Source organism: Falco peregrinus, chromosome 10, assembly GCF_023634155.1.
Source record: "Falco peregrinus isolate bFalPer1 chromosome 10, bFalPer1.pri, whole genome shotgun sequence".
Lineage (NCBI taxonomy): Eukaryota > Metazoa > Chordata > Aves > Falconiformes > Falconidae > Falco > Falco peregrinus.
Genome location: NC_073730.1, coordinates 16,688,400 through 16,903,219, shown reverse-complemented (window position 1 = coordinate 16,903,219; position 214,820 = coordinate 16,688,400). Strand labels below are relative to the sequence as shown.

Below are 214,820 nucleotides of genomic sequence, written 5' to 3'. Positions count from 1 at the left end.
TAAATGGCTGGGTCCTGGCAAGTGCTGAGCACCTTAAAGACTAGGCCTCGCAACTCCTACATTATCTGTGTGTAACAGACCTCTAGCAAGTAAATCAAAGGTTACTATAATAACCATTTAGTCTAAATTAAATATTTCAGTGAACAGTCTTATAAAACCTGCAGAAACAAGCAAGTTACAAGTTCAGACTGTTGGCAGCCTAAGCCCACTTACACAATTTTTTGTTTCTTCTCAGTATTTGAAAAGTTCCACATGTTGGAGCATGACACTCCTCTTATCACTCTCAGTCTATAATGTAGGATGCAAACTCTTCGCAAGAGAGATGTGGAGGTGGGGGAAGTCCCTTCAACAAAGAAGAGAATTAATATTCTACAGCGCTACATGCAATGTATGTATTTCAATACATATTTGTGTCTACTATATTTCCGCTAGCTGAAATTCCAAAGCACTGATTACAAATCTGACTGAAACTTAAGCAAACCAATTATTTTTGTATTAAATACTCATTTCGGTCCCAATCCCACAAAGATAAAATTAAACAGGTTAGGTTCACAAAAATGAGCAGCCACAAGAGCCATTCAAGTGTGTGAAGTCAAATGTGTGCACAAGTCTCAGCAAAATCAAATCCTTTGTACATAGGTCTGACCCCAGCCAGATTATTATCACTGTTTTCACTGATGTTGGTTAAGAACCAATTCTTGTCCTTGGAGCCAAATCTGTTAGGTACTGACCATCCTTGACCATAGTTCAGACTTTGCACTGCTTCTCTGGTGTCTGGAAAAGTTCGAGACTTTCCAAGACATGCTCAACACTGATTTTTGATTATAAACTGATAGGCGACTCAGATGAGAGTTGATGTATATGAAGTTCAAGGACTGAAGCGGTGAAAAATTGCCACGTAAAAACACAAGTAGGTGCATGGGTTGGTTCACCAAGGAACATAACGATATACAGTTGGCCTTCACAAATTTTTATTTTTTACTTCTCATGGAAGAAAAAACAGGAAACACCTAATTTCCTATTAAAACCAAGGAAAATTCCTGTAATCTTAGCTGTAGCATTCAATCTTTGTAGCTGTGGAACACAACTGTATACATAATTTACATTTTTACTTAAAGTATTTGCTTATCTAGGGATTAACTTCTTGCCCAGGGCAGGATTATTCCATTTAGCAGGCATTGGCCCAATCCAGCAATGAAACGTATTATCCTCACTGAGATGTATGAAAGCTGTGACAGTTCACTTTTGCAAGAGGTTTAGAGGTTTTCAGAGTGCTACAAATTTAAGCCTAAGTAAATGTCAATTCTTATCTTAAAAACTATGCACCACATTAAAACTATTAACATCACTTGGCAGTTTTAATTTCTTTCTTTTCCTCCTTTCCTTTTTCTTTTTGACAGCATTGATTCTGAGTCATTAGCACCATCCATTTTATTTGCCCAGGCCCATGAAATTCAGTAGGGATGCCTCTGTGGATAACAGCTACTCATTTACTACTCACACAAAATTAAGGGCCAGCTTTATTACTAATTTCACACTATGGTCATAAAGCTCTAACTTGCACTGAAGAGTCAGCTGAGTTCACATCACCCAAGCCAGAAACAGCACCAATCCATTAAAAAGGCATCCAACCTGAACTAACTAATCCTTCCCAGGCACAGAGCTTATTAATTTGGATACCATTCCATATTCTTAGAATCATAGAACAGTTTGTGTTGGAAGGTCATCTAGTCCAAACCTCCTGTAACAAGCAGGGACATCTTCAACTAGATCAGGTTGCTCAGAGCCCCATCCAACCTGACCCTGAATGTTTTCGGGTTTGGGGCATCTACAGCCTCTCTGGGTAACCTATTCCAGTGTTTCACCACCCTCATTGTAAAAAAATTCTTCCTTTTATCTAGTCTAAATCTACCCTCTTTTAGTTTAAAACCATTACCCCTTGTCCTATTGCTACAGGCCCTGCTAAAACGTTTGTCCTCATCTTTCTTATATGCCCCATTCAGGTACTGGGAGGCAGCTGTAAGGTCTCCCCAGAGCTTTCTCTTCTCCAGGCTGAACAACTCCAACTCTCAGCATTTCTTCCTATTATTTTAGATCTTTACACTAATAAGCAGCATACATATACCAGCCTTCATCAGCCCTAAGCCAAAGGTCTTCACATCACACTCCATTATAAGGTACAGACACATCCCATGTTACTCTGGGTTTACAGGAGCCATAACTGCATTGGCATCAGCCAAGTTCTTGAGTGCCCCACATACTGGATATCCAGCAAGGAGCTCAGCTCTGCACATCTACCACTGAATCAACAAATAGCTTCAAGCACATAATTTTAAGTAGACACGGTGAAGATCATACAGCATTATTTATAGTTAACCAATGCCGATTTATTGAACCAAAACCATAGCCTTCAACTTGTTGTGAAAACAAATTTCACATAAACTAACATTTTTTTGTACATTGGAGTTTAACAACAGAATTAGAGTTTACTTGTTCTCAGAGCTTTACCAGACTAAAAACATTATTGCCTAGGTAATTTCCACAGTTTTAAGAAACACAGAATCCTCTTTGCCTTCTGTAATAATGCTAGACCTGGGCCTTGGGGCCAAACATGGAGCTAGGGACTGTATGCTGTAGTTGGTACAGCACTGAATATACTTCCTGCTAATGAACATATTCTTAGGAGGAATCCAGAATCCACTGCCACAAGTACAAGTGGGCTTTAAATAGTTGCTGCAGGATGTAGGCATCGGATGATCACTTGCCTATTTATAGCACTGTTTAAAAGTACTTCACTTACCAAAAGAAATGGTGGGTACAATAGCTCTACAAAATGTTTATTCTCCAATTGACTTGGAGATTCTAATCCTGAAATCAGACTCCCATGAATGAGTAACCTAGTATGAAAATGTTTCCTTTTCATAAAGTATTTCAAGATCACCGAAATTATTCTCAGACATTAGTAAGGACTAGTTCTCACAAAACACTTCATACAGTGTCTAGAATCTTTTCAAGGCTAAAAGATTGTCCCAGCCACTACAGCATTAAAACAAGGAGGGGGAAAATCGAAGATAGGAAGAAACATATTGTTTTAAGAACAGATTGACTGTTTGCTCGTAAAGTTATAGGTCACGTTCTACATTGTCAACACAGCTTCTGTAACTCTGCGTCCAGAAAACAGGCGAGCAGCCATGCTCTTGAAATGCTAAAGAAGCATTGATAGTTTTGAAAGTCTAGAAAAGAGTAAATAACCTAATTCACTAAATATCAAACAAGGAATGGTTGGGTAGGCTTCCTGCAAGGATGCAGTTGGAGGAGTATGTTCAGATGAGTGCAGTTATTGCCCAGGTCACCCATTCCATCTTCTGAGGTAGAATGCTATTATTTAAAATTAACTTCGTGATTTAAGATGAAGTGTTTTATTTTGCAGCTGGTGCAGGGAAAGGAATGGTCTGAAAGCCTTAACCATAGGTTACTGGCAAGGTATAGGTTGTTACGCTGCAGTAACTCCATCATTACACTTATATGACTCTACCCATACAACCTTTAATATGAAGGTTCAGTTGACAAAATTAAGCCATTAAAAGCTTCTTAGGAAATAACTCATTAATACAAACTAATGAGGTAAAATTCTACATTCTTTACTGAATGATCCTGCATTCCTTGAACACCTAAAACTTTTGCCAAAAGTAAGTAAATGTTAGTGTTGAACTGTTAGGCTTGTCTACACTTGAAAGTTACTTTGGATTAAGGCAGGGAATGAATTTCAAGTGCAGCAGCAAATCTGGAATAATTCCAAACACAGGCAAGTCATATACGATCCAATCCTGGAAGACACCATGGGTTTTGAACTCAAAACTGATACTACATATCCAGTTAAAATAACACATTCTTAAAGATTTCAGATTAAAAAAAAAGGAAGGAAAAAGTCCAAAACCCTCCAGCATGACTAACCGTCCCCTGTGTGCCTCCCATTCTTACCTGCATGCCTTGCACAGGCCCCCTACGCCCAGCAGTCCTCTTTTACTGACTCTGATATGCCCCTTACCCTCCTTCCCACATTTTTGTGATAAGATGTTTATAGGCCCTCAACCCAACAAGTGCAAACACAACAAACCAGAAGAGGGAGGAGAGAAAGAGAGATTGTATGAGAGAAGGGAAAAGTCAACAAAAGATCAAACAAGAAAAATGTGGAACTGGCATACCTTCACTGCTTGATCATTTCTTTCTGGCTGGATCCCATTCCTCATATTGCATGTTGTCTGCTTAGAGCCCAATCCAAAAATCTAATAAAATAGGCAGAAGTCAATAGGTGACTTTAAACTCTTCAGCTCTGGACAATTCTCTTTACGTTTGATCACAAAACACCTAAAACTTAGTAATAAAAAACTATTTCATAAACAACATATACAAATACTTTCAGATTCAAGCCCACATATTAGATAACTCATATTCACCCCTGTTAACATGGAACTATACATATGACTAAAATTGCCTATGTGGTTTGCAGGATTGGGTCCCTAACTGATGTATTCTGTTTTGAACTTTATACCACATGCTTGTGGTTTCAGGACCATATTATGGATGGAATTCTTTGCAGCCAAGATGTAAATATCACAGGCTAAAATCTTCTCATGTATACAATAGCCCAATTACTTTATTAATTTTCATTTATATAATATCCACAGAGTGCCAAACATTTTACTGGAAAACATTAAGGCAAAACTGCTGCATAGAGAGCTAACTTCAATTAACAAAGGTAAGTGAAGTGAAGGAAAGGAATGCAAGACAAAGTAATTGAGCACTGAAGTTTGGCATACTATATTAGTTATGTGGCTTGGGTAGTTGTTTTTAGCCTTTTTGATCTTTTGTTGATTTGGGTTTCTTTCTCTGCCTTCCCTTCCCAATCTGATCTGATTGCACAGACATGACCCACCAAGTCATGACATAGAAGTGGAAGGAGATTCAAGTACAGCCTACCTCACAGGTGAAACAGACCCAAAAATCAAGCAGCTAAATACAGAGCCATTATCTTTCATAAATTAAATTTCATCCAGCACAGTAAAAATGCCTGAAATAAGCCAGTTTAAGCTATGTTTCTTTCCCAAAATAAATTGGCTAGATGTTCAGAATCTAGCTATAAATCCTAGTGAAATTAGAAAATTTCTTGTGACGTAATAAAAATAAAAAAAACCCACAAAAAACAACTTAAAATAAAACCACAAAAAACAACCAACTGAAAAACAGAAGTTGCAAGCCCTTGTTTTATTAAATAAAGCTACTGTTTTGTTATCAGTCCGTTTGCAAAGGGGCTTGAGGATGAGGAGATCACAAGATGTTTATACGGTGATAACGATATATTTTTGGAGCCCCGTTTAGGTAATCACATTTTAAAGTGGAACTGTAAAATGAGTCCCTCTTTAGTATACAGTTTGTTTCCAAGATTGCTCCCTCCACAAGGAAAGTCACCCATTTAAACCTGCTAGTTATATGAACTTAAATGCCAACCTGTGGCAAAATTTCTGGATTTGGGAATCACCAAGTAATCTATTGCCCAGGCTCCAACTTACTTCTTGTTTGAACTCCAAAAGTTTGAGGAAGGAATTCTGCACTGCTGCTCTGTGCTCAGGTTTAGAACTGCTTCTATAGAGCATGCCTTCATTTTTCTTTCGCAATGGAAATTACTAATACTACTGAAAAAATCAATGTGTAAAAGTGCTTAATGTCATTCCCTATGTGACTTACAGTTTAAGAGCTAGCTGGAATTATCAATTAGTATAGAAGCTTTTTCTTCACATATACTGTGCAGCGTTAACTACTTCAGAGGACGTATTCTTTTGTCTTTGTGTATATGTGTAAAAACTAGAGTCTTTTTTGCAAGAGTTGGATCTCAATTTCATCCTTCCAAGTGATCTGTAACACATTACATTCCTTATTTTGCTTTAGACTGCTACTGATTAATGCCTTATGTTGGATATTTGTTTGTTTTCCCCACATGTTAGTTCATTGTCCTTGGAATTACAATAACACATGTGCCAGGGAATGTGACCTATCAATCTTAACTGTCCTTCACTGAGTCTGAGTGGAGATGTAAGACAAGTGCATAAATATAATATTGAAGGGTTTATGGTTAAATTTGACACGTAATCTGCTGCTGGAAGACTTACAAGTAATACATCAATTCATAAAGTATCAATTATTTAGCGTAGATGTGTGCAAATTGCTATTGAAATACATTCATTGTTGCCATTCACACATTAAAAAAGCCAAATACAAGTTTCTTTTTCCTTTGCGTATATACAAAGGATAAAGAGATGGCTTGAGAAAAGAGACAGGAGGACAAACAACCCAACCTCCTATCTGCTCCTTTACCAAACCCTGAGAGGAAAGATCGGTCTTTCCAATTCTTGAGTCTCTTGATTGCGCTAGTGACAATGAGGCTTGTGGGGAAAGATAATCTTTCAACATAGGAGTCAATGCAGATAAGTTGAAAGCAGCTAAAAGCACCTTGAAACAAACTGACTGACAACACCAATCATAGCACAGATCTGAAGACAAAAAACAAGAAATATCAGTTCACAAGCAGTCCAGAGCACATTCAAATAGCTGTATTTTCATGAATATTTCTCACTAAGGGCCCAAACAGAAGCCTTGGTAATTCTCACAGCTGCTTCTTGTAACCCACCAACATTCTCCACCTTGCACTATTTCACAAGAATTCTATGTATTTCTGAATTATTTGTTCCACAGAACTGGCAATGTCAAATATGAAGGCGATAATGAGCCGAAGGACATCAGCAAACTAAGTACGTCAGAGCCAGTGCCCCCAATGTTATCACATGGATATTGCTTAAAAGCAGGGACAATCCAGGCCTTGCTATATTGCAGGGACAAGAACCTTTTGTACAAAACAGGTTGCTTACGCTCACCATGTGAGCTGTGCATCTGTTGAACCACTGAAGTTTATCAGACAGGCAACAAAATTCCCCACTTGGTACTGTTGAAAATCATGGACAAAAAGAAACATTCAAAGGCAAGTTATACTTTCAGCACAGACCATAAATTTATGTATCCAATAAATTTGCTATTCAGGTCTTTCGATTTTGCTGTTGCCTTAAGGATTAGTTTTGTCTCGAAGACTGGGAGTTCCATCTGCACCAGAATCTTTTTTACCAAGTTATTTACAGGCTGGCATGGTAGGTGTCTACCATAGCAATATAGACCTGCAAGAGGTTTCAAAGCTCATACTGAAAAATTCATGTTTTTCTGAACTAGCCAAAACGTCCCTAAAAAATTAAACTCTTAGAGGGCGTAAGAGACCAAAAATACTAACAAAGAAACATTATGTGCTTGCATTTTATTTTTGATACTTCATTTGTTTCATTCAATTGCTCTTTGGAAAGAGCAAAGACTACAAACCATTTCTACACAACATACTTTTTTAAACAACATGGAAGGATAACGTTTACCTGCTTTAAAAAAATATACTGATACATCCAAGTACACACTGACAGGAAGATCTGTAAACCAGAGAGGTCTTTGTTATCTCACAGGTAAAGAGAACACATTTGTTCATGTTACTTCGATATCTAAATATTTAGATATCAAGAGGCAACAGAAGCAGAATAGTTAACTACATTGAGAATTATTCCTGATGTGTGAGCCACAAAACTATCACTATGAGGGTGAGAAAGGCCTCATGCTAAAGAACATTGGCTGGCCTCCATCTGTCTCATCCTGTTTCTCCCATGAAATAGACCAACCACTTAGTTAACAAACAGTAATTAATTCCAGAAGGAATAGGAGATACAAGAACAGATTCCCATAATAATTTTTAAAAAGAGCAAGAAGTGTTAATGATCAGACTGTGGGTCTCTCTCTATTAACAGCTAGCACAGTACAAGAGGAAGGGGTCTACAGAACAAAACCATATGTATTGAGGGTCTGATGTCTATGCAACACACGGTTTATGGGGAGTTATTTCCAACCAATTCCAGTGTGGACTGCATGTCCACTAGTTGTTGGAGCATGTTAGGTCCTGGGTCACAATTTAATTTCACCCAGGAGGAATCCCATTTATGTACTCTGAGACTGCGAACCATCTTGTGAACCAAAGATGGGAGAATGACCAGGAGTTTCGTTTCCAAAGCCTGTTCCTGATCCAACCTAAAATGCTGAATTAGACATATCCCGCATACCTCACAGGACACAATTTTAGTCTAAGTACTCTACAGGGACCCACTTGGGCCAGAGAAACTTACAGACAAGATACTGCAGGGCACTGACAGCACTAACGCTTGCTGCCTGCCAAATAGATGCATCTGATACTACCCTAAGATGTTCACACTCAAAATGAATTCAGATTCACAAAACAAGAATTTCTAGATCTCTGCTTCTAAAGGTTGAAATCTATGCCAATGCAGAGAAACAGCATTCATGTACTGCTTTACCCTTCTTTATTCCTATTTTGACTCCATGTGGCATCCAGGCTTTGTACTGTCCCTCCGCTAGGGAAAACCTCACTGTCCATGAAGGGATTATAGAATCCTTCTCCCCACTCTTCTTTCTCCTCTCAAGCAACATGCAAATGACTCTTCCATTACACTTGGAGCCTTATATACCCACATGAGTATCTGTAAGGCAGACGTAGCAGAGGAGATACTGTCTTGTGCTTACCTTTATCTCAAATGCTTCTACTTGTTCAGGGGAAAAATATTCAATTGCAGTCCTATTTCATTGTATGAGGTGCAATGCAGATCCCTGAAGAGAAAGCAGATGAAGTCTTTGGGTCTAAAGTTTCAGTGTTAGAAATACAAAAAGTAACAAATTCTCTTTAATGCAGAATGGATTATAAGGATAATTTCTTAACAGTTGCATAATAAATCCCACATACATTCATAATAAAACAGACATATTTAGCATAGGTATGAGAACACTTTATTATTTATTTTTTTTTTAACCAAAACCAAGAGCGGTTTCTCTGATGCAACATACTTCCTTTTACCTTTTACGAAAAAAACAAGCATGAAGGCAACACATGAAAACATCCATCCAGCAAAAAGGCTAGGTTAGCATCTGTTAGGTCAAGTTAGCAAAAGACAGACAAAAGATACGACTGGGCTGATTTCTTTTCTAATTACAAGAAATGCAGTTAATGTTTGAGAGTAATTCATGTCCTAAGCAGTAAAACTAATGCCCATGTTGGGTTTTGTGTATTTGTTGAATTTCTGTGAGTTAAAAAAAAGTCCAAGCCAACACATTCAGCAGTTTAGTTGAATTTTCTTGTTCTACATGTAGTTTTTTGAAATACAGGTTTGTTGTACTACTCAAAACTTAGTCCTTGGTAACTATACTATTAGCATATTATTAACAACACCTACATGTACATTTTTTACTTTAACCATATACATCTCTCATAAGGGCATAAGCTGGGGATCATTCTTAGCTCATACTTGTTTTCCCCATGCAGCCACACATGTGGTGAGCAGCTGTAGAAGTTGTAAAATTGTCTTTACACATTGCAAATGTTGTTGAATATAATATGCATATGTATTAAGCAAGTCCTGAAGCAAAATAATACACTGAATATTTTTTACTTATTTTTGTAAATACTTGGCTTTCTTTAAATAAAACCAAATGTTTCCTCCTTAAATTCTTTCAACAGAATAATAGCACTCAACTATTCAGAATTGCAAGTTTACCAGTTCTTACCACAACCAAGCCTTTTAACCACCTCTACTATGGCAAAGAATCAATTGCTGTCAAAAGTGAATCTGCAAAGCAACTGTTACTATGGTATTGTGACCAACTCCACTGCAATAAAATATAGAAATGAAAATGTAAATTGTTACTTAGATATACATTTTTCTCTAGGGCGCTATAAGAAACAATTGAAAACAGCTGACACTGAGTCACCCTTCTAGATAATAAATATTGCTAATATGAATCTGATGCGTTAAAGGGTGGGAGGAGGCTCCAGAGACTAACACTCCCCTTGTTAATTTCTACCACCAAATTGAAAGAAAGGTGGGGTGATTTCCCCATCTCTGGTGAGAGCTTAGTTTTCTGAGCACAGCTAAATCAGTCCCCACAGAGATCTCTTATCTGCAAGACTCATAAAAATGGCTGAAGAGTAAATGGTTAGCATTTGGAATGGACCACACTGCACGAAGTAACAGTTATTTCATAAGAGATTTCCCATGGTAGATATTCCCAAACCCAAGTACAAGGTCTTCTTCACTCCCACAGCCACCACAAATGATATTATTTGAATGCTGTGCTATGCTATCAATACACTCAGGGCAATTGTAAGCAACAATGTACACATAGCCAAGCACAGTAAAAGGATACTTTATTTCTTGGTTATTATTAAAAAAAAACAACCCAGATCCATTTAAATGAGAAACACCTCCCTCTGCTCCCATCTTCCATCTGCCAACAAATACAGATATTGCACATGGGGCTTATCACACACTAGAAAGGAAAGCGTTATACAAGCCCACTGTTAATTTAGCTATGTAGATGTAAGCAATATTTTTTTAGCTCACCCCTTTTTCTGCTTTCTTACAGTCCTTCTAACACATTCAAAAAGTATTATTTTGAAAAAATTCAAAATTATTTGTAATTTTTTAAATTATCTTTTCCCAACTATATACTGTAGAAATGTGTTATCACTTTGATTTTAAAGTTAGCGTGTATGAAAAGAGAAGAAATCAATTGCACATTTAGATTGTCTGTAAGTATTTCACACTTATCTACCACATATTTTCTGCATACACTAAAACTGATCAGATTAAACTTACACATTTTTCCTTTCAATTTATAAAAAAAAGGGGGGGTGGGGAGGGGGGCAAAAATCTATTCAATTTGGTTCATGGATCTGACAAAAAAAGATTATAAAAATTGTCAGCTAACTTGAGGAATTTCACAAAACATTTTCATTGCAATATCTAATTACATTGCCTTCTCCCTTTTCTGTATACTACATGTCAAAAAAAAACCCCAAAACCACCCAACTTTTACGAAGTGGTTTTACTTTACTACTTTTAGTATTAACTTGTGTTTGTCCTGCATGCCAGAACAGTGCCTGGATTATTCTGGTACTCTGATTTAGCGTATTGTCTTACCCATCTTTGCCAGTGAAGTTTTTAGGAAACTTTGTCCATAATGCACATCTTCACCAAGCCCCAGTTCAAGCAATTACCAAGAGTTAAGAAGTTGATCCCCTCAGAGTTAATGAAATTGCTTGAGTGACTAAGTTGTGGTGGCTAAAGCTGTGCCGAGGTCATCTGTCTGAAAGATGCAAGTCAGAACCCCTCGCTATTGCAGTTCACACGAGTTCAGATCTCCTAGTAGTACTAGCAAACAACCACTAGCCAAAGACCAAGACTCAAATGAAGATGAGACTCAGGCCAAAGTAAGCAAAGAAAAAAGTACATAGAGTTTTGTGGGATGCTGCATTTTGTTCCTTGTAGGATGCTGTGTTACTGAGCCAAGGCCCCAGCCCTGTTAGCTGTGCTTACCGGGAAAATTCACACATTATTTGACACAAGTAAGAGTGGCTGAATCAGGCCACTTCAGATTAAAGAGCCTGTGAACTTTAGCATTTAGACATGTGTTCACCAGACAATTTGCTCTCCCAAAAGTTAGGGTTTTTTCTGTTATCACAGTAATTGTCATGTAGTTAAGCTGTTGTTGATGCATAGGAGAGAGATTGGACTTCTACCATAAGGATTATCCACATAGCTACTATAAGAGATAGCAGAACCAGTTTCTTCAAGCATACAGGGGGTGGCTTTTTTTCCAGCAGAGATCTGGGAGAAGGGGAGGAGGGGAGAGTTGGAGAGGTCCTTCGACCAGGAATGTAACTTCCAATAATGACTTACAGATGTCAGAGTAATGTTCTAGGATCTTCCTATTAGTCCAAAGCTATTATTTGTAACATATGCAGAATAAAAGCCCTTTGCATTTTAGACTGCAAACAAACTTCTCAACTGAACTAGTTGTGGCTGAGCCAACTTCAGCCCCAGGGGCAGGGAGAGGCAAAGGAGGTAAAAGGGGCCTAATTTTGTGGTATCACACTCAGTTTTTCTTATGATTCTGCCATTACTTTAGAGATGGGATGTCTCTACTATTTAAGTTCCAAATCACCACCACAAAACTATTGGGAATGCCAATGATCAAGCAAGTAAAACCACACCCAGCACTGTATGAGAGAGATTTGAATTCAGGCATGTAACAGTAATGAGAAAAGATAGGAGTTTTCACTCAGAATGTATGAAATACACTGCCAAAGAGAACGTGAAAAAGCATCCAAGTTGGGCAGCTCATATATATCAAGAGTTTAAGTGCATCCAGCTTTCACAGTAAATAGCATAATATATAATTAATCATATTTCAGCAGTAAATATTAAGGTGCTGAATATCTCAATTACTGTAAAGCACTTTCAGGGTTTCAATTTCAGAGAGTCTCATTTATAGAAGCTGTTTAATAGAAATTTGTATAAATTTAAAATCGACATTTGATCTTCATGCTGGTTCTTAATTATCAGATAAAACTCTTAAAGGCGTATCTTCGATGTAAAGCAGGGGCATATTGGAAGTAAAATAACTCCTTTACACATGAAAAGAAATTGTTTACCATGTGTGTCAGCACAGAAGAGAATTGTCACTATGTGCATTTCAGGATCAACAACAGACAATTAGATTGCATTAATTAGATTTTCATTAGGATGCCAATCGGCATTTTTCACCAGCAAAAAGGTACTAGAGTGTGCCTGGAAGCATCAGCTCTGTCTGTCCCCAAGGTTCACTGAAAGGGGAGCAGAGGCAAGCAGAGGCAAGCAGAGGCACGCCTGGAGTCCCTCAGACCCCCGCGGAGGTTAGCAGAAGGCGCCTCAGTACTCCCTTTCCCCCAGTCCTACACAGTCACAACAGCAGTGCCCTGCTGGCACGGGGACACAGGCCTCCTGGTAGGAGGAACAGAAGCTCCTGCTCCTCACCAGCTACACAGCAGTCAGCAGAGTTGGTGTACCTGATGTACTCAAGCTACATTCACGTCTCCAAAACCACAGTAGCACTTTTAAAACACTTGGTGTTTCTACAAACTGGTGCAATGTAGGAGGTTGAGCTGGACTTCTCTTGCCTGGTATGACCTAGGAAACTGCCCTCTCTACACACACACGCCCCGATTCCCTCTAAAACTAGTAAGTGTCAGGGTGCTGTGAGGACCTTATTCTGCATCATGGGGGAATTACTGACATCAGAGCAGAAGCATAATGATTGTTGTGCTGGATCAGGCCCATAGTTCAGCTGGTACAGAGCTTTGTCCTTGGCCACAACTGTTTCATAAAACTTCCAGGAGTTTTCAAGATGTCACATCTTAGGTCACATCTGCCTCAGGTAACGATTCTTCTAGACCCTGTGGGTCAGTATCGTAAGAATTCGTCTCTTTTCCAAAATAGTTAATTCTTTACTTATGTCAAAATCTGAGCAAGGTTGGGGTTTAGTTTTGCTGATTGTTTTCATTGTTAACTCCTTTTCTAGATCCCACTAAACTCTAGATATGTAACAGTATTGTGAAAAAATTATTTCCACAAAGAAAATACACATTGTATGAAAAAACTGCCTTTCAAGTTGGAAGGTAAAATATTTCAGTTTCATGAACAGCTTATTCGCTGTGTTTTGCAAGATAAAGTGAGTAGCCATTCCCGCTCTAACTTATCAACATTTGCTATTAATTTGTAAAAGACTAGATGCATCATGGCACAGCTTATTTAAGGTATATAGTTATCTTAACTGGAGTTTTTAACCTCTCTCAGTTTGAAAGCTTCTCTGTGTTTTCAATCACTTTTTTTTTGACCAAACTCATCTTGCTGTAGCCTGCTGCAATTTCGGATACACTGTGGCAGCAGGAGCCTTACCAACATACGTGACAGTTTTGTCTTTTCCACTCCTGTTACATTCACAGTATATGATGGTGTGATGCAGGGAAAGCCTCTTGCGTGAGGGGACACAGGGAATTGGGCATACCTTGCAAGCCACAGCACTGGGCTTTCTGTGTTTGTACATGTCAAGCAAACAAGCCGCAGCATCTGTATAATTTTACTTCGGGGCAAACACTTTGCCCAGCAGTTACAGAGGACTATTTCCTTCTGTAATAATAAGAAACAACAAGGTAGAAAATTGAAATGTTTCCAGCACTAAGGTTAATCGCTTTAGGACAAGTGCAATAGCCCTTGTTGGAAACTTTGAACAACTGAGGACGGGCATTTGATGAAATTTTGAGTCGTAAGGGAACACTGAAAGAACTGAAAACTATTTCAAACTAATGGAAAAATGTGGCATGTTAAAAATTTTACAGAGTATCTCTTCAAAAGAACTTCAGCACCACCATTCAATTTAGGTTTCCCATGAGACTCAAAAAAAGAAAGCATCGAACAGGCCTTTATTCATATTCATGAACTATTAGAATTATTTATGTTCCTACATAATTTTGCTGAAAACTACAGCTAACTGAGCACCACCTGAGAAATTTACATATTTTATGTAAAATCATACAGACAAGGCAAGATTGTAAAATCTGCTTAGGTTCTCACAGCCTCACTACAGGACAATAATACCTGAACATAACCAGATTTTACACAGTCTGAAGTTTCTCTCAGTGTTTCGTTTTTTGTGATAGCATAGCTGATGAGCAGGTGTTTATTCTGCAAGAATTCGCTGGGTTTGGCTTCTCTGAGCTGCCGTAACCCTCATATTTACAAACTGCTACAGCTGGGAACAAGCTTCATTCCCAGCTCTGTTCCTTGCACCCATCAACACTTAACATTTCTCAAAATGTACCATTAATGCATGTAATACAGTGTTCACAAAATATCTTAAAGTATTCTGTAAGACTACACTTCAGCTCCTCAATCTATCTGTTCAGCTGCCTATAAATATTTGTTCAGAATTATTACTGTAGAGTTTAAAATTACACAGCTTTATAGTTAATGAGATGCACCATGAAACACTAAATCAGAATTTCACTTGTTCATATTTTCCTAGATCATAACTCCTAATAAATACAAACAGAGGGGACAAGACAGAAATCTATTACAGTTAACAATACAAACATTTCTATTAAAAAAAAATAATCAGTAATCACATAAACATTATATGTATGGATCTATACACGTATAAAGTTTTTTCTTCATTCTAAGCAGCGCAATATCTCAGTTATATTAGGATTATGCAATGAGAAAGAATACTTACCATATTATAGAAATAATTGCTGCCTCTGTTCCATGGCAGAAACAAAGAAAGAAAAGTCTCTGTGAAAATACAAACAAAAAAATTCTATCTCCTTTCCAGCAATTTGTAAATTAAGTTGCAACTACAATTAAACAAAATGTTTTTAAAGGGGCAGTAATTTTTTTATTATTCTACTATAAACATATTTGCACTGTCAGCCTGAGATTTTAGTTTGATAAAGGTTGATACCATCATCTCTTATTTTTATGTAATTCTAAAATAAATATTTTTAAATTCCTAAACTGACCTTTTTCGCTGTTACAGTAGTTCTCCTATAAGAAAACACAGTATATTTCAGGTCCTGATAATGAAAGGTATTTGGTCAATTAAAAAAGATTAAATAAAGCAAGTTTTACCATGATAAATCTACCCAGGAGTTATTTTTTTCTTTAGTGAATAGAAATATATAGTTCATAATTGTTCAGTTTTAACTTGATTAGTGAAGTCAAGAGCTGTGGTGCCTCATGAGAGCTGTAAAAAATCCTAGGTTTGATCCAGCTCTTATTAACTTTAACAGCAGCTGAAACGGGCTCCATTTTTCTCTTGATATCTCCACTGTACTACAGGCAAACAATCCTTTTTCATGCCTGTTCTTTTACCCTTTCACAGATAATATATTTGTTTATAATGAAGTAAAAAAAAAATATTTCCTGCCTAGTATAGAGATATCTCAGTCACTTTGATATTATTGTTTCTTTTTAATAATTTTAAGTTGATTAATCGAATTAATCAAATACTCAAAAAAATGCAGAGTACTGACACCTTCCATTGAATTACAGGGGTTTAGCTCTCTCTTAGGACTAAACTCAACACATAACATTCTTTTGCAATACAGCTATAATTTTATCTGCCACTCACACAGCACAAGAACCTACACAAAGGACTGAAAATATGCAAAGTACCTGGATGTAATTTTCTGCTCCAATATGGGCATTATACACGTTATATTCACAATAAGTACACAAAGTACAGTGGGATTTGTCCCCTGCATGCAGCAATTTTTGCAAATACAGAATGATGAAATGTCACACTATTAATGAGTCACATCATTTCTCCACATTTAGAATATTCTCCAATATTCATCCACATCCAGCAGTGCTGGATGGATACTACAGTGGATTTGTTTGCAGGAATCACCTGGAAAAGGTATAGGAAGAAATGAAAATAAGTTGCACAGTTTTTGTTACTCAGAGGCAGAAAAGCTGTCCAGAACAATTTGCTGTTAATGGCTGTTTTAGCTCAAAAGAGGCCCTGAAGTGAAGAATAAACAAACTGTCACAGGAACAGAGAGTAAGTCTCTTAAGATCAGGGTTAAGGTTCATTGGTACAATTGCTCTAAGGCAAAACATTACCGCATCTTGGATTAATCTTGGCATGTAGATAAATATAAAGGTACAGCAGTAATGCACATAGAGTGCTTTTTTTGTAACCCTTGCACATGCAATACAGCTAAATGCATAACAAAACAGTATCTTGTGAAAAATGAAATAGGAATGCTGAATATGTTGACACAGAGGTTTAGAAATTCTGAAAACTAGATAATAATAAACAGAAGTTAGATAAATATGCTTTGCTGTCAGTCTTACACAAATTCTATTACCCTTGTTTAAGCTAAAACACAGACCCCAGCCAGCCATCTATCTCAAAAAAACCAAAAAGACAGTTTTCCCCCATCTACAATTTGCCTTCAGCTTCTTTCTCCTGCACAAAGCCTCAACATTTTATTTTTTCTTGTAAAAAAAAAAATATTTTAACATATTTTGATAATCCTATGAAGAAAACCAAATATGCGCGATGCAATTCCACGCTGGAGGACCAAGTGCAAGATTCAGACAATCATATACAGAAGCTTCTGCACACACCCTGGCGGGAGGTGGGGGGTGGGGTTGGAGGGTGTTAATCCTCCACATTTATTTAAATATTATTATACCATGTTGCTGAACAAGCATTTAGTTTAGCATCAGTTATAAGAAAGGTTGTACCAAAACCCTCTTCCCTTCTCTCTGCTCTTGTCCACGAGTACCAGCGTCCAGAATTGAGCCACATCTCTCACCCCCAGAAACACGCCTCTCCATACACTCCCCTGCCCATTCCAGCTAAAGATATTTCAGCTCTTGGAGCTGGGTCAGAAGTATCAGCACACCGGCTGCAGTCCCAGCCCAAGCAGTCTGTTCTTTGCCACCTTCAAATCTGCCCCTGTGTCAATTGCTCAGCTTCATGCAAGAGGCCAAGGACGAGCAGAAGTTGGGACAGTCCTAGCTGCAAGAGTGGAACTCAGCAGGGACCTCTCATCTCCTCCTGTGTGAGGCTCCTCATTCACTTGCTATAGGCTGTGGTTAACACCTCACCCCATGCAAAAGTCACCTATCTCCACACCCATACGTGGTAAGCATCTCTGACTAGCGAAGGACTGTTACTGTTGCAAGAACAGAGCTGTGTAAAGCTGTACGTCCACACTGCTGACCCTTCCCCATTTGTTTGCAGAACACAGCTGAGGCCAGAGGATGAAGGCGGAGAAGCTGTTGTTCCACCAGCAAGCATCTGCATCCCAGCGCAGCGCTGCGTTATCATTTCTCCTCCCTAATACATAATGCTGGCCATTAGTGTTTATTACAGCCAGAGCAGTAATAGTCCATCAAATCTCTGGACAGGGCAAACTCCTGAGGGCTGCTCTGGTCACTTACTAAGCCTCTCCGTTTGCTGATACACTGCTCCCTTCACAGGCTTCTTGGCACGGAGAGGTGGAATATTCCCACTGGCCTCAAATATTAGTTCTTTTTTCCATTATGGTATTTTAGCAACTGTGATACTGTCCAGGACTTCTCTGGCTTGAAACAAAGTTAGAACCAGCACTGGTAACAGAGGCTCTTCCAGGCCAAATTTTAACATTATTAAATTGTTCTTAACATAACACGCCTGTAGACTCTAATAGGAAGGGCTGCTGCTGACATGCATGGAGGAAGGAGTGCTTAGCAACAGAGGAAAGTCAAGTAGGCCTTGGATGAGTTTTCCACAGACATGGATGCAGAATGCACAGGCAGAAATGGCGGGGCAGGCTCCTTACAAAAGGACAGAGTCTTAGGAGCATGACCTTGTGCTTGTGAAATCAGTCACTGGTTGGGGGCCAAGAGCTTGCATACTCAATTTTATAGCAGCTTCTCTACCAGCTTCAACACCAGTGCACTACTCTGAAGCACCGGGAGCTGCTGAAGTTTGGGGATGGCCAAGAAGTGGAAGAGTTCTTCGTATAGCAATTACCAATGAGACTGACCTTCAATAATCTCATTTGTGACTCACACAATTTCACTATACCTATTTTAGGTGTTTTGAGCACATAAACATTCAGATCATTTCAATTCACATTACACATGAGTTATTTTCTCTGTATATGGACAAGCTAGTAGGCTTAAAGGGGTTTGGCTTTAATAGAATAGTTATTTGGTTTTAAAATATATTGCTACATGGATCATGCACATGCAGAAAAGCCAAGTAACAGATTACTAAGCTTTAAAAAGTTGCAAAATGTCACCATCACCTAAAAGCTAAAGCCATATTAAGCCTGTAAGATATGTAGTCACTTAACACTTAAAAACCTCTATAATCCCATAAAGCCTGTGACAAATTAACTGATGGTTGTGTAATAAAATCTAATAGATTAATTAAATTAAATAAATAAATTCAAGCAAATAGATTAAAATTGTACAAACCATTATTGACCCCCTCAGAAACTCACATCCTCTGTCACCTATGCAGGGTGTCTTAATCCCCCACCTGCCTTGATCCAGCCCAGGGAACCAAGGGACTCTCTCTGGTTGCCCATATCAGCTCTGTAAAAAAGCAAGCTCCTGCTTCACACCCTATATGAAAATACCTCTGGGTTTACAGGTGCAGCGTTCATTAGTTCAATCTAACTGATGGCCCTGACCACACTGGTATCCAAATGAATTTTTGTCACCAGCATCAACAAAATCACCCTCTTGCCATGTCAAACATGTACAGCCAGTTCTACTGTGCCTGGGCCCCTGATGTTACAGTAGTACTGTTTGTTAAGCAATGGCAATAGTGAGGAAGTCCCATCCCCGTCCCATCCCCCCCCAGTGATGACACACAGTAAGCAGCAATGTCACTATAGTAAAGTTTTTAAACAAACAGGTAATTAATCTTTTAAAGACATTGGAACTGTGCAATGCAGCTTTGCTGAATTTAATATATTGCCATTCACAATTGTGCATTGAACTAGGCCACTGTCTGCAAAGGTAAGCAATAACATCCCCTTGGAATTGATGTATGCATTTTCTCTTTTTAGAGGACCAAGTGGGAACAGGTATGCCATCTGTAAGTCACAGTTCAAAAGGCCTAATCTCTAAAAATCATCTATTATTTCTTATCTTCATGAATTTTGATGAGACGGATCATTAATCACTTTAAAGACTCCACGGTACCAGTACAGAGAACTGAACTGCCAACACAAGTTTAACTAACTTACACATGTATTTATAAATTATCATTTGTGATATACATAAAATTAACCTGTGATAGCCACCCATCGGCAGCAGCAGGTCCATATCAGGGAGCAGCAGGAGCTGGCTGCTCCACCAGGGAAGGTAAGTACAGAGCCAACGGTGACAGTGGCCTCACCAGCAAGGTCCCATCCCAAAGCCCCCAGGCAAGGGAACAGAGCAGGTCTGACTAACCAGGGTCAGCCAACAGTCCAGTGATATCAGACAAGTCCATGGTGACAAAGCAGGTCCTAGGCCAAGCCAGGAGCCAGCTGGGGGTCAGGACTAGCAGGGGGATGGCCAGGCACGAGCACAAGTACCACACTGCTCAGGCAAGGGCCTGACCCGAAAAGGAGAGGTCCCGAGGAAAGCCCCTCACAGCCCCCTCTCGCACTGCTCTCTTCACAGCAGGCTCACCCAAGGCTGCGCAGCTGCACTGCGTCAGGGCTGGCCTCGAAGGTGGGCGGCCAAACCCAGCCCCAGGAGTGGAGCAGGGGCTGCCCAGCCTGTTGGTGCACTCAGGGTCCTGACAGCTGGGAGAGAGCTCCTTATTCAGCCCCACGGTCTAATTCCTAGTTGCCCCACTGTTGGCTCTCCCAGATGTGTACAACAACATGGCTTCAGCCCATCCCAGCACCCCAGTCTTTCCACAGAATTGCACAGTAACTGCAGCATTCGCACGTCTGTTGAGTCCGTGTCCTCATCATCCACACCCATGCCTTCTGTGTTTCAAGGGGAAAAAAAAAAAACATTTCTGAATGCCACTGATTTCACCAAACATCTAACCGACAGCACAAACAACTCTTCTGCCAGCAGGAGCAACCAACACATTTCTCAAACACAGATTTGAGCAGGCAAGGCTGAGAAACACACAGCACAGGAACAGCCTCGGTTAGATGTGACAGTGGGCTAAAGTCACTGCCTCACAGGGCACAGAAACCTCTCCTGGTGTACCACAGACCAATTCCGCATAGCTCCATGGCTGAGGCACCAAAATCTCTGGGGCAGGGCTCCAGAAGTCCTCAGGAGAAACAGCTACAGCAGTATGGAAAGTGTGGGAATATACTAGTAGCATGCTTCTATCCCCAGATCAGGAATTTCTGAACACAAGACTGACTGTCCCATATATGCTTGCTCACAAAACACAGGAATTCACTGAAGCAAGAACATGTTCCAGGAGCACGGTAATAAGTCTTTCTCTCTGCCTGGAGAGCAGATGCCATAAAGCAAGCAGAGACAGTGCTAGGGCACCTGTCTCCATAATATATAGAGAAATACACCTCTTCCTGTTCCAGCATGTGGTTGTTAAGTACAGAGCCATGCTACTCTAAAGACCAGTGGTCATATTTTTACCTCTCAGATGATGTTCCAGCAACATATCCAAGCTACAAATAGCCCTAAGAAAAGAAGAAAAAAATCCTAACAGAACAGTACTGATCAAGCATATCCCTACCTCACATTGTCTGGCAGAGGTAACCAGTTCACTGGGGCAGAGACTGCTCCAAATGCTCCAGTAATTCTGTTTCTGGCAGCATAGAGGCTACCACAAATTACTACTGCCTTCTGCATCGCAGCAGTTCCTTTGCCCTGGTTTATTAGCTTAATCTAGAAGTATGCTGACTTGGAACTAAAGTCTGATCTTAAAAAAAAATAATAAAATCTTTCCTTAAAGTTTAATAACTAACAGAGTAACTGGCTTTTTCAATCACACACCTATTCAGTCTGAATTCTCTCTCTTTACAGATGTCACAGTGCTCAAATGTCACATTGGTTGTACGCTGAATGTGTGGGATACTGACATCATGCTTTCTGATGTTCTGAACAAGCACTCTGATATTAAAAGTCAAGGGTAAAGCCACGGAACCACCAATTTTAATTACTTTGAAACAAACAGAATAAACTTTTATCAGTTCTGAGCTGACATCTACTGGCAGAAGACAGCAACAGAGTAAAACAGTGAACACAACCAGAAAACACATATTTCGTTAAGGATCTCCAAGTGGTACCTGGTGAATGATACGAGATTGGAAAGGATGAAAGCTCATAAAAGTATAAATTTCAAGTAGTTCTGCTGTTAGGGTAGTAATCTTTCAAAGAGTGATCAGGCACATTGCTTGGAGATGCAACTCCTCAATCATCACCTCAAGTTTGGCATTTCAAGAACAACCTTTAGACAATTTTATTACTACAAATGATTGTGCTGAAATTAGTTTTAGTCAAATCTGCTTTGGGTTAGCTTAGATCATGATGGGTATGAACACATAATAGCTTGCAACTGTGTTAGAGCAGTTCAAAAAGTTCTTAGGTCTCAGCTGAGGCACAGTAATTAATAACATGCACATCCTCACAGCCAGCTGCAACATAGTCAACCCAGCTTGCACAAAGCCACCATTGAAGAGGGTTTAAAAATTCAAATTATGCTGAAATAAACCATTACTAAATAAGAAAAAGATTGTTTTCTCAGGGACTTGAACTAGTGTAAGAACTCTACTTCAACAAAATCAGTTCAGTATGCCAGTAAGGCTGCAGATGCGTCTTTTCCACCCCTCAGTTTCTCACATAGCATGATGAGGAGATTGGCGGCATGGGGAGTGCCCAAACGTTTCAATACACATGAAAGTGGCACTCAGATTCTCCCAAGTCAGTCAAATGATGGCAGCACTGCCACACTATAGCTGCACTTGAAAAATTGCCACAGATTCTGTCCAAACTACTATAAGTTATGTGATTTAATATATTTTACATAACAGAAATTAGATCCCTAATTTGTGACTAAATGCATAGGATTTTATCACGTACTGTTGCTTTAGGCAAACATTAGAAGACTTCCTAGACAAGAACATGTCCCTTTCTGACATATTTGAAGAAGGCATTCCACAAAGGAGAAGAAAAATGTGAAATTCAGACTCAATACACTGTTTTGTTTCTCCTGTTCTTTGCACTCTAGTTGGTTCTAATAGCCACAAACTTTATGCAGTTTTAGCGCTGATATGGAGTATTGCCACCCTGAGGAATAAACAAATATACTGAACACCACGATCATTTTCCCTTGGCAACCTATTTAAATCTTTGGTTCTGAAAAGCATGCTGAGAATTTGGTTCTGTTAGTTTTAAACACCACAAAAAAAAAACAACCAAAAACCAACCAACCAAACAAACCACATAAAAAAAACCACACAAGCATCCCCCTTTTCTATATCAGGGGAGTTTTTTACTTTAAAGGTAATAGGATGGGACAAAGAACTAATGTATACTTGAACTCTTCAGAATAATGCATTGAAGTCCTATACAGGGAAGACCACACACCAGTCATTCAGTAACTGAGGGTGTCTTTTCATGCTCAGTGTACAGAGGAATGGGCACTTCCACAAAACACCCTCCCTTTCAAAGCAGACCAGCCCCCACATCTGCATTCAGATGTGATCACTGGACACACAGAAGCAAGTTGCCTGCCACAAGTGAAGGCCTGAGCAGACAGTATTTTGAGAAGGTAATTCTTGAAGAGAATATGCGTAAAGAAAGAACTTAAAAGATCCAAGAAGTAATCAGGCAACCCTTACAAACCCAATGAACAATAAGGCCAGGTGGGAGAAAAGCAGCTGGAAGAACACATTTGTTTCAGGTGAGAAGATGAAGTGCCAGAAGTGAGAGCAAGGCAGAGGAGACCACCCATCTTTGGGCTGGCAGAGACCAGGAGAGCAGCAGCATGGGTACAGGGAGCATCTCACTGGCTGAATGTCAGAAATAATTGACTCAATTGTAAGGAAAGAGTTCAGAAATTAATTTTCAGAGAAAGAAATAGGTAGCTGCCAGCTCCATCAGCTGGTGATGTAATATGGCCCAGATCAGGGATCATTCTGCAAGAGTCCCACGGTTGAACACTGGCTGAAGGCTGAGCTAAGGAAGTGTGACATTTCTCTAGCAAGTGAGACCACTCTAATAGGTGAAAAAGGCAGCAGTAAGCAGGAAAAGTGCAGCTTTCTGGGATGAATGATTTTTTTTCCACCGTCATTTCTTGTTCATGCTGAAGAGCTGCCTGACAACTTTCATAGGTACCTTGCCATAGCATCTCAGATGTAGTTATAAGTAACTGGGGAAATGATACAATGAGTTAAACGAATAGCACAGGGCAATGACACTTGGCTATCATTTACCCTGATGGAAACCTAAGGCAACTCGAATGAAGTCAATAGAGTTATTCCACATAGACAGTAGTATCTGAGAGCCAAATTTGGCCTATGAATTAAAGCAGTAGTCACCAATTTCTATGTCTTGCTGTGATGCAGAGCTGACTCCTGTAATCACATTCTGTCTGGGGGGAAACTTCAGTCCCTGTTACTCCGTTTCCCATGGGTTTTGAAGTATTTGTTATTTGCTTAGTTATGTGCGCTGTAACACAGCATTCACAGTGTGAGGCAGTGCTTTAAATGCTTGCTGGGAGAACAATATTAACATGCTGTAAGTGAATACTTTTGGGAAATACCATTCATCTGTAATAAATTAAAACAAATCAAAGTGTTCATTCACAAGGTTTCAATTTTGTTTGCATTTCACGTGTTGCAAGGCTGATTCAGCAGCCTCAGAGCAATAGCCAAAACCACAAAGTAAGTATATATCAATGTGAATTATTAACATATGCATCAGATTAATGTTACTATCTAGGATAGTGCTCTCCATACATGAGTAAACCTAGAAAGTGCTAAGAGGTAAGTGCAGGGTGAGGAAGAAGGAAAAAAAAACCCAAACTGTCAAGAATCTGATGTATAAATGGTCTTGCCTCACTTATCCCCATTTCTCCCCAAGATCTTATTTGCAGAACACAGCCCTTACAATTCTGCAAAGCACTTGCCTTTGTTCTATGTTCTGTTCCAAACACAGAGACAATATTGCTGAAACACAGTAATACATGCATCAGTACCTGTAGGGTTGTTTTTAAACTAATAATAAGAAGTAACACTACAGTAGCTCTGACACCACATCATGAAATCCTATTTAGAACAGATCTAGGTGGGCACAATTCAGAGAACTGCTACAAGAATGAATGCGTCAGCACTCTCCCCAGGGAAGTACCTGAGCATTTTAGAAAAAGTACGATAGGAAGGCTACAGACAGCTGCTGGTATCTTAACCACGATATCACCTTACACTATAAGTAAGGGATAGTGGAGAGTTCTTAAGTACAGACATCTATTGAAAAGGCAGCTTCCTGTCCCCTTTTTCTTTTTCCATTTAGTATTTTAATGTTACTAGAAAGAATAGGATCAATTTTAAAGTACTTAGTTCTGAACCAAACACATTACCTTTCTCATCACAAAGACCCCAGTGTTATAAATTGCTGTTTTACAGTGCCAAAGCATGATAATCTCCATGCTTCTAAAACAAACTAACCCTTTATATGAAAATTTTATCCAGATAACAACTATAGTCACTAACTACCCTTTGTCTACAAGGACTGATTTCTTGACATCTTCCTGTTCCTTCCTCCTTCAGCCAGGGATCTTTCCTTCCCAGTTTCACCTTGGCTGCACATTCAGCCACATTAAAGCTGCATCACATATACAACACATTTATAGCTTTTTTTAGTACTTGCTACCAGTCTAGGAATAATAATAATGAGATGTGGCCATTTCCAAAGACAAGACTGCATTTATCACTTTAAAGTGATACATGGTAAAGGTATATCAGTGGCGGGCAAAAGTTTTCATAAAGGAGAATTTCTGCTGAATAGCATACTATGGCAACTCTACAAACTATACTTGGAATATGAGCTCATATGAAAGATATAAGGGTTAGTCAAGGAAAAAATAGTAGGGTTTCTAGGGGCTGAAAATCCAGCTATCCTTAAGACATAACTTAAACATTTTTCTGAGGGATATAAGACATGGTTGCTGGTGACAAGAGGAGACTGAAGTCAGTGGGTTCCTTCCAATCACAGTTTAAAAAAAAAAAAACCAAACAACCCTCCTTGTTAGCTCAAACTGGGTGCCCAAATTTCTTTTTCGTAACACTGTTTTTTAGGTTCTTATCCTCAGCTACCAACACATAATGACCCAGTGTGCAGTTAGCATTGTTTATCATCACTGACAATTTGTACATGGACATTTACAATCAGGAAGAGTTCATGGTGATTCAGGGATAAATGGCTATCTGTATGAGAACTTTTCACCAGAACATATAAAACTCTCAAATCTCAGCTAATATGATCTATAGCAACTGTAAAACATACCCTGTAGCAAGATATTTTTTATTTAAAGATGACAAGAAATAAATACTTCGTTATTCCACATCTCCTTAGCAAGTATTTAAAAATTTACCCTCTATGCACAGGACCTTCGAATGTCTTTGTTCAGTAGATCAGATCCCACTCATAACATATTTTCTACCTTTGTAGACATTTAAGAATGATCAGCAATACTTGCTTTAACATTCTAAGTAGATGAACCATTTCCAAAATAATATCCAATCCAGAGTCATCAATCTATTTCCATGATACTCACCACATTTATGGAGTCTCACTCTATCCCCTCAGACATTGTCTTACAGTCTCCCAGACAGAGCTGAATAAAAGCCTTTACTGAATAAGGTATCTTCAGAAAGATACAGTCTAACCTGATGCAGGAAGAGAAAATAGTCAAGTCTGCCACTGAAATACCACTCCATCTCAACCATCCTGCCAGAGTTGTAAAAATTCATCTGCTGGAGCATGTCAGGAATGTCATTCTTACCTCTCATGTAAGTGGGAGCACTAGGGCTGTTTCAGAAATAGCATATATCAGGTAAGGGCAAAAGCATAGAGGTAACAACCTCTTTCTACTCTTTTGTCATCCTCTTCTCCTCTCTACCCTGTTACAACCTTTGGGAGAACTGCCAAAAGTATCATTAGCAGCTACCTACCTACAGGTCGTACAGCCAGAATCAGAACTCATAGAAAATGCTGCAACTACGGAGCCAGCAAGGAATACTGTGATATTTTTCAAGTCTTTATTTTTTCAATACCATATTTAAATTAATCAAAAAATATTGTCATACACTTTTCCAGCTTATTTTAACATCAAATACACAAAGGTAGTGATTTCTTTAAAACTCAGCTTTCTAAGCTCTTACAAACCAAACTAGTATAATTTTCAAACATAGCGTTTCCCCATTTGCAGGGTAGCCTAACAAATTCAGCAGACTTAAGTTTTTACAAGACAAAAACAGATTCAAAGGAGCATTAAGCAGTTACAGTCTGGAAATTAAAGACAAAAAGTAGAATAAGACAATAAAACATATAAGAATAAGACAAGAAGCAAACAAGTATGCTTAATGGACAAAAGCTTCTTTTTTGCCACTACTGAGATTTTTGAGTACCTTTTCCATCTCACTGCCCAATCACATCAATAACAACAAAACCTCACACACCCCAATAACATTCTAACAAGAAGATCACACAGTTCAGCAAACCTTGAGACCTACCTATAGAGGATTCTGCTCACCATTCCTTGCTTTGTTTTATTGAGCTTTATTTCTATTACTATAGAGCTGTATTTCTATTATTTGCTTTGCTTCAAATACAGGAATTGCTGCTATCCCAATAAAAATACCCCCTTCGTAACACCTGTAAAGAATAAACTTTGCATTACCTACTCCCAGCTCAGCAGAGGTGCCAGAGGAAGCAGCTGTTTGCTGCTTCCCCCGATGACTTCATCCATATGCTCCTAACAGATTGGGCTGCTTAAGTCAGAACACATGCTAGATCTACTTAGATATTTTTGATCCTACACAAGTACTTCATACTTTTACCAGAAAAATGAAGTCATCCAAATAAGGTTGGTCCAGTCACTAAGACATCTTGCTGAAGGGGGGGGGGGGGGGGGGGGGTTGGGGAAAAAAAAAAAAAAAGAGAGAGAGAGAGGAAAAGCAGCATGCAGATCAATCACACAACAAGAATCCAAGGTTTTGGTCTTAAGTTAACACCTGAATGAAACAACATATTAAATGCAAAACAGATTTTGCAGAGCTACAGCATGCTGGGGGTAAAACCTTTAGGTGTATTGAGTGAAAAAAAAGGCTTTGTCAAAGCCAAAATTCAAAACAAGCTGGCTAAATTCCAAGCCTTTTTAGTTTTAATAGCAAGAAATCAAATACTAGGAAACAACCTGGTTCTCATTTTTATGTTACCATGCATTTACTAAATATATTTGGTTTTTAATTTAAGTAATGGGGCTGTAAAGCAGTAGAAGGTGTCAGTACTGCACAGCCCTTAACCAGACATGCTATTTATATACCCCTCTTATACCATTACACAGTATGATGCAGTATAATTGATAAAACATAAGCATTTCCATTATTTTAAATTCAGGGCTTCAAAGCTAAAGATAAGAAATCAAACCAAAATCAATTTAAGTAGAATCACTTATCTTTTTGCATTCTTCCACCTTGTTTGATTGACTAAATACTGAGTAGGTCTGGCATAAATAACCATCTGGTGTGTCTTGGCCCTTAGCAGCTGTTCCTATTTCACAGTGATAACTTCCTGGTGAGAACCATTGATAGGGCAGGTTTTAGTTAGGGTTGCAGGTGTGTGGCTGAGTTAGTGCTAAAGAGCAAAACAAGAGAGTGAGTAGATTATAAAGGCTTCTCTCTCTTTCTTCTAAAGTTCTCTTCTTCCTTCACCTCTCAGGTTGGAAGGAAGTGAGTTGTGACTTTTCCTAAAATTCAGGTAAAAACATGTCTGGTCTGCTTTGAGGGTGGTAGTTCAACTTTGAGTCACCCAAGGCTAGTAAGGCTGTTTGGTTATAAGTGGTAGTTGTAAGTTAGTGGTGTCTCAGGTCCTAGTTTTTTTATGGTTTGTCCCCACAACTAATGTTTGTTTGATATATCCCAGGAGAGGTCCTAAAGATAATGAAATGCTGTTTTATGAGTGTCTGTAAGGGAATAGCTGTCCTTCTGAAACATGAGATTATGCTACTTGGAGCAAGAAGGCTGTGCTCTGTTTTGGGGGGCCTTAATGTATCAACTAAGGGGATTTTCAATATTGTTTATAAAACTTCAATGGGATAATTGACTATCAGTTAAACAAACCTGTTAAAAAAGCCTTGAAGAATGAAATGTTCTTGAGAGTGTAGAGTCTGGTGGACTATATGTTTCTGTTCTGTATGTGGTATGCTAATGTTTCTCTCAGCTGCTCTTCCTGACTAGTAAGATAATATATACAGGTTCTGTGTTGTTACCTATAATGCTGAGCTAAAACAAGGGGAGGTAGCTGCCTTTTCAGTAGGTTAACTAACGTATGCTTTTAGACAGCCATCTGTGATCACAAATAGTATTTTCTTTTTTAAAAAAGGAAATCTGATTGTCACAAGATGTGATGCATTGCAGAAAGCCTGTAGTTATCTAGTGATGTAATTCATATGAGCTATTTGCTTTTTATACTTAAACTAAAAACCATACCTCTGTCAAGTTAGCTAAAACCTTCAAACTGGACCTTAGGGCAACACTCAAGGCTTCTCTTTTGAGAGTGCTTGACCTTTGGGACCTGTCTCAGCAGCTCAAGGGCACGTGGGGCTGGGAAAAGGGTGCTCTGAAAATTTTCAAACAATCTACCTGGCTGGAATCCAATCACACTTTTGCTTCAGTATACAAACTTGGGTTTTATTTTAAGCTAGAGAAGTGTCGTGTGACTAGGGGGAGGTGGTAAAGGAGGGATTGCCCAAAACTTAAACCCTTGTCCGTCCTTTAAAAGATGCTATCTTGGCTCTTTTGTTGGCTTGGAAGTTAGTTTACACAGCATAAATTAAGGTTTTAAAAGCTAGGCATCTAGGCCCAAGACAATGTGTTATGTACATAAAACTTCAGTCTCCTGGCTTCCTTGGGTGCTCTTGATGCCAAGTTTGTGCTTCCTTTGAGACTCCTCTGTGCTAATTTATAAAATATTCACGAAATTAGATGTTATTTTATGTTCTTATTTCAGGGTTAGATGGTTTTTATCTGCTTTTTATGAGGGGATTTTTTTTTTAAGTTCAAACCAGTCTTTCCTTTCCTGTCTTCAATTTCTAGCCTCTGGGCTTCAGATGGGGAAGGTGAACAACTTGCATTTTATATTACATAATGTGGGTTTTGGCAGAAAGAATCAGGGAAAGATGATAGCATGGCCTGCCAGATGAAAACTATGATGCACTTGGCGGGGTTGTGGGGTTCTTAAAACTGCCTCAGAACTTTTCCCAGGTCTTCTAATACTGACCAGTTAAAGAGAGGCAGATGATCTGTGCCTCTGGATTTTTCCATTCTGGGATGTATACACTGGTGAAAAGGTTAGCACTTAGCATGATGTTTCTAAGCCCCTCTGGAAGGAGTGGGAACAGAGGGGGGCGGGACACTAGATTATGAAGTCACTTCCGGATTAAAATGAGACACAGTTCTCCACTGCAGCGCACTCCTAGTGCCTACCACTAGCAAGCAGCAGATAAACGCCTAACTTGAGAGTTAGCACACTGTTAAGAACAAGGCATACTCTATCTTCTCTGTCTGCAGAGCTCAAGCTGTTTTGCACATACTGTACCAAGGCAGTTGAGTATCTCATTCCAGGAAAACAAGGTTCTCGTTGGCTTTTTTGAAATTTGCTTTACAGTAAGTACTAGATTTGGTCTCCTCAGAAGACACAGTTGACAGAGGATAATTCTTCTTGAATTTAAAATTAACACACCTTGTTATTTGTATGAGTGGGAACTAAAACTTTATGCCTAACCTATTAAAATAGTCCTTTCAAGTGAAATTAGTATTATGAGAAATAATAATATAACAGTAGTTTTGAAACCTGCTTTCCTATGGATCCCAAAATAATCTGATCTTGTACTAGACTTGTTACTGATCTAATGACCATGTAGGTATGCTGGCTCATAGCAGAGAACTGTTCCTGGTATTAACAATTTGGGGGTCATATTTTTTGCTTTTTTAAGAAAAAAAGAAAAATTCTACCTCGATGGCAATACTGTTCAATAAAACAGATCTGATTTCTCCTCCATGTGTTCAGTCTAATTATATACAGAATACAGAACAGCTCTTTAGTTTCAAGAGCTATTTGAGAAGAGGCATGCTTTTGAATGCCGAATTAAAGAACAAAGGTGAAAATGTAAAATCTGTGATATGTCTGATGGGATGTTAACAGTTGCAAGTGCAGGGCATGGATGCTATTCTAGTAGTGTGCTGATAACAAGAGTAGTTACCTAGTTTATGACCTTTTATGAAACTCATGTAATACTTTATACCATGAAGAAAAGCAAGTTATCGGATTTTTTAGCAGGAAGCAGGGCAAATTGAGAATGGAATAAGTAATGCTTGATCGAATGAATGCACAAAAGAAATAGTTACATTGGTAAAGCAAGGAACTAATGTTAGAATGAGAAAATACAGTGCTTTTTGTCTTAATGGGGAGAAGAAAGCGAAGCTCTTGACTGAGTGTTTGTAACTCAATGATGAGCTAAGGAAGTGGGCAAGGACTTGAACTTTTGTAATCATGCTTGGTGATGGTCTTGCCTAGCTTAGTGCTGGTGTTATGCACACAAAAACACAGCCTCTGCCACTCCTGAGTACCTGCTTTCCCTGTCCAGCACAGCAACACTGCGCTGAAGACAAATCACAATGGTTGCTATGGTTGCTCCTTGCAGTACTCTTTAAAGATCCAAAACTGGTGAGAGGAATGAACCTTTTCTAGCCCTCTGGTACATGAGGAATCTGATGCACAGTGGCAGAAAATACCACTGTGAATATACACAAACTTAACAAGCACTATTTCAAAATAGACTTATGCTAAAACATTTTATTGGCAGTTGTAGGACTTCTGTGTGGTGGCTTGGCTGAGATGCATGAGGAAGGTAATACCAAGCTATTGCTGTGTGCTAGGTAAGACTGGCCAGCATGTGCTGTAAAGCTGCTTCTTAGTTCAACCTCTTTTACAGGACTCAGTTTGTGAAGGGGGGAGGTGGAGGATTCCTAGACTCTAGTGGTGCAGCACAACCAATTGTGCACTGTAAAACAAATGTGTTTTGGTTAAACCATGAAGGTATGCCTGTGACTACAGTACCAACGCTCTACAAAAAGACGTGAAAATGTAAACAGCATTAAATCTAGATACCTTCACTGAATACTATTTTTTTCCTCCAGGTTAGATGTATAATGAAGAACTTTGAACAAGCGGATATACAAAATTGCTAAAGATGTCTGTTCCAAGCCGGTGCTGTCCTATTATTAACCCTCCTCCACCAGAATATATTAATGACAAAAATAGTGGTTGTCAAACAAACCAGCTTCAGTATTTACAGAGGGTGGTCATGAAAGCCATGTGGAGGCACAACTTTTCCTGGCCATTTCTCCAGCCTGTAGACGCAGCAGCACTGAATCTTCCTGTAAGAACCATTTTAGAATTGGAGTAGTAGTATGTAAAGTATTACAGGACTTGTGAATTAATGCTAGTTTAAAAGAGTATTTTCTGATGCAACAGACTGGAAGACAACTTTTGCATATGAACTGCTTTCATCAATCCAAGTCTGCAAGAAAACTGTGGGTTTTCTCTGGTTCATACTATATGCTTCATCTATGTTAATTTGCTTTTTGACCTAGGACTGTAGTAAATCAGTATTTCTAAGGGATGATAAGAATGCTTAGACAGGCCTCTTGAAGTTTGTGGATGTTGGTGTTCTTTCTTGTCTTCTTTCTACCTCCCTACTGGTTTAGCCATATTTCTTAATGCTGCATATAACAAGTATTTTCTTTTCCTCTAGAGTTTTCTATTTTTAATAGGAGAAAGCCAGGCTCTTTCAATGTCAAATACTTTATGATGGAAAAGCAGATTTGATTGACCCTAAACCAAATGGGCAAATCTGGATCCAGTTGATGCATAGAAGTAATTACACTTGTACTTAATTTCAAATCAACTTAGTCATCTTGCTCTGAAGTTTTGAGAGGAATTAAATGTCTCTTAGGGAAGAAAAAGAGATACAGTGTTCTCATCATACCACAATGGTAGAACATTTTTTCCAGGAAATAGAAGCTCTGATGCTAAAATTCTTGTTCTGTATTGCCTTCTGGATTTTATTTATGTTACAATTTAATTGCAACAAAGTGAATTAACATAATGTCAAGTGACAAATTGTCTTAATTCAGGTATTTTTAGACTCCAGTTTTGGATCACACCAGCTTTTTCAGCCAAATGAAAACACTGGTTATTCACACAGCACTATTTCAAATTACCTAGAAGATACTGCTCTTGGTAGATAAGAAGAAAGATGTTAAATAAAACCATGGTACATTTCCTTTGCTTAAGCTGGGGGAAAAAAAAATCAATCGTATTTAGTTCTCCCAAATTTCCAAGACTAATGCTACAAAATCATTGGCTCTGTTTAGAGCCGACAAAAGCCTTTATCTGCAGCTGTTTCTTGTGACAAATTCATTTGGTCACTTTGTCCAAAAGCACTGTCAAAGTGACTCTATTTCTGTGTCTTTTCTTACCCTTTTTCTGTCTTGGAAAGAACTGTCACTTAAGGTTAATATTAAGGGTCATTCAATCAGAGTTACAGCAACATTTGCAGCTGGCCTCAGGCCAGTTCTGCCTCCCTGGATTTCAAAGGCAGCCACTTGACTTGTAAAAGTATGTGTTAGTTCAACTGCTGCACAATAACAAGCAAACCTCTGGCCCCATAACAAGGACAATGAAGGTATTTGCTTCCTTTGCCTCTCCCCTCCAAGTGTTAAAGATGCAAAATGGACAATACTTAATTATTAGGTGCATCATTTAAGTTTTCTTGGTTTTGCTTTGGTAAACTCAGTCTGCACTGATGTATTTAGCTTTTTTTTTAGTTCACTAAACCAGATGATTAGGACAGCTTTAGAAGACACTTGAAGTAGTAGTAACTCCACACAATTGCAATGTATATGTGAACTTAGCAGGTATATTCCTGTTCTGAGTTCTTAAACACACCAGCAGGGAATTAGCCTCGTGCTCTTAATCTCAAGCTTTTAGCCATGCTACTAAACTAATCGCAATAGTTCACATTCCAGCTGCCTTTGAGTCACATTGCCACATCTTCACTAGGCTAACCCTGAGAGGAGAGCCATTATAACCCAGGGGATGAAGTATTTGATTAGTAATTGTGAAAACTCGGCAGCTTCTTTTTGTCAGTGACTGACTCTTTGTCTTTGTCAGATTCTGTCTTTGTCTGCTTGTTCCCTCTGTTCTATAAACTGGAGTGCTACTTCAGGTAAATGGCTTTGAGATAACAAATGAGAAGTACATATACTGGTAGTAGTACCTATGAGAACTATAGCTCTGGATCCTATTGAAATAAATTCTTTGGGCCTTTGAATGGTTGATGTTCTATGAAAAAGCAAGGAGAAATTATGAGGTGAAGGTACTTCTGTGGTACCTATGACTATAAGGGAAAGTTTTCCTTTATATAAAATATTCCTTCCAACATAATACAATTCTTCTCTCTTGTAATTTAACTTTCATAACTAAATGTGTAAGAATCCTCATGTCCTAATATTAAAGATATGTGACTAAGTCTTTCAAAATGACAGGATTATTACAGTATTATAAAGAAACCTATGGACTTGGGCACCATTAAAAAGCGCCTGGAACACAATTACTACACAAAAGCAGCTGAATGCATTGAAGACTTTAAAACTATGTTCTTGAACTGCTACATATATAACAAGGTATGTGAAACACAACCTCTTACCAGCAATCGATTCTATTGAACAATGCAAACAAGTCTAAACCAAACAAATGGTTATTAAAGCCTGCACTAAATCAGTCAATGTCTGCACAATTTTTCTGGGAGGGAAAGTATTTTCCCTGAAATGGGGTGGGGGGTGTGGGGGTGCTACTAGGACTGACAGAGGGCACGTAAGCAAAGTCTACCCTGCTGTTACAACTACTGCACGCGTGGCCTTTTCTGCACAAGGATTCCACCTGCAAGATCTCTGGGCTTCAGTTGTGGAGATCATGAACAGCAAGCACCATGTAACTGCTGTACAAGTCTAAGACTAGCAACACTGAGCCATGCTCCACTCCTCCAGCAAGTTTAACTAACCAAACTTGAAGTGTGAGCATCTCCTTGTGCTTGGGTGTTTGTTGGCTGTGTCTTGGTATCTTTGAGATTGAACAGCTTTCTTCAGAACATAGGAATGAATAAGGGAGTTACAGATCTACCCCTTTTTCCCTTTGCTGTAGAAAGTATATGGATGTAAAGCAAGTAGGACTGTGCAATAGGTCAGTGGGAGAAAGAGTATTGCAATAATGAAGCAATTTGTATTAAAGTGAGTTGGGGGCAGGGGGCAGGGATAGCAAGGACTGATAGACCCCTCTAGTGCTGGTGGCTTGTTTCAATCTGTTGGAGCAGGATTCTGTAGACTGCTTATTTTACAAGGTAGCCCTCCATTACTGCAGCTTCTCCTTTACTCTGAATCCTACTGACTATATTTTGCAGCCAGGTGATGATGTTGTATTTATGGCCCAAGAACTAGAAAAAGTGTTTATGCAGAAAATAGCCCAAATGCCACCAGAAGAAAGACTAGTGATCCTCAACAGAGGAAAGCGAAAAGGAAAGAAGCCAGAAGGTAAGGCCTGTATTACATGTTAAATTATTAATATATTAAACCAGCAAAAGCTGGAAACATGGAATCTTCCATTGCTTGTCACAACTCAACCCTGGAGCAGTCAGGTGCTCTCCACTCTTAGCAGAACATATCAGACAAGTAATAATATTGCTATAAGGCTTTAGCAGATTTGGTGTAGCCATAATATTTTTTTATAGGTACTAGCTATGTTTCCCATTCTCTACTAAAGAATTGTGTTCAAGAGGGGGCAAAAGTCAAAATTACCAACTTAATCAGTAGTGTAACAGCATAGCTTCACAGGCAAACTTCTGTTGAAATGCAATGCTCTTGTCCACAAAAAGGACCATTCAACCAAAACACCTCAAACTTATGAGGAAATTGCTTGAAGTGATGTTGGGAAGCCTAGTTGCAAGGGGCCAGATGATTGACTGCAATTTGTTATCATCACTAACTTCTGATGTCTTTTTAATTGTTTTTATAATGTTTCACTTGTACAAAGCGCTCACTTCTAAATGTAAGCTCTCAACATTGCTAAAGAATAAATACCTATATTGATAGAATTGAGACTACGCCGTGTCTGGAATCACATGTGCATCTCAGTGGGTTAATTTGGAGACATCTGAGGTAGCATTCCAAATTGACCTGGAGGTACTGCTGTCGGTTGTTGGGGAAATGTTAGCTATGTCTTCAAAGAGCTGTGACACTCCTTCACCCTGATACCTCTTAATTACTTGACTTCTGACAGCCATGGAGCAGTAATATTGGCTAGCTCAGTTCTTACTGGCTCACTTAACAGATGCTTGTATTATTTAACTATGCAACTACACAGCTCTTCAGAGTCTCCTGATGACTTCATATGCTGTGATGTGGTATGGTGGCCCTTGTTGCTGGCAGTAGCCAAAACAAGTGTTTCTTCAAAACAGTATTACGGTTTGATAGATCTCTGTAGCTTTCTCCTCAAGGTATGTTTGAGGAGCAACGCTACGTTTCAGTGATCTGGTAGGAGGATATGGGAAAGCAGTGCATTTCTTGGTCCTCTAAAAAAAAAAATTAGGGGGTTAGGAGGAAGAGTGGGATACTCAGTTGACTTTCTGCTTTTACTAGCTTATTTAAGTAAAATCTCAAGCAATTCATTGCCTTGGCAGAATATGTTGATTGAACAGGTACAAGCGACTGCCAGAAAAGACTTCTGAGAAATGTGTTGGAAGCTGAGTTAGCTTTTTGGTTTGCAAATGATTGCAACAATTTGAGATGCTTTCATAACAGACTCTTCCTAGAATTGATGCTGTTTAAGTCCCCTCATTCCCTTTGCACACACAAATGTGCAGCCTGTACTAATTTTGAAATGTTCTAAGCACTTCTTTTTGAATTTCCCTTTATTTTGTTAAAAAAAAAAAAAGAAAAACAAACCAAAACCAAAAAAACCCAGCTGACTTCCGTTTCAGAGAACATCATGGTGTGGCTCAGTGTTGTGTTATATAAACTAATAGGTGTGAACTTCTATGGGAAATAAACAGAATCACAGAGCTGGAAAAGCCATTACTAATTTAATCAGCCAAATCAAATACAGAAAAAACTTGGTCTAAACTGTCCTCAAATCAGTGACAGAGATCTGTATTAGTGCTAAGCAATATACGCAGGTTTAAATATGTTTAGGGAACTTGAACCTTTGTGATGCAGTTTGCACCCTTTGCTGCTTGGTCTTCATGTGTCTGTAGAAAACAACTTGATTCTCTTCTTGGCAAGAATGTTTTTTCAATGTACAGGGTTTAGTGTGGTGTCTCTAACCTTCCCTGTGAGGTTAATCCACAGCTGTCTTGAAGCCAAATATACCTAACTTGGTACAATATTCTAGCTGAGGTACTAATGGTGCTGAATAGTAGAGGATACCCAGATTATGTGTAACAATGGTCTTGTTTGCATTCATTTGTATAGTTTGGATGTTGAAGAACGGTTCTGTTAACTGTTCCATTTGATTATGAAAGAAAGTAACTGCAACACTTAAGACCTAACTTTAAAACTTTCTGTTTTTAAAATAACCAGAAACACAGCAGCCCAACCCTGGGACTTCAAATGCACAAAGCACAGTGCAGGAACAAGCTGAAAGCAGTAAGCAGCCTCCAGTGAAGACTCAAGAGCTGCAGCAGGTTACACTAGCTCCTTTGTCTGCAGCTCAGCTAGCTGCTTTAATGCCAGCTGCAGTCCCTATAACAAAAGTAAGTTTCCTCAAATAACCTTCAGAAAGAAAGGTATTGAAATTGCTCCTCCAGGCGCTAACAGCAAAACCACAGGAGCCATGCTTATTACAAATTTTTTCAAAACCTCCATTGTGATAGAAGATAGTAAGAGATCTCTAAATCTTCTGGGTCTCTGCTAAATAACTGGGCCAGTACTAATCCTAGAAACTAAGCAGAAATTGGGATGACTTCTTGGTACATCTTTTCTTATAAATATGGGGTTTAAATGTAGTTATTGAAGAAACAAAGTGAACTTTAAGATGTTCATTCATGAAGTGTATTACTATACTTCTGCAGGCTTCACCTTAATGTAGAAACTGTTCTTCCCTTGAGGTGTAGATTGGTTTTAGTATTAAAATAAAGGTCTTTCTAAGTTTTATTTATTAACTTCTCACATTTTCAAGGAAAATCAAATACTTGATTCCCCAAAAATAGTGTGTGTGTTTAAATGCTGTGTAACTCACCTGGAAGGTGTTAGTAACTCACAAAAGCAAATTCTTGTTAACTCAAATCTGAATTGTATATGAACATCTGATGTTTTCATCAGATAAACACTCTTGTATTGACTTAGCTTTGGTTTTGCTTTTCTAATGAGGAATAGGCTCTCCTACAGTGTGTATTTACACTTAAGAGTCTGAATGCTGATGACAAAGCACACATTGTATTGTTTCCAAACTAAATACCACCTAGGTTAAAGAAAGAGATAAACCTTGTGCATAAAGCTGTTCAACCCGACTTCAAATGAATTGCACTAGTTTTTCCCCTTTCCGTGGCACTCGCCTTGTGGTAAGTTCATAACCTACCAGCCAGTTGGAGTCTTCTCAACTGACTAAAACCAGACCACAACCTGACCTGCCATACACCATGTTCCTTCCTTTACATCTAAGATTGAGCTTGGTGCACTGATCTTGTAAGGCCTTTGTAGGTTTTCAGCCTAAACTTGTGAAAATGCCACGTTTTGCTCTGACTTCAAAAGCTGCAAAATTTCTGACAGTTTTTGGATATTTTTTTTTCTTTGTGTAGCCTGAAAGCTGACCATTCTTTCACTGTTCTGGACACCTGTATTTCAGAACTGTGAAATTTTCTTTTCCTAGGCAAAAAAAGGTGTGAAAAGGAAGGCTGACACTACAACTCCTACTACTTCAACATTCATAGCAAGTGGTGAATCTTCTGCAACACTTAATGAAAAGAAAGCTGTTAAAACACGCGGAGGTGAAAATGAATGTATGATACAGAAAAAGCTTTTGAAGAGATACTTGCCAGATTCTCAACAGTCACCTGAAATTCTTAAAAAGATTAAGCTGTCAGAACAACTAAAACACTGTAATGAAATACTTAAACAAATGTTTTCAAAGAAACATGCAGCATATTCATGGCCTTTCTTGAAACCTGTAAATGTTGCATCTTTCTCACTTGGTGAGAACCAAGGGATCACCAAATGTCCTACAGACCTAGGAACCATTAAAGTAAGTCGGTTTCGGAGGGAACTGGAATATTTGTGTGCTTGCTTGAGTAACTTGTGTAATGACTGAGTTTTAATCGTGCTAGCTGAAAAGGTGTAATGAAAGCTGCTTCTCCTTTCAGAGAAGTAGTGGGCATAGAAACAACATACTCTCACCTCAACAAACTAAGCCACAGCTTGCTAAGGAAAGTCTTCTAAGTCTCATTGTGACTATGTGCATAGTCACAATCTACCTGTCTGTTGAACAAGCTAATACAAGTAATGAGGGAATTACCATCTCCAGGAAGTACTACCAAGCAGGCTGCCTGTTAAAAATCTTTCAATCTGTATACATGATGCCGTTGCTAATGCTCTATAAAACAAAATGTAATTCTGTAATGACAACTTTTGCTTCTCTGAATCTCAGTATCCTTGGTGAAGTGCCCTGGAACCTCAACACTGGGTATTTATGTGACACCTTGCACACTTTATGTGAAAATGAACAGAGACACAGTGTCATGAACTCTGGGTACATCTGTTTAGGGTTGAAGTATTTAGCCAGGTTAAGATCCACTTTTGTGGGGAGGGTTCAATTTCAATAGCTTATTGAATTATCTTGAAAATTGGCTTGTGCAATGTAAAGGTTATTTCCCAATTTCTAGCCCATTACTTTGACTCAAACAATTATGGAATAGACTTTGAATAAATACCATGCTTAGAATCTAAAACAAGAGCTGAGCTGACCAAATAAAATCACCCAAACATTGTTTTCTTGACTTAGTGCTACAAAGTAGTTACAGCAATTAGTTAGCAAATTTGTTTAACAAAGTAAGAGAATTTCCTCTTTTAATGGGACAAGGTTGACATGAGAAGCAGGTCTTTCCATAATGGTTCTTACAATATATGCTGTCTTGATGCAAGCTGAAACTGATACTGTATATCATAATTCTTGTTCCTCCTCTTTTTCTGCCAGTTCATGGCAATGCTCTCTACTCCTAAGCCCTAAATGTGCATTAATTTTCTTTTCCTCTAGAAGAAACTGGATAATTTTGAATACAGCGATATACAAGAATTTGCTACAGATGTTAGATTAATGTTCATGAGCTGCTACAAACATAATTCTCCAGACCATGAAATAGTTGCTATGGCAAGAAAACTTCAGGTGAGTTATCACTTAAGTCAGTCTTGGAAAAAAAAAAAAAAGTCAGACTGTAAGACTCCTTTGTGGTCATCCCTTGGCCTGATGTAGCATCTACTAATGTTACCAACTACTGTGGTGCTGTGTAGTTCTAGAAAACAAGCTAAAACTTCATAATGCTTTTAGAAGTCTGAAAGCATGTTGACCTCTCTGCTGTTCCCAAACTTAACTCTTTAGGATGTTTTCGAGATGCACTTTGCCAAAATCCCTGATGAACTTGTTGCAAGTGCTCCTCTGTCACAGCCTACAAGAGAAATGACAGAAGCTTATTCCAGTGAGAGCAGTAATGATGACTCTACAGAAGAAAAATCATTTGAAGAGTCTGAACAGGAAAGAACAGTGCACCTTGGAAAGCTGCAGGAGCAAGTAAGCATTAGTACTCAATGTGCATGACTTATGATCTCTCTGATAATGCCACTTGCAAATGTCCATTCTAAAACTAAGTACCAAGAATCAGTATTCAAAAGATTCTCTAGTAATTTGTTTTTCTTAATACAGAACTTCATTCCTGTTTGGAAACACCTCCAAACTTTAAGTGAATAGTGCCTCAGCAAATACAAACTGGTTTTAGTGAATCTAAATTACTTTTGCCTACCATTTCTTCAGACAACTCTCAAACTTTTTAAAAAAAGTGTTGCTGTGATATGTTCAGAGCACACAGATACTCCACAGGTAGTTTAGTGGCATATTCTTCCAACAATGGCATTTCCTTCGTACTGCTAAAGAGCTCTGTTCTTATGCTCTGTCTCCTTTGAGCCACAAAAGCAGGTAATTGAATTTGTACTTCATGCTGAGTTTTCTGAAGTAAATGGAAGGAATCTCATGCTGATGTGAAGCAGAGCTTTGCCTCACTGCCTGAGTGGAATGGGTCTTGCTTTTGCTTGAACATAATGCTTTAACCTGCTGCTGCTGTACCTATAAACTATAGGGAAAACTAGCATTTGTTCTGCTAGTCAAATGAGGGGCGGTTTAGTTTCCAGTATTTTAAGAGTAGCATATACATCATCAATTTATGAATATAGGTGTGAGGTCAACCAAATGTCTACAAGACAGCCTTTGTGATAGTGAAGAATTTCAGTGTCTCTGAATTCTATTTTCATTGTCTGTCCATCTTCGTTCTAATTCCCATGAGGCTTAACTTGTTAGGTCTTTCTCTGAAGCTGCTGGTATGTTCCATCTAGCTGGTTTATATTGCAAAATATTTGGGGTTTATGGATTGAAGATGCACAAGCCCAGTCCCACTAGCCTAATTCAGTAATGTTGTAGAGATCTAACCTAGTAAGGCACTTATGTGCTTCCCAAGCACTTGAAATTAAAGAGAGGCTGCTGGATACTCCTACAGTGATTTTTGCATTTTTATTCCTCACAGGATGCTACAAGACATATGCTGTTAGAAATGTCTGCATAAAATAAATAGCCTTACCTCTTCTATATCTGTAGTCTGTGACTAATATATAATATAGTAAGATGCTTGGAAAGTAAACCTAATTTAAAAAGCAAACATCCTATTAATATCAGCTCAGCTGCCACAAATCTGCGATATTTAGGACCATTTTATTATTCCTCCTATATTGCCAAAGATTATTGGCTTTTGTTTGTTTGTTTGCTAGCTTAAAGCTGTTAATCAGCAGTTGCGGGCTTTGACCAAAGCATACTTACCTAGACCGAAAAAGAAAAAAGGGAAGGATAAAAAGGAGAAAAGTAAGAACAAGGAAGAAGCTAAAATAAAAAGCCTGACTGAAAAGAAGAAAAATCTAAAGTACAAGAAGAAATCTAAGAAAAAGCTGTCTTTAAACATGTAAGTGTGGGGGACTTGCGTGGGTGTCAAATTATTTTTAAACTGCTGTTACTGCAGTATACTTTTTTCTTGCAGTCAATCAAAGAAAACCATGCAGCAGGTCTTGTTGGCACGTAAGTCAGAAGATGAAGATGGTGCCAAGCCTATGAATTATGATGAAAAAAGACAGTTGAGTTTGGACATAAATAAACTCCCTGGAGATAAGCTTCGGAAAGTAGTCCATATAATACAGTCAAGAGAACCTTCACTGAGTAATTCTGACCCTGATGAGATAGAAATAGACTTTGAAACTTTAAAGGATTCAACACTCAGAGAACTAGAGAAATATGTAGCAACCTGTTTGAGGAAAAGACCAAGAAAACAGCAGGGTATGTAGCATAAATGATGCCTACAAAAACAAAACCTGCTAGATTTGTCTTCTGTTTTGCTGCAACATTAACTTCTGTCTCACATGCAGCTAAAAAAACAACGAAGCCAAAAGAACAACTTGATTCTGAAAGGAAACAAGAGCTAGAGAAGAGACTACTGGATGTCAATGGTCAACTAAACCTAAAGAAGGAGAACGTAAAGTGTAATACTCTTATTTCTGTTGCAAATGAATAAAATTAAAAGTAGGATTCTCCCCTTGGGCTTCTGTACTGTTATGTAGCTGGGGACTCTCTTCTCAGAAGAGTTGAGTTCTTAGGCTTCCCATTGCTAGTCTTAAGATTCTTCCTATGCTGAGTGAGCTGAAGTCACAGCAGCAAATTTGGCCAGTTACTTGTACTGTCTAAAACATCTTCCTTATTCTTGCACCTAATCCTTTATTACAAGTAAAGATGATAATGGCTTCAGAGTTTAAGGGATGCTGAACACCTTCTCCCTTATGCTGACATGTGAAAACATGGAGGGGGAGGAGGAGTGTCCTACAGTATGTATTTGTTTGCAACTCACTTTCTGTGGCTTAGAGATTCAAGAGCAACAAACTAGTCATACTTGTTAGATTGCAGCCTCACTAATGCTCTCGTGGGAGCAAAAGTTTTGCATTGGTGACAGGTGTGCTGTGTTGTCTTAGTCTTAAAGAAGTGCCCTAGGAGAATCAATTCAGTTTTTTCAGGCAATAATGTGTTTCAATATCGAAGCTAGAAATTCAGTACATGCTTGAGCATATCTACACTTAAAGGTGGTTCTCATCAGGGACTGTCAACAGATAAGTGCAGCTGATGCTACCACTATAGGTCAAGCTGTTCCTTGTTAAACCAGTGAGTGCTATTATTGCCCTCTATTGGATATCTGTTAAGCTCCTATGTAAAACCAGTGAGCTGAAATGATAGAAGCAGCCCTACAAGACACAGGCTTGCATTCGGTATTAGTTCAGTCAACAGTCTTCCTGTCTGATACACATGAGGGCTTGAAAAGATTCTAGAAAGAAAAGCTTAAAGAAGCAGCTGAAATAAATTGCAAGGGATATGTTGTGGGGAGAGGGAGGGAACTGGCTAGGAAACCTTTACAACTAGCATCTGACTTCTTTTTAAGGAAGAGCTTAAGCTGGCACTTAACACAGACCCGTGTCCAGGGAAACAGGTATCCATGTAGCTTCTCATTTTCAAAGCTTCCATCAGAGCAACACGCTCTGAAAAAGCTTTTTGTCTGAAAAATCACTATAAACTGAGTTAAATCAACCCTGCAGATGCAAAATAGTCAGATGGTGAGGAGGTGGCAAAAGATGAAAATTCTGGAGTACATATGGCTTGGGAAAGAGAAGAGTTGGCTATAGGTAAAGACCTTAGCATGCAAGTCTGGCAGCAGCAACAAGCACAGAAACAGTCTCTTAACAGCAAGAAAACTTAGGGGGGAAACTCTTTGAATTGTGTCTTAAGACAGCACAGTTTTAATCTACTTCCGAACTGTAAGTTGTGTGATTACAGCTCCTCCTTGGCCATTTCATTAATTCAACTAGCCTGCTGATGGTGAATCTCCCTCTTCTACAAAGGTCTTGAATTCACTGCTAAATGGACAGTGGACAAGGAAATGGCAGAAGATGAATGGTTATATGCGAGGATAGATCTAACAAGGTTGATACTAGTGTTATATAGGAGGACTGCTCCACTGCAAGTTGTTCTAATTTTTTTTTTTTTTTCTCCTGCAGTTGAAAACAGTGCTGAGCCCAGTATTGGACCAAGCAGACTGAGCGATAGCAGCAACTCCTCAGACTCTGGCAGCAGTACTAGCAGTGATTCTAGCTCCTCAGATAGCAGCGACTGTGAATCGGGTCAGAAAGCTTCTTTTTGTCTTTGTGTAGGCAAAACATCTGCCTTCTCAGTTAGCATCTGCTGTTCCACACGCTTACCAAGGATTTCAGTTACCCTTGTAGGCTTGCTCCATGTTGAAGGCTCAATTCTAGTGCTATTAAATGAGTGTCTTAGTACTGAGTTTGGGGCAGGGGCAGCAACAAACACACAAACCTACAAATCCACTCAACTTATCAGTGAAAAACTTCAGGGACCAAAATCAGCTAGCAAGAGGTCTGTGTATCTAACCTGGAGACTTGACTACAGCCTACTCTTGTGGTTTTGAAAGCGTAATTTACTTTTTTTCATCTTCGGATCTGCAGCGTGAAGGGTGCCTTACCTTGTGGGTAAGGCTTAGTCCCTTAGCTGAGGGACAAAAGTACCAACAGCATTGACTGTAGAGCCAAAGTCTACACTGGTTCTTAAGATGTCTCAAGCTTGTTCAAGGGACATGACAGTGCTGCAGCATCAGGATATCAGAATGATGTTTCTCTCTGTGCACAGAACTCTTATTTAGTTTTCTAGGACAGAACAGATCTGCCAAACTAGAGGTCTACGATGTAGGTATCCGTATGAGGTAACAGTGTAAGGTGAGATGAGTGCTCAGCCCTTTGCAGTTGGGGGAAGTGAACACAGTAAAGTCATTGATGGCAGCAAAAACCTTGATCCTGCAGGAGAAGTTCTCTAAACACATCAAACTGAAGTCAAAGTATTCAAGATAACAATGTTCCTTTCACTGTGAGGTTTGGCTCTCTAGGTACAACTGCAACTCAATCTTGTATGTGTGAATAATGAAACATATGTGAATGACTTGTTTTATATTTTCCATCCCCCTCTTTCTGCCCACCTCGCTGTATTTGCAGTTACAGAAACCTACTCAAAACAGACTGGAGCCAGGCAGAACTGTCCAACTTCTGTGGAAAAGCCTAAGGTAAACTGACTGGAATGGATATTATATTTTTGGCCTGAACAAAGTTTTATGCTACATACAATGGCACTGGGAATGACATAACTTTATCAGGAAATAACGAATGTGGCTTGAATGCTGCTACTTCTGTAGGACTGATTTACATGGAGATAAAAAATTCTGCTGTTTGTTAAAAGTAGCTTATGTATCTGTATAAAAACTGATGTACTGGGAGAAGTCCTGAGGCTTTTACCTCTTAAAATCATCATAATTCTACATTAGGTGAAGGAGTAGGGAAAAAGTGGAAGAACTCTCCACACACCCCACCCCACCCACCCCCCTCCCCCCAAAAAATTTCCATGCTGACTTGATCTTTGAGCATGGAATTGACCTAATAAACAGTGCAAACTCCACTTAAATATTTTTCTTCCTATGTATAACCTCACTTCTACACCTGAAAATAAACAAATTGTACAATACACTAGTAATTTTCAGGGTACTTTATATTACTTATTACTATGGTATTATGAGCAACAGTAGTTTAATCTAGAATAATTTTGAATGCCTGTAAGATTGAATTGCTCTATTCTTGTATATACAGTGGGTGTTAATTCTTGTCAGGGTTAGCTGCCTTTCGCAATTTCCCTTGAAGCTACCAGTGATAGAGACCTCTGATAGCAAAGCAAGATCACAGCAAAGCCTTCATTCTTCTTACAATAGACTTGCTTTCACTTAAAGTGCTTAGTTGGATACAGGAAACTAGGCTGAAAATTTGTTATTCAGCTGCTCCTTCTGCATCTTCATAAGCACAGGCTGAGGGGAGGGATTATGCAACACACTTTTTGGTTTAAAAAGGTCCAGCCTCTGCAGTGATGGAATGACAGCAATAAACTTGAGAAAACAGGGTACAGGAATTAAGCTTTGTTTAGCCAATTCTAACAGCCCCTAACTGATTTTGAGTTACAACAAACATCAGGCTTCAAATCCTGATATTGCATTTTGTTCTTATGGGTTTTCTGTATCTGTCAGATCAAGGCGGTGAACTTTACCTTATGGAGTTTTGTCACCTAAACTCTTAGAAAAGGCCAGATTGGTATCACAATAAAGGACTACTGAATTCTATAAACAATAGAAATGTGGGTGGTGGTGGGGAGAGGGAATCAAATAGCTATAAAACCTGAGATTTGGCTATATTAACTACTGCAATCTCTTTCTAGAGAGTACCACCGTGTCTACAGAGGACAACCTCCAATGCTGTTCTGCAAGCACAGCCCCCATCTCTTACTAGTAGCTTGCAAATTTGTGGATCATCTGAACTGCAGCAGCCACCTGCCGATGTACTGCAGGGGCTTCAGCCTTTACAGAATAAATCACTTAAACCATCAGAACAAAATGCCCAGTATCCCCCAGGTAACATTTTTCTGGGAAGAATCATGGCTTTACTTGACTGCTAAGGAAAGAAGGCATGGCAGGACTAATGTTTGTATTACCCCAATAAGCTTATCAAGGGGGTAATAGAAAAAGTTCTTGCAGGGTATGGGTTATAAAGAGCACGATGTAAATAAAAGTGTGGCAGCACTGAGGATTGGCTAGCATTTCAGACTGCTGGGGCACCTGTGGGGCAGGATAGTATTAAAAGAGGAGGAAGTGTTTATGCCTCCCTCTGAGATGGAAAATGATACCTTAATGAACCTAGGGTTATGGGAAGTACTGAACACCTTAAAGCAGGAACTAGATGCTTAAACCCATCACCACTACTCAGGTTTATGTATGAAATACCTATTAGCTGACTTCAAGACTTGGTGCCATAGGCACTCTGAATGGATTGCTGTTGGCAGAGAAAAAAAATTATGTTGCTTAGGAACTTGATCCAAGGAGCTATTCTTTTCCCTCCCTCACTTCAAAAGGTCTAAACTTCAGATGCTTCTGAGTTTTTGGTAAAAGACAGCTTGAGCTAGTAGCTGATTAACTGAGAAATCAATTTAAAACTAATTAAAAACAACTGTCTCAAATCATGCAGCTAGGATACATATCTTTATATCTAGTTAATCTACAGATCTAAAAGGTGACCTAATTTTGAGATGTAGGACTGCCCTTTGCATGTTAGGGGAAATCACACACTGCTTCTTTCTCAGGTGTATCTGCTCTGCATGATGCTCCACACCAGCACACCCCTCAGAGTGCTCCAAGGACAGATCAGTCTTCTGTCACCCAGTGCACACGTGCTCTCCCAGAGGTGAATACATGCTTCTCCCCAATGAATGCAATATTCCAGGCTTGAATTTGGTGCAACAAAGGCCACCTAAGGTTTACAACAAGAGTTATCTAAAACCCCACTAACAAAGTGATTCCTATCCTTTAATAGGTCATTAATTCATTGCCTGTTGGCTGCAACACAAAAGGAAAGAGTTTGGCCGATCAATATATATCAACTTTATGATGTCCTATAAAGCTTATTTTATTTCTTTTCAGTGCTATAGCTTAAACTTAAGTAATACTTGCATGCTTACAAGCTAAAAGCCCACCCTGTAAACCTTACAGTTTCACAAAAGAGGTGGGCATCTTACACTACATATTCCTGTTTTGGAGAAGTGTATTGCTTTTTTTTCCTGTTCCTAAAGCCACAGAAACTGGGGCTTTCAGGGTTGTAGATGAGATTGTGAAATATTTAGTCACTATTGATTTGCCTTAACACGTTCTTGGAGAGTATCCTGGTTAGAAGGGCCTCAGTTACAAAGGAAGTTATTGATGTTACTGGAGCAGCATGATCTTAAGCATGATCTATCTTAAGGTGTTTATCTTTCTCAACATGGTTTCAAACACACCTGTTACAGCCAGGTTTTAATAGCTTTTATTTTTGGAAATGGATAGAAACAATCTCTTGAATCTATGAGCACAAGAAAGGAATAAAAGCAACTTATCCTTGGCCATTTGCATCCACTATCCAAGACAGTAAGTAGTAGATGCTATGAGACTCAGGTTTATGCAACTCCTTCCCCAGTTCAAGGGGATTACTACACAATCTGGCATAGAGAAAAACTAAGCCTGAAGTGATGCAGCTGCCCTTCACTCTGATCCATAAAGACAGAGTGGAGCAACTGGTTTTACAATAAAAGCCAACTTCTATGATGTTGTACTATGTCAGGAGTCAAAGAGCTTGTATCAGCTTCTTGTTCTACCCACTCCACCACTTGGAACCTCTGAGCAGTTCATGATCTAAATCCAAAGTGTTAATGTAAGAACATTCTCTGACTGCCACAACATGAACGAAATCTAATTCTTCCCTGGTGTTTACAGAAGCTAGACCTGTGACAATTTGCTGCTCTAAGCTTCTAAATCTTTAATTCTGCTGGTGTATAAGAATCCAAATGTTTAGCACTTCAGAACATATTTTGAAGTCTAATTTCTTTTCTAGGTATCCAACACAACTTCCCAGGTTGACAATGCTGATTGGAATAAACAAGCTGAGAAAACAATACATCTAGACAAATCTAATAAACTTCAAGCCAGTGAGATAACTGATGATTCAATATCCATAAGTCAAGAACAAAGTATGTATACTCATAATAAACTGTAACTGATATCAGGGGTGCAAAGTTAGAAATGTATATGAACTTGGTTTAAGGAAATAAAATGCTGACCATGTACATTAATCAGTTTGCAGAATAATGGAAGGGATGCAGTTTCCCCTTGTTCTTTCTGTTTCATTTTGATTTGCTGCTTTAAAAAAAAAATAATGAAGAGCCAAGCATCCATTTAACTTCTGTGTTAAAAAGTAATTTCCTTTATGTATTTTAAGAACTTAACTTTCTGATTTAGTACTAGATATAAGTAACCCAGTGTTCCAGGAAGTCTGAGAGAACCAATGCTCCAGTCTGTCAAACTTCACTGGCCTTTAGGTTGTCTTCTGATGAAGCTTCGTGGAGCTCTTTTTCCCAGGGCACTTTGTATTTTGAGTCACCATCTCTGGCTCTTGGTGACAAGGATCTGACAGTAAAGCAATGTCAAACAGGCCTCCATCATGGAAAAAACTTGAAATAATTACAAGAAGAAAGGTTCCCTGAAAGCTGTGCTCCATGCAGAGCTGCATCAGACTTCATATCTATTTAAAAGTAAAGAATTCTGAACTGGACACTGAATACCCGTGCTAAGTGTAGTGTTACCAGACATGATTGTTTAGGTTCTTCCTTTACTTTTTTTCTCTCTAGACTACCTGTGTAGGCTTGAACAGGGCAGGGAACAAGCTTCTGAAAACTTGATGAAATTAAAAGGCACAGCCTTATCACTGATGAACTCTGATTTTTGCCAAAGAATGATGCTGGGTTCTTGACTTGTATTAAAGCAACTCTAAAAATGGAAGTTTAGTTCTCCAAGATGTTCTATGTGGTATTTTTATGGTCTTAACACACCTACCCATACACATACTGACCCCTTTCATTGAGGCTTGCTGGAGTTGGTACGTGGTTTGCATAGTTTCAGGTAATAGTCTTTCTTACAAAGTTTTGAGGTGCCTAAACTGGAATTCCTGTCCTGCATACTGCTTGACTGGAACTATCAAGATCCTGGTGTCACCTTAATACATTAAAGGTCTGCAAAAACAAGCAGGAATAAAACAAGTTCACTGTTCTAATAGTCATAGAAAAAAGCATAGCCAAAACAATTGAGAAAGCTTGCTCCCTTCTGTGCTTGTTTAATGCTTAGTCTTAACTTTCTATTCCTAACCTTCATTTAATTTGTACTGTTTCTGTTTTCTCCCCTTTTTTAAGGGACAGTTGTAGAGGAGCTCCTTTATTTAGCATGGGAACTATCCAGTAATGAGACTGCCTTTGAGTATACTTGAACTTTGGTATTATGTTGTATAGCAGAGTTATTAACACTGTTACATGAGCATGGTTATCTGCCCCCTTCCATAATACAGTGGTGTTTGACTGTTCCTGCAATGATACATGCCCCAGTTGTGCTCAGTGTTATCTTAGCCTTTCCACTACTAGCTTCTGTAGAAAATTGGAAGGAGTTATAGGGAAATACAGGGTTATGGCACTTTTTATTTTAAACAACAAGAACTTTGTTATCTGGAACTCATAAAGCCTGCAATCTATTGATATGAAGTACAGAGAGTGCTTAGTACTGTATGCACCTACTTAGATCAAACTAGCCAAACTCATTTTTTAATTGGATGCTTAGAGCAACTTGTTGAATTTTGTAAAGAATCCCACTGTCTTAAGCATTTCTGTGAGGTTACCTGCATCTCTGAAACACGGGTTCTTGATTTTACACTTGTGACACCTGTGATGGTATGGGTGCAGGCTTGGTGTATTGCTGAATTTAGTGGTGACTTGAGAAGCTTGATTTATGAAACAGGTAACCACAAGCTTCCCTTCAGATAAAAAAGCAGTGTCCCTCTATGAGAGGTTTTGTGAAGGTTCGCATTGCTATAAGTATCCTAAAATGCATGTTTCAAGGCTCACGACTGCAAATACTTTTGACACAGCCTCATATTCCTATATTATATCTACAGGTGTAAGACAGGCATGTCTATAAACTTAAATTAAACTTAAATTTGCTTCACGTAGATCTTTTTGGTGGGTATAACAGGTTGATAAAATTGATCTTAACAACAAGGATAGATATTTTTGGGTATATGAAGCTCTTGCTTTACTTTGGTGTATTCATTGCTCAAGACTCTCAAGCCTGTATGAAGATAAATGACTGATGAAAGATAGATGCCTATTGTATTGAGGGACACCTTAATACAAGTTTCTCAGAACTTGATCTAGGTAGACTTTGCTTAACTGGACCTGGAATCCATGCGAACAAAGACATCAGGACTTGGAACCCTCTTCATTAGTACTTCAGGGTACTATTGGACATAAAAAAGCTTCAGAGGTCTTTCATCCTGTTTTATCCCACTATATAGTAGAACCTCTTTCCTGCTTACTTGCAATTATACCATCTTACAGGCAATGCATGGGGGCAGAGGGTACAGACCAGGCACTGTTCTTGTCTTGACTTCTGGAGGCTGTGAGGTCTTTCTGAAAACCCTTTTTATGATGAGCTGACAGAGGGTTTGATGCTTTGCCTTCAGCCTTTGAGATTCAAACATCCTTTATCCTTTGCATAAAAAAACCCCCAAAACCCACCAAATAACAACAACAAAAAAACCCACAGCATGTTAAGTTTCTTATTAAACATTTACTTAAATACTGAAACGTCTCAAACTGCAGTAGAGGATCATTGCTGAACGTCATAAAATGTCTGTGTTGTATATATCCTGTTCTAAAATAGTGGCTTTCTCATAGTACACCTAGATTTTCATTCTAGAAGCTCTTTAGAAAGGGAATATAACGAAGTAATACAGAAGATTAAAAAATAACAACCCACTCTACCCTACAATAAGTAGTTTTTTTAAACACTTGTGATATTCTGGCCAGTCCCTAGTAGTACAGAAGTCTATTTTTAGGCTTACCAATAATGACTATAGGAAACTGCATCTGTTCCTGCATTTAAGAAGATTTTTTAAATCTTAAAATGTTTGGGGAAAGTGTTTTTCACACAAAACATGTGGATTGTCAAAATAGCACTTCCACTTTACCTGTAGAACTGCTGGGGGTTCTTACCTCACAAGTTAATAGTGATTATATAATAATAAAAGAGGTAACAGCATGGAGTAGTAGTACATCCCGTAGGCTACTGGAAATACGATGACTAGTCCTTACCAGTTGACCTATTTGCTCATTAAAAAAAAAAAAAAAAAAAAAGGAAATAGGCTGGAAAGCTTTAGGCAAAACAAGTTTATACAATGAATGATGTACTCTTAAATAATTTGGAATTAAAGCGGAAGAAGGCTGATTGGGGAGGTGACAGGAGAGGACCAACTGCTAAGGTGCTGTGTTGAGACTTTCTGACCAAATACTTTGGCATTCTGCTGGGGCCTCTCCTAGAATTAACCAGGAGTTAATTTCTCAGCTATAGTTGAGCTTAACAGTTCCTTTCCCTGCTTCAAACAGCAGAGAAGTGGTCCGGTTCAACTTAAGCTTAGGAAATGTTTGAGAGCATTTCTGTCATTCTGAACCTAATAATAAGAAAAAACTGCAGTGTAAATTCTTAAGCCCCTTCCCAGAGTGGCTAATTTTTTTATTGCTTAGCTTTGAGGAAAAGAATCCATAAAATCAACGTGAGTGAAAAATCTTTTTTATTCTTCCATCAGGTTATTGTATACCTAATGGTAAAAACACGCTAGAGCCAAAATCCAAAATTATTCCAAGCAAGGTAAGTGTTGCTCAAACCTTATTTGAGAAGAGCTGGGGTATACTTACTAGGATCAATAATTCCCTGTCCTGGGATCTGCTCTAAAAATTTGGTCTCTTATGATTCAAGTATCTGATTGGTCTTGGGCATTCTTATAACCTGTACAGATTTATCTCATTTCTAGTACTAAAAACAAATACAGAAAAAAAATATCTATGGGTTCTGATTATTTCAGAAAGTAAATTATATAAGATTAAGTGAAAAATAATATATCTATGTTATCATCAAAAATATGGCTTATATCATCTAGGTTTAATATTTGAACAAGGAACTAGTGTTCCTTGATCTAGTTTTAATATTCAAGCTATTAGTGTGCTTTTCCTTGCTTATCCAGTAACAAAAATAAGGCCAGTGTGGAGTATAACCTTAGGTACTATTGAAAAATCTGTTCTGAAACAGGGCAATGCACTTCTGATGACATTATTAAAACTGGGAAATAATCTGAAGAGTTTTATGAAAGTTAAGCAAAGTTTTTTCTAGCATGCAATAGATTATCTTAAATGGAGGAATAGAGGAATTTTTTCACCTATAATTTAAATTACTCTGGGGTAATCAGCTATTTGAAAGCATCAAATCAAAATCATTAGTCTAAATAATTGATCACATCAGCCTCTAGACCTAAAAAGTTCGTATGTAGTCTGTTGAATTAGAATATTTCTAGGATTTTTCTGTAGGCATTTTATCCATTTATGAAAGCCATTAACTAACCTATTGAATTCAACTCCAAAAATATGTATTTCCTTCATAAACACGTGACTTTTTAGTGGAAGCAGTACTTAAGAATATTGGGTTTATGCTGTTTTGCACTGTGAAGAAAATGCCACTATAGAGGTGGGGGGGGGGGGGAATAACACGGGTTTTTAAAACAAAATCCACAAGCCTAATACAAAGCTATTGTTATGTAAAGATTATACCTAGAAATTAGATAGAGGTTCTTTATAATGAAATATTATCAATGGACCCTGCATAAGCTCAGTCTTGTGAATTCATGTTTTCTGGAATTAAAAAATGGAGAGGTGGATGTAAAGGATTGGGTAAGAATAGATACAAATGCTAATGATTTCTGCCATATTGCTAAAGAATCTCAAAGTTGATGAGAAAACATATTGAAGACTTTATATTGCTGTATTTGCACTAATATTCTGCCAAAGTACAGATATTTTGTTGTAGATATTCCCCAATAAATCCAGCCAAAACAAGATTGTGCTCATGCAAGAACTAAGCAGAGAATGGATGATCAGTTGTATTTTTGCCTCTTCCATATCTTCCTTTTTCTAATAACTTCAGGATACAGGATTTAAGAATACAGATTCCTGGGTAAGCTTATGTAAAACAATGATGCTTCCAGCGCCAATAAAAGCATCTGCTGACAGCTTCAAAGAATTCAGGAAAGCAGCATTAAAGAGGAAGAGTGAGCAAGCGCAGGAGTTAAAAAGGGCTCTGGTACAAGCTAGGATGGAACCACAAAACCATCCGCAAAAACCAGACAGGTTTGTAACCACATACGTTTAAATATTATTCTTCCCTAGCTGTTTGCAGCCACTGTTTTAGTGAGTGCCCACATATGTATCCCAGTCTGAGGTCTATTCTGTTATTCTGCTGAGTGGGATAACTGACTGCCTACTAACTACTGCATTGCAGAAATATCTTAGATTGCTGTTTGCCACATTTTGGAACTCTGTTTTCTGTAATATTTCCCTCTTCAGGAGTCTTGATTTTTTTTGTCTGTTTGACCCTGTGGAAGATTAGTCTGAGCAGGTTCCTAAACTCTCCTGCTCCTGCCCGTCGCCGGCTGTATTAGATTAGGTCACTTGTTTGGAGTGTATTATTTTGATAAATAGAGCATTTGAGAGACTGAAGAGTACACTTCTTGTTCAGAACATATGGTGAACAGTCCAGGCACCTTCAGCTACCACCGGTTTCCATGAGGAGGAAGCCAGGCATGTAGTTGTATGGAATAAGACATGATGCTTGCCTGAAGTTAGTGAAACCTACCTTGGATAATGAGTTGAAGAAGGTAGAAGCAAAATATCATAGGCCCATAAAGTAACAGAAAATTAAGTGTGTATGTTTTTCGGAGAAAGTGTATGTAGGTTTTGCGTAGCATATATATAAATCCTGTATGCATACAGATTGCAAATGGAAAGTGGGAAACCTTAACCTACCAATTGCATGCACATACCTCTTGCAAAGGGAAATTGCTATGAATCAACATATAAAACAGAACCGCAATTTGAGTGGTATGCACTGATTTAAATTACTTGCAGAATTCTGTTAAGGTGCAAAGGCTCATTACAAAGAAAAAGAAGAAACAACTTTTGTCCTATACCAATCTCTTCTCCTGTCTTTAAAGGGGCCATGAATATACAGGATTGGGTGCCACAGCAGTGACAGACCGTGAGTCTCAAAAAGAAGAGCGTAAGAGTGAACAACTGCCCAAAGCTCAACAACATACTCTTGTTCAAGACCGTAACTTGGCTAGAAAAATGGAACAAGAGCGCAGGAGGAGAGAAGCAGTAAGTTGCTGACGCTTGCCAGCTGATTTTGTTTTGACTTTAGTAGAGAATAAAAAATGTTAGTTCAGGTCCTTTTTTTAAAGGACCTGAATGACTGACAACAACAGAACTATGCTACCTGAAGAGTTAGTCCAGAAATTAGGAAACTCAAAGTAGGTATTCAAGTGAGGTAATATGGAAAACTATCTACTTGGTCCTATTACTCCCATAAGCTTAGAATAATTGCATGGCAAAAGCAAATTTTAGAGTCCCTGCCTTCTGAATAAATTCAAACCTCAAGTCTTGCAAGCTGTCTACCCTCCTTAACATATTCCATGTCAACAAAAGTGCTAGTCATACTGTTCTCATCTGAAATACCAAAAGTGAGCTTTTTTAAAACTTACTAGTTTTATTGGCATAGGTAATGAATGTTTTTAATTGCTACTTCTTTTTTAAGATTAAACAGTTTTAAATATTCATAATATTGTACAATGGAATGTAAGACCTGCAATATGAGATCACGCTAGACTCAGCTAAGGTCTACTGAAGCTTTCATTCTGTTCAGCTCTTCTCAGAGGGGGCTTCAACAACCTGTATGCTCAAACTTGTAATAACAGAGGAAGCATACACTTTAGGGGAAGAAGCTTTGTAGCTTTTTTTAAAATCTCTATTAATTATTTGACCTGCACAGTGTTCATTAATGTCTGACTGCTCTGAAAATGCACCAATTTGCTTTCTTGCAGATGTCCTGTGTAATTGATCTCTATCTACAGAGAGATATTATGGAAGCTTTTGAAGAATATCTTGAAAGCTGTAGTTAATACCAGAACTTCAACACTACTTCAAACTGTACAACTTCGAAAATGTACTAGTTACAAGATTAAATGTTAAGCCTATTTCAACGAGAACATAAACTCCTTTAAAACACTTAATATTAAAAGCTTGTTCATTGGCACCTGAAGCATCAAAAGATCTTGCTGCTTGTTTACAGCCTGTAATCTAGCCTGCTACACAGTGGAACATAGTTACTCTTTTGATTATAGTTTTGTATGTTGTGCATATATATGAGAAAATATCAGCTTCTTAATTTTTTTTCTCATTTTTAAAGCAATTTTATTCTGAAGCACTTGAGAATCTGTTATACTGAGCATAGCCAAATTCTTGTTTTGACTGTATTACGTCATAGTATAGAAAATATGTACCTATAGGAACTACTTTAAACCAAGGTCTTGTCAACTACATGATTGCTATTAAAACAGTCACTTTGCTATGACACACTTGCACAGAATCTGGGCTGTGACAGAAGACCTCTATAACAGTGATCATTTCTAAAGGGTGTGTAACAGTATTTGCAATGGTGAAAAAAACCATGTCCTGGAACTCTGTAATTTCAGCAGCAAATCCTGTATACTTGCATGTCTCTTAAGGCCCAGGCATGTTGATCTTCTGTTTAATGTATTTTATGTTAACACGATGTTTGGATAAGGGTATAAGCATGTTTGCCAGATGATTTCTTCCTGTGAAGGACCAGAACTATCCCACTTCTGACTCGAGTTTGAAAGACTTTCTGATTAATGCAAGATTCTATTAATGTCGGACTATTTGTCAGAAGCAGAAAGTATAAAAACCTTACCTTCTTGTTGATTACAAAAAGCTATCTTAAATTAAGCATAGGACTAATAAAACATCTTTTTATGGATTTAGGCCTGCCCTTGTTTGTAGTTTATACATCTTTAATAGCTATTTGTCCTGCAATAAAATATTACTGTTCACATTCAGGACTCCTTACCTTGCTGTCATGTGGATGTACTTTCTGACTGGGTTAATGGGAGCACAAGATCTCTTGCCTTGGAAATAGGAGGTGACAGAGGGAAGGGCAAGAATTCATTCTCTGCATTTCATCCATTCTATATAAACGTAGCGTTGTTAATGGCATGAAACAATTCTTTTGCCCCTTCTAATTCCAGCTTCCATGACTCTATATTGTCATGATGACTTAAAGACATAATGTCAGTGCTGCTAATCTGATAAACCATTTATTTGCAACCTAGAAGTCAGTTAAAGAGGATAACCTGTTCCTAATGCCTCCGGACATTAGGCTGAGCTCAGGGGAAAGGCAGATGGCCTCCAAGCTTAAGCGGGTAATGATTGTGTTTGCCCAAAGCTGTCACCACACTCAAGGAAGCAGGAATACCACTGGTGTAGATACCCCTTGCAAACAAGAAGCCGCTTAAACTAACCAAGTATTGTTAGTTACCTAACAATTAAAATGCATGCTAAGTTCTGTTACATCATTAACTTACCTTGATGATTGGTGAAAACAGCTGCATTAATGTGTCATTTTTATACTTGTGTCTACACTAGGAGATGTAAATGAAGGATAAGATAGTCACAAGCTTTAAAAAGTTTATCTGTCATTAATACCCAGAATATGTTACGGTTTTTTACTATCAGCTATGAGTTGGTCAGTCTGGAGGCAGAGTCAGTGATGTGAGAAGTTGTCCTCTTTGTCTCTGGGAGAAACGGGATTAGTTGAACTAACAAAAGATAAGCAGGCAGATGGCACATTATGGAGAACAAAGCACACAGTCAAAGCATGTAGGACAACTTGCCCTGGGGTTGGTTTGGCTTGGCACCCATTAGAACAATAATTTAGAGCAGAAGGTGAGAAAACCAAAATGTAAAGAAAAGAGAAAAATAGTTGTTGGGGTTCTCAATTTTTCTTATTCATATTTTTCTTTTCTCATTCAATTTTTCTTCTGGAAAATGTGTGGAAGGTATTCGGCTTGTACAAGCAGGTTTGCCACACATATGTAGACAGCGTGGTCCTAGAATACAAAGAAGACGCTCCTCAAGAAAAGAGGAATTCTACTGCTTCCTTGGCAAATAGGACAACTAAGGTAGCACAGCTGGAGGTGCCCAGAAATGCTGAGCTAGCATGTGCGGCAATTCCCTTGTGCAAAAGCCACTCAGAACTGCTAGGTCCCCAAGCGCTATCTTCTTCCCAGTTCTGATACTGGATCTTGATCTAATAGCTGGAGATGACATAGCTAAACTCCCCAGGCAAAAGGTTTGTATAACTTAGAAATGTGATATAGGTAGTAGACACTCGGTAGTCAGTGATGCATAAACTAAAAATAGACTTAGTTCTAGTCTTATGAAAAAATTGGCTCTGCTGTTTGTACAAGAAATATGGCTCAGTTTGGCCAAATACCTGCTTATAAAAAGGCACATCACAGTTCCATCTTTAATTCTTCTTGTATTCCAGATGGCTACTAACATTTTGTGACTGCTGTGTCTAACCTGTCACTGGGCTTGCTTTAGAGATGAGTGGAAGCTTGTGGTCAACTCCAGGATTTCCAACCTTTGTTTTCCAGTTTTTCTTAGGGATGTTTTCTACTAATTCATTCCGATTACTGGTTTGTTAGGGAATTTGATGACTACTGTGATATAAACGTCAATACTGGTTGCTTTGCTCCTGCCAAACTTTCTAATTTATCTAACTGGGTCACTGGTTCACTGAGGTGCACTTTAGGGAAAATCCTGCTGCAGCTCATCTGATATTGAGAAGCTGCAAAGGCTTCTTCCCTACAAAAAAAGGTTATTAGCACCAAGTCTGATGCATAAAAAATGAGCTATATGCTAATTCCTAGGGTTGGCGATATGACTAATCTGAGCATGAACGGAAGGCTCAGGCTTGGTAGGCATGATTCATGTAATCCTACTGGAGTCTGCAGAGGTTAGTGTCTTAATTGAATCATCAGCTTCTGATGTTCCTTCTCTTCTTGCCCGAGAGACTGAAGGAGCCTTAAACAGCACCACACCTTTTTCCCCAGCAGCCTGATAAAGCTCCTGACCTTAAGTTTGTAGGGCTCACGCTCAGACAATGAGCAGGAATGATGAACAGCATGATTCAGCATTGTCAGCTGATGTGGGTTGCTGATATTTCGTTTGTGTTTCTGATAAGAGGAAGCTAGGCAGCTTTTTACAGCTAGTTGAAGATGTTATCTTTAGTACTAAAAAATAAATTCACATAATGGTTTTGCATCTTATTTAAACTTTTAAATTCATGAAAATGCACTAACAGGCAATTCTTTATAACATTCCTTTCTGTTGCTTAAAGAGTTTTTTATTTGATTTTTTTTAAAAAATTAAAATTTTGAACTTGCTTAAACCAGCATTAATTCTGTCACTGGCTTCAACAGGACTAGGATTCAGCATCAGTGTCTATATTTGCAGCTCTGAATTTAGAACAAGTAGGAGAAAGCATTTGGTATGTTACAGACAAAAATTGTCTACAAGCTGTGTTCCATGCACAGTGAAAAATTATATATATTCTGTCTGCATACCTGTTTATCCAATTATTTTTTTTAAATAGCTCATTAAATTCCATATCTTAGAGTTAATAGATGCATGGTATCTTTGTAGCAGCCTCTACTTGCAGTGCTGGACAGAGCAAAAAATAAAAAAAAAAATTTTAAAAATATCTTGGAAGTTAGGTTCTAATCCTTCAAACTCACCTGGACCAAGAACTAATTTTGGTCTTCATCAAATGCAAGTAGAATTTGGCAACCCCATCCACCCCCAAAGGCAGGCAGTTGCACATAGGCCTAGGTTATTAAGCTGAGTCTCACGTGGCCTCTATGATATGGAGAAATAGTGTGAAATGGGGACAATGGACATCGACTGTGATTGTATATGTCTGCCCAGGAATGTGGGTATGGTGACCTGTCATGGGTGCGGTGTCTGGTCACATAGGCACACAGCTCTGAGGAGACGCCTACAGTTTTGAGGAGACGCCTGCCCTTCTTCCTCTAACAAAGGGGCTATTTAAAAAAGAGTGAGAAAAGGATGAGAGATATTCCAATGCTATCTAGAGGGAGGGAGTGCTAAGTCTCCTTGCTGGAGAAGATCGGATGGTCACAAGAACATGAATCACCTACAAACCTGCAAGACCACCACATTCCAGGCAAAGGACTGATAAGCTAATTAACATACGCAGCAAGAGTAAGCAGGTTTAGGTAACGAATATGTATAGGCGTTAATTGAATATTCATTTGTTTTATTGTATAAATGTGAGATGGTTCGTCACTTCGGGCATGCACGCTTGTGGAGGAGCGATCCCCCGTGCATCTGCGTGCAATAAACATACCTACTTTATAACTTTTGAGTTATAGAGTCTAATTCCGTACGTCATCTACAGGCCTTGAACCTGCCCGTACCCTCTGGCCTGAGAAGCAAGGGGTTTAGGTCAAGGAGTAAAAGCTAGCAGGTTGTGCAGCAAGCTGGATCAGGTGTTGTCAGAATTTAACGTGGAAGCTCAATTCTACTTTTCTTGTAGTCAACAACAGCTATGTCCACACCTCCTCATCTCCCAGAACTAATAAAGTGTAATTTTCTCATAACCTGCATTTTTATAACCTGTAAAAATCAGTTGCTTAATACAGTTATGCTTTTCCTTGCCCTTTTGGTTTACACGAACCATTCTGATCCTAAACTACCCCGTATCCTGCGTATCAGTAGGTTGGTACAGGTAGGTGCTGGCTGGAGCCTTTCTTAGAGCATCTGTGGCCCCATCCGCGACTCCTCAGCTTGTGCGTGTCGCAGCGTAAAGGTCGTTCGGCCTCTGGTGTCAGCCTCGGGTGGCCGGGACGTCAGCGCTACGTTAACTCTGTCGGAACAGTTGGCCGTGATGACCTGACTCCCTCTGCTAGCATTTTTCTCCGTAAGTTAAATTTAAGGAACTATCAGTTTTGGTGCCGGAGCTCAAAATGTGTACCCCTTCAGGACATACTCATGAGTAACAGCACGTAGTAACGAATGCGATCGTAACGCTTTCACAGCATCGCCTTTACACGGGTCATGGCGTAGCAGCAGTGACAAACTGACAGACGCTAACTGCGGCCGCTGCCCTCCGCACGTACGGCGAGCGCGGCCCCGCAGGTGACGGAGCGGGCAGGGCAGGCACGGCCGGGGGTGCCCCGCGTGCCCCCACGGGGACACCCCCCGAGAGCTCCGGCGCGCGGGGCACCCCCGCCAGCGCGTGCCGCCCGCAGCCGCGCCGCCCCAGCCCCCCCGCCCCGCTCCGCGCCCGGCCGCGCCTCCGCCCCCCCGCCAGACGCTCGGGGGGAAGCGCCCCCGCCCCAGCGGCCGCAGCGCCGCCGCCCCCCGGGAGCCGCCCGGGGCCTAGCCAGCCCGGGGCGGGCGGCGCGGGGCAAGGGCCGCGGGGGGCCGCGGGGCGGGCGCGGCGGCGCCTCCGCTCGGGCGGCTCCTGGCGGCGGCGGCGCTCCGAGCCGCTCCCGGCCGGCGGGGACGGCGGCGGCGGCGGCGGCGGGGCCCGATGGCGAGACCCGGCGCTGCGTGCCCGCCGCCCGCCCGCCGGGTGATGGTGGCCGCCCGGGCGCTGCTCTTCTGGGCGCTGGTGTACAGCTACTGCGGGGTGTGCGCCTGCATCGCCGGGCTGCGGCTGCTCTGGAGCATCGGCCGGCGGCCGGGCGAGACCTTCCGCTGGGTGGTGCGGGAGAACCCCCCCGCCTGCCTCAACGACCCCTCCCTGGGCACCCACTGCTACGTCCGGATCAAGGTGAGGGCGAGGGCGGGGGGCGCGGGCCCTCTGTGCGCACACGCGCCCCTGCGCGCGTCCCGCCCGGGTGCGCGGGCACCGCGCGCGCTCACACCCTCGCACGCTCGCGCCCCTGCGCGCCTTTGCGCGCCCGCCCGCGCTGCGCGCGCTGCGCCCGGTGAGCGGTGCCGCGCCCCGCCGCGATCGCTGGGGGCCGCCGCTGGGCCCGGCCCGGCTGCCCGCGGGGCGGCGGGGCTCGGCGGGCGGCAGAGGCGCTCGGCGGCCCCGGCTCCCCGCAGCGCGGGTACGTGCCCCGCCGCTCCCTGCGCCCTGCCCGGCTCCGCTCCGCGCTGCGCCGCGCTCCCGGTTATTTACGGTTTGCACGGCTGCCCCCGGGAGCCGCTTTCGTGCGTCGGGGTCACAGGCAGAACGCGGAGCACGAAGATGAGCCCCGGCCCTAAGGCTGCACCCTTCAAGCCAGCAGCCGGGTTTGATACTTGTCTCAGGTCTTTACCTGCCATTACTCCTCGGCCAAATGGTCTAAGCGAAGTTGCGTTAGCTTGGTTTGCTTTGTAGTTATAGGGGAGCAAAGAACGCACAGCAGTTTTTGTCAAATGTTTTTTGTGTTATTTTTAATGAAACAAGCACAAAGATCTCAGGGATCTGTGCAGATGGTCTTCTGCCAGGCAGTATAAATTATTGAGCCTCTCAGTTTCTCATTATTCACTTGTTTTCTTTTTCTAGTATCATTAGGAGGTGTGTGCGTGCTTTTTCACCCATATGCTACATTCTTTCTTCCTGTAGCACCAAGCAGCAAATTAATGGGTTGCTGGGGATGTGAGGGGTATGACAGTGATAAAAGACCACTTGGGGGCAAATCAAATTGCTGTCAATATGACAGTCTCACTCGCTTCCAGAAATATGAAACTCTTGGCATTGGATAACAGCAGGCTGATGTGTTACTTTCCAAATGAACGTATCCTACAGATCTGTACAGATTTCAAAAAAAGAAAGAAAAAAGTGTTTCAGAAAAAATGGCAACACCTGATGTCGGGGGGCGGGGGCAGAAAAAAGGGGACAGAAAGGAGCAGCTGGAAAGGTAGAGGCTGGGCTTACTTTGAGGCATGTGACGTTCAAACCGCTGCTGTACAAGCAACGATTTAATTTGTATGAGTTAAGGGGATGTCCTTAAAAGCAATAAATGGACTAAAATCAAAACATTGAGGGTAAATCCCTAGAGGACACTAGCTGAAAGGAGTGGGGTGGAGGAGGGCTTACCCACTACTCATGAAGTTGAGAAGAGAAGCTGTGGAAGGAAACTGAGAAACTTCTACTTTTTTAAAATATAAAAGGATCCTTTAGGCAGAGTGATATGGAAAATGGTGAAGGTGATGTAATGGCCTGACGGTTTGCTAGGAATTTACTTTTACCTCTGCGGACTTCAACTTCATTGGCTTCCCAGAGGAGAAATACCAGTGTAATTTTGGACAGAACTGAGCAAAAGTCCCTATTATATCCGTAGTGAGTATAAAAACCTCTACGTTCCCTCTTCAGAGCCTTTCAAGAATTGAGATGTCAGGTAATGGTTTTGTAGCTGGCTAGTGACTTAGCAGTGCCAAGGTAGCTCAGAGAATTTGAAGGATCTGTGGCAAGAAAAACTTTTTGTATGCATTTGTGATCCTTGGCCTGATACAAGCTCTTGATGCACAGCAAAAGCATGGGGTTTTCCTTCCCGTTTTAAAATAGCAGAGACAGTGCAGGCTCAGACATTTGTTCAGGAGCTGTACAACCTTTGCTCCTGCAGTTTGTTTTACATGACTTCTAAACAGCATGTTGTATTTTGTGAGCTCTTTCTCAACTTATGTATTCACTTCTGTGCTAGAAGTCGGTAATCCCTCTAGGTCATAATTTCAGTTTATTTAAATTCTGCTGGTTTTGACCTTAAGTTAGTATAAGCTTGTGTACATCCATTCATTTCAATGGTATTTCAGTGTTCAGCCTCTGCACTGCTAAGTAACTTGCCTGCTGGTAATGCTCATAAGACCCGTTTTCTTAAAAGGTGCATCAGAAATAATGGCTATAGACAGGGCAGAAAGACGATTGTAACATTAAGGCTTTCTTTTCTGAAGCGAGTCTGAACCCTTGAACAGTAAAAACGAGCAAAACCAACTTCCTTTCTAGTTACTTAATTTTGATTGCTTTTGGTTCTTAAGAATCTATACGGTCCTTTATTGTGCCCGAATGCAACGTGATAGTTTAAATAGTTGCATAATCTTACAAACTAACTGAAAGACTGAAAATGCATTTAAAGCAAACTGTATTTTAAAGTCTTTCCAAGAAGCGCATGATGTGTCCGTGTGAAAGCAAGGTGCCAGCTCCGACGATAATCTGCATTTCCCAGTCACTGTGCCAGGCGGTGCTGTTTCAGAAACGTTAGCGTGCTCATGGCTGAGCTGGCACACAGTCACCACAGCCTGACATGTATTAAAGATGGTCCTCCCCGGAAGAAGCTGTGGCAGCCAGGGTGTGGGATACTCAGCATTGCCAGGGTGTAGCAGATACCTGATCTCAGAATTGCAAACAACTTCAGCTTCAAAAACTGACAATTTTTTTCAGGGCCAATATTAGAATATTGCCTGCAACCATATTCATTCTCAAATCCCAGTATAGCAGTTCTATGCAGCAATAAAAACACGCTTTTTCTCTCGTTTTAGGATTCAGGGTTAAGATTCCACTATGTGGCTGCTGGAGAAAGGGGTAAACCACTCATGCTGCTGCTTCATGGCTTCCCAGAATTCTGGTAAAACTCCCTATGCTCTTTTCTTGTGTAAAAGAGGCTGCTTGTGATACCCAAGAGTGGTTGTCTCAGCTTAAGTATCCCCAGTGTGACCTGTATCCCCAGTGTGATCCGTTTTATGTATCTATGAGTACTAACAGCATGAGGTTTTAGTAGGGAGCACACCATTGAAACATTTCTTTAATGCAGCATCCACAAAAATATCCTGCAGGCTGATGCAAACCAACCATCTTTCTTGCATTGTCAGTCCATATTTCCCCAAGTATGTACACTTTTCTTCAAACTTTGGGGAGGAACTGCTCATTTTTAGTGAACTTCCTGTTTGGATAACATTTTTACTGCATGGCTAAACTTACAAATTACAGTAGAGGGTGTTAAAATAAGGATCCTTTATATTTAAGTGCAATATGGATTGCTGCATTTGTTAAAAATATTATACATTAATTTTTAACTGGGGGAGGGGAAGAGGAACTATGAGTTCTATAGGCTATTGTGCAGCCTAATTTCAGAATGCTACTCAGGGAAAAAGGTTCTATTATTAGTTCATCACAAGATGCATGATGAATCAAACCCAATCCTAAATGTTTGTTTATAACAATGAAAAGCAGTCATGTGTCTAATGATTTAACCGAATTGCTCAGGCTGTCATTGCCAGGTTTAACTAGTGAAGCATGGCTTACAGAACTTGCAGCAAAAAAACAATAAGGGAATAGGGGAAGTGGTAATGCCAGTAATTCAGCAAGTTAAATGATCCTTTTCCTTTCTAAACTCAGATATGGAGCTAGGGTCCACTGTTGGAACTGTGATCTTTCAAGCTGGACTCAGGTCATACCATGATAAATTGACCCAGGTAAAACAGAGGTCAGTTCTGTTCCCTTAGCAATTTCCTATAGATACTAAGCCTTGAGGATGATAGTAGAAAGTCGTATTTATTTTAAGATAGATTTTCAAAATAGTAGATTTTTCTGGTAATAAATTATTATCTAAACGGTTTAAAACTGTAAACTTTGTTTTAAAAAGACAGTTAGATGGAGGGGTCTATGCAAACATTATGTATACCTTGCATAACACATATTCTAACCCAGTAAGACAGCTGAGACTACAGCTGATTTCCCCTACAGTGGGAATAATAACAGAAAATTTAGCGTTTTATATACATATTCTACTGAGATCCATTATATTATTAAAAAAAAAAAAAAGAGCTGTTCTTACAGTCTACAATGGTGAGTCATGCTTTAAGTGACAGTTAATATATTGTATTATCTGACCATTTAAAAGGAATAAGAAGCTGTTATATAGGTCACTGGGACCACCAATAGCACAGTTTATGTAACTTTTTAAAAAGAAGACTACATGCCAATAGTCAACAAAATAGCTGCATTAACAATACTGATGTTAGCTTGTTAATTCAATCAGTGAAGAATTTTTTATGCAAGAATAGAAATTGTTTTGAAAGCACAAGATAAAATAATCACAATTTAAGAGATATTTAAAGCAGCATCAAATTCATATCGTTTGTCTAGCAAAAAAACCCCAAACAACCAAAAGCCAAAACTGGATATGATTCACAGTTACAGTTCTTAATTGTTACAAATCCTCTGTTTTCAAATATCTCTAGGTTATAAGTAGGGCAAATATAACCAGACAATACTGACTTTAGTGAGTGGCTGAGAATGCCTGAAGACGAACAATCACTTAAGAATATAAAGCTATTTAGTGCTTTAGATAAATAAGAACTTGAAAATCAATACCTATGTTGTGGAAAGACAACAATAAATTATTTTAAATTGGGCATAATGTGTTGAGACAGTTGGGGACCTCTAAGACTTGTGTGTGAGCTGCTAAATTTTGTACAAGCTGCCTTTCAGAAAGAATGTGTTGTGAAAGTCACCAAATAGTTTACACGATCAAACCTTATGAACATGAAAGCATTCACCAACATCTCCAAATTCTGCTTGCAAAGCAGTTGTCCAATAGTTACATTTCGTATGTGGTAAAAGGATTTCTTTGAATATAAAACCTACCCATTTGGTGGGTCAGACATTTGGTGGTTGATGGACTGCTGAAATGATGGACTGAAAACAGAAGATGAGGATAGCAAGTAGACATTTTCTGAAAACAAAAATTGTTTGTGTATTTATGGGCCTCGTTGTTTCTTCTTACTGAAGTATCTAAGATAACTACAGCAGTTACCATGGCAAATTCAGCTTCCACATCATTGTATAATGCCTTTAAAATTTCATTCCTGGAGAAGTTGGCTCTTGTATTTGCATTATACAGCACTGAAATGAAAAGGTTCTGACTGTTCTGTTTATATGAATGCAAATGTCTGTAATTAATGATTGTTACTGTAATAGTACTTATGTTTCAAGCCCCTAATAGGCTGGAGGCAAAGCAAAAGTGGAAGAGCCAATGGTCTGATATAGATACTGTTTGAATTAAGGTAGAATTCTGTGCCTCACTTTAAACAATTGCTGGTGATCCAAATGTTATATATTGTTTATCTAAGACCTGAAACAAGAGCAGAAGGGAAAGCTAGATCCTAGCACAGAGGGATGCAGCTATTATTCTATATGCCTAGAAGGATCATGGGTTTTGTAGATCTTTTTGTTACAGTATAAGATAAGGCCACATCTGTCTTGATACTGACTATTTTGAAATTTATTTGGTTTTAATAACAATTGAATGGCAGGTAGTTCTTCAGGATGAGGCCCACCATTTTCTTTTCTTGTTGTTCTTGCTTCCTAACACACATCTAGTCACTATATACTGTTACAGAATGAGGAACAGCCCAGGCCTTTGCCCAAGTTCTTGATTTTGTATGTCTTTTAATGTGTGCAATGTTGTCACTCTTTTCCATAGACACACAAGCAATTAAGTACTTTGTGTAGTACCAACACATTGAGAAGCTGTTCTGGAACAATTCTGGTAGTATAGAGACACAGATGAAAGTGTATGTAATATAAATCATATGAACTTCACCAAGTTCATTTGTGATTCATTGTATTTCCTTCTTTAGTTTATTTAGTGTATGAATTATCTGACATTCCTTTTCTGAAAGGGAAAAAAGGCCAACAAAGAAATGTGCCTTGAGGCGTGTTTCCCCACTCCATCCAAATGTGTGTGTGAGCAAGCCAGGGAGAAGAGGAAGCTTTTCAAACATTACATTACAAACAAAAATTTTCAAACATTTTTGACAATACTACAGCTCCAAGGATAAAACGGAATAGTCCTCTGTGTGCTCTCGTTGATGCCCGCTTCCTTTGCAGCAAAGGGACCATGCCAGACTTCAAGAACTGTTGAAACACAGTTGTAAGGTTCTGGCCATGTTCCTTTTCTGGCGTCCACACTTCCTCTCTGGGTAGTTCAAGAAGGGAGCACAAAACTACTGTAGCCATAAAGGACCATCAACACATCACAGAAAGAAAAAAGAATCTCATTGCAAAAAAAGCCGTGCTAATTTACCCTCAACTATTTGGGACCAAAAGCATTGAGTGTGTATTTTGGTATCATACTGCTTGACCTTTGTAACTCCAACTTCTTTTCCCCCTTTGTTAGGTATTCTTGGCGCCATCAATTGCGGGAATTTAAAAGTGAATATCGAGTGGTGGCTCTGGATTTGAGAGGTTATGGAGAAACTGATGCCCCTTCTCACAAAGAAAATTACAAGTTAGATTGCCTGATAACAGATATAAAGGATATTTTGGAATCTCTAGGTAAGTTAGTAGAAGACAAAACTACTCAGCTCATAGATGACTTGATTTTCTGGAATAAAAACCATAAAGATCTAGCATTGATTTTATTTTTTTTAACTTAATTCTCTCTAATATATAAACATTACAGATAGGTGTAGCTATAAATCTAAGGATACTCATTTTATGGACTATTATCAATGGAAAAGGTTTGTTTTCTAATTATGATGCGTATGTCAGTATAAACAATATGTAAAGATGATTTTCCATCATGAGTTTTAAAAAAATCTTCCCTATGTACTGTGAAATCCAGCAGTACAAACCTGTGGTCTTTTTCACTAAGAAGGTCTTTGTTTATTCCTAACCATTGCACTTAGTGGAGAATGTTCTGAATGAAAAGTCTAATAGCACTTGCAGACAGAAGAATTTAAATCGGGTGACATTTTTCTTGCACAAACAAGATAGAATAAATATTGTGGGCTGTACATCTGCTGTATTAAACAAAAAATATCCCAAAATACTACTCCTGCACAGTAGTCAGTTCTCAAGAGCTGGATCACTGTCTTGCACAACAGTGAGAACAGAAGGGATAACAAGGGACATATTGCTCCCTGTGGCAAATACATAGTGTAACAGCCTAGAGCTTGAAGCAACCCTGCAAAATTTGCCCCTCCAGTGAAGTGAGCCGTTCTAGTGATAAATTGTAACACCTAGTGAAAGGTATTTCCCTTCCATACCAGTAGCAAGACAAGGGATTTGACTGTCATTCTCTGACTCATTTTAATTCCTCAGATACTCTAGGGACTGTGAAACAACTTACTGCATTTCACATGAAGAAATAGTAAAGCAGTGATTCCAGTTCTAAGGTTTGAATTTAGGATTTGCTTTGTGATGTCTGAATGTTGTCAAACGATTGGGCAGGCAGTCCCCACACTGTGTTTATGTTTTCCAGCCTTTGCCGGTTGTGTTCATCTCCATGGTAATGCCATGGTTATGGTTGAGAAGTGCTCTCATCATAATTAATTTGATAAAGACTTAATTTTTTTTTAAAAAAGTATTTCTAAGGCTTGTTATCTTTGTTCTAACCGCAAGTTAAATTCTTTTGGAGAACTTGATTATATCAAAAGTGCTTGAAAAGATTTCTATTCAAGAGGGGTTATAAGGTGTTTTGATAACTGTGTCCAAATTGATGTTGGAATTCTAAACAGTTTTCTTTCTAAACAGGCTTCTATATATTTTATTTGTAGTGTATGTACTCAGCATTACAGTCCTCATTGAGGATGGGTGACGGATCTGACACTATAGTGTCAGATACATACTATAGTATGTATTCCAGCAGTGGTTAAAGGAGGAATGGTTAGGCTTCCAAAAACTCTGTGATGATTCCTCCTCCCTTTATTGCTGTTAAACTACCATTTTTATCGATGGAAGAGTAACTACGTGAATGCCATGAACTATAAATTGCCATCAGAACACCATATGGAGAAAAGCTACAGTTCTACCAAGTATATAAATGTGTGTAATTATGTGTGTATATATCTATATATATATATATCATATATATATATATGGCTATAAGTATAATGCCCACTTTTTGCATAATGATGATGTTCAATACTTAGATAACCTCCCATAGTCAGAGAAATTCATAAGGATTAGTTTTGTTCAGGAGGGGCTCAGGAGATTGCTCAGTCTTTCTGTCTGCAGTTTCAAACTCCAAACTCCCTCAACATGACAAATGTACACGCATTAAAATGACTGCAAGTTGAATTGCATATCTGACCCTATGTTGGCCAAGATGGGAACAGGATGGTCATTTGGATACTGAGTGACTTGAGTTTGACATTGAGGTAGTATAGTTAAAGTGTAATTGAAGTCCAATTAAATAATTTTAATAATTTGTTAATTTTTAAACTATAGTAGCGCACTATTTTTTCTGGCCATTAGTAATGGAAGCAGTGCTGTATTAAATAGTTACATTAATAAATGTGCTGAACTGCCTATTTTGCCCAGTAATGGTTTTCATATCTGGGATAATTTGGATGGATAAAAATTCCACTGAAATAAAAGCACAAATCTGTGTTTATGTGGTAGGATACAACAAGTGTGTGTTGATTGGCCATGACTGGGGAGGAATGATCGCTTGGTTAGTGGCTATATGTTACCCTGAAATGGTGACTAAGCTGATTGTCGTTAACTTCCCCCATCCTTCTGTATTTACAGGTAAGTTTTATAGTAGTCTTTGTTAATCCAGAGTATCTGCATTTTCATTATGATTGTCTTTGCTTTGAGGTTACTGAAGAAATAGCTACTTGCCCCTTTAGATGTTCAGTAGATAAGTTGCCAGTACGCAGTGCCTCTCACAATCTAGACTGTATTTTATGAAGCAATAAGGTATAAATATTTGACTTTTTGAAATAATTTATTGTAGGAAGTGGGAATGCTTGCAACCAAACTTACTGATGGTTTTCTTAACCCTCGAAGTTCCACAAACATAATTTTTCTATATATTAATCTGTTTTATACCACTTTGGCAGGATAAAAATTCCCTGAAGAGGGGTGCATATTACATTACACCTAGATTAAGGCCTCACTGCATTATTAAATCTGCATAAAACAGCCTTTATATAAATGTGAATCAGACATTGGAATGTAATCCTGATTTAGGTGACAAGTGACAAGTTATGAACTGGTATAGCATTCATTGGAACAAGACAGCCTTTCCGGGCTGCTTACTGAAGGCACAGGAACATATTAATAGTGAGCCAAAACAAGTATTTAGGTGTACTAGCAGAATTTGTTGTGTGATAGGCTTTGCGCTTGTCTACTACCCAGAATTAAAAAACATTTCATAGGGATTAGATCATTCAGCAATTAAAATTATAGTATCTCACTAATTTTAGTTTCTTGAGTTGCTGACCTTACCCTATTTCCATTTAAAAAGTCATTCAATTTCTGCAGAAATAGCTAAGAATATTCAGTGCAGCTTTAATTTTCACTTCAGTTGAATGTAAATCTGACCTTACACCACTGTGGAATCAGAACCATTCACACATGTTGATCCCTCAGTGTTCTTGGGCACCTTTCTAAGATACTAAATAACGTTTTGCCATGTAGTTAAGTAAGTTTCACTTACCCAAGGAAAGGTCTGTTCACCACTACCTCAGCAAGCAGGAGCTTCTTGCAGTATTTTCACCGAGAACAGGAGCCAGGCTGTATAGAAGACAAATACATTTTATTATAGTATTTCTTAGTGTTTGTTTGCATATTTCTTAAAGTACAAAATGTGTTGCTTGATAAAGCCTCCCTGGATCAAATTTGTTCTACTGTGGATTAAATTAAAATACACATTTTATAAACTGCGTAGAAAAGTAAAGCGAGCAGTGTTGATGATGGTCCATCGATGAAAAACGTAATGGGTGATGCAATTTAAGAAGGCATAAGATATGAATGCTCAGAAGATAGCTGACACTTCAATTTACTTTGTTTTAAACCCCATTTTTATTCACTGTCAGAATTAATATTTCAGAGAGATCTCCTGTGTTGGGAGTGCAGTTTTGCCTTCCTGAATTTTCATCTGTAAACGATAAGTTCTAGACTCCCTAGTACCTGCATACATTCTGGGCTGGCTTGAGGAAGGTAGAGATTTGAATGCCAGTGTTGGCCCTTTTACTCGTAGAGACATGAAATTGCAATTAAAAATAAAAAAGACAATGCAAATTTTACTATATAATTTTCTTTTGTTATATACACTCTGATGTCTTTATAAGTGACACTATGTAACCCTGATTACAGTTCCTGAAATTGCCAAGAAGACAACTGCTAGAAAAATTCTGTACTTTCTGTGAACAGGCTTGATGCTGTCTTTAGAATATAAGTGGATCGTCATCTACAGATTTCTGTGCATCACATGCTTGATGACAAGAGATACTTAAAGGCTTGTATCTATGGATCTTATTCCACAGCTGAAAAAAAAAAATGCTTTGGACTAGATACACAAATTGATCTCTAAGTGAAATTAAACTCATCAGTCTAACTGCCCTCACCTAATCTTTGGCAGGCTTCTGGTTTGCTGACTGTTTCTGTTAACACATCTAAAAGAAGTATGTTTTAATGGCCACATCATGTACTTACTCCTGAAACAATAATCATCCTTTGTCACATAGCATGCTCTAACGTAATATTTTTAAAACATTCCTTTACGTTTAAAAAAATAGTAATATTAACAGTAATTTTGTTTGAGTCATCAGTTTTCATTTTTAATTCATGGGCATTTTTGTTTCAGAATACATTCTACGACATCCATCACAATTGATTAAATCTGGTTACTACTTCTTTTTCCAAATGCCATGGTTTCCTGAATTCATGTTTACACTAAATGATTTCAAGGTGAGCAAATTGAGTGCTCTTGTTTATATATTTAACTATGAGTGATGGAAGAATTGTCACCTACGTTGATCCCTTCTGATGTATTTATAATTACTGGAAAAAGTACAGAGCTTTCTGATTTTTCTTTTGAAGCCTTATATAAAGTAGGATATAAGTACATAGAGGTTCTGAGATTAACTCTGGCTTTTGCATCTCTGTGAGGTGTTCAGTTATGTACTTTTAACCTCCTACAGTATATTACTCCATCTAGAAAGTCAACTGGTTTTGTGCCCATGCCAGTGGGACATGTTTGGTGCCTGGGGAATTCCTGCTGACTTAACTAAAGCTACTGTGTGCAGTGGGATATCCTCTTACCCTCAGAGCCCGCTCCAGCGCAGGCAGACTGGGAGTCTGGGCGTTGGATTCAGCCAGGTGGTTAATTCTGCTTGAGGAGCCAGCAAGGCCAACACCTGGTATAACCTTAAAACATAAGTACAAGTATATAGAAAGGGAAAAAGCAGCTGGAGGCTTGCGTACTCCTACATGCGTATAACCCAGTGCTGCACGCACACAGGGCACAGCAAGCTGGGGAGGTCTCCAATCATTCTCTCCCCTGCTCTGTCAGCTGCTGGGGTCCATCCCAGAGGAAAGTATGTGCCTGCATTTGTCTTTGCCTGTCACAGGCGGCAGATCAGGGTGCAGAATTGAGTAACATGGTAATGCTGGTATTTGCCTGTACTGGTTTATTCTGAAGTAAATTGTACCATAATTAAGTTTTACTGTGTGCTTTACACATAGCTCTCTAAAAAAACATTTAAGCCATTCGTTATACTCTAAACGATATATAGACAGATTTTAGAAAGATGTGCCCCATTGAAGGAGAGAAATCACATTTTCTAGCTATTTTATGTAATCGCTTTTTATGCTTCCTTTTGTAGGTTCTGAAAAGTTTATTTACAAGCCACGCCACTGGAATTGGAAGGAAAGGCTGCAGATTAACAGCAGAGGATATTGAAGCTTATCTCTATGTTTTTTCACAACCTGGAGCGTTAACTGGACCCATTAACCATTACAGAAATATTTTCAGGTCAGTGTAAAATTCTGAAACTAGTTAAAATATTCCAGAGAACCCTGGGGGCCAAAAACGTTATTGCAGCTTCTGCCGCTAAAGCAGAAGGAAAAAACCGCCAGTCTCGTTTGTAAGGTCTCAACAAATGCATTCGGTGTCAAGCAGCCTGATGCAGAGTGAGCTGTATGAGGTATCCACACAAAACGGTGAAACACCCAGAGTGCAGTGAAGGAAAATCTTTGTTTCAGAATCTAATAAAGCAAGGATCCTTCCTCATTCACAGAACCCATGGCAATCACAAAATTCCATCTCTTAAGTAATACTCACAAAATTAACATCAATTAATTGTTTGCATTACAGTTCATATTATCTAATAATAAGATCTCTGAAGAGCTTATTATTACATAATACTACTAGATAATATGGCATCCAAGTACATTCCCTAACTTTTTAACTTTCCAAAACCATGCCTGATTAATTTTATTACGTTTGGGCTGTTTTTTATAAAAAGGTGGGGTAGGTTTTTTTGTAACTAGGCATAAAACTACCCCTAACTCATTGTTTTGGGGTTTTTGGTTGGTTGATTGGTTGGTTTGGTTGTTGGTTGGTTTTCTTTGTTCCTGCATTGGTCTCATCAGACAGTGGCCGCAGTAAGCATGTATAGCACAGAGCATGCATAGACTCAAACTGAGAGATAGTATCATAATAGGAGATATTCACAAGGTTAGTGTTTATTTTATTTTCTCAAGCAGTTTTCTAATGGTTTTAACTTTCCTGGAAGGAGCTGACTTGGCCTTAGAGACAGACTGATGCCCCCTTTTTATCTACCAAAAACTTAACAGGGCCACAAGGTCTTGAACTCTGCATATACTCTACTTAAAACTTATAGACCAAACTTGAAGTACTATACCAAGAAGAGTGGAACTGAACTCTTTTTTTTTTTTTTTCCTTTACTGCCTCCAGTCTTCAACAGCGCTAAATCTCCTGCATGCTTCTGTAACACAAGACCAGCTTCCCAATATTCTTTAAAAACTACAATTCTCTTCCTTCCCTATACTCAAACAGTAGATGTTTGAAGTAGATTAACTTTTCGTTTTCTCAGGTCCAAATGTAGTGCCACCTTTACTGTTTTTTCCATGCCTTCCATGCTGTCACTGTCAGGAGAGCAGTCAGCAGGGAAATACTGGGAGGAAAACAAGGGTCTGAGCTAGATCCTGTTTTGTACAGGCTCAGAGGCAAAACTGGAATAAGAAAGTAGAGAGGTGGTATATTTTCTTCTAAACAAGATAACACCAAGCAGAGACACCAATGGGAAATAAATGAGATGGCTGTGCTGGTAACAGCACACTTATTTAAAGCTATGCAGAGAGTGGTTGATGACGTCAGCTGGGATGTCCAAGGGCGACAGGGAGCTGTGCGGCTGCACGGCAGCTCCCTGGCCCCTCAACTGCACTGCAGGAGCCCCCAGGGTTGGGCTAATGAGGCACTGGAGAGGCATGAACGCCCTGAGCCTAGCTCGTTAGGTTTGCCACAGCACTTCACATCAGTGCGTGCGCCCATTAACCAGATGCTTCTCTGACAATAACAGTGAAGTATCTGTGATAGCTGATAGCTGAATTGCTATGGGATTCAGATGAGACAAATGTAAGAGTTGCATATGTTTAAAGTATTTTTTCAGGCCTTTCAGGCTACTAGTTATTAATCAGAAAGTATCTTCACAGCTATTAATTCATCTCTGTGTGTGTATGTTTGTGCATTATTTGCTTTATTTCTCTAAGGAAAATATACCTGTACTGAATTCAGAGAATAATATTTTAGGTGCTATCAGCCACAATGCAGCAGGCTTTGGACTGGAAGCAAAAGATTAGTCTTCAGCTCATTCAGTTCTTGCCACTAGTCCTGATAGCTGCACCTTATGGGGTGTGAATCATTAAATATTAAAACTGGATTGAAATTTTTACTTCCTCCCATACAAGCCATTAAACAGCACTTAGACATTCATGACTGGTATTCACTGTAACTCTCAGTGGGCTGGCACTGGTGACTTAGGTGTTAAAGGTTTCCAACTCATTACTGTCCACCTGGAGTTTCATTCTTCAGAGCTTAATTTTTCTGGAAAGTTATTTCCAAAGAGATGATTGAAATCACCTACTTCCATCCATCACCAACACATCCTTGTATAAATAGCACAGCAGTCATTTCCCTTTGCTACACTTTAGATACAAACACTTTTGGAATAAAAATCATAAAGCTTTTGTATTATGCTTGGCTAAGAGAGATAGGTAAGCGTTTGAAGCTTGAATTTCTTCTGATATGCTGTTTTTTTAGAAAACGGCATTAGTTCTCTTACGGCAGTTAAGAAGTGCTTCACTATTTGTTTACAGATAGCTGCATAACAGTGCTATATGAAGGTTCGCATGTTTTTCAGACAAACTTCTTGAGTGGAATTTCCCTTTCTAAATGTGCAATCTGTGTTTTAAAGGAGATTTCTAGAAACTTCAGGCATGATGTAACGTCCCATATTCCAGACTGAAAAGGAATATAGTGTAGCTCATAGGCAATGAAAAATGACAGGTTGTTCATCTATGCTCTATGCGTAAAAAGCCTGGTAGGGTTTTCCTAAGTGAGGCCAGAAATCTTGCAAGGCACTTCAGCACAAAAGGAAAATAGTAAACCCTACAGTAGTGAAAAAATACACATCTAAATAGTGAAGAGATCCAGAACAGTGGATTTAAAAGGTAAAGGGATTAGGCATCTAAATGCACTGAATCAGATCATCAGATTATCAATTTTTAAAACTGATAATATGAATAAGCTATGGTTTAGTGGCTGAGGTCAGGCTGTTTGCAAAACGAGATTTTAAATCCACTGGTACAAAAGCCATTTAAAGAATTTTCCAAATTCATCAATCAAAATGAAATTAAATTATTATTTAAAGTGACCATTTATTAATATTTCTTGACATTATGTATAAGTAGAGAGGGAGAATGTCTTTCTCTTATTTTAAAGTAATGCATGCTATCATCTTTGTCTTTCCCTTTCTAGAGCATAGTCTCTTAACTCTTAAGTTTCAACCTAGGACTTAAGTATGTCACAAAAGTTTGATCAGAAAAATCTTTTTTATACATTACTGGTTTAAAATAGTTATGTTTGAGCATTAATGTTATAAAAATTTGTATCTGATCAGATGGAATCTGTTTTGAATTGACACGGCTAGTCTGTTACAGTATGTGGCTAAGATCAAGTGATTCAAGCATAAATTAGATCAATTTTTCAGCACCTCTTTTACAGATGAGCTGGAATAAATTCTGGTGGGTTAGTATGGTTTATGTTGAAGTACTTTTTCATTTCTAGCTACTTGTATCTTTCATAATGTCTGCCTTTAATGTGAGGAAATATTTATAGAATATTTCATGAAATATTCCAAATAAAATTACTGTATTAAGAAAAAGTAATACATTATTACTGAAAGCTTAAATAGGTCCTTTTGGTGGTATAATTTTCATTAACATTTTACTTTCTTCAAATGTCTTATAAATGTATTTATTTTTAAACGCTTTCTAGTCTGCCAAAGCTGTGGCTTGTGATGTTGCAGTTTTAAAGAGATTATGACTCCATGAAAATTTTTAATCAACAGTTTTCTCTCACTGCGTACAGATGTAGGTATGTAAGTCCAAGGCCTTCAAAAACATACTGTAGCTCTTTGTAAAGGGAACTCGGATACTCTTTGAATGTTAGCATGAATTTCAGAGATGAATGAATGTAACTGAATACAGTTCAGCATTTCAGGCATCAGTGTTCTACAGAATATAATTCCTACAGGTACTTTTATTTTTAGCTGTACTACTTCATATTTAAGTTTGAGTAGGTCTGAAAAACTTGCTGGTATCTTCCATAGTGTCCCAAAATGGCAGGCTGCCATTTCCTGGGCAACCATTTTTTGGTAAGGCAGTTTGGTTACTGAGGTAGCTAAATGCCTTCAACACTGTAATCTAAACGTTATTCAAAGCATCATATTTTATTAAAACCTACTTGCAGTAAATAATGAAGGTTCAGAAATGTGCTATAGCATTCATCAACTGAGGGAAAGCCACTGACAACAAAATTCTGGCCGTGTTGTTCCATACTCCCTTTTACAGAGGTCATGGGGCTCCTGGGCTGTGCACCTTGCACTCATGCTCCAAAAATAAGACCTGCGTTGTAATCAAATGCTGATTACAGACATATTACAGTAAAAGTATCTTCTAACTATTTTACCATCCTTAAAAAAATTAAAGGACTTTAAGTCACAGGACTGTTTTCTTGGTATTGTAGAAGATATCTTGGAACCTAGGAAGCTTGCAATGAGATTCTGTGTTGACTTCAAAAGCTAAGTTGACTGAAATTTGTCTTGGTTATTTTTTTCTTAAAATAAGACCTAACTAAGTGTGGTTTGTTTTATTTTTAAAGCTGTCTACCTTTGCAGCACCATGAAGTCATTATGCCAACCCTGCTGTTGTGGGGAGAAAGAGATGCATTTATGGAAGTTGAGATGGCAGAAATTACACGGATTTATGTTAAAAATCATTTCAGATTAACTATTTTGTCTGAAGCCAGTCACTGGCTCCAGCAGGATCAACCTGACATAGTGAACAAGCTGATATGGACCTTTCTAAAGGAAGAGACAACAAGAAAAAGAGAGTGACTGTATGTATGTGTTTTAAGGAGTCCACATAAAAGCTTGTCAGATTTAAAACCTAATTGTTATCAGGGCCATATTTCCAGCCTGCCTTCTATTTTGAGCTCTGTTAGAGAAAAGTGTTTTCAATGTACTGTACATTTGGACACCAATGTTACTGCTAAAAGAAAAAGTGAGTATGAGAATATATGATACCAACGTTGGTTTTACCTGTATACTTGTATTTTGCACATAAAGACACCTGCCTTAAGATATATATGTATTTGTACAGAAAGAAAATCATGGAAAGTTGCTTGGTTTTGTTTTCCCCCTTGCTTTACAGTTTTAATGTGTGGTGCCTTTTAAAGATTTATAATGAAACAATAGAGTGGTGTCATACTGAAGACAGTCATGAGTTTTCATTCTAGATTCGCCTGAATTTTTTTAATGTATTTTGCCATTAAACAGTATCTAACTCTTTTTATTATCTATATTTTAGCATACTGAATGATTGAAAAATTTCTGGACACATTTCTAGTCTCAAAGTGAATAATGATACGTATCTTGTTGTATTGTTGAATGCAGCTGCTTTGTGTGATGTGTTTTACTTTCTTGACTAAAAAATGGGAAATCTGTACACTCAACATGTCTGAACAAGAAAAATGGAAAATTAAGGTGTAACATGTATCAGATCCACCTCTGTCTAATAAAATGCAACTTACACTACTCCCTTTATGTGACTTGCTATGGAGAGATTTTCTTGCTGAAGCTAAAAACTGGGTTTGAATAGCTGAAGTGTCTTGTCTGCTGCGCAGCCTTCCTTATGCTATGATTGCTGTAGTTTCTCGGAAATAATGCCTCATTCTTGGCATTATCCTTTCTATGTTAGCAACTACTGTTCTTGTCTCCAAGATCTGCTGCCAGGTTCCTGTGTTTATAGGAGGAAGAGACACAGTGATTATGGAAACAGAGGGTAGAATTAACTTGCATGTGATGGCAGGGGAGAAGAAAATCGGATGCTAACTACAAAGAAAACAGGCAAAAAACGAGTCCCCAGAAGAGGTGAGTCACCTGCCCACAGGGTTTCCAAGGGCTCCCTTTCCACCTGCAGAGCAAGCGCAGTGCCCTGGGGACAGGTGAGGAGGCACAAGGACCCGCTGGGGAAGGCATCGGAGCCAGCGGAGCCTGAGCCAACTGTCCACACCGGAGCAGGAGAGCACTGACCATTGCTGGGCAGCCCCAACAGGCCCCGCACCGCCACCTGCGTTGTCCCTTTCCAGCCGCAGTCTCCCAGGCAGGTACGAGACACGGCCCTCGCCAGCCTCTCACCCGGTGTAATCCTGGCAGGGACGTGGACCAAGGGTGCTGTTAGCCGTCTGTGAGCTCGTGGCTGGCCATCCGCCGCTTTTCACGCAAAACCCAAGGAAGAGTCCCCTCAGTATCGAGGTAACGGTACCGATCTCGCCTTTTCCATCCGAGGCTGGTACCAGCCTCTAAAGGATAATTTCACCTCAAATATTTTCAGCATTCATCAGCTTAAATAGTTACGCGCTTTTTTTGACTTCGAGTTGGAGAGGCGCTGCCACCCTCGGAAGGGTGCCGCCCCCGCAGCAGATGGGTGCCTCGGCCAGGCAGCGGCGCCGGGCGGTGCGGCTCAGCCCCAGGAGCGCCCGCGGGCCGGTGTCCGGTCCCCCGGCAGCAGTGCAGCCGGTGCGCGGGTAACGGGCAACAATCAGCAGCCAGACTCTGCTGCTGAAACAGCCGGCGCTGCCGTCCCAGTCGCGGCAGGCACCGACTGCGTACGATCGCGCTGCTCTTCGGTAAAAGAGCGGCCGGGCTGGGGCAGCGGGGCAGCCCGGCGCGGGCGGCGGCCGGCAGAGGGCGCCCCCCCTGCAGCAGCCGGGGCGCGGCGGGGCCGGGCCGGAAGGCCCCTCCCACCCCTCCGCAGGGAGGGCCCGCCCAGCCCGCGGGGAGGGCGGGGAGGCGGGGCGGGCCCGCCCGCCCCCCGGTAGGGGGCCCGCGGGGAGGGGCGGGGCCAGGAGGAGCGCCGCCGGCCCTTATTGGCGGAGGCCAGTTCTAGCCACGCTCCCCGCGAGACAGCGGGGTCGGCGCCGCTGCCCGCACCGCGGGGCTCCCGCGTCTCGTTGTGAGGCGGTCCCTTGGCGCCGGCGCTGGCGGGAAGGCGGGCGCCACCCGCGGCGACGAGCGCTGCCCCGGTTGTTTTCGTGACCGCGGCGGCCCGCCCTCTCGGCGTCTCCGCTGCGGGACTGTCCGTCGATCCCCGCCCCGCGTCTCTGCCGCCGCGTCGGGCGCGGAGCGGAGCGGCGGCTGGCACATGGCGCGCTGCGGCGGCGCTGCGCCGAAGGGTCCCGGCCCGGCGGCGGTGGAGCGGCAGCGGCTGCAGGAGGCGCTGGCCGAGCAGCTCCGGCAGGACCTCGGCAGGTAGGCGCGGGGCGGCGGGCGGGCGGCCGGGCCGGGCGCGGGGCCGGCGGTAACGGTACGCTCCCGTAGGCTGCTGGCGGAGGGGACGCGCTCCGACGTGACCATCCGGGTGGGCGACGCGGCGCTGCGGGCGCACCGGGCCGTGTTGCTGGCGCGGGCACCGCGCCTCTTCGCCGGGCTGTGCGGGGGGCCGCCCCGCCAGGTGCTGCTGCTGGACGGCGTGGGGCCCGCGGAGTTCCGGCGCTTCCTGCGGTGAGTGCGCGGCCGGGGCGGCTGGTGGCGGCGTCGCTCCCCTGGCCTTCCTTTCCCTTCTTGCCGGTATTAACACCTGCTTTAAAGCTTTCCCGTTCAAAGCAGCATCTTCACAGCCTGCCGGCAGCGTTTGCAAAGGTCTTACTTCCCTGTAACTTGCTTTCTTCTGCCTTGGTCCCTCTGCTGACAGCGCATGGGCCTACTCTTCCACCGTAGTGAGTTTGTTGTGGTATGTAAAGGCTTTGTAAGAGAACAAGAGAAAACGCAGCAAAAATCCCGAATGTATCCTTTAAAACCGTCTGTGCCTACTAATACACTCGTTAGGAAGATTACCTAGTGAAAACAGCAAAGAAAATCCACTCTGTCATGGTAAAAAAACCCAAGAAGTTATGGATTTGGAGACGTAGAAGGACTTCATCAAGCTCAATGAGGATGCGTCAAGTTAGAAGCTGTGCGATCATCGCGTAAATCCTAGTGACCTCTGGGCTAGGCCAAATGCAGCACAGTTTTCCCACGGAACTTGGATCCCTGAGCCAGGCGTGCCGTGCCGGCCGTGCAGTGTGTAGGCTGGCTGCTCCCCAGGGACTGGTGTAAGGGCCCACATGTGTTCCCATTGCCGGCTGTTAGCACATATTTGACATCTCGCTTGTCTTGCTCCAAACCTTAGGTGAGTACGGGAAGGGTGTTAGCTGGTGCCACCACCAACCTTGCAATCCTCCTTGCCTGTAAGTGCCTCTAATCCTCCTTTCAAAGAACTGAGAGCAGCGTTTGCTTTTCTCTAACAAAGCTGTGGTGGTGCCACCTACCTTCTATAAAACAGCTGCAATGTAATAGCCGGCACTTTGGGGCGTGGACAGGAGCAAAGTGGTAGGCTTCCGCGACTTCAGAGGAGTTCAGGATGTGCCAAGAAAAATGTATGTGCTTGCAGGTTACTGAGACTGTTGGTAAGAGGAGGGCAAGGATGCTGCAGTTCAAAGTTTAGTGCCTAAAATATAACCTAGGCTGACCTTTCCCTATTGGTTTCACTCATTCTCCTTACATTTGTAAATAAGGCAGCAGATGGCTAAAAATATGCATTCAGGGTATAGAAGTCATAGTAAGTATGAAAGAAAACTTTTTGAACTGCAGGTAATATCTAAAACGCAGAATCATTGTAGTGAAACAGGCTGATAAACTGGCATTTGTTCAGTTACTGTCAAAGTCTGCCCAGGAGCATAAGCAAACCAAGCAGTAAGCAACAAAACAGCATGGTTCACGCCTCGTATATTTCTTAACTCCATTATTACTTTGGTTTCATTAATTTGCTTCACATTCATGTGAGTGGTGGTACAGAGGACCAATGCAAAAGCACGATAATGCAAATTATTTTAAAATAATTATTCCAAATCCCAATTTCCAAATTAATTACTTATATACTGTTGTATCATTCCTTTGTTTTCCTAATGGTAAGCATTTAATATGTCTACAGTTCACTGATACTTGCTTTCAATTTTGTCTGTGTTTGCTGGAAGGCAAGTAATGATCTCTAGAGTCCTGCATGTTCTCCAGAAAGCATGGTATTGAAAAACACTTCTAAAATCAAAACAGCTCATCTAATTATAAACCTTTTATCTTTTCATTGTGAGTTTAGACTCTTCAAATTAAGCCTCCATATATTCTAAGCTATGGATTAAGTGCATTTTGCAAAATGGTTGGTTTTTCTTAGGGTAGTCTTCAGTGCTGTTTGATACTAAAGCTTTTGAATCCTCTAACCTAATACATTCTGTGAAAATTTGTGATACAAAATACAGTGGAGTTTGATGGTGGTGAACTGCTTTGGACCAAGGCAAGGAAGCAGCTTTGGTTGAAAAGAGCCTAATTTCATTGTTCAAACAATAACTTCTGCGAGTATCAGAAGTTGTTGAATCTCACTGGTTTCTCAGCATTAAGATGCAGATTAATTAGATCTTCACAAATCCAAAACAGTGCCTTAAATTACAGCTTGAGGTTTACTGGAAGCTAGCCTAGTTCTTGGAGCATCTGAATTGCATGATGAGTTGTAACAAAGACCTGTAGCTGCTGTTGAGCCCCCAAGAGAACATTGTAGTCTTCCCTCAAAAATCCTAGGATTTATGGTTATAAACACTGTTTGCTTGTAGAGTAGAAGTGGAATACTAGTATAGTATTGAAGAGTTCATCAGAGCTCTAAGAAAATCTCATTCCTTTTCCTGCTTGTATTCAGCTTCTATTTTTCCTTGGGGGTTTTGTGTTTTTTTTCTCACAAGCTATATCTGGCATGCATCTCAGTAAGACATACTTCCTTTGGGCCTCTGTCTCTCTTAATCAGGAGAGATGTGGGCTACATGTCACTTGTGTGCTGAAGGCTGTGCGGTTCCTTTTCCCAAACTCCCAAGTGTTTTTGAGCAGGATGGAGGACACTGTGAACTTCATGCTGATCTTTCTGCATAGTCTCAGCATGAAATAGATGAGCAGCTGAACGCTACTTTGTTTCCCTCCCTATACTTGCACTGTCTGAAGATACCAGCAAGGAAGTGCTGGTCACCAGGAAGTGCAGCATCCATACTTTAGACACCATTCACCCCACTTTTTTGCCTGATGAAGCTAATGTAATATTGACTGCCCTCCTGTAGCCTTCTGTCACTCTTCGTAATGCAGCTAGAAAAGGGTCAATAATTGCAAGCACATCAATGGCAGGAGATGACTGCTCAAGCAGGGTTCTGCAGTCTGCCTCAAGAAGAGGGAAACTTAGCATCTCTGAAGGACAACAGTTTGTCACAGATCATTAGATGATTAATATCTTGCCTGCTGAGAGGCAAACTGCTTTTTACTCTTTTAGTTGGAAAAAATACAGCTTTAGAAATAAAAACCTAGTTGTTATTGTCATTGTCTCCTAGTATATTATTAATGGGATCTGATTTAAGGAAGGACAGAGAAGGACCTAATGACAGTCAGATCCAGTTAAAAACCAATAACATGGATCAAATACAAAGGAATACAATTGCCATTGTGATATTTACTGCCACGGGAGTTAATTTGCACTACCAGTAGTTGATTCAAAGTAGACCAGCCAAGGCTTTGATTGTGTTATGTTTGTATAGTTCTGTATGAGGCAGCAGAAGGATGCTACGTCTAGCTTAAGTGCGGGCAAAAACATTCTTGAAGGTTAACTCCTAGACGGCACGATGACAGGAACATCTTTCTGTAGACTCTATGCACGTTTCCCTTGTAGAAAAAAAATCTTAGACTGTAGTAACTGCTATTAATACAACAGATACCCTATAGTATTGTTCCCGTTTCATCTGTTACTCAGTCACACCTCTTGTAATCTCGTTGTTGCTCGTTTCTGTCAGAATCTTTTCTGTGCGCAGGGGAAAAGAATCAAGCCAGGGATGGGTACCTGTTAAAATTACATGACATCAGTCTGGCACTACAGAAGATGATGGCTTAGCTCAACCTTCAGCTTAACCTTCTTTTGCACATGAGGTTTTCATAAAGCAGTTGCACCAAATAAAACACGTTTGTGAATATTTTTTTGTTAAATATAATACAATTTCCAGTTATATTTCCGTAACACTGGATTGCAAAGTAGCTAAAAAGGGAAACATTTCTTTAAGTTAGGCATGAGGTTATTCTTACTGATTACTAGGTAGTCATAGTCCCCATTGGATTCTGTCTGTTTTGGAGGAGGCAAACATGACTTCTGCTCATGTATGTTGAATTACTGTACACTTATGCCTCAGCAATCTTACCTTTGGTATCTAGGCTTATGCATTCCCCTCTAGTGGGTTATGACTGCACACCACTCTGTGTCAGAAGAATAGCATGCCTTCCATGTTCTTGAAATTTTGTGGTTTATAATACAGTTATTCTTATACGGTCCTTCCTTTTTATCGTCTCACCCCTCGTGCCTGTTGATATAGTGTACCTTACCATGCAAGGAGTATCTTCTCTGACTGATTCAGGTAACTTGAAAACAAGCTAACTGCAAAGTTCTTTCTGTGGCACTTGCAGGTGCGTTTTTTGGCTCCACAACTATTCTTTCCCTTGCATTAACACATAAGGGATTCAGCCATACAGCTGAAAAAAACTCCATCCCTTCCAAACCAAACAGAATTAACAAACCCCGACCTACAAATATGGGCAATATGGGAAATCTGATGTGCCTGTTAAATTTTGTGAAACAATAAATCCTGAATTGTGGACATTAAAATGCTCTGTAAAGGCTTATCTTCAGTGAACAGTGAAAACTGAGAAAGTTGAGTCCAAATTATTGTGAGCCAAAGCCTTTATTTCCCAAGTTAAGGGATTAAGGAATTTGAATTTGCTCCTCTGAATAGCTAGGCTGTTCTGATTTAATGGTTTTCATGCATACAACCATATTCTCTGGTCTGTGTTTGTCACTATAGCATCAATTTAGTTTGTTGTAGCTGTAAATGTGAGCTTACCTGGTCATTGAGAATAGTTAGACTTTGATAAGCAAGAAAGGAGGGAGGGAATTAAGTAAGATACCACATGAAGTCATATATCGTGTTGGGGGAAGAAAGCCTTCATTATAATGATTTGTTTCTTTCTATGAAAACAGGCTTTAAACACATGGCAGACAATGGCAACCTTATCTCCTTTCCCCATCCATAGAAACAATGAGTTGGTCTTTTTTTCTTACTGGGTTGTTGTTTTTTTTAACCTATGTTTGTATCTAATCTCAGTTTCTCAGAGGAAGTTGGGAAGCTAAATTGTCAAGTTGCAGTATGTTCAGTATGTGTGTGATAATAACATCTTGCTTTGGAAAACTGTATCTTAATGCCATGGATTTACACCCCAAGGAAAAAATAATTTCGATTTGTGAGAAATGGGTAGAAACCTTTCGCTGGGACCATGACTGCCTATGGACCAGGTTCTTCATCTTTTGAAATGCTTATCTTTCACAAGATACTGGAAAATTTAATCGGCACTTGTGTGAGGCAGCGAAGCAGCTGATGTTGCATCTCATGAGAAGAAATTTACTTAAATACTTGTGTCAAGGAATTAATGCAGTTAAAATAACAATCTTAGCTGCAAAAATCAAGCAGACAGTTCTTTTAGCAAATCTAAAGAGAAACGGAAGTATCTTAAATGATTCAGGTAAGTTGAAGTTGTGCATATGACATGCCTAACTTGCACTAACAAAGATTCACTGCTATAGGTATATTACTGAAAGATATTTGCAAGTCCACCAAGATTAAATGCAGTTCATGAGAGTATTTGCTGCAGTTGGGTTTGCTAAAGACATGAATGTATTAAAACCATGGGCAGGGAGTGAGTTCAGAGACCTTCTACATTCTCAGTGATATTTTTATTAACAAAAGTTAATATATCTTGTTTTTATTTTGGGGTTAAATTGTGATAACACAGAGCTTTGTTTAAGTAAAACTGTATAATATGGTATTTTATGTGTACAGAAGATATTTCAGTGCTAATCTAGTTGCTACAACATCCTTGTCTCTGGACTGGAGAGATATGGCTTTGATGGATGGACCACTCTGGATAAGGAATTGGCTGGATGGTTGCACTCAGAGTTGTGGTTAACGGCTCAATGTCTAAGTGGAGACCAGTGATGAGTGGCTTTCCTCAGGGGTCAGCATTGGGACAGGTGCTGTCTAACACCTTTGTCAGTGACATGGACAGTGGGGTTGAGTGCACCCTCAGCAAGTTTGCTGATGACACCCAGCTGTGCAGTGCAGTCAACACGCCGGAGGGCAGGGATGCCATCCAGGGTGACCTGGACAGCCTTGAGAGGTGGGCCTGTGCGAACCTCATGAAGTTCAACAAGGCCAAACGCAAGGTCCTGCACATGGGGTGGGGCAACCCGAAGCACAAATACAGGCTGGGCACAGAATGGATTGAGAGCAGCCCTGAGGAAGACTTGGGGGTGTTGGCTGAGATGAAGCTCAACATGACCCAACAATATGTGTTTGCAGCCCAGAAAGCCAAGCATACCCTGGGCTGCATCAAAAGAAGCATGGCCAGCTGGTCAAGGGAGGTGATTCTGCCCCTCTGATCTGCTCTCGTGAGACCCCACCTGCAGTACTCTATCCAGCTCTGCGGCCTCCAACGTAAGGAGGACATGGACCTGTTGGGGCAAGTCCATAGGCGGGCCACAAAGATGGTCAGAGGGCTGGAGCACCTCTGCTATGAAGACAGGCTGAGAGAGTTGGGCTTGTTCAGCCTGGAGAATAGAAGGCTCTGGGGAGACCTTACAGCTGCCTCCCAGTACCTAATGGGGACCTACAGGAAAGCTGGAGAGGGACTTTTTACAGGGGCATGAAGAGACAGGACAAGGGGGAATGGCTTCAAACTGAAAGAGGGTAGGTTTAGATTAGATACAAGGAAGAAATTCTTCACAAGGAGGGTGGTGAGGCACTGGAATGGTTTGCCTAGAGAAGCTGTGGATGCCTTATCCCTGGAAGTGTTCGGGGCCAGGCTGGATGGGGCTTTGAGCAACCTGGTCTAGTGGAAGATGTCCCTGCTCATGGCAAGGGATTTAGAACTAGATGATCTTTAACCCATACCATTCTATGATACTACAAAGTTCTGGTATGTGCTATATGAGGTTCCTAATAAAAAATAACATGCAGCAATCCATACAACTTGTAAATAAAAAATACATTTATTTTTTTGTCCGTTTTCATTAATTGTATTATCCCTTATGCTACCAGGTAAGTATCCTGTTTTGGGTATGTGTACTTGTCTCTCTGTTCTAAAGTTACCATAGTGTCTTTTTTTCAGGGCAGTTAAACTAATGCGCTGTCAAACAGCAGAATTTCACCTTTTCATATATGTTGGACTTTTGTGCGGACAGTTTCTTAATATCCGTAGTATTTATGATGGAGGAGTTTCTGATTTTCTGATAGACTTTAGCATTAACAATCAGTATGTGTTGCTAGCTGATAGGAAAAAAAAAATAAAGATAGAAAAAAAATATCCTCTACCCTGGCATTAATGGCTTTTGTTCAGGACTGCTTTGTAATCTTTTTACTGATGCTCTGCAAATCTGGGCATATATGCAATTTATCTATAACAACGTGTACAACATCCTGTCTGCTTAAATAGCTAAGAACTCAAAAGCACTTCTCTAATAGCATCAGTGATGTGTGTGTATGTGTCTGTATAACTTCAAGGAGAACATTTGTAAAGAGAAGATGGCAGGTAACTTTCCAGGTGTGCTCTCAGTGAAGAACTCTCACTCAGAGCAAGTGGAAGCTGCAGTAGGGAGCATTTGAAAGGTGGATGCCTAATTAGTTGAGTAGTTTTATTTGGTTAGCAACTTTGGGGACTATAGGAGAGGCTGTCCTAACAGCTTTCAGTGAAGTTTGGTGACAATGGTGGCATTTCCAGTGACTTTTGCTGTTCTTGGAAATAACAAAAATGGGTTCCTTGTGTTTTTGAGTATGGTATTTCATAAAAATAAAACCTGCCCTTTCCCACTTCCCTTCTTATTTGTGTTGTCTCCATGGTCATTAGTGGCATCAAAGATTTCTGTTTGGTATTTTTGTTAGTCTTGCAGACAGCGTGTGTGGCCTGCAGTAAGGAAATGTACCTTTTGACTTGAAGGACCAAAGAAGTGGATCATAATGTAAAATTCTTTTTTAACCCAAATATCGTCTTAGGAATTCTTTGTTAGCATGTTTTTTACATTTTTAGTGAGTGTTAAGCATGTCTTACTGATTCTAGTCTGTATGGCTTTGTGGCTGTTCCAAGAACAGAATCGCACGATTGCTCTTCTAATGACACTGTATGGTTTCCAAGACTGTGTGGAGTCGGCCTCATAGAGACCTCTAAGGCTGAGAACCTTCCCAAATAATTTAGCTTCGTTGATTTGGAATGAGAGGTTATGTAACTTCAGGACACCTTTAAAAACAACACAATGAATGAAATCTTTAGAACCACAAAAGTAAGTTTGGTTGTGCTACTTAGCATTTTCTTAGTATTTTGCAAACTACCCACAAAGTACATACTTTTCTTCAAAGAGCATTTTGAGATGTCCAAGTAGGCTATGTGTTGTTACAAAAACAAAGTAACTCCATACTGCTTGTATGTTCTACTAGGAAGCTGTTTGGTCATAGTGAGTACAAACTACTTCTATCCTGACCACCATTAGGGATACTGGAAGAACTGGAACATTTTTATGTTGCCTGTGACTGTTCAGATGACTATGAAAACTGCTTTCTTGTAAATACTTAACTCAGTTCAAAACTGGTCAAGCTCTAAGACCTCCTGATGATACCTCTATCTGATTTAAAAAATAAATTTGTAACTTTATAGAATTGTAATCTTTTGCACTTTAACTTGCTAAACTAAGGTATCACATCAAACAATGCCTGCTCAAGAGGTTTGGAATGGTAAAAACCATTCATATCATAATTCTGCAGTAGGCCTCTGTGTTTTAAAAAGATGGTTTTACATTATCACTAAAACATCTGAGCTCCAAGGTCCAAGCTATGCATTTTGCTGTGGATGAAAGATTTCCCTAGCTTTTATCTATGCAAGAAGGCACCATTTGATACTCCACAGAAATCAGTCTAGAAAGCCTTACTCTGCCTTTAGCAATAAGCCTATAAAATCAAGGGTGTTGTCAAGCAAACTTTGATATAATACATTCTAGAAAGCTGCAGTACATTCCATTCTAGAAAGAACATCTAATGGAGTTTAACTGAGATAAAGGGAATTTTCTAAAAGGTGTGCCACAGTCATTATTGCTGTCTGTGAAGCTGAATTATGGATGCCTCCATGAGTCTTTCAAAGTAGTAAATTAGAGTCTGCATTAAGCAGGATTCTTAATGTACAAATACTCTGCTGAATTTCTGGAAGTAATGAATCCAGGACTGTGGCTGGATTTTAAATGTTAACTGAAATAATGAAAGTTCCTTGACTTTTTACAGGAAGAAAACTTATTTCAAATAGAATAACTTTTTCTGATCTAGAACCACTTAGTTCTGGTTCAAGAACATGCCACTTGGTTTATTTACAGAGTTCCTAGTTGTGGTAAGGGTGCCATTTTTAATGACTTCAACCTAGTGATAATAAAATTGCATTCCTGAGGTTTCTTATGTGGATTATCTGAAAACAACATGAGGATCCCCAGATTGTTGCTTCATTGCCTTGTTTATCAGATTCCCCATGGATATGTTTTTCAGCAACTGGCAGAAAGTAAACAAAAAATATTTAAAAAATGAATTTATGGCAAAGCAAAGTATCTGTTGCTGCTAATTTTCTTTCTCCCTCAAAGTCAATTAGTACTGTCTTTACATGTTGAATATGCAATAGCTCCGCAGCAACGGAGAGGTGAATAAGTAAAGTTCCAGTGCAAATTTAACCTGACATGTTTTGAATGGCAATTCTCTTTCAACAACCCTTACTTGAGATCTTTCTGCAGTTCTTTGCATTCATTATGTATTACCAGTTTACTTTTGTAATTGTGGTATCTGCTTACATCTGGTGAAGCTGCAGGGATAAAGTGGGAATTGATTACATTTTGTCTAGTAGTGGCATTCTCTGTGTGAAGTGACCTTTCTTGGAAGATCTAATGTGCAGAAACAACGTGAAGACAAAACTTCAGAATACTGTGGAATTTTGAAATCTTTAGGTTAATTGGGTTTCTACTCTGAATTTCTGTTCTTGAGTCCTACTGCCACAGAGCTGTAAAACACAAGTGTTAAGTACTGAGCAGCATAGTGATGCGTGGAAGTCATGGTCTTGAATTTTCTAAAGAACTGCAAAATCTCCCTGCTCCAGCAAGCAGCCTTGTTCTGGTTCTTGTAATGTTCTTGGTAATATGGCATGTTATTACTTTCCTTTTCCTCATGCTATTGTTACACTGGGTTGGAAAGTACTGTAAATACGAAAAGCAAAACATGGTCAGGCCAAGTTCACAGGTTAGAAGTTTTGAAAGCACATATAGGTACAACAACCCTAAAAATCCACATAAAAAGGGTCCACCAACCCTACTGTAAAAATTTATTACTCCTGTCAAATGTTTTCCTGGCCCTTGATTTCCAAATCTAATAAAATATTAAAATTCCCACTCCCTACATTCTTGTTTCTTGTCATTCTCTCTCAGTAAGAATGTGTATCACACAGATTTAAAAAAAAAAATTCTACCTAACTCAATCTTTTAAATACAGGACTTAAGGAAGAAGACTTCTTTATATGTTTTCTCTGCCCTTCTAGAGGATAGTGTTCAAATAACATAGTCAAATTACATTGTTCCCAGTATTAACAATAAAAACTGCCATGGAATGAGTGACTAAATGCAGATCTGTAAGTACATCTGCTAAATCCAAAGTAACTAGCTCTTCTGTTAAACTTTGCTAACTTCATCTATGTGGTATGAAACCACTGATAAATCATGTTATCTGTTACATTGACTTCTTAAGGCTCCATTAAGTTGCTGGAGTGCAGTATCTATAAATAAGAGATCTTTGCAGTCACAGACTGTGGGCTTTGTTAGCATTTCCAGATCTTGAGCCAAAAATAAGCTGGTGAAACAGATGGGCAAGTGGGAAGCTGGAATTACTATATGGGCAAAGTGAAAGCTCTTGGGTAATCTTAACTGCAAATTTTCATGCTTTCAAGCACTTCCTTTGAAATTAAAATTTTTATATCTAATAACATTCATTTATGTCTCTATACCAGTCTTATGGTTTTGTACTTGTAACCTTGATGTTAGAAGGTTTTTATATTTTGGGGTTTGTAAATTTGATATTAAAGGACAATCAAATGCGTTTTCTTGGTCATACTAAGATTTCTAAATCAGTCGTTAGTGATACAGTTTGCTTATGCTTTTGCCAGTAGATGATTATAGTATTAATATATGAGCTATAAAAAGCAGGAAAAAGTTCCTTTAATTAAAAAAGCAAAGTGAGGGAAAGAAACCTTTGTTCCTTTTAACCTGATAACTACGTTTTATTTGTAGTGCTGGTTTATGCTTTTTCAATGCTTGACAAAGCAAGTTTGCCAGAGATACAGTTTTAAAAAGGGGTTTTTATTATTAAGCACTGTAGAGTCCAGCTTTGGTTTTCTGGTCATGAACTATGTTAGACAAATAAAAGTCAATTTTTATTTGTTTATTTTGATCAATTAAAAAAATACAGGAGTAATCTTGCTGTCAACTTCTAGGCTTGTATATTCATCTGATAAAAATCTTAAAGAAGCTGAGGAGCTGGCTATGATGAAAAAGGTATTGGAACCCAAATTAATAAAAGAAAACAACACTGCTACTCTTCAGAACACTCAAACAAATGTAAATTGTCTTGGAGCTGTTAAAAGAATACCTGTTGATCAGAATACTCCAAGTGGAGCTGTGCAGAAAGAAGATGATTGCTCATCTTGTATTGAAGAGGAAATTCCGGAAGTAGTTGTTGATGCGGAAAGCAACAAAGCCACTGAAGGTAGGTTTGGAATTATAGTTTTGTTTGTTCATTTTGGTTTTTTTTCTTTTAAATAATTATGCAAATACTTATACAGATGTAAAAATGTGGGCAAAGATTAAAGCTATTGTTATAACACAGTTTACGTGGATATTCCTTGCTACAGTCCACCTCGTTTTTTCATACTTCGAAGAAATGAATTGCTGCAGAAGTTTGGCAGAAGTACTTCCCAGCCAATGTTTAGCGTAATAAATCTGACAGGATTTGTCAGGCATCAGGCATGTTCATCTGCATTATGTCCTGTCTTTTTTTGTGTAATACAGCAAACTTGAGTACTCATCATGTAGGACTTCCACAGAGCAGAATCCCTCCATTACTCCTTGCCTTTTCTAGCAAATTACACTAGTTCCACTGCTGTTTTATGAGGATTTTGGAATCTTTCAGAATTGTCCCTGCTACAACTGTGAGTGAGATAAGTAACACAAGGAAATGTGTGACTGCATCTACACCAGAGGTGATGGCTGATACAGCTGTGTCAGTAAGATTGGATCAAGCAACGAATCTGTTCAGGCAGAAGCTTGTAGCACTACAATACCCTGAACTTCTTCAGAGTCTACTTTTCTTTAATGCAGAGGTACCACGTCTCTGTAGAAAAAATGAGCTGCCTACATAATCTTACAAAAGAGTAACTGTAGCACTTCTATAGGTATCAAATATGAAGCATTGGTCAAATTTCTGATATATCAAGTCAAAGTGAGAAATAATAGGCATGGTCTGGAAAAAGTTTCAAGAAAAATTCTAGCTTGAACATGCAATACTAAAAAATCTCATTATGTCAGATTCTTCTTTTAAAATCAAGTTGTCTGTGTGCTGTTGATAATCCAGTCTACACTGGACAGAGTGAAAATAGCTATTTCTCTCCATCTGCAGGTAATTCGAAACTAGAAGCTGCATCTGTGTTAGGAGAAGACTTAATGATGCTCTACAATAAGTGCTGTTGTCCAGATATTAATATTTGCATAGAAGGCAAAGATTTTCAAGCTCACAGGTACGTAAGTATTACAGTAAAGATTTTCAACCAAAATCCTTCTAGTATAAAATGCTGCTATATATCTATATATACTGTATATCTATAGTAAGTTATTGCTGGTGCTATTATCTAGCTGTGAACCATATAATAGCTTTTAGGTCTTATGTGAGAAGTGGCCATACTTTGTTACTAATGAAAATAATTTATCTCATTAGTAGCAACTATTGTGAAAACAATGGCATTTTAGCACTTCTAAGATTGCCATTGTAAACTGATATAATAAGTATACACTTATGTATAAATACTGTGTAGATTTTGTTTGCTAACCTTCTTTAAAATAATCTGTGCTGTCTGAAGAAAATGAAAAATCTGTTAATAAACTATTCAGCTATTAATGCTGAATAAAATTACCATACAGGTAGAAAACTTCTGTAGCAGTAATTACGAGGGTTTTTTCTGCTCTTCAGAACCTGCATACAGAATCTGATTTTACTTTCATTACTGCAGTCATGTAGATGTAAAGATTGTCAACAGCCTTTATTAGATCTGAAGTCCAACACCATTAAGAACTTTGGCTTATTGGACTTCTGTAGCTTGGGAAAGCAAATAAAGTGTCAGTACCATTCCTTGTACCTTTGATTTGAGTCTGTTTGCATTTGAGATAGCAAACTAGACAGCCTGTGTTTTGTTCCCTTTTATTACATAAATAGCAGAAAGGGATTATAAAACCCCTCCACTTTTTGTATTTTCTCAACACAAAACCAGTGTGTGGGGTTACAATACTGGCATTACAAATATTTTTACAGAACATCTGTCATAATAGTGTGAAGGGAGTATTTTATTTTCTCTAAATAACAGAATTAGGATATATACTAAATTTCTAGAATGTAGTGTAGTTAGGCATGTTTGTTTCTTCTGGTCTGCACTATAAGACATTTTCTCAGGTCCGCAACTTTGAGAAGAAAATAATGTAGAAAGAAACTCAACAAAAAGATTGTCAGCAGCGCTTCTTTAATTTAGGCCACTTAACTGCCTGGAGCAATGTACTAGTCTAACCAGCACCAAAAAAAATGGCAGTAAACCATAGAGAAAACAATGATGTTCTGAAACAAGCACAAGGCTTTCTTGCTTTAGTACTGCATCATGTGAACAGTAGGAGTCAATAAGGGAAGTCTAATTTTCGGTATTATTGTGGTGAAAGCACCAGTATGATTCACTTATATTAAGGGTTTTTTGGAAGTTCTCAAACAGGAGACAATTTAAGACCCCACTATCTCACACCCACTTATCTCAGTATTCCTTACTTTCTCATGAAGTCATATGAACCTGCAATAGACTTTACAGTGTGAGCAGTGGTGCTCTGAGAGAGCTGCCAAGTTATGTCTTCCTAGTGCTGGTTGTATTCTACAGAGCTCTGAGTGGAGAAAATTAAATTTGTTCAGTAATAAACCTGTGGCACAAACCATGACAGTAGGAAAGCACAGATAAATTTGCTTCAAATTCATTTGGTATCTCCATGTATTTTATAAGTTAAAATTTTATCAGTGTATATTTAGGTAATACATACTTGTCCATATTCTACTGAGTAGGTGTGTTATTTAAAATAAATCTTTGAAATCCACTTCAACTATGCCCTGAAGCTGATTTAGCCCTGTTCATTACTAAAATTTATTTGGAAGAGGGTGACAAATTGGAGATAGTGTATGTCATATCTCCATTAAACCATTGTTACTGTATCGTATAAAAACAAGATCGTGAGAGTATTCAGAATTTCATATACTCAAAGTTGTGATGTAATACCCATTTATGTGTTGACATATTTCACTGAGATATGACATATTCTGTAAAAGCTTCATTATTATTATTGCTGGATGAATCACAGGAGGAATGTGCGAGAAGTTCCTAATTTAAAGTATTGAGACTTCTGAAGCAGGAGGGAAGAGACATTCCAGACTACATAATGACTAGAAAAGAGACCATAAATAGCATTCTTCTTACTTCTTCCTACGCAAAATAAGAGTGCTCTAAAACATTTTAAGAGTCAGGAAATACATGTGAAAGAAAGGATTCTCATGCCTAATATAACACTTTGCTTTTTCTGCCATAGGAAATACATGACATAAAGTAATTTTATAAATAATAGGAAGCTTAGTAAGAGTCAGGAAAAAATTGTATGTATGACAATGTTATCTACATCTGCAATAGCCCAGATAAGATACATAAAGGCTAACACTACAACTGATATAAATCTGGAAGGCTGGAATCATAAAGCATTTTTTATCCACTATCTTCTCTTCCTTTCTGCCCTGCCACTTCCAGCTTAAGAAGCTCCTGTTGCAAAGGTCTAATCTGTTTTTTTTGAAGACTGTGAAACTGGTGGAGATACTCAGCTACACAGGCTACTGGACTGGGGTTTCTTTATTGTCTTTGGAAGTAGTAGTAAATCAAATTAGCCCCTTTACGGCCAGTCATGCCTTTTAAAAATGCAAGAGTAAGAAATCTAAACAGAAGTAATTGATAACTCTTCTTAAACAGTGCTGGAAACACACATCATATTGTTGTGTCATATGTTAGTATCAAGTCTCTTTGACTTTTAGGATGTGCTGCTAGGTGGCCAGCCAATTTCAAATAAGAGAAGCTGTATATTTTTCCTTTTCCTTCTAATAAATACACATTTTGTAATATAAAAAGAATTTAAGAAATTCAAGATATAATTATTTGGCTGAAATGGGGCTGTATAAATGAGGTTATTTATTGTTATTTGGTAAATAGGAAAAATAAATTTGAATTTTATATTATATAAAAGGAAAATGCTTGTGATGATAGATGTCCTCTGTGTGAATGTCAGTCATACTAGAAACAAGCTTTAACTGAGAAATTTAGAGTACTGTGTGGTTTTTTTTCGGTAGCGTACTTTGAAATTCCAAACATACTGGAAGAAAAGGCATGCAGTATACAGATGACACCTTAATGCACAAAGGGCAAAGATTTACGTCAACATTCTCAAAGACTCTCATAATAAATATTTGTATCTAGTGGAATAATGTTTACTTTTTCTCTCTTAGGGCCATTTTATGTGCCAGATCTAGTTACTTTGCTGCTATGCTGAGTGGAAGTTGGGCTGAAAGCTCCCAAGAGCACATCACTCTTCAAGGGTAAGTGTTGTCTTTGCAAGTCGTAGGGGAGCAAGGTAGGCTATTTAAAATAACTGCAAATATATAACAACTGTGCTGTGTATAAAGCACTGAAGATTAATCTGCCTTGACACTTTTCTTCAGCCTGATAGATTTCCTGTGTACTGTTTTGACTTAAATATAAAACAGCATGTGTAGTGTATTTGTTAATGTTGTCAGATGGTTCAGGGAAAAAATCTTTTTCATCAGCAGAAGAGTACTAATCCTTTTTTCTAGAGTATATTTTAGTATTCACTGTCTATTTTACAATTCTCTTCTTTCACTTCATGTTGTACATGTCATAAAAAGTATTATGAATGTCTGAACAGTGTAATTTATTTTCATGCTTATTTGTACAGTGTGTATCTAGAATGTAAAGACAACTAATTAGAGTTCTTAAATAGTATTTAATAATGCTGTTTCAGCATCACACTAAAAAAAAATTGACTAGTGTGCTTGTTCACAATGGCTTTCTGTGTGAGAGCTGGAAATAATGGAGCTGTCGGTACAGGATGAATACTTAAGACTTCATAGATAAACTGGGGTCTGCCAGGTTAATTCTTCTCAGTATCAGAAAAGTCAATTGAAATATATTAAATTTTCTTTAAATGCAAACTAATACTGATACTTGTACATGTTAGCTTTTTTCTCCAGGCATGATGTTGGCTGAAGCGTTCTTCAGAAAGAACTGTGTACCTTACAGTGCTGCAAAATTGTTTTGTGCTAATACAAAATTGCTTGGCCAACTTTCTCATATTTTCATAATTTTAGTTTTCTGTCAGTGTAATAACACTGCTGCAAAGCAGGAAGGTTATCTGTTGATCTGGTTATAACTTCCTAATCCTTATAAAACAATAAACTTTTCATTGATTCCTTAGCTTTTATGCTATGCATGGTATGTTTTAGAGGCTGGTTGTCAACAGTTACTCCAGTATTTACACTTCTGTCCCTGTAATTGATTTCTACATGGCTAAGAAATTTTCACCCTTGTTTTTCAGTAGAGGCTTTCTCCTGAGAAGTACTTAATCTTTATATGAGTATATTCTCATGCCAATATCACATAATTTCTCTTATTAAGAATCATATCCATAATTTTACTTTTTCTAGTTCAGTTTTCTTCTTGGTACAGACTTCCATGCTGTCTTTTTTAAACACTTATAAATCAAGTACATGTGACTTACTCTGAAATAATGAAAATTCTGCAGAAGATAACAGCTGTCAAGGCTGTGGGGAAACTCCTACTTGCTGATTTCATGGCTCTTGTGTACTAATATACAGAGAGACAACTGTGCTGGTTTTGCTTCTTAGCACATTGCAACGTTGGGGATTTTTCCTTTTGTTTTTAGTCATCAATGCCTGTTGCTTAAACATGTCTAACATTTTAAAGGATCTTAGCTCAATCTGCATGACTGTATTCCATTCATACTAATGTACACAGCACTTGTGCGTTCTGAAGATTGCACATCAAGATGTACGTACATAAGTAAGATATAATGTATTGTTCAGGAGATGTGTCTTTTAAAATAGAGGATTAAAATAGATGTTCTGTGCCTTTCTGCATTATGGTGCTGGGACGATACAAGGATGCAAACACTACTCTGTGTGTGCAGTTCTATATTTCTTAATCTGAATCTAGGCATAAAGACATTTTCTAAATATTTTGAGATGCAACATTCCTCCTTAGCATTGCAATAAAACTATTAAATGTATTTTTATTGTGGGAAAAGCTTAAATACATCACAAAATCAAGAATTAAAAATAATTTTATAAAACAATTTTTAAATACATAGTTGCGTAAAAATTATTACTAGTAAAGAGCTTGGAGATGATAAAAAAATGCTTTATGCATATTACCAGTGTAAACAACATAGATACTAATATTACGTTGCTTATGACTTCTTTTCAGAGATTTAAAGTATTACAAAGTTTCAGCAAGACTATTGAGTAGCATAATTCACCCGATATATAGTCCATTTAGATACTTCTACATTGCAGTAGTCTTGGAAATAGCTTTAACTTTATCAGATCATTTACCTTCCATTTACAGAACAGCTGAATGATGTATCAGCCTTTTGACCAGCTTACTTTGGCTAAGAAATGTGTGTTTTATTCTGGACATGTCTTTATTTATATTTTCTCTTTTTTTTTTTGCAGCATAAGCCAGGTAGAAATGAGTATCATCTTGCATTTTATATATGGAGGTATTCTGGACTTCCCAGACAAAGTTGATGTTGGGTATATGCCAAATTCTATTATGTTTTAATTGTAGTTTGTGCTTGTTCTGTATTTTCTCAGTTAAAAGTCAAAAGGAAAATTTTTCGTGTAGTATATATAAGACAAAGATGTCAAATATCATGATCATCACACCTAAACATACTTTAGGAAATTCCAAAATTAAAGCTGTTGAAGAAATCTTGTTTATTTGACAGCTACTGGAAAAGATGTGGCAGCCATCTTTGGAATACTACACAAGGAGAGTGAAACCAAAATAATTCCCGATTTGCCTGTACCTTCCTTTTAGTTTTCAGAATAACATACACAATGTCTGATAACATGTAACAGTTAATATTTGGAATTTATGTTTAAAGAATCATTTTGACACAAAGGCTAAGTAGTTAGTCCTAGATCCATAAAAAATGATATATAGTAACCAATGTAAATATTGGCATTTGCTTCTGGGATAGCGTTTAATCAGAGTTTTATACATAATCCTGTATTACTGAAGTAAGCTCTGAAGAGTGTGAATTTTTCCCTGAAACCATTTATATTAGCTGTTGAAGTCTGCCACTAAACATTAAAATACTATGATTTCTTAATGTTAGAAATTGTTGTTCAAAGCTTATCTATCTAAAATAAAAATACAGAATTGTTTACAATATGCCCCAATGTCAAGATTTAGGTAACTAATCAATACAGAAAATAAAACAATGTTATTTATTATTCTATAAAATAATTAGTAGTTTGCTCACTGTGCTTTTGCATATTTGGAAGGGACATAATTCTCAGATATGATTTCATCAGTAACATTTTAGGTAATCGTTGGAAAAAAACTTAAAAATGGCAAGAAGTCTACTGGCACAAATATCTTTTTCATTTGCTACTCTTAAAATAGAGAAACTGAGTCTTTTTAAACAGTTTCTCAGCCCGTGGCTGAGGCTTACTCTTACATAGTCTGAACTCGGTGGTTGGGAGATTATTATTAGGTCAATACATGTTTCTGTCCAAAGATAGTTCTTTGGCAATTTTCACACTTGATTATCAATCTCTACAGTAAATTCTGACTGAACAAAGACGTGAAATTAGCATGCAAATTTTCTTGTAAGCAAAATGCATATATCAAAATGATTTTTTATTCCTCTTGCTACTGCTTTCTCTTTAGTCGCATATTAGGCATTGCCGATATGTACGGGCTAGATGGGCTGAAAGAAGTAGCTATCTACGTTTTGAAAAGAGATTACTGCAATTTTTTCCAAAAGGTATGTCTGTACTCATGCTACCTTGTGAGCTGTGAAGCCTAAGAAGAATTTTGATTCTATTACTTACACATCATATTTGCAAGATAATTAACTGTGTGATCAAGATGTTACCTTAAGTCAATGGGCCCTATTCTTATGTGTAAATCTTCTCAATGCACTAGGATTGATGATGGGAGTAAGGCCTGTGGTATCATCCACCTATTTATAGAAACTTGTAAACTACAACTGATGAAAAGCAGTATGCCACATGATTAATTCAATATATTAAATTACATGGAGTATAATTTAATATGTTCCATTGTATATATAATTGTTCTTAATAGGAATACAGAAATACCATATATTGGCATATCATATTTCATGGGCATATATTTAGAAAATATTTCTGTTCAAATAAAATTAGTTTAAAAACAAACAGCTGCTTAGAGTTGAGAATTTTCATGCATTAGGCTCACTAGCTGAACATGACCTTATTGACACATGTGGAAGCAGTTGACTTCCCTATTCTGCATAAAGGCAAACAAACTTAAATACCGTAGTAGCTAACAGTACTTCTGTTTGAACTGAATATTTGTACTTCTGTACAGTTTCTGTAAGTAAGAATGTACAATAATTGTGATAATTTGCTAACAACTCCAGCCTGTTCCTGGGAAACAGCAACCTGTACTAGAATGCATGGCTATTGCTCATTCATTGGGAGTGGAAAAGCTATATGCTGCTTGCATGAAGTAAGTAAAATAAAATAAATTATCATTTATGGTTTTCATTTCTTTGCTTTCTGTTGAAATTATTTTATTTTGCAGGATTGAGTTTATTTTGGCATAAAAAATACTCATTTTAAACATTTTTTTTCTTTGCAATACTTTAGAGGTTTCACTTTTGCTAACAAGTGAAGATAGAACAGATTTCATCTTCCTTACCTAAGAAAGGCTCTCTTTTCAACAGATGGGTAGGAAAACATTTCGCAAAATGTTTGTCAGAGAGAAGCTTTGCCAATTTACCTACTGAACTTCAGAACAACTGTCTTCTTATGTTGATTAACTCTTTGGTAAGTAGTGTATAGTGTGGTTTATATAAAAACAGAGCAATGTAAATTTTTCCTTATTTAGCTCTACAATGTAATTTAAGAAATAACAAATATAGTATTTTAAATCTGTAGTACAGTTCTACTATGTAAAAGTTCCCATTAAAATAACAATTTAAAACCAGATTTTGATGTGCAGATGTCGTTGCTATGCTTTATGGCACACAGTCTAGTGACAATCACATCTAAGTCCAGTAATAATGCAAAATAAGTTTATGAAACACAGCCATGACATCATAGCACAGCATTATGTATTGGGTAGTGAAGAACAGGGAATTGCTGTATCGATTTTGATGTTAGGTGGTGGCATATGTCATTGGTGATTGCCTTTTCCTTTTTGACTATATTCTAATTCGTAAAAAATGCGCTACTTTATCAGTCTTCAGGTGATAACTGGATATCAGTGATCACAAGCCATTTGTTTACAGACAAGCTGACTTTTCAAAAATAAAGTAACAGTATAGTATACATATCTTCTGCTTCCCCAGTAACACTATGGAATTGGTTCCCTCAAAGCTCAGCATTCATTTTTTGTGGCACATACTTACATTCTTCCAATTTAGATCTACCTAAACTTAAGTACTTTCTAACTGTGTTTTTGTGTTAAACTACACTCAGAGTTGCCTTAAGGTAACTGAATTGAACTAGACCTGTTAACAGGAATTTGATCCATTAATTAGCCTGTAAATGCACTGAATTGTAACAGAGATATAAGGAATATGCACAGGAACTAAAGGTAAACCTGCATAGCTGCTGCTAAGCAGGACTGTACATGTATGGCTGTAATGTAGACTGGCATACACAAAATTTACTATAACTAGCTCAGGTAACATTCACAGGATGATTTTGGTTCTGGCACACACCAGACTAAGCATGTAACATCTTGTATATCTCATGCTGAAGTCCTTGTCCCCATGTCTCTGTTACTTGTTATCCAAGCTAAGCAGCTCAGATACAGCTACCCATACTGCCAAACATACCCCTAGTTCAAGAGAAGCACTCTGAAATGGTTCTGGCCAAGAATTGTCCCTCACTGAAAGGGCTGTGAAGGCTTCTTGGGGCTGGTTATTCTCAGCACTTCTTTGATGGAGTACTTATCCCATCCAGTGCTGAGGCCAGCAGGTCAGCTGTGCGTGGGAGTTGCTACTGCATATTCAGGTGAAAGTTTGAAAAACAAGGTTTCAGAGCTATGTGGCTATACCTATACCAAGAGAAGTTTCAGAGTATCCACAGTTATGAAACCTGAACAGTCCTTCTGCCACAATGCATAATTTCTAACAGAATAAAGATAGTAGCTATAGCTCTTAACATACTAGGTATTCTGCTATTACATTAGATCAGTATACTCAGCTGTTCCTAGAATATATACATAGCTTTGTATGTCATATGTTGTATAAATATTTGAGAAGTTTTAAGTAATGTTTTCAGGATTATAGATCAGTTCATTTTGATCTACAGATGTTCATAGTTAACACCACCCCCTATCTCCAAACTTAGCTGAGGTGAGTACTGTAGCCAAGAGTATATGTAGACACAGCTCTAGGCTATGCAGGCTCCCTTGTGCAACATTATCAGGCCAGTTTAAAGGTGAACCTAAGCCACTTCAGGCCTGCCTTCCCCTCTGTGTCTATGACATATGAAGATGCTGTGCTTAGAGTTTGTGTTGAAATACATGAGCTACCTTTAAGCTACCAGCATTTGCAGAACCATAGTGGCACTGTGGGTACTTGGTACTGGTCCAGCTATGTACCCAGCTTCTCTGGTAGATTTTTGCAGTCTGGACTAAAGTGTGTTTTGGTTCCCATTTTATGGATTTCAAATTTGTGTTGGTGTGTCTTTGCAAAATTCACCAGTATTTTATGGACTGGAGGCTGGAAAGATTTTAGAATTGCAAAATGAAAAAATAAAGCATAAGCCTCTTCTGCCCACAGAACAGTTCTGGTGAGTGATCATTTAACCCTGAACTCTTAAGACTCCTAGTCCAAAAACTTGTGGAATTCCCAGTGGGGTTTTTCACCATCTGCAAAAATGCTGAAGGCTGCCTGAGGAAGAAAGAAAAGGTCCAACAGTAATTTTGCAGGGGCTACTGTATGTTTTACGATCCTCTTTGCTGCTATTATAGCCAGTTACACCCAGTTAAACAGTATGATTCTACCGATCCTTTCATTTACCAGTCTTGGAAATATAAAACCTAGTTAATGTGGGGCAGCCCTTCAGAGGAAGAAAAGGTGTAAAGAAAAGGAAATTGCTGATTGGTAAATCTCTTGGAAGCCACAATGATGAACACAGAAACATTAAAATGGGAGTGCAGTTTAAAACACTGTTCAGGTATTCATCCCTGGTGTCTCAACTACATGCAAGAAAATTATTGGGTTTTTTAGATAAGTGGATTCTATTTTAGAATGGTTAGGAAAAAAATACAAAAGAGAAGTAAAATTCAGGTAGAGCCACTCCTACAGAGTGCAGATGTAATTAGAAGTCAATGAAGGCATTTTGTATTTCACTGGAAGTATCTAATGGAAGTCAAGGCTTATTGCCTTGTGAGCAAGGGCTGAATTCTGGACAATTCAAAAAGCTTGTAATTGAGTCCAGTGGAAGCAAGTTCAAACCATAAACATATACTTTATCCTTAATTTACCTTATATGCATAGAGGCAAACTGGGTTTGCCCACAGATGAGTGAAATAAAAAAAATGTAGTTGAACAATGGCTGGCCAGATTTTATGTTTTATCTATAATATTCATGTTGAAAACCCTTCCTGCTTTCTTCTTTGCATGGAACAAACATTATTATAACTTGAATTTACAGTAGGGGTTTTTGTGTCAAATATTTATCTGAATTGTTGTTTTCTCCATTGTTACTGATCTTACTGCATAATTTATCAGTGACCTGCTAGGTCATGTTGAGTAGAGCTTTCAATCCATTCTAATATGGATAACAATAAATTGCAGGTTCTCTTTAAGTGATATGTTAGCCAGTAGAAGTTGCCCTCAGGTACCATGGTGACGCAATCCACAAAAGAACCAAAGGCACAGAACAGGGAAATAAATATTAGCAAATCTATTTGCTTGTTTTAAATGTAACTATAAGCAGAATACATTTCTTGAGAAATGTTAGGCAACAAAGAGTAAGTTCAGTTAAAACTCCATCTGGGAAGACAAGTATTTGATGTCTGACTCCTTTAAATAAAGCAAAAGGTTTCATAACTATGAAAATGCTTGGAAATTTATGTATCCCAAGTGCTAGGCCATCCACACTCGCCTAAAGCTTTCGCTTACCCATTTTATTTGAGAATTTATTACATCTTTCAGTACCTAAGAGGTTTTTCTCTATTCAGTTTCTCCAGTTAACATTTGCCTTATTTTGTTCAGGACTGCAGTGTGTAATGATACACAGTTGAAAAAATGCTACAGAAAAATTTATTGCCTAACTTCAGCAGGCAAAACAGAAGCAGTAGGTTTTTTCTTTCTGCTTTAGTTTCAAAGGTAGATATAATGTTCAAAATTATGAAAATCCAATTTTACTTAAAGAAGAGAAATAAGTAAATGATTGGATCCTTACATAAGTGCTCAGTAACCAAACAGAAGGTATTTTACAAGCAACAATTCTTTAGGTGATTACTTGGCAACAGGCTAATTTCTGGCTTTATTTTAAGAACCACAAGAATGCTGCCTTCATTTTGATGGAGAGTGACCGGCTGATCAATAGTCTTCCCCAAGTGAAATGGACAGAGACAGCTGTGGCCTTGGCATCTAGGCTACAAGAAGAATGTGTAACATTTATTGTGGCAAACTTCCTACACATAGTACAAAGTGAAGGCTTCTCTATTTTATTGCAGGTAAAAGTGCTCTCCAGATATTGTATGCTTCCAGATGAATTGAATTATATCACAGTTTGGATAGTTCAGGCTAATCAAAATAGTTTCAACTTTTGCTTTAAAGTGCAATTCTAGGGAAAATAATTAAAAAAACAACATTAGGCAGTGCTAAGGTGCTTCTGGTGGTGGTATGGGGGTTTTTTTTCAGTGTTGTTTTAAAGTGCATTAATATTCTGATACACAGGGTTGATATTGCGGTCAGGTTATGTGCCTCAGTTAAGCAAAAGTTCCAGTTAATTTACTGGGACAGCTTCTGTGTTGGAAAGAGATAAATAAATATATACATCAACTTTGAAAAAGCTTTCGGACCCCTAGAACAAACAGCATCTACTTACAAGAATGATTATGAGTATTAGCAGTATACTGAAACTTACACTGATTTTTGTTGCAAGTGGCAAGAATGTGCCAGTGCTGCACATGCTGGGAGAACATACTTAGTCATCTAGCTGGTTCATTTCTCCCATGAAAGATTTTTTTTTAATATGTATAGAGGATTAAAAAAAATAATAGGGAGATGTTAAAACGTTTTGTCTTTGAATCTGGAGTTAAATGTGGCTGCAAATTCATCACAGTGTGCTTGTTCCTATGGGTTAGCGAGAGGCCTCAGGATGATTTGCTAGAGACCTGGAGAGGGGTGGGGTTACGGAATGGATACAAAGGAAGATGCTCAGTTTTGGAATACCTCCTGCACAGCGTGTTAGCAGATCCTCTCTGCTTAATAATGCTTTTGCATATGAAGTACATTCTTTTGTTTTAAACAGCTGCCTTTTGTTGTTTTCTCAGGCACAAGCAATGAGCAGCAAACCTGACCTTCTAGAACTAATTTTTAATGCAATTGAAAAAAGTATTAATAATGAAAATAGCTGCTTTCTTCTTGTAGCTGTGGATACATTGTTGGACTCCACAAATGTGAAGGAGATGGTAGGTTTTTCAATGTGCAGTGTTTACAGGAAAAACTGTTCTGGTATTGTTTCATGTAATGGTTCAAATCAGATGATACAGTTTGAGCTCATGTGGCTCAGTTCAGCAACGGGGGTCACACAGCAAAGCATCTGCATAAATCCAAGGTCCTGTTGGAAGTGCAGAAAATGTTGGCATTTGTTTACTGGATATTAACACATTTTTCCTTTATAAAGAGAAACCCTATCTATGGCAATAGAAAAGTTATTGTATATTACTGGTAAGTCCCACAGGCACCACCGCTCTGCTGATCTTTACTATTGCTTTAAATTTGTGATGAGAAAAACTTACCAAAATGTTGCATTACCTTAAACTTACAGGAGAGGAGAGCTTGTTCTCTTTCTATGTATCTTTGCCCCTCTTTTTGTAAAAGTCACAGCTACATTTGCTTTTATTTAAGACTGTCCTCTGAAGCAAGGGCTGCCTCTGGATCTAGCTTTTTGGATCGGGGGAAGGCATCAGTCTCCATGTGTGTAACATGCTATGTATATCAGCACAATCTGAATAATTATATTTAAGCTGTTATTGACTGTAATGCTGGGTATAATTCATAAATAGTATGACAAAGAATAAAAAATAAATGCAAAATGAATTACTGCAATCTGGTGCTATTGTAGATCTCCTTGGTAAAGCAATGAAAATTTAATCAGATATATTATTTTTCCCTAGAGTATTTGACCTTGTTGTGACACAACTGACAGTAAAGAGCTATTATGGGGTTCATTTAAAAAAAAAAGGGGGGGGGGAGGGGGGAATCAATGTGGTGTTTTCTAGTGCTGTAGTATGCCTTGGCTTAAAAGTATTGTAAAAATTACTGTGGTGGGCAATAATCCTTAAAAAACACCATCTCTATCTACCAGACCATTATAAAATATAAGTGATGACATCATTGATCTAGCTTAGGGAGTAAGTAGATTCTGAAAGGAATAATGACTGGTTGCTATGACAATATGCCCCTCACCAGCTGCTGATTTGTTACTTGAACACAGGGTTTTACGTGCAAGATCCAGGCTCTGCGTGATAAGCTCTGGGTCTTCCTGGTTCAGTCTTTTTATGCTGTTCGTCACACAGAAGGCTGGAAGCTGATGAGGCCAGACCATCAACAAAAAATACAAGCAGGTATGTCTGGCGTCAAATGGCATTAGAATTTTTTAGCAATCTGTTTAGTAGATAAAACATAAGTCGTATTGTGGATCCAGATAGAAACTAAAGCAAAATTTGTGATGCTGTAGGTTTTTGAAGTGGTGTTTTAGAATAGAAGCATGATAGCATGCATAGCTAGTTTCAAACATGGAAATCTGTAAGTCATTTTCTGTGTAAAACCTCCCCTGCTTTTCTTTTTAGGCATGGATAGAATAGGGACCAAAACCATGTAGATTGATTCTGTTCTTGTTTACAGCTACTCTAAATCATTGAAAATACTGCAGTAGGATTAAAAACCTTATCTGTCTCATTTTTAAGGAGATAAGCACTGTGGATGAATTAAATTTGCACAAAGCAGATTATCCGTTCTACAAATTCGTTTTCTGTCCTTTGTTGTTTTCTCCATAATGTATGAATATTGCTTGTCTTTTGCATATTGCTTCTCTCATGCACTGTGAGTAAATGCAGATAGCTTGACTTCACAGTTGACTGGGATTGTGATATTGTGTATGCTACTGCAGAGAGCCCCTAAGGAGCTGCATAGTGATCTCTCAAAATTTTAACAGGCAGCACTTCCAACAAAAAGAGAGGTTTTGTTCTGAATGTTTCTTTGTTTTGAAATACACAAGTATTCTGAGGCTGTGGAACTGACGATGGAGTTCAGGTTATGGTTGAATATTAGGTTTGACAGTACAGTGTTATAAAAGAAAAGAATGAGTTGAAGACTTCTCTAAAATCAAATCACTTTTCAATCAAAGAAGGAATAAACATTTTGGTGTCCTTTCTGTTAAAGACATTAATAGCTAAATACAATAGTTACAAAATTGTTTACATCTACAAGCAGATGAAAATTTTATTCTAAATTACATGCTGAGAGAAAGATGCAGTGACAGTCTTTAAGCATGATTTAGGGATGTAATCAGCATCTCACTGCTACTGTATAAAATAGGTTTCTGATTTCTTTCTGGATTATAAAATCCTTCAGAAGCTGAGCAGCTGGCTTTAGAAACAAGGGTGGGGTTTTTTGTTTTGGGGTGGTTTATTTTTAGGAGGATCGTGTCCTTATTGTAAATAATGTTTAGGCTGCTTCGCACTAAGTGCTTTCAATACAAAAAAATATTTAAGACTAAGGTGTGCCTTCGTTGTCCAAACTCCATCTTGCCAGAAACTGTTTTGTTTTCTTTTAGATTAAATTATAATCAGAGCTATCATATAATTTATATATAAATAGACAGGCTGAAATGTTTGTATAGGTTATCTGTTTTTAATTGCAGGCAAAGCAATCACACAACACTGGTAGACAAATGTTAATCTTCCAGTGAAATATATCTAGGATAACTTAAATCAACTATCATCTTAAAGATTTCTGGTGGTGCTTTATCTTCTAGAGATTTAACCTATATAGAATTAGAATGCTATAATAGAGGAAAAATGCCAAAAGAAGACAGATGATATTATGGGTTTTTTCATTCACAACATGTCTTGTGTTTTCTTAGGCACAAGTTTATATGGATTTTGTCTTAATATATTGGTATGTATTAATGTGCAGAGTCATTGCTAGAAAAAGGATTAGATCCCTGGGGTGCCATTTTCAGTATACCTTTTGTGTGATTTTTACAGACCTATATAAAATTATTTTTTGTATTTTCAATAAGAATCCAGCAGAATTTTTGTTTGTGTTATACATACAAAAAAAGTGTCTGTGTAAAAATACTATGTCAGAACATAAGGCACTAAATGCTTAAAAAATTTTAATACATTTTTTGTAAAACCTTTTTTCAGCTGAAATATTAATACAAACAAAAACGAAACCTTATTGATTCTGGGCCTGTACAGTGTCTATAAATATCCTTTTTGTATTCTACAAGCGCAATTGATTTAAAGGCTTTATTGAAAAAAGCTTCCCTCCCAGAGTAGACAAGCAAAAAAAAAAAAAAAAAGGCATTCACATGCCTGACAATTCCACATGACAATCACAGGGATAACTCTCATGACATTACACTGCATGCTATCTAACGAGGCGCTATGATCTTACTGTGTACATTTAGATATTTTGGCTTTACCACTTCTGAAAACTAACATAATTTAATTAATTTCTTATTTAAATAGTATAAGTAAATATGCTATAAATTACAGTACATCACTTAAAAGTCATTAGTACTCTAAATTTGAAGGTCTTTTTTTTTTTTTTTTTCTTTAAATAGTGTACACTTTCAAAGGTCTCAGTGCACTGCAAGCTTGAAGTGAGCTAAGCCTGGATAAACAGAAGTGTGTCTTACTGTGGAAATAGGGAAACAGAAGAGTTAAACAACTTGCTTATGGCCATGTGACCTCATCACAGACACCACATTTTTTGTTCTGAACATAAAACCATGCATTTCCACTTAACATTTGCCATGTCACCAAAATTAGCCTTCCTAGAATAATTACAGGACACAAATAACTGCTTTCTGATTTCAGACTATGTTAATTGAGTAGGCTGGATTGTTTTCTGTCTGCCGCCTTTCCTGCTAAATAGTAAATAAACTGCTTGTTCCTTTTACAGCTGCATTTGACAAAGGTGATGACCGAAGGCTTGGCAAAAAACCTGTATTCAGCAGTTCTCAGGTAAACTTTTAGATCCAAACATTAAAAATACTCAGAAGCACGCAAACAAAACTATTTTCATCATGTGTTTTAAATTAAATATTAATTTGCTGTTGTGAACTGTTATGTCCATTACTGGAAACTTATTAGGACTCAGCCCATGCTCTGCTACATTTTCAAACAGATAAGCTCAAATAAAAGACAGGAATTTGTTTTCAGTATCTCACATTCCCTTGTTGCTACATAATGAAACTGATGTTTCCCAGAGTAAATGGTTTGCCACTGAGCTAATGAATCTCTGCTATTATCACAAGCCACTATGGCAATGGGTCTGTTACACCCACTGCCCTGAATAAAATATTTTTTAGTGCCCTCAACACTTTGAGATTCACACTCAAAACTACATTACGACTTAGTAGAAAACCAGTATGGGTTTCATGTGATTTGACAATCTTGGACATATTGTAATGACACTTGGTATCACAATGCTTCCCTTTCATGCACTTAATTCTTACGTTTCAGTATATATCTTTACTTGAGAGAAAGAATAAATATTGCCACGTATCTGTGGATACACTGTTGGTAATTGTTAAAAAGATCATACATATTATAAATTAATTGTGGGAGTTATGTTTGTAATAATTCATAGTCTTTATTCCTCATTGGAAAATACGCACATATAACTCAGTTATCTTACTTCAGCAGACACTAATAATATAAATAAATATTAGAGTAATTTGTCCAAAGTAAAAGTGAAACTCTACTTAGATATTTCTATTTTCTCTATATAGAGCAGTATTTCACAGGAGGTTCACTAGGCATTCTGTATCTTTGAAAGCCAGCAATCTGAGCTAAAATATAATCTTTAAAAAATTATTTATATAATGAATCTTGCTGCTTTAGATTCATGTGGTACTAAAAAAGTAATTGTGTTTCAGAAATGAAAGATTATGGATAGTTTGGTGTTATATGTCTCTTTTTTTTTTTCCCTTTATGCTTTTTTTTCTAGCTAAACAAATCTCTTACTGAATCTGCCAATATAAGGAATACTTCCTGGACAGAACACAGCAAGAAAGATAGCTGGGGAGATTCTTCCACTAATCAGGATAAAATGAAATCTGATGGATTAGGAGCATCTGGACATACATCCAGCACCAATAGAAACACTGTTAATAAGGCTTCAAAGCATGAGGATGCAAAGGGAAAAGATGGCAAAAAAATAGTTTCCAAGATTACTAAGGATTCAAAACCTGGGGAAAAGGCTGCTTCACCAAAGGCTAGAGCTGTTATAAAGACAAAAATAGAAAATAATGGAAATGTGAAGGCTGAAAGCATGCTTACCAAGCAAGATATAGAAAAGACATCATCTGCAAGTGGACAAAAAAATTCAGGAAGTGGCAAAGGACTAAAGAACCATGAAGGAAAAATTGCAGGTGCCAGACCTAAAGTGCTGACAGTAACCTCAAGCACACAGATCAAAACAAAACCACTGAAAAAAACCACAGGGAAGGAATCTCCGTCCTTAGTGACTGTGGCAGCAACTTCCAGCAAGTCAGCAAACTCAAACATAGATATCCAGACTACCAGTGAACAGTCAGAGGGACCTAAAGAGGATAAACTGGTAGAGGAAGGGAAAAAACAAACTGGTAATTATTTATTATTTTTTTTTCCCTTAAAAGTCCCCTTCTGATTTGTCCCAGGCTGGTCACACACTAACAACCAGCCAGGGAAGCTTTAAAAAAATCTACTATAGATTGATAAGTCACCTTCTTCCCCTGTACATGAATATTAACTTGAGATAAGAATATTAATCTTTTTCCTCTATTAACTGACTTTATGATCAACTGATAGCAATATAAAATGGTAAAAGTTTTGCAAGTTTAGTATCTATGCTGTTTTCAATAGCTGATCTTTACATATTAGAATTTTTTTCAGTACTTACATGTTTTCCCCTATAATTAACTTCGAATTTACTTTACAATAGTGAAAACAAAGTCATCTGTGAAGACATCAAATGGAGTCACCACCAAAAAAAAAAAGACTGAGCCTGAGGCCAATGTCACAACAAGCGGGTATGTTAGAAATCAGCATGCTGTTTTACATATACATACATATGTGTGTGTGTGCATGCACATGTGTGTGTATGTGAAAAAAGTGAACTGTTAAGCATACTGTTAAGTCAATGTGTTCTTTATAATCTGGGAATGGTTGTCTATCGCACGTTATTAGCAAAACAATTTGAGTTAGCTATTGGAAACATAGCTGTAAGATAAAATTGGTTTGCTTTTGTGTTGGGTTGTTTCATGCTAATGATTTTAAAATTGTTATAGGTCATTCAGAATTCTGCATACTGGAACAGCTAATGACTACACAAGGTGTTGTAAACTTACCGTTTCTGGGATAGCTTAGACTGAACCGGACAGGAAGACAGCTGAAGCATTGTGAAATGGGTCATTTTTTTATGTGTGTGGGTATATATATATATAAAAAAAAAATATACACATACAGGTTTTATTTTCAAAAAGTATACCTTTTAGGTTGCATTTTCTATGTTTATATATGCATGCATATTAAAAGATATATTGCTTGTGTAATTAAACATTGCTAGATCTTAAGCTTGGAAGTAATGGATATAATTTCTTTGCAGTCTGACAAAAAAATCAACTGGAAAAGGGTGTAATGAACAAAATGTACAAGCTGTTCTAAAGAAAAAAGGGAATGTGAGTAGCAATTCTGCAGCACAGCAAAAGGCTCAAAACACACCTACCAATTCTCCCAAGAACCAAGGTAAAGTTTCATAAGGCAATGAAACAGTTTGCCATTATTATGCAAAGCTTTGTCTTTTTTTTAGTTTAGCACAAGCATTTGGCAAAATCTTATGAACAATTCTGTTTATTTTCCATGTTTCCCCTTTGGTGATAATCCTAAACTGTAAAATGCAAATGAATTTGTGTCATCTTCAAAATATTTAAAAGATGGTCTTCATTGCCAATTGGCATTTTCTTCTGCTTGTCTAATCTGCTTTGCAGTCTTTTATTTACTGATCCTGTGCACTTCTGCATTTGGAACCATGACTGAGTTCAACAGAAATTCTGTAGGTCAAACACTTATAATATGCATCAAAGATCTTGACTACAGACTCCTTCATGAACTGTTATTCCATGCTTCCCTGTTTTGGTGATCCCCCCCCTCTAGCAGCAGCACTCCAGATACTGGCCCACCCCACAAACAAAATACTTGATATCAACAGCTATTTGTATCAAGTGTGGGAAATGACATTGTAGACCACAGGGGGGAAACCCTGCTTTATAAATATACAAGGTGTTAAGGATGGAACTCTTTTAAATCCCATTTGGACTTAGCACTTACTGGGGGGAGAGTGTAGAATATTTAAGTTACATTATCTTAAATGCATTATTATACAGAAAACACAGGTCCTGTCAATTTGTGGTCATTAAAGATCTTGCAATATTTTCTGACTGAGCAGGGACATTAATTCTGGTACTCTAATCACATTATAACTAATGTAATTATTTTCTGCCTACTTTCATTTCCTCCACAATATAAATTGAATATAGTACTCATCACTTCCTTTGCTAAGTTGCTGTGCAGTGTTTCTACTGTTCAGTGTTTCTATGCACTATGAGACAGCTGCTGCTTTCTACTGCAGTGATGACTGCTTCAGTTACAGGTTGAATTCCTTTATATATATAGTCTATGAAATGCTCTAGTTTTAAAGGTGGCATGTAAATGCAAGATGGTATTTTTGTCTACTATTTAAGATCTCAATTCTTGATTCTTTAACAAGCTTTAAATCCCTTGAAAAAGCTGAGTAGCTTGTATCTCAACATAAACCCTAACATTAATTTGGTGACTATACTTTGACTGGCGTATACAATCTTTATAGTCTGGTTTTTTACTGTTTGTTAGGACCTCAGGGGGAATCGCCAAATTCACTGAAATCAGGAATGTCTCCAAAACATAATGAAGAAAAAAATGTGTTACAACATCTGGCTGAGACAACACTCTCAGAAAAACATCCTTCAGCCAAGAAGAAGAGTGTTAAGCAGTCGCAAACGCCTGTAGCAAAAGCCACTGCAAAAATAACACCTAAAACTCTGCCTCCGTCAAAGCACGCAGAGATTGTGAATAGTAAAGACCCCAAACCGAAAACAGCTGGGCACTCTGTAATAAAATCTCAGTCCTCTGCCCAAAAACATTCAAGGAGTGAATCTCCTGTTGTCCAGAAGAATGTGCACACCTCTGAGCACAGAAGTTCAGGACAGAAACTTGAACAAAACACAGCTGATGCTGTGGCAGGTCAGCTTCGTGGCAATAATGAATGCTATTCTGCAGAGCAGAGTGAATCTTTAAAATCAGTGATGGAAAGTAGCAGTGAAGATAAACTTCTGGCATCCTGTCAACCCAATAAACAGAAATTACCAGATCCTTCTGAAAATGTGGAATACAAAATACAGTCCGAATCATCTCCTCTAATTACAGAAGAAACTATTTCTAAACTGCATGTTTCACTGCAAAATGAAACGGAAGCAAGACAAATCTGTGGAGATCAGACTGGAATTAAACAGATTGAAGATAGAGAGAAAGATGATGATAATACAGCTGAATTTCACTGTCATGCAGAGTCTTCCAGTGATGGATACTCAGACTTTTCCAAGGATACCAATCAAAAGGCTACTACGTCAGGAGAACTGGTGGAACATTCAAAAGCAGCAAAACTTTGTACTGAACAAAGTGATAAACTAAACTCTGAAACAGGTCTTAACTACAGTGGAAATGCTTTACCAAGCTTTTCCAGTATGATAACCAATAAAGAGGATGAGACATCCTCTCCTCAGATTCATATGAAGGGATTTCTTACAGCTGATGAGCTATGTGATACATCAGCCTTGACTGAATACCAATCAGGGACAGCAGATTTAGATGATGTTTCAGAATGTTCCACAGAACAAATAACAGAAAAATGTTCACCTAGTTACACAGAGCCTACAGATCCTACAGAAATGTCAGAAAACCATGAAAATGCAGAAATTCCCTTTGTGGATCACTGGAGTACTGGTGCACTAGATCCAAAAGAGAGTCCTGAATCAGATACTGGCAGTGCGACCACATCCTCTGATGACATAAAACCAAGATCAGAAGATTATGATGCTGGAGGCTCTCAGGATGATGAAGGATCTAATGAAAGAGGCATTTCTAAATGCAGCACCATGTTATGCCACGATTTTCTTGGAAGAAGCAGCAGCGACACAAGTACACCTGAGGAATTAAAAATCTATGACAGCAGCCTAAGAATAGAAGTGAAAATGAAAAAAGAGGGTTCTGATCTCTTCCGTGTTAATTCAACGAGTGATGATGAAATACCAAGAAAAAGACCTGAAATTTGGTCCCATCAGGAAAGTGCAAGGACCAATATTAGAGAAAGCAAAAGTTCTGCTTTTGGTAATGCACAGTTTACTCAGGAAGCAGACCAAGTTTCTTCTTCTGCTGATGAAACAGAAGATGACAGATCTGAAGCAGAGAATGTTGTAGAAAACTTTCCTCCATCAGATGTTCCCACTCAACAGTTCCAAGGAATTGATAATTTGGCTTTTGAAGACGCAACAGAAAATGATACTGCAAGTCAGGAATTTTCTAAAACTAAGAATTTCAAACGATCTGTTCTACTTTCAGTAGATGAATGTGAAGAATTGGGATCTGATGATAGAGTGGAAACTCATACTTCACGTCAGCATTCAGTAGATTCTCTTACTCCTTCAGAAGTATTTGACAATGTTTCTCAAGAGCACCATGGAAAGACTGTTTATTCAAGATACTCACTGGAAATTGAAGATGGATTCCTGGATGGTAAACAGCATAAGGATAGAGACAACAGACTTGATAAAAGTGAAAGTCCTCTCCTACATCTTCACAGCACTGAAATCCCAGGGAAGGAGAATCAAGGTGCTTCAGTGACTGGACAAAATTGCCCAGAGAAAGTGTATTCAGCAGCTAGTCTGTGTCCAGGAGAAAATCAAAAAGTAAATATGAAGAATGAGGTGGCTAGTGAATTTCACCAGTGCAATAAATACCTAGACAATGATGCAAAATCTCAAGAAAGACCATGTCATTTGGATCTTCATCAGAGAGAAACTACTTCCGATGTTCAAAAGAGCAGCTCTGCAAAACCTGTAGAAGTCAGTAAGAATCAGATACTGACTCAGGAAGATCAAGTGAGAGACAGTCAACCAGCAACTACTGAATGCGCTAATACTGATTTACTTCCAGGTAATGTACAGAAGTAGAAACATTCAGTCATTCAAAAACAAATTAATAGAGAAAGCTTTGGCAATTTGTCTGGGATTGAATCCTGAACTGGAGTAATTTTGGCTGAAACTATATTAAATTTAAATATTTTTAAGTATTTCATTTGGGTAGAGAATGCTTCTGTTTGAAATATCCGTCAATACCCTGCTGTTCAATGAGAAACTTGACTACAAGAAAAGAGATTTTATGTAATGCTAAAGGAAAGATTGGATGCAGTTGTCTGTACTTCAGTTATTTTTGATCCAATCTAACATTGACAGCATCAGCTTTTGATGGAATCTTAGTATTTGTTTTGTCTGCTTGACACCATATAGTATGTGTGAATGGGATGTGCAATAACTACAGTAATAACCTTAACTAAAGCGCACTGAACTGTTTACCTGAACAGCTATATGCATTATTGTTGTAATTTATTTATATATTATACACAAGTCTGAATCCTTCTCCCACTGAATATAACTGAATATTTGCCATATACATCAGTGGGAGCAGGTCTGAACTTTGATTTAGAGCTTGTGAGATGTCTAAAATTCTAAATTTTACCAGTAAAAGCTTATTTCCTATAAGAGAGATTATACTTAGAACTAATGCTTATATACAGAAAAGTTCTAATTTGTTTTATGTAGCCAGATGAACACTTGTCTAGTTTTGTGTTTTGTCTTCTTTATACCAATAATTCAGTCTGTTTATCCCATCAAAAATATACAATAGTGTTGATTACAACTATTGTGTATTCAAGAGCAATGAAATGCTGATGATGATCTATGTTCAGCCAGACCACAGAACAAGAAGACATTAAAAGTTGTACTTTTTTTTTTTAAGTTTGCTTGCCCTTGCCTGCAACTGCCCTTGCATGTGCAGTGTAGAAATAAGCCTGTGGATAAACAATTTTGGTTTTAATTATCTTCTAAGCTGACATAGCTTAAGTCACCATTCAGTAATCATTCTCTATTAATTCCCTCCATGCACCTCCTGGTCTAAATTTAATTTTTGTAGTAAATGAGAAATTTCATGTACATTAAGTGTATATTTACATTGTCATTTTCTGTATCAGAAACTTAATTATGGAGGTTATTGTTAATTACCAGTGGTGATTGCTGCTTAATTTATAAATCATACCTTGTTTTTTATATAGGAAATAAATGCCTCGATTTTTGTCAATTTTGTATAACCCTCCATCCCCCCTTTTTTAACCTGGTTGGATTGTCCTTCCTGAATGAGTTAAATTTTGCTCTACACAGCCCTGAGGGGAGGATCATCTGCAATTTTTACATTGTACAGTATTGTGAATTATTTCAGGAGACATAGATGATTATGACACAATGGCACAAACCTGCATGTATGAGCATCGGCCTTCAAAAACCCTTTCTCCAATATATGAGATGGATGTTGGAGAAGCAATTGAGCAGAGGATGGATTCAGAAACAGCAGTTCTAGATGTGGATTTTGAAGATCAGCAGTTTGCAGAACAGGACTGGACTCTTCTCAGGCAATTGTTATCTGAGCAGGACTCAAATATAGGTTTCAAAAACTCTGTTCCTGAAGACCTTAACTTAGCACAATGTCTTATCAATCAGACACTGTTTCTGGCTCGGGATGGTTCAAATCCTCAGGGTACCTCACAAGTTGACACATTCAGTAGGTGGACTGAACTAATGTCTCCACTTGATGATTCTTCAGCAAGCATTACAGTGGCAAGCTTTTCATCTGAAGACTGTTCATCCCCTCAAGGGGAATGGACAATTCTTGAACTGGAAACCCATCATTAAGGTGATCAGCTGTTTGCAACTGAACTCCAACCCATTCCCCAAATCTATTTTTGATGAGTTGTTTCCATACAATAATGAAATACTGCATCAGTCAAGAACAAGCAATTCTTGATACTGAGGCAATCTTTCTGATATAATGAGGTAAATATGTTAATTTATAATCTAGATTTAATCACAAGTACAATAATTTTTCAAGACTTAAATGTATGTCTTTTCTAAAAATGAACTCTGAGCACGTATTTTCTAGAATTGTTAGAAAAATTAGATGACATGAAAGAAAAATCTTGGTTTCCACCCTCCCTTTTATCTTTCTTTCTGACATTTAATATTCTCATTGAGAAAGAATTTAAAGATTAGTGCACAATTAGTAGAGCTATTCCCCTCCTTTTTCCCCCTCTCTATATATGGTGACTTCATTTTACAACAATAAAAATTCAGAATGGTTGTGTCAGAAGGTGACATGTGCCAACGCTGCTTTAGATGATGGAAACATATACTTATGTTCAAAGATAAAAGTTACAATATGAATCTACCTTGGGCCTTATTAGTATGAGCAGCTTGTTTCATCTGTTTCTTCCAGATTTGATTTTTGTATTTCTGGGTTGTTTTGTTTAGAAGTTTCCAATAAATTTGTCTTTCCTTTAAATGTAAGACTTCAGAGAGTCTGTGCTATAGGAAGAGCACTGTTTCTTTCTTGGAAATGCACATATTTAAGTAAACATTTTTAATGGCATAATCCATTAATTTAGAGTAGTTGGTAGAATGCTGCTCCTGTTCTAAAAACCAGTATGTCTGATACCTCCAACAGTATATCTCAGTCCGAAGTCATGGTCAGCAATACATCAGAAGTCTGACATTGACTAGAATTGTCTGCAGGCTTCAATTCATTACACTTGCACCCTTCTGATGCTGTCTGAGGCATAGCAAGATTCTCAGGAATTTGGTTTTGTTTGTTCTCATAGATGCTACATTTTTTTGAGGGCTAATGGGATTCCTGCATTTTCATTAATACCTCTAGTGTAGCTTTTATATTGAGACTAAATGTCAACATAACCATTCTTCCGACTAAGAGTGAAATAGGATATACTTCTCAGTATTGCTCATTCTGCTGCTTTTGGCTATTAATTTGGGTGTGGATAGGACTGTTTATTGTTTTATTTGATGGGGGATGAAGGGAGTGAGAAACTATTTGCAATTCTTACCAGGTCTCCTCCTGAAACATACAGGGTTTTTTTCCCTGAAAGGTTAGGCCCTCTAAGATATTTACCTTATAGAATAGCAGGGCTTGACTTTCACATAGCTTAAAATCTAAACAGGAAGTATTCTATCTCTTCTTACTCATTAACAGAAGTGCCTTCAGAAGTGGGTGCCATATGGCAGTAAAAGGCCACTAACATTTTTGTTTGTTTTTGTTAAAACTAAGATAAGTACACAACTTAAGCTGTCTGTAACCACTGATAATATGGTCAGTTTTGCAAGCTTTTGCACAATTCCAACGGTGCACCTTAATTTTCTTTAGAAACTTCATTTCATTCTGTTCATAGTCAGAAACTCTTGGTTCTGTGGAAATATGACGTTGCCCAAGCACACGACTAAAGAAGTTACAACTTGTCTTATCTTTGGACCTGACAAAATCAAGAGCTCTGAGGCAACATAATTTTATCTAGAAAGCCACTTTTTTGAACTTCTGATACAGAAGTAAATGTGATGTTTTATTTTCCCCAAAATAAATAGAGGAAGAATTTTATCTCATTCTTAATATCAAGGCAGGGGAAAAAAAAGGAAAGCCTTCCTTTCTCTTCATGTCAGTGAAGAAGCAGGAGTCTGAACTCGGGGAAGATGTTCGGTCTCATAATAAAAATCTTTTCCCTACTCATTTAGCTTTTAGCAGCATAAATAGTCTGAGATATTCAGAATATTTTAAATGTAGTATGTTGTATTTACCCCAGTCTTCATATTGAGGAATTTAGAAGAACCTTTAGAAGTGCAAATAATCAAGAAAACCTATTTTTTGCCTTTAAGTTTACCAGGTATATCAATAGTGGATAATCTTTTGGATAAATGAAAACTATAGTATTAGCCATAGTAAAAAATGAAACTCTAGAGAAGCTCTTACAGAAGGCTGAGGAATGCTGTTTTCTTAGTTTCTGAGTAAAAGACTAGAAGTTGTTTACAATAAAGTTTAATCAACTTTAAAATTCTGGTGATGTCCTGGTAGTGGGCATTCACATGCTAAATAAAATAAACTGAAATGATGGAAGGGAGAAGATAAAAGGATTAGGAAAAGTGACAGAAAGTGAAAGAAGGCTTCCTTTTGTCTACTTTTACTTTACTTTTGCTTTATGTTAAAAATACGTATTTTTAACTTCTTACTGAATAGAAAAAGTAACACTGAAAAGTGGCACACAGAGTTCCACGTTTGTCCTATAGAGGTTTTTTAATTGTTTTTACTTTGCATTTACTTTTCCTGTTGTATGAAAATTAAATTAGCTTCTGAAGTCCCCAATTATGTCATTGCAATTCCTTTAATAATGTTGCGGTTGATCAGTGATTAGGATTTGGTGTATTGTTCAGTTGGTACATATGCAGCCATAGAATTCAGCTTCCCACAGCCAAATAGTCTCTGTAGAAGTAGCAAGAATAGAAAGCAGTATTGTTTTTAATTTGCGTTACCAAAGCGCCTGTGAGGCTTAATGAGACTAGCATCCCACTGGCTAGACATTGTACAAACACAGAACAAAAACAAAGACTTCCCACAGAGTGGTTATAATCCAAGTTAAGACAAAAAAAAAAAAAAAGGATGGGAAAGTAAAATGAGAGTGTCAATATTTGTCTAGCTGATTAGCAATGGTTCCAGCATACCATCCATTTAAATACTGTAAGTTTTTTCCTCTGTATGTATTATGAGAAGGGGAAATCGGAGGGTGAGATTTGGAGGCTGGATAATGAGAGCGCTAAGGATCTATTTTCCTGACGAGCCCTGTGTGCCATCTAAACTCTTTCTGTTTGACCTTCTTTATTAGTCCCTCATTCAGGAAGGTGTTCAAGTTAAATAGTATCAGTCACTTGAGTTCTCTGGAGTCCAGCTCATGCCCCCTGACAGTGTTTTTGCTACTGTTTTGCCTTTTCTGCAAAACATGAGAGAATGGATAAAGGTGTGTTTGAAAACTTCATATAGAAACAAAACTAATGTCATGGGCTCCAGGTGAATAGTGATTAAAAGGTCCTGGATGACCTTTAAAGTAAAGACAAGGTATGTACATCTCATGAAACAGTTAAAGGGCATCAGTGAAGAAACTAAAGAAAGAGATGGCATAGTCAAAATAACGTTTAAGGATTTACCTTTGCAGTAGTATTTTGAATGAGTAAGAGCAGTGAAATAGCTTTGTCAAAACCTGAGAAGATAATGTTGCAGTCAAAAGGTGATACTGACAGCCTACGTGAGATCGTTACGTGAATGAATGGGTAAAGATGTTTGTATCCTACAAGAAATTTAGTGATATTTAGAGGAGAGGAGAGGACATGGAAATTAGAGTTTAAGATAATGACCCTGGTTTTGCCTATGTTGAATGACATGTTATGAAATTGAAAAATAAGGATATTTCACATGTATGGCTGTATTAAGTTTAAAATAGGCTAGACCTCCAAAAGGTGATGTCAATAGGCATAATTACATTTTTTGCTTAGAAAGGTAGTGTCTAGACTGAAGAAGCAGCTCTGCAGCTTTTTCACATATAGATGCTAGCTAAGATAGTATTTGTGGAATAAATCACTGACAGACGTATTGCAGAGGGAAAAGAGGAGAAGGAAATGGAGCCCAAACACTGGGAACCCTGCAGGAAACTAAGGAAAGTGGAGGTTCTTCCAAATGATCTGCTCAAAAAGATAATTAGGGATGCAATGGAAAACAAAGATGGTGACAGGAGTCAAATGAGGATGACAGGATATAAGGAAAAATGCACCATTGGCTTCGTTGAAGATGGACCACAAGACAGATGAGTATAAAATAACAGTTTTGAGGCTGGTTAAGAACATGTTCTTAGGGACTGTGATCAAAATAATTGGCTTCCTCAGAAAGAAGGGCAAGCACATGCCAGTTTGGTAGAGTATGACAGAATTGCAGGAAGGAAACTCAGCTTAACCAATAAGAGAGAGGCAACAGTTAGAAAAGTACATCAGTTAATTATATATTTTGTTTTGTTTTTTAAAGCCATGAAATTATACTATATTTATATAGCATAGGAAAAGAAATTAGGAGACTGAGAGCTAAAGTGAAGATCAGGAGAGATAACTATGCATGAAATGAGATCAGCAGGCAGTCTGGTCTGCTACCAAAAGTAATCAGGTAAAAGCATAAGAAAAGACAAATGTCTGCGTTTGTGGGAGGGGTAGTAGAAAGGTCACTCTGTATATTCACCACTCTTTCTCTTAGAAAACCTTGATGTAGAATCACAGAATTACAGAAAAATTACAGAAAAATCCTAGAACTACAGAAAAATGCATGCTTGAAGGGACTTCCAAAGGTCTCTAGTCCAATTGCCTGCTAAAAGCTGGGGCAACTTCAAATTTTAAAAAGTTGCTAGGGCCTTATCAAGGTCCATACCTTGTAAAATGTAGTAAAGTCAGCAGGCAAGAACATGGTGCTCACAGGAAATAGTTATTTGAGATAAAACTGTTCTCGTTATAATAAAACTACTTTGGGTATTGTTGCAAAAGATTAGTAATGAAGTAAAAGAAATATGGCTTGCAATATTTTTTAAGTTCTGGATCATATATGCATATTTAATAATCTTATGTACACATTTAATAATTTTATTCCCCATTTACTTCTTAAGGTTTTATGGTATTTCAAAATTATACTGCATTTTTGAGTTTGCAAATTTTGTTATTATTTTGGAGGAACTAGTGGAAGGAGAACAATTAATGTATCTGCTCTAGGTACAGACTGTAAGAGACTGCTTTAAAACTTTGAATATATATTATTTCCATCTGGAAAATAATTAGTAGCATGTTCATTCTACTTTGCTCCAAAAAATTTAAGCCTTTGCATGAAGGAATTAAAAACTGCTATTATGTTGTTCATCTGTTGCTCAGAACTAAGACATTTAGAATTATTTTGCTTCCAGTAACATCAAAGGAGAAACTCCTGTTGACCTCATCTGAAGCAGGTTCAGGCCTTACCTATATTAAATGCATGTACTAGAAATGCAATTTTTCCAATATATCTATTTCATAATTTTCTAGTTTTACTCTACTAGTAACATTGTACAATTGTAGACGTGACAAATTGCAGCTAGAAAGACTTCAATTTAGGAGTCATAACTGTATGCATTCTGTTAATATTTCATGACTGGGGTGATTTAACATTTGTACATTGATAGATTACATTCTTGCCAGGACTACAGAGGAACTGAGGACAAAAGACAGAATGAGAAGTAGCAGCTTTGTTATAAGGGATGATTCCAGGGAAACGGGCTTTTAGATTTGAAATCCAGTATAATTAAGAAGCTTTCGTCTCTTGCAGAAAATCCATACTGGTTTTCAGCTCTACCTCTTGAACACAAGCTATATATGCTGGTTTTGAAAAATAAGCCTGAATGTGTTCAATTTTGGAAAAAATACAGCTAAAACTATTCTTTGGCTAATTTAAAACCAAGCTTCCCATCGACGGCTACTGTGTATATGTATAATGGAAGTAAACCTCTAGCAGACAGAAGTGATTTATATAAGTGGCTATCAACTGGGAAAAAATACTGGGTTGGTTTGTTGGGGTTTATTTTAACCTTTGGTAACTAATAACTTAAAAAGCTATACAGTGCATGCACACACACACACACACCTGTTTATTTCTTGCATTTGACCTTCCTTTTGCTTTGCAATCCATACTGTATAGTCAATTAGGTCACAGTTCTGCAAACATGGGAGCGAATTCACTTAAACATTTGCAGATTGCCTTTCAGGTTAAAGTTCACTTTTCAGAAAACATAATGGAACTTGCACTGGGGGCAGGCACTGTGCATACTTGTGTTTTGATATGGTACTCAACGTAATGAGGTTCTAATCCTGGTGAACCATCTGGACGCAGTTAAACTATGAAATAATTAATAATGGAATTCCATTAAGTGGCTTCTCTGTTCTCCTCTATTTATTGTTGAAGTTCCCAGCTCAGAAGACTGTTTCGTTAAAATCAAAGTCCTAAGAAATCTAACTTTTTGCATTACATGCAACAAAAGATCTTTTGCTATTGCAGTAAAATATGAATACTGATCAGATCTTCAATAACTGAAGCCTCAATATTTGGGGGGGGGGGGGGGGGGGGGGGGCGCGGAGGGGGGGTGACTATAACTCAGTAACTAGCTATATTTACAAGGACATAGATGGCCAAAATAGCATTTGTATGTTAACAAAAGATGACTTAACTGGATTAGGGTGAGTGCATATTCTAGTGAACCTGAACAGAGGCTTACATCTACAAATTTGGGGATTTGAGCCTGATTACCCTGGTAATCCATCAGGTTTTATATTTATGCACACAAGTAAAAGCAACTCTGACTTTTTCTTAGCTCCCTCTGAAATTATTGAGTGGTATCAGATAAACATTTATAAAGATCAAAATAGTTTTCACTGTCCGAACAGAAAGACTAGTAACCAGAGTAAAAATTTGGGCTCATGTAACTTACTTTCTAAATGTATAAGCCAGTTTTGAGACTGATCTCACCAAATTACATAAATCTACAGCATCCTCATTTATGCATTCCTTATTTAGTCATTTGTGTGATTTTCTTACACTTGTGTTTAATGAAATAGTTTTAGTTCTTCACTTCTTTTAATACCCCTCTTTTGAGTGCAGCATGGCATCCTGCCTCTCAGTAGAATTATATCAATGTGGTTAAGAGCCATATACACAGGACAACCCATATGTACATGCCAGATTCAGTGTAGGCACTGTAAAAACTTTTTGTTATCTTCATAGACTGAGGTAATTTTCATGTACATGAACATGAGATCCCCCTGTAAGTCAAGGTGGATCTTACAAAGATCCAGAAGATCTCTGTAGATAACAAAGATAACAAAATGTCCTTTTTCTTACCTGTAACAAAATATCCTCCTCTATTGTGTGGTAGAGGAAACTTCAGTCTCCGTATTCTGGATTATCATGTTCTACTAATCAAGATTAACTCATATATATATGTATAATGGGATGCATTTGGATAAAAGTTTGAGTAACTACCTGTAGTCCATGGCTTTATGGTCCTAGAATATCCTGACCACTCAGTCTTTGGAAGAGTGAGAGGAGGGTGTTAAACTCTCAGAAGTGAATGCTTGCATGTTTTTCGCCCGCTTGCTTTTCAAACCTAGAAAATTAGCTGGGGCCTCAGTTAACTATATTTCCAAATGACTCCTTGTGAACAGTTTCTATTTCCAGAATCTCTGTATGGTTGCATAGTCCCACAAGCTTTCTTCCCCATGCTACATACTAAAGATTCTTAGTTGATTTCTGTATGACAGAAAATAATAAATCCTACGTGTAACTTAAATGCTGAGTTGTTGTACTTCATTGAACTTGTGAACTGCTACCATCATTTTTTATCTGTGCTCTGTAAATTGCAAAAAAAAGTGTTCTTTCCTTTTCTGTCTGTTTAGTGGAACTTCACCTTTTTCTCCTCTAAAAGGAAAAAACTTTTTCTTGGATCATGTCATCAGAGAACAAGACAGGTGATGTGTGTGAAGATGAAAAAGCAGTTCTCATATAAAAATTTATACGGAAGGAAGATACCCTTGTAACTGCGCTACAAAATCAAAAAATGGTGCTGACTTAGAACATGCAGGATGTGGCCTGAGAGCTCAGGAAAACACTAACTTGATGAAAGATTTTGCCTTGTCATAAATTAGTTATTCATTCACGTACTTTAGCCATTATCTTTATCATATGGGCTTTCTAATCCCAAGATCTTTCTATTCCTGCCTAAATGGGGTTGTCTGCTCCGCTCCCAGGGGTTATTTAATATGCTCCCAGACACAGCCCTGTCCTTTCTCTCTCTTGCAGCTTCACCTATGTGTGAAATGCACCATGTAGGTACGTGGAAAAGGAATGCTTTTGAGATTTAAAGCTAAGACTAGCAAAATGTCAGAAACTGTCACAGCAGACATAACTAAGTAGTAAATTTAGTTCATAATAGCGGATAGCACAGTATCCCTCAAAGTCACATTTTGGAAGCTAAACTGCTGGGGGTAAGAATGCTCTGAAGAATACACAATCCAGAAAAAACTATTTGCTTGAAATCCAAGCTCTATTTAATGGGCTGTCTGGCATTAGGCTCATAAAAAGAGAAAGCCAAGTCATGTAGTGCGCTTCAGACTCAAATAGCATTGCAAAACAAACTACTACCAGAATTGCCCCTTGAGCAGTTTGTAGTTCAAGGGCTTAGCATGTCCCACTGCATAAGCTTGGCTTGAGCCAGAGGAGTGTTAGGCTGGGGTGGCTCTTACACAGGAGGTGGTGGGGTGCGTTCCCCTTAGAACTTTCAAACTTGGAAGGAGTCCTATGTTTATTTCAAATATGAATTATGTCAAATGTAATGACAGGCAGAAATACATTCAACTAAGTTTCCAGTATAACTTCCTGCCAACTGCAATTCAGCTGCACAGAATTTATGCAAGTTAAAATGTAACAGCTGGAGTCAAAATACTGACAGGATGCAGTTTCTGTTAAGGTTTTGGTTTTCCTCATTGTCCCACACTTACCCATCATTTTACTTGGATGCATCTCAAGTGAGTATTTTGAGTTGTGGGGTACGGGGAGTGTCCAACTTCATGTATGACAGATGGCTATCAGGGAAAAAGGCATCTGCTGGTATCCAGGAGCCTGAATCCAGTATTTAAATTTCTGTGTAATTTTTTTTTCCAAATGTAATAATTTATCCTTTCTTTTATGTACCGTGCATTTCTAACTGTATTACACTGAAGGAGACAAAAATCTACTCACCTGTTAAAAATATTTACACTGTGAATCATCTTTCTATTCCTTCCTATTATTTTTCTCCATCTGAATTGTTGTAATTCAATTAATGCATATACATATTAGACATATTCCAAAATATTAATTCAAATACAGTATAGTGTTATAAATGAAGTATAACCACTACAACAAAACGGTTCCTACTCTTTACCCTTGGGATTTCTCCAGTACTGAAACACAAATTCATTCATAGTGTGCATGAATTCAAACTTCATGTTGGCAGATGTCAGTGGAATCATCAATCCTCATCATAAACTGCCTTATTATTTTATAATTGCATTTTTAAATAATTCCTGATGCTCTTAAACCCCTGATTTTTGTATGCAGTCAGAGCATCTGGCTCCACTGTGTTACAGGAAACAGCTTCACAGTTTGTTGGTCCTGTCACAGGCCTCCAGAACACTGCAGCTGGGATACCTCATACATCTGTTATTTTCCTTGAATATCCTGACATTCACATTTACACTCCACAGAAATTTAAAAATTCAGTATTAGAAATATTTGACTTACTATCAAAAGTAACATGACATTTCCGCTCCCTTGCAGTGAGGCTTAACTGTAACTTGGGTGGGCTTGACACAAGTAGGAAACCAGATGTGAATCCACTTCTTGTCTGAAACAGAGAGTAATATTTTAATCATTAAGATTTCTAATTATTTCTAAGCACACCAGACAATTTGCTATTTCAATGTATTATTTTTAATACAGAAAGGAGATTTTTTTTTCTATTTTAAAATGCTCTAAGAGTTTTAAAAGGAAAAGCTTTTACTACAGTATCAGATTTTCAGTAAAAATACTCGTTTCAGTAGATAGGGTTGAGTCTAGAGTCACATACTGGGTGAAGAGCAGAGCTATAAACCAATGCTCTTTTTCAGTACTTTTAATGATTCTGCACTCCAGCTCTTCTTTACCATGTAAAAGAAGTACTGTTTCCTTGTACGTGACAAAAAAAGAAGCTCCAACATTCTTAGTACTTTGCTTTCAGTAAAACTGGTGCTGTTTCTTGCTTTCACATTTTTGTACTGTGTAGCTTCTATATTTAGGGTATCACAGAACATAATTTGGAATATTCTTCCCCAGAAATAGCTGCAGAATTAGCTGTCCATTAAAAACATTCCCTCAAGATCTTTTCCTATGCAAAAGCAGACTTATTACCACCATTGTTCATAACACCCACTTGTTCTGGCAGATGTCCTTCCACATGTTTGTCCCTTCAATCATCTTAAAAATGTCACACAATCTATACTTCCGCAGCAGCAGCAGTCTCTCTGGCCAACACCAAGCTTCTGGAAGACTTTTATGGGGACGCTGAGGAGATGGCAGGGTTTTCAGCAGCAGAAGCCAGTCTCCACACGCTGCAGGGAAACGCAGAGCGGTGGACAGGAGTCAAGCAGGCCGGCAGAAAGGCAGCGGCCTCGGTGCTTCCTCACCTCCCACCGAAGCCTGAGTTGTTATAGTTTACCTGTCCAATTAAATGACAGAGACTGGCCAATTAGAAAATTTGATTTATTAAAGCAAGCGACAAGTAAGCAAAACAGCACTGGGTAGCTGGGGAGTCTCCTGCTCCACCAACGGCGTGCAAATTCAAGCAAGCTGAGCAGCTCTTTTTATCTTCACCAAGGTCGCTTCTGACATCTTCAGGACGCCCCTCTGCTGCTTCTGTTACTGTGGTTTCTTGTCAGACAGGACGTTCCCACGTTTGGTGTAGCAAGATAACATTGTGGACGTGTCTCTTCTTGTTAAATAGGAAGGTTTTAAGACCACCACAATGGGTTCGTTCCTCTTGCTTAACTTGGTTGATCAGCAAATTACCTTTAGTTACTTATTACATGACTGACTTTCTTAGCAGTGAGGTATGCGCGCTTCGTTTGGCCGGTGGGAGCTTTTGCCTGCCATCTCTTCATTCTCAGACCTGTGAGGCGAAGCTGGTTTCAGCTGCTGCACGTCCCCCGTAAGGGGCAGCGGCGGCGGCCAGGGGACGGCCCCACCGTACGCGACCCGGTGCCGCCTGAGGGCTCCGCGCCCGGCGGCGGCGCTGAGGTGCCGCGGGGCCCGGAAGGCGGGAAACGCGGGGCGTGGAGTCCCCGCCCGCTGCCCAGCCTTACCAGGCGGCCTCGCAGGGATTTCATTTTCGTGCCTTACCAGGCTTTGAAAACGGGGAGAGGCCAGGTTAAAACTTACACTGGGAACCGACTGGCACAAAGGTTTTGTGGAAACGAGCCCGGCCGGCGTGGCACGCAGTGCCATCATTCCACAGGCAGGCGCCTCAGGGCTGGGCTGTGAGGTGAGGGGCTGTGAGGTGAGGTGCATCTCAGCCCCTAGGCTGCCACAGGCTCTTGCCGCGCAGCTTCAGTGTCCCCAACTGCACCACAAGAGCCCTGCTGAAATAGCAACGCCTGCCAAGGCAGATAGATATCCAAGAGTATTTTCAAAAGAGTAAAATACAAACACACATGGAAAGAGCTAGTGCTCAGGCCCACAGCATGGCAGGCTGCTCCGGGCCTGGCAGAAGGCCCAGAGCAGCCTTCCCAAAATTATCTTAGTGTAAAACATACACGGTGGCAAACATACCCTTTGAAAACAGGGTAGATGCTCTTTACTCGTTTAAAGTGCTTTTAGCAATGTTTTTCTGAAGTAATTTATTCTTCTTGCTGCTCTCCCTGTTCTCAGATGCAGATTCTTTAAAGCCGTTTAGGTACCTAACTGCTATCTTAAATTAGTTCAGTGTTAGTGGGCATCTGTGTAAATTCTGGGGAATTGGACAGTGCCCTGGTTTTTAATCAGATCTTTAATGGATCTGCGTGCCTTAAATATTTCACCTCCTTAATTAGCAGGTAATATATTTTTAATCTTTCTTTTTCCAGGCTTTTCAGAAGGTGGCACCTGAGAGTTCACTGCAGAACCACTAAACCCTTGAAAAAAATGGCAGAAAGTGGTGGGCAGGAACAGCCAAGATGGGTAACAACAGTTATTATGAGTACAGCTCTGCAGGTACACCACCACTTACTAAGAGCAGCATCTGACTCGCTAAGAAACACTGAAAGAAGCATTTCTTATATTCTATACATGGAAATTTTTTATTCAATACCAATTAATATAGTTTTTTGAGGATAAAACAGTGATATTACTCTGAAGTTACTTCCACTATAGCACTGGTTCCTTTTTTTTTTTTGTGTGTGTGTGTGTGTGGCTTTTTTCCTAGCTGCTTCCATACCTATTTAGTATTCCTGCCACTTGCTGTTCTGGGTTATGTTGCTTTAGGATTGTCCTCCTGACTCATCATTTTTGTACTGCACTGATGCTGCTTTCTATTAGCACTATAAATAATTCCATCAGATTTTTTTTTTAATTTTCTGGATTTCTCCCTAAGCGCTTGATTTTCTACTATACAGTATCAACACTGGGGTAGACTATTACTAGTAAGTGTGCTGGTCAGTTTAAAATAGTGATTCTTACAGATATGGATTTATATCTCTTAATATCAGCAGCCTAGGCTGTTCCCCAGTAAAGTGAAAGGGTATGTCAAGGAGCTGGTAATTAGTTTCTGCAGCTGAGGCAAATTTCATGCCAGCTGGAGAGAATTTAGAGGCAAGAGGGCTTTGATTCACAAGCAAAAATATCTTACACTAGCTTGGCTGACAAGGTTATCACCCCATCTCTGCTGTATAAATGGGTGAATGGTATTGAAATAATTCCTGCATCACCTCAGTTTAAAGCCTATTTTTATTTGCATGCTTGTCTTGGCATGATGGCCTGTAAGCTGTTCCAGTTTGGGAACTGCTTCAAGAGCAACTTAATCCATAATATGGTGAGAGGTATTGGAGGGCAGTGATCTCATCAGCTCTACCAGCATAATTCATTCTTACTAATATGAGCCCCAGCTCTACTCAAAACTGCTGCTGTTAGTAAGGACTCTCAGTGAGCAACACCATGGAAACAGCTGAATACAAATCTTAAGATGGCTTTTCTTACAAAGGTAGTGCTTTGTATCAGTTTTGGTTATGAGTTTCTCTTCCCTGTACGGCTATTCTTTTCTCATAGCTGTTATTTTATATTTGTGCATTAAATAATTCACTGTCAGTAGTGGCTTTGAAGAAGAGAGTTTTTCCAAAATTGTAATTATACCTCATAAGCAGCTGTCATTGAGTGTTCCCTCTCCAGACCAATAAAACATAACATTTCTGGTTACTGTCTCCTTCAGGATTCACTTGCTAGCCTGACTTTATTTTGTACTCTTCCCTGTATAGGCAGGTTGGCTACATTTTAAATGTCTAGGTTAAAGAACACGTTATTAGCTAAAAAGGATTCCATGATTTAACCTTTAAAATATATTTGAGCAGCTTCTGTAGAACATACTGCAGAAATGCTTTTTGCAGGCTGAGAAATATATCCAAACCCGCTCCATTCTGTAGATGATTATATTGCATAGTGCAATGTTCTAGTTTTCCTGAGTGGATTGCATTCTGTCAAAAAGCTTTAAAGAAAATCATGTCCCATACAGATGTTCTGAACTATCTTCTAAATGAAATGCTGACATCTGTGAAAATAATGCAGTCTAATTAACTGGAATCATAGAAACACACTACCGTATGTTCCTCACTTCTGTAAATCCTCCTTTAGCACATCTTACAAAAATAGACTGTAAAATGTTTGAGCTTCTTTATGTATTATGCAAGAGTTTCCTGAGGCAAACTGAAATGGCTGCATACAAAATTGCCATTGTTTGATAACTTCCAATGCAAGTATTTCAAAATCTCATTAACTGAAAAAGTTTAATTAACATTTCAGTTTTTTATTGCAAGTGGAATAAAAAATATTTTTCTAAACAATGATGCTAAAGTTCTATCTGTAATCATTCAGACAATGCTTTAAATATTTCTAACTTGTTGGCCGAGATCATGTTTTAAAAATAACCCTTTAAAATTTATTTAGAATCATGAAATTTCTACAGTTCTACAGAGGCAACAACACAGAGTTCGGTATTCAGAATCAGTAGAAATCGGATCCGTGATTTTTTCCCTTTCTGGTACAGTACTTTGAAGTTTATGCTTTTAAACTCATAAACTCCCATGGGGTACAAGATTAGGCCCTGTTGTAGGCTACACTGAACTGAATAAAATCTGCCTTGTCAGAATGTCATGCAACAGTGGAAGGAGCTGTGCTGTGATTGTATGTAAATCAGAGGATTCAACAGAGAACTCTGGGGATGAAATGCGTTCATTGGTATTTACTTTATTTGGACATACTGTAGAACAGCTATACTAGATGTGGTGATCATCAGCTGAACTTAGTAAATTCTCATTATAACCGAGCAAACACATTGAGCACCATTAACATGTAAGACAGCCATCAGGATCTTTAGTATTCATGGCTGTAAACACAAGAGTGACCCAAGGCCCTTGGCTTTCATCTTCCAAGTTGAGTTTGCAGACCTGGTGGTAGCAAAGGAGTTAGGGAGAGGGTTCCTTGAGCAGCTTTGATCAGGAAATCACTGAAACTGCAAACATGAAAAATCTATCCTTCCTTTTTAGAGCAGAAAATGACTTAGACAGGTAGACAAGATCCTTTATCTTAAGTTTTCCTGAACTATAAGGACTAGGCCAAATCTCATGATTGCAATTCATTGTCAAGATATGTAAATTCATTCATGTGTTTTGTTCATTGCCTTTTAAACTAATGGTGGAATAAGAATTCTACTTCCTGGTTTGTGGTGAGAACTTAAATCACATTACTGCCATGATGTGTACATTCACATCAATTTCTTCAATAGGTGTTGCATTTATACTGTCAGACATTCAAGACTTGCTTATGACAGGAGAAGAACAGTTTTCCAAAAGAATTCAGAATTTCATAAACATTCATCGGAACAGTTTTTTGGTTTTGTCAGCTGCTCTTCACGGCCCAGAAGAATGGAATGTCATGTTTAGGATTCAGAGAAGGTATGATTTCAACATCAACCCAAACTTTTTATTGCTAGGAAGAAATGAAGTAGCAGTCCTAGATCCAGGAATATTATTTTAGGAATTATTTTCAGGAATATGAATTTTATTTTACTAATGCACTGGAAAATTATTTAAAGCATATGTTTATTAATGGCAAAGAATACCAAGTGAATCAGTCTGATATGTCATAGGTAACAAAAGACGACTTTCTGCAAAAGAGAGCAAATAACATCCCTTTCAATCACTTTAGGGCTATGTAATGTAATTCTTTTTAAAGTTGTCTCTTGAACTGGAAAACCAGGCAATTTTCTTAGCTCTTGTCAGCACTTTTCAGCCATTTTCAAAACAAAACAAGCAAGTTTCCTTCATGAGAAAAGGCTATATTGTAAAGTACAGATTATTTATCAGCTTTTAAAATGTTTACTTGGAACAGTGTGTATTATACAGAACTACAACAATTGAAATAATATTATTTTATAGCAAAAGTGTAACACCGGACATCAAAGCTGTTTGTTTAAAACATTATCTGTGATTTCCAATGAAGCCTGAAAACTTGCATGTTTTAGTACATACCTGCTGACAACAGTTATCAGATTGTGCTCCAAACATGCAGTCAGAAGCATTTTCTGGTAGATACAGTAGTCCTAACTGCAGTTATTTTCACTCTTGACATCAAAGAAGTGACTATTCTATAGAAGTCTTTGATCTTTACCTCCTTGAAACTAGCACCAGTTCCGTTAAATCCTGGGCACACTGCCAAATGCTGATGACTACCAGAGTGTATGGGATGAAATGTAGGAAATCTATTACCCATTTGTGAAAATTCCATAAATTTTCATGAGAGGTCTTAAAAGCTCTGCCACCATTCAGCAAGAACATGTTATTCAGCTGATGGCAATGCCAATTCTCTATCTCCTTTGTGTTTATGTGCAATGGATGTTGTGCATGTGTTCATCACTAACAAATGTGATGGTTTAAAACTATATTCCATTTGGCAAGTCAGTAACTTTATTAAAATAAAAATAATAGTTTTGTCATTGCAGGCCATACCAAATTCATGTTGATGAGGCACAATTATATTTTAGATGCACGTGCTTTTTTACTACCTTGCAGCTTGGAGTTCTGCTGTAGTATGGAAATTACTGACTGAGCTTTTGCATTGGTGGGGTTGAAATCTGTGCCATATGCTTTCAAACTACAAGTCACTTGTTAGATCTGTCAAAAAACCAAAGCCCCTTGGTATTTTCAGGTCTTCCTATATTACTGTTTCTTTCTGCTTATCTATGGTTTTGTTTCAGTTGGGGGAGGATTTTTATTATTATTAACAAGAACATTATCGGATTGTTGTTCAACAACATGAACGCTTTATGTAGGGTTGTATATATCATGGGGGAAGCAGAATAAAAGCAACCTTTATCATCAGTGCTCAAATGAGCATGACACTAATATCCTCAGTAAATCTGTATGTTAATTTTCAAAACACCTTGGAGCAAAGACCAGCCCTGTGTTCTAATGGCCACTATTCTGCCCATTGATCAAATTGATGAAACACAAACTAAATTTAGACCTGCTGTAATTGGAAGCAAAATTATTGATAGAAATGGGGTTTTCATGGATCTAGGCAAGTACATGTAATTATTTCTTTGTTGCACCTCATTCATTCATGCTTTGCTTAGCACATTGCTAGTATTAGCAAAGTCACATCTATTTATTTCCCTAATCCCTAAATGTAAATCAAACCACAGTTTCTCCATCAGATTTTAGTAAAACTCAACAGTGACCCGAGTACCTACTCTTAGGGAAGGCCACAGCCTATAACACCTATTTTTGCTAATTAGAACGGGCAGCCAAGTTTAGATCAGGTATCTGACCAGCATGGGCCTTAATGCGAATGAGTCCAAGTCATCAAACAGATTGAGGGCAAGAACAGGTGGTAGTCACAAGGGGTGGTCACAGGGGAGTATACAGTTGAGCAGCTGGGCACTTCATTTGGATTAATCTTTTATTATTTAAAATTCCTCATTTGTTGTTGTTAATCCCCATCATGTTTTAGCTCTACAACAGAAAATGGCAGCAATGCTAACTGTTGTCATTGTTACAAACACTTAAGAGAGAAGTCTTAAGGAGAGGCTCTGTACTTGCCTAAGCTTTCATGTCTCTCTCTTCCATGACTGCCTTAAATGACAACTGATACTAATATGTCTTCACATTCCATTCTCGAGAATGAATGCAAATGAATAACATTATTTATAGAAAAAGAATGAATTTTAGGTTAAATTATTTGAATTAACAAGTCTTTGCATGAAATCTGTAGCAGAATATCCTGCTATCTTAATCGCATCCGACCTACAGATTGCTATATTTAGATAGTACACTAAAAGATTTAGTTCAAATTCCAAAGTATTTTTAGCACAGTGTTTTTAGATACTTTCCTGTGTTCTTCCAAAGCCATTAAAAAAACCCAAACATTTTTTACTGGCACTGAGAACAGACAGTCTTCAACAATATAGCAGAAGAGAGTTTAATTATCCAAATGTACACATGCTTAAGAAGTGTTGATTGATTGGCAAATAGCCCTAGGAAAAGAAATGAGCCCCTTCCAAATCCCAACTAAACAACTGGTACAGAAACGGGACAGATGGCTATACAAACAGCATGAACTCTCCAGTTGCCTTTAAAGATAAAAGCAATCTTCTATGTACTTGTGCTGAGGCACAGTAGGAAGTTGTTTATATCATGTGGGAGTTTTATGGCATAACAAGTTAAATGTTCATTCTAAAAGTACTCTTACCCTTCATTTATTTTGATGTGCAGATTCCTGGGCAGTAATCTACGTATAATACCAGCTCATAATACTGCTGAAACTGTTAAGCTAATGCTAACTATAGCTAAGGTAAGTCTAGTTGCGTATACTTTAAAATATTAGCTCTTCAGAAGCATATTAGCCAGGAAAAGCCAGGAACTATAAAATATTTGGTTTTCCTTAATGGAACTTTTTGGGTCCTATTGACCGCAATCCATGTAATGCATTGAAATAGGGCTGTTACTCTGATTCTTTAGCAGAGACTTCATTGTTAAACTTAACTTCAAAAGATCTTAATAGCATCTATGAAGACAAATTAGATATTTAGGAGCTACTTTGGCTCTAATTTACCACTGTTAAGTCAGGATGGCTTCACTTCATTTACTAGTGCAGAACCAGCACAAGATCTAAATATGAGAGAACTTCAATGTAAATTAAAAATGCCAATCTGAAAGCTCTACTTGTGGATTTTTTAATGATGTGCACACTAGTATATTTCTACAAGTTGAGTGTATTTTATCTGTGTATCTACAACACATCTGGTATGCATCAACAAATTATTAATTAAATCTATTTACTGAACCTCGTTAAAGAACATTTTTCCATTAAAATTCTAACTTAGATACTAGCAGCCTGCCATGTACCAAAAATAAAAAGAGCAAGTCGAATGACATGTTAGGAATCAAATACGGATTTACATTTTAGCCATTCCTGAAGTGAGAATCTCAAAATAATAAGCATTAACCTATTCAGAGTATTCATCATTTTAAGAGTGTGTAAGCTATCCCTCACTTATTATATGGCAAAAGTTGTCACTTACTCCAATGTTGAACATTGTACTTGAACTTTTTATGGAATCTACTGATGTCTGGCCCAGTCTCTTAATACCTCATTAACCTAAAAGCTTCTAAGATTATTGCTGATCCTATAAATTTGAATTTGCTTTTCTGCTTCTTCAGAATGACACCAAACATCAACAGGACAGGCCCATAAGAAGTAATAATAGTACATATCACAAATCTGTTGCTTGCCATTGCATTATTTCTTACCCTTTGCAGTGCAAAGCCAGTTTAATGAGCTCACCTTTTGTCAGAGAATTCCTAACTGGTATAGGGCTTACAAAATGAACTTTTTTGCCGCAGGTTAACAGGCATGGCCAAGGGAGAAATACTCTAATCCTGAGCTACCATACCCAAGTCCTGTTGAAATACTATCCAGATAATCAAATGCAGTGCTGATGGGACTGGTTATTTTAAGACTGGTCATGCACCTAAAGGCATACATCAAATGACATCTGTGTACATCATTCCTAAATATCTACTTCAGAAAACATGATTCAAATTTTACTGCTGAATAATCTTACATTTCTACTATTTGAAAAATAGATGTTCTATTACCTAGAGTTGCTGTGTCCTACTCATAATATTTTTCTTTCTTCTAAGGTAACTTCCAAGCCACGAGCAGATGATATTCGTTACAAAATGGCAATGACAAAAGCCCAAATAATAGAAAACAGTCCTGTTTGGAAGATGCTTCAGGAGTACCAGTTGCATTGTAATTAATTTAGTATTTGGGGGTTTTATTCATAAATAGAGTGGCTACATTTTATATAAAATATGGAATGTTCTTAAAAAGACAGTTACATTTCAAAAGATTATACATACAAATTATGCATTTGGAATGAAAATGTATATCAAAAACTATATAGGTAAAATAGAATACATTATACCAAATGTGCATTTGAAGGAAAATAAAAAGTGGTTTAACTGCACTATAGAAAAGGGATCCTTATTTTTAACTTGCTTCTGAATTTATGAGTTCATTTGTTTACAATAATTTCCCAATATCCCAAATATTTAATGTATCTTAAAACTTTATCAATAAAGATAATGAAGATCAAAATGATTCCAAAATACAGGTTTCCCATGCATGAACAGGTATATGTATGAAATCTTATACAGCATGTGGGGCTTTATGTTAATAAGTTTTAACATCTTATTTGGTTCAAAGTTGATTTGTTTTTCTTTAAACCTGGCTTCCTTTGCCATAGTGTTTCTACTATTATCTATCTATACCTTACAGTCCTGTTTGTAAATACAGAAGCTTGTTTGTCAACATTTAAAAGTGCTAACAAAAATACCTTGTGCTTAAACAGTGCTTTTTAGTTAATGGTTCTCCAGTAACTTCATAAAAATCTTTGTAACTCACAACAGCAGTCAGCAACTATTATCTAACAAATTTTGAAAATTAACAGAAAAAATAACACACAGCCATACCTCCTTGCCACAGCATAAGAACAAAAAAAACACCCAAAAAACCAAAACCCCAAACAATCCACCCTTGGTTTTAGTTTATAAACTTAAGGAAAAGCATCAAATTCTGAAGAGGAGTACTTTAGTAAATAGGCCATCTCTGTGAATCCCATACAACAACAGCAAAACAAAATAAGAAAATACCAGCAACAATACTTATAAAGAGCAGCATTTGCAATTCCTCTAGAGGCTACTCTAAATTGCTCTTCTTTAAAGGTTGGCAGCCTCCTTTCCAACTGAAGACTTATAGTCAAAATGATCTCGTAAGAAGTACGTTAATTTAAATACTCCAGCTGACCTAACTATTTTCATCCATTACAGCTTTTATTTTCACTTCAATGAGTTCTTCTACTCGAGCTAGAACACTTTCTATTAAATCAAACGTGAAGAGAGCTGAGTGTAAAACCTGAAATGACAAAAGGAGATTGTTATTTTTATTAGAAGAAATCTTTTTTTGTTTACCCACTCTACATATACATTTGTCTCCAGATTAAAAAGAAAATTTCAGTACTTCTGAATAACTCTGAAAGAAATGCAAACTCACCTGAAGCTGCATTTCAGTAGTCATGGCAGGCATCTTTTCCCCACTAACAGTTAGAGAACAAACTGTGTTAGAACTGTGTGTCTCTGTAGAAGAAAATAACCAACAGAGATCAGGCTGCTGTTTCATGTAACTTTTATGTTATATATTCTTTTCATGCTATTAGCATTTCTAGACAGTAATTTTTAAAACCCACAAACCTAGGGATTGACCAAACACAGGACAGAAGGTGCTGAACCTTAAGGGGAAGACAGTGTGAGCTGGATGCTCTCTCTACACTTCCTGTAACATATGACTACATTACTAAACAGGCAATATCAGCAACTCAAAACCATTCTATATAGCTGAAATGCTCCTTAAAAAGAAAAAAAATTACTAAAGCTGGAAATTTTTTGATAAATATTTAACATTTCCACATCCAGAGAGACAGCAGGAGGTCCTTTAGCTTAATGAATCCAGACATTAAGAAAAGGCTGCAGGCTTCTCTGTTTCAAGCAGGTTCTTGCAGCAGGCAAAACTACAAGGGCAAGTCTGAAAAACTTCTCACATTCAGACCGCACATTTGAAATTCGACGTAATGCATACAATGTTTACGTTTGGGAGAAAGACTAAACCATTTAATGTTACAAGTTGGATGTTCTCTCCCAAATCTCTTTAAGCTTTGTCTAAGGCTAGTGAAATGTAAGAGACTTAAAGAAAAAAGCTTCCTGCTTTTAAAGGATTCCCTTTAGAATGATAGGGAATTTTTCTGAAAGCAACCTGTGGCTGTCTCTGCCTCATACTTACACAGTTTACAACAACAGAAGATAAGACTAGAGGCAAAAAGCTGTACTGGCATTTTTGGTACCAGAAGCAAGTTCCTTGGTCTGTCTTAATTATACTGAAGGCCACAAAGGAACAGAGGATCTGACATACACAGAGGTTGCCTAAAGCAGCTACAGCTCTTATACCCTGTGGAATGTGTCTGCTTAACCCAGAGCAGAATTTGATCCTGTGTGTAAGATTAAAAAAATTTAAAAAAAAAATCCAGAAGGTACTCCCCTCAGGCCTTAAGAGAGCACCTATTTGCCATGCAAATTATTTCTTCTCGTGTTAACCTCTCACACCTAGTATCAAACTTAAGGGCTATATATTCAGAGAGATTTAGACGCTGCAATCAACCTTAAAATCCAAAGTATAAATGCAGATCAAGGTTTGAAGGTCTTCATGTGACATTTCTATCAAGTTTCCGTAAGGTTTACAAATGTGTAAGATAAACATGTTCAGATTTTTCTGACCAATTATGAAAATTATTAATGTCAAATACAGCAACTACTGAATTACCATTTGGGACATCCATACAGCACTCACCGATTCCTTGTTTCCAAAGGATTTCTGATGTTTCTAAATATGAACAAAGCTAAGAAAAAAAGAAAACAACTGACCTCTTCTATTTTCTTTCTTATTCTTTATTTCTGCTTCATAGTGGGCTTTTGACATATTGAGTCCTACATGCAGTGGTTTTAAAAAATTTTGCTCAATCTTCGGAAGTGCGGTCCATACACCAGTCTATTCAAACAGAACAGAGAAGGTCACAGATTAGTTTTAATAAAGCATATTGCAATCCTAAATTTTTGAGCATAAGTTTTTGGACTATCTTTTATAACAAACTTCTGTACTGTGAAGAAAAAAATAATTCAGATTCATGTATTTAAGCATGAGTAGCATCACAATGGATATTCAAGCTCCTCTCTCTCACATTATTTGCTGAAAATTGGAGGATGAAGCAGTCAAAAAAAATAATAAAAGGGGGGGCCAAACTTAGTACATAGACTGATACAGCAACAGAAATGCACATTTTCAACTTGTTCTTGTAAGCAAAGCTGAAATTATCTCAATACGTTGCAGAGGGTATCAGCCACATTCTCAGGCTAGAATCTCTACAGTAAGTAAAAAGCAGTTGTAGATTATTCTAAGATAATTCAGTAGCAAACCGCAACAAATATTTAAATTCACGCTCCTGAATTAACCTGTATCGCAATGCCAAATGAAAGCTCTGATGAACATCATGCTCCCCAAATATGTAAGTGTCTTGTCTGTACTGTATTCAGTTTAAAAAGCACTCTGGGAGTGTTGCTGGATATGCTACTACCCCGTCCTTGGGCACAGCAGCTGGAGTGACCATGAACTTCTCCCCAGTCTGGCATGTGTAAGAGAAGGTTTTCAATAACGGCGCTCAGGAAGCAAGAGATACAAGGGAAAGACACTCAAAAAGCAAGGCTGTTCGAGGCTACGCAGCACGACGAAAGCCTCTCTGCCTCGGCACCTTGTAAGGCTGTAGCTACAAACTACTGTGGAAGGAAACAAATACAAAGCAGTCTTTGTATCTTTAGATATAGGAGCCATTTATATGATTCCTTTCTTCAGGCAGTATCCTCAAAGAGCAGAGTGAGGATGATAAAAAGAATTCTCAGTGTTAAATAGTATTGTTGATTACAGTGGAAAATTCACCAAATTTTAATGCTAAATGGCACAAAGTTAACTGGTCAAATAAAACTGGTAATTACTTCCACCAGAATGGAGCTAAAAATGAAGAAATAACTTTCCAGAAAAATACTGATTTTAAACTTGATTAATGGAAGTGCTTGTTACACAGCAATCGAAACATCTGAACTGACATGAAAGGAGGCATTTTCTTTTTGCCCCACTTACACTGTATGAAGGGAGACAGGGATGAAGTCAGGAAGAACTGGCAGGGCTTAAATTGAAGGGAAAACTTCAGAAGAGGTGATGCTATTTTCTTCTCAAACTGTAGGTTCTTTAAGTCAGGTACTAGACAGCATTGTCACAGCAATTCTGTGCTACTACATTTAAGCTTTAGAGCTTGTACAGCGAAATTCTCTTTTTTCTTACAAAGCTATGCATTTACGTGAAACTGAGCAGACCCTAATGAGCATTTAAATAGTAATCACTCAAATCTGAGAAATGGATATAGTCTATCAATACTAATTACATAAACAGCAAATCAGAAATGCACCAACTGAAAGCCACTTTTGCTATTACTTTTCATTACAGTTTCAGTAATCAAAGCAAGCTATATTATTATTAGTATTAATCAGGCACTTAGAAAACTTGCATTCATAGATCTCAAAGTGCTCTAGAGGTAGATCAGAATTTTTTTCTGTATTTTAGAAAACAGAAAACGATATGCTGAAATCCATTACTCCAAATAATAAAGTCAAGGAACTGAGGGAGAACAACAAAATACCTTAGGATACTTATCTGCTGGTTAGAATATTCATCTGACCATGACATTGCTTATTCAAGACAAGAAAGATTTTACTGTACTTTAAAACTGAAAAGCAATTTTTCTTTAAACTGTCACTAATTTAAACACTAATTAAATATTTTAATGCAAAAATCAAAGCATTTAGTACTAAGGAGACAGGTGATACTTGTTTGCTACATGATAAAGTGGATAAGAAGCTTTTATTTATATTTTTGTATTTTATTTATATTTATGAATTGCATAAACTAGAGGAATGGTGGAACACAATGATTTGAGAGTCAACAAAGTTGCATTTACTGTTAGAATAAGTAGCCATCTGGTAGTAGAATGTAATCAGACAACTAAACCACAAATAATTCCATTGGCTCTTCAATGCTGTAGCAACATAATCCAAGTCAGAGCACTTATAAATCAGCTGCTAGAATATGGAATCCATACATTGACCCAGTTGTGAAATTCAACCAAGTTTCCCCTTGAGTATCCAGGAACACATTTCCATCAACTGCAGGTGGGCACAGCTGACTGTACACAAAACCAGCACATCCATCATAATATACCACATTGAATAGCCATACAGCAGTTGAATTACAAATACAGTCTGCACTGATCTACCAGTAAAAAATGTTGCTGACTGCTTCAGACAAAGAGCTAAACTAAACAGAGAACAAATAGGTGGGAATTACAACTAAAGGTACAAAATCCTGCTTTAAAATCAGGTAGCATAATATATGGGTAAAATACATAAGAGGAGTTTCAATTTTTTACATGGACTGCAAAGCTTAAATATGCAGAGTGTTTCTGAAATATCTACATTCAAACATCCTCACACAGGAGGCATGAAGGTAAAGAGCTATAACTATAATAAATACATAGGTGAACTGCAGTGGTGCGAGTTTAGGCTGGCATGTTACCTTTGTGCCTAACACATTCTAGGCTGTTTCTGGTAAAGGAATGTAGCAGAAAACTGGATGGGTCTGGGCATTCCCTTTGTTACCTTCAGCAGATGGATCTCACAGAAAAGTTTTTTGATGCTAATACCTAGAGAAGCTTCTAACTGTACCTACCATGTACCTTCTACATGTACCTACTGTGTACCTGCACAGCTGCTGTAAATATAGAATATTGTTTTGCACAGCTAAGAACTATTTAAATAATGATTATTACATACTTTCTGAGAAATCTTAATACTAACAACTTCCAGCATATTGCACAAAAAGTATTTTGTCTAAAGATAAATAAAATGGATCTCTTGGACCGCAAAGGTTTGTATTATTATTACAAAGAAATCCACTCACAGGCTTGAGGAATACCAGCAAATAAATAAAAAAGGGTAATAAATACTTTTTCTCATGGGAATACTTGCTAGAAATGTGATTTTATGGTGTTATACTCCAAAGTTATGGACATGGACCACAGTTCATCAGGCAGAGAAAAAGGATTAGCTTGTTTATAGTAACAGTTAAGTATGAATGCAATCAAATTTCACCAAAGGAACACATCACATATATCCTAATGTAGTTATTAAAAGCATCACTTCTGGATTACTGATCATTGCAAAGAAAACCGCAAAAACCAAGTTTTTTAATCAAGGATAACAGTATTCACATGAAACCAGCTCTCAGCCGTCAGCTAATCAATCATTTTCAAATAATTTTCAAAGAAGTACTTACTTGATTATCACTTTCACAATCCTTAATGACCAAGTATCTCAGTAGATTTAGTGACGCCATAATCCTGTGAATTAAAAACGTACTATTTATCATTTCGAGTACAGACTTACATTACATGGATAATAGTTTGTTGTCCATTAGCCAGACATCCTAAAAATATCCATTTGTACAAAATGCAGCCACTCATCTGTTGAGCAATATAGCATAGACTAGAGCACCAGTGTGCAGTAATGTCCATGTTGCAACAGCTGACGCTTCGCAAGTACAATTAAAACTGTGAGGACATTGGAGAAGGCTGGTGACTGTGAGGGACAGTTCTCTGAAGAGATAGAACCATATTACAGAATTTGTAATACGCATCACTGGTGATGCATCCATAGTTGATTTGAAACTAGTGTGAGTTTTCTTTATTAGTGTATTGCATTTTTATTTTTGAGTGCTTTTTAAAATATACTTTTTGCTTTTGTTTTACCATACTTTTTAGCGGAAACTGTTTATTGCTTTTTCCAGATAAACAGTAACAATTACAGATCATACATCTGGGTTATTAAGTAGTTATGTGTCCATCTGGACACTACCACCCTCTGATTTAAAAGCCCAACATTTACTCATATAGAGAAAATCTTGTCCTACACATGAGATTTTCAAAGACATTTCAGTTATTTTTATATTACTTAATGCAAGTATTTGCTGTTCAGGTGGCTCTGTATTTCCACTCATGAGGTACTGGATTCCCAGCAGCAGTCTGGGAAACAGCCTCAAAAAGACTGTGTGCTGGAAGCTGTATCTGATAATTGTTATTGCACTGTATCACATACGACGACATACCACACGTCTTCTGTTCCTCCAATAGCTTCTGCAGAAAGCTGACAAACCACACATTCCTGAAGAAACAATGCTTTACCAATTAGTTCTGTAACTTGACACCTGAGGCCTTATATTCTCAGAGAATGGAGGAGGAATTCCTTCCCTATCGTTAAAATCAATGTGATATTGATTGAGCATTATGACAGAGTTAGCTCAAAGGATGGTTGAAATAAGCAATCGTTTCCATTTCTAGTTCCAGAAATTTAAAATATGATGACGTGGTCACCTCATTAATTAAATGACAGCATACCTCCCATTGTAGCACGGTAGTTTGAAGTCTTTTTAAATGAATAACTCACCTGTCTGAGTTTTGCAGAAGATCTGTCTCGGCACCTTCTGGAAGCAAAAGCACTAAATCTAGAAGGGAGACCAGGTGGTGTCCTGTAAACCAAGTGTTGCCACATGACTTCTGAAAAAACAATATAAAAAGTTCAGCTGAGTGCGAAAGCTAAATCTTAAAAGGTATCTTAAATAATTTAACAATAATTTTGGGAAAACAGAAAAGGGAAATAATAATAAAAAAAATCAAACACTGGAAGTAGTATTTTCTAATTACTACATGTGAAGTATAGAAACTAGCTTTTTCATAATCCTCTGTACTCTGTCCATGCCAAGCTGTTCCTTCCGATTTCATCAGAGCAGTCTCCAATTCTCCACCTCTTTAACATACCACCATCAATATAGTTAATACTTGTTTACATGAACTTAGAAAATTGTAGTAGGCACACTTTTTTGTTTTTATATTGAGGTATGGAATAATAAGCTATCTTTATCAGAGACTCTATTCATTTCATAATAATAGTGTCACAATTTTTTTTGTTTTTTAAAGATGATCAGGTGGTTTATGTTTTCTTTGTGCATGTCTAAATGCAGAAATGGAATGGAAGGAAAACTGAGATTAGACAGGATGATGAGAAGGGTAACTGTCTAAAGTCAGATCAGATGAGGGACCTGGAAACATTAAGACTAGCTGGGCACAAAACCTAAGATGAAATAAATGGATAGCAATGTGAAATTGTTATTGTTGTATCTATGGCAGAATTCTTTGCAACAAACCTAGAACATTCAAATCCATATGATGAAATTTTAAAATTATTTATCTTTTTGACAGCCAGGGAACTACACAGAAGAAAAGTTTTTCAGAGAATTCTGAAGCTGCATAGTCAAAAATTAATTAGTAATGAAATTTCAGAATATACTTTTACCTATTCAATTTTAGTGCAAGCCCCTTTTGGAACAGTTTTCATATTATCATCTTCACCCCTGCTGATTCAATATACAGGACAGACTACGATCTCATAAGTAGTAATTCACTGTTTTTTAATATAATTATGCTAGCATAAAACATGCATAGATTTACTATATTGTCCTATTTGACAAAAGACAGTATCTTTGAGAATCAAATGTGGTTTAGAAAAAGCCCTACGCAATTTTTAGGGCGGGGGGGATAATTGAGTAATTAATTTTTAATTAATTTTTCCAACTTCCTGGTATAAATGATTATAAAATGTGGGATTTAAATGGCTTTGATCTAGCTCAATGCTTTCTGATGAATTTAATGTTTATGAAGCACTTTAATATAATGCTGTCATCATAAAAACCAAGAAAAATCAAGAACTCTCTCTGGATTGTAGCACTTGAATTATACTCAAGAAATGAGGAACTGTGAGGATGAAACAAAATACCGAGTAGTTCCTCTGTAAGAAAGCAGCACATATATTTTCAAGCACAGAAAAGGTAATAGTAACTTCTTAAATAAATACAGTAAGATTGTGCAATTTAAAAATACAATTGTAGAATTATAATGTAAAAATACATATGCAGAAAAAAGCCAAAATAGTATTTTTAATTACATACTTTCCCAATTTTATGTATCTTTTCAAAAAGTATTTTTTTAATGCATCACTGAAAGCTTAAGCTGTACATATTTTCTCAATATAATGCCGACAGAATTTTGAGACAGCAACTTCCCTTTTAGTGGTAAGTCTCACCGTTAACGCTAAGTGAATCTGATCTTTTATATTTTTAATAATGTATCCTTCCACACCAGCATGGTTACTTGTCTTCAGTAAACACCTTCAGACAAAAAAAAAATAAAAAATATTATCTCTTCAAAGCTGCCTATACAGTTAGCTTAAAACTTAGTGAATAAGACCATAATGTCATTTAAGTAGGACTTCACCACAGAAAAGTAAGATGACTATGTAACCTTAAACACTAACTTATATAAGGCAGCAGATTTTGTGAGGCAATTAAAATTCATTATTTATTGGAAAATTAACGTAGTAACATTAATGTGGTTTAGCAGATAGAAACTTTCAGAAATCATTGTATCTATGCAATTAAGTTGTAGTAAGGCTGACATTACACAATCTACAGTAATTTGAATGCACACCTGAATAATGTGTATTTTCCTTCTGCGTCAAACTTGTCTATGAACAACTGCAAAATATTTAAACTCTTCTTTCTCTAAATTAAAAAAAAAAATGTTATCAGATTAATTCTTTTCTCTATTAATTCTGTGTTCTAATAATTCTCTATTAATTAAATAAATTCAGCACTTCACTGATTCTGTAGGTCAGATTACATACCAGATGCTCTATGGGACAAAGTGTCATAACTTTCACCAAATCCTGCAGTTGGACAAAGAAAACATAATTTCTAATTATATACAGATTATTACATTATACCATCTAACTAAAATCTACCCAAGACATTATAAAAAACAAACAACAAAATCCCAAACAACCAACAAAATCCCAAAACCACACCTATGAGAAGACTCTCATCAGCGAAATTCACGTTAGCTTCAGTGGTTGAAATCCCAGGGCTGCTATGTAAGAATACTGTTCTCATACTTTTGGGTCCAAGTAAGAATGTAGTCAAGTAGCAGATTTGCAAGAGACAAAATCAAGCAAGCACCAGCTTTCAGCTAAGTTCACTGCCCACCTGCCTCAGTGGCCTGTACATGTGCTAAATATATTTTAATTATCACTGAAACTTCATGCTGTAGCAGGTAGAAAAGACAATAAATTCCTTACAAAAAAAAGACACTGAGATTTTCAATTTAATGACAGAAGTGTATGAAGGTTCAGTAGTATGTCCTCTCAAACACCTGTAAGACAGCTAGATATCATTTATATCAAGCTTTACAGACTTCTATACATTGCTTCTTATTACCTGAGGTACGTCAATAAAATCTCTGAATTCTAAATACTTATGGAGAAGGCTATTATCTTCCATTCTCAATAAAGAGTTCTCAAACAGATCCTGTAGGTGGGGAAAAAAACAGCTGCCAACATTTTGCTCATATATAAGACATTAATCTACACGCTTAACATTTCATGGCTAAAACCGCCTTCACTATAAATGCTCATTCTGATATCCAAAGTTCCTAGGAACTACAAATGTAAATGATAATGGTAATTTAAACATTTATGCATGTGTGTAAAGCTCAAAAAATATAAGCATTTGTAAAACTGAAGAATACCTAATTAAGCCTCAAAATATTTCTAAAACTATTATTTGAACTATCGTTTGTACCTTTCTTAGAAGGGGAAACTGAAGTTTTACCATTACTTAGATTAGAAAAAATAAACATTCTAACACTGAAAATTGTATTAAACTTACAAGTCCTTTAGATAACATAGATTCTTCTGTTCTAGGAAAAAAAAAAGAAACATTATCAAATTTAAGTTAAATGAAAAGACACTGTTGATATTTCAGAAGAAATATTAGAACAGAGATCAGAAAAAACTTGTCCCTCAAAAACTTTCATTCTATTTTCTAAATATAGTATCTTCATTATTGTTCTCAAAGATTTTTAAAATAAACTGGCTGATGAAAATTAGACTCCTCTCTTCAGGGTCAAAAATTACTTTTCCCCTCAGTATTTATAAATGCTCAAAAGCAGCAACTCATATCTCACAGGTATCGAGACACTGATTAACAAAGAAAATGAAAATTTTCCCAGATGATTCCATTTGCATAGTTCTACAAGCCTAAGAAAAACGTAGCAGATCCTAAACTGAAGAGACCAGAAAGTTTTGCTTAAACTTTACCAGGAAATGGCAAGCAGTCATAAAGGGAAACTTCCCTTCTACAGCAGTGCTAGAAACTGATTGCATATCACACTAGAATACATTCAAATAAGTACTAAGTGTCACAGAAGTAAATACACGCTCCAATTATTCTGCATGTGTTTAAAAGACCTTAATTTTTAATTTTCAGACTTTCTAAGTTCCTAAAAACGGTATCATAATACAAGCTGAAAACAATAAATAAATGTTTTAGACCTCTTAGTGAAAGAATTCATCTTGTTGTGGAACTTGCCCTTTTAACTCTCAGGTTTAGAAACTTCCTCTGAATTTTTCTGGTACTTGCAAAATATGATTTTATGAAATACTATAAAAGGTCACATCTACTATCTAGAGCTCCAAATACCATAAACCCTACCTTTTCAGTAGCACTTCAACATGCATCATGTTACACTGCAGAAGGTATGATGGACTAAAACAGAAAAATCAGGTTTACATTAAACTACATAAGCCATATACATTTGAACATAATATATTTGACTGGATTAGTCCTTTTTGAAACATTGATTAAAATAAAAATTAATAGTTTTTAAATAGACACAAAATAGTAAGTCAAATTGCTGTTAGTAACTCTTACATGGAAACTGTCTGTAAATACACAATTGAAAATTTAATACATGGTAGATTTTCAGCATGTGACTAATCCTACCAGTTTCTTCAAAAGGACAGCTCACCTAGAATTAAACTGTAATAAAGCAGTCTGCAGGACTGGAGTATATTCTTATGTATATAATATAAGCTACATAAAATATAAATCCATAAAGATTAACACAAAATACATACTAGTGAAATACACAGTTTTCATTCATATCTATTCACAAAAAGTTTTCTTCTGCTCAGAATGAATATTCAACATACAGACTTACAGTAAGTGAGGAAATCTAGTTCTTACCTAAATACCATTGGAAAGCAATCAATACCAAAATGCTGAACAAACATCAGATATGACAGACATGCCAAAGAATCTGCAGAATTCTTTTGCTCTATGTCCGCAAACTCCTGATTCTCCCAGTGTGGACTTTTGCCTTTACGATGTAAAAACAGTAACGGTATCAATTCTCTTACATTCCACAAAATGTCCTAAAAAAGACAGACAGGTTGCTTACAGTTTCCTTTAAAAGAACTGTTTACCAATTAAGTTTCAAAGCTTTAACTGTTTTTACAGTAAATTCTCTTACATACCGTAAGTATAAATTACTATAAATATTTGTTGAGTATTTATGATATATACACATACACAAAAAAGACCCTGCAGGAAAAATAACTACTGTCAGAAGAACGTTACTAAGATAGCAAAGTCAAGCACTCAAAAGTTAGCAAGAGACAAATAAAATCACGCTGCAAACCCCTAATTCAGCTCCCCTTTCCACAATGCCATGAATAATGATGGCTTCATGATGACATTGTACTACAGGACCCCTGTGTTTTTCAGATCACAGAATACTCAGAATTTTGTTTTCTGCTTGCTAATCAATATGCAACGCAGTGTTTATCTGCTAATGGCAAGCCCTGCTTTGAAGTTAGAATCACCCTGTATGGCCTTTCTTTCCAGTGATGCACAGCACAGTGACAGCTGAGTACTCCACTAATACCAGCGTGCTTTCGCATCCACCCCTCCAACCTTCACGTGGATTAGGAGGTAGTGTAACTCCTATTGTATGTATTATGAAGAAGCAGCAAGATCAAGGTTAACTCATTATTCCAGGGTTGTCCAAACTGAATATCCGGGATTTCACATTTTGGAAAATTAGGATTACACGAGATGTCATATAGTCAAAGCATGACCTTACTGACCTTAGCTGCAGCTCTCATTACCCAATTCCACAAACAGCAGAAGTGGATTTCTTGAGAAAATGAAGAAAAGTTAATTCATAATTAGCATAAAAACCCACAGGTTCAGACTCTTGCCAACAGGAGAGGCAGGATAAAAAGGCATTTTTTCAGAGCACCCTTCAACTATCTTAACCATGAGACCACCTTCTGGTAAACTCTGCCTCCTTCACTGCACACCCTGAAAGTCCTACACTAGATGAAGTAAAGGTCTCAAAGAAAAAATTCTCTTTCATTGCACAGTCCCTGGCTGATCCACACAGCAGTTCCATCCTATGCTGACACATGCTATGGAAAAAAATGGATGTGATCCTGATAGAAAACCTAATTATTGTTGAAAAACAACCAAAAGTTTTGCTAACTGCTTAATGTGCTTCACTTTGCAGTCTTAACATTTGGATACAGAATTTTGTGTGCAAAAATGCTTAGTTTTTAAACACAAATTTGAGAAGAAACAGTTGTATTGCATGGCAACTTCCAGACTTCCTCTGCATCCACGCACATTTGCACATATATTTATGCGTGCTTTCCGCATCCCAGCTGGCTCCCAGTCTTCCTTTTGAAACACCATTTTCATGTGCCATTCCCTACCCCAAAATGACAGCCAGGCCCAGTCTCTCTGTTCTTCTAGGACTAATTCCTCCACTATATCATATAAAAAGCTGTCTTTTAGTTCACAGTTCCCAGCCATTTCAGCCATGTTTCTCTGATAGCTGGATTTCCTTAGTCACTCAGCCAGCTTCACCCGCTCCTCTACCTTCTCTGTAACCTCCATTTCCCTCTCACATAGCTCCATATATTCTTTGACTTCTGTATTTCTGTATTTGACTTGTGAATTTTTCTCCTCTAACCAGGGATAACAAGGTAGAACAAATTCCAAAGCTCAAACTTGACTCTATTCTTTCATACAGTTGACATTAACGGGAGAAAAAAGTGTATCTGTAGTTAAGAAAACAACTTGCAGAAAAGCATTGTAATAGCCAGTTATCAAAACCAGAACTGTATTTTTGTTAACAGTAAAAATATTAAGAATCATTTAATAATCATTTAATGCTCAGTTCTCCTACACTTCTAAAAAGGTCAGCTTGTTTTGTAAGAGTTGAAGTCAAATAGCTGCAATCTACATACAAATGAACTGTTACTGTGTGTTCAGCGTTACCCAACTAGTGGCGCATTGGCCATCCTGAGGGAAGACTCCATTTAGTACTGAGAATATTTTCCACTCTTACATCTCATTACAAGAACTACCAGCGTGCTTCTGAACAAACTGTTAAGAAATAACCCAAAAAATAATGGTTATCAAGAAGGTTCCTTGACTTTATCAGCCCAACAAAAATAACTGTGTAAGCACGCATTTGAAAATTAGAGATAATCGGTATTTGCAAATATTTTACATTTGGTGTACTGGGTCTGGCTGGCATGGAGTTTCTTCACAGCTGTCTGTATGGCACTGTGTTTTAGATTTGTGATCGAAAATGTTGACAACACCCAAGTGTTTCAGCTATTGCTGAACAGTGCTTGCACAGCATCAAGACCTTCTGCTTCTTACTCCGCCCCTCAGCAAGCAGGCAGAAGGTAGGTGAGAAGCTGGGAGGGGACACAGCTGGGACAGCTGACCCAGACTGAGGAAAGAGATATTCCATACCATATAACATCATGTTCAGCAACAAATGGAGGGGGGACAACACAGGCAGAGCTGGTATTTTTCAGATTAACTGCTGTTCAGAGACTGGCTGGGCATCAATCTGCTGACAGGAGGTGGTGAGTGACTGCTATTGCATCACTTGGGTTTTTTTGTCCTTCACTTTTTCAATTGCCTTTTTCTCAGCCCACGATGTTTTTCTTGTTTTTCCCTTTTCAGATTCTCTTCCTCATTCTGCTGGGAGGGGGCCTAAGTGAGTGACTAGGCTGGGGTTTAGCTGCCAGCTGGGGTCATGCCACTACATTTGACTACGTGCAGGAGACGACAGACTCTTTACCACATTCAAAGCACAGCTCCACTTTCCCTAACTTTATTAATCACATCTAGTCCTATTACTGAAAACATACACATTCTGTGTTCCAACATATGCTTGGACCGTACCTGACTATCTCCTTGTAAGACTTGATTTTGCTGCAAATTTAAATAAAATTATCTATACCCACAAGAATCTTGCTTTAATAAAACATAGCTGTGATGTAAAACATTCAAAACCAGAGTAACTGCATTGGTAGCAGAGAATGGACATGTTCCCAATGAACTTCCAGCTACAGCAGCAGCAACAGTCAAGCATCAATTTATATTCTTTAATAATCAGCTGGTACTGCACTAAGCATATTAGAGATTTGTCTCTGTGCATCATCTGGATTAAAGGTAACGTGGATTTTACCTTGACATTAACACTGCAGCAAAGCCTATCCTTCAAATATTCTAATAAATTCATATAACATGAAGAAAAAGAAGTAGTTACAGCCAAGTAGCAGCTGCTGGTTCAGAGAACAGTCCCAAGTGGTTTATCAAAGGAGCAACACTGTGTCTGCAAGATTTGTAATATCCAGAGATGGGACCTGAAACTGTTTCAGACCTTTATCTACCTGCATTATCTTACAAGTAAGCCCAGTAAGTCATCCCACTAACCAATAACGGAAGCAAAATGAGCTCTAGAACTAATTATAGGTAATTCTGAACTAGACCACTGGTTTTACAAACACTGTAATTAATTTTGACCGCACTTACTATAATTTCAGTTGCAAAATGCCGCAAGGGGTGTTCTTCAATGCCTTCAAGTTGTTCAAGCTGAGCTGTCAATAATGGGTATTTCAGGCTTTTCATACAGCTGAAATAAAGAGGTGAAACTAAATCACCAATACAGTCACAAATACAGACTATAATAGTGTCATTGATAACCAAGAATGAAGTCTATACTCATATTAGGTGCTACCATTCATGATATTCCAAGGATATAAAAAACCCAAAACCAAAACCCCAACATCTGCTGTAAAAGCATTCTTTAGACTTCACTTCCAGAATTTGGTTATCCTCACTGTTGTAAATGCGAGAAGCAGAGGAATACCAAATCAGCTTCACAGCACAGATTAATATTTGTTCAACGTTTCCCTGTACTAAAAAAACAAAAAAAAACCCCACAACAACATTATTTTTACCCTTCTTCTCTTACTTCATAAATATGTAAAGCATATTTAGGGTTTTTTTCCTTTTTCAAAATATCACATTAGTTAATATAAGTTGGCAGCATTATAAAACACTAGTAAGATGATTTATTTACTGCCTACGTAATAAATGCCTACTGTTCATTTTGTTAAGTTATAGGAATACATTACACAGACATAAAATGCTCACAATTTTAATAATTCTTCTTTCAGCTCCATGTCATTGTATTCCGATGACTCTTCCATGTTTTTAACAACTTCATTCACGAAAGGTTTTGCAAAGTGCACCACTGCATTACAACATTGACAGAGACCAAGTTTATCTTCTTGTATTTGTTGTTTTGTGTAAGGTACAGGTAAGGGAGTAAGCTGATTCATAATCATGGCCAAAGATAAACCCACTGAGTAGGCCTTCTTGTTCTGAAGTTTCAAAAGCACTGGGGAAAGAAGGAGGAAAAAAAGTCACCAGAAAATAAAAAAAGAGAGAGACTATTGAGATGTTCAGTTATTACTAAGTAGATGAAAAGGTGAAGAAAAACAGTATGAATATGTAAGAAAGCCTTTAGTTTCAGGGAAGGAGAGGGACTGATACCTGAAATCACATGAGCAAATCCAGCAAAACTAAACATCAACTAGTTTAATATGCTGTAGTTAAGATGACCTTATATTTGAGAAAGACAGATATTAAAGCAGTCATGCATTTCAACACATTCTTCCTTTCTCTGTAGCACCATGATGAGCACTGAAAAAAATAAATACATCTTTCTAGAAATAGCCTGAGTGAAATAATACTCGTTTACCTGACCTGGAAAACTCATTTATTGTTTGACTCCTGTGCTTGGCAAAACCAGAGACAACAGCCCAACCTTTCTGCTGATATTTGACTCTGCTTGAAGCAGCTCAGGACTGTTCTATATTCCATGGCAAAATCAACAGAGGGGTTCCCAAACTGAGGAAGCAGCCCAAGTGGCTCTCCACTTAAGCTGCACTCAGTGCAGGCTAACTGCAGATTCACTATTCAAAAAACCCACATGCTTCTAACTACCAAAATGCTTCACTTGTTAAATTAAAACATAATTCAATATCAAATCTCAGTGATTGCTATAATCAGACTTAAACTTGAAACACAACACTTTATTTCATCTCCCATACCAAAACAGAAACTACTACTTGTTACCTACTTAATGGGTGTCCAAACCCAACATTTTTAGTTTTTACATGTAAGCCAGAAGAATGCTTCCCTCTCACCAATCAAATATTTCAACCTGCTTCAATCTGCAATAAAAGCTTTTACACTATGAAAATATGAAAGTATATTTTATAAGTTAAATAATGAATATTTTCACAAATCCATGTAATTCTCTGTTTCTGTTAACAGTGTGAATGGTTTACACCTTTAAATATAAATGTCACAGGACAATATTATTGTAAATGATGAAAAATAGCTGAATATTGCTATTTCAACTGATGCTATGAATCCTATCTAAAATCTTTCTCTAACAGGCCAATATAAGTATGAAAGTTATACCCCATGTTATTTTGCAGAATATAACAGATTGTAAAGCCTGTCAGGACAGACATATCCTGAAACTATCCCAGCAAAGGCTAAACTAAATTGATAAATAAATGAGAAAATAGTTTAATTTAGAGATCACATTAAAAACTATATCTTACCTGTCTGCAAAGGCTGAAGCAGTAACATGACAGTCTGGCACACTTGTTCTCCAGATGTCTGTTCAATCTGCTCAAGTAAACCCAAAAAAAGCTCCTTCGGATTGCATAGCTGCAAAAGAGAAACAATGTATATTTTTTAATAACCACGGTCATAAGCTACAAATTCATCACAAGCAAGCTACAATACAGAAGTTCTTGAATGTCAGGAAAGCAGGTCTGAACATCCTAGATAATCTTTAAGAAAACAAATATGAAACAGTAAGTACTTCCCTACAAGTAATGTCTTCTGTAGTGTATACATTTTCATATAAGCTGAAAACATACAATAACAAATAGTGACACTAAACCGGATTTCTGTGGTCTATAAAAAGCCTCAGAGTACCTTAGCAAACTAATCCTTAGATGTAGAGAGAAAAGAAAAACTTCAGTGTGAAATTAACTCAAGCTATAGAGTTTGCTTTTAAATACATGAATGAAAGGGAACTAGTTTTCTACAGATTAAAACTTTTTTCCCCTACTACTCCATCAGAATTATCAGGTAATCATACTGTATCTGCAGTAGCCAAGAGATGTTATTGCTGTGGCTGCTCTGATTACAGCAGCTGGCTCTCAAAAACATCATCAGTTCTCTCTGCCTTTTTCTTCTGGGTAATGCTATGTCTCTGTTTTGCCCAATTACTATTTTCACAAGATTTGTAATAGGTTAATTACCTCTGAGAACACTAAGCCTACGTCTGCTTCAGATGAAACTGGTCTGTGCATTTAAAAGTTACAGGAAATGGACAGAAAAACCCAGAAGCAGTCATGCCTTGTTTTCTTTGGAAATCAGGGGGAAAATTAGGACCTCTCCCCTCCCTACAATTATTGTATTATAACCATGTATTTAAAAAACATACCTGTGCCAACTGATCTAGTATCTTCAGGCAGTGTTCTCGCTTATCATCTTCCTGTTTATACATGAAAATACATCTAACAAGAGGAGAGATGAGATTCCAACCCATATTCTTGATGATAACCTAAAACCCAGATTTTCAGAGAATAAACCAAAACTGGACATCTTCAAAATCCACAGAGATTGTATATATGAAGGTCAAAAAAGACAACATATCAGTGTCCTGCTTGTAACCAACACCATAATAATGTCACTGAAATTTTAACAACTATTACCATGAAGTTCTATATTTGACATACATTGTATTCTCTACCATACCTATAAACAGTAGCATATTTTGTATAGTTTTCATCAGTGTATTAACTCTAACATTTCAATATATATTTCTAAGAATTTATATGACAATACACTTAAAACAGGACCAAGTAGGGGAGTTTTGCTGAAAGAAAGAATGCTTAGACAAATTATTTTTAACTTGAGGGGATCGAGATCTTCAGTTGTTACTCCAAACTCAAAAAATTCAAAACCAGACTGTGAATCCCATGTAACATTGCCAAAACATTCCATCCTTCACTTTCTTTCTGAACTTCCTATTTATCTGTGTATAATTTAGTATATTCTCCCAGCTCCCCTAAATGCCCACAGACATTAGCATCTCTTACATCAGTATCAGCTTAGTTGGCTCCTACACTTCTGGCCAACATTATAATATCCATCTGTGGCGGATATAATAGCAAGTAACTAACATTATTACATCCACTGTGGTGGATAAGACAGCAGCACCCACCAATTACTTGCTTGTTCTCCTCTCCCAGTGGGGTGGGGGAGAGGATCAGAAGAGCAGAACAGAGAATGATTCATGGATTGAGGTAAGGACAATTCAGTAAGTGAAGGACAAAGGAGAGCAGAGGGGTGGAAGAGGAGGGAATAATGCAAATCAACTCCCACCCAGCCATCTCCAAGCAACAGCTACTTTCGAATAGGTCCCCATGCCCATGTGTTTTTATTGCTAAGCATGATGTTTTATGGTATGGAATATCTCTTTCATCAGTTCAGGTCAGCTATTCCAGCTGTGTCCCCTCCCAACTTCCCTGCTTACTGAGGGAGCAGAGCGAGAAACAGAGAAGGCCTTAACACTGTACAAGCACTGATCAGCAATAGCTGAAACACTGGCGTGTCATCAACACTGTTTTGGTCACAAATCTAAACCGCAGCACCATACAGGCAGCCACGAAGAAAATCAGCTCCATGCCAGTCAGACCCAGCACACCATCTGAAATCCCATTCTGTTAAAGAGGGACATTGTCACCTTCTCTTAATTATGCTTTTGTCCTCTCTTTTCCTTTTGCTTAACTCACTGGAAAACAGTTATTAATGATTTTGTTAAGATTACCATGACTTGGTTTCTGTGACCTACCTAAGTTACACAAGAATGTGCACTTAACACAGAGCAACTTAATAACTATCCTTATGTACAGCCTTGCTCCACAGTGAAGTAGCTTTCCCTTGTTAATAAGCAGTTTTATCTATTTAATGGTGTCAGTGAACAACTTGTGTAGTGCAAACTTAAACTCACCTTATTTTTTTCATTTTGAATTATTTCTAATAACTGAGCTGCGTACCCATCTTCTAAACATTTCTGACCTGCTACTTGAAACAGATTAAAATCTTCTCCTTTGAAATCAATTTCTTCCAGAATTTGCTAGAAAGAAAATATGCCTGTTTAACTCCATAGTTACAAAAGGCAAATAAAAAATAAGAAAATCCAAGCTTTCATTTCAAAATTAAATGTAGCATCACTGTAGCTCATCTTTTTTTATATAGCTCTTTCACATATTAAAAAAGCTACCAAGAGCTAACACAGAAAACAAAGCAGTATTTGAATAGCACCTTCTAACTACAATACGTTGTTTGAAAGAACTATTTTCTAAAATAACCTGCTAAGGTTTTGTTCCTTCAGACAGGCACTTTTAAGTACAAGAACATCTACTTCTCCAAGAAGCAGAAGTTATCAAGCATCTTGAGATACACACCACAGACAGGTCAGTGAAACAAGCGGTCCAATGAGAAGTTCTGCTAACAACTGTCTGGTGTCTTGGCATCATTTTACTTTTAATTATAATATATGAAGCAAAATGCACACTGTCTACACTCATGACTTCTATGGAAAAAAACCAAAACTACTTACACATCTTTGTATTATGGCTTGAAGTTCATCGACTGCCATTATAGTTTGACTTTGTTCTTCTGGCATTGAAAACTATTATAAATTAAAGAGTGCAGTATTAAGTAAAAACAGAGACTGAAAAGTAATCACATTATCAAAAAAAAAATGTCCGTAAAGGAATGAGAACAACCTAAACAGACAGATATTATGAAGAGTACATGATAAAAAAAAAAACAGGAAGAATGCATTTTTAAGGTGTACACTGTATTAGTCTATTTCCCATATTTGTAGAAAATGGTATTACTGGCAGAAAAAAAAAACCCTGTATTCTATGTACAGGGAAGCAATTTTTCAAGTAGTATCAGGTTGATCTTAAGAAGTCAGGAGGCCTCAGGTTATACATAGGCACATACATTGAAAACCGCAGCTAATACAGAGCAAGTGTGGGCTCACTGCATACCAAGTGCAGATGCCCATGATATAAATTTTCTGCGACTATTCCCAGCGGAGGAGGTCCTGCTCAGCCAAGACCAGAACACTCTTAACCTGACGCCTGGGATGTGCACAGCTGACCCAACCACCACACCAGTTTATACCAACAGTCCAGTCACAACCACACTGGCAGTATTATTTATTTCTTTCTAGTGTCTAGGCTGGGCTACTTCAGTGGCCTTTTACCTCTAGATAATATCATTTTACAACTTTGCTGCTAAACACAATTAAGTTAAACATTTGACTAATGTTAAGTACATAAAAAGTTTTACATAGTCAGGACCACGAATTACAAATGAAATCAAGCTTGGTTATCCCATGTGATATTTCAGAGCAGCAGTCACAATCTTTATAACCATGTACCTAAATCTAGTTATATGGCCACAATGAGCGTCAGTTACCTCTACAAATGGATAATTAGCTAACTGTTCATCACAACACCCAAGTTCCATACTTAGACATCTCAGTGTAATTTCCTCTTACATTATAATGATCTCAGCTACATCACACACCCAGATAACTAGGCTACCTGGATGTTTACAAAAAACAGGTAACTCGCAAAAGTTTAAAAAAAAAAATCTATGTGAGAATTTTATTATTCAAAGCACAAACAAATCACCTTCTGCTCTCAACGGCCTATTTTAACATTTTCATGTCCCTGCAACCTCTCAGCACATCTGACCTGTCCTTTTAATTTGATTATCACATACCTTATTACCACACGTTGTGCTATTTGAGCTCTTTATTTTACAGGACGTTAGCAATCCTCCCAGAACAATTTAAATATACTACTGAATTCTAATATTCTTGCATTTGCAGCAGGCATTGACTTTACGATGTACTTACAGCCCTGCAATAAGCCCTGAGCGCTCACCGTGCTGATCCAGGGATTTACCAGCCAAGCTCACAGACGGTCTCAGGCCTTGATACTTAACCTGGTTTGTAAATAAATCTTTTCAGACGCTTCAGCGGCAAGCAGATAGCACCTGAACCGTAAGAAACTTTCTACTACTAACAGTCACCGAGCTCCCGCCCCTCTCACGAACCGCACCTCAGCCCCTTCGCTCGGCAGGATACGACCAGGCCGGCACACAGGTGCCGCCAACGCGCGCCTCGACCACTCGGCTGCGTTACGACACCCCACGGCCGCCCCCCCTCACCTCAGCGGCGGCCGGCGGAGCCGCGCTGCAGCCCCTCCAGCGCCGCTCGGCTGCGCCCCACCGCGCCACAGGGCCGCGCCGCCCCCCGCTCCTAGCCCGGGCCACGTCCCGCCGGCGGCGGCGGCTCTGGCTCCGCCTCCCGGGTGAGAGGTCAGAGGGCGGGAGCGGGCAGCCGCCGGCATGGCGGGCAGGAAGCCGCCGGGCGGCGCGCAGGGGAGGCTCGGCCGGCGGCACGCAGGTAGGCTTCAGCCTGTGCGTGCCGGCCCTCCCGCCCGGCGCGTTGGGCTCTCCCTGTGCCCGTAGGCCGGCGCGGCGGACTCGCCCAACTCGCGGTACCGGGGGGGGGGAGCGGCGGGACGGCCGCGGTCGGCGGCGCGGGCACGCAGCCGCGATCTCGGTGGGCCGCGGCCGGGCTGGCTGCGTAGTCGGGGCTGGCGAGCGGCGGCTGCCGGCGGTGGGTCTGCCCAGGCGGGGCCCGGGCAGCGAGTGCCCCCACTGTCCCCTCAAGCCGGCGGCGGCTGCGCCCCTGGTTTCTGCAGCGCCGGCAGCCCCAGGGTCCGTTACTTTCCCTCCCTGTTGCCCTTGTCTGCAGGGGCCAGCTGCCCGCCCCCCCCCGTCGGTGGGCGGTAGGAGCGCTGGGGCAGCCCGCGGGGGCGGCGGTGGCGGTGGCGGCGGGGGTGGCGGCGGCGGGCTGGGCCCTGGCCGGGGCAGGCCCCAGCGGTGGAGCTGAGGGAAGGGGCAGCGTGTGCCCGCGCTGGGTGCGGGGGTGAAGCCGGTGCAAAGCCAGGGTGAGTGCGGCGCGGCGCAGAATTGTTGCCGGAGTTACTTTTCCTTTAGCTTTCTGACCGTACAGAGCATGGTGGAGGAGGACATGGAGGGAGCTGGGCCTGTCTGTCCTCACACTTACAAAACGTGTGTCTGACTAGCTGCTGAATGTTGACTAGCTTACTGAAGTTGCGCTCTGCCACCAAAAGCAAGTTTCTAAGCAGATCTCTTGATTATGCTTACAGTTTAGTGGTTTTCATATTTTTCAGGTTCCAATATTTTCCCCTATTGAAGGAAGAAAGTACACTAATGTCTATATTTCTGCATTTGTATATTTTTATTTTTAGGGAATAAACTTTCAGCTGCTCTGAAGAATGAAGATGCTGCTCAAAGGTACAATTTCTGACGTAACAATATGTGGCATTCCTGTTGTTTGGCCTCACGTTGAAATCACATTCTCTGCCTTGTGTGGTTTTTTGCCTTCTCTAGCAACATCATACAGACTTGTCCGGCGTGATGCTATGTAACTTCTAACAGCGTGCACATATGTGCATTGTTTAGTACGCGGACAGTTTACAAATCTAACCTCCATAGTTGTATTTCCTTAGCTGTAGTGCTTGCTTTTTGCCATCTTAACTTCTTTGCATACCTGCCATTTTTCTTTATTCGCTTGAAAAACCAAACTTGAGAGGAAAAAACACTTTCTGCCATGGATGATTACCTGAATATTCATTTGATTCTGTAGTAGAGCCAGACTTCCAGGTGTATAGCATAGATCTCGGTTGGTTAAGACAGCAGAATGACTGTGCATTGACAACCTTTGGGAAGCACTGCTAAATGGAGATCGGAGACATCTGGATGGTTGCTCTTTGGGTGTTTGCTGACCATAGAATAAGTGGCAAGACTCAGGAAAACTACTGTAGTGGGATGTGTTTGGTTTATTGCTTCCTTTGTACCCTCACACTCATCTTGTCCCAGTCCTTTTCTTCAGGCTCTTGTTTGTCGCAGGCCCTTTGTCCAGCCGCTTCTGGGTTTCCCGCTCTTGCAAGTGGAGTTGCATAACCTTGTGTAGAAGTATTGCAATGCAATAAAAGTCAATACTTTTCCTGACTGGAGTGGAAATAATGCAAACCAAAGTTGGCAACTAGCTGTAATAAGCAATAGCCAATAATTTGGTTATTACAGAATTACTAGTCCAATTACTTGTTGCCTGATTTGGCCAGCACGGTGCAATGCAGAAAAATGTAAGCTACTACATTTCAGAAAAAGAAATAAAGGTATTATTGGAGAATTGTTTATGGAAATCTGCATTCTGTGTCATTCAGTGTCTATGCTGTTACAGGAAGGCAGCTCTGGCAGCTGCTATGAGAAAGAAGATTGAATCTGAGAAAAAAGCATTGTATATTGTTGAACAACTCCTGGAAGAGAATATTACTGAAGAGTTTCTTCTGAATTCTGTAAGTGTTTCAAGTTTTATACTGTTTTATATGTTAGTGTTCAATTTTTTTTTAAATACTCGGAGCAATTTGCTGCAGTTTAAAGGAGACAAACCATTTATTCCCTCTCTCGTCAGCTCTGATGATGATTGTGTTATTTTCAAGGATTCTGCTGTGAAAACATGCCCTAGTTTTGCAGGACTATACATTTATGAATCCTTACTTTATTACCACAGCCTTTGTTTATGTCTCTGTGGTTCTGGACTGATTGATGAAGTATAAAAATTTAGGTCTATATCATGTCATCTGTGAATTTAGATGAAGTCTCTCTAATGCACCACAGTTTATCTGGCAGCATGGTTTTGCTGGAATGGTATGACAATTAGTCCTGTAAATAGCCTGGTAAATAGGCTTACAAAACATGTAATTAGAGGAAAATTATGAAAATAGGTGCCACACTAGAGGCAAAATTACAAAGCTTTTGTATATGTAAAAAGAAGTGCATATGTCTGTCTTCTTTCCCGGTTTACCCTTTTATCTTAAACATTTATTTTCTTATGAGATATTTTTAGTACAAAAAATGACAGATTTTCCGGTATTGGTTGTTGAACTATTTTCTTGTAATTTTAGGGAAAATTCATTACTCCATCTCACTATAAAGACATTGTTGATGAACGGTCTATCATCAAGCTATGTGGATATCCTCTATGTCAAAATAAACTGGAAAATGTAAGTAGCTTTTTATTAATGCTCTTATAAGAATCTTTTCACAATGTTTGTTGCCTTGCATTTGCTTTATAATTTTACACTTAAAATATTAAACATAGATCAAAATACTGTCAAGTAATGGGCCAGGCATCATATAATTCCGTTTCAGTGTAATCCTTCTGCAATAAAAGGTAAACTTTGATCAGTTGACAGCATTACTGTATGACAGAATCAGTTAGCATCTACTTTGACAGTAATAAAGATGAACGAAGTATGGCTTCATGGCCTTCCTTTGTGCATACAGAAACTTTCTAATCTTGTTCCTTCTTCAGTGTAATGGCATATCTCTGTAAGGATTGACGTGAAAAAATAATGTAATGCAGGGATATTACTATGTGAATGTATATACATCTGCCCTAAAAATATACATTGCCTGTGTCAAAATCATAGTCACACTTACTTAGGTATGGTATGTCAGAGCGTAAGCAGAACTCACAGTTCAGTTACATAACCTGTGATGTAATACCAGTTGTGATACACCTGATTATGTGGAAAAAAAAGTACTCGAGTACAAAAAGTTTTACTGTTTTGGACTTCATATGTCCCCACAGAAGTTCACTTTGAAACTGTATTATATTTTATGTAATTTCCTCTCTAGGTTTGTCTGAGTAGTGGTGGGCTCTCTGACAGTATAGTGTCACGTGCATATAAGTAGATATGGATTAAAGAAGGACCTGTGTGTAACAGCCCAATATTTATACATAAGTAAAATTTCTGCCATGGCAGCTCTGTTGTTTTATGTTTAGCACTGACTTTCTTGTTGATCCAAAGTTGTGTTCTATTGAGTGTGAAACGTAAGTGATTAAAGATTAAATTGCCATTCTTAAATCTGAGAAGGTACAATGTCAAAAGAATTGAGAGAAAAGATGGTTGTGTAGTATGCAGTTTGGCTAAAACAGAGCATAGTACACATACTAAAATACATTAATTAAGAATTAATTTTCTATAAAGTCATGATGGAAGTGACAGTCATGCTGACAAAAGCATATTGTTTTAGGTGCCAAAACAGAAGTACAGAATTTCAACAAAAACGAACAGAGTTTATGATATCACTGAAAGAAAGGTATGGTAACAAGTCTATTTCTAAAATGTATCTAATACTGACTCAACCAGAAATACATTTTGTAGCAGCATTCATATAGTGGCTTGATTCAGAGCCAATATGTTTGATTCTTAGGAAATTTTTACAAACTGTTAGAATATAAAGGTTTTCATTCATTTCAGTTTCTAGATGCTTTCTTCAGAAAGACAAAACCCTACCTATTTTCTTTTGTGATTTTTAAACATAATATGGAAAGTTTTACTTGGGTAGCATTTGAATGTGGTACAGCTGATCTGTTAAAGACATTTGTGAAGGAGTGTTGTCGGTTTTGTTCCAGTATAGCAGTGAGCTTTAGTAGGGTCAAAGTGCACATCCTTTTCTTTAACTGAAGTTTGCCCTGGTGTAATACAAGTTACATATTATGTATTCCTTAGTGTGTCTGCCTCTAGGGTTCTTCTTTGAGGACTTCTCAAATCTCTTCACAAAGTCTTTCTTTCTTGAAGCATATTCATGTGTGTGGCTGCGTAAAAGTCTTGCTTGCCTGCTCACAGGATATGCAATCATCTACAGTTCATGCTAAATTGTAGGATGAATGTTTCTAGTTTTGGAACAAATTTCTTCAGTGTTGCTAGTATACATTCCTTGCCTTTGGTTTCAAGTCTGGGATACACAAAATTCTGAGAACTGCTTTCTCAAGCTACCAGGCAAGACTCCAAGAAGTAGGATGTTTTGTCTTGTTCCCTAATGCAAGTGTGCAAGTTAGTTTTTCAAAGATGCTGTAAAATCTTAGGTTTTGTTCTGTGTACTGCAAAACATGCAAGTTCTTTTGCTATCCAAAATTTTCATTATTAAACACCTGCATTTTATTGCATGTCTTTTAAACTATGTGACCATCTTGTTGGGTTAGGGATTGCTCTTTGAACAGTTTCATGGGGTTTTTTTTTTCAAATTATTATTATGTTATATAGAATCCAACAGTGGCTTGCTTCTCAGTATGTAATAAAAGCCCAAAAAGCATAGAAGTGGGGAAAAAAGAAACTAAAGTGGCTTGTGGGGAGTGGGATGACCTATTTAACAGGTTTGGTTTCTCAGATGAATTAAAAACCTGGTCATGGGCTTAAAAAGAAATGTGAATTAGTACTTAATTTTACAGGCATAAAGAACAATGACTTTTGTACCTTTCTTTGAGTGTTAAAGTTGTCTTTAGTCATATTTTCTTGCTTTCTCTCTTGTTCACAGTGCTTTTGCAGCAACTTCTGCTATAGAGCATCTAAATATTTTGAAGCTCAAATTTCCAAAAGTCCGGTATGGATGAGAGAAGAAGAAAAGTAAGTATAATCTAATACATTTGTTGCTCCTTTTGAGAGTATTATTTTCTCTGTGCGAGCTGCAATGCTAATTAATTAGCTGCAGTGCATCAAAATGATTCAGCTGAAGCAGAGGTAACTCATGTTAACATGTTAGCTTAGCATGGTGTTTGTTTTAAAAGTATTGTTGCCATATTGATCACAATAATTGACATGACAGTACTACTCATACTTAGTGGGCATGACCATATCAATTTAGAGGGCAGACTGATCATAAATAAGTCAACTTGTATTAACTTTAAAATGTACTTATTAGGATTGGATTTTTACAAACCATATAAAGTACAGGATATATTCCTCTTACTCTGTTACAAGAGATTTTCTAATTTGAGCACAGCAGTTGGCATTGCTCAAGGTTAGGCTGTGAGTGCTTGACCTGAAAGCAGGCTGTAACATGAAGAGGTTCTTTATCCTATCTAAATTTCAGATTACCCATTTCCTGTTGTTACTGCAATACACATTCTGGAACACTGTGATGCAGCCCATGTTCCTACCTTAGGAAACATGGGCTTGCAAATAATTAATAGAGCCAATGGGTGTCACTGTTTAACAAAAAATACTTGCCTGGAGAACATTCAGCTGAATTTATTCAGCTTTCGTTCTCCAAGATGCTACTTTTCATGGTCTCCTGGTTTTCAGCAAAAGAAACTAGCTGAAATTATATGCGTGAGCTCATTTTCACAGTTCAGATCAGTCGTACAAAATACCTGATGAGTGAGAGAAGAGATTTAGAGCAGCCAGATCTGATCTGAGGGATTCTTAGCTGGTAAAACGTCTCTTCATAAAATGTTTAAGTAAGTTTACCAGTATTTCTGTGCTATTGTTTTGTCATCTTTAAAGTATTTCTAAAATTTCCCTTTATTCTTAACGTCAAAAGTCTGTAGTTCTGATACACTTGACATAGTTTATTATTTATGCTGTGTTGTGGGGAGGAGGCAGTATTTTCAAAAAACAAACAAAACCCCATAGTCCATGGTTAGGTGTATCTGTTTGCACAGTCACGTACATATGCACACACTGATAATCGTATATACATCTGAAATTCTTTTGACAAAAACCACTACAACCTCCAAGTAAAACTGAAGAAGAGTTATATGGTGTTAATAATGTTATTCATTGTATATTATCCCCCTTAGTTTCCAAACTCAGTTCATTCATATGAAAGGTGCAGCTTTCATCTTTTTAAATCTGGGGGGGGGTTTATGTACTGTCTGAGAGGTGTTAGTGTATTGACTTGCATTCACTGCACACCTAAAAGGTTTTCTTTCATTCATAGGAGAGGTGGGTGAGGATTTCAGCATTTAGTGCTGGATAAAATGAATAGCATTGTGGTGATGCCTCGTAGCTGAATTGAAGCAGATTAACTGAAAATAGAGCTTTGGAAAGACACCTATCAGCACTTACTTAGTAATATTTCTCAGAGTTTCTGGAAACCTTTTGAACTCAGTTTTCTTAAAGCAGTATAACTTGATACCCTAATTTTTAACAAAGTAGTATTTTTAAAAAAGTAAAGATATCCTGAATATTCATATTTTTTGCATTAATACGGAGCATTTTCATATAAATGGTCCAGGTTTGTTACTGCAATAGGAACTTTATGAGCTATGAGGGTCTTGGTATGTTTACTTGGTTGAAGAGGAGACCAAAGACTGATCTGAAAGCAGCCTACAAGTATTTGAAAAAACGTTACAAAGATTACAGAGCCAAACTATTCTTGCTTGACAGCAGAAAACTTAATAAGGTATGGTGGCCATAAAGTATCACATGGATGGTTCCAGTTGGACATTGCGGGGGAAAAATTGCACTGAGGTTATGGCTGTATGAAACAGGATAGTCAGCAATGTTTTGAAATCTCCATTTTTGGAGGTTTTCAAGATTTAAACTTAATGAATTTGTGGCTGACCTAAACTAGTGCTAATGACAATTGCATTACAAGCAGGAAGGTCAGACTAGGGACTTCCAGAGGTCCTTTCTGACTAACATTTGTGTGACTTGCTGATTCTGTTAAATGTTGTTCAGTGTAACAGCATCATTCTGCAGGCAGATGATTCCTGTTCTGTCAACATGTATGTATAAACCTGTTCTTGCTAACCCTGCTTTGAACAGAGGGTGTTGGACTAGAAGATCCCCAGGTGTCCCTTCCAGCATCAACTATGTATTGTATGTATTAATGTGTATTTCAAGAGCATTGATTGAGCAGGAAAATCTTGATTCTGTGTCATCTTTTTGCAGACCACCAGACATAGAGCTGCTGAAGGAGGGACAGAGGTACACCGAAAAATAATTTTTTTTGTTATATGCACTTACAGTTAGAAATATTAGTATCATATCAGGTGAAAGGGGAATCTTTGATTTCCTGTGTTACAGAAAAAACCTTATTAGAACCTACTCAAAGGTTTTTTTCCTTTGTGATCCTAAACCAGAATATTTGATCTGCACGATTTAGTGTACAGCTGCTGTTGGCCCATATATCTTAATTTGAGCCTGTTGAAATCTGAAACAAATACACTGTTTGTACATTGCATATTTTATAACAGCTATTCTTTATAAAGAAAATGGTACCAATTATGTGTGATGAAAGCTTCTGTATTTCTTAATCAAAAATCTGTATATCAACTGAAATGAAATCATGCTACTCTGTCATCTCTCTGCACCTTGCTGTGTATTGCAACTTTTTGTTTGTTTTCTTTTGCAACACCTGGCCATTAGGTGGCAAACTTAACATTTGCTGAAAACAGCTCTGCCATCCCCCTGATTTTTAGCATGCTATATTCCTTTATGTTTTAGGATGACTATTTTCATTTTAAAATGGCACTATTTGTCATGCTAAGTCTTATATTATTCTGTTGTCTTTAATTATTACCTTGCTTACTATTCTTTTCTAATGGCCAATAAGCAACTGAGAACTCACTCCTTGGAATAGTGTCTGTACCTGTTATCTTGATTGCAGAACAGCTCTCTGAGTTCAAGAAGACTTGGAAGAGCAGCTATGATTCTTAAAGCAAAAAAAGTACACTTCTCCTACAAAGGAAAAATGCTTTCTTTATCTTCCTTACATGAGAATGAAAAGCTCATGTAATGTTTCAGGGAACACCCATTTTTTATTTCATAGATGGCTTGTGTTTTGTTATAGTGGACAGTCTGGAGAAGAGGTGACACTACGTGATGAAGTAATTAAAGCATCTGACATTGAAAATCCTAGGATATCTTCAAATCCATGTGAATCTGGTTCTCATGATGCAGCCAGTGACAGTAGTAGTGATACTGAACAAGAATTTGTTTCTTCTGTCGTACGAGGAAGTCAGTCAAGTTCAGCCAGTCTTGCACAGCAATTGCACAGAAACAGCATCCTCAAAAAGAAGCAGGCTCAGAAAGTCTGTTCCAGCCCTAAAACAGAAGAGTCAGATGTGGTAGAAGCCACTGAACTACTGTCTAATTGTAAATTAGATGCTCAAGAAGAAATAGGTGCTTGCTCTGTTCATGATAAAATAACTGCAATGCCTTCAAAAACTACTACTCTGGGGAAATCAAGTGCTTCAGAAAACTGTGAAGATATTTGTGGTTCACAGATAGTTTTTCTAGGTGTGAGCAAAAGAGGGGCAGAACATCTTAAAAGAACACTCGCTAACTCAGAAGACTGTAAAAAACCTGAGGTGAGGCATCCAGTTAATTCCAAAGGAAGTTTATTAGACGTGCTTAAGCAAACACTTAAGGAGTGGAGAACTGAGGAAACTTTAAAATTTCTCTATGGCCCAAACTATACTTCTTTGTGTTCATCAGAGAGCATTTCAACTGCCAACCAGGAGAACGAAGAACTTGATGAGGATGACTTAGATACAGCTGATGATCTTAACACTGTTGCTGTAGGGGAGTCTGAAAACAGTTTGAACTGTTCTTTACCTTTCACAGGCCCAGGTGGAATAGTTAAGCCTGTGCCTAGTTACGAGAAGTTAAAAGAAGAAACAGAGTTTCTAGAACTCCGAGTAAAAGAGTTCTATAAAGGAAAGTACATCTTGGCTGAAGAGGCAGTAACACATGCACAGGCAGAGGAGCATCCAAGCAAAGAAAGAGTAAGTGTCCAGTGGAATAGTGTCAAGGCTGTATAAAGCCTGCCTTCAAACAACGATTGCAAGCTCTTTGTTTCTGTCATCCTAAGTAGATAAGTATCTAGCCCGGGGAAGGGGAAAAGTACGTTAGCTGTACACTGTATGTTGGGTCAGATTAAGCAAACTTTTCTGTCCGTTAAGAAATTACTGGTTGGGGTTTTTTTCTATTCAGAGATAAAGAGTTTTCTTATGTTTAAACATTTATTGGTAAGCTGTGACTATTTTGATGCGTTGACTTTAATTCAAGACTAGGTTACAGCTGTTAAAAGTTTTTTATCTAATGCAGGATGATCAACAGGAAGATTTCACCTTCCCACTTGTTGATTCAAATGCACAAATGCAGATTAGAAAGCGAATTGTCCTTGACAAACTGAGAAAAGTGTAAGTATCCTTTACTTTGGTATATGTCAGGTTGAGGTTGGTGCACAATCATCATCATTTTAAGTAACAAACACACTATGCAAGGACATTCTGGCTTTTTCTTGGTGGCTTTAGTCATCATTTAAACTCATTACTGCCCTAAAGAACTTATTTATTTCTGAGACAGTCATCTGTGATATAGTTGCAGGTGTCAGTTTGCAGAGCCTGGTGAGGTAGATGTTAGAATCTCACCACTAAGTTGTTGTCTAGAAGAAACCTGTCCCTTCTTAGGTGTCAATGTCACGTAGATTCCAAGGATGACTACTGTATGGTAAAGCAGTTTGCTTATTCAGATGTTTCTACAAGTTTATTAGTCATTTGCAGCTTCTAGCAAAATTTCTGTTGAACTTAAAAATCTGGTATTCCATGAGTAGAGGATAAGAAAGACAGAATGTTTTGGGGTTTTTTTCCTTAGTTTCTTCAAAGGCTTTATTTTTTACTATCCACTTCTTTAGTTGATCATTTCAAATGTCATGAGATGATTCAGTAGTCCTGTCCCACTCAAGTAAGAGAGACAGTTTTCATTTTGGTAAAGCCATGATTTCTTGGTGTGTTCAGATGAAGTGGGAATATGAATATGCCCAGCATCATAGGAGTCCTGTGTTCAGTTCCGTAAAATATGTAGAGATGTAAACGAGAACAAAAGTCTTGATTCTTCCAGCAATATTGATGCACCATGCGCATATGTGCATATAAATGTAAATAACTGGATATTCAAATGCAAGACATTATTAACTATTAAACAAGTAAATAGAGGCAAAATTTTCATCCTAAATGTGAAAAGCAATGCATATTATTTCCAGCATTTGGGGATACTGACTACTAGTTAAGCAGTGTGAGCGGTTTGTTGTGGGCTGTGTCAATTTTTACACACAGTCAAGTAGGGAGGCAGTAGCTCTTTTTCTTTCTTTCGAAATTTTCTCAGTAGCCTGCTATCATCGTGATTCCAACTATCAGGTGTACAGTGGAATGTTATTTCTGTTGCATCTATGTTGAGTCTGAGATTAGCAGATACATTCTCTTTGCAAACCTCATTTAGACATGTAGTTTCCTTTTGTATTGTTACTTTTGAACCAAGTAAATAGAAATATTCAAAACATTGATGGGGCCTGGAATTCTAATCCTCGTAATGTTAAACACTTTAATTTTTTTGTAAGAATGTCTTGTCAGAACTGAAATTCTGTGAAGTTAATAAGAGTATGCATGTAAAACCATAATTTCTTCTCCACGTTCATAGTGAACTAGAGCTTATTTATAAGAAGAAGCTGTTTTAAAGTGAAGGTGTTGCCCAAACACCACTCAGAGGAACCTGAAATGTAAACTACTGGCCTGATCTGCTGCATAGAAGTTGATCTCTTTTTATTAATTTTCATGAGCTTTGGTGGAAGTACTACTTGAAGAAATGAGGAAGAGAGGAAAATGTATATTGACCATTGTCTTTTGCCTTCTAGATTACCTACAGTTTTGGGCCCTCTTCAGATTTCCCCAGCTGATGTTTACACAGAGCTAAAAAATCTTGTCAAAACTTTCCGGTGAGTATTGATCTTTATTTAGATAATCTTCTTGATTGATTAATTAAACATGTTGTTGAATGATTTGTGATTTGGGCACAGAGAGGGCCCCATTGCAGATTTGCCCTTTTCTAGCTGTGTGTTAAATGTAGGTAATGTCACATTCCCTGTGGACTAACAAGTCAACCCTTTCCCTGCTCCTGACAGTGGCTAGGTCACCAGGAGTATTTGTAGATTTTTAAAAACTAGGCCAGTGGTCTCTGGAGGATGATGGTGAGTCTTTTAAAGGTTCTGCTACCTCGTCACCTCCTATTAGGCATGAGTTTCTGAGATCTGTCACTTTCTTTTGCTCTGGCTCACTACAGCCAGGCTAAATGGGTTTAATGTGATTAATAATTGTTACCACTAACTTCTAGAGCCAGGAAGAAGGTCCAGCTTGACCTATCGTATTCCTGATTTCAAAGGGAAGTAGACCTACCAGACATGCTGTCACCACAGATGAAGCTTCTGCTTCAGTCAGAAGCCCTAAAGACGGTATTTGGAGGCACTAGGATAAAGAAGGGAAAACAGAATGTTGGTAACTTCTCCAAACATTTTTAGGTTTTCTTTGGGACAGAACTCTCATAACTTGGACCTCGATCATGTTCTGCGTCTTGAAGTATTGTCAGGAAAGACAGCAACAACAGTTGCTAACTCTGTGGATGTTGTCACTCTTGAAACTTCTCCCCACATCCCCAGCCTGCACGAAGTTACACGGAAATTTTCCAAAACTCATTCATGGGGTGTTTGCCACAGGGCATCTAGGCTTTGGTGAATAGAAACCCAGCTCTGCCTGCCTTATTCCTTATGATTTATCTGATGTCTGGAAGGATGCCACTAAAACACAGGTCTTTATATGCAGGATTTCTTACTATGGAAGATCCTCTTTTCTGTTTTGGTGACTCTGCCTGATCTCTTTTATTAGAAAGAATTGTTAATGTTTGAACTTGATTCTGCAATTGCAGTCTTTTAAGTTGTGATGAACCTTTTATTTTAACACCACCACTGAAACCAGGGAAGATATTTTTGGTTGTGTTTAGGCAGCATGAATATACTGCATATATACACTTATTATTGGAATAAGATCTTTAAGAGACAAAACTTAAAACGGTTTTGTTGCTCTGCAGTCTAAATGCTTACTAGTAGCTTTGTCTTATGGATGTATAGAACTGGAAAAACTACATTTGGTCTCTTTCAATCTATTTCTATATGGTTGATTATGTAATAAATCCTAGAGGTTTTCAAAAGCAGAACTTCTATTTTAAATAATTTTTGCTATTAAAAACAATGTGGCCTGAATATGAAGTTCTAGAAAAGGAACCTTGAAGCCAAAATGGACTTCTGAAAACACATAGTATGTGTGTATACATATATGTATATAAAATCTGTGGATTTACAGAATGGAACCAAATTGATTAATTTGGAGTTTGATCCCAATACCTGGCTCATGTAGCAGTAATTCATCATATTTTAACAGTCTCCCCTGAACTGTTTCTGATCCCTGAGGTAACACTTCTGAGTTTGTTTTTAAGTCTCTTCTGTTAGGAAGTAAGGTGAAGGTAGTTGTAGCAGGTTCATGGGGCTGTCTTACTGTGAAGACTCTTGATAAATTCCTTAGAAATTCAGCATTTTGGGCAGGAAATGGTTGATTACATTTGTAGGCACTACACAGGAATTTGTAAGTGCCTTTGAGATATATATATATATATGTAGAAATCAACATAAGTGGAGTTTTATTGTCACTGATAGTAAAATAATACAAAAATACAGGAAATAGGGAAGTAATACAAACCTTTAGGCCCTTTCTTCCATATCAGAGATGAAAGAAGGAGGGTCTGTTGATACACAAAAGCTAGCTCATGGATGTTAAGATGAAAGCATAGGTTTGAACTTCCAGTTCTGTATGTAGGTTTAAATTTACTTAATATGAGTGGTCTGTCTGATTTTAGGTTGAATGCTTTGACAGGGGGACCTGGGATAAAGTTTAAACAGTATTTATGTTTGCAGGGTATAGAAATTTAAAAGTTACTTTCTTTTTAGTGTGATTAAAATGCTTAATGATTATGTAGGGAGCACCGACAAATGCTAGTGCTCTTTCCTGCTTTTTGTACTGGAAATATTTCAGGCTGAAGAACTTGCCAAAGAGGGTAGGAGATAAAAAACATGGCTGTAGCAGAGCTTAGCTGAAGAAGGGTAAAAGAGCATGTGGAGAACTAAGCAACAACGATTTTCAGCTCCATTGGTTTTTAAAGGAACACTTGCAGTTCAGCCTCCTTTGGGCAGCATTTTATTCAATCACCACTGCTGGGAAACACACTAGAGGGATCTCAAGAGACATTTTAGAATGGTTAGAGCTCTTCCCAAACAAAGTCCCTCAGTGCCTGTAAGCTTTTGTTACGAAAACTGAGATGTCAAATAATTCTCCAGAGTGTGTAAGAGCACTTTGTTAAAAGATCAAGAGAAAATTAGCTATTTATATATAAATTGAGGCTAAACGATTATGTTTGTGAAAGTCTGGTGGGGTTTTTTTAAGCACAATATTTCATATTGAAAATAGAATTTCATCTCTATCTTACGGTTGCAAGTATTTTGATTCCTTTTATGGAGCTCGTCATTGACATTGAGCTCTCTCAATGAGTATGATACAGTTGTTTCCTAAAGATGTGTTCAAGACTTTTTATTACAGCTTTGTCTTACCTTGTTTCCAAGACAATCTTCTAGCTTTTAAGTATGTATCATGGGTGTATGTGATCTAGTGTATATGCTCACTAATAGGCTTTTACCTATTACCCTTACTAAGTGGAATTTTAAGTTCTGGCTTTCAAGTCAATTAGCAATACTTTGTGATAGACAATGTTCTGTATGGAAATGTGAAAGTACCAGAACATTAATCATCTTTTCTCAAGTAAATGGGCTTCTCTTGAAGAGAGCCTGAAGTTAGAATAGTAGCTTATTTGGGCTGGTTGTCATCAAACTAAATTATACTACAGTATGTAAATATGTTGCTCTCTTTTGGGGCATAGTGGAGCTGTCTTTTATGGTTAAATTGGTCTAGTTGAAGCTTGAAGAAAAACAGTCTGTGCTTTAGTATTTGCCTGTGCTGACCTGGATTAGTTAAACTTCGCTCATCTTGGTGCAAATACTGGAAAAATCGTAGATAGCTGAGGTCCCCTAAAGTCACAACTTTGTCCTAATCACATGAAGTCAGCTTGCTGCCTTACAGAATAGGCAAACAGCCAAACTAACAGGTCAGATTCTTGAAGTCAAATAAGCCTACACCTGAGAATCCAGATGTGTGAACACAGAGGCTGCTTCATTTGCAAACATGCTGATGACTTCACTTTGCAGCAAAGATAAATTGTAAATTGGAAGAAAGACAATCTTGTCCATTTGGGGCACATTTTTTTTCTTTTTCTCCCAGTGTAAGAACATGGACATACTGGGTAAAACAAAGACAGCAAGTATGGACCTGTTCAGGCGAATGTTTTTTCACGAGATGTACATTTGGTACCAATAACTTGATGCTACTAGCTATTAGTCAAATTCATAGCAACATGTTAAAAATTGAGCTCATAGATTCACAGATGACAAGTATTTTCTCATTGTAAGGATAACCAAACTTTAGAAGGAAATAACACTCAAGACTATAATTTATAAATAGGTATAAAGAAAAATATACTTTAAAAAGATGGTTTTATGTTAAGCAGTTACATTTTCTTGCATTTTATTCATAATACGTGATGCTGGGGGCCTGTTAGGGGATAACAATTCACCATAATGAACCTGGTGTCCATCTGCCATGCCCCGTTGGACAGTGTTCCTGTTACCAAATTGTTTCCTAGAAATCCCGGGAAATGCAATCCTGCTGAGGAAAGGGTGGCGAGCTCCTGCATTGCTGAGTTTCTTTCCTATAATTTCAAGTTCATTGTGGCCCCTGTCCCACGTTCTTGTACAGACACTTAGGGTTGTGCTTAGATCTGCTGCCACAGCAGGTGCTGTTTAAAAATCAGGCCAGCATTTGCTAGTGGCGTTCTGGTAGCAAAACTTGCAGCTGATGGTAGTTAAATGGAAAGACATCTAAAAGAAAAGAAGTAGAATCAACTGTGTATGCTCTTTCTCTGTGGTTTTTGGGTTTACTTTTTTTATTTACTAGTTACCTTAACCTTGGACTCCCCTGTATTTCTACAACTTCTGTATCAGACTTCACTTTCTTTGCAGGCTGGGCACTGCAAATTGGGAGGTCATTTGGGATGGAATTTTTATGCATCTTACTCTTTACTCCTCTATCCTCTCAGCTTCTGCCACTTGGATCCCTTTGCTCAGTCTGAGCTCCTTCACAGAGTATTAAAACTACTGCATGGGTCCTGCTGCCTACTGGATGGTAGAAGCAGTCAAGTCCAGCTGCAGTGTGTCTTGTTGGGGTGAACCACAACACCCACAGACTAGCAGCTAAGCAACCCACACAACTGTTTGGGATCATCCCAACTTTCTTGGCTTACGTATCCTGCCCTGCAGAGGCCAAGAGGGTAGAGATATTCTGTTTTGAAAAGTTGTGTATTATTTGCTTTCTTTGGGTAGGTGAGGGAGCATTTAGCCAAGCTCCTTAACAGAAAAAAATTTAGTGCAAAACTGAACTAATGTACACAAAGTTTTGTACAGTTTTAACATTTCCACATTATGTGTTTCTGACAGAAATCCAGTGACCTCTGTTTCATGGATTTGGCTAGAGGCAAGACAAAGAATTAATGAACCATTTTTACAGAGGACTTGCACTTCCCTGTTTTCTGAAAGCTTGCTCTTCAGAGGCCTTGGTGTTGACACACAGCTTGTTCTGGAAAGTGATTGCCCTTCCACTGCTCCTTATTATTTAAGGCTTCACACCTGTAGGTTGCTAGCTTTAGTCTGATCTGCCTGAAATGTTTGGTTTTTTTCCAGCTGCACAAGTGTTTTAGGACAGGTGTTGTACTGAAAGGTTACTCATTGTGGAAGCCTGACTGTTCATCCAGTCCAGTGACAGTAGTACATCAGCAGATCCATATTGCCATATCCTGCTGGTTATCTGTGTCTTTTGACTACCTCCTTCATAACTAGCATATTGATGGCAATGACTAGTGTTCAGACCTTGCCAATCAATACTAACATTGAATAAGAGTTAATTGACACAAATAACTGCATCTCTCAGTTTGCGTACAAGAATGACACCTTCCTGTGCTCTAATCAATAGTAACTCCTTGTAGAGCATTGAAATAAAGCTGCTTTCTCTATTTGACAGAGTTTTCCCAGGTGGCTTGGAGCTGTCTCTTCCATTGTGTCTCATCATAGCCGATTAACTGGAATGTTACATATGAATTGCCTGTCAAGATGATTCCGTCAGGCATTTCTTGGTAGTGTTTATCACTGTCACCAGTATTGAGTCAGGATGTTCAGCCTTTGTTTTGTCTCTTTTTCTATAGCCAGAAAATGTAAGTTTACCAGGTACAAGCTTTGTTGCCAACTAACGCCATCAGCTATTTCAAATAGTAATTGGTGAACATGATTCTTTTAATAAGAAAAATAATGTGTTTCCGAGAACTATCGGTTCTAGTTTGATGTGACAATTCCTATACACGTAGTACAAAACACCGCACATGTAGTACAAAACATGGCTTTTCCTGTCATTACTTAACAAAACTCAGGCTGTTGAGAGACTACTTGAGTAATCATTGCTTCAAAATCTTACTTTTGTTCAAAGACTTGGAGATTTGAGGAGAAAAATAGGATAATACTGCTTTGATCATTACTATCCTTGATAAAAATTAATTTTATTAATATCTTCCTAAATTAGGGAAACACAGAATGATCCTATAAAACATGTTATTCATAGCTGCATTTTTAATGACCATTTTGAGTATAATTTGGGGGGATTAATTAACAGAATTTGAATTTTAACAATGACAAGTACAAATACTTTTATTTTTCCACCTTTTTAACACATTTATAGGGGGTAACTATATACTTGCCCAAAGAAACAAACAAACAAAAAATCTTACTGGGGAAGAAAACCCTGGGTTTGAATTTGTTGCCAGGTATTTAATTTTATGCAGCCACCCATCTTCACCAATGCTTGTAGAAGTGAGTATGAATGATAGGGTAGCTTCATTCTGGATCTGGATTTAAACAAGGCTGCATAGAAGGGAAGCTGAGAGCAAGGACACAAACATAAGGAGGTGCTTGACCCAGGATGGTGTGCTCTGTCTGAATAAAATTAACGCTGCTAGCCTTTTTGGGTACCCACAGAACCACAGCTTCAGTTGTAGCTGTGACTTTTCCATGAAACTGCTTGTCTTGAACACCATGGGCCATGCCTAAATTCAGCCATAGCAATTAACACATGAATTGTTTTAAGTCAGATTAACATTTAACTTAAAGCAGATCTGTCTTACGACAAATTTAAGCCAAACAGATCAGCAGGTATAAAAATGCAGCAGCACTTTTGTTGAGCACCCATGTGGTTCTTTATTTGCTCCTCATTTTCTTGCTCTTATATGCGCACTGGCTCCCATTGCGTAAGTTAGAATTCTGGGTTTCCCTTTTAAAAACAAGAATCATCAGAAGATTGTGCCTGGTACCTTATAAAATCCAGTCAGTTTCTGCAACATTAGCTTTTACAGCAAATCTGGATCTGAAGCCAACAGGGAGGAAACTAAGTGTAAGAAGGTCTGTCTTTTCAGAAACACATGTGCAATTCCTGAGAATTTCCCAGTGGTATGAGTGAGAGCAGAGCCCTCACAGTAGCCAGGACTATTTGTGACCTAATAATTAGCTTCTTCCCCATCCCACTTTGATGTAGAAAAAAAAGACACATTGGGAATTCTGGGACTCCTCAATTACAGGGTAAGATTAGAGAGAAGTCTGGAAGCTGGTGAATTACTCAGTACAGCTGTCATTGCTACATTGTAATTCAGTGTATTGAGTCTTTTATGGTAGCCTTAAATCAAAATTCAGCAGTTAAAATCTGTTTACTTTCACTCTGAGATGTTCTAATTATTTTTTTTAAACTATTTTTCAGGTTAACAAACAGAAATATTATTCACAAAATGCCTGAATGGACTCTAATTGCTATTGTCTTGTTATCTGTGTAAGTACCCTTTAATGTCAAATATTCTCATGCACAACTGTCTAAACTAGCCTATCAAGACAATATTTAAATCAGAGAGAAAAGGCGGGAAAGATTGCTTTAACTGGGGAATCAAACAGAAATATTATTTTCATGCAAATAAACTAAATTTTCTTGACAAAACAGGATTGTCCCACTTGCAACAACATGTTAATAATGGACAAACTTAATGTTATGTTAAAAAAAGTTAAGCTTTAGGGAGTTTTAAAGAGGGCTGCTGGGGTGAAGGAGGAGTATACTTCACTTTCTTCCATTTGCAGCTGACAGACACTCTTCCCCTTTCTGACAGCAAGACAAAATTATGTGCATTGTATTGTTTGGATTTGGCATAACTGTTACAGTTCTCATTTCTCATTTGACTTCTAATTTCTTAAAAATTTCACTTTCACGATTAAAGTTTAATTATTTCCATAAAGATAGGGTGTGCTTCTAAACATGTTTGCTTGAATAGTCTAGCAAACTTCTTTGAGAGGGGAAAGCCTTTTTAGCAACTCCCAAATTTCTGAAAGGAATACTGCGACAGAGTATTTTATTTTTTACGAGGATTAGCTTTATTGCTTAAGATTATGATACCTACAGTCCTCCTTAGCTTTGTTCTACTTACTGTAGAATTACTTTCTTTCCAAGGGTTTTTCTAAAGGAAAGTCTGATTTTATTATAGTGTCTTGCAGTAAACCTCTACACAGAGGCATGATCTATAAAAGCTGTAGTCATACGCATCAAGTAACTCCCTTAATTTATATTTTCCAAATTCATGTACATTTCTGAAGTTAAAGATGCAAACTTTGCAGTGTGTAAACCAGACAGTTCTCTCACAAATTCATATTAAACATTTAACATTAGTTCACCTTTTAAGAAATCACTGGTGGTTTCACACAGTGTCAGGCCCTGCCTTTCAGCAGGGTTAAACCATCAAGCAATCTTTGTACGTCTTTCAGCTTGAATTACAAGATTGCAAAAATCTTATTCCAGAGACTGTTTATTACCACACTGCTGCTGCTGCTTTTGGGTTTCCTGGGTCACTGGAGCCTGTAGGACAGAGAGGTACTTACAGACATTCACAGGTCAGGAAGTGTTGTGGGCCAGCCTCATAGCATCCCCAGTACTGCACTTACTTTACTTGATATTACTTCAGTCTGACACATTGTTCTGGCTTTACTGTCCCAAGGAAGACTATACCAGCAGGCATTAGAGTAGGCTTCAGCGAGCCTTACATCTGTGTCACCCAGCCAGATACCGCTCAAATGATTCATTAAATCAGAACACAGAAAGTAACTTTACTTGAATGCCTTGGCATAAATTTTTTATAAACTATAAGAACAAATCTTTTGTCATTTTTACTATATATTCTTATGGTTGAATTGGTAATTTGTGAAACAGATCTTATGAATTTTTCAAGTAGTTTCTGTACATTTAAGGAAATGGTGACTCTTGTTCAGAAATTAAAATATGTTGCTGGTCTCTCTGCATATGATGAGCTCTAAGTGTTTACATAATGATTGATTGTTTTACAGTTGCTTTAAAATGTTATACAAGTAGCAGGCAGACTTGGTAGCAATTAGTATAAGCAGAACATAGTCCCTTTTTACTTTTGCTTTCTAAGGGTCCACCCGTAAACAAATGAATTATATTTGACCCTAAAATACAGTAGATTTTATTTCTAATATTATTCTAGTGAAATCATGAATAAAACTCCTGTTGACCTCAGCTTATTGTAAGGTTCTTGCAAGCTCATGATCTTCAGATTTTGAACAACTTCTCTTAGCTGCCTCTTAAGAGAGGATGTGGAAGAATGTAGATGGAGTAGAATGAGTATTAAGATTGCTCAAAGATGATGAGTGTTGCGTCATTTCTGGAAAGATTAAACCAGAACATTTAATTATTTCGGAATTCTAATCAAACTTGAATGTTTAGTGGAAGCCAGAAGTGTGTAGGGAAAGGGTGCTGAGGCCCTGGGCAACCCCTTGCAGACAGGTTCTCAGATTGTGGCCCTTTCTCATCTCCAGCAGTCTGCTAAGTAACATGTCGTATCTTATTAATATTGCTTATTAAAAAAATTGCACTCTATTAAGTCTTCTCTGGCTTCCCCTTAGATATACTGAGAGATGATGCATGTTGCAGAATGTGTAATGTCATTTAGATTGCAGAGTTGTATGGGACCAGAGTCGGAGTGGCTGGTTCCTAGCTTCTGTCACTGAAGGAGGAGGACATTTCCAGAATACGTATTCACAGGCGTTGACCTGGTCTCAGACACAGGACAGCCATTTTACTCCTAACACTAAACATTGAAGTAGCCTAAAGCAACACTCTGGAAGAGGATAGTAATTCCTTCCTCTTTCCAGGAGGATGAAGGAGTGTATTACAGGTACCCTGGGGTGCAGGCAGTGTGAGAACAGAGAGTACAGAAGACAGGGTGAGCATGGGATTTCAGGGTGTATCTCAAAAGAAACTACTAAGACCACGAGTATATTTTGGTTTTTGCTTTGTTAGGAAGGGGACAGGGTTGTTTTGTTTAAAGTAGCAACTGTTGGACTTCGCTTGCACACCCATTTCATGCATTGATACTGTTGTGCACTGCTTCCTTCTCATGTATGGCTAGCCTGTACTGAGGACTCAAACAGTGCACTTAACTTCACAGTGCACTTTCAGAGTGCCCCAGCCCTTTTTGTGTATGCTACTGGGCAGAACAACTATTACCACTACTGTTGTATTGAATTCAAGTGTCATCACTGCTTAATGCTTTGTGTTAAGTTACTATAAAGCTATCCTCTCTTCATTGGAGTGTGCATTTTAACTCTTTGTGGGATGTAGCATGTTGCATAGTCATTAACATCTAAGTTTGGTGCTTAAATTAGACCTAGGCTCCCTTTATAGTCTAATGGTACTTGAAAAGCTATTAAAAGTACTTATGTGCCCTTAAGTCTACTGACTATTAAAGAAACTGAGCTTCTAATTACTTGCTCTGAAACAAAGCACCTGAAACTAGACAGTGTGACTGTATTTCTTGAAGTATAAAATGCTGGTGATTACAACAGTGGAGCATTTCCTGTTCCTAGTGAACAGCTGGATTTATTCAATCAAATTATCGTATAAAATATGAACAGCCAGTCTCAGCCTTTATTGAAAATCTAGCCTGAGGCACTCCTGTATGACCAGCACATTCAGCAATGGTGTATCAACCTTCTTAGAGTACACTTTGACAGCCAGAGAATTATGTTCAAATAATTGCATTCATGCCTATCATGGGGTGGGTGACTCTTTAAAGTGATCTGTAGATCAAATTTCTTATTTATTTGTCATTTGTAATAATTTTGGCAGTGCTACATTTCTGTCTTCCTGTTCCAATGTTTAGTATGTTAAGCAGACTTTTTTGTTACAGTAATAGCTACTTCATAATGTACTGTAAACTAGAATACAGAAGTTGTATCTTTTTACCCCAAAGAACTTTGCAAGATACCAAATGAAGCAGATAAATAGATACAAATACAGTAGTTCAAGAAAGGATGGAGAAAGCAGTGGGAAGATGGGTTGCTACACAAGCATGGGCACTTGCTGTTTTTAGTGTATACCCCTGGTACAGTCTAATGGAAAGCTTTCAAGATATTTTCAGGAAATGTCTGCTTTCATCTTACTTATCTGAGCTGGCTGGTTCCAGTGAACTGTGGTCAGCTTCATCTACAAAGCCTATGCAAGAGGTTCCCCTGCTAAAAGCTTTGAAGCATTTCAAAATGTTCTGGGATTAGTTTATAAGCATTTGGCTGCAGTATTTAAAAAAACTCAAAATGACCATGATCACTAAACAAAAGCCATCATTATATGTGTGCAGCCACTTTAGATAAATGTGTCATGTGGAGATGGACTCTAGAGGTTTACTCTCTTGGAGATAACGAACTGGAGAATCTTGGGTTCAAGTATGTGTTTTTACCTCTTTGCACACGAGAGCACATCTATTGCTCAACACTGACATCTCTAAAATACTTTTAAGAGGAATTCAGATGTTTGTGATATCACTGCTGTGTTCTTGTCTGAAAGTGTCTGAATGAAATGTACAAATAAAAATTGGACAGTCAGCTGGGTGATCTTTTATTTAGCAAATCTGATGATAGAAGATTGGTTCCAGGTTTCAGCTGGATCATCTATCATTAAGCTAAAAATATAACTATTTCCCATTTTGAAACAGTTTGCAGGACCAAAAATCAAAAAATTCTTTCTTTTATAGAAGTGTTTGAATGTGGTCATAGTGTTGTCTCTAACTCTACAGATAGAGGCCAAGCGTAGATTATTTTGTGAAATAGAGAAAAGGCAAGTTTTTCTTAACACGTTAAAAAATGAAGAAGTATATTCTTCCCTTTTTCTCTCTTAATTTTAGGTTGTCATTTGGTGAGTGTGAGCTCAAATAGGTTTTCTGTTAAGCAGTTCTTACTTATCAGCACTTTCTAAGCAAACTCAAATCTGCTTATTTTGCATATGGTGGCGGAGATCAGTATAACTTTACTTCCTCTTAGCATGTTCCAGTATTACTTAAGAAACATATAGAATGGTGTTTTGAGGGATTTGCAGTGCTCTTAATTGGGACATTAATCAGTGCCAACTTTAAAATTCATTAAATATCTTCATAATTCATAAGGGAGAAAATAAAAGGAGAAACCTTAGCAGTTTCAAAGAAGGCGTTTCTCCTTATACAAAAAAGCCCCACTGTTGCTGTCGTGCTGTTAGGCAGGAAAGTGACACCATGGATTGCATTGCAGCATACACAGCTGCAGCCTTTTTCCATTCTAGTATTTCTCATGGGTAGCCTTCTGAATGGGAGATTTGGATGCGCTGTGTAACTTTCATGCGTGCCCAGCACAAACTCTATGAGGTGAGTCCAGGATAATTAGTTCTCCTTTGCAGTTTTGGTCCTTGACATCATCGGCAGGAGTGGAGCCTTAGCACACATGGTCTCCTGGGCTTCTGTTGTATGGAGTCAGGGGGGTTGGCTCAGAAAGCTGTCTTCTCTGCATCTGCCAGTTTTGCTGTCCAGTGCAAGGGAAGAGCAAGGTCATGGCTTTCTGCCAAGTGTCTTGGAAATCCCTCTAAGAGATAGAAATCTGCATGCTCCCAGCAGCTGTATGTGTGGGCATTCAGACTGAAGTCATGCCCAACTGTGCAGAGCTGATGTGCAAAGCGCATCACCAGTTACAAATTGTCCTTCATGGTGGTGTTCTTCTGACTAATCTTTTGTTAGAATCTAGAAATACTTTAATGCTGAACATCGTTTTGGATCTTCTGCTTTAGCTGCCTTTGGGAACTTTATATTCATTCCAAATGTACTTGTGAGTTAAGAATCTGGTAGTAGGGAAAAGTACTTTGCCACTTCATTTTTGCCTCTTGTGTGAGTAAGCAGGAGATTTTTGTTGCATCTTCTGTTTCAGCCCTCTGAAAGATAGCATACTAGATTTTGGAAGACAGTTTTGTCATGTTGACTCTTTGGGGAGCTAACTCAGTCAGTGGAGTTCACGTCCTATTGAACTCTATGCCACAACTACGATCAAGCTGATGGAAAAACTGCCCAGCCCTATTAGAGAGAGAACTGTTTAAAATTTATGGCTCTGGAAAAGGTGTATATATTTAGAAGATTTATTTTGTAATGTCATGTTATTCTTCCTTCAGTAATTGCTGCATACAGCTTTGCTTATTGGAAGTCATGTCATAGTTCAGAGTAAGTTACACAGTAATATAGACGGTTCTGAACTAATGCTGCAAGACCTGCTTAGTCCATGCTGTTAACAGCTGCCCTAACTTAGTTTTAAACTAAATGTATTTTAACTTCATCTGCTGAGCAAACGGAACTGTGAATTTTGCAACTGAATCCTGACACTGTGGCCCTATGAAAATATACTTGCTTCCTTATTAATAATTAATCTTAATACATTCAATGCAAACATTTTTTTTTATCGTGAAACGTTGCCCATCTGTTAAAAGAAAAACATGACTTTGACATACATTTGCATCTTTTATTTTCAGAGTTTTAACTTTATCTTAGTAAACTTTCTGAAGAACGGCCTGTGTTCATAGGGACATGACACATAGGCAGTGGGAAACTACGCTGTAAGATGAAAATCAGTGTTGATTTGGCTTGTTGTTTCTGAACTAAAAAAAAAAAAGTAGACACACACACCACTGGAAAGGTTACTACAGCTTCCTAGCACGTGATCCCCAGGTATTTTGTACCAGCAGAATTGTTAGCATGGGTTCTGGATTAATTTGTTTGGTTCTATGCGGAGTCGTAACAGTACCTCTGCCAGGGTAAGTGGTGTGTCCTGGTCGTCTTTGGCACTGAAGTAAATGGTGCACAAAGCAGAAGTGTAGTATTCCTCAACTCTTCTGGAACCACTATAACAGAAAAACTTGGATTGTAGAAAATCCCTGAAAGAGCAGTATCTTTTGAAGATGTAGTCATTCCTTTCCTTATGGTGCTTGATGCAGATTACAGAATGTAAAGCCTTGTAATGCTAAACAGTAAGACAGGCAGTCTAGAGAGACAATACTTCATTTTGGAGATTCTATTTCCCTTTGTCATATTGCTGTTGAAAGTTGTCAGACCTAACGCGGCAGATAGTATTTTTGCTGTGAAGTGTATAATTATTTTTTTTAAGGAGGAAGAATCCCAAAAGTGACTAAAAACATGAAGATCTTAAAAATCTTGCTTTATGAATGAATTATGTATTAAAAACCAAAGTCAATTGAATAACTGAGCTAAGTTATAATTTGCTTGGACCGTAACAGTGGTCCACAGACCTGCTGAAAGACCCATGCATCAAAGATCTATGTCGGTTAGGGGGGAAATAGACATGCATTTTAGTAGCTTTCATATTGATAATGTTATGTTGGAGAATGTTGTTTTTTCTGGAATATTCTACAGGGACCAGGGATAAACTACAAATTACTCAGAGGCATGAAAAATTTGGACAGGAGAGGATTACAACTGATTAATTCAGAAAGGAGGTAAATTATCTATTATGTGATAATTGATAGTGGGCAGTACACTGATGAAGTGGAGACTTTTTTGTTTTCTAATACCATAGGAATTGTTGGACTACATCTTAGTTTGTTACTTCTTGAGATATAAAAAAACTTTGACACCCAGTGGTCTCATCCAGTCTGGCAATTAACTTCTGATCGTGATGTAAGGTGTTAACAGTGAAGGCAAAAAATGTACAGTATTTTCTGAATCCTTTTTTATTTATGAAAACAAAAAATACAGGCTCTTTGGGTATTTGGGTATAAGAAAGGAAGGAAGCACATGTCACTGATAAGAAGATGATGTATAAAGTGTGTCGCTAGGCAGTGGGCTACGATGAAGCATCAGAATTTACAGACAATCTGAGCTAGTGGATTTAGCATCAGGGTGCAGGTGGCTGTTCTAACATGAAGTGTATAATTAAAATAAATACTTGGGGTAAGATGGCAAACATCAGTTAACCAGAATGTTGTATAAATAAACATGAAATAACCATGTATTCATAAAGTTTTGCATGGCATAGTACAAAGAAAGTAAAACAATCATGTCCATAAAAGTGCATGTTCTTCTTTTCCCATTCCTTTCCAAAAATTAAAGCGTGCTTTAATTGGCTGGTAGCAAACATAGTTCACCAGTATATGGGAGCTCAGTCCAGAACCTGCGAAGTGTATATGTATAATTACATGCTATTAGGTGTAAAACCAGCATCAGTGCAAAAACTGTACAGATGCTTGATTGTTTAGAGGCTTGGGGTCTCACTAAGTTTAATTTCATTTTGATGTATACCACATTTACACCCTCTATTCCACAGAAGTGTATATATCGCTATCTACTCTACCCTCTCTGTCCATCTCTCTTTACCCATCTGATCGTTTTAAGAAGACACGGAATAGATCTAACACATTTATCATAAAACTCAGTATTTCTGAGATTAGGTATTCAGTTTTTTAAAAGGTTAAAGAAGAGATGAGAATCATATGGCGCTTCATATTTGTTTCAAACCTCATCACACTCTGCTTCTTTTAGGTATACCTTAATGTCAGTGTACTTTCACAAATCAGTGTTAATAGTGTTCTTCTGTTACAGAGATGGTAAAATTGAGATTAAGGGTAGGAAAGTGATTTACTGGAGATCATCAAGTTAGTAATAGATCTGGAAATAAAAGAGTTAAGCAGGAAAAGTGTTTGGGGGTTTGTTTTGTGTTTTGGTTGGTGGTTTTTTTTTTTTAAACCTACTGTGAGCTGCATGTCTGGGAAAAGGTGCTTAAGAATTCTTAGCTTTTGAGGACTTCTAAGAACCTCATTTTGAGAGGTCCAAAACTGCACTGGAATTTTTTTCAAAACTGGGAAAGGCAAGCAGAAAAATATTGAGGTCCTTATATTTAACCTCAGAAATAAAAAATTTGGACACAGAGGAAGCAAGTCTCTTTACTCAGCTGCATTATTCCAGGTGTTTGATCTGTGTATTGGACTGAAAGGCACATAATCAAGTTACAGTGTTAGAAGGTTGTGAAACTAAACTATGATCAAATTTATGATCATTGTTTCCATAGTGACTGAGTACAGGTGAGTACATTCTGTAAAGTCAAGTATTGACAAATTATTTACCTAAGCATATTGCATTGTAGCTGTTTTAACTGTAAGACAGTATATTTTATTCAATCCTTATTGAAATTGTTGGTTTTGCATATCACTGAGATAATGAATTGATAGGAATAGATTACCAGTATATGGCAGCAAAAAAGTCCAGCAATTGCGAAAATTATGTATATGAAGCAACATTTAATTCATAAAATGTACCAGGTTTGCATATAAAGGCATCTTTTAGATATTAAATTGCCCCACTTTAGGTGCACAATAATTTATACAACAGTGTATATTTTACTAAGTATTTAAAAGGTTCAGGCTTTCAAAAGCTTACATCCTAGCTTTTTTTAACCTTATAGAGACTTACACCTGTGCTTAATTTCATGTAGCTAAGTAGCCCAAAGATTTCAATGGTGTAGATTCCCGAATTTGAGAGGTGTCACAGGAAGACCTTGTGGAACATAAAAAATAATGAGTAGAAGATGAGAAGGATTTAAAGATCAATGTAAAAATAAATTTTAATTTTTTAAAATTTTGACTAAGTTGAGAAAGAGGGGGAAATAGGAACAAATGGTAGGACTGAGCAGTACCTTTGATTTGTCAGCTGGTTAGCAGGAAACAGACTTCAAATAAATTGAGGCTCTTTAAACAAGGCCTGTCCTTTAGATGTGTACCTAAGAAACTTAGATGTTTTAGAGAGAAACAGCTGATAGCAGTTTCTTCTGGGTTTATATTGTGAACTTTTTTTTGCCTTGGCTTTATGCAGATAAGTAAGCTAAATTGAAGCCTTTTGGAGCAAATGTAAGTGCTTTAAATGGCACACACATACAATTTCTGATGCTTCATGTCTGTGAACTAATGTTGTAGTAACAACTTGGAATATGGTAATATAGAGGTGGGTACCATACTCCATTTGTTTCTTAAAAAATCATCCTGCAGCCATATCTATTTATACAAAAAGGTGAAATACAGTCTCTGATCCAGCTAAACTTTGTATGAAGAGTACTCCCGATAAGAAACTGTAGATGTTGAGCTATTCTTGGTGCTTCCTTAGCCTTCTTGTCTGACTAAAGGTTTTTCTAATCTACTGTTAAAGAAATCTGGAAACTGTTTTGCATATGATTGCCCAAGTAATTATTTTTTGCCAGACCTGTATGATATTTGCGTTGATGGCAGTCATGGTAGTAATTTTTAAATAACTAAGCATTTGAAAATAGAGTTCTTAAATATCATTTTAAGAGGGGGCAAATAGGACCATTACGTATCATTACTGTAATGTTAAAGTAGTCACAGGTCCCTGAATTTGTTGCTGCATTGTAACATCAGGGTTTTTCCAGAGTGTTGGCTGACTTCTTTCTCATTAGACAGACCAAGCCTATGTTAAAAACAGTGATCCCCAAGTACTTCATGAAGCCAACTGCTTAGCATTACAGGATCAGCATAACACAAGCAAACGCTTGCAGGGAATGTGCTGTCATTTTCCACCTGCTGAATGTTCTGAAATATGTAGTTCCTTTCCTGGACAGTTCCCTGAAGGGAACTGACTTTTTATTTTATAGAATCATTGAACTATTTAGGTTGGAAAAGACCTCTGAGGTCATCAGATCCGACCATTAGAACCTAGCACTGCCAAGTCTTGCTAAACCATGTCCCAAAGTGCCACATCTATGTGTCTTTTAAATACCTCCAGGGGGTGTGTGGGGGTGTGTATATATATATATATATATATATATATCAACCACTTCCCTGGGCAGCCTGTTCCAATGCTTGACCAGCCTTTCAGTGAAGAATTTTTCCAATATCCAATCTAAACCTTCCCAGGTGCAACTTGAGGCCATTTCCTCTTATCCTATCACCTGTTACTTAGGAGACAGACACCCACTTCACTGCAGCCTCCTCTCAGGTAGTTGTAGAGAGCAGCAATAAGGTCTCCCCTGAGCCTCCTTTTCTCCAGGCTTAACAACCCCATTTCCCTCAGACGTTCCTTGCAAGACTTGCTCTCTAGACCCTTCACCAGCTTTATTGCCCTTCCTTGGATGTTCTCCAGCACCTCAATATCTGTCTCATAGTCAGGGACCCAAAACTGAACACAGGACTCGAGGTGCAGCCTCACCAGTTCCGAGTACAGGGGGACAATCGCTGCCCTAGTCCCACTGGCCACACTATCTAATACAAGCCAGGATGCTGTTGGCCTTCTTGGCCACCTGAACACACTGCTGGCTGTCAACCTGCACACCCACACACATATGTGTGCATATATAAGGTCAGGAAACTTGCTGAGAAGGAGCATTACAGGAGCAATACTGTATGAGAAGAAACAGTGTTACTTGCATTGCAAGGGTTAAAATAATTGCACAAAGCAATAGACTTGTAAATTTTCTCTCAGCTGAATAAAAATTGTTGCTATCATGTTTATGTGCTACTGGTTGCTCACAGGGAACTGAAATATGGGAATAACGAGAAATGCAATTTTCTAGTTACTTGCTGAGAAGAATTGTATTCTGTATCATTTTACCACAACATAATTATGAGTTACAGAAATTGAGTTTCAGATGTTTGTCTAATTTTTGAGGCATTATTAATTTAATTTTTTCAGTTATTTGTATATACGGTGTACATTCTAAGGTATGTTTTCTTCAAGTACAGTGTACAGCACTGACACAGGTAACACTAAATGGCTATACTGAATTGTTACACCATTTGATGAAATGTCTCATGATAGTTTCTTTGAAGACATGTATTTTAACACGTATTTTGGGTGTGCCTTTGCGTTCCACTTTTACTTTGCCTGTAAAATTAATTGCTGACCTAAACAGAATTTTTTATATGTAAGAAAGTGTTTTATTTGTCCTTCATTAAAAGTCAAAGGTCATCTATCTTAAGAGAAGTTAATATTTTGAGGACAGTCTGAATTTACTCAAGTTTTTTCCTTTTCTGTGTCTTGTATCAGTGCAACATAATTATAAAATCTTTTCATTGCAGGGTCTTTGAAGTTATTCACCTGGCTGTTATAAATAACAGCTGGCAGCTGATGGAGTGATCTTTAACTTTCAGGGGGGAGGAAAAAATGGCATAAACAATAGTTTGTTCGTTAGGTTAAAAAAAATAAAAAGACCCAGTATATTTGTATTTTATTAAATCCATTTTAAACAGTTTCAGTACCTGATAAGGCAGCTATAAGCCTGTTGCCTCAATACATCTCCCCTGCATAGTACAGTTAAAACATAGGGAGCACCTTGCAAAAAATTTCCTTCTACAGCCTAACAGAAAAACAGAAACTGAACTCTTTTATATGGTATGTTAGAGTAGAACCAGCAAAGTACTTTGCAAATGTTCACTCAGCGTCCAAAGCCTGTGTGAGGAGAGCATGATATGACACGAGGGAACTCTGCTGTGCAGCCTGGTCCCAAGGGCATGACCCAACTCTCTAACCAGTTGTATAAAGAGTAGTGTTTGGGCTGGTACAGCTTTAGATGCGCCTTGGATTGTTTTCTGAATTGCCAGTTGCCTGTTTGACTACAAATAACTGATTGGTTAATAGTAAGAACTTTTACCAAATGGTTCGATAAACCTTTGTTATTGTAGGTATGCTTTCCTCTTACTGCTAGTTGTATCCACATGGCTGCACCATAAGTGAAATTTTGGCCCTTTTAAAAGGGAGCGGAAGTTCACTTAGGTTTGGACACAAACTATATGAAAAGTGTGTGAGGAAGGTGAACTTTAAAAGAAGAAAAATACGTTTTCTGTAAGTATATACATAAACATCTATCAAAGAGAAAAATTGTTTGACCAGATTTGTGGAAGCTGCGTAGGAAAAAATTAAGATAGTAGAAATGAGTAACAGAGTTAACTTTTGAATGAACCTTAAGTTTTGCCCTATACTGGATTATGTAGGAATTCCAGTTGTTGATTTTTACATCGGTGTTTGTAGCATTGATTGAAATGTAGTGGACAAAAATTTTAAACTATGAATAATTTAGTTTCTGTTGCCATCAGAGGATTAAAGTGTCTGTGCTGGATTCTGTGGACAAGTCAGTACACAATAATGAAAGGAAGTTAAATAATAAATAAAACATAAGTTGCACTTTAGCTACAAAATTCTTGTCTTTGTGATGAGAACAGGATCTTCAGGCTATATTTAAAACTAGACCAGAAGTAGCTTTTTTTTTTTCCTTAGTAAGAAAATTGCCTCTTTATTTCTGTCAGTTGTTATCATTCAACGCTGTGGCCTTTAGGGTGGTTTATCTTGCATTAAGAAAATAGAATATAGGAATATATTTGGGGAGATCAAAGAAAACTGCCCCTGAATACCGACTTCCCTCTTTGACTGATAGGATATGCTAACAAAGGGCCCCAAATTACAGGTTGCTTTAACTTCAGAGTTGCAAATGATACTGATCACAATTACTTTTTTTTCAACACTAGTATTGTTTAATTTAAAAGACTTAATTCCAGAGATATATTTAAATATTTCTGCATCTTGTAAGTTAGATGCTTCTAGTTCAAGATTGTCTGTCAAATATTAATGTGTTCTAATGGAAAATGTTCACTCTAGAGACAGTCTTTCACTTTTAGGGTATTGGTATTTTTTTTAAGTGTTGAGCTTTTTAAATCATGCTCAGACTAAAGTTATAAGAAACAAGTGGGGTATTTTTAACCAAAGCTGTGAGCATAACAGCTAAATTGCATAAGTTGCAGCTGTAATGTTTTCTAATTTCTGAGTGTATGTTAAAACAGCGTGATTTTGTAACCACTTAATTATACCAAAGGTTATAATTTTTTTTTAAGTTCCCTGGTGTTGCATCTTTAACTTACAGCTACTCTCACATTGGGCTTCAGATCAGCTTTCTGTCTGATACTAACTTTTGCCTGATGGATGTGTTATACTTCAAGGTCTGTGGAAATCCCTGATGTGATTTAAGATCCTTTACTAACAAAATTGCTGTCCCTAGTGTACTGTATCCAGTGATACACTGGTAAGTGAGGGACTTTACCTCAAATTATGCAAGCAGTAAATATACTGTGAAGAACGTTCAGAATTACAGAGATGCTTTGACTTGTTCTGTTAAAATGAGCACCTTTCAGCAGGGGTTCATGAAACAGATAAACGCAGCACGTGTTTCAGTTCACCCCATGAACTGAATGAAGCACTATTATTAAGTGATTGATAGGCTGGCAACACTTCAGTTATACGTACAGACAGATGGTCTATGGGCTGTAATGCACACCTATTTCAATGAGTTTTATTGCTGATCTGTAACACTTGTTGAACTGACTCAATCTAGCCATTTGTCTTAAAACAATTACTTCTGTTTAATCAGTTGTGTTGGAGACTTGATAGGAACATAAAATGGAATCTAAGACTGTATTCTATAAAACTGCTATATTAAAAGAATGGTATTTCTGACTAATCAGCATTTTTATTGCATTGCTAAGCCCATCAAATCTGTAACATAAAAGTAGTGCAAATACATTAGAAGTTTAAAAAAAAAACAAAAACCAGCAAACAAAACCAACACAGAACCACAACACCCCAGTCCTTGTGTGTTGATGCAGTAGAACACATTATAATGGCATGGTTGTCCCCATCCATTCATTTAACATGACTTTGTGTATTTCTAGAGGATTTCTAACACTAAATGAGATGAACTGTTACTGAGAGTGATCTGCAGTACCATACTGATAATTAGTTTTTATGAATCTGCTCAAAAGTGTCTTTAAATCTCTGGATGAGGTTTTGTGCTCTCCTACTTACAATGCAAGGAGTAGGAAATTTACTGTGGACAGCTGCCAAAGGAGTCTTGGGCAGCTGGTGAAATTGAAGTACCTTGTATTACTGAAACAACTTTAGGGGCTTCTGTCTTAAGTAATGACATCCTCTTTGGTACCGTCCTATAACCTGCCTTTGGTCCAAGAAGTGGTACAACATGCTCAGCTTGGCTGTCAACCGCTCTAGTGCAGAAGTGTTTGTTCTGGGCTTCCCAGGAGAGCACCTTTTCACCAGTCTTCCACAGGGTCAGTTTGAAAAACAATACTTTTCCTACCACTTGCCAGCAGACATTGCTGCATACAGCTTGTTTCGATCCATGCAGTACCATTCCAATCCTTTATACCTTGCAGAAGCAATCAGAGATTATTTCCCTCATGATTCCAACTCAAAATTGTAGGCACAGAGCTGGAAAGAAGAGTATGTTAGTAGTCTTTCTAAATCTCAAAAGCAGTTGATATTTTGTAATACTGTCCCAGATGTTCACCAAAAAACATACGAAGTATGTGGAGGGGGGAAAGCTGGAAATCTTGTGGTTTTATGGCCTTGTAACTTAATTCTTCTAAGTACCAATTCATTATTCATAAAGATGGGCTGTCCTACATTCATGACTTTGTTTTTCCCAATCTGGAATTGACTTGTTAGTAGTCTTGCAAGTGTGCATTTTGAAGGGAAATTTGACAGACTTCCAAATTAATTTCCATTATCTGTGACCCACGCAATGGTGGTATTCCCTGCTTTTGAATTAACGGCTTAGACTTCGGTAAGCTGCTCTGTTTTCAGAGCCATTTGATCACACACACAAAAAGAGCACTGGATCACTAACCAGTCCTTGCCAAATCCCAGCAACACGCTTCAGTGTAGAGTTTCCTTTAAAATATTTTTCATTTGTGGCTGAATATTGACAATGCCCTGGAAGATTGCTAGTGTAAAGGATTTTTCTATTCAGATAGGGTTCTGTTTAATACTTTATTGTAGTAGTTGACAGGTAATGATGAAAAACTCCAGAGTGTGTCTCCTGCATGCTTATGTTGCTTTATGTTTTTTAGCATTGTTTCTCCTAAACTAGTCCTTGTTAACAATGTGACATGACTTTATGTCATATCAATGGAGCAAATAAGCTTGAGCATAGTGCTAGCGGCACATTGCTGGAATGGCTGCTTGATCTCGGAGAACCTTTAATAGCTATGTTAAATCACCCCAAACTGGTGTTAGAGGCTTGTAAGCGCTCTTACTCTTTTAAGTGTACCTAGTGCATGTTACCAGACCTTCAGGTAAAGTGCTTGGTGGGATGAGAGGACTAGATTGCTCATAACCATGGTCCAATCTTTGACTGTCCACAGACAGTAAAAAATGCATTGGAATTCCTTGCAGGTAGAGACCCTTGGCAAGAGTCTATTGATGGCGCCTTGATCAGAGGCTTGTTGGCATGCTCCCTGTAGCACACATGCAGTAGTCTGTGGTTTTGGAGTCATAGAATCATTTAGGTTGGAAAAGACCTTTGAGATCATCACATCCAACTGTTAACCCAGGACTGTGCTTTTTAAACATCTCCAGGGATGGTGATTCCACCACCTCCCTGGGCAACCTGATCCAATGCTTGATCACCCTTTCAGCGAAGAAATCTTTCCTAATATTCAATCTGAACCTCCCCTGGTGTAACTTTGGGGCCATTGCAGAGAGAAATAAGGTCCCCCAAGTTCCTTTTGGGGAAGGAAAAAAAATTAAGAAGTACTGCCAGCTCTTGCTTCATTTCCATGTTCTGAAATTAGTGTTCAAGAAACTTTTGTCATCATTAGTGTAACTTTGTCACTCTGATAGAAAAATAGTTATCAATCGTGTTGGTTATAATGAACTTTGAAAATTAAGTCTTAAATGCCGAAAACAAAAGGTAGAAAGAAACTGAGAGACTTAATCATTACAACATAAAAGTTTTTTTCTTTTTATGTTAAGAGACTTACTCACAGTGCTCAAATGCCTATAACTGGCAAAAATGTTTATTTCCTATTTTCCAAAGCTTTGTATGGAAGGACAGGTGGTGCTTGCCTGTTTGGTCATTCTGCTTTATAATTCTGTTCTTGCTCAGGTTCCAAATAAGGTAAGGGACTGAAATAATTGTGTTCAGATCCATGGCTTCTGCCACAATCACTTGGTTTTACTTTTTTAAGCTTCTGCCATTAGGAAAAGTTAGGAAGACAGGCTATACTTACCTTTTTCTAGGAGGAGCTTATTATTATTTTTATTGAGAACAAGCATATAGCTTTTCTTCATAAGTATACAAGTGCTTTGCATGATACTTTGTAAATTTATGTGCACTCATTCTCAGCACTTTCTGAGTAATTTTAAGTGAGCAATTTTGTGTAACGGAAAGGAACAATCTTTTAAGTGGCTATGTTCTTAACCCTATTTTCAGACATCTGTCTCTGCCTGGCTGATATCACAGTGGTGGCTTTGAAAATTTAACTTTTTTCAAAGGGGATCACCTTAACTAAAAATCCAGAAGGGTATTCCTGAGGTCCAGTGTCTGAGGGGAGGATGGTGCTGTACAATGAGGGCTTTTTTTAGAAGGGATTATTCACACCTTTGGTAGGAAGTGCCAGTCAGTGCTTTAAACTACATAAAGATATCACTCCACCATTATATTTTCTGAATGTATTCAGCTGTCTTGATTAAGGTCTGCATAGATCTAAGAAAGAGTTGTGCACATTACCATATCAATTAATTAAATTTACTCTATATAATGTGACTGACTTCTAAAAATATTTTAATTTAGATTAAACTCCTAAGTATACTTGTGAAATGTTTTTGTAAGGCAAGTAGCTCATAGAAAGCAAGGGTCTTGAGATGAAGCACTGAAACTATGTAAATGTTTTGCGGTAGCCAGATGTCATTTAATAGCTTAATAATAATAGCTTCGTCTTCACATGAATTTCTTTTTTTTTTTTTTCTTGAACATGTAACATATGTGGAATAGCCAGCAAATACAAATTTTATCAATCAGATATGGTTTGACATTTTTAACACTTTTTAAACTTTACAAAGACCTGTTTACCATATGGTATAAGTGGGTGTGCAGGAAACGACACTGCTTCATGAAGTCTGATACATACTGTACTACTTTTCCATGAACTGAGCGTGAATGTTTCCTTTTAACGGGTGTACTGAAGGCAAGCCTTTGAAGCATGGGTGTGTAACTTAGGCAGTAACATTTATGTTTGTGTACTTCTGGAGGTGATTGTTTTAAAATCACTTAATCCTTTAGCTTGTTTTATTTTTATTTGGCGTCATTCACAAAAAGTTCATTCCACATCCATGTGGCAGCATGTGAAAGAAGTAACAGAAAAGCATTATATTTTTCTTTCTTTTTCTTTTCTATTGCATTGTTGCAGTAGCCAGTTATTGTGGTCCCAAGTATCCTATTTCCTGTTTATATTCTACATCTTTTGAAGATGCTGCAGTTTCGAGGCAGTTCCATCATCCTTAAACTGAAATCCTGTATATTGTTAAATTGAATTAGTCATGATAGTTTCCTCAGAGAGAGGGTCATGGCAGCTTTCAGTGTCTTGAAGTTATTGATTTCAAATACTGCTCTGGCTTATTTGCATACAATTATGGTTTTATTCAGTTAGCATTTCATGCAAGGATGAGAGCACTGCCCTTAATGCTCTGTTGGGCAGTATGTTGACTATACATTGGACCAGTACATAGAGCATGGAACTTAGCACTCGGTGCAAACTAGCAGCTTGTGCTTGCTCCTTTTGTAGACAGAAGCTTCTGCTTCTGTTCCAACAGCCACTTAAAAGTAGAAAAGTATTTGACAATAACTGCTTTTCAAATGACAAGTTAAAGCATTATTTAAATGCCAAAAGGACAGAGTTTTCCAAGATCAAAATGTTTGCACATACATTCGTGTTTAACATGTTGTTTCATCTAGATGCGATTTTTAACTAATTACTAGAAACTTACATATGCCTCTCTGAAGTTACTTTTTTATTTAGTCTCCGTCTTATCAGATAATTAGTAGCTTAATCAGCTTTTAAACAATGGTCAGGTAAGGGAAAAAAAATTATCCACAGTTAAAATGTCTGGTTTTTTTAACTTTGTTTCTCGGTATTTAATGCCTGGCAGTTTCTCTGGCAGTAGCAATACCTTTTTCTTTCTGAGTGTGGGCTATAACAGCCACTCTTTAAACAGAGTGTGTTAAACAGGGTCTGATAGTTAGGACATGCTTGTAATTCATGGAACTTTCTAATATCACAGACTGCAGTTCAAAAAAAATCTATATAAATAAATATATTATTATATATATACACAAATATATAAAATATGCATATATTAAAAAAATAGACTGCTTAGTATGTGAGCCTCATGGTATAAAGGTTTCCGTTTTAGAATATTACTTAAAACTGCACAGGTTTTCTGCTCTTTTTGAAAAATAACATCCTTATTAACATCCTCTTAAGCCCAAGGCAGGGTGAAGAAAATTCAGCTAAAAATGCATGTAAATCTACAAAATTGCCAAGAATGTTTTGCAATGTTACAGCCACCTCGCAGCAGAGAAAGTCATGGCTGTTTATGCCACCAGTCTTTCTTCATACATAACCTACTTAATCCTGAGAAGGGCGAATGGAAGACTAGTAATACGACATCTCCAGGTCTTTCTCCCGCTGTCCTTGTCACCAGACTAACATTCTGAAATGGTCACTCAGGCACTTCCTCTGCTCCCCTGCTGATAAAGCATCATAAGACAAAAACCAACCTGCAGATTGCCAACCCTTGGCAGGGGCACTCTTTTACTAGTTTAAACAGTAACTGCTGTACTTCTCCCCAGGAAAGAAATAACTCAGTCCTGTCTGTCATGAAGGACATTACAAACCTAACGGCTTCAGTCCAGAAATCACAAATCCAACTGTGAATACTTTTCTTTTGTGGGAGAGTTTATGTAGCAGAGTTTGTGTATACATCTGTTTCTTTCCACACTGTGGCCTTACTTTGAGCATCTCTTAAAAGTCCTTCTTGCCAGGTGTTAGTGTTTGGTTGTTGAAATACTTAGTTAAATGTGTATGTACTGAAATGGAATCCAAAAAGAAATGGGAAATCATTCAACACATTAAAAGTCTATTTATTAATCAAAATAAAAAAAATTTATTTACTCTATTTACTATGTCTTGTAAGTTCCTTTGCGTTGTCACTGTTTTTGCTTAATTAAAAACAATCCTCTTTTACATGCAGCTTTCTTCAAGCAGAGATGGTTTTAATGCCAATGACTGCAGGGATATCGATCTCAGTTGTTACTCACATAAAGGCTTTCTGAGCTGGAAAGTTTTTAAGAAGCTGTAGACTACCTTAAGTTCCTTATTAAAGAACATAATTTCACAAATACACTCTAAAATAACTCTTTCCTATATAGTGTCAATGGCATTATTTTATCTAAATACAGTATTCAAGATGAATTAGCTATTGCTGGGATATGAGCTCTTGTTAAATGATCTTGTCAGTAACATTTGGTGTTGAAGTTACTTAACATTCGGCATAAGCTTTAATACTTGTTTTTGTTCTTTTTTTGTTGTTCTTTTTTTTTTCTCCTTAATATTTGTCCTTAGGAAGTAGATCCAGCTATTACTACCTTTGCCATACTTTGCAGAGAACAGGAAAGGACTTTAGGATAAAGATAGATTTGGATAAAATTAAAGCACAAATGAAAATGGACAGCTCACCTTTTCACCTCATCTCCATACAGATATATGTATGTAGATGATCTGCTTGGTGATGGCTCCTTCCAAACTGATGAATAAGTTTTAGCAGCAGCAATATGCATGTTTGGTTGTGGATCCTTTGAAGATTATGCCTTCCCTTGCTGTTCTTGTTGATTCTGGAACTAAATGTGTGCTTTACGGTTTCCGTGATCTGAGATGACGAATAACACTCTCTTTAGGGATGCGCACCAATGCCGTCTTAATTTCCATTGTCTGTTCTTATGTATGTACTTTACTCTCCTAGCTGGCAACTACTTTCAACTTCCATTCATTGTAACTTTTAAATCAGTGGAAACTTGATGAACTCCATCTGCTTAGCAGTTCAGAAAATCAGGCCCAAATGGAAGATTTTCTTTAAAGTGTTTTTGCTAAATAGCAAATTTTGAAAGGCCAAATATTGTTTGAATTTTAAAGCTAAACTTCATGAGCTGAATTCAGAAATAGTTTCCTCCATCTCACACCTCCTGCTTGGATTCTGTTACTTTTCTTAAGGACTGTAAGACTGCAGGCACTTTAAGACTTTAAGCACTTAATTTTGTTACCAAAACAGAAGGTAGTTTCACTATAGCAAATCTTTGCTGTAGTATTAGCTTTAAAACTGAAGTTTAGCATCCCATATGAAAACTTCTCAAGATTAAGTTAGCTTTGTTTTAGTTTTGTCCAGCTTTCTTAAAGCTTATTTTTTAAATGGTTCAGGATGTAAGAAATGTAATTTAAACTGCTTTAAGGTAGACTGTCAAAACTAAGAAATGAAACTGCTCCGATTACTCACACAATTCCTCCTCAGATTCAGAATTTAATTGAGGTCACGTGCATCAAGTAAAATTAATAATAATCCATAATGCCTCTATAAGAGCCTTCTAAGCGTTTAGAGAAGTCTTGGCTTAAAGCAAAATGCATTTGCTATTTTGACATACTCTGTGTTTTGTGGCGTATGGAGCAGGGAGACAACTGCCCGAGTAAGTGACCTTCTTGAATGTCTTTATGAAGTTTGACAGTGTGTGACTTACCAGTTCAGTACAACTTCTGTCAAAGAGCCCTGTTAATAATTTGTAGTTAAAACATTCTTGGTTACTTTAGGGTAAAAAGCTCTTTTATATTTTACTTATACAAAGAACTATACAGCTTTTACAGTATGAATGTTTAGGAAGTTTTTGGTAAAGAAGAAAATAATGACTGATATATTTCCCTTTTTTATGTGTAATTATATAACACTTTGCACTTTGTTTTGAATTTTGTTTGTCTACATTATATAGCATCAATATACAACTGATTGGAGGCATACAAACTACTAGCTCATTTTTTTCTAATTAGATTTTTTTGTTTGTTTCACTACATATTAATAAAAATTTGTATTTTGGTACAGTTATTTGGTATTATATATAGTACATACAGTCTTACATACTGTAATGATACAAATGTGATGTTATAAACTGCCTTTCTTCAATCTCACAAGCTTTGCTTTTTTACATCTGACACTGCAAAGTCACTTTTCTGTATTAAATGTTTGTTTTTGGGGTGTTTTTTTTTGCCAGATTGTCACAAATTACTCCACTTTTCAAGAATACTAAGACAAGCCCGATGTACACACAGTTCCTAACTACATTGCTGGAAGAACTGCATTTCACAAATGAAGATCTGGAAAGTTTAACAAGAATATTTAGGAAGGACTGCCTACTTGAACAGTCAGTCAATTTTAAGCTATTTTGCATGTCATAAAACTAATCCAGTTAGCAACGGTTTTAATTTTCAACATTTTGTAAGTAGGCATAGTAACTACAGATCATATCAGCCAGAGTAGAAAATGTGTAAAGTACATCTTAAAGAAATACATATATTATGGAAATGAGTGTCATCATTTTGTCACTTACAGTAAATGCCAGCTGCTTACTTATCACTTTAATCTTTTGAGATTATATAGTTGGTTTATGTATAGTAGGTTTACTGCAATTTTGGGAGGAATTTTTACTCAAGTTCTACTATGATTTATATTAAAAAAAAAAATCCCGTGTGGGTACAATGGCTAATTCTCAATGGGGTTTTTTTATTATTAAAATGAAATCGTTATGTCCAGTTTTTCTGACACAAAATTGAGCTAAAAGTCATGTATTTTTTGCATAATACTAAGATTGCATTTTGCATTCCTGGGTAGGCTGAAAAATTTAAGAGCAAATACCTTATTTATGCTGATCATATTCAACCAATTTGATTAATATAGTATTATGGTAGTTAAGTAATTGGTGTATTAATATTACTGATCTCAGTCCTTTGTTCCCTACAGAATAAGGTGATCATCTTAACACCTGCTATCTGCAATAGTGGCACATAGAACAAAAGAACACCTTCAATCACTGGAACCTTTTTTAAATGAAAAATGAAATTTAGTATTAGTTGTACTCGCACTTCTGCTTTTTCCTTTTCTTCCTACGAATAAGAATTTTGAAGTCTTGTGGAGAAGATAATTATAACAGCAGTTGTTCAAGGTATGCATGAAGATGAGTTAAAATATGAATAATCTGAAAACCATCTAAAAGCTGTAGAAATGAATTTGGATTGGTTTGTTTTTTTCTTGCTTTGGAAATGTTCAGCCAAAATTTGTCTACAGGAACTGGGTGAAGAATGGGGGGGCAAAAAGCATATTAGCCTGTAGTGTTAAGAACACTGCTGCTGACATTTTTCTAGTTGACCCTATGCGTGGAGCGATAGTCTTTTAAGAATGATGGTGACAGTAGACAAAAATTTCTGATATATAGCCTGTTTATCTTGTGGGGTGGTCTTTGAATTTGTGTAAAAGTTATTTGTAGACAGCCTCTAACTGTTAGTAATTTGGACTTTAAAATATATTTTGATAACTAAAACCAATTTTTGACTCTCAGTAGTCATTTAAGAGTTGTGTGTGTTAGACTGTTTAGACTTGCTTCTGTCACTAATTGACTATAAAATGCAATTTAAAACTAATTTACTAGTAATTCTTAATGATTCCATAAAATGGTTTATTGCATAGTTCTCAGTTCATAGGACACTGTCCTTGAGAAGAAAGTTGTAACTGACAGTGCTTAGTCTGCAGCAAATGTCAGCCCTAGTTAAGGCTGAAGCAAGAGTTTATGCCTCTGTTTTATTTCTATAATTGGACAGCAAAAGGAAACTCTGCACTTAATTAGTTCATTGCTGTGTAGTTCCTTCATGATAATCAGGATAAGCATGTTGATTGCCCCTGACACACAGAGGCCCATGCAGCTTTTCCCTGGAAAACTCATTGTGCAGTCGGGTTTCTTTAGGTGAAGCTTGACTTTTCCTAACTTACCTTGTAATAGGAAGTTATGTTCAGTATAACTTGTAAAAGCAACAATTTAGAATGAGGAAAACCTTTAATGCAGAGTTAAAGCTATGCATTTTTCTAAGTATGCAATAGGAAAAAAATACTGGTTGTGATCAGAGCATGTCTGATGTCAAATTCATAAGAATGTGTGATGTAATCTGGATAGAAGGTAGATTGGTTTTGTACCATGATGGAAAACTTTATACTTGATACATATGCAAAGAAGGTCAAGACCTCGCCAAAAGATAAGCTTATAGAAGACTGAGTAATAGGTATGATACTCTAAGCAAAACTTAAACCTTGAATTTATATCTATCTGCTTCTGATTTTGGAAGTTACATATATTTCTATTTTTAGTTAGTACTTTACTGTAGATTCTGAGCAAGTCATCGTTCTGTTCCATGTGCGCTTACCTTGGGACATAAAGATTACAACTACCCCATGACAATGCTGCTGTGCTGAGTACACCTAGAAGGCATTAAAATGTACATCATACCAGGAATATGACTGTTTAATCAGGTTTGATGGCTCTCATTTGGAAACTTTTTACACTTCCTGTCAGTTTAGTGGTGTGATTTTTTTTGTTATTTATTTTTAGGCTTGGTCTTCAGAACTTACTGTGTAGGAAATGTGTGATCTGGTAATAAGAGTGAATAGATCACAGGCCCAAGGGCCTCTTTATCAGGGTTCACTGTGGCAGTTTTGACTGTCTGCCATAGCAGCTAAAAAAAGTAAGCTTCCAGGATTTTTGCATCTCCTCCTTGGCTGCTGTGTAGTGAGCTCACTCATTCTTTTTCTTGCCCTAAAATAACAGAATAACCTTTCTCCTTCCATGTCCTTCTGCACCGCTCCAGAAGAAAGACTTCTGTAGCATGCTGGAAATGCCCTGAAAGGATGTTTTTCACTTGCCTTTAATGATTTCATCACCCTTAGACTTGAGTAAAACACGTGTAAATAAATGCAGAAAGTATACATATACTTGTTATTTTCAAGTAGGATAAAGGCTGTAGACTCATCTGAAGAGGATCCGTGAGCCTTGATTAGCTGTACAAAGAGCACAACTCAAGCACCAAAAATTTAGTTCATTTATGTAGTTTCTTTACAAGCATGTTTTGTCACAGCTTAACTGCTTAAAGTGTTCAAATCTAGACCTCCTTTATGAGCTTAACGCTCATTTCTGCCACAGCTATCTGTCCTTTAACAGACTACTCTTTTTCAGCTCAGTTCCACCCCCACTTCTCATTTTGGTTGTGTTTGCAGGCAGATTGTTTCCTTGTGGCCGCCTGCTGTGCTTACTGTTTTTCCTCCCTGTGTTAGCTGAGCAGATGAGAACAGCTGACACTTCAGTGTCGGGTTTGAGCCTTATCTTGGATGTGCTAAATTTTAGTGACTGACTTGTGAGCTGCAGGCGTGTAGGGACATGGCGGATCTGAGGCTTAGGGTAGATGGGATGTTAGCCTCTGTTTCTAAACAACTCTAGGAACGGGGCGTGAGTTTGGTAAAGCCATCAGCTGCTTATATCATAAGGACCATAAAGTCATAGAAGTCCATTGCTGTTACATTGTAAAGCATCCAAGCCTGTCTGGCAGTGGACCTCTAGCAGGGCAAGTATGGTATGATGTGTTTCTTACAATAGCAGGGGGGCAGCCAGACTTCTGTGGTGATTTTTTTTTTTTCTCCTGATTTGTATAATGGACATAGTAAAGAATAGAAGAACAGTTCAGTTTAAAGCTTAAAGCAAAGTTTGCTTCATGCTGTTGCAGCTTCTTAGCCTCAAAGGAGGAATGTGTGACATACCTGCATAGCGCAGATAGGGATTTCTTACAGAGTTTTCTATAGATGTAATGAGGTAATCTCAGGAAGAGAACAGTGTTAATAAGACCACATAGAGAACGTCAGATTGTTCAGTTATTCAGGGCAGCCTTTGTGCTGACCAAAGAGCATGGATAAAAAGCTTTTGTGCCTTATTTTAACATCAAAGTTCAATTCACGGTCCTGTAAATACTGTCAGTGTAAGTACTGCACTCTGTAATCCTGAATTTCCTAACGCAGAGTCCTTCACTGTTGCTGCTCGATTCCTTGTGACCATTGACAAAGGTTGCTGATTTTTCTTTTCTTTTGGAGGACAGAACAGTATTCAGAGTGGTTCACTTTATAGTCAGTCACTATTTCAGGAGAGTAGGCAAGTCACAATGTAACCTGTAAATTATCAGGTATTCAAAGAGATTATCGTGCATCTTAGTAAAGTTTGCAAATCATGTTATGCTTACAAATAGTAATGCAAAATTCTATGTTAAAAGAAACAGAAAATGGCTGATCTACTTCATTGAAGACCATCAAAACAAAAAAGTGCCTTAATACATCTAGAGCAGCATAACTGATATGGCTGTGCTGCTGTCTAATGCAGGACTGGAAAGTTACATCTGCCCCATCTTTCAAGACCGATGCAGGGAGCAACTAAGAGCATGGTACATACATGAGATACATCTGGGGCCTCAGAGGCAGTATTCACACAACACATAGAAGATTCACCTGTATTTTCACTCTTCAGTCTCAGTGAGTAGTTGAAAAGTGAGGCATCTGTTGTGGTTTTATGGTGCAGACTAACAGTTCTGTGAATCTTTTTGTTGAATCTGCATGTCCTACCCTTCTCTCCATAGTCTGAGAGAGTCTGGACTGTACAAAATGCAAGAGGGGATGAGCAGCTCAGCTGGATGTTAAGTCTCAGCTAACCTTTAACTGGTGGAGAGAAAAGGGCTAACGCATCAGAGAGAAGAAAAAGGAAGAAAGAAGGGGAAAGCGGTATTCACACCTTCTAAATTTAGGCATCCAACCTTAGGTACTAGCCTGTCTCCATTTGCTTCACAGAGAAATGATGCTATTAAATTTTGGTTCCCCATATCATACCTTTGTGCAGTGTATGAAGTGGGGGGTGTTAATGCCTCTGCCCCTATTCCCTGGTGGCAGAAAGAAAGCAGAAAAAGTCAGCTGAGAACTTTGACCATAGTAGACTGGCTCTCCCTGGAGTAATTTAGTAATAGTGTGGCACAAATCTGAATGGGGACTAGCTCCTGCAAGCAATCTGATCGTATTGTTCAGTTATTTTCATGGCTACTACTTCCCACAGATTTTTTTTCTTAACCTGTAAGAGTTAAACCCAAAAGATTTAAAGTGAGTGGCAGTCTTTAGGAAAAAAAAATGCTAGTGTGTTGAAAGTATGTCCAGGAGGTTACGCTCTAGTTGTACAATTTGCCTCTCAGCTTTTCATACTTACTGTTTATTTCTGCAAACACTTACAAACACCCAGTACTGGGGGTGGGGTTTAGCTTGATCTCAGTGGAGTAGCAGGTAATGCTGAACTGTCATTTCCAATGAGCATTAAATATTGAAAACACGGAATCAGCCTCTCTTTGGCAAGTCTTAAGTTTCCATAAGCAGCAGGTGGTATACAAGGCAGGGCTAGGCACCTATAAAGACCTCTGTTTCTCAGCTGCGTATCTGTACCACCTGACAGCTAGTTGTCCTCTAGAGTCAGAGGAAGTAGGCGTGCCTTCCATTAGCAAAGACAGAAAGTAATATTGCTTAGAGACTTTTCCTCTTGTGAGCTTTCCTTTTTGTGACTCTTCATCTTAGAACGTTTTCTCTGCAGACAGTGCTTTGAGAGGTGGGCTGCCTGAAAGACACAGTAGAACATGAACTGTGGCATTTGTGGTGCTAAACAGGATTTGGTGAGGTGGGGGGAGAGAGCTGGAAACTTACGTCTTCAAGTAGCTCTCATTTGAGCACTCTCATTTCAAAAAGCAAGTGAAAGCATATGTTGCCTCAGTGGCTGATCTGGACAGGTATGAGAAACGTTAGTCAGTCCCCCTTGGTTTCTTGCAGCTCTAAAGCAAGGAGCAAGGCAACCTGGAGTTTTAAAAAAAACAGCCAGGACTAGCCAAAAAGAGTAATAATTAGCAAGAAGAAAGATGAGAAACAAGCACAACCCTTTTATTAAACTGTTCATGCCCTGGGAAATGGGCGATTCTGTGAGATACGTTTGGGCATCCTCCTCAAAATAGTCTTGTCAGTACAGCATCACATTTGAGGCAGCATTAAAAGTAGTGGCAGGGCTGGAAAGACCAGGAACAAAGGCCACCAACTTTCTGACCAGTGTTTTGGGGATCTGTGAGCCAGGTTTATCTTCCCAGTGACTTTGCTACCATAGTTGAATGTGCATACTGAAGTCCTAGACTTAAGAAGGTGTGTCAATCAGAATAACGCAGTAAGTGTGGCCCAGATGTCTACCTGTTTGTTGGTTTTACTGTGCTAGCCTGCAGTTACCCCAAGACAACAGCTCCCTACAGAGTCCCTTCTCCCAGAACAGACTAGAGCTGACACATTGGTGATCATAAGGCAGTCACATCTCGCCACTATGAAAGCTTCCCCCTTAGAAGTCAGTCCCCAGAATGCTTTGGTAGCCTACACATAAAGGCAGTCTTTAGTACATTTTTGCGTGCTATGGTTGCCTGCAGGAGCTGCATGCAAAGATCAGAGAACAAAGCCAGTGGGGTTATTGGCTGGTACATCATTGCAAGCCACATTGAATCAATGCCATTTCTGGCACTTTTTTAGCCTCTTAAATTTCATGGGATATGTAACTGAATGGAACACATTGTGGGGCAGCAGCAGCTTCCTGGACAGCCCTACAATTTGGTTAGAAGTAGTCATCACTACAGGGAGTTTGAAGGACTTTGGGTACAGCTTTATTAAGCTGTAAACACTCAGATCAGGATTTACATCATAAATCTTGCCTTTTGGTTCTACTAAAATGGGAGTGTCTACAAATCAGGTTAATATAATTTAACAGTGCAGTAAACTAACAAAAAAGATCATAATTGGTAGTGTTATCTAAGAAGCCAGAACAACCCTGCATACAGCTGCCAGCTAAGATCTGACTCATCTAAGGTATTTTATAGCAACCATATGTTAGGCATGTCTATCTTGCCTATTATGCAAAAAAAAAAAAACAAAAAAAACAACCAAAAACATTTCAAAAACACTTCCTAATCAGGATTTGTCACTGAGCAGGATTTTCCCTAAACATCCCAGTAGTGCAAGTGCTACCTACAGTCAGGAGGAAGCTTTTTGTAGACAATTCCAACTTTTTAATGTAACAAATAGAAGAAATGGCTATAAATCTGGCTAGTACCAATTCAACAAGGCTGGCTGTAGTTCAAAGTATAGGTATGTTACTTTAGCATTTGATGGGCATCACTCTGGATTCCTAACATCACTTAGAAGTTCTGTGTTAGACGGTAACTTCAGAATACCTGTGCTTGTTGTGATAAAAAACTTGGGTGTTTCAAATTAGGTAGAATAATCATTACATTTTAATAAAGGCAGGCACTGTTTTAAACCCCACTGGCTATTGATTTTTTGAGCAAGTTTTACATCCAGTTCACTTTCACACAGAAGCCTGCCAAAGCCTACAGCCCTCTGCAGTCTGACTTTAGTCCTTCTTGCACAAAGACTGGTTAAATGTTCATCAGCCTTAACTGTCCCTAGGCTTTTGCTGCAGTATCCCAGTAAGAAGTAAGTAAGATGGGGGATGAAGCCGCAGCCCTGACACTGCCTTCTATTCCCCAAAGGGCAGTATTTTTACTGCTTAAAGCTCTGATGACAAAGCTCCTGTTGATGCAAATGAGAGCAAATGGTTGTCCTGGTAATTACATACCTTGTTTAGGAGTCACAATCTCATTTTTTTGAAGAGAAGTCCTTCACTTAAAAGCTTTTTTGAATACATTCTTTTTTTCTGAACAGTGGGCTCTCAAAAAAAAAACGGAGATTTTTTGCTGCTTAAGATCCTTGGCTTACTGTAAAATTTCACAACTAGAAATGTAGTTAAAAGTATTTCTTCCTTATTAAGATAATTTCTTTGGAAGGCCTTTGAAAACTTGGAAAATGAGTGATTTTAGAGATACTACATTAGCCCTCAACAGCTCTGGGTCAAACACGTGTCATCTCTGCTAACTATTCATTTCTAAGATCCTCCCAAGCTCTACCTTTTTGTACACTGAACATCTGATGCTTCTTGTTTTTCTTCTATAACCACAGATGTGCCCTCTTCAAAAAACTCACGATCTCAAAATACTAAACTGACAAGCTGAGTGTCAAACCACACACCCCAAGCAGCAAGCAGTGCTGAAGAAAAACAGAATCACACTTGAAAAAAACCCAGAAGAAATCACACAAATTGTTTCCTATGAATTAATCTGAAATGTTTTCAACTCATTGCAGGCATTGTTTCTTAAGAACGCGAATGCCATTTGATGCTTTTAGGTTTTACGTTTACTGTATAAATGGAGTCTGCTCTTGGAAAGATTACTTTGAACAACACTTTACGTTTTCTTGTTGAGTTTTATCTCTCTTTGAGCTAAACCGGAGCCTTGCTGTGGGACCAAGATGGGTCTCCTTGTTTGCCACAAAGCAGCACGGGTGCTCCTGTGCTAGTTGAGTTACACGCTAAGGTAAGTGAGTGAGGCCTCTTCACTAGGAACGTGTGGTTCTGAGCCTCCCTGGTTCAGAGCCCCCATGTGTTGCTCACCGAGAGTGCACCGGAGAGCTGGCCAGGAGCAGAGCCAAGCTCCCATCAGCAGCAGGCAGATCCACAGCTACCGGTTTGCTGTAGCAGGTCCCCATGTCACAGAGGGCTGTTTGGGCATAGGGGAGTCAAGTGATTTGTCCAGGTCTTCGTGGACGGGCTACAGCAGAACCCATGGCTCTTTCCGCTGTAGTGCCTACGTGCAAGCCATCGCTCCTCCCATCGCAGGGACTGATGTGGGACAAGATCTGGTTGACAACACTCTCTCTAGTACTAAGGTGCCAAATATTTATAACCTGCCTTAGCAGTAATGCCATGACTTACCTAAAAGGCTTCATGATACTGTCCCGCAAAGAATGGCACGTAGAAGTAGTAGAAGGGTCATTTTCATGCTGAAAAAATATGTAAGACCAGCTAGCTTGTTTCTTAATCAAACTGTCAAGCACAGAATCATCAGGGTTGGAAGGCACTTCTGGAGATCATCTAGTCCAGCCTGCTTCTAAAGCAGGTTCTTCTAGAGCAGGTTGCATAGAATTGCATCCAGGCAGGTTTTAAATGTCACCTTATCTCTGCAGTTCAAAATTTGTCATAGCATTAAAAGAAAAAAAAAAAAAAAGGTTAAAATTTAAAAGCATAGCTACAAATATGTATTTAGCTGCCTTGAAGGCTCTCTGGCAATATGCATCTGTAAGATAACACTGTTGTACAGGTTTCACTGAAGAAACATCCTTTTTTTAATCTGGTGATTCAAAGGCAAAACATTGACCTCTGGTTTTGGTACTAGACTGCTGGCTGATCTTCTGTAAAGATCTGTGTAAGAGTAATGCTGGGTTCTGGGTTATGTTGTTTATATTTTAAGGGTTTGAGTCAAAAACTGGATTTGTTTTTCCCTAGTTCATCTCTACCTCGCAACCTTGAATACAAGGGAGATGATACCTGAAGCAAAGCTGATAAAGTTACCAGTACTAAGAAGCATGTGTGCTGAGGGTGGGGAGAGGGAGGCACAGCAGCGTAGATATGTATCTTCACATCCTTATTTCCTTTACAAACGGAGGAAGGAAGTTCCCTGCAGGTTAGCCTAAGAGTATCCGCTCTTACAGTCTGAGAGCTAGCTAAGTACAATTTCCAAGAGCCACAGGCTTTTAAAAATAATGAACTTAATATTTCACATGTTTTCCTATACCTAGTGGTACTGAAAACCTTTTACTAAAAATTCGTAACTGGGTATTACAGCCATAAGAATTATAGACACCTCAGCTTGTTTCATATCTCTGCTCTGTTCCTGTCTCTTCCCTCTTCCAAATCTTTCCTATACTTCCTGTCCTAGGGCCTGGCCATTCCTTTCTACTTTACCTCTTCACTAATTCCACCAGCTGGCACTCATCATCCTGCCTGCTCTGTGTCTACCCCTGTAAAGATCCTACCGAACAGTCAGTTTCCATAGCAGGAGACCCCTGGGCTTCTTGCCCCTCATGCCAGCTCCCTGCACCCTGCATGGAGAAGAGGAAGGGATGGCACTGCCTGGCGAGGGCCACCTCACGCCTCCCATCCACACACCAAGCTCCTGCAGGGCTTATTTTTTCAGCACAGGATGGGAAATGGGCCATCTCTCCCCTCCCTCCTTGAAAGGGGCTCGCTCACACATGTTGGTTTGGTGCCCATTTACACAGGCGGCCTCTCCAAGGCTGGAGGGACACTAGCCCGAGGCCATACAACTGTTACCAGACAGACAGATACTCATATAATGATTCTTACAACAGCATCTATAGATTATTATGAAACTTGTCTCTAAAACAGATATGAATCACCCAACAGCTACAGCAGTGCTCCTGTGCAGAGATGATTAAGAATTTTTATGCAACTTCTTTAATCAGAAGAGGCCTACTTGGTTGAAAATGAAACCTCTGCAGGAAAAGGTTGGTTTTGATTAATTTCTCAACTTGAAAAAGTGTCTAAATTGTCAGTGTGTTTCACTTCAACATTTCTAAACACACAGAAAAGGGAGAGGGGGGGGAAAGGCAAGTTTAAAAGTCACTTTTTATTTTAAGAAATTTAAAATTTTTCATTGTAAGAAATCTAAATTATATCGAATGGTATCCAGCCATTTTAACACATTTTACAACATTATTTTTTTGTTTGCAAAAATTTACATTTTCATGTCTTCCCAAATTGTTTGTTGTAGATTGGACTGTGTGAACACTTTAATGTATTTTTCTTTAGTAGAAGTACAGTATTTTTAAAACTAATTGGATGAGGAGCTGTAACAGCTTTGTTCAAAATTTCTTGCTATACAGGAATCCCTGAATCATAGCCCTTGTATCTCTATAGGCTGTTACCTATCAAAAGCCATTATCTTTCATAATGCAACCTCAGGGAAGATTTTATTGCTGAAAGAGATATTCCTACTTTTAACTAATTGTTGTAAGAAATTGTCTAGTTTCAGAGCCTTCACCAAGATCACAAATTCAGCACTGAAGATGGATCAAACTGATCAGTCACAGATCACAGAAGCAGAACACAGGTTCATGCTTATTTTTAGTTGCTGATTTTTTGGACTGAGCTAATGATCTTCTCAACACACATTTATATGTATTGAGGTGGGATCTTTACCATTTGAGGACTCTTTCAAGAGGATTATTAATTAGCAGTTTCATCATCAATTTCAAAGTGTTTTCCAAAGATAGGTAACTCCTTTTCAGAGAAAAGGAAAGTGAAAGGGGAGTGAGAGTGACTCAACTAGGCACGTGGACCATGTCAGATGCAGAGCCAGAAATACACTCTGAGCTCCTGGTACCCACACTCATAGCCTGGGGACTAACATGGCTTTCACCAAAAGTGATAGCAGGCACCTTCACCATTTTGCAAAGGAACATCATTTTTTTGGTAGAAGATGTGTTTGAAATTAAAAACGTATTTGCTTTCTTCTTTGTGATACATGCTATAATACCTTCCTTACTCTTTTGCCTAACTCTACCCAAAGCTGAAAGAGAAATAAAAGTTCATTGGGCATATTTTTCTCCATCAGTTGCTTTGCCTTGATGCTGATACTATAACTTGGCTCCACACCAAACAAACATTACAGCTGAATTGGGTCAGATTTTCTTAAGTATTTACCACTAGATTTGGGTCATATCTGTGGATATACCCACTGCAACCTTTAGACTCAATTTTGAACATGGTTATGTATGTTAAGGCCTGGCACTTTAAAAAGAGACTAAAAGCAGGCCATTTGCTCTGGCCTCAGTTGTGAATGCTGAGGTCTTTGAGGAATCTGGGCCACTTTGTCTGTCTTCTTGTCTATTTATAACCTTCCTGCCCATTGAAGAAGACAAGATGAGGCTACAGATGTAAGGGAGAGACAAGGGTTGGGACAGAGCTACACAGGAGATGTTTGGAGAGTACAGGACAGGAGCACTGTGGGGACAGAGAGTTTGAGATCCTGTGGCTCTCCACTGCTTATTGCATCCACCTGACTAAACTCACTGGCTTAGCCCAGGGGCTTTAAACGGACCTCAGGAAGAAGATAACATGGCCACTTTGGTACAGTGGACTATTCTAGTCTATGTGAGAAAGAAACGAGGAGGATGTTGTCCTTTCCTACAACACTGTGGATGAACTAGACCAACTAACATTATTTTTTAGGAATCTTGCAAAACTGGAGTACATTTGAAAGCAGCAATGACCTTCAGTACGTTTCCAGTAGGTAAAAGATGAAAAAGGGTATGAGAGACAGTCCAAGGAAGCCTAAGCCCAGTGGTCCAACAGTTGTTCTGGGTTAATTTGGGGCCAAGAAGGAAGAAATAGATGCATGGGAGTTAGCCGTGGGTGGAAACTGTGCTTACAAACCAGTAAGATTGCAAGTCTTGAGTTTCTTCTACCAGGCGTACTTATTAAAAATAAACCTTTCTATTAGAAAAAAACCAGGAGGGACACACATTAAGTATATTGAAAACCAGCTTGCTAATGGATCTCAGAGCAGAATCCGGTAGTAAACGGGGCTGACTATAAGCAAAGATCGTAAGTATTGGTTCTTGGTGAAAATGCTTCTCGGGGGGGGGGTTGTCTTGGGGGGGGTCATTGGGGTTTTATTTTTTTTAAATCCAGACCATCGGTGTGGAGGCATTTTTCATTTGGTGCGTTGCATCAGCACAACAGGCAAGGTACATGTAGTGTGTGACAGCAGACCAATAGCTTTTGCTGAACTTGTCAGCTTAGAGCCCCTGACTAGCACTTGTCTACTCGAGAGAGGGATAAGGAAGTGCCAGCACCAGGTGCTGTATGGAAACTTCAGCAGCATGAGCACAAGAGGAGAGAAACAGCAGCAGAGGTTTAGGGAAGAGGAGGAAGATGACAGAGGTTTGGTAGATAAGGAGGAAGCTGCAAAGTGAGGAGAAACGGGTGCAGGGAAGAAGCCATGATGTTAGGAATCTATAACACTAGAATTGTCAGACAACGTTAGAGCATGTGGAGCTGCAGGGTGATAGGGAGGGTAGGTCTGTGCTACAGCATGATCTGAATCGCGCAGTCACAAAATGTGCTTTAACACAACCAGATGCAAGAGGACCCACCTGGGAGAAAAGAAGGCAAGCTGCTGTGGTAGGATGAGAATCTGCCTCTGAAAGCAACAACAGATACTAGGGTATGAAACCAGCCTGCAAAACTAAATGTTCAGCACAAAAGCATAATTGCATTTTTAGCATCTGCATCTATGTATCAATGTTACGTACTACTTATCTCAGTACAGATGTTTCTTTAAGTACAGTTGTAATTATAAATAGGAGAACCACCACAAAATCAGCACAAGCGTCACAGATCTGTGAAACCATTGCAGAGCCAAATCATGTTGCAGATGGTGAAACACGGTGTTGTGTGGGAGTTAACTATTTCCACATTAACGTTATTCAATCACAGTGGCCCATTTTCACATAGCTTGCTGAACTTCAGAAACTTTGCACAAAGGTTAAGGTTTGACATTTTGAGACAGAATAGCTTAGTCCTCGATCCTCTGTGAGAGCTACAATAAATAATCAATAATAGAAGAGAAACACAGATCCTTACTTCATCCCTTTCCAGGATGGAAGCACTGAAAACATGCTTTTTTGACACAAATGCTTATTCTGAGGTCTTCATTACCAGGATTTCCAGTAAAATAGCCATAGGCAAGAAAGCACTTAATCTGACTGTTAGATTAGGCTTCCTGAAACCACATGTAGGTGCAATTGTGAGCACAGGCATAAGAAAATGATCTCGTACTTGTAATGGACTAACAGAATGATATTTCTGTCAATATGTGAGGTTGTGATGAGGTCCTACATAAACAGCAGTCATTTAGTGTGTTAGGATTTATTTTTTAAATGGTATGACTTCTGTGTTAGTTTATGCAAAACATGCCTCTAAGAATGAAACGGATGAAGACAGAGCATAAAGCTTTGTTCACCAAAGCATAATTCATGACTGCACTCAGAAATCACGTCTCTCTTTAGATTTAGGTACTAGTTCAGAGATGCTTGCCTTAGAAAGCAGTATTCTTTCTGAAATACTCAGTTCTACAGATCTCTTATTATGTGTTTAGCTAATGTATTGATACTGCACATCTCTTCTTTCTGCAGTACATGGCAGATAACAGCACATCTTCAGTGTTACTGCCATCACAGTAATACCGTATCTGTAGGTGTTTGCACCAATTCTTTATTACAACTTTCCAGTTCTAACAGGACTGGTGCAGTAATTCGCTCCTAACACCTAAAATAGACATGCTTCAACTGGACAATTTTCCCACCAACAGATAGGCATCATCCATCATAATATCCTTAGGGGTGAGCTGTTGTCTTCTGAAATGGCTTACACCCCATTTCACTGTAAGTTTTTTTGTCCTTGCTTAATGCTCACAAATGGGTGTCATGTGTTTGGCTGTTAGGAACATTCTCAGTTTCACAGCTGGGGTCACAGAGCACACGTTGCCCGTGGTGGTGACACAGTCACTCTGACAGAGCAGAAGTCCAACCTAAGCATAACAAACCATGCAGCCCCTCCGACCCCAGAGTCAGACCAGGCTCTGCATCACACCAGCCGCTACGAAGCCTCTATGGTTTGGTGCTGCTCATTTGCAGCAGGACTGCTAGTGAAGCTTTCCACTGCATGCATGAAGGAAGCGGTACCCTGCAGTTTCCTGCCTTTCCTATTTACATACCTGTCAACTTTTGCAGCCAACAAGACAGGGATCATACAGAAACCCACCTTCTTCATTACCCAATCTTGAGTCCTCCAAAGCAGGGCAGCCCAGACTGTATCCTCTGGACAAAGAGCAGCCTGTTGGTCCTGTAGTCAGAGTTCATACAGTGACGGGTCTGTGCAAGCTGCACTGAGAATGCTGACATTGCCACAGCACCTGCCTTTGCGTTTATTAAAGTGTTGGCTAATTTTTGATGGGGGGGAAAAACCCCAAAAGCCATTAGTAGAAAAACTGTTGTGAGGCAGCAAGGCTCCTTTTACAGCCTTGATCCCGATGTCCCGGAGCAACGAACGAGCAGCAGAGGTACTCTTACCCATCACCAATATTGCAGCAGTCAAAAGACCTCTGGTCTGTGTGCCGGTGTCAAGTCA

At 38.2% G+C, this 214,820-nt stretch overlaps 6 protein-coding genes and 1 long non-coding RNA gene across 17 annotated transcripts; 5 read left to right on the top strand and 2 right to left on the bottom strand.

Annotated features, from left to right (window-relative positions):
• The first annotated feature begins 31,977 nt into the window (after positions 1–31,977).
• Positions 31,978–55,861, top strand: BRDT (bromodomain testis associated). Its single transcript, XM_027786567.2, has 19 exons — positions 31,978–32,175; positions 34,346–34,483; positions 35,257–35,386; positions 37,430–37,602; positions 38,718–39,089; positions 40,098–40,226; positions 40,440–40,628; positions 41,873–42,060; positions 42,136–42,428; positions 42,518–42,631; positions 44,189–44,311; positions 45,200–45,261; positions 46,455–46,647; positions 47,373–47,473; positions 48,653–48,788; positions 52,445–52,506; positions 53,833–54,035; positions 54,899–55,061; positions 55,784–55,861. Exons 1-19 carry the CDS (start codon positions 31,987–31,989, stop codon positions 55,859–55,861), a joined length of 3,036 nt encoding a protein of 1,011 aa, XP_027642368.2. The 5' UTR covers positions 31,978–31,986.
• A 5,422-nt stretch (positions 55,862–61,283) lies between these two features.
• EPHX4 (epoxide hydrolase 4) lies at positions 61,284–78,920 on the top strand. Of its 2 annotated transcripts, XM_055815751.1 has the most exons (8): positions 61,503–61,623; positions 64,317–64,402; positions 65,173–65,260; positions 67,958–68,115; positions 70,186–70,314; positions 72,377–72,480; positions 73,398–73,546; positions 77,978–78,920. In XM_055815751.1, exons 2-8 carry the CDS (start codon positions 64,339–64,341, stop codon positions 78,210–78,212), a joined length of 927 nt encoding a protein of 308 aa, XP_055671726.1. In that variant the 5' UTR covers positions 61,503–61,623; positions 64,317–64,338; the 3' UTR covers positions 78,213–78,920. The 2 variants fall into 2 exon arrangements, with proteins under 2 accessions (XP_055671725.1, XP_055671726.1); XM_055815750.1 differs by lacking the exon at positions 65,173–65,260 and having other exon boundaries at positions 61,284–61,623.
• Positions 78,921–80,281: 1,361 nt separating this feature from the next.
• On the top strand, positions 80,282–118,355 carry BTBD8 (BTB domain containing 8). The gene is made up of 18 exons (XM_055815358.1): positions 80,282–80,627; positions 80,697–80,879; positions 92,034–92,305; positions 93,215–93,332; positions 96,380–96,469; positions 98,642–98,722; positions 99,867–99,963; positions 100,603–100,691; positions 100,909–101,011; positions 104,703–104,885; positions 105,708–105,845; positions 106,874–107,003; positions 109,573–109,634; positions 110,623–111,259; positions 111,598–111,685; positions 112,261–112,400; positions 113,544–115,901; positions 117,240–118,355. Exons 1-18 carry the CDS (start codon positions 80,521–80,523, stop codon positions 117,707–117,709), a joined length of 5,346 nt encoding a protein of 1,781 aa, XP_055671333.1. The 5' UTR covers positions 80,282–80,520; the 3' UTR covers positions 117,710–118,355.
• A 10,191-nt stretch (positions 118,356–128,546) lies between these two features.
• C10H1orf146 (chromosome 10 C1orf146 homolog) lies at positions 128,547–137,035 on the top strand. Its single transcript, XM_055815744.1, has 6 exons — positions 128,547–128,679; positions 129,593–129,719; positions 131,661–131,755; positions 132,485–132,667; positions 135,485–135,563; positions 136,916–137,035. Exons 1-6 carry the CDS (start codon positions 128,558–128,560, stop codon positions 137,033–137,035), a joined length of 726 nt encoding a protein of 241 aa, XP_055671719.1. The 5' UTR covers positions 128,547–128,557.
• On the bottom strand, positions 132,796–159,728 carry GLMN (glomulin, FKBP associated protein). Of its 3 annotated transcripts, none has more exons than XM_055815742.1 (19): positions 159,594–159,728; positions 157,963–158,034; positions 157,351–157,476; positions 155,779–155,898; positions 154,883–154,991; positions 153,399–153,645; positions 152,775–152,874; positions 149,121–149,308; positions 148,587–148,640; positions 147,762–147,792; positions 147,312–147,401; positions 146,723–146,764; positions 146,527–146,600; positions 146,123–146,207; positions 144,431–144,540; positions 143,265–143,328; positions 139,751–139,874; positions 138,330–138,412; positions 132,796–138,191 (listed from the first exon to the last, which is right to left on the bottom strand). In XM_055815742.1, exons 2-19 carry the CDS (start codon positions 158,026–158,028, stop codon positions 138,084–138,086), a joined length of 1,821 nt encoding a protein of 606 aa, XP_055671717.1. In that variant the 5' UTR covers positions 158,029–158,034; positions 159,594–159,728; the 3' UTR covers positions 132,796–138,083. The 3 variants fall into 3 exon arrangements, with proteins under 3 accessions (XP_055671717.1, XP_027642341.1, XP_055671716.1); XM_027786540.2 differs by lacking the exon at positions 159,594–159,728 and adding an exon at positions 159,308–159,546; XM_055815741.1 differs by lacking the exon at positions 147,312–147,401 and having other exon boundaries at positions 159,594–159,727.
• Positions 159,729–159,733: 5 nt separating this feature from the next.
• Positions 159,734–211,228, top strand: RPAP2 (RNA polymerase II associated protein 2). 8 transcript variants are annotated; one of them, XR_008749072.1, is made up of 15 exons: positions 159,734–159,831; positions 160,706–160,751; positions 161,701–161,815; positions 162,425–162,523; positions 163,560–163,625; positions 164,844–164,932; positions 167,204–167,239; positions 168,105–169,041; positions 169,364–169,458; positions 170,949–171,029; positions 178,096–178,164; positions 199,851–200,000; positions 200,597–200,798; positions 210,015–210,133; positions 210,655–211,228. XR_008749072.1 is itself a non-coding variant. In XM_055815739.1 (13 exons), exons 1-13 carry the CDS (start codon positions 159,774–159,776, stop codon positions 200,604–200,606), a joined length of 1,851 nt encoding a protein of 616 aa, XP_055671714.1. In that variant the 5' UTR covers positions 159,734–159,773; the 3' UTR covers positions 200,607–201,273. The 8 variants fall into 8 exon arrangements, 3 of the variants coding, with proteins under 3 accessions (XP_055671714.1, XP_055671713.1, XP_013154490.3); XR_008749071.1 differs by adding an exon at positions 209,112–209,289 and having other exon boundaries at positions 210,015–211,228; XR_008749070.1 differs by having other exon boundaries at positions 210,015–211,228.
• Positions 184,186–199,837, bottom strand: LOC129785279 (uncharacterized). The gene is made up of 2 exons (XR_008749076.1): positions 198,277–199,837; positions 184,186–184,578 (listed from the first exon to the last, which is right to left on the bottom strand). It is a non-coding gene; the product is annotated as an uncharacterized LOC129785279 (long non-coding RNA).
• Positions 211,229–214,820: the final 3,592 nt, after the last annotated feature.

Bases quoted from the DNA above. Each gene is read 5' to 3' on its own strand.
- C10H1orf146 (XM_055815744.1), top strand. From the start codon at position 128,558: ATGACTGACTTTCTTAGCAGTGAGGTATGCGCGCTTCGTTTGGCCGGT. The intron at 131,756-132,484 runs TACAGTACTTTG...TACATTCACATC, and splicing joins GTGATTTTTTCCCTTTCTGG to AATTTCTTCAATAGGTGTTG. The intron at 132,668-135,484 runs GTATGATTTCAA...TTTGATGTGCAG, and splicing joins ATGTTTAGGATTCAGAGAAG to ATTCCTGGGCAGTAATCTAC.
- BRDT (XM_027786567.2), top strand. From the start codon at position 31,987: ATGTCTGTTCCAAGCCGGTGCTGTCCTATTATTAACCCTCCTCCACCA. The intron at 34,484-35,256 runs GTATGTGAAACA...TATATTTTGCAG, and splicing joins ACTGCTACATATATAACAAG to CCAGGTGATGATGTTGTATT. The intron at 47,474-48,652 runs GTGAATACATGC...TTTCTTTTCTAG, and splicing joins GCACACGTGCTCTCCCAGAG to GTATCCAACACAACTTCCCA.
- EPHX4 (XM_055815750.1), top strand. From the start codon at position 61,381: ATGGCGAGACCCGGCGCTGCGTGCCCGCCGCCCGCCCGCCGGGTGATG. The intron at 64,403-67,957 runs GTAAAACTCCCT...CCCCTTTGTTAG, and splicing joins CATGGCTTCCCAGAATTCTG to GTATTCTTGGCGCCATCAAT. The intron at 72,481-73,397 runs GTGAGCAAATTG...TTCCTTTTGTAG, and splicing joins TTACACTAAATGATTTCAAG to GTTCTGAAAAGTTTATTTAC.
- GLMN (XM_055815742.1), bottom strand. From the start codon at position 158,028: ATGCCAGAAGAACAAAGTCAAACTATAATGGCAGTCGATGAACTTCAA. The intron at 155,899-157,350 runs GTGAGTTTAAGT...TCTGGGTTTTAG, and splicing joins TTCAAAATGAAAAAAATAAG to GTTATCATCAAGAATATGGG. The intron at 146,601-146,722 runs GTATGTAATCTG...TTTTTAATTTAG, and splicing joins TTTGTCCCATAGAGCATCTG to AGAAAGAAGAGTTTAAATAT.
- RPAP2 (XM_055815738.1), top strand. From the start codon at position 159,774: ATGGCGGGCAGGAAGCCGCCGGGCGGCGCGCAGGGGAGGCTCGGCCGG. The intron at 160,752-161,700 runs GTACAATTTCTG...ATGCTGTTACAG, and splicing joins AATGAAGATGCTGCTCAAAG to GAAGGCAGCTCTGGCAGCTG. The intron at 167,240-168,104 runs GTACACCGAAAA...GTTTTGTTATAG, and splicing joins CTGCTGAAGGAGGGACAGAG to TGGACAGTCTGGAGAAGAGG.
- BTBD8 (XM_055815358.1), top strand. From the start codon at position 80,521: ATGGCGCGCTGCGGCGGCGCTGCGCCGAAGGGTCCCGGCCCGGCGGCG. The intron at 109,635-110,622 runs GTAAACTTTTAG...TTTTTTTTCTAG, and splicing joins CTGTATTCAGCAGTTCTCAG to CTAAACAAATCTCTTACTGA. The intron at 112,401-113,543 runs GTAAAGTTTCAT...ACTGTTTGTTAG, and splicing joins CAATTCTCCCAAGAACCAAG to GACCTCAGGGGGAATCGCCA.